This window comes from Hylobates moloch, unplaced genomic scaffold, assembly GCF_009828535.3.
Source record: "Hylobates moloch isolate HMO894 unplaced genomic scaffold, HMol_V3 SCAFFOLD_3, whole genome shotgun sequence".
NCBI classification, from domain to species: Eukaryota; Metazoa; Chordata; class Mammalia; order Primates; family Hylobatidae; genus Hylobates; species Hylobates moloch.
In genome coordinates, this window is record NW_026652278.1 from 22,629,617 (window position 1) to 22,868,500 (window position 238,884).

General features: G+C 44.0%; 1 protein-coding gene across 1 annotated transcript; it reads right to left on the reverse strand.

Annotated features, from left to right (window-relative positions):
- Nucleotides 1-9,242: 9,242 nt before the first annotated feature.
- On the reverse strand, nt 9,243-201,046 carry RBM20 (RNA binding motif protein 20). Its single transcript, XM_032178034.2, has 14 exons — nt 200,746-201,046; nt 66,799-67,882; nt 65,252-65,313; nt 64,249-64,340; nt 63,792-63,889; nt 51,122-51,262; nt 48,841-48,972; nt 38,310-38,389; nt 35,882-36,551; nt 28,716-28,820; nt 26,959-27,619; nt 25,288-25,422; nt 17,489-17,610; nt 9,243-12,854 (listed from the first exon to the last, which is right to left on the reverse strand). The coding sequence occupies exons 1-14, from the start codon at nt 200,925-200,927 to the stop codon at nt 12,744-12,746; spliced, it is 3,675 nt and encodes a 1,224-aa protein (XP_032033925.1). The 5' UTR covers nt 200,928-201,046; the 3' UTR covers nt 9,243-12,743.
- Between the last annotated feature and the right edge of the window lie 37,838 nt (nt 201,047-238,884).

Sequence of the window (238,884 nt, forward strand, 5' to 3'; positions counted from 1 at the left end):
TGCCCAGGCTGGAGTGCAGTGGTGCAATCTCAGCTCAATGCAACCTCTGCCTCCTGGGTTCAAGCGATTCTCCTGCCTCAGCCTCCCAAGTAGCTGGGGTTACAGGCGCACATCGCCATGCCCAGCTAAGTTTTGTATTTTAGTAGAGATGGGATTTCACCATGTTGGCCAGGCTGGTCTCAAACTCCTGACCTCAAGTGACCCACCTGCCTTGGCCTCCCAAAGGGCTGGGATTACAGGTGTGAGCCACTGTGCCTGGCCTCATGTACCTATTTTTCTACTCGTCTTTCAGGTTGTCATTAAAATGAAAAAAAAATCTATGAAGACTAGGAGAGGACTTGACTACAGCCCCTTGAGAATATGTGATTGCTCAACCTTTAACTGCTTAAATGAGTTTGTCTTATGTGCAGGCACATGCAGTAGGTGCTATGAGGGCTACAGGGTGAAAAGAGGGTGAGGAGGAGAGGACTGACCCAGATGTATGACTGTCAGCAGAAGAAATTTAAGAGCCCCATGCAGTCCAGTCCCAGCATGTTGTTGTGTATTAAAGAATCTAAAAGAACTTTATCCATATATTTTAATAAACACAATTTTTTTTTTACTTTTTAACATTCCTGAAACTAGGATGTATTTAACAAATGTGTGTTAGAGTTTAATTGATTGTGTTGTTTTCTTTCTTAATTGTACAAAAAAATAAAGATGAGAGAGTTACAATTGATGCCATCTTAGATTAGATGAAAAATATTATTTGGATCTTTCAAAGAACATAAAGTGAGATCAGATATGTAATACATAGCAACATGTCGTTAAATCTCTCCTTTTTTTGGAGATTTAACCCAGAAGCCTCACATTCTCTCTCTACTCTCCACCAAAACACCTCAAAACATCCCTGACTGCTTCCCCAGAAAGAGTGTGAGAGTGTGTTCTCTTTCTTCCTCCCCCGCTTTTCCCTCTTCTCTCTGGGAGTCCATCTCACCATCTTCAGTGGGCCTCTCCCCAGCCCCACTCCTCTGGCTCTTCCCCAACCCTGCTGATTGAGCTGCTCTACTTAATAAGAAAAAGAGAAAGGTGTAAATGCTTGGCAGTTAAAATTTTCTTTAGCAAGGAAGAGGAAAGAGATAGAGGCTTTGCATAGTCCCACGGGAATACTTGTTGAACCAGAAGCCAAGAGAAACAGGCAGATAGAGGGGCTGCAGCCCAAGGCCAGGATGGATGGGAGTGTTACCCAGGATGGGGCATTCCGGGAAGGCTCAGATTTGAAACTGCCAACCGTGACTGCTCTCAGGGAGCTTCATACGCACACATACACACTTGCACACATGCACATGTGGACAGACACATGCACTTGCACACATGTGTTTAAATAATAGGTTGATGTCTTTCTCTGCTACGTCACACCAGGAGGGAAGGAGGCCGGGCCAGGATAATGGTCTCATTTCCAGGGAGGAAAAGGCCTGGGGGTGAGGAGGGGAGGTAGGGGGAAAAGGAAGTGACCCAATCAAGTCACCCTGCAATTCAGTGGAAGAAGCAGGATGGGCAGCATAGGGTTCATATGGCTTTCCTGGGCTGGCTGGGCTGTCTCAGATGGAAAATCTGGGCTGCAGAGAGCTTGGGGGATTTGTCTCATCCCAAAGCAGAAGGGTTGCATTAGCCTAGCTGGCTCGAGACCAAGGCATCAGAGGGGCTGAAGTCACACTCCTATCCCCACACCTGAAGTAAAAACTAGCCACAAAAGGCTGGACAACATGCTGATGAGTGGCCTCCCCCAGATGAAGAAGCCTCATAACTGGGGAAATGTGGAGCTAGAAGGAGGAAGGGGCAGCAGGAAGGCAGCCTACGGGGAGAAGATCATGCTTCCCCAAGACCTTAGGAAAAACAAGGGAAAAGCTGGGAGGATGAGTCTATAGAGAGAGGGAGGAAGGGAGGCCCACTTTGGCCACCCAGCTGCACCCTAGTGTTTGGGTCCTCGGCCTCTGTAGTGTCCAGCAGCCAGTTGTGGAGTCTCAGTGTTCTTGTGGTTGGGGAAGACCCCTGGGAGAGCTCAGGAGGCTCCTGCTGATGTGGGTGGGCTGCACCCTGACTGGCCAGTTCCCACCTCTCTGAGCTGAACGCTGTTGCTGTGACAGGATCATGCAAGAAGCCAGTCCTGGGTATGCTGAGTGTGCCATGCCCTTTGCTGGGTGCTGAGCAGCGGGAGTATAAATAAGGGGAGAGCCTGTGCTGAGGAGGAGCTCAGGAGGAAATCGTGTGTCAACACAGGTGCAGCTGAAGTCCAAACTGCTCTGCAAATCCCACCCCAGAGCAGAGCTGCCAAGGCTGCCTGCACCCTAGGAATTGCCAAAGGCCTGCTCTGAGCTCAGAGCCTATGGAGAAAGTCAGTAAGGTTTTATTAGGAGGTGGATTTGTAGACCTGGGATAGGTGGGCAGGAACACCTGAGACTAAGAGGCCTAGTTCCCTGGGGGCTTTCAGAGCTGGTCCCATGCCAAGCTTCAAAGCCTCCTTCTCAGCCCCTGCTCTCTGGTAATCCCTGGCTGCAGGGTATGTGTGTGGCTGGGAACAGGTCAAGTTTAATTATTAATCATCTGGCTGGCCTAATCAATCTAGACCAAGGTCTCTCTTCCAGGGCTGTGAAATTCCCACTCACTGACCCAAGTCTCCTAGTGCTTTTTAGACATGAAAAGAGGAAGGTGCCAGGAGCCTCCCTGCAGCCCTTGGGTCTTTGGAGGCACTGAATAGGTGTGGGCATCAGGCAGGCAGGCAGGCGTGGTTTGCAAAGTGCAGGGTGAACCAAGGCCATCTACCCAGTGTTGACAGAACTGTCATAAACCCTGCTTTGTTCTCAGCTCTGCCTGGGAAGGTCCTGGAGAACTGGGTGGGCCTGGCTAGGTGGAGGTGCAGAGTGAGGACAGACAGGTTTGGGGAGGAGATGCCCCTGGGGACACAGAGAGATACAGCCTACATAGGAGGCCTGGCTCTGTGGCTGTAGAAGAAGCCAGCTGTTAAAAGGCCAAGCTTTGGGCAACATAAGCAGGGCTGTGTTATCCACTGTCAGAGCCAACTGCCAGCCCTGGGGTAGGGGGACCAGGGAAGAGAAGGATGGGTAGGGGGAGGGAAGGTGGTGGGTGGGTAGGGTGCTCCCTGGCACTGTTCCAAGGACCCACCCTGCTCCTATAGCCAGCCAGCTGTGCCAGTCCTCATGGTACTTGGGCAGAGGTACCATGGGTTGGCACCTGGGCAGTGTGTGACTGGGCAGATACAGGACTCAGGTCTCTGTTGCTCCAGTAAGTCCCAGAGGTGAGCAATGGATAACTTAGTCCTTCAACTAACATTCACTGCTATCTGCTTTGTGGTGGGGATACCAGTGTGCACAGGGGAAGCAGGATACACTTCTTGCCCTTGGAGACTCAATGACTACTGCAGAGGCAAATCTATAAACAGATAACAAGGCAACATGATAAGGGCTATAAAAGAGGGGACTCTTGGGAGCCCAGGGCAGGCAGATCATGAGGTCAGGAGATCCACACCATCCTGGCTAACATGGTGAAACCCCGTCTCTACTAAAAATACAAAAAATTAGCCAGGCGTGGTGGCGGGCACCTGTGGTCCCAGTTACTCGGGAGGCTGAGGCAGGAGAATGGCGTGAACCCGGGAGGCGGAGCTTGCAGTGAGCCAAGATGGCGCCACTGCACTCCAGCCTGGGCCACAGAGTGAGACTCCGCGTCAGAAAAAAAAAAAAGAGGGGCCTCTGTGTGTGTGCCTGGACTAGGGGTACAAAGTGTTCTGGGACACAGTGGGGGACCAGCAATACCTGCAGGGAGGTCAGAGAAGTCAAGGAAGGCTTCGTAAAGAAGATAACACCTAAGTAGAATGTTAAAAAAAAAAAAAAAAAAATCATAGTTTCCAGGTAGACAGAAAGGGCCAAAAGGTTTTCCCAGCAGTGGGAAAACCATGTGCAAAATCAAGGAGCTGGAAGGGGCCTATTTGGGAACCCCTGAGGCACTGAGCATGGCTGAACCACAAATGGAGGTTGTGGGGGTGAGAAGGTGGGTGGAGAGGAGGCAGGATTAAGTAGGGTCGGTGGAGGGCCAAGCTAAGCCATATGAGGAGCACAGGAGACAAAAACCACAGAGACCAGGCTGGCCGACCCCAAGCAAGCCTGCCTCATGGGTAGACTCCCCTGCTGGGGGCGGGAGGATAGTGACAAGGACCATAGCTCCCCACAGGCCCATGTGGGAGAGTTCAGGTAGAGAAGTGACCACCCCCCACCTTGTGATCGACAGCAAGTCTCCACTCTTATCTTATTTTCTCCCCAAAAACCTCTGGCACGCACAAGGCACACATCAAATGCACAGATGGGAAAACTGAAGCAACAGAAGGTAAACATTTGCCTACGTCTCAGAATGAGTTCATTGTGGATTTGACCCAGGAACTCAAGGTCCTAATTTCCAGCATGGCGATCTGTCCCTGAGCCAGAAAGCTCTGTTCTTCCTAGGCTTGCATACAGTGATGGTGAGAGATCTCACGGGCAAACGAGGCACACCTTTTGCACCCCTCCTCCCTAGGCTACTCCTTATCAGACAGGTTTGAGGGGCAGTTTCCAAACTCTGCCAGAAGGAGTCAGCGCTTCCCAGTCAGGCTTTGTTCCCTCCTGGCTGTGGTCATCTCTTTGGGGTAACCCCAAAGAATAAATGCTGGAGAGGTTTATTTCCCCCCACAATCCAGAGAGCAGGGGCCCCACCCTAGAGCTCTCTATTGTCGGGTGGGTGTGGCAGGGCACTCAGGTAGTAGAGATGATGGTGACCTCCTCCTTGGCCTGTGAACACTGGTTCCTGGAAGTTCAGCCACTTAACAGAGAAATTTGAAAAACAGAGCTTGAAAATAAACCCAAACAACAATTCATGAATTCCAGCCAGCATACTCACTCTCAGGTGGACTGGGCAGGTGTGAGCAAGGATCAGGCCTTCAGACACTGGGAGGTGTTGCCCCGACATCAGGAACCACTTCACACAGACCAGGAGCCATCCCAGTGTCCCCTCCAGAGGGGCTGCCACTATGCTCTTCTCCAACATTGGGCTGTGATCTCCCTAAGGATTTTTCCAACACCTCTCAGTACCTCTGTACTGTCCCTCAGGAGAATTATTCCAGAATATAGAGTCAGGTAGAACAATCTCCCCAGACAACCTGGAATGCTGTCTCCAGCCTATATGGACAGAGCATGTTTTTTTTTTTTCTTTCTGCCTTGGCTCCCAGCAGGCTTCTAGTCACATTTCTTGATGTATGAGCCCTTACAGACCATGTATTTGCTGCCTCCAACTTTCTTAAATCCTCGTTTATAATTTTTTTGTTGTCTTAATCTGGACACATGGCATCATGTACGTGTATCGTCTCAACTCCATGTTGGAAACAGGTGGCAGGCAAGTCAACAATCAAGTTTCACTCAGGAAGGAGAGGTCACAAGTGCAATCCGGCTAGCATTTTGGGGCTGTGGGAAATCCCCTTTTGATCACTCCCCTTTGTCCTCAAGTCCCCCGAGAGCAGAAAACAAGCTGCTTCTCTTTCTTCTCCTCCCTGAAACAGGAGGAACTTGAACAGCCCCCAGGGCCCTCCTTCCTCTCTTGCCCTCAGATTCAGCTCCCCTGGCAAATCCTCCCAAGTGAGAAGGAAGAAACAGTATTTCTTTGGGTACAGTGCTGTGGGTGGAGGCCTTTCTTTATCTACTTTCCAGGGAAGAAAGGTACCGGAGAAATCAATTTCTGGAATTTAACAATCAGGAATTCAGTCATAGGCAACTGCAGTATTGCTAAATTAGACTTTCTAATTTATCCAAGCAGCTCTGGGCAGACCCAGAGTCTAGAGGCTTTAGGGAGATGCAGGAACAGAAGGTAGGCAGTGGGGAATAGTGGCTAAGAGTGTGGTTTGACAGTCATGTGGACCTGGGTTTGAATCCCAACTCCGCCACTTACTGGTCATCTGACCCTTGACAAACCACTTTGTCTCTCAGAGCCTCACTTTCCATCTATGAAATGGGGAGAATAACAATATCTGCTTCTCCAGTTGTGAAGAGGCCAAGAGACAGTGCCCCATGGAGTACACTGAGTGTGCCATGCAGGGGGACTCAGGAATCAGCAGGGCTGAGTTGACAGTAGTAGTGGCACATGGAAGAGGGAGAGAAAGTGTGCGTGACCCCAGAGTTCCTCGCTGACAGCGACATGGCCCTGGGCAGTGGCCCTGTTCCTTGTTTCTCCTCTGAGTAAGGACTGCTGACTCCACACAGCTCTCTGTCCTCAGCGGCAGGGCTGCCATCAGATCTAGAGGAGCCATTTAATAACCACAACACTTCCAGCCATTAACAAAGATAAAGAGAGCACTGGAAAATTGACTTTTGCCTGAGCATAGTAAGTACGAACCCAACTAAAAATCATAACACATGCTCCCAAACCCAGTTGGATGACTGTGACATGCTCCCACCCCCATCCTTCGCCACCTCCCCCACCCACCAGCTGCCACCAGCTCCTTCTGCCATGGCCATGCTGGTCTCCTTTTCTCTGCCTCCTACTGTCAAGCTTTTTCACACTAAAGTGCCCCTACCTTGAATGGCCCTACCACCCAGTAAAGTAAATGCCACTTCTATTCTAGGAGCTACTGGGGAAGTCCCTGGTTGACATCTAGGGCAGTGTTTCTCTAAGTGTGATCGGTGGACTGCACCTGCATTAAATTACCCCCCAGGCTGGCTAAGATGCAAATGCCTGGGTCCTCCCCATGACCTAGTGAGTCAGAATCTCCCTGGGGGGTCCAGGAATCTGCATTTTTAGCAAACTCACCAGGTGTGGCTGATGCACCCAAAGCATGAGAATTCATGATTTCTCTTGAGTCCCTCACTGAGTGCCAAAGTCCAGCTAGGACCAGACCTGGAAAATTCACAAGATAATGTAATCAAAATATCATAAACTCTCCAAGTAGCCCCAGCAAGACTCAAGGGATCTGGATTCTAGTCTTGGCCCTATACCAATAAGCTGTGTTGCCTCAAACAAGTCACCTCTCTTCTCTGGGCCTGTTTTCTGGCTTATAAAAGGAAGAGCAGAGGCTTGGGGGTCTCTGGGGCCATGCTGCTCCACCATGCTTGGAATTTCACTCAGGATAGGCATCTTTATAGGACTGTCATTGTGGGAAAAGAGAATGGGGAGTTGACAGGGTTGAGCCCAGATGTCCAACCACTGCCTAAGAGGGCAGTTAACAGTTGCTGTTGCCAGGTTTGGTGGTTCATGCCTGTAATCCCAACATTTTGGGAGGCTGAAGTGGGTGGATTGCTTGAGCCCAGGAGTTTGAAACTAGCCTGGGCAACATGGTGAAACCCTATCTCTACAAAAAACAATTAGCCAGATGTGGTGGCACATGCCTGTAGTCCCAGCTATTTGGGAGGCTGAAGCAGGAGGATGGCTTGGATCCAGGAAATAGAGGCTATAGCAAAGCTGAGATCGCGTGCCACTGCCCTCCAGCCTGGGTGACAGACAGCCTGTCTGAAACAAACAAACAAAGAAAACAAGGTTAGTATCCAAGTGCCCTGACCTAGTAGGGCATTATGAGGAGGCAACCCAGTGTCTAGGCTGTGGCAGAGTCCGGCAGGGGCAGTCTGGAGTTGATCCCTGGGGATAGGTGTGGTACAGGGAGTAGGTCTGAGAGTCAGAGGTCCAGCCTGGTGGACTGGCTCAGAACCAGGCTCTAGGGCCCACAGAGATATCAGAGAGCAAATGGGAACACCCAGGCTTGGGGGAACAACTGCAACTTGAAGGAAGGGGTGTCCCTGGCTGGGTGTCTGCATTGCACAACTCCAGGGGGTGCCATCCCATAGGATACAATGTGGATGCCCTCTCTAGGGTTGTGCCACATAGAACAACATGCTAGGACTAGGCACCAGGGGCACCCCCAAGCATCCTGGATCCTGTACTTAGGGCAGCAGAACCAGTCTAGGCCCATTCACTGCTTTGGCCATCTGGGGCATAGATAGCAGTTGCAGAAAAGGAGGTTTCCCTACTCCTCCTGGTTGGAAACTGGAGGCCTGAGCTTGGTCCACAATGGCCACAGGAGGTGGGGATGGGGCGCAGACAGCAACAGGCTCAGCAGGAACTTTCCTCAGACCTGCAATCTGCTCCCAGGAATTGCAGGCGGCCCCCTCACTTTGCCCTCTGGGTCCAGGCTGCCCAGCCACTCCCTGTTGACTCAGGAGCACTGCCAACAAAAGGGAAGGGCCCAGAGAAGATTCGGGGCCATTCAAAGGACTGGCCAACTGGGCTCAGAAGACTGGCATTGTTTTGCTAGAAGAAAAGGTTGAGAAAGAACTTAAGAACCCCTGAAATTTGGAGGGCTGCTGTCCAGATTGCAAAAACAAACAAGATTTGGTGCCTTGCAGCACACCAAGTGCTTCCATCAGCAATTATCTTAACCCTGAAGCAACCCTGGGAGGTGATTCATTTTTTTTTTTTTTTTTTTTTTGAGATGGCGTCTTGCTCTGTCACCCAGGCTGGAGTGCGGTGGCACAATCTCAGCTCACTGCAACCTCCACCTCCCGGGTTCAAGTGATTCTCCTGCCTCAGCCTCCTGAGTAGCTGGGACTACAGGTGCGCACCACCACACCCGGCTAATTTTTGTAGTTTTAGTAGAGACAGGGTTTCACCGTGTTGGCCAGGATGGTCTCAATCTCCCGACCTCGTGATCCACCCACCTTGGCCTCCCAAAGTGCTGGGATTACAGGCATGAGCCACCGCACCTGGAGCGAGTAATATTCTTATCTTCTTTTACATCCAAGGAAGTGGGCCTTAGGAAGTCATGGGCTAACAGGGGCAGGGCCAGGCCTCTGCCTGTGCCTGCTATTTCCACTACAGCACTGACCACCAGATATTCATCTTCACAGGGGATGGAACTGCCAGAAATGGCCTAACCCTGGTGCAGGACACTGGGTGGCAAAGCTAGGAGTTTATAAGAGGCCAAGAAATGTTCGTATCTGAGCCTCCAAAAGGACAGCAGCCCCCACTTAGTCAGATTCATCCCCCGAGGATCACCCCTGAGAATCTCTGATTCTCTCTGGTAGCCTAACTGGAGCCCTAAGAAAACCTGTTTTGTCCTCTCTGTTCAACTCTTGAAAATAATTCGCAATTCAAAGGGACCAAATCTCAACCTTTCTGCTTGGTGAGCCTTCCCCAGCCAAATGTCAGGGCCCCCTGCATGATACAGAGTCAATCACTCACAGCTTTCAAATTCTCTTTATTAAAAATCTTCTCTCTTTTGTAAAAACAAACACTTTGCAGTCAGTTATACAGATCAGGAAAAGTAGTGACAATTTATAGGACACTCAACAAATTTCAATACTTTACAAGTTCAAACTTAAATTAACTTAGTGTTTTTGTTTTTCTCATAAATTCAAAAAACAAACTCTGGTCCAGTTCAAGTATAATCTAATTATCTAACAGGTCACAGCCTCGGACTGTCCAAGAATGGGAAACCCTGATACTAATGGCTGCTGCTCACACCATCACATTTTCCAAATTCTTTGCAGATACTGTCTAGATAGATGCTATTTTGGGTGTTAACAATGAAAAGTAAATTACACAGGCCTTTTGTTGTATTAACCCGGGGTAAATATGAATCTGTTGCTTAAGGTAGCAATTGCTCTTCAGCATCTTTTTCTGGGAGATACTTTGAAATGGTTGACAAAACACTGAAGAAAAGCTTTAAAAAATAAATCAATATTTACCTGGTTGCCTTTAATACTGCATTGTGTGTGGCACACGTAGGAATAAAAAGTGCAAATCATAGGGTCGGTGAAGGACCACGCCAATGGAATTGTATAAAAATAAATAAAAATAAATACATATGTACACACTAAGTATAGACTCTTAGATGATTTTAAACTGAAGGTTCTGATTGAATGCAGATAGCGCCTTATCTCTCTCCCTCCCAGGGGCTCTCCCTAGCTTTCCAATATGAAGGCCAGTCTATCACAAGGGAGCCATAACACTACACGACCATCTGGATTTCCGTGGAAATGCTGCTGGGGATGGGGAGTGGGGGAAGGCCGGGGTGGAGTGGGATGAGCTGGTAAAGTCTGCTCCCACTTTGCTAGGGGATAAAGTGTCCAGTCTCTCTGATAATGTACAGTTCTAGCCTCTGATAAAAATTGTGGGCTATTTCCAGCAAAGTTCAGCAAGAAGGCCAAAGAACTGCCCCCACAATTCCCTTCAGTGGGAAGAAAGACACACAAGATCAAAGGTTTTCTGAGAAATGGAGGAGGCATAGCTGGTGTCCAGAATGCCAGGTTCAAACCTGTGGAGTTGGCTAGCGGAACAATCTGGGCTGAGCCATGATCTTCAGACTTTATTTGAGATACCAACTTTTCAGCAGCCCCCATATGGTCTTCTCAAAAGATAAAATTACAACAAATTCACTTTAAAGATCTTAGTTGGCTTTTATTTTTGATTCTAGAATTGGGCAACATGTCATTCTATAAAATAGAATGAGTGTTCCCATGAGCTGAGCGGGGGAGGTTGGCTTTATAGACAGAAAAAGGCTGAGGAAAGCAGACACAAAGAACAAAAACCAGACTGGTCATCTCAAAGCTGCTTTCCTTATAAAGGTTAAAACCAAGGACACTTCATCATGCTGGTTAAAACTGGCCTGTTTGGGGATTTGGCTATTCTCTTTCTCTCTCTCTCTCTCCTGATTTCTTGGAAGACAGAACTTCAACATGTGTGACTCCCTTTTGTTTTGGTCTGCTGGGCCTATTGCAGGAGCTCAGTCCAAACCAACAGCCTCCTATAAATTTTATTTAATAGCCTGATGATGAGTTCAGGTTTCTTGCTTCTTCCAACCTCTCCGCATCACATCTGTTCAAGTTGGTCAGCTTTCCCCTGGTGCTTGCCTTAACTGTTCTCTCTCACCGGCTCCCATGAGTCTGTCTCTTGCTGATGACTGCATGCTTTCAGGTTTACACTGATCATTTTATGTTCTTCATTTGCTCCCTTTGTGTGCCTCAGTGACCTGATATAAAATGTCAGCCTTGAACTAATCTCTCTGCTCTTCCTCCATTAGTACAAAGGACAGAATGTACAGTATACTCTCACATGCCATAAAAAGGAAAATGAAAAAAAAAACAAAACAAAACCCTACACAGTCCCTTCTCAGTCTGCCTGCCCAAGGTCAGGAACAGAAACAACAGGAACTGCCTAGGGGAGAGTGACCTGTCTTCCTTGTTTTATTTTTCCTGGGCTAAGCTATGACGGGTGCTTTCAGGAGAGTATCTCAGCTCATGAAAACATCTCCAGGCTCCCTTCTTACCTGCCCAAGGGCCTCTCTATGGCTGTGGCAGAGCCTCATTTCCCCCAGCACCTTTATCCCACACCCTTTCAATGGAATATCAGGCTAGAGACCCCACAGCCTGAAGGTACCCACCCTCCAGTACCAGAAAGAGCAGTGGGAATCACGGCTTTTCATACCATTTTGGTATCAAAGTCTGCACATATAGCCAAACCCAGGGAGCCCTCAACTATCTGCACAGCTGGAAAGGGCCCACCTACAGACACCCAGCAAACTTCAATGCCACTCTTTGGCTCTGCAGCCTTCTCTTTCCTTAGCTTCTCCCCCAACTGGGGGGCCATTTAAAAACCATCCTACTGTGAGGTGGTTGTACCCCAGAGTGCAGGCACCAAGGCTGAATCAAGGACAGATGATGTTTCTTTGACTTAAATAAGCTCATTTAACCCCCAAGACAACTCTGTTTTCCACAGCCTGGAGCTGTGCCTCTCAAGCCAATGCTATGCATTGCTGAGAGGCCAGCATTCAACCTAAGCCCACGCCAACTGCTGCTTTAGCTGGAGGAAGATGCTTCTGTTTTTATTTTTAATTATAGTGAATCTGTACCAAATTCATTGTCCAGAATAGAACAAACCCCGACATCTCCTGAAATCAAGAGGAGGGAAGTAAGTTTGGAGGAAACTTATCAGAGCTTCCAAAATGAAGGGCTCTTTTCATCTTCTTTAAAATTCATTTAATTTTACTTTAAGGCATAAGTCTGACAGATTTCTAGAATAACTGAGAGGATGAAAGAGTCATTAAAAACAGGGGCTTTTCAAAAGGGTGGCGCAGCTGGAGGAAGAGGTTAATGAAGACCCTCCTAGCTCTGCCAACAGATTGTCCGTGATGTCCCCTCACCAGGACTATAGACCTGACTCAGCTCCTCAACGCAGGGGATACATGGGACACCAGGCAGAGATACTGCTATAGACTCACTGCAGGGGTTTGCCTGACCCAGGAGTTTCCATTAAACCTTTTCCTTGCTTGACTCAGCCAGGCCTGACCTGTTATATCCTATCAAGAATTTAAACACTGTGAAAATCCCTGAGAAGTTGAGTTTTGTGAAAAGGAAATGATCCTTGGCACATAAGGAGGGAGGGAGAGAGAGAACAAGAGGAAAAGAGAGAAAAACAAATTGAAAGACTATTTGAGAGAAACAAGAGTCAGCAGGGAGAGAGTTGGTGACCCTCAGCGGGCTGGACACACCTGGGTGCCTTGCTCCTGGAGACATATCAGAGGCATTTCACTGAGTCTCTGGGAACAAGCCCAAGCAACGTGCCCTGCTTAGTTTTCCTTCCTCTCAGGCTTTAGTCCTGTCCCCAGAATCAGGAAGGCCCCACTTCGGCAAGCTCTCCCTTCCAACCTTGCAGCAGCAGCAGCAGCAGCAGAAGCAGAAGCATCAGAGCTTTTTCCTTTCGAAGCGTGGCACGATTCCGCTGTCCTCTGGCCTCGGGCTACCTGCCCTCTCGGTCTCCTTGAGGCCCTCCTCGGCCAGCTGGGACAAATATTTCTGTGGAAAGAAGAGGGGAAGTGGAGGAAGGGACATGTTAGTAGAGACCTAGAAGGAGAGGAGAGGAGGGGACATGCCTCAATCTGTGCCTAGCTGTGGGGGTTACCCTCTTCCTGGTTCACAGATCCCCCCTGGGGCTACAGAACTTATGCTAAGTACCTCATTATGTTAGCTTGCAAGTAATACATGTCTCCTGTAGAAAATGTAGAAAGTACAGGCTGAGCGTGGTGTCTCACACCTGTAATCCCAGCACTTGGGAAGCCGAGGCGGGTGGATCACCTGAGGTCGGGAGTTGAGACCAGCCTGACCAACATGGAGAAACCCAGTCTCTAATTAAAATACAAAAAATTAGCTGGGTGTGGTGGCACATGCCTGTAATCCCAGCTACTCGGGAGGCTGAGGCAGGAGAATCGCTTGAACCTGGGAGGCGGAGGTTGCTGTCAACCGAGATCGCACTGTTGCACTCCAGCCTGGGCAACAAGAGCGAAACTCCATCTAAAACAAAAAAAAAAAGAAAAAAAGAAAAGAAAAGAAAGTAGAAAGTACAGCTATAATAGCAAACACTTTCAAAGCCCTTATCTAGCGTCAAGTGCTGTTCTAACTGCTTGACTTAAATAAGCTCATTTAACTCCCAAAACAACTCTGTTTTCCAGAAACAGCCCAAGCTCTAGGCAACATATCTATGCTTAAAAGGCAGAGGGAGGGAAGCTGGAAGGCAGGGTAAATGAGCGCTGGCCTATGGCAATTGTGCAAAACAGCACCACGGCCTGACATTTGAGACTCTTAACAACCTGTTTCCTGTCAGGGCAGGCTAGTGGGTGGGGAGCCTTGGAGGTCTTTTGATGGATTTAAAAATGGGCCTGTCTGTTCTACCGTTGAGGGCTGCCTCTGCATGACCCCAGAACACTCAACTGCTATGACTGGCCTCAGCCCAACACCGTGAGGCAGGTCGGGCCGCTCTTGGGCTATCTGGAGTCAACACAGTGAGGCAGACTGGGACAGGTTTGAGGCCCCAGCTGGGGTTCTCTGACAGGGCAGCAAGGAAAAGGCAAAGAGCACTGGATTAGGAGACAGGAGGGTGCAGACCGGTACGGTGGTTAAGTGTGTGCACTTTGAAGTCATATGACCTGGGTTCAAATCCTATCCCTCAGCAGGCAAGTTATCAAATATCTCTGACATCTGTGAAGGGAGGGGAATAACAGCAACAACCGCATAAGGTTGCTGCTGTGAAGTCGAAGAGAGGCAACACAAAGCATGCAGCACAGCATTTGACACAGAATAAACAGTAATGTTGGCTTTTCTTATTAGCAGCACCAGCCATATGAGTTGGAGAAAGCCACTCCTCTTCTCCCAGCCTCAGACGCCTAATCTGGTAAATGGGAGGAACAGTGTTGTCCTCACCCTCCCTTCTGGGATGGTTTGTGGGTCAGATGAGAGGGTGTGTGTGAGATGACCAGGTCTGTCTGCTGTCTCCATAGAAGAGACTGCAGTTGGCTTCCAGAAATGGGTGCAGCCTGACTAGGAGAAGAGCAAATGGTGGATGGCAGCAGGCGAAGCTGCTGATGGAGGGCCTGGGTTCTCCTCTGCCTTGGCTAAGGGAGGGTAAACCGTGTGCTGAGGAAGGCAAGTGAATGGGCGTCCTGTACATGGACACGTTCGGCTCCAGGGCCTGGAGCCAAGCAGGTGTCTAGTTTTCCTATCGAGCGCTGGCTCCACCTGTTGTTCTGAATCACGCTGGGTGGGTTCTTGCAGAGCCATGAGCAGCCGTGGGGCACAGCACAGGCTGCTCAGAGAGAACAGAGGCTCCTTCAACCTGCTCCCTGCCTTTAGGAGCAACCTCTGGTCCCCAACTCAAGGCCTCTCAGTGGTGTTAAGTTTAAAATTTGCCTGACTTAAGTGTCAGCCATTACCTGCTGCTTGGGGTTGGGGAGGCTGTGTGGACAGAGGCATTCTGTCAAAGCCACTGACAGAAATCCTATGTGGGAAGCCTGTGGTGGAAACTCCCAGCTCCCCAGCAGGTACACCAGGTAAAGCTGCACTGCAGTTGGCTGGCACGAGGGGCTTAGCCAATGTCTACCCCAACGCGCTTGAGAACTACAAGAATGGCTCGGGCCTGCTGCGGGGAGGTGAGTCTGCCTGGGGGCGTGGCCTAGAGGCTCAGAACACAGTGCAGTCCACTGCCCTGGGAAACGTACATGAATTAGAATTAGAGGCCCTGGCAAGTCTGAACTCTTCCTAACTTCCAAGGTGATCGTGAACTGTGTGGCCCCCTGAAGGGCTGCACAATACCACTGCAAATGCTGGATGAGAGAAAAGGTTCTCACATGGACTATCAGAGCCTGATATAAGGTTGGTTTACAATACAGGCTCTCAGGCCCAGCCCTAGAGAAAATGAGAAAACAAGTGTAGGGTGAGATCCAGGAAGCTGCATTTTTTTTGTTTTTTTTCTGAGACAGTCTTGCTCTGTCACCCAGGCTGGAGTGCAATGATGTGATCTCGGCTCACTGCAACCTCCACCTCCTGAGTTCAAGCGATTCTCCTACCTCAGCCTCCTGAGTAGCTTGGGTTACAGGGGCACACCACCACTCCTGGCTAATTTTTGTATTTTTAGTAGAGACGGGGTTTCACACTGTTGGTCAGGCTGGTCTCGAACTCCTGACCTCGTGATCCACCCGCCTCGGCCTCCCAAAGTGCTGGGATTACAGGCGTGAGCCACCGTGCCGGGCCCAGGAAGCTGCATTTCAAAAAGATGCCAGCTGGTACAAAGACGAAGGTTTGGGAAAATCAGGACCAGATGATTTCCAAGACCCCTTCCATCCTTACCATTCTGTAGCTTTCATCGTGTTGGGAAAAGGGATGATTATGTCTTCAGGCTAGATGACTTCCCTTAGCTGGCTTTGTGGGACCCAGTCTGACCCTCCTGCTCTGACCAAGTCAGGCCTTTCTTGCCTTGCCCCAGGAGAGGCCTAGCCCTGGGCCACTGGCGCTGTGGCTGCCTCAGTCACAGAGAAGCTGCTTTCTGGAGGGAAATCAGAGGCTTAAATGACTTGAGTTTGGGCATAGCCTATGATAGTCCTCTGCACATGGTGACCCGGGCCATGACATTATGGGTCTCAGTTTCCCAGACAAGTATAGTAGAGTAAAAAGAGGAAAGTGATTCAGAATCAGGCGATTTGATCCTAGGCCCAGTAACTCACTATCTGCGTGGCCTTGGACAAATTACATAGCTTCTCTGGGCCTCAGTTTTCTCAATTATTAAACAAGAAAGTTGGCCCATATCTGAGTTTTTTTTTTTTTTTAACTAGGGGTGCACATTTGAATCGTTTGGAGAACTTTCTCAAATTACATATTCCTGCAACCTGCCTTCCACCCCTAAATTCTACTAAATATCTAACTTAGTGCCTGTATTTTAGAAATACTGTCCAGATGAGTCTGATTCATGTCCCCGGTTAAGAACAGCTAGATCAGTCACTTTTAAACAATTTAATGATAATAGTAATGCCTAGCCTGGGACTCGGGCACAGCCACTGTGAGGACTTCCTGAGTCAAAGCCTTGTGGTTCAAATAACTAGTCTGATTCCTTGTAGTAAAAACAGGAGGTGTGTCGAGATACTTACCCCTCACCCTCTGATATACCATGTCTTCTGTTAAGCTATCAAAACCTAGCCTATGCCAGAAGTTAATCATGAAAACCACATTCTAATATATTACATATTAATTAGGTATATATTATAGAACATATTACCATATTTCATTGATCTTAAGACACATTTTTTCACACATTAATATCTCTGAAATAAAAATGCATTTTACAGTTGATGGAGTCTCATCACCTGATTTGCAACATTTTTTTTTCTAGTTGGTACCAAAAAATAGTGGTGCCTTACAAATGATGGCACCTTAGACTGGGTGAAATACGGTGTATAGAGTATTTTTTATATGTCGCCTTTTAACATACTATACCATTTATTTATTGCTTGTCACCTACATTAGAATTAAAAATCCATGAGAACGGGGATTTTTGTCCACTTTGCTGTTCTTGTTACAGTATCCCCAGTCCCTAGAATAGTGTCTGGTACCTAGCATGCCTGTGATAAGTATTTGCTGTATGGATGAACAGTTAAAAAGAACAAAGCAGTGTTTTTTTTATTCTAGCAAGCAGGGATACTTGCATAGGGGAACAGAAACAGAGAAAAACTGGAACATCAGAGTCTTGTGGGAAGGGGTCAGTCCCAATCACAGGCCAGAGGAACACTGGCCTAACTTGAGTTACTCACAGTATAGAGGATCACAGTGGATATTGCCAAAACCAACCCAAACAGGACGTTTTAAGTATTAAAGTAGAGACACGTGCTAGGAGCAACATGGGAGGTAGCCACCACGTGGAGAGCAGCCTGATGGAATCAAGTCTTATGGGAAGATTAGGAGTTCTCCGTGTAGTGGAAGGAGACAGACACAGAAGCAGAAAACAGTTTGGTGTGCTTGGGGAATGGCAAGTAACCTGTGGCCTGGAGTAGGCCTTGCAGGTAGGAGCTAGACTCAGAGACAAGCAAGGCCGAGGACGCCAGACACCTGGCCCAGTTATGGAGACTGGGGAGCCTCTGGCATGCTGGGCAAGGAGGGTGGATGGTTACCTGTAAGTTCCTGTAGTGGACAGCACTGCGGCAGTGGCTCATCTTCGCTGTCTCCTCGCTTGTGTAGAACAGCCCACACAGCTTGCAATAAAAGCCAGTCCTGGGAACCACGAACTCCACCCCTGGGGAAGGATAGGGGATAGACAGGCAGGGTTAGGATGGCGTGGGAGGCAGGCCCCTGTGTCCCGGCAGCCATCAGGTAGAAATGGGAGCCACGAGCTCCACCCCTCACTTGCTGTTGACCTTGGCTGGTTACCGAGCTTCTCCAAGCCTCAGTTTCCTCATTTGCAGAACAGTCACAAAGAGACTCACACCCACTTCATTCACAGGTGGTTGTGAATGTAAGGGATGGACTCGGCGGTGTGGTAAGCACTTAGCCATTCCATGGCCTGCGGCTGGCCTGTTCTCCTACTATCAGCCTCCTTCCAAGAACAATGAAGGTGATTGTGACATTTCTGACATTTCACTTGTTGGATTTAATTTCTTCACACTGTACCTCTCTCTGCAGCTGCTGTGACCAGGACTCTTGAAGAATTCTCTCATTTTTGTTTATTTTAGAATTGTGTTCTTTACAGAAAAAAAGTAAATGGAAGGAAAAAATCACCCAGAGTCACTTCAACCCAAATATTTTCCTCCACATGATTAACCTATATGTAGGCCTCTTATTGGGGGGCCATTTTAGTTATACCCTAATTACAGTTCTCTGTCCTCTTTTTTCCCTGCAATTGTATATCATTAACATTTTCCCACTTCCTCCAGTCTTTACATCTGAACCATCAATTAGCATTTCATTTATGATTTATTAAATATAAGTTCCAGAATTCTGGGAGGCCTTTTGATTCTAAGCAAAGGAAACAATGGCACCACCACCAGAGAGGAGTGACAATGTCACAGCCACGGGATTCATCCTTGAAGGGATGGTGGCTGCTCCAGCCTCCACGAAGGTGTTTTGCAGGTCACAGTTCTCCTTTTGAAGACATAGTCAGTGGAGTGGAAAGAGCCCAGCTCTGAGAGGGTCCAGGCCAGATGCTAAGAACCCATGTGACCCTGGGAGAGTCAGCTGAACTGCTCCTGGGGCTCAGTTTCCTCACCTGAGAATGGAGGTAGGAACACATGCCCTATTTACCAGGCACCTGACTGTGCAGCGCCAGCCAAAGGGCAGGGTGTGAAGGCTGTGAGAAGCAGGACCCATCAGGGAACTAAGAAAGAGGGGGGTGATGCTTGGAACACCCAATCCCACTTGCAGGCTGGGGGGCAAGCCTCTCTTCTGCTGGGGCTGGGCAATGGTTTCAGGTCTGGCCATCCAGGGTACAAGGGAGGAAAGGGCCTGGGAATGGCACAGGCAAGGGAACAGCAATTTCTTGCAGGGATGGGGACAGGCAAGGTCTCCACTCATGACAGTGCCTGCTCCAAGGCACAGCGTGGCCGACTGCAAGCCCAGCTGCTTGGACGGCTTCACTTTCCTCCTCCCATCTCCCAGGACACTGAGCTAAGTGCCTAGGAGACCCTGTCAGAGGGAAGCAGCCTAGACTTGTCATTAGAACTTTTTTTCCATTTCAAAATAGCCACTTAGCAGTGTGAAGGGCAGCTCTGAGAGAGTGAGATGGGAGGGAAGGAGGGAGCCCAGGAGGCCTGCCTGGACTGACAGCGGGGCTGCGGTCCGGGGCCTGAGGCGGCGTCCTCAGCCTGGCTTTCTCTAACTGCCATGTCACAGGCTACATGCCATGCCCTCAGCAGTGGTCCCCAGAAGTGAGAGGGCCTCACTCAGGCCCAGGTGCCCGGAGGGAGGTTGAATGTCCTTTCCTTCCTCTCTGCAAAGGATGGAAAAGTGGCCCCAGCTTGGGCTGTGGGGGCCAGTTCTCCCCTCCACCTCACAAACAGATCCTGGTTCCTGGCTGTAGGTGCTGGCAGAGGCGCATTCAGCAAGGTCTGCCTCCTTCCTCCGTTCTTACAAAATAGTTTTCCCTTTGCTGCTGCTCTTCAGGGAGCCGAGACCCCCACACTACAGGAGAGGCGCAGCTGGGAAAAAAGGAGGGCTTTGATCAGAGCCACACTCTCAGTCCCGTCCCAGCCTCTGGAGGATGAGCCAGCTGGGTGGTACCACGAAAGAAGCCCTGGGGTTTTTATTAAGCCCCCTGTTGAGTCCCCTGAGTCCCTTCCCTGGGACCCCCAAAAGGGGTACAGATGCCCTAGGAGCTACCACAGACCCTGAAGCAGGGATTGAGCTGGTAGCCAAAGCCCCCAGCAGTGTAGCTAGAGCTATCTTCTGTCAGTTCTGGAAACGATTTCACTTGAACAAAGACTTCTACTGTCAAAAAAAAAAAACAAAAACAAAAACAAAAAAAACAACCTTGGAAGCTACAGTGTCATGGAGAGAAAATAGAATGTAGAGTCAAACCCAACTCTTTTACTTATGCTGTGTGACCTCAGGCACACTGTTTACCCTCTCTGAGATTAGTTTCCTCATCTGTGAAAGAGGAATAATAATGCTGAAAGTGATGTTTAGGGGAAGCACCTATCATTTTGCCTGGTGCTCAAAAAATACTGATTTGGAGACACGTGTTAAATATTTCATCACAGAAGCTGTTAATAACTGCCTAAATGTTGGCCTTCTCACCTGAACCCCAACCTCTCCCCAAGGCCACCTGGGGAACCCGGCTCCACAGTTTGGTGGCAACTTTCTTCCCTGGCCCCTGCTCTGCAGGTTTGGACAATACCGGGCAGCTACCAGGCAGCACTAGGGGAAGAGAAGCCTGGGTGGGGAGAAACCCCAACAGCTGGTAACTTGTCCCAGAATAAATGGGAGTTGCTGCAGACACCACAAATCCCATGGCACAACTCAGGACACTTCTGGAATGTGACAGGGACGTGAAGAGGCAGCATCAAGACACATTGCCCTGGCCCTGATGTGTTCTGAAGCCACTCAGTCCTCCATTCTTCAGCCTCTGCTAGGATCACTAAAGCTGCATTTGGCTTCTAATAACAGCTCATGGCACAGGTAATTATAACTCTGTCATCCTAGTAAAGCTGGGATGGATAGAGGAGGGAGCTTGCACTTTGTAGGCCATGCTGTTTGTTTCTACTGAGAGCAAGCCTTGGCAGGCTTGCGCTAGCCAGGGTCATGCAGAGCTGGTCTGGATCTCAAGTGCAGTGTACTTCCCCAGCCATGCCCACCCCCGGTCCCCGAGCAACGCGACTGGCCTCCCTTTCCTCCCAACTGGGAGCCCAGTCCTTGACATCCCTTATTTCAACTCTATGCTTTCCACGGGGCAAAGCCAAAAAATTGTCTCTCACCTCCCTAGAAGTCTCCATGCCAGTAGTGATCAGTCCTGGAGGGTAAAGGGTTATGAAGCCCCAGTGAGAGGAGCCATAATAGGTCTTAAATATTTCATGAGTGAATAATAATAGCAGACAACCCTTATTAAGTACCTCCCACTGGAAGCCACTAAGACCTTACCAGTATTTGTTCACTTAATCCTCAAAATAACTCTGCATAGTAGCCTCCTATTACTATGGCTGATTCACAGGTGAAGAAATCCAAGCAGAGAGGTTAAATAAGTTGCTCTTTGTCATCCAGCCAGTAAGTAGTAGACGGAGGATTTAAACTCAGGGAATCAGATTCCACAGACTGTGTTCGTAGTTTCTGCACATATGTTGCCTTTCCTACACTGTGTTGCTGCCTGAACTGAAAGAACCCGGAGAACAGAGTGATCTGAGATCAGAAATCCTGAGTTTTTTTTTTGTTTTTTCTTTTCCTTTTTTTTGAGACAGGGTCTCACTCACTCTGCTGCCCGGGCTGGAGTGCAGTGGCACAATAACGGCTCACTGCAGCCAGGATCTCCTCCCAGGTTCAAGCAATCCTCCTACCTCAGCCTCCCAAGTAGCTGGGACTGCAGATTTGCAGCACCACTCCTGGCTAGTTTTATTTTCTTTTATTTTTTGTAGAGACGGGGTCTGCCTATGTTGCCCAGGCTGAGAAATCCTGAGTTCTAACCTGCATTTGCTATGTCATCCTGGGTAAGTCTCTGGACTTCAGTTTCCTCAGCTGTCAAATGCAGAACCTCATACCATACTCCTCCTTTGGGGACCAATGAGATAATGAGTCTCAAAGCTAACTGAAGACTATTAAAAAGTACAATCTGTAAAGGCCCTGAACTGAAAACAACCCAAATATATGTCAACAGATGAATAAATAAACAGAATGTGATGTATCCATATATGCAACGCAATACTCCTCAACAATAAAAAGAAACAGAATGGCTGGGCACGGTGGCTCACACCTGTACTCCTAGCACTTTGGGAGCCTGAGGCAGGTGGATCACCTGAGGTCAGGAGTTCAAGACCAGCCTGGCCAACATGGTGGAACCCCATCTCTACTAAAAAAGACAAAAAACTAGCCGGGCGTGGTGGCAGGTGCCTGTAATCCCAGCTACTCCGGAGGCTGAGGCAGGAGAATCACTTGAACCCAGGAGGTGGAGGTTGCAGTGAGCCAAGATCACACCACTGTACTCCCGCCTGGGTAACAAGAGAAAAACTCTGTCTCAAAATAAAAAAAAATTAAAAAAAAAAAGAAACAGACTACTGATCCACCCAACAGTACAGATGAATCTCAATGATGTTGAGCAAAAGAAGCCAAACTAGCACATACAATATGATTCCCTTTATATAAAACTCTAGAAAATGCAAGCTAATATTTAGTGACAGAAAGGAGATCCTTTACCTGGGGGTTGCACTGTGGGGAGGGAGGGGTTACATGGAAGACAGGAAATTTGGGATATGATGAACATTGTTCCCAGTCTTGATTGTGGTGATGGTCTCACAGGTATATTTATAGGTCAAAACTGATCAAACTATGCACTTGATGTGCACTTACTGTATATCAATTATAACTCAATAGAGGCAATTTTAAAAAGGCAAGATACTGTTTTCCTCCTAACTGGTTGGGAAAGATTAAAAACTGATAAAATCCAGTGGGAGGTGGATATTGGGAACTCTCACTCAAGGTCGCAGGGAAGACTGATACCATCTTTTTGGAGTGCAATTTAGTAGCAATTATGAAAATTTAAAATGCAAATACATACGACTCTACAACCCCCTGGCTAGGATGCTCTCCCACAGGAACACTGGCATACACATACCATTGAACAAGCACATCTGAAAGGCAGCAGAGAACAGAAGCTAAGAACATGGCTCTAGAGTCAGATGACTGGGGTTTGAACCTGACTCTGGTTTTTGCCAGTTATTAGCTGTGCGACTCTGCATCTCAGATTTTTTATCTGTTAAATAAGGATAAAAACAGCACCTACCTCATAGGTGTTTTGAGAGGGTTAAATGGGATAATACATGCAGATCAATAGGGATGGTGCCTGCATGGGGAATGTTAACAATAAAAGCTTAGCTATTAAAATGGGAAAAAGAGCAGACAGCCTAACTCTTCACCAGCAGAGGAAAGATCAGTCATGTATAGCATAGCTTTTACGATGGAATATTTGCAGTGGTTAAAAAGAATGTGTTCTCTATGTACTGACATGAGGAAATGTCTAAGACCTGCTACTAAGTGAACTTGCAGAACATTATGTGTGTAGTGTGATCCTATTTTTGTGAGAGAAAAACTGGGCATGACAGTGGTAGGCTACCTCTGGAGACTGGGGAGAGACTCGAGGGAAGAGATCAATCAGACCTTTAATATTGACTTGATATGGTTCTTATTTTTTGAATTTGTTACAATAATCTTTCACACTTTCTATAATGAAAAATAGTAATAAAACACAAATTACAAGGTAGCAGAATTTATTCTTAATTTTTGCTAGTATCAATTAGGTTCCAAGTTCTTGGATGATAAGAGACTTGCGTTATATTTCTTGGTTACCCCAGAGTGTCTAGCACAGTACCATGTTATCCAGCAAGTATTTGCTGGCTGACTGAATGCATGAAGGAGCCCTCCCTTCTCCTGCAGAGTGGCCTTTGTTTTCTAGAGCTAAAATACCCAGGGTCATCTCAGTTTATTGTAAGGTTAGTATTTCTTTTTCCTTCTTTCTTATGTTTTTGTCTTGGGAGATGCTGTGCAGCAAATTTATCCCTTAAAAAAAAAAAAAGGAAGTTTGCTCTCCAGATCTGACTACAAAAATGGTACACCTGGAGGAAATAAATAGTAAGAGATTTTTTTAAAGGAGAAGGGAAAAAAAGAGCAAGTTGGATGGAAAGGATGAGCCTCCACACTGACCAGCCCCTCCCTGCATGGTCAGACACATGGTCATCAGGCATCAGATGACCCGTGCTTCTCATGCTTCCATGTGACACTTTCCCAGGTGACACTTTCCCGAGCTCTCCTTCTGAGCAGCTGCTACTACTACTTTATCTAATTACTTTCCGACCTTTCAGAGCTAATGCGAGGACTCAAAGATGATGTAGGCTGGAGTTGCTGGGTTAATGGTTGTGTCAGAATCTCCCAAGGAACTTTGTTAAAAGTGCCTTCACTCCCTACCCTGAGACTCTGCTTAACTCTCCTCTTTGAAAAGGGATTCATTCCTAGGTGATTCTATCAGTAAACTCCCTCCCCACTTCATTGCCAACACTTCCACCACTGAAAATATCACTGTCTAAATTACAGTGAGGAAACTAAGGTTCAAGAAGGGGTATGACTTATCTGAGGGCACACAGTCACCCATAAGTAGGAAGAACAGAAACCTAGGTCTCTCTGTTCAATACTCTTTCTATGAACTAGGGGGAGTCTGCCCAAACACATTCTATTCAGCATCATTGCCTCAGAAAAGTTGGTCCTTTAAAGAGAAAAAAAAAAAAAAAAAAAATGTATCACGAGGTCAGGAGTTCGAGACCATCCTGGCCAACATAGTGAAACCCCGTCTCTACTAAAAATACAAAAAAATTAGCAGGGCGTGGTGGCGGGCGCCTGTAGTCCCAGCTACTCGGGAGGCTGAGGCAGGAGAATGGCGTGAACCCGGGAGGCGGAGCTTGCAGTGAGCCGAGATAGTGCCACTGCACTCCAGCCTGGGGGACAGAGCCAGACTCTGTCTCAAAAAAAAAGAAAAGAAAAAAAAAATGTAGCATTGTTCTGGGAAGGGCTAGAGCAATGAACAATAGCAGACGAGGTCCATTTTTGTTGACTTTAAGGAGGCTGCTGGGCATCTGCTTTCCTGCCCAAATAAAGGCTAGGCTTAAAGGCTCCATGTCATCAAGAATAAAGCATTCCCTGACAGGAAAAACAGGACTTCTTAGCTCTGGGTCCCAGGGCAGTGTTATTCAAGGCCTGTTTTCATGGAGTATCTGGTCTACTATGGGAGACTGAAATTGCAAGAAACTTTACAGCTGCCCCTTGCAAATCTAGGTTATTGCATCACACATTTAAAATAACAATAGGCTGGCCAGGTGAAGTGGCTCACACCTGTAATCCCAGCACTTTGGGAAGCTGAGGCAGGAGGATCACTTAAGCCCAGGAGTTGAAGACCAGCCTGGGCCACATATGGAGACCCCATCTCTACAAAAAAAATAAAAAAAAAAAATTAAAAAAATTAGCCGGGCCTGGTGGTGTGCACCTGTGGTCCAAGCTTCTCGAGAGGCTGAGGTGGGAGGATCACTTGAGCCCAGGAATTTGAGGCTGCAGTGAGCTGAGATCATGCCACTGCACTGCAGCCTGGGTGACAGAGCGAGACCTTGTCTCAAAAGAACAAAAAACGATGTCAATAACAAAATGACAAAAAGCCCTCTCAAACTCTTGAGGTTGCTATGGAACTGTTATTTCCTAGACCTGAATTTCAGGAAAGACTGTGTGTTTTGCTTACCTAGAGGAATGCTAAGTTCACTGAACACATCCTCTGGTTCCCAAGAGGGCAAAGAAAGGGGCTGTTTCAGTTCCACTTCAGTGTACTCTGGTGACCTCACCTCCAGAGATTTCATTTCCACATACCTGGAGTTTTCTGCAAAACATGAACCAAGGCAAAAAAAAAAAAAAAAAAAAAAAATGAAATACAACATGTCTCAAAGAGTCCCTGAAATTCTATCCCTGCATAGTATGATTGGGAACTGTCCCTTGGACTGCTTAATCACATAAGGCTGGGGCAATGGTTGCTAATTAGAACCAAAGCACTGTCATTAGGAGCTTTTTCCACTACCAAAAGAATGCCACACACAATAAAACTTGCCGAATCTTTGCGTTTGGCCCAGGGGGATGGGCTGCTGAAGCCTTCAGTTGAGAAGATCCACCCCCCACCCCCCATGCCTCCCATCTCAGTATCATTCCATCTCTGCAGGCAGAGGAATTACTGACGGGCAAAAATTGCGCTGACGTCCACCGAGGCTAGCAAAACAGGCAATGCCATTCTCTTCCCAAGCTTGTCAACCTGTTATTAAATATGAACCCCAAACACTGGGTCAGCTAATGAGCCTCTAACACTGGCACATGTTGAGACCTATACTGCAAAATAAAAGGGGCTTGATTAGAATGAGGTGAAGATTTCACTGCTCCTTTATTCTTGCCTTCTCTAGACAGAGCCTGGGCCTCAGGGTTTCTCTAGCAACAAGAAGGCATTTCACGGCGGGGTTTCCATGGAAACTCAGATCCATGCAGGTAAAAAACAGCTCAGGTCAGCTTGACATGGAAAAAATCCCAAGCCTCCCAGTTACCTAACGGCTCATGCCACCCACAGGGCTCTGTGTTGAAATGTTCATTTTTAAGCCTTTCCTCTGTATTTTCTGCCCCCGACTCTCACTTCAACCTCTGGTGTGCTACAGGCATTCTGTAAAGCAAATCCCTAATTATCTTCACAGTGAGAATCTTAAAGGCGACTCTCCCTCCCTCCCCCCAAAGCCCTTGATGGATCTTAGGTTCCACTTGGCAGAGAAGACGGGGCTTAGCCTATTTTAAACTCTCTCTTTCATGATGTCACAGTGCCGGGCATAGGCACAAAACATCACCTCCAATGGAGTGAGAGAAGATCCTGAAACAAGTCTTCTATCACAGTCAGACCCTAGCAAAAAATGGGTCTGAGGCAGTAAGAAGGGGAACACCCTTTAGGCATCCTCTGTTCCTTCTCCTTCCACTCCTTTCTTGCCTCCCCTACTCCTGCCCCTATCACAGAAATAACAGCCTGGGTGGCCCTCTGCTATGCAGGCATGAGGCTCCTCCTGATCTCCTTTTGCTGATAACTCAGTCTAATTTTAGTTATCCAAGACCATCTGGGCTCCTGTAAATGCAGAGAAGTCTGCCCTGAGTTTGCTTCTCAGAAAACATGCAGCCTCCTATCTAACTTCCTTTACACCACTTGCCTAAAATCGCTAACAGTTTAGCCAGGCTTTTAGAGGCTTGCCTTTGTTGCTAAATCACTTTCTGCACCCGCTTTAATGCTACTTGAAACCTTACTTATGTTCATTCCAGCCTGCACATGCTCATACTTTATCAGGTGAGCAGGAGTCCAATCAACCCGACCACCCGTGAGGAAAGGGGAGGTAGTTACCCGGGGTCAACACTTCTTGGCAAGCTTGGCTTTGGAGGTCGGTTTCGATGGGGGGGCTGGCTTTCTCCTCCAGGGGGCTGCCTTCACAAGCCCCATCTTCGGGGGTCCCCCTGGTCTTGCAATCATCGACAAAAGGGCTTGGCTGCCGGGCCCTCTCCTCTGCTGGCTTAGGGGAAGACATTTGCCGTACTGTAGGGGCTGGATGAACATCTGAGCTCTCCACTCCCTTTGCCTCCTTCTCGTAGCAATCTGAATCCTCCAGGGAGAGGCCTGTCTCACTTTCAGCTGGCTTCCGCTCAGCATCCAGATTTAGGCCAGGCATTTCCACGTCCATGTCACTGGGACAGCTTGTGGAAGCAGAGGGCAGTTCTCTGGGTGACTTGAGGCTGATTTCTGCAGCCCCATTCCCTATGGCCTTGACTCCCTCCTTGGGGAAATCCTGGGCCAGGTCTAGGTCTAAGGTGGTTGTCACACACAGACATGTTTCTGGGCAGATTTTGTCTTTCTGGTCAATGGGCACAATTTCTTCCAGCTCTGGGATGTCTGGTTCCATGACAAAATCTTCTTCTTCCCCCACCTCGTCCACTGTCACCAGCTCCTCCATGTTAGTGGGATACCAGCTCTCCCCCTCTGCCTCACTTTCACTCTCCCAAACTTGTTCCTGTACAAAAATGCAGAATGCAGGTCAGAGGGTGGTTGAGAGCATTCAACTGGAAGGCACAAGACTTGGCCATAAGGACCCCTCAAATCAGGAAGAATCTGAGCATTCTTACCTCTACCTGGTACAATTACTGCGAACCACTCAAGTCCCACAGCACCAACTCATCCTTAGGGTGATGCTCAAAGTTTGGAATAGGCCCTTAATGCTTAATCCACCATATTTAAAGTCACACAAAGAATTTCAAGCCCTAGTAGATAATAGGTGCTCAATATACAGTTTTTGAATGCATGAATAATGAAGTTATAAACTCTAAATACTTACTGGAGCATCTTTCCTGCGTCTGGGTCATCACTAAATGTGACTGCAGCAAAGCCCCTCACAAAATTCCCCCCAAGCACCCTCTACCAGCAGGGGTACATACACTTCCACAGCCAAAGCTCCTACTAGGCCCCTTCTAGAACTTTCCCCTTGGCATCTGCAGCAGCCCATGGACTCCTGACTCCACAGACAGATTTAGGAGATCAGCTTCCCTGCCAGCGATACTCATTTCTCCTGCCTCTCCTGACCGGAAAGGCACGAAGATGGCCCTGTTTCAAGGACATTTCTTTTTGTTGTGGCAGCCCCAGCCCAGGAGAACTGTAACTGGATTTTTCATTTTAGTTAAGTAAAACAATCTATACGAGCATAGTAGATGGCTTGTTAATCCTAGGGTCTGGGCCTGCTGAAGTCAGCGTCCCAGCTTAAGTGCCCAAAGCAGCTTCTTGCCCATCCCCGCCAAGGGACTTGTCTATTTTGGGAGCCTGGCTCTGAAGCCTGAGTCTTTTTTTGGGCACATGTTTTCTCGTAGGAACACAGCCAAGTTGCTGGAGAGTGAGCAGAGCCCAGACATGTGGGTAAAGATCGCTTCAGTAAAAACTGTCTGAAGATTCCAGGCACAGCCACTCCTCCAAAGTAGTGCTAGGAGGACTGGTTCATTCATGGAACTAATGGTGGAGTCTCAGCCATATTCCATCCAGCAGGACATCACCGGGCAAAAGGGGGACTCCTGTGACTCAGTCCTTCATGGCAGAAGTGCAGAATCTGAAACAAATTTTACCTTCTTTGTCCTTGTGTTTTCCGGATCAGAGAACTCTGCTTCTTTCTCCTGTCTGCCCACTGATTGAGGGCTTTCTTCCACGCCCTCCTGTTCCTCTTTTCCAGCCTTACCAAAGGAAGAACAGAGCAAACAAAATCAACAGTGAGCAGTGACAGGGAGAAGAAAAACAGAATGATAATGATATTGAATGCAGGTCCCAGCTCTCAGATGGGTTTGACATACAGCATTTCCTTTATCCTCCCAGAATCCCTCAGAGGCAGGTGCTATTAGCATCTTCATTTTATAGATTAGAAAACTGAGGTTCAGAGAGGTTAAGTAATTTGCTCACAGTCACACAGACAAATGGAGGCAGAGAAATGTCTTGAAGCCTGGCCTGATGTCTTTAGGGGGCAGAAATACTTGGCAAACTGGGTATTTTTTGCAGAGTAGAAGCAGCTAAACTTGAACTGGCTTGGGCTGGCCAAGACCCCGGGGTTAACCATCACAGTGACATTTCCCCAACAGAGTCATCTTGGCTATGAAAAAAATCATTCAGGACACTTATAGGTAGAAAGGGCGTTGTCACCCAGTCAGAGTGCCCTCACACCTTTCTTTTGCCCTCTATCCCAGAGTGATAGCCAAAACTAACACTCCCTTTCCTCCTTCCTTGTATTCCCTTCCCCCAAATCAGGGCCCTCACAGTAGTGTGCATGTCTGTGAAACTGAACAATTGAAAGCAGGTGTTTGGTTTGAGAATTAGGGCCTCTACCCAACCTTTAAGACAGGGGTCAGCAAACTGTAGTCTGCAGGCCAAATCTGACCTGCAGCCTGTTTTTGTATAGCTTGTGAGCTAAGAATGAATTTTACATGTTTACATAATTACGTTGTAAGTGATTATAGAAGTACCTACACAAAATCCTCAATTTTGCCTCTTGGCCCACATAGGCTAAAATATTTACTATCTAGTCCTTTGTAGAAAACTTTGCCAATCCCCACATCAGGAGTTTCTGGGAGATATTCTCCCATGACTTAAACTTTGGCCACCAAATCAATGACTACTCCTGGGCTTTCTGAGGGGCAAGTTGCAGTTCTAGGACATTCTTGGCTGAGGTTGGTTTGAAGTAAACCACTCTAGTTCTGATTTCTTACAATCAGACACACCCCCTTGAGCTGGAACAGAAGCTCAGGGCTGACTGGTTTCACCAGTTATTACCAGACAGGGACACATGGTTCAAAACCTCAAGTCCTTTCTGTTTCCAGTGTTTGCTATGGAAGATTCCACTGAAAGCCTTGCTGAAGTCTACTGCACTAGCCTGAGTATAAAGCAGCTACAGATACCTTTTTAGCTATTATAGCTTCTACCAACAGGTGACTTTATTTTTATCTCCCTGAATCAACTATCCATGGCCCTCTCTTTTCAAAATGAATAATCCTTACCCTTCCCAAGCAGTTCCTGCAGCCACACTCCCAGATCAACACAGTAAAGGGACCCCCTTCAGTTCAAGCTGGGAGAGGCAGGGACAGTCTTGCTAGCCGGGCTGAAAGCCCTCCACCAAGCAGACCCCTGCTCTTCCACCCTGCAGGCAAAGGAAACAAGCTTTCAGAGCTTCCCTTTGCTGTGGGATCACTTCCAGAAGAGAGCAGCAGCTTAAGTGGAACAGATGGGTGCAACAGGTGCCCCCAGCTGCCCACAGCAGCTCACAGACTGAGACTGAAACACCAACTGTTGCAAGCAGGGCTCTGCCACCACAGGGCCCAGGCTACCGAACCACTTCCAAACTGGTCTCCCACTTCTGCTCTGTACCCTCCCCCAAAAATCTATTCTTCCCAAGGCAATCAAGAATGATCATTCCAAAACGCAAAAGTGATCACATCCTCACCATATTGTCTTTTTTTTTTTTTTTTCTTTTTTTGAGACGGAGTTTTGCTCTTGTTGTCCAGGCTGGAGTGCAATGGCACGATCTTGGCTCACCGCAACCTCTGCCTCCTGGATTCAAGCAATTCTGCTGCCTCAGCCTCCTGAGTAACTGGGATTACAGGTGCCCACCACCGCACCTGGCTAATTTTTTTTTCTTTTGTATTTTTAGTAGAGACAGGGTTTCACCATGTTGGCCAGGCTGGTCTCGAACTCCTAACCTCAAGTGATCTGCCCGCCTCAGACTCCCAAAGTGCTGGGATTACAGGCGTGAGCCACTGTGTCCAGCCTCCTCACTGTATTTTCTTGCTTAAATACTTCATTTGCTTCCGCTGGCAGTTAGGATAAAGGCAAAAATCTTCAACCTGCCTACAAGGCCTTGCATAGTGTAGGCCCTGTTGACAAGTTGGCCTCACCTCCTGTTACTCTAATGCCAGCTCTCTGCTATGGCAACCCTGGACCCCTGGAGCTGCTGGAGGCCCTTGTGCATGCTGCTTCCTCTGTCTTCGCTTCCTTTTCACCCAGTCAGTACTTACCATGCCTCCAAATCTCAATAGGCACAGCCTAACCCTGAGAAGCCTCAGATTTATCACAGGCACTCACAGCATTGTGTACCTTCATCTCCTTCTTAGCACTTAATACTCAAGCTCTTCTGTTCATTTAAGAAATCACTGGATTAGCATTTCTCTCACTACACTATGAGCTCCATGAGCCCAGGGGTCATTTCAGTGTCACTAACTGTAGTCCCAGTGCCAGGTACTCCACAAATATTGGTCAATAAAAGAATGAAATTGGTAGAAGGGGGTGGGGTGAATAAGAAGTTCTCGCCTGCCTTCCTGCATGGTTGGGTCTTGTCCAGGCTCTGAAGCTTAAGGGTTTTAAAAATCTTCACCTCTTATGGATTGGTTATACCAGGGGTTACACTCTGGGGCTTCTAGATGGCATCTGGCCCACAGGTATGTTTTGGTTTATGCTAGACATTTGTCTTGCTCTAAGAAAAGGGAGATTTCACAGCGTGGCATGCATTCCTGCATGGCAGCCGTAGAATGGAGCTGAGCAGTGGCTCCAGCCCCACAGATGGCACCACTTTCTCAGTCAGCCATGGTCCCATCACGCTGGCCTGGCTCCACTTGTCATTAGTCTGGCTTCCCTTCCCTAGGCACTTGGTCCTGCCGCTCTCGAACCCCCCTCCCAGTAGGATGTAGCAGTGTTTCTTCCCCATGTTTTCCTTATCTGTGACTTGATTTCTTTCCTCCTCTTTATGGTCCTGTGGCCAGGATTGGGTCTCAGGTATGGACGTGGCCACCCATCACCACGGAGCAGCAGGCACACTGGCTTCTCAACCATGGGCACTTTCTCCAGAGAGCTCAGGATTTTTTAATGAGCATGAGTTCTGTAAAGTACTACAACAGCCTTGTGATCACACCTATTTTACAAACAAGAAAAGTAAGGCAGAAGAAAGCAGGGTCTGACCTGGTTCTCAGAAGCCAGGTCTTTGCCTCCAGAGTCTGGGTTCCATCCATCATACCTTCAACAGGTACTCACTGGACACCTGCTCTGTGCCAAGCCCTCTTCTAGGGACTGGGAACACAGCAGTGAACACAACAGACAAAACTTTCTGCCTTGTGAAGTTTACACCTGGAGCTGGGGGTGACAATAGACACTAAGTAAAATAAAGACATTAAGTGATAGGTTCGAAGGTAGTAAATGCCACCAAAAACAGGAAAGCAGGAAGGGAGAGGAGGGGGTTGAGGTGTTGAGATGGTCTGCAGCAGTGGGGAGTGAGAGGAATGGGTTGGGGTATTGAGATGGTCTGCAGTGGCGGGGAGGGAGAAGAGCGGGTTGGGGTGTTGAGATGGTCTGCAGTGGTGGGGAGGGAGAGGAATGGGTTGGGGTGTTGAGATGGTCTGCAGTAGTCGGGGGGAGGGGAGGGGGTTGGGGTGTTGAGATGGTCTGCAGTGGTGGGAGGGAGAAGAGCAGGTTGGGGTGCTGAATTCATATGCAGTGGCCAGGGAGAATAGAGAATGTGGCCATGAGTAAAGACAAAGGAGGTGAGGAGCAAGCCAGGAAGACTTGTGGCTCCTTGGCAGCAGCAACGCCTGTAAAGGCGCTGAGGGCGGGAGGTGCCTGGTGCACTGGAAGAACAGCAAGCCCTGCTGCCTTCATTCCCAAGTTCAGTTGCCACCTGTTATCTGACTCCTGGGGCAGCCCTGTGGGGTCTGGGCTTTTCTTGAGTTCATCATACAGAGTTTGAGGACAGTGCAAAATACTCTGTGTTCTGCTGTCATTCCAACACACAGTGTTGGACTGCCTGGCTCCAAACCTAAAGAAACAATCTGTGAGGGGCCCCAGTAAGTCCCTACTGACCCCACTCCAGGGTTGTAAGAGGCAGAACCAACTTGAGGGACAGAACTGTGGGGAAACTCTTGGGGCTTTCTGAGATTCTTTTTCCATCAGGGGTTCTTTGGCTGACACATAGTGTCACCTTAAATGAGCAATGTTATACAAACTGATGAGAGTAGGGTGGTAAACAGTAGAAGAAATGAGGTTGCCGGAGCAGTCTCGGGAGTGTGAGTAGAAGTGCAAGAAGCAGCTCCACCTCTCAGCCTTGAGGGAGAGAGGGTTGGCAGGCTGATGGTATCCACATGAAGCCCAGGCTTTCCTTGAGCCCCTGCCAACTCTTGCTCTCTGCCCATCATCCATCACCAGCAACTTGGACACCACCAAGCACGTATACTTTTAAAAATATCCACTGGTTCACCAGGTCCTTGGGATCCAGTTCAAGTCCTTGGTGAGGCACACGTGTCTTCCGTGAGTCTCACTCTCTTCCCTAATCTCATCTCCTGTTCTTCCCCCTGCTGTGCCAGTTAGGAAAAATTGTGGCAGACTTTGTAATGGGCAAAAAAAGACTACTGGGTGTCCTTTCGCTGGAATGCTGGGCATTTGTCTAGCACATCCTTTCAGGGCATCTGATTCTATAGAAGTCTGAACCTTTCATTATCTTGAACTGAGCTATTTTACAACTGTATAAGTTGCAGAAATCAGATCCTAATACAAATGATTCTTATTCCTAGAGATGCACATGAATTGTCTCTGCTGGAGATGCAACCGATTCCCTGTCCCCTGGGGAAGGGGCCACTTTTACACCTATTAACAAATTCATTTTAGCATTCCTGATTGCCTGTGTATGTTGCCTGCTCTTTGGATTCTCTTTTGAGTTGGTTTTTGCATCTCATGATGCCCTCATTAATTAATGAGTTGAATAAAACCTTTGACATGTATTCATTATATATGTGCATCAGTGTCATGATTTTACTCTTTAAAAACATTAGCCCTAATATACCCTAAAGATGCAGCCATGCAGAGTATCTCCAGGTTCTTCAAAACAGTCTTTCTTTTTCACTTTTGCCCTTGCTTCTGCTTCTATCAAGAACCTCAGTGGGGCACAGTGGCTCACGCCTGTAATCCCAGAACTTTGGGAGGCTGAGGCAGGAGGATCATGAGGTCAGGAGTTCAAGACCAGCCTGACCAACATGGTGAAACCCTGTCTCTACTAAAAACATAAAAATTAGCCAGGCATGGTGGCGCACACCTGTAATCCCAAATACTAAGGAGGCTGAGGCAGGAGAATTGCTTGAACCCAGGAGGCAGAGGTTGCAGTGAGCTGAGACTGCACCACTGCACTCCAGCCTGGGTGACAAGAGTGAGACTCCATCTCAAAAAAAAAAAACAAAAAACCCAAAACTGCTTTTTTCTACTTTTAATACTCAGCTCAAATATCACCCTCTCTGAGCAGCTCTTTTCCTGTTCCTGTGCAGAGTTAATAATTGCCCACAGAGCAGCTCATCCGCTGTAAATGCTGGCATGAGTCCCATTGTATACAAATTATTTTTATATTAATAGGTCTGTTTCCACCATTGGACTTCAGTCTCTGCTATAACATGGACTACGTCCTATTCACCTTTGGCTCGCCTATACCTAGCACACCACCTGGCAAAGTGGCACTCCATCTATACATGTCGGAATGAATGCTGAAGTAGTATCCAAAAGGTGACTCTTCAGTGTTCATGGGGTAGAGATTTGGGCTCCTTATTTGCACTTAGTATTGTCACCAACTCCCAGGTCAGAATGACTAGAAGATATGTGTGGAGGATTTTAAAAATTAGGCTCCTTATGCGTATTGCCAAACCTCACTTATCCTACCCCTACTTAAATATAGAAGGCTCTGGCAAGGAGGAAGTGTAAGCCAAGTTAGAATATAAACCTGGTAACCAGAACCCTACTTGTGACGCCCCTGTGTGAACTGAAGTACTGCTGCAAGCCCTCAGAGCTTTCAGATGCTGGAAAGAAGGTGCCAGACATTGCCATGCTTTTTTTTTTTTTTGAAACAGAGTTTTGCTCTTGTCATCCAGGCTGGAGGGCAATGATATGATCTCGGCTCACTGCAGCCTCCGCCTCCCGGGTTAAAGTGATTCTCCTGCCTCAGCCTCCTGAGTAGCTGGGACTACAGGAGTGCACCACCTTGCCTGGCTAATTTTTGTATTTTTAGTAGAGACAGGGTTTCACCATATTGGCCAGACTGGTCTCGAACTCCTGACCTCAGGTGATCTGCCTGCCTCGGCCTCCCAAAGTGCTAGGATTACAGGCATGAGCAACTGTTCCCAGCCACCGTGCATTTTTATTAGACTGGAGGTAAAACACTGTGGACAGCTCTGGGCACCCAGTTTAATTTAGGGGGTGGTGACTGCTTCTCCTTCACCACCTCTCATCAGAGTTCTAGGACTGGTAAATGCTTTTGGCAGGAGGGAGGACAGAATGAACTAAAGATCTAATCTCCCTTGGGAGGCTCTTTGGGTGCAAACACCTCAGGGCCACTCCCTACTGGACGAACAGGACTACAGGCCTTTCCATCATGTCCCGCCCTAACTTCCAGTAAAGGCAACAGGTGCCATGGGATTTGGGGCCAGATCTCCTGGGTATAATTCCGGGTCTGCCATTTCCTGACTGTGTGTTCTTGGACAAATAACGTAAGTTCTCTGTGCCTCAGTTTCCTCATCTGCATAACAATAGTACCAAGCTCAAAGGTTGGTACTCAAAACCTGTGAGCATTAAATGAGTTCATTGAGATAAAGTGTCTCGCACAGTGCCTAGCACATAGTAAATAGCCAGTCAATGTTCATTCATTCAATAAACGTTCATCCTCATTATATTATTATGATTATTCTCCTTCAGGGCCTGCCTCGCCTTACCTGGGGAAGAAATTGATCATTACCTCATTCTCTGCCACTGTGTTTTCTTTTCTATCATCAGCTCCTTCTTGGTCTCTATCAGGTCTCTTGGTTTTATTTTTCTCATTCTGCTTGGCCTTGGCGCCCTCAGGGGCCCTAGTGACCTTTGGCCCCGGACCCTCTTCCTTGCCTGAGTCATCAGGATGGGGGTGTCTGCTTTCCCGCAGCCTGGCCTCGTCTTTCCTCCTGGACCTCCCGGGGGCATCCTGCTGCTGCTTCAGATACTTGTCCGACTTGGCTTTGGGCTCTTTCCGGTAGTAGCCATCTTCGCGGCTTTTGTAGCTGGACACAGAGTGGGGCGGGTTGGGAGACCCAGATCTCGGGTACTTCTCCCGGTGGGGCCTCCCTCCTTCCGGTCGCTCCTCCAACTCAGCCTTGTCCAGTTGCCGGGGGTAGTGTTTGCGATCATGTGCCCAGGGGTCCATCCTGTCCCTCTTGTCATCCCCGTTCTCCCTCCAGGGAGCCGGGTCTCGCTCTTCCTCCCTCCTGGCATAGGGAGAGTGCTCCCAGGAGTCCCGGCCATTGCCCCAGTCAGCCCGGGAGGGGCCCGGAGGGCTGTGGGAAGAGCTGCAGGAGGTGAAGCTGGGAGTGTGGGACCTCGGGGAGAGTGACCGGCTCACCGGACTACGAGACCGCGGCCTTTCTGGGCCATATCTGTGAGGGAACCAAGGAGCAGGATTTAGAATCTTCACGCCTCCCATCCCACCCCACCCACACACAGATACACACAGTCTCTCTCTTAGATATACTGTGCATGTAACTGTGTACACTTTTAACTCCCAACTCTACAGAACCACATAGAGCGGTTCGGGAGAAAGCCTTTTCCTCCCTTCTGGCTTCTGTGCAGAGGACTTCTCTTAAGCACAGCACTGGCCACTCTCTGTCCCTTTACTCATTCTGTTCCTGGGAACTAGGAAGAAGAACTGGGTTGCTTTGGCTCGGTTCCAGCTTGCCTTCTCTTGGAAGGGAGCTATGCTCAGGGAGTGGACCTCTGACTCTCCTCCTGGGGGTGTGCGGGGTGGGCACTGGGGGGCAAGATTGCCCTAGTCCAGCCTAGTGGGTAAGGCTGCCTAACCCTGGGTGCCGTTAGCCGACCTCTTAGCTACAAGACTTGAAGCCACTCCTACATTTGGGCTGTACCTCTTAGCCTCCAGTTTTCTCATTTATTTCTCAGCTCAATTTATGCATGGAAAAGGGATGCTAATTATTGGGGAGGGCAGGCTCAGAGGTTAAAAAAAAAAAGAATTAGGAAGGTATTTTAGGGTTGGAAGATACTCTAGAACTCTGACCTACACATGTTTGAGATGAAGAAACTGAAACCCAGACAAGCACCCCAACCTGTGTAAGGTTCAGAGCAAGACTTCCTAAACCCCCTCCACTCTGTTGCAGAATTACAGGCTTTACACGTCTTTAAAAAACCCAAATAATCACAATTTTTTTAAAAAAACAGACAAACTAAAACAAATAAAGATTCCCAGCCTAAACAGTTACATACAAAGATATACACACACATATACACATACACTCTGAAGGCTGTTTGGTTATCAAACAGGTCAACTGAGTCATATATCTGATATTCTAAAGGGATGGGCATTTTTTCATTAAGTTCCCAAATACAGGAAAACCACGCAGCCCTCACTGACCAGGGGACATTGAGATGCATCTCGCTAGGACCAGGCTGCCTTGACCATCATGGGGGAAACAGCCTGGGCTTGTGCCCTCTACAGGGAAGTGACAGCACCGCCTGTGGCCACCCCAGAAAGAATCCCAGGACGTGCCAGCCAGGTGTCTGCTCCTGCAGTTTTCCACCTTGGTTCTCCACAGGAACTGTCTTTGTCAGGGAGTGACAGTGGTCAACTTGTAGCCCCAGCTTGGCCTGATCACAAACTTCAGTTGGAAGAAATGGGTTGGAAAACTGAATATATTCAATGTTCAGAGAAAGTGACTGTTCAAATAACTGATTTCTTTTAACCATCTACATTTTACTTCCTACATCTACATTCAACTCATGAAAAACCAAGAGCTGGTTCTAAACGGAAGCCACACGTACACACACACACACACACGCACACACACACACGCATTACTTTTAGGCTGTTTTAGTAGGGTGTAGACTTGCCCCAAAGGGCCAAATATTAACAGACCTTTTCCTATATTACTTTCCAACAAAGGGGGAGGAGCTGAAGGGAAGCTCAGCATTTTGCATTTTCCTGAGGTTAACCAGAGCAGCATGTCTGAACTGGACTGGTGTTTTTCATGGGGAACATGGAAAAGTGAGACCCAGAAAAGCAGATGGGTGGAGTACGGGCAAGAGCAGGGCACAGCGTGACTCAAATGCCCCTGAGAATGAGAAACAGGAGCGTGTTCCCACTGCCCAGGACCTGCCTGGAGACTTAGGGCTTGGGGCCTCACCTGTCTGCTTCCCGGAACACGTCCCTCTCCCTCTGGGAATGGATGTCCTGGATGATGGCAGCCACGGCCTTCCCGGGTTTCTAGCAAAGTCAGAGAGATCACCATCAGATCAGAGATGGCCTTGCAAACACCAGAGGGAAGCAGCTCTGACCTGGGTCATTCATTGCCTGGTCCACCAAAAGGGAAAAAATGCTTTGTGTGGGGAAGACAAAAGGTGTAATCCAATGGATGAGTGTGAGTATAATGCTGAACTGGGTAGGGCTGAGTGGCCCAGAGAACACTGAGTGGTCCATTGAACTGGGGAAGGAAGGAGCCTGGTGTTCACATCCATGTGCTGGAGACAAGCAGCATTTGTTAATACCCACCTCTGCCCGAATAAAAAAAAATTAAAATGTGAAAGAAAGAAAAGGAGAGAGGGATGGAGGGAGGGAAGGAAGGAAGGCAGGCATGCATTGTAAACTTGGAGAGACTTGAAGATTATTGACGGCAGCCTCCACCTTTTATATCTATGGAAACTTAGAGCCAGAGGTTGAGGCAGGGTCTCTGCTCTGCACAGTTCCAGGGTCACCAGCCACCTTGTGTTCCATGCAGTTGGTGACTCTCGGAGTTGTGTTGGGTTAAGGAACACTTCAAGGTCACACAGACAGTGAAAGGAATAAGGACCTGACACCAGGTATTTTAACTCCAAGTTCCTTTCCATGCTTTCCATGCCCTGTGCCCCCTTCAACACCTCATGCACAGACATCAGCTGATGCTCAAAGTAAATCTGTGAGGAGGGTGGCATAAGCTGGGAGTCAGGCTTCACAGCTGAGAATAGTAGGCAGCCAGGGCTCCATCCTTCCCAAGGGTCATTAGACCGTGGCTATGCCAGGACAGGACCAACCCCAGCCCCCCATTCCCAACCAAAGCCCTTTCCTAAACCCACAATGGACACACGATAACCAAAATAAATAAATAATAAATGATTTTTAAAAAGAAATTCATAAGCACAAAAGGCAAGTCAGGAGCATCTTCCTAAAGACTATACAGAATTCATCCCTTAAATAAAAATGTACCAAGCAGAGTGAATTTTATGGAATGTGAGTTATATCTCAAAAAATAAAGCTGATTTTTTTAAAGACCAAGACTAAAAACCGTCAGTCTATGTAAACTTTTGATAATGAGTTTTATTAAATTTAATCAACTTTTTTCCTTGATTTTTGCTATGTAATTTACAAAGAATCATGCAATTTTTTTTTTTTTTTTTTTTTTTTTTTAAGAAACGGGGTCTTGCTCTGTCACTCAGGCTGGAATGCAATGGCACAATCACAGCTCACTAAAAGCCTCAACCTCCCAGGCACAAGTGATTCTCCCACTTCAGCCTCCAAAGTAGTTGGGACTACAGGGGCTTACCGGCACACCATTTTAATTTTTTTAAGTTTTATAAAAGACAAGGTCTCACTATGTTGCCAGGGCTGGTCTTGAACTCCCAGGCTCAAGCAATCCTCCTGCCTTGGCCTCTCAAAGTGCAGGGATTACAGGCATGAACCACCACGCCCAGCTAAATCATGCAATAAGAGCCATACAAATGTTAAAAAGCATCATGTATCTCATTTGACAGATGGGAAACTCAGGTCCAGAGATGTGATCTAGCTGGACTAGCATGGTATAAGTGCTCTGAGTAGCGTGGCTGATTATCTGTTATTGTTGAGATAGAGGGTTGGGCTGGGAAAAACACAGAGTAAAGGTGAGAATGAAGGAGGAGCTGCCTGCAGTTTCAGGAAGAGAGGTCAGGGCTAGGACACAGAAAAGAGATATAAAATGTTCAAGTGAGGGAGGGACCTCACCTCTTGTCATATGGAGATGCAAAATGAAAGAAAGTCAAAGAGAAGGCAGTGACTCCTTCATCTGTGCTCGTGAATAAGTCAGAGGTTTTAGAAGTCAGCCAATCCCGCATTTAAGAAAAGGCCCAGGAACTTCGCACTGGGCAGGATATCCACCAGAAAAGGCACCACAACTTTGGCAAATGGTCCCTTATGTCAAACTGGAGCTGTAGACATCGACCCTCTATAAAGCACATGAAAGTGCCACCTACAAATAACCAGATCACCCAAAACTCGCACTGGCCTCCAGCACCTCAGCCGCTTAAACTGGACCTTGCTCAGACCAAGGCCAAACAAGGACAGAAGCTAAGGCTGTTGGTGTCGGCCAAGAAGAAAACTGCTGCCCAGGATGTCTCGTCCCAGCCCACCGTGTGGCTAGAGACCACTGGTCCTTCAGCCAGGGTTGGTTGTCACTTGGGGTAGAAGAAGAAGGCTCACTTGGAGCTGACTGCACTTGATGTGGATCCCACCAAGCAGGTCTTCTTCCTGCCTGCCCACCTTGGGCCACACAATGGACTCCGGCTACTGTATCACCAAGGGAAAGCCAGCTGGGATGGCTGGTCCCTGAAAGGACCTGTCACAGCACTGCCTTCGCACAGGCACCAAGGGAGCAGCAGAACTTGGGAAAGTTGGTGGGAGTCATCGGGACCAAGACCATGTCATGAGATCTGCCATCGCCAGGAAAGCCACACCCCGGCTCCCTCCCAAATCTGTGGCTTGCACTGCCGAGGTAGAATAGACAAAGGCTAAAGAATGTGCCCCCAAACTGGAATAAATGTATATGGCAATTCTTCAGAACATAAAAATAAAATTCCCCATGGGAGTTGGATGGGGAGCTTTCTGTTGTAAAAAGAGTCCCTAAGGTTCCAGTTTTCTTCTGCTCTTCTGGAACTTCATATCCTCCTGGTTATTCCTTCCAGCCCAGATCCAGGAAAGACTGACATGGGAGGAGGATGGTCTTGGCAGGGAGCGGCTGAGGTTTTGCAGATTACCCACGGCAGAGTGACTATGAGGGTGGGGCTCAGGCTCATGGGGGCAGGAGCAGGTCAGGCCAATGTCAGGGCCAGAGGCATTCCACGAGCTCTTGGTCCCTTCTGCACCTTGGTTATCACAGATGGCACCCCCAGACCCTTCCTCTCAGGGGTGCCCCCGATGAGGGGCAGAGCAGGCTGATCAGACACTGCAGATGAAAACATCCTCTAGTGGCCCATGCAGTTTCCCACGCATCAAAGAGGTGCAGTTAGAGTGGACTTAGAAGAGCCTCTCCTTGGCTTAAACATTCCTCTGCCCCTTATTTTCTTAACCACTGAAACTCCTCCTGGGGTCACTTTCAGCCCATACCTCCTGGAGTTACTTCTATCCGGATCCCAGGTCCCCAGTGAGGGGACCCCTGGGCTGATGATCTTCACACAGACAGCACCAGCACAGAGCCTGGCATGGAGCAGGTGCTCCCTAATACCCATCCCAAGATGCATTGCTGGAGAGTTGGAAGGATGTGGCTGCAGAGAATGAATATGAATCTGCAAATACTACATGCTGGGACTAGTGGTCCCAGGTATTGTGATCCCTCCTGAGGAACAGAGCATCAGTTCTGCTATTTTAGGTGGTAATTGCCAATTGTTTGGTGCTCTCTTGACCAGCTGCCAGCTGCCATCTGAAAAGGGGACAGAAGTAGCCTAAGATTTTCAAATAAGAGAATTGACTTCCGAAAGCCCTAAGAAAATTCTCTCAACCTTCCTCTTTGGCCAGCTTCTATATCCTGTGGGTAAAGGCATAAAGAGGGCAGGTGAAACAAAGCTGTAATCACCCCAGAAAAATTGAAATGGGAGAGAAAAGAGTAGGTCTATGATAAAATTTTGGTTACCTTTTTATTATAGAAAATTTCAAACATACACTAAAGTAGAGAGAATGGTTTACTGAACCCTGAAGAATCCATTACCCATCTTGAGCCAATGGTGATGACTAATCTTGTTGTGTCTTGATATGGTTTGGTTCTGTGTCCCCACCCAAATCTCACGTTCAATTGTAATCCCAGATGTTGAAGGTGGGGCCTGGTGGGAGGTGATTGGATCATGTGGGTGGTTTTTAATGGTTTAGCACCATCCCCCTAGTACTACTCTCATGATAGAGTTCTCATGAGATCTGGCTGTTTGAAAGTGTGTAGCACCTCCCTGCTCCCACTCTAACTCCTGCCCTGCCCATGAAAGACATGCCTGCTTCCCCTTTGCCTTCTGCCACGACTGTAAGTTTTCTGAGGCCTCCACAGCCATGTTTCCTATACAGCCTGTGGAACCATGAGCCAATTAAAGCTCTTTTCTTTATAAATAAATTACCCAGTTTCAGGTAGTTCTTTTTTTTTGAGACGGAGTCTCACACTGTGTCCCAGGCTGGAGTGCAGTGGTGCGACCTTGGCTCACTGCAACCTCCGCCTTCCAGGTTCAAGTGATTCTCCTGCCTCAGCTTCCCGAGTATCTGGGATTACAGGTGCCTGCCACCACACGTGACTAATTTTTGTATTTTTAGTTTAGGTTTCACCATGTTGGTCAGGCTGGTCTTGAACCCCTGACCTCAAGTGATCCATCTACCTTGGCCTCCCAAAGTGCTGGGATTACAGGCGTGAGCCACCGCGGCCTGGCCTCAGGCAGTTCTTTATAGCAGTGTGAGAATGGACTAATACACATCTGTACTCGCCACCCTCCTTCCCCACCCGCTGTATTATTTTGAAGCAAATGTCAGACATTGTTATCTTTACATCCATTCTGTGATGACAATGATCCTGCTCAATAGCCCCACAAGGGACCATCTACAGTGCTCAGAGTTAACACATCTTGCTGCTTTTAAGACAGTGGTGAGATTCAAGCCCCATGTAGTCCTAGAAAAGTGCTGGCATATTAAGAGGGAGGCACCACCACTAGGAATCTCAACCTGGGAAGAGCAGCCCCAGCCCTGCCCGCACCTGGCTAGGTCACCCCGGGTCAAGGCTTATTGCCTATGGGAAACTCACTTTCTCCACCTGTAAAGGTGGGTTAATGAGGCCCATCTGGCATCCACCAAAAGCCTCAGGGCATGGCAGGCTACACCCGTAAAAGTCACAGAGTGCTTGGCCAACATGAAGGGAGCTGCTGGAAAGTTTCATGCCCTCTGACAACTCCACACCTGTTTTACACACTTCAAGAGTCCTGGGAAGACACTGAAACCTTCTAGATGAGCCCAGAACTCATCTGAGCCAGATCCTGTCAAGGCAGCCCTGACTGTTTCAACATTACCAGGCTTTCTAGGCTCGACATCATCACTCACCCGACTCCTGCCTGGAAGCTCTGTCTCTCTTTAGCTAATTCTCCCCTTCTTCAAGGCCTTGTTTAGGAATCTCTTCCCTTTTTCACACCCCTCAGTCACACTGCCTTTTGCCATGGAACTTCTGGTAGCTCCTGTACTTATGCACTCATGTTTAAATCTTGTGTAATTTTGCACAAGAATAATTTGTCTCCCAGTTGGAGAGTGAACTCTTCCCCAAGTGAGAACCACGCCTTGTATGCTTTGGAACTATCAGTACATAGAGAAGACTCTCAATCATCTTCCCAACTGAGAGCACCATGGACCATTCACAAGACTGCTTCCCAGGGCCAGAAGCCCTCTCTGTTCCGAGGAGGCTGGCAAGACCAGTGGCTCTGAAACCAGGCCCTCTGCCCTCAAAAGCACCTGGAAGTCTCATTCCCACCCCAAGCCTAGTGAAGAGAATCTCTGGGCAAGAGGACTCCCCACACAAAAAATCCCCTGATGACTCTCTGATGAAGGGACTGGGAGACACTGGTTTAAATTGTTCCAAGTTCACTTCTGCATCAAAGAGATAATGATTCCATACTTATTGACGAACAACCCAGAATATATTCCAATCATCTTGTCCAGGTCTGCAGGAAGAAGGCTGCTCACTTTTTATTGTTCCTTCAGATTTTCTCTTTCTTATTCATTTTGCATATTTATTAAACATCTATCAGGTGAAAGGTTCTGCCTCAAATAAGCTGAGGAACTCCCTTGCCACAGGAAGTATATGGGGAGATAAGATATGTGCATGAAGAAATATTCAAGAGAGGAAATGAAAAATACCTTAAAATCTCTCCTTTCTCTCCCTATACTTTGCCTGGTGAGCAAAAGATAAAGTTAGAGGAGAAAGAGCAATCAGAATTTCTCCCCACCTCTGCAAACCCTGGTGGGACCTCATATGCAGCCCCTTTGGCCCAGAGACACTCATGGATACAGTGTTTGCCCTGTACCTTCCCAGTAGCCACTCTCCCTCCTCCTGATAGCAGCTGTTCCTCCCTCATCTTGCTCCAGAGCTCTAGGTGGGTCTCTGCCCCAGCTCTGAGGATGTAGCAGATGGCACAGGACCAGCCAATCACAGCATGGCCTAGCCCTGGCCAGAGATGAGTTCAGGGACGTGCACCTGTGCTAAGCTAGTCCAGTCAGAGCGACTCTCTCAAAAGTCTCAGGACTTTTGTGGGAGCTTCTAGGAAAAAACTCTGGCTTTCTCTTGTTGAAGGAAATGGAAGGGGGAGAAAGAGCTGCTGAGGTCACTGTAGCCATCATGCCACCTAGAGGAGAGAGCCTGGGCTGCTACGGCCCATCCCAGGGAGCCCCCAGTAAACAAAGCCAAAAGAGCGGAAGGCAGCGTGGAGAGAAACCAAGTCCTAATGAGGGTCTCTGGGTCCTGAATCCAGCCGTACCTGCAGCCAGGACTTTTCATTTACATGAATCCATAAATTCTTTTTTTTTTTTTTTTTTAACTTAAGCCAACAGGCTTAATGGAGATGAATTTCTGTTACTTGCAGAGAGAGTCACAGCTGATTCATATCAACATAGGGACCATAAAGCATGCATTACTATGTAGTTGAAACTTACATTAAGTTGTTTTCACATCTGTTATTCCATGCGACCTTCACAATGACCTTAAGAGGGAATATGGCAGCTTGGGGAGCAGAAAAGCCCTGCTAAAGATCAGAAAACAATGTATTCTGGGCCCTTTCTATTCAAAGTGTTCTCTGAGGACCATCAGCAGCAGCATCTCCTGGGACCTTGTTAGAAATACACAATAACAGCACTACCCTAGATATGCTGAATCAAAGTGCGTTTTAACATCATCACCAAGTGATTTGTATGCACATTGAAGCTTGAGAAGCTCTGTTAGAATACTATCTCTGTGGCTTCTTGGCTGGGTGACTATAAGCAAATTACTTGATTTCTCAGGTTTTTTTCATGTAGACAACAGAGATCATAATAACACACTATAACAATGCAGCTTTGGTGCAAAACCAAAACAGTACTAAGTTTTAGTCATAGCTCTTCCAGTAGCTAAATACAATCCTGGGCAAGTTACTGAACTTCTATTAGCTTCAGATTCCTCATTTGTAAAACTGAGATAATAATACCTGTCTAACAGGACTGATGTCAGGATTAAATAATGTATGTAAACTGCTTGGTACATTACTTGCCCCAGAGTACCGGGACTCAATTAAAGGTATATATTATTGTTATTGTTGTACTCTTATAATTACTGCTATTATGCACCCTACACACTTCACAGGATACGGTGATTATGAGACTCAAAAGATAATATATGAAAAAAATGCTTAAAGCCAAATAACTCAAAGTATAGTCCTTTCCTGATCTGTAAACTGAGGTCACAGAGGTTAAGCAACTTTTCTAAGCTCACTAAAGCAGGAAGCGGTAGAGCCCAGGCTGACATCACCATCTTCCAATCTAGGATAGGTCACATGGTTGTCAGTGGTTCTTTGTTTATTTGCTTTTTCTCCCACCAGACTGAGCTCCTCGCCAGCTTGCTACTTCTACCTCCATGGCACCTGGCCCAGTTCCACCCATGGTGAGCACTCAGTGCACATTTGCTGAAAGCAAAACTTGACCATCTGACCTCTTTAACCCATGTTTTTTGCACCACCCCAAACTATCTCCCTCAGGAAGGTATTGCTATGCTTTGGTACTTTAAGAAGCCTATTACTGCTGTTAATCTTAATTAGAAACTATGACAACATCTCATTTGGAGACCAAACCTCCACTGGGAACTTAGTGTAGAAATTCAACTCTAGCCCCCAGGGGAGAATCCAGGAGACCAGGAACTTTGGTTGGATACAGAATGGGGTGGGATCCTTACTTGTTTGAAAGAAGCAATATACTTTCATTAGGAAAAAAAAAAAAGCCAGATTCTGCCTGAAGGAGAACTATTAGTGAAGGAACTTCAGAGGCAATGATGCAAGCAAAGCAGATTCAGGACTGTGGAAGCTGGTTGACACAGTACCCATCTACATATGGAGACTTGTCAGAATGCCAGTCCTAGCCAGAAACATCCACTGAGCCTTTGTCTTCTGACTTCAACCTTGAAGGTGGATTAAGGCCTGTGGGTCTTAGACAAAATGGACCCTAAGTCAATGTGGAATGAGCTAAAGTGAACAGGAAAATCCCTATTAAATGGAACAGTAGAAAGCACAAAATAAGAGGGCAGATTTAAACCCAAATATAGCATTAATTACAAGAAATCCAAATAGACTAGGTGCTCCAGTTAAAAGAACTCCTGTAAACCAATAAGAAGACACAGTGCAAAAGAAAAGCATGGGCAGATGACCTGAAATGAAACAGCTCATCAGAGAAGATCCAGATGGAACAGCCAACAAACGATGAAAAAGTGCTCAACCTCCATGCGCAATTAGGGGAATAAAATATAAAACTGTGATAAACCAGGCGCGGTGGCTCATGCCTGTAATCCCAGCACTCTGGGAGGCTGAGGCGGGCGGATCATGAGGTCAGGACATTAAGACCATCCTGGCCAGCATGGTGAAACCCTGTCTCTATTAAAATACAAAAAAAAAAAAAAAAAAAAGAGCCAGGCATAGTGGTGTGTGCCTGTAGTCCCAGCTACTCGGGAGGTGAGGCAGGAGAATTGCTTGAACCTGGGAGGTGGAGATTGCAGTGAGCCAAGATAGCACCACTGTGCTCCAGCCTGGTGACAGAGCAAGACTCTGTCTCAAAAACAAAACAAAACAAAACTGTGATAAACCATGATACTCTCCCAAGACAGACAAAAATTTAAAAGTTGGACAAGACAATGTGTTAGGAAGAATGTGGACCATTGAAAACTCTTTTTTTTTTTTTTGAGATGGAATTTCACTTTTGTTGCCCAGGCTAGAGTGCAGTGGCACAATCTTGGCTCACTGCAACCTCTGCCTCCCAGGTTCAAGCGATTCTCCTGCTTCAGCCTCCCGAGTAGCTGAGATTACAGGCGCCTGCCACCACGCCCAGCTAATTTTTGTATTTTTAGTAGAGACGGGGGTTTCACCATGTTGGCCAGGCTGGTCTCGAACTCCTGACCTCGTGATCCACCCACCTCGGTCTCCCAAAGTGCTGGGATTACAGGCGTGAGCCACCACGCCCGGCCGAAAACTCTAATACACTACTAGTAGGAGTATAAATTTGAGACAACTAATTTTGGAAAGAGCTTGCTATGATCTAGGAAAGTTGAGTTAAGCATGCCTTATGATGCAGCTATCTCAATCCTAGCTATGTATGTACCTCTAGTTATATGCTCAAGTGCATATATACCAGGATGACATGTTTGAGAAGGTTCAGATTAGCCTTGTCCCTAAAACAACTCAAATGCCCATCAACAGTAGAATGGATAAACTGTATAGCCATACAGTCAAAATATATATAACACTGAAAATAAATAGACATGCCCAACAACATGGATGGCATCATGTTGAATGAAAGAAGCAAGATCTGTAAGAACACAGCATGATTCCATTTATATAAAGTTCAAAAACCGGCAAAACTAAACCATAATGTTTAGGGAGGCATATACAGGTGATAGAGCTATAAGGAAAAGCACAGATATGATTATCATTGAAGTCAGGAGAGTAGAGATGGAGGGGTTGAACAGGAGGAGGGTCTCACGGGAGCTTCTGGATGCTGTCCATATTCTATTTCTTGACTTTGGTGGTGGTTTTATGGGATTTGTGAGATCTCACCCATTATTACTTTTTAAACCATGCAATATATAATCAGCCATTTTTCTGTGTGTTCTGTTACACTTCACAATAAAACAAAAAAGAAGGAAAGAAAAGAAAGAAACGTAGATCAGCTAAAACAAAAGCAAACCCTGGTTTGGAACTACTTGAATGCACCCCTGAGTTCTGACAGTGGCCAATTCAGCCAAGGGCTGCTTAGAAGGACTTCTATGAGGCTTAAGACGTAAAGACGAAGGAGAGAGAAGAGAACAAGAGATCAAGGGGGTGACAGAAGAAGAAAATGTTACTGAAGGTCTGTATAGGTAGAGAAGGTTGTATTCAAGGGTTTATGCCTGGAACTCCCAGCACCTTTTCCTTCTGACTCCCTCCTTTAAAAGTTCTCCTGTAAACATCTTCTCCTGGAAAACTTTCCTTGGCTCCCAGGTAGTCTCAGGCGTCTCTTTGCACTTTGTATTTACCTCAAGAGCACTTTTCTTGCCATGCTGCAATGGTTTGCCTCGAGATCCTCAAAGGCAGTGTGTCATTTCTGAATCTTTTCCTATCCTCTCCTTTCCACCAGCATTTGGGTCAGTGCCTAACATGGAGGAGAAACTCATCTGGTGCTTGTTGAATGACTGAATGAACAAGATAATGCTTTACCTTGAGCTGCAATTCCTTGTATCTCTTGGACATCCGAATGAGCAACTTCTCACCATTGATCACAGCAGATTTTTCTTGATAATACTGGACCATGGCCTGTGCAGCTTCTGTGTAAGCCATCTCTAAAAAGGCCTAAGAAAGAAAAGAGGGACACTCATTGAACTTGATTTTAATGGTCTTAAACAAGATTCAGCACAAGGCATGATTCCATGTCTATGAAGTTCAAGAACAGGCAAAACTAATCAATGGTGACAGGAGTTAGCATTGAGCTTCTCTCTCAGGTGGTGATGGGGTACTGATGGAGAAGAAGCATAAGGAAACCTGACATTCTGGAAATGCTCTGTATCTTTACCTGGGTGTTAATTATATGGGTGTACACATGTAACAAATTAATGGAATTGTACACTTAGGACGAGTGTACATTATGCACTGTAGAATATGTGTTTTATACCTCACTTAAAAGGAAAAAAAAGTCAGTACAAGGAAGAGATCTCTTTGGTCCCATTTGTTCAAAGAGACCTTTTTATAAACATCACCAAAAGAGCTCACTATAAGATGGCCCTTTCCTGATCCCCAGGGTTACCAGACATTGTTCTTAATTATGTGTGTCTGTCCTGGGCTACGTCATGCCATGGAATCCCTCTGAGATGGGAGAGCCCACTAACCCACATTTCCTTGGAGGGGCAGTTGCGTATGTGGCCTTGAGCTGATCCCTATAAAACTTGCTATTTGGTGGTGATGGTGACAGCAAGAGACACAAGCTTTGGTTATTTGAGTTCTTACTTTCCTTATAAAGACAGAAACATACACAAAATTCAGGAACTCACAAACCCCTAGGCTTGAAGGAAGGCCATGTTGTTGTGAGTTGAAGAAAAAGGAAAACTCCCCGATTATGTTTCCACAGCATCTTTCTTCATTTAACTGATCTGATAAAACAGAGAGAAATGGGCTTCTCCACTCAACCTGTGTCTACTGAGAGTTCCAAAGAGACTGTTTTGACTGTGTATCAGTTTACCCCAGTAGCTGGTGTGGTGAATTTGTTGCTGCTATTGTTTTTTGGATTTGTTTGGTTCGTACTATACTGACAATATACTGATCCTGATTCCTCAATGCTGCAGGGGAAAGGGGACCAGTGACAGGGAAGCCCTCACTGTGTGCCCCTAACTCTCTCATTTCCTTAAACTAAATGGTCTAAACAAGCTCATTCCCTTCCTTCTCTCATATTTATTTCTGAATTTCAGATGCACAGCTTTTCTCCATGCTGTCATAGTCTATGGCATTAGCGTGGGCGACTAAGAAGTCAAGATTCTTTAGGGTTTTATTTCACATTCTGCCACCCAGCTTTCTAAGTGCCTCTTTCTTGATAAACATTTTAGCACCTCTAGCTCTCACTTGTCAAATGGGAATAATATTAATCTAGGGACTCTCACCACATCAATGTTACAAGCTGAATTCTGTGCATTTACCCAAAATAGAATTTCTGAGAAGCAGGAACAGAGACAAGTGAGTAGTCTCACTCCAGGTTGATGGAGAGAGATAGCTAATGACCTGATGTGGCTATGAGTCTCCAAAGTTCAGCCTTCTTTAAGAAAATAATTTTTCCTATGCCTGTTCCTCCGATTCATAAAGTAAAAATATTCATTAAAAGATAAAATATTCTGATTTCTGACTGTTGGGAGTATAAACTCCCCACCTGACTTTAGAAATGAAGACAAAGGTACTCCATCCCAAATGGCTCAGTCAACTCCTACAGGTTAAGGATTCTTAGTTCCTTAGACTTACTAAGCATCCATCCATTCTCACACTCCCACTCTCCTGCTGTGAGACAAAGGGCCTCACCTGCTGACATGAAGGACCAGGAAAAATACCTAGTCCCAAGTTTTTGGCTGGCTCCAAATCCAGGCCATCAGATAGGATAGGCTTAGAGGATAAGACTATAATTAGCTCAGGGGGTTGACAACACAGTGAAGAGATTCAAGTCCATAGATTTTTATTTTGGGTGCCAATTACCCTTTCTATGTGAATGAGCACCTCATTCCAAAGCATCTCCTCTCACCTCTAGGCAATTCACAAAGGCCTGTACCTATCACTAGAAGGACAGAGTGAAACTAGGGGAAACAAAAAAGCATCACCAGCAAAAACATCTATGCCATGCCAACAGAAGGCCAGCTACGCATCGCCTCTTTATTTTAAGAATGGCTTCTTTCAAAAATTATATCGTTCCCTTTCACTAATGTGTGGTCTGTCACATACACACTGGAGTGAAAGTACCCAGACCTACCTGATTAGTCGACTTCATGAGGATGTAATTAGTGACCTTTCCAAAGGGCAGCCCCAGGTTAATGACGTCATTCTCAGTGCAGCTTCCTTCAGGGAGATTGCAGATGTGCACCACGCGGCCAGCCCCTTTCCGCTGTGCAAACTAATGGGAACAAGGATCAGTAGTGGTATTCAGAAGACAGTTCCCTTTTCCCCTCTCTTCCAGACATTCCTAATGGCTATCTTTCCCCCAAACAATGATTGTAAAACTATACTTTACAAAATTAATGCAGAAAATATCCATTCACAGACACACATAAAATATCAATTTTATGCTATCTCTTTACAAAAGGATTCATAATATATATATATTTTTGAGACCGAGTCTCACTCCCGTCACCCAGGCTAGAGCGCAGTGGTGCAAACACGGCTTACTGCAGCCTTGACTTCCGGCCTCAGGTCATTCTCCCATCTCAGCCTCCCAAGCAGCTGGGACCACAGGTGTGCACCACCATGTCATAATAATGTTTTTTATAAGCAGTAACAACCAGGGCTGTGGAGAATATGAGGAAATGAGCATATCCATATGTTGCTAGTGGGAGGCTGAGTATCTATAAACTTTTGAGAATATACTTTAGTAATATTAAATAAAACAAAGTATACAGAGCCCATGATCCTACCATTCCACTCTTAGAAATGTATTCTATAGAAATAATAGCACCCCAATATGTGATGGCTCGCGGGCAAGAACATTTATCACAGTAATTTATTACGTGGCAAAAAATTTAGGGAACAGCCTGAATGTCCAACAATAGGGAAATGTTTGAGTAAATGATGGCTCAATCATAAAATGGAAAACTACATAGCCATGACAAGAAGGAGGTAAATGTACTGATATAGAATAATTTTTTTAAGAAGTCAGAGTCTTCCTGTACCACTCAGACTAGAATGCAGTGGCACAATCATAGCTCACTGCAGCCTTGAACTCCTGGGCTCAAGCCATCCTCCCGACTCAGCCTCCCGAATAGCTGGGACTATTGATGGCTTGAGCCATCACACCCAGCTAATTTTTTAATTTTTATTTTTTGTATAAACAGGGTCTTGTTGTATTGCCCAGGCTAGTCTAGAAATCCTGACCTCAAGTGATTCTCTCACCTTGGTGATATGGAATACTTTTTAAGACAGATTGTTAAGTTAAAAGCAGATTACCAAGTGGTATGTGTACTATGATGCCATTTTTTGAAAACAAAACAAAAATATATGAAAAAAGATAGATGAAGCAAGTGTTGTAAAATTTTGATAATTATTGGAATTGGGTGATGGGTGTACAAGGATTAATTATACTAGTCTCTACTGTTCTGTAGGTTTAAAAATTTTTGCAATAAAAAATGCTTAAAGAATATCAGCACATACAGACAAAGGTGTGGAGCATATATATCAACCTGTCAATGCTGGTTATCTTCAGAGGAGCAGAATGGGAAGGCAGTAAGATGAGACATGCTGAACCTTCTTCATATATACCTCACGCTGTTTGACTTACAATTCCAATAAAGAAAAAAGAACATAGAAAGTTTGTGGGAATCTAATACATATGCATTGATATTCACAGCAAAAACCTGTGGTTTAGGGCAGTGGTTTTCAAAATATTTTTAGCTTGGAATCCTTTCTTCAGATAAAACTGGTTTATCCCAATGTATTCAACAAATAAAAGAGGAGCTATTCTGGTCAAACCTTGGGGTCCGGCACCCTGGCACGACCCCCACCTGGCAGTCTCAAAGGCACCTCTAAGGAACACAGTTTGGAAACCAACATTTGGCCCTAATCAAAGCTTCTGGAGGGAGGAAGTGTGTCTGTTTTGTGTAAACCTTAACCAGCCTGGAATCTCTGGGAGGGTCAAGAATTAGTAACCACAAGCCAACCCAATGTGGAAGAGAAGGATATAATTTTCCGAACCTGAAACACATTCTAATAGCATAGTCTCCATTTGCATAATCACAATTCTCTATGTTAAACTGAACTTCAACATCTAATTACATTTGATGTGGGTACGACTCTGCTAAGGTAATACAGGGGGAAAGTCTAAGATGTCATCCCTAACAAGGGCTAATACTTGGGTAATTCTACCATGAAAAGCCCTCGTTTGTCTCATTTGAGCTGAAAACAATTACAGTCAATAAGAATTTCCTTTTATGGTTCAGCCCTGAATTGTTGAAGCCCAAGTGCCTCTTTCCAACCTTCCACTCTGCAATGTTCAGAGGTCAAGCACTTTCCCAAAGGGGAGCAAGGATTCAGGCAGCTCCCAGAGCAGCTCCTCATCTCCCTAAAGTGCAAATGGACTCTGCATCAGCTAGGAGACTTTGAGTCTGAGCCTGGCTAGTGAGGACTGAACCCTTCTGCAGAAACGAAAGGAGGAGTGCTATTAAGAAGCAGAATCTTTGCCTGCCATTAGTGTGAGTGTTCACTTAAAGATGCAGACACAGCTGAGCTTTCAAGCAGGGTAGAGTGGCTGGTCCTCTGAGCTTATCACAAGGAAGGCTGAGGCTGGGCGCTCTGCCTGGTCTCTTAGCGAGGCACATTTCTGCCCCTTGTGACTCTGCTGTGGTTGGCCTGTGCTAATGTGTGCCTGGACAACGGAGCGGACACCCAAGGCAGTTCCGGGCCTATCCTGCTCCTGGCTTATCCAGTTGCCTAGTGAACAGGCATGAGGGCCAGTGCCTCTCTCATTGTCTCCTCCAGACTGAAAGGACAACTCAAGAGGCTTTTATTGGAACATAGCACAGCAACTGCTGTTGCTGGGTAGTAGAAAAAACATCACAGCTGCCAGTCACCAAAGAAGAGAAGCATTCATGCTGAAGATGTCGTTACCAAAGGCACTAAGTGAATGAGTCTCAATTAAAATTTCCACTCAAATTTTAAAAAAACATCTTCTGAGTTCTTTCTCTTCCAAGATTTTAATCAGAAATAGACACTGGATTTTACCAATTCCCTTGGTGTCATTTATTAAGACACTAATGAGATTTTTAGTATTCTTCCAGATAATAGTAATTTGGAGCTTTCCAATTATGAGCTACATCAACTGCAAATGGTTATAGGAGTGCCAAGATATTGATCCCTCAGGCTGAAGGCCAAGTTCCTCCAGTGACCATGAGCAGCTTCTTCAGTTAAACCATTTACTTCAGCAGATTATTTTCTAAGTGAGCCATGAAATGAAAATCTTGAGAATCTCTAGGTTAATAGTTTGCTTTTGTGTGGTATCTGGCTTCAGGGCATGTGGTAAATCCTATCCAGTTAGAAAGATAAATTAATTTTTATGTGTTCTATTCTTTTGCCAATATTTTATTTAGGATGGTTCATCACGTTCTTTTCTGCCATTGATCTGAAATATCTTTTGGTTGTTGTTGAACTCCATTTAGGTTCAAAACCATATATGATTCATACAAGATGTAGAATAGTAGGTATTATCACTCTATTCTATTCTCATTACACTTTACATAAACATGGCTATTATTTGCCCTATGCCCTGTGGGAGATCTGAATGATGAGGGAAAAAGGGAGGGAGTGAGGGAGGAAAGTGAGAAGGGAAACAGGCAGGGTGAGGTCCCTGAGTGGTACATCAAAAGTACAGTTTGTACATCAGGGGCACTGGCAATCCTGAGTGCTCTTGAGCAAGCATCACCATGCTATGCAGTAATTCCCAACCTGGGCTCTCTTATAAGCCCTTAAAGATCTTTGAAGGTAATAATGCTACAGGAAGCAGGGGGCTAAACATTATTCTTTACATTGAAAAATGCGAGTTGAGATCATACTTTGAGTTTCTTTGTCAATATGGTAATCTGGTGTTAAATTCAATTTGGCCTGAGGATGCCTCCATACTTTGAGTTCTTATGTAAGGAACTGCAATTTAACTTAGCACATCAACTAGGTGAAAGCCTGAAGTAGTGTACTTTTCTAACAAATAGCTGAGTCTCAGCCAATCACAGCAGCCAAGCTTCAGTTAATCACAGGCAGCCAACTGATCAGACCATGTTCAAATTAGGCTAATATGAAGCTGTAACCTATCAAGCTCTTTCTGTATCTCGCTTCAGTTTTCTGCCCATAAATGCTGCCTGCCCACGTGGTGCAGTGGAGCTCTCTGAACCTCTTCCGGTTCTGAGGGCTGCCCAATTAAATTAAACTCTGTTAAATTTAATTCATTTAAAATTTGTCTTTTAACACTGATTAGCTCTTAGGCTAATCAGAAAGTCTAACTGGTGTGTCTCTGTCTTTGATTAATAAAAATGGGTCACTAGTTAGTTACTCATTAATACAAGCACTTTGGCAGATAAAATCTTTCCAAATATGAAAATGCGGGACAGTGGCTGCTTGGGGTGGAAGTAAATAATGAAAGGGGACTTGAGCTATAAAAAGCTTGGGACTTTCCAGTGGAAAGAACATCCTCCTAGAAGACAGAGGACCTGGGTTCAGTCCCCAGCTCAGCCACTGATTAGGTGCATGACAGAGACAAACTAGTTTCCTTTTCTGAGACTTAGTTTCCCCCCGTCTGGAACGAGGGAGGTGACCTATAGGTCTAAAGTCCTTTCCAGATGTAAAAAATACATACGCTTTTGTGGCTCTAAGTTCTAAAATTCCACTCCTCCCAGATGCCTTGACAAGCTAAACCCCAAGAACCAGGATAATGATAGCTTTCTCCAACTGTGCTCAGCATAAACAGGAAACCCCTGTCTTTCCCACTCCGTGTTCCAATGAATGTAATGTTTGTCCTCTCTCTCTGTGTAATTGGCTGTTTAACCATGCATCCATTCCCAAGCATGTTCATCTTTCAGACATGTTTGTCTGTGTTGGTGGTAGTCCCATCTTTATAGGACTAAAGATAAGCTCCAAGCAGTGAACACCTTGTTTATGAATCCTGCAGCTCCCTGAATAATTCTGCTGCCACGGTGGCTAGAAAAAGTTGAGATGATACACAGATGAACTACAGACATCTGGGCCTGGGGCCTCTCTGAGAACAGACTCATGTCAAGTGTGTGTTTTATAGTCACCAGGCACCAGGGTCAGGGCAGTGGGAGAATCAGACAGACCTGAGTCTGTGTCTGCTCCCCCTGTGACTAACTGTGGGCCAGTTACTGAATTTCTCCAAGCCCAAGTTGGCTTGTCTGTAAAACAGGGGTAATAAAAATTGATTCCACAGGACTGCTGAGAAGATGAAATGCCACCGTGAATGTATGGTGCTTTGGTGCAATGCCTGGCATTATGTAGGCTCCTGTAAATAATGTTTATCTCCTTCCTCCCCCAAACAGTTAAAGGATGTGTTACAATGATTCTGCATTGGGAAAAAATATTGCTGTGATTATGTAAGAGAAAGTCTGTATTCTTAGGAAATTCATGCTGAAAAAGAAGTGAAGAAGTACAATGTCACCAACCTACTCTAAAAATAATGATTTAAGGGAAAATGCATAGCTGATCAAATGATGGATAGATAGATAGATAGATAGATAGATAGATAGATAGAGGAAGATACAGAGAAAATGACAAAGCAAATGGGGCAATTAAATATAAAGGAGTAGTGAAGTTAATCCGGACAAAAGTTATATGGGAGTTCCTTATACCTTTTTGGTAACTTTTCTGTAAGTTTGAAATATATTAAAAGTTACCAAAAATAAATTTTAAAAGACATACTGTAGGGGAGAAGGGCAGGTCAAGGTGTTGATGGGCTCTGTCTGCTGAGTGCCCAGGAGCCACACATAAGACAGGTGCACTGAAAACTTTCTAGCAGAGGTCACATCTCTAACAGAACTAAGTTGCAGGGGTGTGACTAAAGCCCAAATTACCAAACTAAAGGGACAATCATGCTTTTTCAGCCTCAGGGAGGCTTTAGCCTGCCTGCAAGCCAGCACTGACCTTGAGTGCCCCCACATGGGATCAGGGGCCTGGGCTGTGCATTTTCACATGCTGGGGCTGCACCTTTAAAACCAGATGGTGCTCCTGATGGTTCATATGGCAGACCTCTCAACTGACCTCAACTCTTTTATAGCTGGGGAGAAATGCAAAAGAAGCAAACAGACTTGTATACTAAGATTCTGAGACCTTTCATTGCCCCTTGGTGCAGGTAGAAATAAGCTTCACAGATGAGTTCAAATAAGAGGCCCAAGTTCAAATAACTTAGAGTTGCAGTAAAAATATGGCTTAGGGCAACAGGCCTGCAAGGTGAGAGAGGTCTCTCAAACTGCTTCCTAGAGCTGCAAAGTGTAGATTTGATCTTCAGTAAACGATCTCTGTGCTCCAGCCTGATCTGTCTTAGATGTGACCTAATTTTATCTGGCACAGAGTCTGTGGGCCTCTGCTGGTTTTGTTCTAAACACGCCTAAGAGCAGATATGGCAAATATTTATCTCTCATGATGTTGATTTATAATCTGTTATGCAGACAGCAAGATGTTGATTTTGAACCTATTATGCAGATAGCAAATGGTTGCGAATTTGTAGCTATCGATCTTGGCTTAACTTGGAGGGTAGACACAGTTGCCTTTATTGATACTTTCAAATATTTTATAGAGCATATTAGCTCTGACTTAGAGTGAATTTACTTTTACTGGCAAATCCATAGGACTGCCCACGGATCCTGGACGATTCACCTGTTTAGCAGCTTCAACATCCCTGGAAACTATAGAGTCACAAAACATTAAAATTGGGAGGTCATCTGGTCCATGTTGTATATGAGGACACTGAAGCCTCAGAGAAGTCAAGGATCTTAATCTGTGGTCAATTAAACAGTGGCAGATTTGCGATTAAAACTCAGGTGTCACTGAAACAAACCTATCAATCACAGACTTGATAAATTAAGGTAAATACAAAAGTGAAGTTACAAAATAAGATAGGAACTATTTATGTTCTGATGTGGAAAGATATCTAGAAATCAATTTAAATATGTATTGAAAGCTTATGTTAAGTGAAAAAAACAAATTGTGTAACAGATTATATGACGTTATCTGGTTAGTGCCCCAAAAATTACTTTTACTAACGAAACATGTACACATACACTAGCTAGAGAGATATATACTTATAACAAAAGCATTTAACTTCTGTTTTCTCTGCAAAGTTGACTTTTCTTTTATATTTCTGTTACTGCTAAAATTGTTTACACAATGTTTACACTGCTTTTCCAACAAGAAAAAGTAAGATTTGTAAAAAGAACAAATTCCAAAACAAAACCTACCCAGGTCTCCTGTCTCCTCCTCTTTGCTCTCTTTGAAAAAGCACAAGGTGGCCCCTGCTGGAGGGACAGGAGCAATGACAGAGCTGGAATGGTGGGGGAGGCGGCTGGTAGCATATGCCACCTCAATTACTAGTCCTCATGCTCAAAGAAGTCAGGAGTCCAGAGTGCTCTGAGCCATGCATTCAGAGGGCCAGGGCAGACAGATGGATGTTCCAGAAACAGCCAGTAATCAGAGGTGCAGCCTGTGACTTACACTCTGGCCTTCCACAGACATTTCTATTTTCCTGAGCCTCCATTTCCTTATTTATACAAGTTCTCCAATGTGCATGGTCTTGGCGAGAAAGAAATAATAAAAACAATGTGTATCATCCCAGGTCAGGGTGGCCCATCTGTGACACTGGCACTAAATAAACTCCAAGGTGGTTGTGAAAACTGCAAGGTGGCTTTACAGGGACAGACACAGACAAAGTGCACCTCGGGCAGGCAGGCACAAGAAAACTACTAACAGGCTGAGAAAGCCCGGAGGCCCCTTCCAGAAACCTGATTACTCTGTTTATGACGACTCAGGCAGCCAGGGAGAAAGTGCCTGGCCTCAAATGGCAGGAGCTTAAGTGAAAGTGAACACCCATCTCTGGGGACCCTAGAGTGGGATGGGAGGGGCTGGGGACAGACACAAATTACCCCACCAACAGCAAACACAGCATACAACTGTCAGTGCAGTGTCCCGTCTCTGTCAAAAATAAACAGCCAACCTGGGCAACATGGCGACACCCTGTCTCTCCAAAAATTAGCTGAGTCTGGTGGCCCGTGCCTGTAGTCCCAGTTACTTGGAGGCTAAGATAGGAGGATCACTTGAGCCCAGGAGGTGGAGGTTGCAGTAAGCCATGATCACGCCACTGCACTCCAGCCTGGGTGACACAGCGAGACTCTGTCTCGATAAATAAATAAATAAATAACAATAAAAAGGAAAAGAAAAGAAAATGAGAAAAAAAGCTCAAACAAAAATAAACAAACAAACAAGGCAACGAAACACTCAGACTCCAACAGAGGTGGGAGAAGTTTAAATGCAGCCAAGTCTGTCCCCAGAAGGGCTTGGTGGCAGTGGCAGATGGTCTTTGCGGTCCTTTTAGATTTTGTGGCAGTTCAGTTATATTCTGAAGGCTCATTTCCAGAGCTCCGTGTCACTTTGGTCTTCTCTTGCTTAAAAACAGGGAGCTTTAGAGGCAGTAACTGCTCTTCGCTCCACAGACATTGGTGATATGATCAGACAGTGGCGGGATCCTGGCTGTTTCTGGTTTTACTCAAAAAAAAGTGTTTCTGAAAAGATGTATGTAAATGGAATCAGACATACAAAGTGCTGGCTCAGGACCAGACCTCACTTGTGGAGGAAAATGGGATCTCTATGGGGGCTGAAAGGGAGATAACCGGGGAATTTCATTCCCCTCAGTATTTCTTTTCTGCTTGCATTTTCACAATAAGCGTAAGTTTTGTAAGCAGAAAAACAATAGAAGTGTATATGCAAAAACAACTCACTGGGCACTCATTGGAACCTGGAAAAATATCCTTTGGCAACAGAGTAATCACCCCTTATCTTTGGGGTGATGTCTTTGGAGGTCAGTGTTTGTAGGCAGAAAGAAAATCAATAGTTTCTCTGAGGGACTCTCCTGCTACTTAAAGGAGCCTTGCAAAGTATTTTTCAAGAGTGGATTAATCATTTCTCCATTTCTCAGCTTGTCTTCAAATGTCAATGCTCTTGCATTTCAGGTTTTTCTCAAGAGAGGTACACCTGCATTCAATTCCACACGCTGGCAATGGCAAACCAGGGGACCAGCATCTGACAGAAGGATGTGAATGAACACCAAGCCACTGACAATGTAGGGATTGGCTGGGGCAGGCTTTGTCCTTGTCCCTCAGATAGTCTTGGGGAGGCTCATGTGACCAGCAAGATGTCACAGAAGTTATAATGATAAAACCAGACAAATGCTGACTCTCCCCTTCCACAGGGTCTGTAGAAAAAGCCTCCAAACATCTGAGTTCATCTTGGCAGATGCTGTCAGGGTGCAGAAGAATGTGGATACCAGGTATGGCTGGCCTCTTCATCTTGCTCCATGAGTGGCCAAGGCCAGAGAAGTCCCTGTCACCTGCAACGCAGCCTCGGAAACTCCCAAGCGGCTTGTGTGGTGGGGGAGGGGGAGGTGAGAGGGGCTTACTAAAGAGAAGGATCACAGCAAGGAAGAGACCCCTCAGATCCTTGCAGAGAGGCTGCAGGGCTTAGTGGTTACAAATGAGGCTTCCAGAGCTAGGCTGCCTAGGTTCAAGTCCCACCACCTCCATTTACCAGCTATGTGGCCACATATAAGGTACTAAGCTTCTCTAGGCCTCAGTTTCAATAGTATCCACCTCACGGGGTTGTCTAGAGGATTAAATGAGCTAATACAAAACAAAAATGCTAAGAACATATAGAGTACTATATAAATGTTGGCTATTGTTGTTATTATCATCCTACAATGACTGGGGCTCTCTGTCCCCTCCTAGCTCCCAAAATGTTAGCTCTCTGTCCCTTCCTAACTCCTCACAGAGAGCTGTCCCCTAGGTCTCTGTCCCCTCCTAGCTCCTAGCAAAATGTTTCTTATGTTGCTTCTCACCAGGCTCAAGCCAGATAAACTCCCCATCTCTAGGCGTTTGGAGGAAGTGGCACTCAGAGCTTCGAGGAATTAATTAGAATCAACACACAAATCATCAGATAGCTTGTGCTTGCCCACTGGTACGTAATTTAAAAGCACATTCATGGGAACCTCAAAACATCTCTAAGGTGGAGCAAGTGTGACCCTGGGTATTACTACACAGATTTGTGTAAGTGGAACACTGATACCAAGAGCCGGACAAAATCCTGTGGCCAGCAGACAGAGCCAGACTTAGACAGGATGGGTTCCCCCCCAACTCTTCACAGCCAAAATGGGTTAAAAGCGCTCGTTACTCAAGAACAGCCATGGTTACTTCATATGTACTTGACAGTTCCCAAATTATTGTCCCTGATATTATCTCATTTGATCCTCACAAGGGCAGGACAATACTGGATCTATCCCAAGCCTTGCTCCCACTGTCTAGCGCTGGCCACTGAACCAGAAGCCTGGGCTGCAGAGCTGCATGGGATGTTCTGAGATTCGAGGAATAATCAAAACAATAAATTACACAAGCTGGATGAAAACCCAGTTGTTTATCTTCCAAAGGCATTATTTTTCCCACTTAAGGAAACAGAGCCTCAGAGAAGTAAAGTGACTTGCCTGGAGACACACAGCAAGTGGCTCCCAAAGTAGGACTTGAACTCAGGTCCCTAGAGCCAAGTCCATAGGAAAGGGTCTCTGGCTCAATGGGCAGCACTGGAGGGTGGGGAAGAGGCCTGGGACAGACTGCAGAATGTCCTGCCTGTGTCTCTCCTCTCCCCACCCACCCCCCTTTACGGAGGGGCTCAGTTGATGCCATCTCTTCCCCGTACCCAGACCCAGGTTGGAGTCAGTTTACAAGCCCTGGCCCCTGCCCACCTGACACTCAATCCAGCCTCCCTCATTGTGGTCACAGTCCCTCCCCTTCGGTGCCTGGAGTGGGGTCTCAGGGCAGGGTTGTGAGCACAGAGGTGCCTCCATGGCCCACACCCCCATCAGGACACAAGGTCATGTTACCAGGAATCTGACCTCAGAGGAAAAGCCTCACTGGATCTAGCCATTGCAGTCTCCTGGGAAAGACCCGAAGCTGCCATTGACCTGGGCGTGGCTCTGAGCGAGCAGAGTGCAGAGAGGGAAACCACAAAATTCTCTTTCACCAAAATGTGGGCTTCCAGACAGGGACTCTCTTGAAGCGCTTCTCCTATTCAACATCACAAATCAACACACGCAAATAAACAGAAGCCTGGGTTCAGGCAGGCCTCACGTCTCATCACGAACCGCCTCACTTTTCCACTTACTCACTCCCCAGAGCCTGAGAGCTGCACTTCACAGCTTACTGGCCTAATGTTTTGCATGCCAACACGTAGAGGGGACAGCACGTGGAGACATGCTCTTGTTCACTTGTGTTCACTCAGAGGAGAAGAGAGAAACAGGCTGCAGCAACTCACACCACAAAAGCACAGGCACAGGCTAAGGCACACAAACAGGTGCCCTCCAGCAGGGTTCAGACAAATACATTTGTTTTACAGTTTTCCTCCCACTCCCCTTTCTCCTGCCCAGGGGAGAAGAAGAGAAGTCAGATGGGGGTGTAGGGTGGTGGCACAAAACAACTGAAACCCCAGAGAGAAGAGGAGCTGTCACCATTGGTGAAAAAGGAGAGATGAAGCTTAGGAGCTTTGGAGGACAAAAGTGTATATTGTAGAGACAGCAAAACTAAAAACAAACAAAAACATTATACGACACAAACCAGTTCCTCAAGGGGCCAACAAATGCTACTGGTGCATAGTCCTTACTTTCACACACTTTCTGGTTCAAGCTTCAAAATTACCCTCTCATAGGAAACAATCCACTTCAATAAAACATCAAATAGTCTTTTAAAAAAACCATAAAAAGCTCAAACTTTTTTTTTCTAAGCCAGCGCTGAATGCTAGAAAGTCCAGGAATGCCTTTAACTTTAAGGATTTATGTCAGCTTCTTAAGTCATATGTTGCAATACTAGATGAACTGGATTAAACAGCTCTTCACTTCTGTCTGGGGTTGTTTTTCTGAAAGACACAAAGCCAGATCAGCACCTCTAGGCCCAGACATAGCAGGTGATACTACAAACGCTTGACAACAACAGTGACAATGGAGAAAATTGTTTTTTTGTTTGTTTTGAGACGGAGTCCCGCTCTGTCACCTGGGCTGGAGTGCAGTGGCACGATCTCGGCTCACTGCAACCTCTGCCTCCCGGGTTCAAGTGATTCTCTTGCCTCAGCCTCCCAAGTATCTGGGACTACAGGCACACACCATTCGTGAACCAATCTATGGCCAGAAAGTGTGATGATCTCCTTGGCTGCCTGAGTCACATGCTCACCTCACTTCTGGTCATGTCATCTTGGAAACTAGAGAAGTGTGATTCCCAGAGTGGAAAATTGAATGGTACCAGGTATAAATGGGTCTAGACCTCAAAAGCAAGCCAACTCTCTATAAAAAAAAGTGTTAACATCCTCCCAGCCTGTGGCATGTCAGGTGCATACTGAGCATGAAGAACACAGTGCTAGGGAAAGCAACAAGCATTTCAGGGTGACTGGCACAAAGAGAGGTATTTGAGGCAGGGCATGGTGGCTCACACCTGTAATCCTAGCACTTTGGCCACCTGTAATTCCAGCACTTTGGGTGACCGAGGCAGGAAGATCACTTGGGGCCAGGAGTTCAAGGCTGCAGTGAGATATGATTGCACCATTGCATTCCAGCTTGGCTGTCTCAAATAAACAAACAAATAAATAAACTAATAATCATTTTCATTAATTTCTGGAGAAAATATTTCTGTACTCACAGTTGTCCCCGCAGAAGCCAAAGGAAATGTGGGGCTTGACTGAGCGAATGACCTTGCTGGAATGGGCACGTATGATGTTCCAAGATTTGAGGCATAATCTAAATGATGAATTACACAAAGTCAATGAAAACCCAGAATGTAACATCAAAAGTCATTATTAGGACATAAGCAGGCATAGAAAACTGAACCTTTCCCCTTCACATATTATTAGTGATTGGCATGACTATACCTCTGGACATGCTGATAATCAGCAAAGCTTTATGTCTCAAGTATCTCAGAGAATACTGATAGGCCCAGATAGCAGGCCCAATGCATTTTAGTGTCTTGGGATCTGTTTGCTTTCTACATGCATAAGAAGGGGACATCAGGGAAGTCCTGGTTATTAAAGACGGGACATAATGTGCCTGTGGGAAGCCCACTTCTGCTTCAAGCTGCTGACCTGTAGGGCCTTGCTCACCTTCATTCCCAGCAGGGTTATAAACAGCTGTGCTGTTGGGAGAAGCACACAATGTTCCCTCTGCCGAACCAAGTATACACCGGATGCCAGCACTGGGGAGGGCGAGAAAGGGAAACCGGCTCCTCAATAAGTTAAACAAAGAATTAGCATGTGACCCAGAAATTCCACTCCTAGGTACAGACCCCCAAATAGTTGAAAACAGGTGTTCAAACAAAAACTGTACCCAAACGTTCCTAGCAGCCCTATTCACAACAGTCAAAAGGTGGAAACAATCCAAATGTCCATCAAAAGATGAATGGATAAACAAAAATGTGATATATACATGTAATAGAATATTGTTCAGCCCTAGAAAGGTGGTACATATTACAACATGGATGGATGTACCTTGAAAATGTTACGTTAAGTAAAACAAAACAAAAAAAAAGCCAGTCACCAAAGGCCACATATCATATGATTCCATTTACAGAAATGTACAGAACAGGCAAATCCATAGAGACAGAAAGCAGATTGGTGGTTGCCAGGGGCTGGCTTAGGGGGAATAGGGAGTGATTACTTAATGGGCATGAGGTTTCCTTTTGGAGTAATGAAAATATCCTGGAACTAGAGAGTGGTAACATTTGCATAATCTTGTGAACGTGCTAAATGCCACTGAATTGTATACTTCAAAGTATTTAAAATAGTAAGTCCTATGTGAAATTGACTACAATGAAAAAAGTGAAAGCCAGAAAAGGGAGGCACACGCGCACCCACACACACGCAGTTCCCGCCTCTGCCTGGTGTTTTCTGGCTAGCATTTACCACCAGGGATGCTGTAATTTTCTTGTTCATTTTGTTTATCATCTCTCTGGCCCCTGTGAAGCATAAGCTCCTTGAGGGCAGGAACTTTGCCTGTTCTGGTCTCTGCTATTGCCCCAGGACTCAAAGCAGCGTGTGACACACAGTAAATGCTCAGTGAATATGTGTTGAGCCTATGCATGAGCCTGTCCTCCTGAACAGTACTTACTTTTCAGAGAAGACCAGGCATTTCTGAGCGTGCAGCTTCCCTTTCACATGAAGCTCCCAGTCCTAGGTCAGAAGGAAAGAAAAGTGATCAAAGTAGAACTGAGTCCATGGGAAGGCAAAGGATGAGCACAGAGACACTGGCCAGGCAGGGAGCACAGAGTGCCCAGAGGCTGGACCACTCCTGCAGACACATCCCCCCACCCTCCAGCTCTCCCTTCCAGGCTCCTCCCGCCGTTCCTGCCTCCCCATCCGGCCTTTGCTCCATCAGCTCCTCATCCACACATCTCATGCCCATCTTGAACAGAAGCCAGGACTCACAAATTGGATTCCCTCTACCCCTCTCAATGGACCCTTGTACCCACCACCTACCTCCCACCTCCCACCCCTTCTCCTTTCCCCCAGGAAGACCCCACCTATTTCATATCCAGTTGGGAGAATCTGGCAGGTAGATTCACAGTGACTTACAAAGCCTTAGAAAAGGTTCATGAGAGACAAAATCCTTGAGCACCTCCCCGTGTCAGCTAGTCCCCTCCCAAGACTGGAGGTCAGAGGGCATGTCCTATCTGGGTCACAGGGATGCACTTGGATGATGTGACCCAAACAGAGGTGAATGACATGCTGCAGTGTGACTCACACTCGGCAAGGACATTATTATGCTTTTAGACAGGATGAGAGATGGGAGGCGGGGCAGCCCAGTGTTCAAATGGTGCAGGCTCTGGAAGGGTCAGGCCCACATTTGAATCTCCACTCTGCCACTTTCAAGCTGGGGAGGTGGCGGGGGGAAGGGGCTGAGAAAGTCATTTCATCTCTCTGGGCCTCAGTTTTCTCATCTGTAAAGTGAAAATCATAATAACATCTACCTCATAAGAGTTACTGCTGGCACACAGAAAGGGTTTAATATATGGTATTTTTTATAATTGTTATTGCTTCAAAATATTTCACTGCATCTGCAATATATTTTTTGGGGGGAAATTATATTATCATATACCTCTGTTTGCAGCAACTCAAAGCATTTCCCAACCACCAGGAAGGTGTCATGAGACTCTATCTCCATTTTGCTGATGGGGAAGCTGAGCTCTCTATAATAATTTGTCTAGGTTCCAAGGGGGACTTAATCTGTTTCCCCTGATCCAAAATTCTGCTTCTTTTCCTTTCTAACTCACTACAATATGGGTACTCAAGGGGCAGTAGCTTCTAGGCATACCACAGGGGAGAAGCCCTCCACGAGAAGGCAGGAAACTTGAGTTCCTGAGCCCCTTCTCTGCAACCCAGGTGGGGTCCTTTGCTCCCCTACTCAGCCTCAGCTTTCTCATCTATAAAAAGTATATAAGAATTTCTGACTCACCTTCAAGCAAGGGACTGGTCCTGATACATTTCTGAAATTCCTTTGGGTCATAATACCTATGATTTTTGGTCAAGAATACTGATGGCAAAATTCTGTTACCCCAATGCAACAGTTCCTTGCCCATTGGCAGCATAAGTTGGGTCGTGGGGAAAGGCCTGCCCAGGCTTCTAGCTGTGGCTCCCAGCCTGTCTTGGACAACTCACCTTCAAATCAAACACCTTCTTGTCACAGATGCTACAGATATGCGGCAAGTGGAGGGGGGCCACACCGTGAAAGTCGTTTAGCTCATGAGCCTGCAGGGGCCGCACAGATAGCAACGCCTGTTCCTCCTTGGCCCTCCGCCCAGCACCGATGAAACCCTGTTTGCTGTTGTTAAGCCGACCCCCGAAGGAAGGAGGTGTCCTGTCTGAGGTTGGTTCCTCGGGGTCGTACAGCTCATAGGGCTGGTTGTGAGGTGGAGGCCACATGGGACCTGCTGCGAGATCAGGCTTGCTTTGGCCCGAGAATCCATGGGGGCTCTCCCATTGGCTGTTTGTGCCCTGCAGCAGTGGCCCGACCTCGCTTTTCAGGCCCGCAGCCTGCTCAGCTGGAAATCCGCCGGCCACATGTGAACCTTGGGAGTTGGGTCCGTAAAAATCTTTGGAAAAGGCAGCTTGACCATCCTGCCCTGTGTGGCTGTAGTGCCCTTCATAGGTCACACTGCCCGAGGTTGAGGCCGAGGCTGGCAGGAGGCCGGGCTGACCATCTGTTTCAGGGCCATATGTCTGGCCAGAGCTGGCTTTGCCATACTCATAGAATCCTGCTGTAGCTGGAGCAGGCCCAGTCTTGCCAATGCCCAAGATGACTGCTGGCTGGCCAGGGGTCTGAGGCATTACCCCAGTGAAAGGATGCATCACCATGGCACTGGGTGGCTGGTTGGGAAGGTTTATGGAGGGTCCGGGGCCTCGTGTCTGGCTGGGGGGTGAAAAGGCAATTGCATTAGAGGGAAACCGGGTACTGGGTATGGCTGCAGCATGTTGGGGAACCCCAGCATGGCCGTGGGGGCCACTGATCACAGACGGATGCCTCAGTTGATTGAAGAGAGGCTGGGACATGGCCACTTTGGAGAGGACTTGGTTCAGGACTGTGGCGGCTGCAGTGTTGTTGGTGACAGCTGTCTGTGCCAGCTTCAGCCGGTGGAGGGTGAGCTGGGCCTGCAGTTGAGCCAGTTGGAGACTGGCAGGTGAAGGAAGCAGAGGGTTCGGGTTACTGACCGAGAATGGGTTCTTGTCCAGGAGCTTGGCGGCACTGCGGGAAGACAGAGGTCTAGATGCACAGCTGGTTTTCAATGAGGGGGGCAAGGGGCTGTTCTTTGTTATCTGTGGTTCCCCCTCCCACATAAACAAGACCTTCCCACGTTGGTCCCACATACAAGTGAATCTGCAAAAACCTGTGCTCACACATACACATTAAAAAAAAAAACTCCAATGGAAAAATTATATGACAGAATGTTCAATCTCACTAGTAAGTAGAAACATAAACTAAAACCATTCAAAACAAATATTTGCCTAGCAAAATAGCAATTTTTTAAAATGGCACTCTGTGTTGGAGAGAGAGTAGAATAGGCACAATGTCAATGATAATCAACGCATACAGTTTGTTAAAAGATAGTCTAACAAAATGCATCTATTATAGCCATATTATTTGACCCTGGAATTCAATTATATAATCTAAACTGAGAAAATGAGCTCAAATGCAGACAAAATTTGATACCCAAAGATGCTTAATACTATATTATTTAAGAGTCCAAAGTTGAAAATTACAAATATCCAACAATAGGGAGATGGGATTTGAACTGAGGAAATTATGATACACCAACATAATAAAATATTAAGTAACCATTACTATTGGTGTTTAAATTTCTACTTTATTAGGTATCATTTAGGACATTCAAAAAAGAGTACCCAGCACCAAGCTTAAGATAGAGAGCATTCCAATACGATAAATCTCCCTTGGTTACGTGCTCTCCCCACCTCACCCTTCCCCATGATTGCCAATGGTAAACATTATCTTGAATTTGCCAAAGTCTCTGTTACAAAAAACAAAAACAAAACCACTTTAATGACATGGGAAAATCTATATGCTCTAATGTTAAGTGAAAAAGGCAGGCTTAACAATTGCCTACAGAGTGAATCGTGTTTACATTTGTGCCAAACATATTTTCATCCTTGTCCTCATTTCACATCCAAAAGTAACATGAATTGTCTTCCTGTCCGAATATAGGCACAAACAAATTCAGCATCTCCTATACTCTCACAACACAAACCATTTCTGACACTAGATGTGTGGGAGGTTTTCTCCACACACCAAGCAAGCAACCAGTTCTGCAGTAGACACCAGCTGGGTGTCTGCCAATTTAGTTCTGACACTACCTGGGGAAAGCGTCAGATCCCACAGGTTGATGGCTCAGCCCCACAAGACTGTCCCCCGACTTTGGATGTCAATCACAAGCCCCAGGTTGTTTTACTCGTGCTTCTGACCAACTGGCTGTAAATCAGAATTAGACTAATTTGCTAGAGAGGCTCCCAGAACTCAGGGAGATGCTTAGTTTTACCGGTTTATTAGAAAGGATATATGACAAAGGATGCCAATGAACACCAGATGGAAGAGGTGCATGGGGCAAAGTGTGTGGGAAGGGGTGCAGAGCTCCCACATCCTGTCGGGCAACCCCCCCCCCTCCAGGAACCTTCACATGTCCCAGTCCTTTCTGGGTTTTTATGGAGGTTTCATTGCACAGGCATGATTGATTAAATCATTGGCCATTGGTGATCAACTCTACTTTCAGCCCCATTCCCCTTCCCTGAGGTTATGGGTGGGGCTGAAAGTCCCAACGCTTCCATCCTGCTGTGGTCTTTCCAGTAACCAGATCCCAACCTAAAGATACCTAAGGGGCTGCCAGACATTTGTCAACTCATTAGCATACAAAAATGCCAGACATTTGTCAACTCATTAGCATACAAAAAGATATTTATCCGATTCCAAAGACTTTTGGAGTTGTATGCCAGGAAACCTGATGAAGACCAAATCTCACAATATCACAGTTCCCTTCAACTGAGCTCTCAAACCCAACTAGCATAAGGAATAACCAAAAAATTACAAGTAAAAAAATATGAGTTTGAGATAGTGGGCAATAGTAGACTCTCACCGAATCTTACTGCAGAAAGGGTGTCCGTCTGACATGTGTCTTTCATGTGACCTATATTGGTTGGTTATAGTGGTTTCTGGACCACAAATCAGTGTGCATGGTCTGGAAACTGGAAAGACTTTCCCAGAATGTCTGGGATATGTGGTTACCACAGGCAGGGAGGGAACCTTTGGTTAAGACCATATTTTCCAGGTTTTAAATTCCCCTCTGAAAAGTGGGTGTCATCAGGAAATATGTTCAGGATGTTGATGAACTAGAATTCTGTGACATTTGAACCGGAAGAAGGGGACTGGGAAACTGGAAATTGGGGTTGCCATAGACAATGCGTGCTGTACAATAAGCATGCTTAGGCAGTACAGGGTAGACACTGCATAACTGGGACACCTTAGTCTCTACTGTTACAGGTTCTGTACAGTAAAAATCCAACGATAATGAAACAAAAACGAGAGAGGCTGGGGGCTAGCTCAGCTGAGGAGGAAAAGGGAGACATGGCAAGTGACATGGGCTGCCACACTGTCTTGTTGGAAGGGAGTTCCCAGAACATCAGGCACACCCACATTTAAATGTAAGTACAAAGCACATTTGAAAGCCAGATAAAATGCCTTTGTTATTCTTTCCCATTTGCATGAAAAATCAAAAATTGCCTATAAGTTGTTAAAAAGACACCACCTTCCTCAGCCAGCAGCCCTGCTATGCTCCAAGGGCAGAACAGGCTGGCTGCATTTTAAAATACTGGGGAAGAGGGCACTCAAAGTTAAAGGTAGTTACAGCCCTGTTCTCTTTTGGGGAGCTGGGCTGGTTGCAAACAAGCCTTGGGGATCCCTGGGGGACCCAGCACAAATTCAACAGCAGCAGAATGGGGAGGGACCGATGTCTATGTAGGCACGAATACGGAAGGAAGAGGAGAATGGATGGTCAAGAGTCTGATGATAGATTTTGACTTGTGTAGTATTAAGTAGCTGAGCTTTAGAAAAGCAATTAAGCTTAACTCAAAACCCTGGCCACACAGGGCCAACTCTTCCTCCCAGGTTTGTCCATCATGCAGCCTGTTCTTGCTAACAAGGCGATAATGAGGTGCCAAGTTGGTTTCCATGACCAGAGTAAGACAAGGTTGGTTTTGTTTTTCCCAAAGAAGTCAGCTCTATTTTCTAAAATTGCATTCTGGGCAGGAGGGAGCTCTTAGTAGAGATTCCCCTTTGCCCCTGAAAGGACACGTGAGGAAGGGCTTTCAACTGGGAAAGCCAGCCACGCTGGGTATTTGCAGGTCAGCCATGGGAAACCTGTCCTTTTCAGAGTATGGCCCAGGTTACAGACGTTAACCCATTCAGATTCCGCAAAAAAAATAAGAAAACTAACCAGGTTTTCTTCTTAACTTTTGCTTTGACTAGAAAATTTTCATCATTCCCAACTTTAGTCAACCTTGAGTAGAAGTGATTTCACGTGAATCATCAGAGCTGAGCACCTGTTTTGATCCAAATACCCTAGACGAAGAAAAAACACATCACACTATTTTTAAAGCCCTGAAATTCTTAGCCTGCAATAGTTAATAACCTGAAATTGAGGTACATATAGTGATCATATTGCTGAACCAAAAATTGGGTTGCATGATCTGACACCCCTGGAAGCTGGAACTGATGTCTCCTGCTGTCTTCCCACTGCTTAGTTTGTCACTTTTATATCACTCAGCACATCCTGCGCCTTGGGTTAAAAATAATTGCGTGCGTGCCTTTCTACTCCATTAGACATAAGTTCCACAAAAGAAAGGAGTATGTCTTGGAGAATCTTGTATTTCCTCAGCACACTGCCTCCCACTTTATGGGCACAAAGTAATTGCCGTGAACAAAATGAAGAAGGAAGATAATGGGTATGGCTCATCAGAATCTGGTGGCTTTGAGGCAATATGGACACCTCTTTTACAAGTACCCAATTCTGTGGAGAAAAACCCACAAACAGCTCAAAAAGGACAACCTAAATACACCCAAGAAGCAAATAAATTTTGCTGTTGTAAATAACAACCTACAAGCAGGTACAAAGTCACCCTCCTAGGGGACTATCTACAATTTCCCACTCCAATGCAGGAGCTTCAGTATACCCTTTCTCTGTCTAAGTCCAGGTTTTTAAATTGAGTGGATAATCCCTGCAGTAGGCTGAATAATGATTCCCCCAAAATGTCCACATTCTAACGAACGGAGGCTGTGAATATGTTATCTTACATGGTAAAGGGGACTTTGCAGATGTGATTGAATTAAATACCTTGATTATCTGAATTTCTGAATTTAATTTGGTATGCCCAATGTAATCACAAGAGTCCTTCTAAGACAGAAGCAGGAGGATCAGAGTCAGCGAGAAGATATAAGGATGGAAACAGAAGTCAGAGAGGAGAGAAGACACTTTGCTGCTGGCTTTGAAGATGGAGGAAGGGGCCATGAGCCAAAGAAATGCAGGTAGCCTCTTAGAAACTAGAAAAGACAAGGAAACAGACTGTCCCTTAGAGCCTCCAGAAGGAACTAACACCTTGACTGTAGTCCAGTGAGGCTAGTTTTGGACTTCTGGCCTCAAGAACTGTAATATAATACATGTATGTTATTATAAGCTGCTAAATTTGTGGCAATTTGTTACAGCAGCAATAGAAAACCAACATAATTCCCAAGACAATTAGATGCAAAAGCGGCTTCCGCTAGAGAGGTGGTGGTAGGTGTAGGGGCTGATTGGATCTTCATGGTATGAATTGATCCCCCCAGAGTACAGACCATCTGACCAAACATCCAAAGACCCTCTGGGAATGTAGTTAGGGGCCAATTCTGCACAAATAGGGGCCCATGCAATGTGTCTCAGACCGGGCCAGTCCAAGAACCACATCCCTCTGGCTACAATGATTGGCTCAAGGGGGAACACCTTCTGATACTTTGTTGGAGCTATCAGGCATGATTCTCTGTCATGCCACAGTTGCTAAATCGTTGTTAAGCCATCACTTAATGACAGCCTGCTTGAGAATAAAGCCAACTCAGAAGATGCTGGCCTGAAGACAGAGGTACAGGCAGCTCCCTGATGACCTCCTAGGAATGCCTTGAGCCAGCTTTTCCTGAATCCACCCTGGACTTTGCTGGACATGAAGCAATGCATTTCCTTTATTTGCTTCAAGAAAGCCAACCTACGTAAACCACGGGCATTTAACCATCTTTTAAAGACAGTTCCTTTCTGTGGCCCACATTGACTTGAAGGTTCCTGGTCACCCTCCAGTTTCCTCTGCAGGAGTGGACTGACTGTGAGGACCCAGTAGTTGGAGCTACAGGGTCACTATCATCATCGTAGGGAGAAAAGAGCATTAGAAGATAAGGAGTGGGCAACTGCTGAGAGAGGAGGGAGCAGGCATGGGGATGGGATTTGAGGGATCCAAGAGAGTCTTAACATCTGCTTGGTGAACCAGGACTTAAGGGGCTGTGGAATAACAAGGACACAGCTGAAGTGCAGTAGAGTGAAGGTGCATAGAAGTATCAGCAGGCTCTCTCCTGGTAATGTCCAGCCATCCAGAAGCAGGAGCCAAGAACCACAGCCCAGAGCATGGTAGTGCCTAAACTCATGCAACTGGTCACATTTGCAATAAGCACAATATTTTCCAAGATAACCAGTTCGGGAATTTAAATTCACTTCCAGTGCAACTGGCTGAGTGGTGAATGTGCCATTTCTTCTTTTGTGCTAAAATATAGAAAGTAATCGAGGTGAGAGTTCTGATGACCAGGCAAGAAAATGTTTTCTAGGTATGACCGCACTATAAAGCTGTGGCCAAATAAATGCAGTGCTCAAGGTCAGATCTTTGGAGCAGAGTTGAGAATTTATGATCTTTCCATGTCTTTATGACACATTCTGCTAGTGTCAACACAGGAAAGACTTAAAGCAAAGAGAGGATTAATGTCAACTTAACTAACAAGAACTACATTATAGTTTTCCTTCCTTCCGAACCATTTTTTTTTTTTTTTTTTTTTTAATTTTTTGAGACGGAGTCTCGCTCTGTCGCCCAGGCTGGAGTGCAGTGGCACAATCTCGGCTCACTGCAAGCTCCGCCTCCCGGGTTCATGCCATTCTCCTGCCTCAGCCTCTCCGAGTAGCTGGGACTACAGGCGCCCGCCACCACGCCCGGCTAACTTTTTGTATTCTTAATAGAGACGGGGTTTCACCGTGGTCTCGATCTCCTGACCTCGTGATCCGCCCGCCTCGGCCTCCCAAAGTGCTGGGATTACAAGCGTGAGCCACCGCGCCCGGCCACCATTTTTCTTTAAAATATTCCTTATTTATGGTATTTTGGTGGGAATTTCTTTCTAATATTTATCTTTCCTAGATCAAAAATTCTCAACTCTGCTATAATGCTTTCAGAAGCTAGGTCAGGACATGAACTAGAGAGAGACGTCCCTGAATGCCAGGTTACAAAAGTGACAATGATAACACAACAGTCACATTGGGGCTAAAGTTCAAACTCTAGCTAGTGATCACAAACTTTAAGAGTGAGGTGAGGCCTTAGAGACAATTTAGTTTAACTCACTCATTCTACAGACAAAAACAAAACAAAACAAAACAACAAAAAACAAACGAACAAAAAACCGCGAAAGCCAATGAAGTGGCGTCCTCTGTGAAACTGCCCAAGTCACACAGCGAGACAGAGAAGAGCTGGGACTGGGATGCAGGCCGCCTCTGTCCTTAGGGCTGATGGAGTGGCTGTGGTGGGATACACGCTTAGCAACATAGACCAGATGAATTTTCTCTTTGCAAGGAGAAGATGAGGCCACACACGTTTTGGATAGGGCTCTTTCTTGATAACAATAGGGCTGCTGGGTCTTCACTAGCTTGGTCTCTGTGACTAATTTCGAGACTACTGGGTCAATGCTGCTATTCTGTGTTTTGGGCCTTAGCCATGACATTACCATATGATGATTCATAGCACCATGACACCTCTTGGAATGATTCATAACAGCAATAATAATCCTATCATCTCTCTTTTGTTTTGTGTTTTTCAGTTGGTGTGTTAATAAGTGTTCTCACTTCACTAGCTGTCTCATCTCCAGAACAGCCATATGGACAGCTAAGTCAAATATGACCATTTCCAGTCTATAGTAAGACCGAGACCAAGAAAGATCAGATAAACAGTGTGAGGTCATCCAGTGGATAAGGGACTTGACTGGGACTTGAAGGAGGGTTTTTAAACTGTAAGGCCAATATTCTATCCTCTGTTTACACGTTCATTAAAGGGAGCTCCAAAAACCACGTTTCTGGGCCTACTTCCTTTGGGCATGAGTTTAGCTAACATGTTTGGTATCAGATCCCTGGGCTTTCAGTCCATCGTGCTCTGTATGTCGCTTATCAGGCAGAGCATATTCTCAGAACCAGGGGACTATGCAGTCACAATGGGGCAGCTGGTGGGTTTAGAACTGACATGAGAGGCCTGCCTTTCCTGCTGTACTTACTAGAAGGGCTCAAAACCTGCCAAAGAGAACTGATCCTGCAGCAAATGCAGAGAAAATGATACACATTCTGCTAGTGTCATCACAGGAAAGACTTAAAGCAAAGAGAGGATTAATGTCAACTTAACTAACGAGAACAATTTCTTTCCTTCTGAACCATTTTTCTTTCTTTAAAATATTCTTTATTTTTATAAAATGAGGGTATGGTACTGTAGGTGAGAATTTATTTTTAATATCCATATTTGTTTTTTTTTTGAAAATTTTAAAACACAGAAATATGAAGAGGAAAACAAACACCTACGAATTCAGTGCCCATTATCCAAAATGAATAAATGCTACTGTAATGGTCATTTTGCTTCAAAATTTTTTAATAAAATAATATTTGACAGATAAAGCTGAAGTCCCCTTTGAGACTCTGCTAAGTCCAATCCCATCCTCATCTCCCCAGTGACATCCACATGTGGTATATGTATCTGTCTGTGTATCTGTCTGTCTGTCTGTATCTACATATAGAAAAAAAAAACCAGGAAAATAAGGGATTTTTCCACATGTATGTGCTTATAAAATAGTGCACAGGACTGATATCAACAAAATTTCTCCTTAAGAACAAATGTATAACCTACCAAGTTTCCTCTGACACACTGAAGACTGAGAACAGCGCAATGGAGTGCAAAATCAGGAAGCTAGAAATCAGAAGACCCGGGCCTGGCCCAACAGCCCTTATTTACTCCCTGTGGGATCCTACGTCAGTTAGTTTCCCTGGATCTCAGGGAGTTTTTTTTGTAAAATGAGAAAGCTGGATGAAAGGATCTCCAAGGTCCCTTCACCTTTGAAATCTGATAACTCTAAGGTTTAATTTCCTCATCTGTCAAATGGAGATCGTAATGTCTGTTCCACTCACTATAAAGATCAAAGGTGATGTGCAGGTGCTCTGGAAAGTATGATAATTATATTAACTATCATTATCATTGCTCACAAATTAAGCTATTTCTGCGCCTGGCCACTCCTGGGAGTGCTTTTAAAGAAATCATTGTTATATATACAGTCATGTGCCGCTTAACAATGGAGACATGTCTTGAGAAATGTGTTGTTAGGCAATTTTGTCCTGTGAACATCATAGAGTGTATATACACAAACCAAATGGTGTAGCCTACTACACACCTAGGCTATATGATATACCCTATGGCTCCTAGGCTACAAACTTGCACAGCATGTTCTTGTACTGAATGCTGGAGGCAACTGGAACACAATAGTGAGTATTTGTGCATATATAAATATGTTTAACCCCAGACAAGTACAGTAAAAATGCAGTATTATAATCTTATGGGACCACCATTGTATATGCCATCTGTTATTGACAAGCACATGGTTATGCAACCCGTGACTGTATATGGCTTCGTTCAGAGGCATGTGTTGCAGGCCAGACAGCATGAAATAATTTCATTCTCTCTAACCTTGTTCTGTTAGGCAGTCACTTCAGCACAGAGGCTTTCTTACCTATATCCCTGAAGATTTAGTAAATGAAATACCAAAAATACTTTATTATAAAATTCTCTCATCTACAAAGACATTTCCCAGATGGACCCATAGCTTTCAGAGTGAAATGTGGCTCGAATCCATTTAGGACAGGAGTTGGTTTGTCTGAGATACAATTATTAAGAAAATCCACAATGGGCAAAAATTAATTGGTTTTGTGCAGTCTCAAATTGAGGAAGCTGGTTTGACTTCTGGGGTTAGGGGAAATCTTTCCATTTTCTCAGTAACATAAGATCTGGTGACCTCTCAACTGAGAAACTTTTCTTGGGAACATCTGAGTCTTTTGTAATGGAAAAATGAGCTTTTCAAAATGTATATTTTAAAACAGCTATACAAAGTTCTCTAAGAAACCAAATTGCTAATGTTTATACACACAAAGGAAATATATAGGGATTTATAGATCAATCCTGCCCCAGTGATAGACAATGTACACACAAGCATTGATGCCTTGGCATATACTGGCCCCTCTTCCTACACAACCTCCTCCCTACTCCCCTTCACCTAGATATCTACCATCCTTTGAAATGTAGCTCACGGGACACCTCCTCCAGGCAGCCTCCTCTGGTTTCTGCTGCCATCCAGTGTGCACTGATGTCCCTTTCATGATCTTCAGAATGCCCTTCTGCTACATTAGCCTCAATTGTACTCTCTTCTAACTCCACCACCTGCTCTCATAATTGTCTACTGAAGCACTTGTCTGACTTTCCCACTGTCCCATGATCATTCGAAGATAGGAACTATATGTGTCCCACACCACATCACAATACCTGGCACACGGTAGGTGTGTGGAACCAATAAACACTTCTATCCAATGGGCTAGGCATGGTGGCTCACGCCTGTAATCCCAGCATTTTGGGAGGGTGAGGCAGGTGGATCACTTGAGGTCAGGAGTTCTAGACCAGCCTGACCAACATGGCGAAAACTGGTCTCTACTAAAAAAAAATACAAAAATTAGCCAGGCATAGTGGTGCACGCCTGTAGCCCCACCTACTCGGGAGGCTGAGGCAGGAGAATCACTGAGATCACACCACTGCACTCCAGCCTGGGCAACAGAGCCAGACTCTGCCTCAAAAAACCCATACACGCAAAAAATTTATCCATGAACACGCCTGCTCCATGTATATGTGTATGGAGATAATAGCTGTGTGTTCTCCCTTTGTTTTCTTGGCTAAATGTTCCCTGTGTATTGCTACAATGCTTTGAAAGATGAAGCTCTACAGAGAATGTGGATTATACTCAGTCTTTGAACACGGACAAAATTATGTAAATATCACCAACCACATCAAGTATAAAATTGTAAAGTATTCAACAGACAGACTTCTTGTCACATTTTTCCTTTTAACTAAATCGGAAGAAAATGCAATTTCAGTGTGTGCCTCTGAGGCGCTGTTAAGTGCCTAATCTACATGATGTTGGGATGAAACCTATGTTCCAGGACTGGTCCCCATGTTCTGTGAATTTTCTTTTCAGCAGTTTACATCACTGATATTTTTTTCTATTAAATGTACAAAAACAGTTACAAAATTTAAGCCAATTTGAAATGAAGGAATTTTGGGTTAATTTTAAAGAATTAAAATTCTGTTGGTCTTTTTCTAGAGTTGCCTGACAATTAACCTAGACATTTTAACTGGAGTGATTTCAGCCACATACTAGAAGTCCACATGAAACTGGAGAGGCAATGTGGGCCAGTGGGAGAGGAAGAGTGTTTTGGTTATAATTAGACTGAAAGCCCTGTCACCAACTACTCTACATCTTATTGACGTCATGTCACCCTATTGACCTTAGTTTTCTCATCTGTGAAATGGGAGGGTCAGATGAGACAACATTTAAGGTTTCTTTATGCCTTACAATTTTAGGATGGTGGGTGTTTTCTTAAGGCAGTTATTCATGACATAGAAAAGTTAGGATGATCTGGCCATGGTGCAGAGGCAGATCCCAGGACTGAGGTATCTCAGTTTCTGACAAGGTGAAATAACAGCAGTAATTCAAATTTTGGTAGGCACTCAGAGAGAACTTCTTAAAACACAGATGCCAGGCCCACCCCTCACCACCACCCACACCCTCATCTCTGTGTCTGACTCAGAAGATCTAGAGGTGGAGATTGAACATGTACATTTCTAATAAGACCAGGTGAGGCTGATGCTGCACTTTGAGAACCACTGTACTAGAGTATTTTGAAAATACTTTCCAACTCTAAGAATCTGTGGAGACGTGGCTGGGGGCAGTGGCCTCACACCTGTAATCCTAGCACTTTGGGAGGCCACGGCGAAGGATCACTTGAGGCCAGGGGTTCGAGACCAGCCTGGGCAACATAGAGAGATTCTGTCTCTAAAAAAATTTTTTAAATTGGCCAGGCATGGTGGTGCACAACTGTAATCTCAGCTACTTGGGAGGTTCAGGTGGGAGGATCACTTGAGCCCTGGGTTTCGAGGTTGCAGTGAGCTATGATAGCACCACTGCACTCCAGCCTGGGTGAGTGAGCAAGACCCTGTCTGAAAAAAAAAAAAAAATCTATACTGAGTTATCAGGAATTGAGTAACCCCTGTATTTTAATGAGCTACTTCTACTAGCTGCAAGTACACCAAGAATGGGCTTCCTTTTCCATGGGAGTTTCAGACAATGTAAAAACAATTTCAAAGGACATATGTAATTAATTGTAAAACTACCTTCCCTTAAGAGACATAATCAAGATTTTCAGAACATTTGGGCTGCTGTAATAAAAACACTCAAGATTCAGGAAACCTTAGGTAACGTAGATGGTTGAGTGACTGGCTTGGCATCATATTACCAGGTTTGTTGGAAAGAGAGAAAGCATACCTCCATCCACACTGAGTTCACTAGTGCAGAGAACAGAGGGTGAGCTTCCAGAAAGCTGGAAGTTCTTTAGTCAACACCCACCACTATCATTATAAAAAGCCTATTCCAAAACTCACCCTAGAAGGCTTAGGCTAAAAAAAAAAGCAAATAAACAACACAACAAAAAGGTTGTTGATAAAGTCATCTATATCACTAGATCTCAAACTTGGTGGCACTTAGGAATTACTTGGGAAGTTTTAAAAAGTACTGGGGCTTGAGTCCCACCTCCAGAGATTGACTCAACCCAGGCATTGGAATTTGTAATATTAATAACTCCCCAGGAGAACAATTGTGCAGCAAAGTCTAAGAATTACCAATCTATAAAAGAATAGAATCAATCTGTTCTTTATTACTTTGGGTCCTGCAAGCCATTTTTGTCACTCCAAACAGCATGACCATTTGTCTTAAATGACCCTGAAGAATAAACACTGAAATTTCTACAAGTCCACAAAGGGTCAAACACAATAGAGCTAAAAATATTTCTTAGCTCTGTTGATGCACCTTTTCATGCAATTCGATAAATATTTTTTGCAGCAAGATTTCCCCCAGAGAACACATACAGTTTCTGCTGCAGAAAGCCAGGTGAGGTTTGCTAGGGGAGGAGTTTTGCCTTCTAGTTATAAGCACCTTGAGGACATCATCCACATCCTAGAATCTTTCAAACTCCCAAGTGCGTATGTGGCTCAGCACTGGGCAAATTAGAGGCACTGAACAAATACTGGTTCAACTGACTTGAAATTATGACTATCTTAAGCATGTGGGAATATAGATCTTACCAGAATACTCTGTTTCCTTGTGAAGGACGTGGTATATGTTTCCGTGTGTGTTTTGGGAATGTGCAGAGTTTAATTCCTTTACATTCCTTAGATTAAATGAGAACATTAAGATTGGGGCTTTATAAATAAGCCATATAACTTATTTATTGAGAAAAATATCCCTTTCCCAAAATGGATGGAAGTTTCTGGTGCCTTAAGACACATACCTTTCTGACTACAGCCAACAAAACACAGATGTCGCCCAACGCAGAGAATATTATATGTGCATTACTTTTGGCTTTTGCCTCTATCTTACAAAGCTGTGGACATAAGAAAGTTACACAGAGTAGAGATAAAAGACAGCCCCACAACGGTTAGATACACAGGCCCGTCTTCATCACCTTTGCATGTGCCATTCTAGATATTTTCTTAGAATACCACAAACTAAACCTGTGGTTAAGATCCAAGCAGATTGAAAACTGCCTTGGCTGAGGCCAGAAAGAATAGTTAAAGCTTGAAGACTGATTTTTTTTTACTTGAAACTGCTCTCCAGCACTTTCCCCAGCTACCCCATCCATTGCTAATTAGAAGCAGCCAAGGCTTGACATGTACACAGTTCTCTGTGGTAAAATTGATTATTATATTACTATGGAAAATAAGGAAGTCATTTCATTCGAAATATCAAATTCCACAAAAATCATACATGGCAGCTGTTAGCATATGCATGTGGGGGAAGGGCAAGTGTGTGAACATATTAACCCTCTCCCCTTCAGTTTTCTGACATCTCAGAATTGGAAGAAAGAAAATATTCCAATGCATATAAGGCAGAAACCAATGGCAAAGCTGCATAAAAGCTATTTTTAAGGTTAAAAAAAATCCATGATATAAGACACCCCATTCATGCCGTTTTATGAGTATGGATTTGCTTTTACACACTTGCAAGCAGAAAGCTAGTATTCCTCTACCGCGTGTGTTGAAGCTACTTGTAATTGCATCAGATAGAGAAATGAGGTGAGTCATGTTCGGTTGTGCTTGAGTCTGCTAACAGACCATCACGTCCATGTCCAAATTTGTGCCCTGAACCGTACGACGGAAGTTTATACATTTGCTTGCTTGCTTGGTGACAATGAAAATAGTTTTGTTTAAACACTTAACTTTACTTAAAGATACCTAAGAGGTGCTGAAATTAATATTCCAGCTACTTCAAGGGTGCTCAGAAGCCATTCTCAAGCCTTGTTTCTTGGCGAAATATCCCCTGCTCATGAATTTTAACACAGCACTCCCCTCCTGGTCCAGAATGAGTCAACACTCAACAGATACGAGATGTTTCAAACACCTTTAAGTTCATTTTCCATTACTGCCAAATTCCAGCAATTAACACAAAGCACCTCACCCTTAAGAGACGCCCATCATTTATAAAGTTTTGGAATTCTGAATGCATCCCCTTCTATTCTCCCAGATCTGGTGATAACGCAATCTGTCTTCCAGTAGCCTTGCGACTTTTCTTTAAAGAAGAGTTTAGTAACCAGCGTAAAAAGAGCATCTAGACTTCCTGATAATAGGATTGCTGATTTCACTGGGGTCATGAGGAGCTGTTTTAGGTCACATGTTAAACTGCCGTTGTGAATCATTTGTTAATTTTTTTTTAAAAACGGAGGGGGTGGGGACACAGACAAATCGCATACTCATGCACAAATGCTCAGCGCCGAGAACATGTTCAGAAGTGCTGCCTGAACCGGAGAATTAAAAAAGAAACAAATAAACCTTGATTTCTCCCTTGTGCTGGGGAAAGGTAGGATGACGTCATGCAACCTTACCTTTCTGAAACATATCAGGGTGCCTGGCATGACGCGCTGACCTGCGGCCACCGAAGCCGGGAGTCATTTTGGGTGTCGCGCATGTGCCTCCCTAGAAAATTCCAATGACATTCTACCAGCTTTCTGCATGCCAATCATGACAAGCCTTCACTCAAACTCTCCCGAGTCTGGAAAGGGGCAGCGGAGGGGGTATGCAAGCAAGGGAGGGAGCGAGCGAAAGAGAAAGAGCAGTGCCTGAGCACGGCATACCCGTCTGGAAGGGCAGTCACATGCCACCAGGAGCCATTCCTGCTGCATTACACATGCTGAGTGTAAATGGCAAACAATATCAGTCGATGTTTATGCCACATGTTCTCAGCCTCTTCACATATCAACACCCAAGCCAGCTCTATGGAGACATGCCTCCTGAGAGCACTTCTGAAGAAGGGATCTAGGTCTGATCGCGCTGACCATTTTTAATAAAATTCCAAAGCTCACCTGGTTTACTTCCCTATTTTTTGTTGTTGCTGCTGTGGGTGGTGGTGGTGGTGGTCTGTTTGTTTGCTTGCTTGCTTGCTTTTTAATCTGGGCTTTCACGGGTGAAAATACTTGAAGATACCTTTAAAAACCTTAGCAATCCAGCTACATCAGACAACCCCAGCAAAATGACTCCCAACCAGCAAAGCTCCTGAAACACTTGCCCTTCTTTATTTTTGTGGAACAGGAGATGAGCAGAGATGACCCATCATTTCACCTACCCAGTGGTAACTGCAATACCTTTCAGTAGGAAAAGTGAGTTCTCCTTTGCTCGAAGCAGTGGCTGGGGATGATTTTGGCTCCCAGGGTAATGCTGGAAACAGTTTGTTGTCAGAACTGAGGGGGGTGATGGGATGCAACTGGCATCTACTGGGCAGAGACCGGGTTGCTGACAAAATCCTACAATGCTCAAGACAACCATCACAAAAGAGAATTATTTGGCCCAAGATATCAATAGTGTTGCAGTTGAGAAACTGTGCTCTCAGGCTAACGCCTTCAACCAGTCTTGCAGAAAGTATAATACCAAAAAAAAAAAAAAAAAAAGCCAGGAAGCCCCTCTCTGTGAGGAAGTGGCTAAAGACCCTGGCTGGCCTCATTCAGAGTTTGATTACTTAGAAATGTAACTTTTCTTCCTAGGAGCCACCGTTCTCCTGCCAACTTTTTTTTACTTTTCTCCTTCCAAATCTCACACTGCAATCCTTAAACACTCAAACCAAACTCAACCTCCACGTGATTTTCTAAAATCAAAATCTGTTGTCACTGGTACTTCATTGCCAGGTTATGCAAAGCAACCGTCATTCCAATTTGTCCTGTCTGGGACAGGCTGATGTCTACCTGCAATGCCTGGTGTCCACTATAATCTCCCATCCAAAACAGTCAATAGGGTATATTCCTTTTAAAAGGTCAAAACTTCCCAGTGAGCTTATAAATGACTTAGTGATTGAAGCTTACTAGATTCTCCTATTTTAACTTAGCCCCTTGGAGGAGATGGGGCTTGGGGTATCCTGGCATCAGGGGGGCTTCCCTCCTGCTGGGACTGAACTCAGACCCAGTGTGTGACGTTTCTATAGTCGCACTGAAAAATCAAAGTGAAAGCCAGTCGGATATGTTTGACCAGCCTGTTTCTAGCTGCCCACCAGAGGCCTTTCCATGGCCCACCTGCCCCAGTGAGCTCCCAGGAGAGCCCAAAGGCTTTTTCTTCCTAATTTAGTCACAGCTCCACAGGCTGTCCCAGGCTCCGTTGGCCTCAGCCGCTGACTCAGTCACAGACACCTAAAAGCGCCAGTCCCAGCTCCTGACCCGAGGGAACCAGCCAGCCTGGCCGCGGCTGCCTTTCTCTTCTGGCCTTGAGTCCTTCCCATGGTCTACTAGGTTTCCCCAAGCTGCCAGGCTCTACTCTAGATACAAAACTGTATCTATATTACAGTTACAGCCATGTAAAAGGCTTTCATTTGGTAGGAAAGAAATCCTATTGGAGAACATACCCAACTGTTACCAGGAATCATTGTGTTCAGATGGTAGAATCATAGGTAATTTTTTTCTCCTCTTTCCTTTTGTAAGTTTTCTAAAGTTTCTCCCATGCAAGTACTAACTAGGCCTGACCCTGCTTAGCTTCTGAGATCAGATGAGCTCAGACATGTTCAAGGTAGTGTGGCTGTAGGATAATTTGTCTTTTCTTTTCTTTTTTTTTTCAGAGATGGAGTCTTGCTCTTGTTGCCCAGGCTGGAGTGCAGTGGCATCATCTTGGCTTACTGCAACCTCCACCTTCCTGGGTTCAAGCGATTATCCTGGCTCAGCCTCCCAAGTAGCTGAGATTACAGGCGCCCACCACCACGCCTGGCTAAGTTCTTTTTGTATTTTTAGTAGAGACGAGGTTTCACCATATTGTCCAGGCTGGTCTCAAACTCCTGACCTCATGATCTGCCCACCTCAGCCTCCCAAAATGCTGGGATTACAGGCATGAGCCACCAGGCCTGGCCAACTAATTTTTCTTTAATAAACGTACCTATTTTAAAATTAAAAATAATTTTTATAAGACAAAGGAATTCTTGGCCAGGTGCAGTGGCTCACATCTGTAATCGCAGCACTTTGGGAGGCCAAGGCAGGCAGATCACAAGGTGAGGAGTTTGAGACCAGTCTGACCAACATGTTGAAACCCCGCGTCTCTACTAAAAATACAAAAATTAGCCATGCGTGGTGGCTAGTGCCTGTAATCCCAGCTACTTGAGAGGCTGAGGGAAGAGAATTGCTTGAACCCAGGAGGCAGAGATTGCAGTGAGCTGAGATCACACCACTGCACTCCAGCCTGGGCAACAGAGTGAGACCCTGTCTCAAAAAAAAAGGAAGGAATTCAGCTGGGCTAATATTGACCCATGTAGCTTATAGTGTCTTCCAAAGAACCCCTCAGATGGAGGTGTCTAATACAGCCCCTTTCCCGAGCAGGGATTTCTCTCCTGGAGAACCACATGCTAAAAGTACGGGCAATGCACATGTGCATGGGAGGGATCTTTGTGAAGCACTGCCACATTTACACATGAAGCTAAAGCACCCGATTCAGGTGGGTTTTCACACTTATGTTCTGGAAAGATTCTTTGCAAAAGGAGATAGAACATGCCAGCACATTGATCAGGCATCACAGGTACTCATTTTATGATCTCAAACTTCTCCATCAGAGGGATCAAGGTCATCAACATCGCGACAGCTTCTTGGTACATGCCACGGCTTGAAGCTCACAGCCTTCCCCTGTGCCCCCCACCACCACTGAGCTAATTGCAGACAGTCAGGTAAGACCAAAGGAAGAAGGCAGAGTAACTGCTCAACTGTGGAGGTGGGCTTGCCTCTGTGGCCTCCAATTTAACATTTGGATCCCCTTCACTTTGTTTCTTATACCTTTCAGGGTGGTACTAGGTCATTGTTTTTTCTTGGGCTATGTAAGTACAAAGAGAGTAGTAGATTCATCATTAAACCAATGACAAATCCAGGCTAGTCCAGGATTACAGACTCTGCAGCAGAGCCTCCTCTAATCCTCAGCACACTGAGCCAGCACTGGCTACCTCATCTCTGTTTTCGCCTGGGAATCTTGCTGGAGCCGAATCTCCATCCACGCTGGATGGACAGAGCCGGTCCCTGCCATTGCCCCTCCCTCTGCCCCTGCTGGGATTAGCCAGTGGCTGCTTCGAACAGCCCAATTCTTGCCCAGGAGGTAGAGAGGCTTCCGTGGCCTGAGAGATCCCAAAGCCTGCATGGCATGTAAGAAAACCACTGGAAACATTCCTGGGGCCTTTCTTTTTCTCTTATTTCTTCTTTCCTTTTCTTTCTTAATCCTTTCAACATAAAGTGGCAATTCAAGGTGAAATTCTCTCTAAACACCAATTTCTCCTTAAAACCAGGGCTGACTACTCTATCTTTGCAATGGAGGAAAATAGAAAACCTATGCCAGAAAAGATGAGGTCTCAGACCCCTAGGATGAATGGAGGGTTGTATGTGGAATACAAAGCGACCCCTTGAAGGAGCTATGATAGGGGTTCCAACCTCTTATTACCAGAAGATGCAAGTCCAGAACAAAGGCAGGATTCGTTCCCAGAACGAACAATCTCAGCGCCGAAAAGGCTACATCCTGCACAGACAAAGGCTGGCCATAGCCATTAGCAGAGGAAACCAGTCAAGAGTTGTGAGTCAGCCAATGTGGGAATGAGTCCTTCCCAGGAAAGGAAATAGGTTCTTTGTTGAGCAGGGATTTTAATTCCTGTCTGGTTAACTGTTATGCCTTTGTAGGTTCTCCAGGGGCCCATAAAACAGAAGCAGGAAGCATCATTAAATTTTCCAGATTTGCTCTTTAAAAACTGACCAGAGCTTCCAGGCAGAGATCTCATGTTGGATCCGCAGGGCGACGTATCCTCAGGACCTTCGCACAAGCTGCCCTCCGTACCTGAAACGTCCTTCCCCTCACCTGCACTGTCCAATAGGATAGCTATTTGCCACATTTTGCTATTTAAATTTAAATTATTAATATTAAATTTAAAACACAGCTCCTCAGTTGCATTAGCCACATTTCAAGGACTAAACAGCCACATGTGACTAGCGGTTACCATGCTGGACAGCACATATCATCGGCGGCAGGTGGAGGGTTCTGCTGGGCAGCGTCGCTTCATGTCTTCATGTGACTGAGTCTCAACCTCAGGTCCCAGTGCTACTGTCATCTTCTCCAAGAGGCCACCTCACAGAGAGTGAACCATATGTCCTGCCTTAAACTTAGGATACATTTTATCCTATTACTGGATTTTGTATGTGCGTGTGGACTCCTCTAAAGCAGGACATATGGTTTACTCTCTGTCCTCTTCCCTTATCCTATCTTTATCACTATAAAATTATCTTGTTTATCTTGTGCTTTATTGCTTGTCCCTCCCCTGGAATATAAGCTCTGTAAGAACAGGGATCTTAGGGCAGGCACAGTGGCTCATGTGTGTAATCCCAACACTTTGGGAGGCTGAGGCAGGTGGATTGCTTAAGCCAAGAGTTTGAGATTAACCTGGGCAACATGGTAAAACCTGTTTCTACACAAAATACAAAAATTAGCCGGGTGTGGTGGTGCACACCTGTAGTCCCAGCTACTTGGGAGGCTGAGACAGGAGGATTGCTTGAGCCTGGGAGCTGGAGATTGCAGTGAGCCGAGATCGCACCACTGCACTCTAGCCTGGATGACAGGTGAGCCCTGTCTCCAAAAAAAAAAAAAAAAAAAAAAAATTAGTAAGAACAAGGATCCTGCCTGTCTTTTCTATTACTGTATGCCCTATGCCTATGACAGTATCTGCCACAAGCAGAGCTCAATATTTTGAATAAACAACTCACGGTAGGGTCTATCCCATGACTCTGGAGTTAGAGGACAAAAGCCACCCAAAAGAGATGCAGCTGACCTTTCCATAGGCCACCATAATGTCTAAGCATGGGCCCCATGAGGAGCATCTATCTGGGAGGCTGAGTGCTGATGTAGTAGCAGAGTAGACAAAGTCCAACTTTGTCCAATTCTCCTCTAGCAACACCAGTTGCCTTTTATCCCCCAACAGTCAATGCCCAGTGCTGTGCCTAGCACTTTGCACTGTCTTCATTCTCTGTTTTTGCAAAAGACCAAAATATCCTCTAATATAGCATTAGACAGTCTTCAGTATGGTATCACTTTTTGTCCACATGCACATACAAAAACAAGTAATAGGATGGAATCTATCCTAAGTTTAAGAAGTTAGTATCTTAATACTTTGCATATTCTGTGAGTACTTTTCGGTGCCTCCTCTGGAACAGGAGAAGGAGAAAGACCCACTCTACTCCAACTTTGCTTTACTATTTACTTCAATTAAAATTTGAATGGCAAGGGTATTTTACTCAGCAAAACATGATCCCCATGGCCACTCAGGGAGTATAAAGATATAAAAGTTGGAAAACATATCACATGTCACATATTACTGATCTTTCATAACAAGCTGAGTACAAAAGTCACCTTTGTTTAGGATCAAAATATTCAGCAACATAGTCAGAGGAGTAGAGCAAAGAAAAACAGTGTGTGCTTGGGAGAATAATAAGAGATTAGAAAGCAAAATAAAAGCAGGTGGAATCTGTGCTCTGAACCACACTAGGAAGGAATCCTCATAGTCAAGGAAGCTGGAGGACTGGAAGCTGACAGCCCAATAGCTTGCCAAGAAAAAGAGGGGGCAGCTTGGAGAAACTTTGGCAGTATATCCTCTAATTCTCACTGAGGGAACAAATCTGATTGTAAGTTGTTTTCCCCTGAAAGAGCACATGGCAATTGTTTGCTGAGGCTTTAACTGATCTCTTAGTGACATTAATTAATAAATGCACCAACCTCACTTGTGTAGGAACACTGCAGAACACTCAATTTTGAGGGAATTGGCAACGAGATACCAAGTTTGGGTCCGTTTAAGTTTTATTAATTCAAATTCCTGTATCCATTCTGAAATGATTTCCAGGAAATGGGGTCTGTTCTGCTGCATATATCGTGACAACCATAAGGTTGTACGAGACCTGGTGACAGCCAGAAAGATTAGCTCCCATCTTCAGGCTTTCTGCATTTTGTCTTTTGCTGAGTCTTAAACAGAGAAGCACAATCACCTCCCTACCTTGACCAAATGATAGAATTCCGCTGGACAGAAAGGTCACATTCACTGCCATGAGCCCAGATGTGGGAGGAATGTGCATTGAGATATGAGGAGGGAAGAGATGCCAGCTAGGCAGATCAGCCACATCAAACCTCGTGAACAATGAGATGACAAACATCCTAGCCAGATCACTCTCACAGCCATCCTCAGTGGCTCCTCTAAATCTCAGCTTCTCTCTTAGGTGGGCATACTTGTGTTCTCTGCATAGGAAAAGACTAGAAGCATTCTGAGGGCAAGGACTCCACAATACCCAGCACGGTGCTTTCCACAGAGGAGAAGTTCATTAAGTGTTTTCTGAATCTATAAATGATTTACAGGCTTTTCCTCATGTTGATTATAGCATCAGAGGTTTCCATCCAAATCTGGGATATGAGGACTGAACAGTCAAGAATTCATTCTTAACACTCGAGGTTTAAAGTTTTAAAATTGTGACCCAACACCAACTGGCCAAAGCATGATGTTGAGGGGAGCCCAAAGACTGGACTCACAAACCTGGCCCAAATTTATCCACTGAAGTATCCTGAGCCGTGGCCACAGTCAGGAATCTGCTGTCATTGTCACAGATGCACGTTGGAGCGTTAAAGATCAGGGCATACATGGAAGAAGAGGCTAATGACTAATGCTGTCTCCACAGCCTGAATCAAAGCCAGCTACCCTAACTTGAAGAGGCTGGATGGTAGCCACTCCAGGGCAGCTCAGGACCAGGCTGAGGTGGTTGGGAAGCCAGCTAAGAGTAGTTTTCCCTTGGAAGCCATTTTTTGAAGGCAAGGATGAAACTTATTGGCCAACCAATTAAAGTTACCCTTTGAGGAAACAATAGATGGCATCACACAAGATGGGCTTTTCTATTCCCCAGTGTTAATGCGCAACCAGTAAGTCTCTCACCTTTTTCCCCCTAGACGTCGACACCAGGTCAATCTCCCATGTGGCTACTAATATCTTAAAGCAAATACAAACTTGTGGCCCTACATTCCCTTGATTTTTTTCTGCACTGTAAATTTCTAAATTTCCGAAAGACACATAACACGGATGTTAAACGCAATTGCATAATTTTACACGATAGAAATGTAATGGCTATTTCCTACGAGGGAAGGTTAGGTGATTGAATTATTGGATGAGCCTTCGGCTAAAAACAACTCTGAGTAAGTAACCATAAAAACACTGAAGAGCTGAATGATAGCACATCCCTACCAGGCTGATTTAGGGAGAAAGATTTAACCTAAAGAGACTCGAGGATGATTCGAGTGCCAAAGCTGCTTTTGCCTTGCAGACATCAAAGGGGTACGGATGACAGATGTCAGGGCCCAGAGCACATCTGATGTAGACTCTTACAGGAGACATTTACCTACAGTAAGCTGGGTCCCAAAGGGCCACACCCTCAGGATTAGGATGAACCAGGAGTAATCTGTCACTTCCTGTCCCCCCCCAAACCCATGGGCCCGGAGAGAAACCTGAGCAAAGCAAGAGAGGAAGTAGGAAGGGGATAAAATTACCCCTGAAATGTGACCAGAGGCCTGCCTTCATGCAGATTTGCACCCCAGGGTTCTATATCATACATTGACAATGAATTTTGTTTGTAGTGACTCCAAAAGGCAACCAGAGGAAGGAGAGTACACTCATTCTAAGCCTCTGGGGATCTCCACGAATAATTTCTTTAAGGGCAATAACTAGTGAAATTGTCAGGCATATCAGAAAATAGATCATCAGGCATAGAAGGAAATAAGGCAACATGAGTGAGAACCAGCATAAACAGCAGAGAGCAGAAACAGACCTGGACATGCTTCAGATGCAAACTCATTAAGTTTATATGTGCTAACCACACGAAAAAGTAAACAAGCTTGCAAATATCTGCAGGGCACCAAAAACTGTAAAAACTGACTTAGTAGATTTGGAAAAGAATCAAACAGAACTTCTAGAAAGGAAAAATTTAATAACAATTGAAAATCTTATTGAAGTGTTTGGCAAAAGATTAAAAACAATAGAAGAGAGAATTAAGGACCAGAGATTAGATCACAGGAAATTGTTCAAAATACAGCATCAAAAGCAAAAATATGGAAAGCGCAGAAGAGTGGATTTAGACTATGGGGGATAAGTCAGAAGGCCCAACAAGAGTCCCAACTGGAGTCCCAAAAGAGGACAGTGGGGATGGGAATGAGGTAATACGGAAAAGATAAAAGCTGAGAATTTTCCAGGACTATTGAAAGACACTAAGGGGTCAAAAGACCAGAGAATCCCAAGCGAAGTAAATATAAAGGAATGTACACCTAGACCCATCATAGTTACCAGTGATCACAGTGATTAAAACCAAGAGAAAAGCTTAGAGAAAAAAATACAGATTATCTTAAAAGGAATGATACTTAGACTAAAAAAATCTCAACATCAAAAATGGAAGCCAAAAGACAGTGTAATAATATCTTTAATATGCTGAAAGAAAATAATGACAAATCTATAATTCTGATGTGGAAAGATGAATGACACCCAAAGATATTCAGGTCATAGTCCCTGGAAGCTGTGAGTGTTACCTCTTATGGCAAAAAAGACTTTGCTGGTGTGATTAAGTTGAGGATCTCATAATTTAGATCTCGTAACCTAGATGGGTAGATTTGGGTGGGCCCTAAGTGCAGTCAGAAGTGTTATACAAGGCAAAGAGGGATTGGACACAGAGAAGGTGATGTGACAGGAGAGAGATTTGGAGATGCTACAATGGCTGCTGGCTTTGAGGATGGAGAAGGGAGCCATGAATCAAGCAATGCAAGGAATGCAGCATCGCAACGCTGGGAAAGGAAAAGACTCCCCCCTAGAACCTGCAGATGGAGCGCAGCTCTGCAGACACTTTGACTTTAGCCCAGGGAAACTGATGATGGGCTTCTGCCTTCCAGAATCAAAGGAGAATGAATTTGTGTCGTTTTGAGTCACCAGGTTTGTGGTAATTTGTTACAGCAACCAGAGAAAACTAAGACAACTTCCACAAATACCCTGCCACAGTGAAGTGAAATCCAGGAGTTTTCAGGCACACAAAGAGTTCATCACCAGCAAAGGAAATTCTAAAGGCTACATTTCAGGCAGAAAGAAGGTGATCCCAGATGGAAGACTGGAAACACAAAAAGGAATGAAGAGCAAAGAAAGTGACAGATGCATGATGAGTAAATCCAGATGAACTTCCACCATGTAGAACAATATATTTTGTTGGTGTTCTTTAAAAATATAGAATTAAAATACAAAACAATGACAGAAAATAAGTTGGGAGTGGTTAAACATTTTTCGTGTTCCAAGGACCTTGAGTTACTCTATGGGAAATGAAAGTTTTGATAAACTTTGGACTGTCAGTATAAATATTATAATTTCACCTGACACAGTGGCTCACACCTGTAATCCCAGCACTTTGGGAGGCCAAGGCAGGCGGATCACGAGGTCAGGAGTTCGAGACCAGCCTGACCAACATGGTGAAACCCTGTCTCTATTAAAAATACAAAAATTAGCCGGGTGTGGTGGCACATGCCTGCAATCCCAGCTACTCAGGAGGCTGAGGCAGGAGAATTGCTTGAACCCGAGAGGCGGAGGTTGCAGTGAGCCAAGATCTCGCTGCTGCACTCCAGCCTGGGCAACAGAGGGAGACTTCATCAAAAAAAAAAAATTGTGTATATATATATATATATATATATATATATATACACACACACACACACACACACACATATACATATATATGCATATATACATGTATGTATTATATGTAATATATATGTATTATATATGTAATACATATATGTAATATATATGTATTATATATGTAATACATATATGTAATATATATGTATTATAATTTCTAGAATAGAGCATGTAACTCTCAAAATAATAGAAACACAAGTGGTAAAATTATAGAGAAAAGCAAGGAAATTACACAAAGGTGTAAGTGAGGAAGGAGGCTGGGATGGCTGAGGGACCCTCAAGGGCTTCTGGGTGCCAGGGGCATCCCATTTATTAACCCAGTGATAGATACATAGGTGTTTGCTTTATTTGTTAAACTTTGCATAGATGCCTTAAGTATTTTTTGGTGTGTATGCAATATTTTACAATGAAAAATGATTGGAAAAAAATTAAACACATACTTATCCCTTTCAATTACATCTATATCCAGGAATCTTCTCAGTTCAGTGTTCAGCAGATCAAAAATCCATACACGTGTTCGCACAAAAACCTGCACACAGATGTTTATAGCAGCTTTACTCAGAATTGCCAAAACGTGAAAGAAACCGAGGTGTCTTTCAGCAGGTGAATGGCTAAATAAACTGTAGTACATTCAGACAATGGGATATTATTCAGCACTAAAAGGAAATGAACTATCAAGTCATGAAAACACATGGAGTAAACTTAAATACATAAAGTCTGAAAAGGCCATATACTGTATGATTTTAGCTAAGTGACGTTCTGGAAAAAGCAAAACTATAGAGACAGTAAAAAGGTCAGTGATCACCAGGGGTTAGCGGGAAGAAGGGATGCATAGGAGGAGCACAGACGGTGTTTAGAGCAGTGAAACTATTCTGTATGGTGCAATAATGATGGATACATGTCATCATGCATTTGTCCAGACCCACAGAATGTACACCACTAAGAGTGAACCCCAGTGTAAAGGACAGACTTTGGGTCATTATGATGAGTCAATGTAGCGTCAACAATTGTAACAAAAGTACCAGTCTGGTGGGGGATGTTGGTCATAGGGGAGGCTTGTGTGTGTGGAGGCGGGGGTATATCAGAAATCTCTGTTCTTTCCTCTCAACTTTGCTGTGAACCTGCTATAAAAAAAACAGTCTTTCAGAAAAAAAAAAAAAAAAAAGAAGTGTGCCTGAGCAGAGGATCTGCTCTATCTCCCCCAAGTTCCTTCCCAAAACCCAACATCAATAGATTTTTTTAAAATTTCTATTTTACAATTTTGGTCCTTTACCCAATAAACTTTGACGTTATTTAATAAAAAACCCACAGATGGGTTCTCCAAAAATAGTTTCATCCAGTCCCTGTCTAAAGGCAAATAAATTACTATTATACTTCATTTATGGATGATGCAATTGAAATCTAATGAAGTTAAATGATTTATCCAAAGTGTGCTTGCCATGATGGTTAGGTGCAAGAACATATTTGGTTATAGATTATAGAGGCATAATTATGAATTTTGTCAGACATTATTTTATGTGTAGGAAAGGCAAGGACTGGGGTCATTTTTCTTTTAGGAAATATAGTGGCTTAGGCAAAAGACATGGGGGGCATGTTTTTTATCTTCTTTTGTCTTTAAAGTATCTTTTTAGAGAGTTGTATGTCATTACAGAATTAGGGGTTTTGTGAAATGATGCTGTGAAGATGAGTAAACATGGCTTTTTATGTTTGTCACTTTATCTCACAGTCTCTTAAAATTCATTCCTGTGGTAAAGAGGGGCCCTTAGAGAAGGCCTTGCCTTTCCACTCTGACTTTCTTGTCATCTAGCACCCAGACAGGTTTTACAGAGACATCCTGTAAGGTCTGAAGAATCTGTCCACACACACAAATTACTTAAGATGATGGAGACACTGGTTATACTCCCTGCTTAGATTGACAGCCGTGATAGCTATAAGTATGCAGCCCCAGTGGAAAACCACACTACCCTCCTCTTATCTTCAAAGCCCTCTCTCTGCTGGCAAAAAGGAAAGCATGCCCTACGTCACTCTAGTCTCATCCCATCTGCCCCACTTCACAGATGAGAAAACTCAGGCAGAAGAGGTCAGCAGGTCTGCAGGTAAAGCAGAATTCCACAATTCCCATTTTCAAATTACCAGCCCACAAATGACCACCTTGCTTAAAACACTGGTACCTCCCTAGAGACCCATCGCACCCTTCCTTCATCACCCCACCATACCCGGGTGTATTTCTTGGCTCCTGAAAGGCCTCATGATTCCAGACCAATAATGAAGCCCAATTAAGCTGGTACACTGACGTCAGCAGCATGCTGCTCCTATTCAGTCCCAGAAAATTCAGAATCTCTGCCACTTGTCAGGGAGCACACATTTCACTACAGAACACCCAGTTCCACCCTGTCAAGGAAAACAGCAAGGTCTAGAGCTTAAAAGGAATCAGGCAGGGCCTATGAATTAAGAGGTCGGGTAAGTAAGAATTGAATGCAATGAAAACAATTTCCCCACGCCTGGATAGAACTTTATGCTTGTGACGACGCTCTTCCCCATGCGTTCTTCCTTCTCTGCTCCTCTAGCAGTTGTAACCTGCCCTACAGAGAGAAGAGAAAATGTGAGCGCTGGCAAGGGAGGAGGACTTAAGCTAGTAATCAGTCCAACCCTCTTGTTTTCCAGAGCGCACAGCCCCTGAGAGGAAGGTCCTCACCCATGGACGCAGCTTGCTGATGGCAGTGATAAGATCAATCAGGATTTTGGGTCCAGCAATTTCCCCCTATGCAACGATAGCTTCCACCTTTCATGCTGAGGTTGGTAGTTGCTTTGTGTTTTCATAAAATTTTTTTAAACATGGAAATATTTCTAAGTATAACAAGCCCTTGTGTCCCCACCAATCAGGATTAACCAATGTTAACATTTTTATCATTTTTCACATGATGGATAAAGCTGATGTCCCCTGTCCCATTCTCTCTCCTCTCTCTCTGTCTAGAGGCAACATCTATGTGTATACTTCTAGGCCATAATCTTATACTATACACCTATAAATAATAATATTTTAACCTAGTCAAATTTATCATTTTTTTCACTTCTGAGTTGTATTTTTTGGGTCCTTTCTAAGGAATTCTTTTTAACCTCTGAGGTCATAAAGATATTCTCCCAGGGTTGGCTTCTGATAGTGTTAACGTTTTGATTTTCACATGCTGGTTTAGGTCAGATTTATCTTGGTGTGTGTTGTGAGATGCAGATCTGGTATCTTTTTTATAGAAAGCTAGTTGTCTCAAGATGAGTCAATGATGTGCTTAGCCTTTCCCACTCATTCATCATGCACTGTTACCTCGTGCTAAATTCACAGTGATTCTTTGGCCTGTTTCTCTGCTCTTTCATCTGCTTTCTTGACCCTTTTGTTCTTTTTTAGACATATCAGACCTACGAATGTACCTTACTCTTCAAATCAATTTTAGAATTGGTTTCTGTAATTGCAAGAGAAATCCTGTTGGAATATTTATTGGAATTGTCTTCAATGAGACACTTTTACACAAATGAGCTATCCTATCTATGAACATATCACATTCTACTTATGATATACTTTATGTTTTATAATTTTTTCTATTAAAGAACTAGGCATATTTTGTTTAATTTATTTCTAGGTACCCTACAGTTTTATTGCTATTGTGAACTGTATCTTTTTTTCTATAACATTTCCTATAGGTTATTGTAGTTGGGCAGAAATGCTATTGCTTTCTGTACATGGACACTGAATTTCCAAAAGTATTACATATAATAAAAGAGGTAAGCAACTCGTTGAAAGTACACAACTGTATCATCTCCACATAACAAGAATTTGTCTCTTACTTTCCATCCTTGTGCTTCACTTATTTTTCTTGTCTTACTGCATTGGCTACGTTCTTCAACACAATGCTGAATCACAGTGGTGACATTTAGCATTTCTTATCTTATTTCTGACTGTAATTGGGAATGCTTCTAAGGTTTTCCCAGCAAGCATGATGTTGGTCATAGGATGTAACTGTCTTTTTCACGTTCTCAGATTACATCTTCCCAATTAGTAAGCTCCTTGAGAGTAGGGCCTAAATCTCATACATTTTCACATCCACCACAAAACACTGTGTGTCACACAATAGGCAAATCCATAAAGACAAAAACCACATTAAGTAGTTGCCAAGGAGAGAGTGACTGCTTAATTGGCACATGGTCTCCTTTGTGGGTAATGAAAAAGTCCTGGAACTAAATAGTCATGATGATTGCACGGCATTATAAATGCACTTAGTGGCACTGAACTGTGTACCTTAAAATAATCAAAATGGTAAATTTTGTGGCATGAGTATTTTATCACACACACAGAGAGAGAGAGAGAGGGACAAAGAGAGAGAGAGAAGATATAACTAGTCCAGGGACACACAACTCGTAAGTGTGATTATGAGAACCCAGTTTTTCACTGTAATTTTAGGAGTCAAAAGAGAGCTACCCCCTACATCTCTACATTGAGCCCAAGTCCAGTACATTCTCCCTGATGCCTCCTCTGAGTGATCCAGGCCTCAGTAGCCCTTGTTTCCAGACACACCCATGGTACATACCCTGGCATGAAACCCTATCTGCCCCATATCACTCTCTGGTCATTTCACGCACACTGGTTTAGCTCCCCAGGTAGATATACTCTGAGCTCTTTGAGTCCAGGGCCCATGAGCCCTCCCCACAGGGCTCACTGGCTTGACTACTGTTGTGGAAACTGAAAAGCATACCAAATGCTTATTTATGTGTTTCACAGTTTTAACTTGCATTTTAGCTAAAATGTTCCCACATTCTTTTGGTTAGCAAAACATAACAGGCTCTCTTTTTGCCACTGATTCAATCTCAGGAAATGCCTTTTCACCATAGAACTCCTAAACCCATTGCTGCCTATTGTTTTCTCATTAATGGAAAAAAAAAGTTAACACTACTTTCTCCACTTACTCATGAAAGTTTCATTTCTCTACTTCAAACACTGTGTGAACATTAAAAGGTGCTATAGGTTGCATTTTAATAGAACAAGACGGTAAATAAAAGCATATGAAATTACAGCTTAGGAGTTTAAACATGTAATATTTCAAAGAAGTTTTACTTCACTTGAAAAAGTTTTCTCTTTTAGAAAGAAAACTTTCTAAAAAGTTTTCTCTTTTTAGTGTATTTAGAAATTAGCAAGGAAAACCCAGATTAAAAAGTCATTTAATCTACCTTCTAGCCTTGGATGCACCACTTACTTCTGGCCCCAGGCAAGTTCCTCAAACCCTGGCTGTTAGTTTTCTTATTCACAAAATGGAAATAAAAGTGTCTTCCTGTTAGTCTTAGAGAAGCATTGTAACCCGCAATTAAGACAACAAACAAGAAAGGGAGAAACTTGGGACAGAGGATCTGAGTCCAGAAAGGGAAGAAACGAGGTGGCGATGACTGTCTCTCCCCATCCTTGGCTCCAGGTCTCTGCACCACTGATCACCGGGTCTAGCAGGTGCTTTGAGCCTGGGCAGGGTCTGTGGAAGTGGCCAGTGGATCTGAAGGGGGTTGAGAAGCCAGTGCTACCCTGCCAGAATGACCAAAAAAACAAACAAACAAAAAAAGTTTTTAAAATCAATGCTCAACTTCTTACCCAAATGATAATGCAAATACCAGTAATACACAAGCAGGTGGCGGTTATTTTTAGTGAGGGTATTTTTTTAACTTTCTATTCTGAAATACTTATAGACTTGCAAGACGTTGCAAAAATAGTACAGAAAGGTCTATGTCCTTATCACCTATCTTCCCCAATGATAACATCTTATATCACTATATTACATGATCAAAACCAGGAAATTGACATTGGCACAATACAATGGACTAGACTGCAGACCTTAATCAAATGTTATCAGTTTTTGCAGACATTGTTATACAAACAACTATAATGGTGCAGAGGGTAGAAAAAAAAAAGAAGTGATATAGAATTATTTACATCACTGGGATGAAGTCAATACAATGTAATTTTGATAGACAATTCTTGAGTATGCAAACAATTTTTTTATTACAAACAATATTTTTCTTCATGATTGAGTCCATTGTGATGGGATGATGTTTGCAGCATCTTACTCCAGTCCCCATTTGGGGAGGTGAAGAAATTTCCCACAACAGTTCTAGAAGAATCAGGGAGAAAGAGTTGGGCATCCAATGGCCACTGCAGTCCTAATCCCAGACCCTCTCCATAGGTAGCGCTGCCTGCTCCCAATCCAGCCGTGCAAAATCATAGAATTCCCACAGCTTTAAGGGCATCTCTAGGTGGAATTTGGTGCCGGCCTTGAAATACTCCAGGTCGACTGAGCAATGCCACCATCTGGTGGTCAGACAAAGAACTAAGGAAAGCAGTGACAGCTCTCCATTTGTGGGTCTTACCAGTTGAGCCACCTTTTAAATCTACTCCAGGAGGCTCTACTTAAGGTACAGCCATACTAAATGTTGTAATAAAGAATGTTTCATAATGAGGATAACCACTCTACAGTGGATTAAATATGGCCACAAATTCCTGGAAGCCCCTCCCATTAAGAGGTGAGTCTATTTCCCCATCCTTTGAACCTGGGCTGGGCTCCTGACTTGCTTTGAAGCAGAATGCACAGGAAGAGATGCTGTGTAACTTCCAAGCCTCCACCTCAATTGGCCTCAGAGTTTGCCCCTCACCCTCTTGGAAGACTGCCACTTTGTGAACAAGCCCGCGCCAGCCTCCTTCAGCATGAGATTCTAGCGGAGAGCGAATCTTCATTTCTTCTGAGGTCCCAGGCATATGAATTCCAGCCGAATCGCTACCAAACGTAGTGATGAGCGAACCCAGGCAAGAACAGCCGAAGGCAACTCAAGTCATAACCCACAGAATCATGAGAAATAATAAAGGGTTCTAAACCACTAAGTTCTGGGGTGGCTTATAATGGAGCAGATTTGAGCATTCTCAAATTATTGTTTAAAAAATCTGTACTGTGGACAAGCTTGAGGTTTATTACTACTATTTTAAACTGGATTACTAGGCAGGGCATACATCACTATTTCCCTATGGTAAACCTTGCTTGTTGCATACATTTTGAATATATGGCATGCAATATACTTTGATTTTCCTTTGCATTTTCAGCCCTTGTCACATGTTATCATGCATTCATTCATCAAACACCAAGCATGTTGAAAGTGACAGCTCCTGGAGTAGGCACTAAGGATGTGACATTGAATTGGATACGATGGCTACTCTTGAGAAGCTCATGGCTATTGGAGAAGATATGTATGCAAATGCTGAGTGACCACTCCCAGTGGGAGCAAGGCAAGGGGCTATGTTAGTCAGGACCCAATAAAGAAAAGAGAAACCACTCCAAATCCCTTGAGGAATTTAATCCAGAGAATTTATCATACAGGCAAGAAGGTAAACAAAAACTAGTGATGACAGGAGTAGCAATAGAGCCCTGGAAGATCCCCAGCCACTGTCAGCCAGCCAGCCACAGAGGAGGGGGGGAAACACCCCGGCATCCCCCTCCGGGCACCCTGCAGTCTCACCCCAGAGGCTTGCACTGTTCAAACCCAGCAGGCGCCTGGAAATGCAGCCTGCAGGGATCAAATCCCTGGGATGTGAAGCACAGCAGGGGAAGAACAAGGCTTATGACTTGCCATGGTGGTATTCAGGCTAGAAAGTCTTTACAGCAGAGGCAGTGGCTGGGCCAAGCCTTGACACTTAGAAGAACTGGACTCTATTTGGAGATGTTTTGCAGTCACATTTGGGTTTGCCCAGGAGAAACAGGGATGAAAAAGCAGAGGGTTTGTATTCAAGCAACTGCTTACGACATTGACCCAAACAACAGTAACCATGAGGAGAATGACAGTGCATAAGAAAGATGCCAGCACTCCCAGGGAGGAAGTGCTGGAGTTCCGGAGAGGCAGAAGTAACCTCTCACTCTTGGTTCCTTTTGGTGCTGGGAGGACAGTAAGGTGAAGGCCATCCCTTCAGTTGTCCTGAACACAAGCCTCTTGACCCACATGGTGGCCGCTGTGTTTCACCATGAGCCAAGCAAAGGACGAGGATGGATTCATTGCCTTTGTTCGAAATATAACTGAGTCTTCACATCAGCGGATTTCTTTCCTTCTCTTCTTGGTAAAAGTGTACATATCTTTACATTTCTCATTTCAGTAGCTAAATATACCTCTAAACTCATTTGAAATGAAATAGGGACTGGCTCTTTAACATTCTAAAGTATGGTTTGCAAACTTCAGCAGGCCTCAGACACACCTGGAGGGCTTGTTCAAACACAATATCACTAGCATCCACCCCCAGAGTTTCCGTTCAGTAAGTCTGAAGGAAGGTTCGAGAATCTGCATTTCCATCAAGTTGCCAGGTGGATATTATAGCTGCTGGTGCAGGACCACACTTTGGGAACCAATGTTCAAAGGTATTAACTTTCCTCCAAGTTCTTTTATTTTATCTATCAACCCACCTTCACCTTTCATCACCTTGGTAGTTGTGTTTCCCAGCCACAAGCATCAGCCTGGTGCTGGTGAAACTACAGCTGCCAGTCACTCCCCTGGAGATTCTGAGGGCCTGGAATGCTACCTTCAAGGGCCCCAGGAGAGGCACGTCAGGGCGACAGAAACCACAGGCATCCTGCAAACCTACTGTGTGCCAGGCACTGTGCTTGACAGTGATTGACAGGCGCTATTTCGTGTGATCTTCCTTATACTTCCGCTTGCATTTCCTCTGTATAGAGAGGTATCTGAGGCACTGAGAGGTGACGGAGTTTGCCCAGTGCCACACAGCCAGCAAGTGGAAGAGCTGAGGCTCAAACTCAGGAAATGTGACACCACCCTGTCACTGTACTCCCAATCATTCTACTCTATTTCTTCCTAATGAAAAGGGGCCTGGAGCCCCCATCAGGATCACTGAAAAATTTCTCTAGTGAAGAGAAGCTGATCTCTTCCAACAACGAACACCAAATAAAAATAAACGGACAGCTGGGTGCAGTGGCTCACACCTGTAATCCCAGCACTCTGGGAGGCTGAGGTAGTCGGATCACCTGAGGTCAGGAGTTCGAGACCAGCCTGGCCAACATGGTGAAACCCCATCTCTACTAAAAATACAAAAATTAGCCGGGTGTGGTGGTGCGCATCTGTGGTCCCAGCTACTCGGGAGACTGAGGCATGAGAATCGCTTGAACTGGGAGGCAGAGGTTGCAGTGAGCTGAGATTGTGCCACTGCACTCCAGCCTGGGCAACAGAGCAAGATGCCATCTCAAAAAATAATAATAATATAAAAGAACAATGTGGGTATTGCATGCATGCATGCATGTGCGTGCCTCTGTGTGTGTGTGTGCGTGTGCGTTTGGGTATGTGTAAACTGAATCAGAAGGCTGTGAGAAGGTGAGAAGAGGGACAAGCTTTGGACTAAAGTTGACCATTAAAACCTAGTAATTAACAAATAAAAAGTGTACATATTTATCACGTACGACATAAAATAAGATATATCATGTTAAACTTATCATTTGATGAACTGTGAAAAAAATAACTCCAGTTGGCCCATGAATACTCTTACCCCTTTTGGCAAGCCACTTAATCTCTCTGTGCCTTGGTCTAATGATCTGCAAAACAGAAATTTATTTACCCCATTGGAGGTTTAGAGAATTAAGTGAAATAATGAATGTGAAAGCCTCTATTTCAGCTCATAAGTCTTTTTTTTCATTGTTGGTAAAATATGCTTTTCATAAAATTTAACACTTTATATAAACCTTTCAAAAATAATTTGTAAAATACATTGTGTCTGAGTTCCTTAAACAGGGGAGTGATTAAACCCTGAGGTTTTCAGAACCCTGCCAGGCTTGAGGTGCTCTGAGAGTGATGGCTTGTGCCACAGTGAGAAGGCTTCACACAGTTCCTGTGCAACTGACTTGGTGACAGCCCAGGCCGCCTTCCAGGGGACACATCTTTCCCAGGTCCATGCTCAGCAGAAAGCAGATCTTTCATAGTGAGAGGTGGAGATGAAGCACACTGTTGAAGAAGATGCAGATGAATCTCTTTATGTTTCTAGCATCAGCCCTCTACTCAAGAACCCAAGCCTCTGCTTTGTGCAGCTTTGGGGGGTTTGAAATATTAACCGAGCCTCCCAGCTACTACCTAGGTGCTTTTGAAATAGGTGAGCTACTAAAATATAGACCAGCTGCCTGAACAGTAGCAGTAGTGGTTGGATTTGTGTGTCAAGTTTGGGTTCTGTTTTATTTTGTCTTTTGTAAAAGAAAGAAATCATGTTATGAGAAAGCGAAACTTCTGTACAAAGAAGTTTGGGGGTAAAGAAAAAATCCTGGGTTCAACTGGGTTTCTTTCCTTTAGTAGCTCCAGAAAAAGTCCAGGATGAATACACTGCCAGGGGACTGTCCCAGGCCCCACACTCAAGACCAAGGTCCAGGGGTCCATGTTGCTAAGGTTCCAGAGACTTCAGTGGCTCATGCAGCAAAACTGTCCAAGTCCAAGTCCTGTGTCTTCTTCTCTTAAGTCATGTGTGGAAAGTTTGTCCATCAGAGACCTGGGAAAAGGCCTCTAGCCTGGGAGCTAAGAAAGAAATGGCTCAGGAAGCTACTGAAAAGTGAAAGTCTTCCTTGTCCCCAGCCCCTGACTTGGGAGAGGGCAGTAGTGCAGAAGGCTCCTCTGATGAGGAAGTACAGATAGAAAAGTCAGGCTAGAGACAGAGGATTCCTCTGGCAGAATCGCAGAACATCAGGGCAGGAAGAGACTTTGAGGCTCCTCCTAGGTTTATTTATCGACTTGTTTTTTACTGGAACTACATCATGAACTAGCTCGTAGGTTCATTTAATCTACAAAAAAGGGTGGAGGACTCACTGGGGTCAGGCAGAACCTGGTGTCTCAACTCTCAGTCCACTATATTCCCCTCCCTCTGTCAAATTGGGCAAAGATAACTTCAGCCGGCTTTTGGGTTCTGCCCTAGAGGAGTGTACGTCCATGGGGAGGCAGGCATGTAAACTGATCATCCTCATACTGGGTGGGAAGTGGGCATTCTAGAGGAGCAGGACCCTGGAAAAGGTACTTCAGGGCTCTCCTGGGGATGGAGGGGGGTCATGTACTCTGGTCCTAGAGAGGTTCCTAGAGGAGGTGAGGTCCGAGCTCAGGCTTGGTGAAAGAGTAGGACAAAGCCAGGTGACGGGGGGTGGGGGGCAGCCTTCAGGTACATAGCTACTGGGAATTAAAAACAATTTCAGGCTGCCACAGAGCTGTGAGTTGACAAATGGCAGAAGGCTTGATGGGGAAGTCTTGGAGAGAAGATAGATATTTGGGAAAAATTTAGGACTGAAAGCTGGCAGAACTTGGTGAGCGGACATGGAGGGGCTGGGGTAGAGGTGAGGGAAAGAAAGGAGTCAAGGATGACCTGTGAGTCTCTTTGGCTTTCTGAGTTGATGGAGGAGTCATGTGGAAGACAAGGGCTGAGTTTGCATGAGTTCAAGTTTGGACACATGAAGTTGTTGGTGCCAGAAGATATAATGTGGAAACAGCTGCAGTCCCCTAAATACTGACATCCGGAGCTCAGGAAAGATGACAGAGGCAGATAACTGTTATTTCTCTATTATCTGTGCTTTCTATGTTACCTCCATGGATGATTTCTTATTTTACCTGTTCACCCTAACAAATATTGAATACCTGTGCTTATTCATAGGTGCTTCTTGACTGGGAAGGAGTGGAAGAGGTCCTAGGTGCAGAAGGGTATGGAAGATAAGGTCAAAGGATGTGCTGGTGGGAATGCAAGACAACTGAGAAGGTGAGACAAGCTGGAGGAAATGTCAGGAGCTGCTGAGAGAAGCTCAGCCTGACCAGAGATGAGAGTTGCCATCTTGAATGGTCAGGAAGTGAAGGAAAACCCAGTTGAATGCCACCCAATCAAAAAGAAAAGACAAATGCAGTTGGTAAGGTAGAGAAGGCTCTGAAGGCCGGGTAATGAGAGCCATGTTATGTTACCCTGGACAGAAGCATCCAACACCACACATCTCCAAGGATGTTGGAGATCCAGCATCTGGATCCAGCTGATTTCTGCATCCTCTTTCTGTACTCACAAGAGCTAACATGGACGTCCATGCATCTGCTGGACAACACCCCCTAGAGCGAATGTCTTTATATGTTTTCACACACATAATGATGTTATATCTGCTGCCATCCTACTGAGTAAGGGGATGAATAAAGGTAAGAAAAAAAAAAGTCACTTTAACTCAAAAAGGAGTCCTCAGGCCACTCCAGTAAATGTCAAGGTGGCCATAAACTTGCTTTCCCCACCCCTGCCAAGCCCTGGTGGGAGAGGGAGACATGGGGGGCAGGAAGGAAAGAAGGGGCTCCATCTCTCTGGTGGATCCATAACCCAGCTCTGTGAAAGGCAGCTCCGCACACCCAGCTCCCACTAGCTCCCCTGCCTCTCCCTCTGCAGCAGGGCCTTGGGCAAGCTTCTCTTCCCAGCCTCAACCCTTGCTCATGAAATACTCAGACCAAGCTGGTACTACCCCAGGGGCCAGTTCTGCCCAACTCATTAAGGTTTGGCTGATTCAAAAACACCCAACTTAAAAAAAAATGTTGTTTTCTGTCTCCGACACAGTCCTTTTGACCTACACTAGATGGTCTCATCAGAAACAAAAGCATCCTAACCTTCCAAGGTCAACATTACTCCACCTCAACCCACAGCCACAGCCATCAAACACACACCCAAGCCAACAGATGGTTACAAAATTCTAAACAGCGCTCTTTCAAAACTCTGGGGCGAGCTACCCTGCAGCCTCCAACTAGACTTCCTGCCCTGGCCCTGGCCTTGACAATGAACCTGTTTCATCTCAGCAGTTGGCTCGGAAATGCCAAGCTGCCTTAGTGTCCATGTTTCCAGACAAGTCTGCATTGCTGAGGATCAGGAGCAGCTGTAGCAGGTCTGGGCACTTGGAGAAGGAGGGAGAGGGAGACATCACAGTGGGGCTGGGAACACCCAGTGAGGGCAGGAGGACCCAGACAGGCAGGGCCGCTGGGAGTGGCTTCCTCACTGCTTGTGGGCTGTGTTAGTCACCCAGGTCGCACAGAAGCCTCATGCCTTCATGGCCACAAGAGCCACCCAATACTCAAGCCAGGGGTTTGACCTGCTGGATCTCAGTGCATTTCTGCAGTTCAGTCCTGCAGGTGGGAACTGTTAATACCCATTTAGAATATCAAAGTTGCCCCAAGTTGTACCACAAGGAAGTGTCCCAGCTAGAAAGTTCACACTGATGCTGGTGCTCTTTCCCATGCCACTCTGCCTTCCACCACCACGTCAGTCCTCGAGTTGAGTTCTTTCTGGAAGGCGGTAGAAAACTGGTTTCCAACTTTCCAATCCTAAACTTTCTTTCTTTCTTATGCCTACACACAAGCACTTTTCCCTAACGTAAAATTCTCTGAGGGGTCAAGAGATCTGGCAGCTCATCAAAACAATCCTATTTTGAAAGAAAATTTTGGATGAATATAAACATTAAGAGTTTGGGGAATTTTGTCCGTTTTTGTTCACTGCTGAATCCCTAGTGTCCAGGACAGTGCCAGACACACTAACCCAGAGTGGGCACCCAATGAATGTATATTGAATCAACACTCTTCCAGATTGCAGATTCTTGCAAAATTTTCGTGATCTCCTGCTCAAATAGCTTCCTAAAAACACAGCATGACTTCAAGAGCCCTCAACTGTACTAAAGTAGTTACATGCATATAGCATAACTCAGACTATGCAGGCCTTGGTCCTCAGGAGATCACGCTCCACTCAACAGACAGAAAGACATCCATCTGATCCTGTGCCCAGCCAGAAAATGCCACCTGAGACAGTTACTTCCTGACTGTCCGGACACCTCCCCATACTCTCTTAGTTACAGATAAACTCCCTTAAGGATTTTGAGCAGTTGTGGACCATTTCAAATGCTTCCTACTAATTCTTGTAGCTGAACGGGCCCTTCCTGCTCTGCTGTGATATGAATCTGCAAGGAAGGCGACGTCTGGAGAGTTCTCAAACCAACACACCTCACTGCTGTAGGTCTGGGCTCCCATCACAGGCACAAAGGCTGCAGCCCCAACCCCAATCTCAGCCTCACTACCTCCCCTATCCCCAGTCCCGCCTCCATGCTCTGGCACCTTGGCACTCCTTCAGCTCCAGGAACATGCCCCACGTGCTCTTCTAGCTTCCTGGAAAGCTTCTCCCTCACCATACCCTGGTATACTGTCCTCATCCCTCCAATCTCAGCTGTGTCACTGTTTCAGGAAAGCCCCCCTTCCATGCCACCCTCTTCCCCAGCCCAGATCCACTTCCTGTGTCATAAGTGTTAGTCCAAACTGCACCATTTTGTAAGCTCCCTGTCATTTTGCAGACCTTGGTCAAAGTGAGACATTCCACGGGGGGTTCGGGCCATGAGAAACAGCCTGACCAACTGCCTGACTTTGTCACATTTTGCTGGGAAAAAGGGCAAGGAACATCACATTCCACCAGAACAAGGGCCAAACCACCTCATCGTGGGAACATGTTATCAACATTTTCCCAGGCAGCAGGCCATGCCCCCGCCAGACCCCTTCTGCTCAGGCCTATAATTGCCCCAGCCTGTAAGCAGTGGTGGGCACTGGCATTAAGCTGGACCCTCACCTCTGCAGGTTTTATGTTGGACATAAAGCCTGCATTTTGCTGTAGGGTCACCAACTCTCTCTCTGTTTTTCTTTAACCCTTACCTTCCCTTTAAAAAACCTAACAGTAAGCTGTCCTGGGATCCTGCCTCTTTCCTCTTCAGCACTTACCTCCATGGCGATCACACCACCTCACCTTGGTGTTTACTTAATTAATGTTGGCACAAAAGCAGAAACCACATCTGCTTCTGCTCCTTACTATTCCCAATGCCTCGCACAGTGCCTGGCATACGAATGATGATTAATGATGACAAGAATCTAGCAGCAGGCAAGACCTGGTCCTATAGGCCCCAGTAAGGCAATTTAACAACCCAGCAATTCTAACCCAGGTGTATACCTGACAGAAATGTGTATGTATGTTCTCCAAAAGACATGTAAAAAACGTTCACAGCAACATTCTTTGTAATAGCCAGAAACTAGAAACAACCTATATCCATCAAGAGTGGAATGAATAAATAGTGGTGTATTCCTGTAATACTACACAGCAGTGAACACTAACCAGGTACAATTACTTGCTACAACATAGATGAATGTTACAAACATAAAACTGAGTTAAAGAAAGTTAGACAGAAGAGTATATACCATATCATTCAAAGTATGTTAAACTCAAAAAAAGGCAAACTAATCTATGTTCAGAGAGGTCAACATTGTTAAAGATCGTCAGAGGCTGAAGAGTGATTCAAAAGGTAGCCACTTGTTGCTGGAGTGCTGGTAGTGCTCTGTTTCTTGATCTGGATGCAGGTTTTTAGGGATATGTTCACTTTGTAAAAATTTATCAAGCTGTTTGCACATTATTTCTATACATTATATTTTAGCACCTTAGTCATTTCAGATTGCTAAACCTTAGACCGGGTTAACTTAAAAACAATAGAAATGTATTGCTCAAAGTTCTGGAGGCTGAGAATTCCACAATCAAGGCACCAGCAGATTTGGTGCCTGGTGAAGACCCACTTCCTCATAGATGGTACATTCTTGCTGCCTCCACTCACATGGTGGAAGGGGTGAACAAGCTCCATTGTTTTTTGTTTGTTTGGTTTGGTTTTTTTTTTTTTTTTTTTTTTTTTGGAAACAGAGTTTAGCTCTTCTTGCCCAGGCTGGAGTGCAATGGCACTCAGCTCACTGCAACGTCTGCCTCCCGAGTACAAGTGATTCTCCTGCCTCAGCCTCCCGAGTAGCTGGGATTACAGGCACGCAACACCACGCTTGGCTAATTTTTTTGTATTTTTAGTAGAGATGGGGTTTTACCACGTTGGCCGGGCTGGTATCGAACTCCTGACCTCAGGAGATCTGCTCACCTCGGCCTCCCAAAGTGCTGGGATTACAGCTGTGAGCCACTGCGCCTGGCCAGGTCTTTTTTTTATAAAAGCACTAATCCCACTCATGCTTTCATGACTTAATTGCTTCCCAAAGGCTCTACCTCTTGATACCATCATCTTGGGGATCAGGTTTCAAAATATGCATTTTGGAGGGATACAAACATTCAAACCATAGCATTCAATAAAGAGCTTACTGAAAAAAAGGAAAGAAGGCAATTCCTCCATTAGGTGGTGGTGGATCTCAACAGGCCCACAGGGTGTTTTGGCAGAGCCAGAGCACGGTCTCCACTGCTCCAGGCATGTTTCTGCATTCCCAGCACACATGGACACCTGCAACCACCATGTCCCTCTCAGTTTCTGTCATCTGGGTTGGTTTCTTTCCTTTTTTTTTTTTTTTTTTTTTAAGATGAAGGTAAATATTTAAATTTTCTCTCCCAAGAAAATTCAGATGAAAACAGGATCAGTATTCAATGACCTAATCCAAAAAGTGTATAAAATTTAAAGCAAAGACAAAACAAAATAAAATACCTTGTTCTATATAGCAGTTTTATACAACAGTGTCTTGACATGCACAGATAGTGTGTGACTAAGAAGGGAAAAAGAAGCAAGGAACGGAATTCAGTGCAAACTGGGTATATTGTGTGCAAATGGCATTTGTAGAGAAGTAAATGTGATGGAATATAATTTGGGAAAATGGACTTCATATCTTCAATTTTGGTAAAAACTGCATTGCAATTTTCTTGCTTTAAGCAACTCCTTCCCAAGCCCTCTGGTTGCAAAACTGTGACTTTGTAATCCTAAATACATGTTATTTGGGATTTGCTGCCAAAATATTGTGTTTCGTATTCTCCAGATCTGAAAGTGTGAATGTTCTGGGCAAATGCACTTGTGCTGTCTGAGGAGGAGAGGCTGGCGTGTGGAAGGGTCGGTTCTGCCCACCGCCTAGTTAATCTGCCATCAGAGGGAGATGGGTGGGAGATACCATTTCTTCAAAGCCTAAGTTTGTGGTTAAATTCCAGAGCCTTTCACTCTTGGGGTGAATGTTCACTAATCCAGCCATGAGACCAGCAATCCTGAACAGATACCCCAAACTCCTACTAAGATGCATGTTAATTAGTAACTTTGACTTAGGTACCTTTCGTCCGTGGGTCAGTGTCCTGAGCTCTACATGTAGTAGCCGATGCTTAACTAGAAGGCATAAAACCTTGAGATGGGGCAAACAGACATGCTCATGCGCTAGATGACTGTTTTCATCAAAACAAAAGCAAATATACCTTTCACCCAGCAATCCTATTTACAGAAATGTATCCTTCCAATGGACTCATACATACATGCCAAGATGGGTGTGCAACGATCCTCACTGCAGCACTGTCAGTAATAGTAACCTATCAGAGACAACCTAGATTAATAGGGGGCTGGGAAAACACACTATAATAATTTATACAATGGAACACTATTCAATCAGGACAAAAGCACAAGGTACAGGCTTGTGTGCAGACAGGCTACAATCTCTTCAGAGATACATTGTCAAAATGAAGTTAAGTATGGTGGCTAGACAGTATGCATGATATGTTCCTTTCCACATAAAAAACATACATGCAGATATATGTTTATGGTAGTTCTCCCTTATCTGCAATGGGGGGATATGTTCCAAGACCCCTACTGGTTGCCAGAGACCTTGGATAGTACCAAATTCTATATATACTAGGTATTTTTTCCTATATATACCTGGAATAAACATTCACCTTTTCACTTAAAGGAAGTACTTTATGGCTTCTCTTGGGCATATCTGAATCACCAGCATCACTACTCTTATGCTTTGGGATTGTTTTCAGGGAAAATAATGGTTACTTGAACACAAGCCCTGCGATACCTCGACAGTGGACCTGCTCACTGAGATGGCTCCTAAGTGATGCTAGGGTGGGTGGTGTATACGCTGTGGATACACTGGCAAAAGGATGATTAATGTCATGGGAAGAACAGAGTGGGGCAGTAGGAGATTTCGTCACGCCACTCAGAACAGCTCACAAATTAAAATTTAGGAATTGCTTATTTCTGGAATTTCCCATTTAATGTTTTCAGATTGCAGCTGACCAAGAGTCGCTAAAACCGTGGAAAGTAAAGTTGCAGATTCAGGGGGCAATGGGTGGGGAGCTACTGTATATAAAGAAAGAATATCTCTGGGAAGAGACCCAAGAAACTGAGTCAGGAGCCCTATTTTACAAATGAGAAAATATCTCTTCTTAAGATTAAAATTACCAACCTCAGTGGGTTAAGGGGGTCTGGGTATACTAAGGACACTCTTGAAAAAAAAAATAAGAGGGAATTTTTATATTGGTTCCATGATAGAAAAAAAAAAAAAGACAGCATCTTGGCTTATAGAATAAAACGAGTTCACCCACAGGATTTAATAAGGTAGGTAACAACATGAAATCAACATAGAAGCAAATCCATATTGAGCAGAGGGAATCATTTCCAGTGACACCTATAGTTCAAAGAATACTCAAAACTGTATCTGAAAGTAAATGAACTAAAAGTTACGAATGTGTCTGAGTGCCCAGAGCCAATCTTGAGGGGTCATTTCTCTACTGACATAGCAGTATTTGTGGACCTGATTTTCCATGTTCTAGTCTCTTCTCCATCCCTCTTTCTGCTTCTGCAATCTTGCCATCCTTTTGCTCAACATCTCATCCAAGGAAGCACAAATCAGTTTCTCCCAGGACACAAATGAGACCCTCTTATCACACTCTATGACATTCTAAAAAACAGATTTAGTCAAGAAGATATGTTGGAATTAGAATGTTTCTTTCAAGCTCTTGCCCAAAGACAAATAATTCAAGACAGAATGTCGACCTTCAGTGAATGTTGATGATTATCTCCACATTCAATGGAAGGGAGGGGTTGATTTTATTCTTACAAAAAAAGAGAAGAAATGCATCTAATGGATGTGGTTAACAGGCATTCGCAGGTATAATGAAAAGATAAGAAAAAGACAGGCATGATTAAACATCACACCCACACAAGCTGGTTAGCTGAAGTCACGTGTCAGAATCTCTGAGGCTGTTGTTTTGAGAAGCAGAAGGGCAAACCGAATTGCTGGGGATAAAACATGTCCATTACCTTGCTTTAGAGGTGATTAGAGTGAGAGTGAAAGTAGCTGAGCGAGCAGTTCCTGGGCGTTCTGCAAAGTCACAGGCATCAGGATGTCAAAGGCAGCCAGAAAGCGCCGAGCCACACCAGTGTGGGAAATGTGTGGCCAGAGCGAAGCCAATATTTCTCCAGCTAAACAAAAATGCCAGGTAAGATCCCCAGGGATTATGAAAGGGAATGCACCTCTGATTAACCATGACCTCAATCAGGGTACAGAACCCCAAGGAGCTAGCCCTGCATGGGCAATTCTATTCATAGTAACCACAAATCACTGCATGCCTCCTCTGTGTACCCAGAGATCATTTATCCAGAGGCAGTGTCGTCCTCCAAAAGACACCCGTTTGGGTAGGTATTTGGAAGCCACATCGTCAATCCTCCCAGCCATACACCCGGCTCTGTACCGTGTGGTTTCACCTCATCCTCCTCCTCAACATTACACATCCCCAGCCAGGGGCGAGCGCAGGGAAGGGGTCACTGATTCTGCCCTAGAAGAAATATCAGGGTTGGGTATGGGGATGAACTGAATTGAGACACCATGAACCAGCTCTGGAGCAAGAAGGGCAGAAAGAGATCCCAAGAACGACTTCAAGTAAGTAGTAAAGAAACTCCAGTTTCTGAAAGGGCATTGTTTGTCACTGGCTGTAGGGATCCTTTCAGAGCCTTACAAGCTTCCCTCCTGCAATACGGTGGTGACGGCACTGAGACAGAGACAGAAAGGGAAGGAAGCAAAGAATATTGACAGAAGTAGGATGTCCAGCAGGGGTCCTGGTACTTATAAGAATTGATTCCATATGGAAAATAGAAGAACGAAAGGAGATTTTCTGAGCCTGGTGAGTAGCCCTGATGATATGGATCATTGAGATTGGTCATTCTTATTTCCAGGTTCTGCAGTCTGGGAATATTTCCTAGGGTTTCATGCGGTCTGTTATGGGGAACCAGGAGGGATGCTGATGGTTCCAGAGGTCAACACAGTCAACGATTTCCAGTGAGGTGTTCAAAACTTCTAGACTCAGAAGACCAAGTTCTCACCTTGACATGATCTCAGTCTTCTTAGGGCAGGAGAAAGAGCAAGGCTCCCTGAAGAGTTTTTGCTCTGGAACCCAACGATGGTGTGTGTGTGGCCAGCAGGGGCAGAATTTATGTGGCGGTGACCCACACTCAGCCCAGAAGGCCCCTGGACCCCAGAAAGGCAAAACTGGAGTTTGAGAAATAAAAGAAATTTAGGGAATGATTTCAGAACCTAAGAATGAACCCTAACTGCTGGAGACAGAGCAGTGAATTGAATTTGCCCATGGAAACCTGGTTTTGCCTTTGTCAGAAGTCAGGATTGGTGGGCAAGTGAAATCATCTGATGGAGAAAGGACACATTTCCCCTAAATCCTTAAAAGGAATCTGAGAGGAAGCTGGAGAAGGGGTGCCCATTTTCATAAAAAATAATTCTCACAGGAAAGAACACAGAAGAACTGGGAAATAACCATGACCGACAGCGTGTCAGAGAAAGAAAATCAATACCAACCTCTCCACAGAAATAGCAGGGGCGAGGGGACAGGAGAATAGGAAAAAGTGGAGATGACCATGAAACAGATAAACCAACAAGAACTGCAACATGGGAATATTGAAGGATGCTGTGTATAAGAAATACTCTGGAGAAAACGCAAAAAGCAGGGGAGGGAAAAATGTCACTATGAGAAGTATGGTTATTAAGATAAAAAGTGGCATTGTTTGAGATGCACAGTCCTTTTAGAAAAACATAGGTGAGAAGATTGAGGAGACAAGAAAGAGCTCTAGATGTGCTGAAGGTGCACATGGAGAAGACGGACCTGAAGGTCCATGAATGCGAGATTCAGAGGCATCTAATGCCAAATGTAAGGGTAAGGATTTTAAAAGACCAGATTTATACCTCGAATCTTACTGCAATGGTAAACTTAGCACAAAAAGGACATTTTGCAAATTAAGCTGAAGAGAACACTCTCAGCATAAAACTAAGGAAAATGGCTGAAGAAGCCTAAACTCTGAAGTGGACAAAGAAATGCAGCTTTTGCCTTTAGGAGCCATTCGAACATAAGAATGTCTATTTTCATTAGCACACTCTCAGAAAATTCTGAGGTGAATTAGCCTAGATAACAAGACAAGAGGGAGAAATGATAATTTCTACAAATTACAATATAAAAGCCTTCTGAAAAATTATTTTTTAAAGATCAAGATAAAGATGGCAGCACACATAGAAGATAATAGAATTGTAACTAAGGCAGATTTATGAGTTCAGCTAAAAGGGATGGATTCCTGAGTTTTTCACAAAGAAATGGGATATGGCAGAGGGAATTTGTGACCCAGGGTACAGGTGTAAGACCCTATAGATAGAACATTACTGAACTCGTGGAAATCCAAAACACAGTTTTAGCTTCTCTCTTCATTGAGCTCATTCTTTTATTATTTACCAACGAACCAAATGAATTGCCATCTTCCTTGTTTCATTCTCTCAAGGAAAGGAATAAAGCAGGGAAATTAGCAGCTTCTTCGGTTCCTTGTTTTTTGTTTGAATTTCTAGGCAGACATGGAGGAAGTGAGAGGAAATAAGAAAGGAGGGAGGAATCTGGTGATTTCCCAACGTGGATAACAACCAGCCCCCAAATATCGAGAACTGGCCTCATGCAGAGTACCTAGAGCAAAGACTGCCTTTCATCCCGAGAAAAAATAAAACAGTTTCATACCTCAAACTCACTATGGCCAGTGAATGAACCACTGGAAATACTTATCAGAAGGAGTTCTAGACAAAGCATGTAAGTTACACAAGGGTTAAAGAGCTCTAGCCCACTGGTTTCTAAGGGGGCCAGTACGAAGCGACTGGTGCTGTGTGCATGCTCTAAGCAGGGTGGGGGGCGGCTTGGCACTTCAAGCAGGAGGGTGGGGAGGTAGAAAGAAACCAGGAAGGATGCCTCCCTCCTCCTCCTTCCTGATTCCCTGCCTGCCAGCCTCTCCCACACGACTTTGCTCTTGCAGTTATTTAATTGGGAAACACAAAGGAAGGAGGGGCTGGGCTTGAGGTCTCAGAGCTTCTTGTCCTCACTCAGGAATCCAAGAGAGATTGGAAAGGGAGCACTCAATCCCACCGCAATGAACTTTGGAGAGGAGGACACGCTGGCATGGTCTGAGGGCTGACCACGGGCTGGGCATTCTGCCCATTTTACAGATGAAGTTCCTAGCAACTTAAAGCTTGTTCAAGGCCACAATGTGAATAGCACAACCAGGAGGAGAACCCCACCCTGTCTGACTCCAAAGTCTGCACAATGCTGCCTCCTTCTTCTAGGCTAGAGGAGTCCTCGGGACCGGAGCTGTGTTCATTTCTGCTGGAGGACCTGTGAAAAAGGGAGGGGCATTCTGGAGCTGGACACACAAGAAAGGAGGTCGGGGGATCTCCAAGCCAGGATTAATGAAGTTAAAATCGGGCACATTCAATTTGCATGTTCTTAAACCTTTGCCATAGAAACTTTGCCTTGGCATTGCTATGTTAATGCACAGTCAGGAGAACAGAAGTCCAAGGAAACCATCTCGAATGTGTTCTAAGCAACCAATTAGCTGCTGTCATTTATCCAGGGGTCTGCTTCTCCCAGGAAGCATGCAGCACTAACAAGGCAGATGAGCACCTGGTGCTTGGGACTAGTCTTGAAAAAGAGAAGGGCCAAGCATGGTGGCTCACGCCTGTAATCCCAGCACTTTGGGAGGTCTAGGCGGGCGGATCACCTGAGGTTGGGAGTTTGAGACCAGCCTGACCAACATGGAGAAACCCTGTCTCTATTAAAAATACAAAATTAGCCGGGCATGGTGGCGCACGCCGGTAATCCCAGCTACTCAGGAGGCTAAGGCAGGAGAATCGCTTGAACCTGGGAGGCGGAGGTTGCAGTGAGCCAAGGTCACACTCCAGCCTGGGCAACAACAAGAGCGAGACTCCGTCTCAAAAAAATTAATAAATAAATAAAAGGGGGAAGAAATGACATTAATGTTCCTGACAGAGGGGGTCAGGAGAGGGCCTCTCGAGCATTCCAACATTCTATCTAGGGCGTAGGTGGAGGCGATCCCCCTGAGGCCTGTCTGCACTACAGCCAGGGTACAAGGGCCAGTGTTCTCTACAGTGATGAGGGACGGCTGGGAACCACCCCTGGAGCCTCTAAGTGATCACACCTGACTTTTAGGTTTGAGCTGCAAGTGGCAGCAGCTGCCAAATCTGGGAGATAAGATCTCAGCTTCTGCCCTCCTGGGGCTCATAGCCTAGCAGAAGAGATAGATATTAATCAAACTGTGAAATAATTGTGAAACTGTGGGTTGATCAGTGCATCAAAGGAAAGGGTAAATAAGAGGGTGTGAACCTCACCTGGAGTTGGAAAGTTGTTGGGATTTGAAAAAAGTGTAAGGTTTACTAGGTGAGAAGGAGAGGCAGGAAGGACAGAAAAGAGAGGCCCAGGCACCAGGACATGAAGGAAGAGGGAACCCCTTGCAGGAGGGAGCTTTGGGAACAACACATATTATTTTATTGACTATTTAAATAATTACCTGGTAGTTACGTGAAAAGGATTATTGAGGTTAAAACTGGGAGCCTTTAATTTGCATGTTCTTAAATCTTGTGCCATAAATTGTCTTCTCTGTATTCAAGATACTTTCTCATGCTGAATTTCTTATACACCTAGCAAAATGCTTGAAGAAATTATTGCTGTCATGGTTGCAGCAACAGTAACCAATATTCTGTCTCGGCGAACAGTATTAAAAGCCTATACTTTACATGCTTCAGTTCACATGATTCTGACAACAACCCTACGGGCAGGGGAGCAGTGAAGAAATTCTGCCCAAGATCACACAGCCTGGGTGTGACAAGGATCAGATCTGAATCCAGGCCCAACTAGTTCAAGGCTGTGTGCATAAATAGAGCAGCATCGCTGAGCGGGTCAGCAGAGAAGGTAGAAAGATACCCAGGGACAGCCTGCCGTCAGTCCTGAGACCTGGCAACTCAGCAAGCTTCCTATGACATCACCTGCCTCACCTGTAAAATTGGGATAATGACACCTGCCCACCCACCTCCTTGGGTTGTTGTGAGGCTTAAACAAGCACATGTGAGCCTGACAAGTTGAGAGCAGCACACAAATGAGAAGCATTACGATTGGGCAAAAACACACCCTGATAATAACTTCAAGTAGGCACAATGAATGACACCCTCCCAAGACCACAGACATAATTACAGAGAAAGGAGAAAGAGAGAAAATTGAAGTCACTCCCCCTCACCTTGACCCTAAGGCATAAAAATGAGCACTAGCAGCAATTTACCAAAGTCTACCAAAGTCTACTTGTCTAGTAAAGAATCAACCTTATCCAAAAAGAAGTCTGGCTTTTTCCCTTTCCTGGACTCTGAGAGGTAACCTCTAAATCCTTAGATTGTACTGCCTGAGAAGAGTGGGGACCTTGGACTACCCAGATAGTCTAATAACGTGATTTATGGTAGGGGCCCTGGGCCATGCAGCATCAACTCAATCTCCAGAGAGGTTGGAGACCTAGGCCAGCCACACAGCTGTCCGCTACATGAGTGAGCCCCAGTAAAAACTAGGCTCAAAAAATAGCATTTGACCCAGCAATCCCATTACTGGGTCTATACCTAAAGGATTATAAATCATTCTACTATAAAGACACATGTACAGGTATGTTTATTGCAGCACTATTTACAATAGCAAAGACTTGGAACCAACCCAAATGCCCATCAATTATAGACTGGATAAAGAAAATGTGGCACATATACACCATGGAATACTATGCAGCCATAAAAAAGAATGAGTTCATTTCCTTTGCAAAGACATGGATGAAGCTGGAAACCATCATCTTCAGCAAACTAACACAGGAACAGAAAACCAAATACCGCATGTTCTCACTCATAAGTGGGAGTTAAACAATGAGAACACATGAACACAGGGAGGGGAACATCACACACTGGGGCCTGTTGGGGATGGGGGGCAAGGGGAGGGAAAGCATCAGGACAAATACCTAATGCATACGGGGCTTAAAACCTAGATGACGGGCTGATGAGTGCAGCAAACCACCATGGCACATGTATACCTATGTAACAAACCTGCACATTCAGCACATGTATCCCAGAACCTAAAGTAAAATAAAAAAAAAGAAAAATATACAAAATTAACTGATAAGCCCCTTATAAATAAGAGCCAAGAGGGAAGTGATTTGGTCTTCTCTATATCAAAACGTTGCATATGAGTAAACAACCACACAACTAAAATAGAATAGAAAGTTTAAAAGTAAACCCAACTACATACAAAAATTTAAAATGTAATTGAGATAGTGTCTCACATCTGTGAGAACAGGATGGACTTTTTAATAAATAGTATTGTGACAACTGGGGAGTCATTTGGAAAAAGATACAATTGCGGCCCACACCTGACACCAAACACCAGAATAAACCGTGCGTGAATCAGAAACCCAAAAACTGAAAAAAATGAATTATGTACACATATTGAAATACCATGCTGTATCCCGGAAATACATACATTATGTGTCAACTAAAGATAAAAGGGGGAATTTCTTAATAGTAAAAAAAAAAAAAAATGCTGGGCGTGGTGACTCACGCCTGTAATCCTAACACTTCGAGAGGCCAAGGCAGGCAGATCACTTGAGGTCAGGAGTTTGAGACCAGCCTGGCCAACATGGCGAAACCCTGTCTCTACTAAAAACACAAAAAATCATCCGGGCAGGGTGGTGGGCACCTGTGATCTCAGCTACTCCAGAGGCTGAGGCAGGAGAATCACTTGAACTCGTGAGCCGAGTTTGCAGTGAACCAATGTTGCGCCATTGCACTCCAGACTAGGCGATAAGAGTGAAACTCCATCTCAAAAAACAAACAAACAAAAAAACAAAAAAAAAACAGGCTCAGGTGAGCTTGCCTGTGAGCCCTCTGCCCTCAGCTTATTTTAATTTGTATCTTTTTGCTGCAATAAACCATAACTTTGATTATAACCACTTTCAGTAAGTGCTGTAGGACTTTCTAACACCTGAATGTGGTCTTGGAGACCCTTGAACCTGCAACTGGTATCAGAAGTGAAAGTGGTTTTGAGGGCCCCAAACTTTGTAGTTTTTCTACAATGTCATTTAATCCTCAAAAACCAAAGAAGTGGGTGTTAGTCCCACCTCACAAAGACATTGAGTAGCTTAGAGGGCCATCGCTTGTTCACGATCCCATATCCAGTGGGTGGAGGAACTAGGGTTAATCACCAAGCTATGCACCAGTGAAACTCTCATTGGGTGCAGAGTAATCCTGCCTCCATCTGCTACCCTGAGAGTGACAGGCAAGTGAATAGAGGGCCTCGTTCATTGCTGTTGCTTGGAACAGTAACCCATGCCATGAGAGGATAGGGGAGACCTTAGAAAGTGCTCTAGTAGGGAAAAAATATGATGCTGTAGAGATGCTGGGTGGTATCATGACCTTACCATCTCCAACTCTGAGACAGGTCACCTAGGACAGAGACACCCACAGCAGCTCTGAAACTCAAACCTGAGCCCTTTCGTGGTCAGAACCAAACCAGTCATCAGGAGCAGGAGGCTGGTCAGCAGTGATGCAACGCCTCCTGGGACAGAACATTCTACTGAGAGGGAGAAGCCAGCAGAGGGGCTGCGTCAGGGGAGCAAGGAGGCAGGTGCCCAGAGAGGGGGAGAGTTAAAGCAAGAGTGGGCAGATGGGACAGCCAGCAGCACATCTGCCCCCAAGATGGGGATGAGGTCCATCTGCCCAGCACCACTGCCTGCCAGGATGGGGTGGGGCGGGGGGGGGGGGCAGGAAGGAGGCTGCACACGCAGCAGATTCCACCCCTAGCACAGAGACCAAGCTGTGGCTGTCAATCCTGCTTCCTGTCTCAGGGAACCTGGCATGACCAATGCTCTCAGCTTCCTATACACACGCCACCCCAGCTATATGCCATACAATTAGTTTTACAAGAGCAGCAGATTTAACGCTGCCTCCCTGCAATAGCTCTGTGGGCTCTGCAGCCCCTGAAATACACAACCAAGCAAGATGTCATACCTAAAATCCAGGTTGATGTGCTCTGTTTCTGTATTTTTTTAAAGCCTGCACCTCTGCAATTGTTTTCCATTTTATGTTATACATGTACACAAAACAGAAGACAAATCTGGCCAATCAGATTGCCTTGCTTTTGCTTTATCCTTAAAGTTCATCAATCTAAATAATACCTAGTTATAAGGGATATTTAGCAAATAATTGTTTAGGAGAAAGATTTTTAACATAGAAGTAACTGAGAAACATAGGATTCCTAATAATAGCAATGTGAATTTATCTTGCACTTTAAAAACATCCTTCAGGGAATAAGCACTGAAACAGGTGTTATTGACCTACAGGTCCCCCACAAGGGTCCATGGATGGGTTTCAGGATGTTCATAAAAACCGTGAAATTGAAATTGTTTGCAAAGTCATATAAGTGCATGCTCCAGAGTAATTTTTCTGAGGTGAAAGTCCAAAGCTTTCATCAGCCCTTGAAAGGGATCTCTTATTCCAAAATGTTAGCACCACTAGTACACTCAACTCTGGCACATTCTTGGTCTCATTTACTCCCAAGTCATTCTTGTGAAATACACAGGGTGAGAATGATTAACCTGCTGTGCAGATGGGAAAGAGCTATGATCATCCAAGTTCATGGAGTGGTGTCACTTCCTTAGCAGAGCTCAGTGACAGTGTTTATCACAGTCCACTTTGCAGTAACTTGGCGATCCACATGTTTCTCTACCCAAAACTTTAAACTTCTTGAGGATTGGGACTGCTCGAAGACCCAGCACATGGTAGGCATGCAGTCAGAGCCCGAGCAGTCAAGTTCCTGAGGGGGATGCAGGCAGACCAGGATCAAAGTTTCCAGGCACTGCCTTAGGAAACTTGGTGCACTTACAGTAGGTGCCAGATAAAGCATTTCCTGTGATAATGGTGATCCTGCCTTCCTTGCCTACTGTTCTTATTCCCCAGATGATTCACATGAAGTGAAAATATCTGCTTTGGCTTCAGAGAAAGAATGCCCCCTCCCTGAGTCTTGTGCCAGACCTCCACCAGGGCAACAATATGAGCCAGCACACCCATGGCTGCAGGGATATTACTGGGCCTGTCAAGGTGACTCTTTGTGGGGAGAAGCCAGGGAGTCAGTGCTTCTCCCCACTCACAGTGCTAACGTGATTCAAGTCAATGGTTCCTGCTCTGTCTCCAGAAACAGAACTGAGAAAACCTTGACGAAGCACTCTCAGGAAATAGCAGGTGAGGCCCAGGAAACATCTTCAGACTTCCTCTCTCAACAAAGAAGTTGCAATTTTGCTGAAAGGCTACTTCAGTTCTGCAGCTCCCAGCTTGGAGCAGTTTCAACCTAAGCAGCCTGCAACCTGTTGGAGCAGATGTTTTACAGGTAGTCTGGTGTGGTATATTCTGAAGCATCACTAGCTTGAAGGCCCAGCATCACAGCATCAGTTTTGTTTTGTATGTTCATATGTTTTACCACTGCCACAGAGACAAATGAGTTCTGCACACACACTGGCAGATGGGATTTGTTTGTCTCTTTTGATGGCTAAGTATTGACTTCAGAATACAAGCCCTGAAGTCAATAGACCTGACTTGGACCCTGCCTCGATCTCTTACCTGGTAACCTCTGGCTAGTAACGTAAACTTTCTGAGCCTCAGTTTCTGCAGAGTTGTTTAGAATAGTAGAGTGTTTAGAATACAGTGTCTGTCGTGTACTAACAAATGAATACTATTATTATTTAGACAGAGAAGAAAAGATAAGCCTATAATCAAAGTAAAACTCCGGCCCAACACTTAAGAAATTTCATATGAACTGAAAATCACAATAATTCTGTCTTCCCTGTGCACTGCCACAGAGGAAGGGCCGTGCTCATCTGTACAATAGGGTTAAAAAACCTCCACAATAAAGACACATAACCCAATTAAAAATAGGTGAAGGATTTGAATAGATGTGTCTCCAAAGAAGATATGCAAATGGCCATTAAGCATATGAGAAGACGTTCAACATCGTTAGTCACTAAGGAAATGCAAATCAAAACCACAATGAGTTTCCCCTTCATACCCACTAGAATGGCTGAAATCAAAAAGATGATAATAAGTGCTGCAAGAATGTGGAAAAATTGGAATCCTCATTCATCGTTAGTGGCATTGGTGTAAAATGGTGTAGCCATGTTGGAAAACAGTTTGGATTCTCCTCAAAATGTTACACCTGAAGTTACCATATGACCCAGCAATTCCACTCCTACATTATCCCATTTATATGAAATGTCCAGATGAGGCAAATCCACACAGACAGGAAGTAGATTAGCGGTTGCCAGAGGATGAGGGAAGGGGAAAGGGAAGGGATGGGGAGTGACTGCTGATGGTTATGCAGTTTCTTTCGGGGGTATAAAAATATTCTGGAATTAGTGGTGATGAATTGCAGCTCTGTGAATATATAACCATTTACTTACATATTTTTAAATGGTGAATTTTATGGTATGTGACTTACATCTCATCAAAGCTGTTATTAACAAAACGGTACCTACCTCCTACCTTATAGGGTTGCTGGGATGATTTTTTTTTTAGATGGAGTCTCACTCTGTCTCCCAGGCTGGGGTGCAGTGAGGCGATCTCGGCTTACTGCAACCTCTGCCTCCTGGGTTCAAGCAATTCTCCTGCCTCAGCCTCCCGAGTAGCTGGGATTACAGGCGCACGCCACAATGCCCAGCTAATTTTTATATTTTTAGTAGAGACTGGGTTTTGCCTTGTTGGCCAGGCTGATCTCAAACTCCTGACCTCAAGTGATCTGCCCATCTCGGCCTCTCAAAGTGGTGGGATTACAGGCTTGAGCCACCACACTCAGCCCACTGGGAGAATTATATGAAGTCCCCAGTACATATCCTGGCCCTAGAGCTCCTTTGTCAATGGTATCAGAGATGTAATTAGTATTATCACTCTATCCTCCAAGGTTATCTGGGGCACAAATAGAAGCATACAAACAAGCTGATAACAGTGATTAATTCTGGGGCAAGATCTGAGTTTGAGAGTGGTGGAAAAAAGAGAGTTTAGCTTTATGTGTAATGTTTTAATATTTTAAAGGAGCATGCATTCATCTATTATTTGTGTAATTAAATTTTAATTTTCACTTAGGGCAGTGAAACTACTTGGTAGGATATTATAATGGTAGATACATGTCATTACACATTTGTTCGAACCCACAGAATACACAACACCAAGGATGCTCCCCACTGTAAACTACGGACTCTGAGTGATCACGATGCGTCAATGCACGTTCATCAACTGTAATAACTGTACCACTCTGCTGGGGGATGCTGATAATGGGGGAGTCTGTGCATGTGTGAGGGAGGGGGTGGATGGGAAATCTCTGTACCTCCTCTCAATTTCATTGTGAACTTAAAACTTCTCTAAAAAATAAAGTCTACTTAAAAATTAATTTAAAAATGCCTGCTGTTGTTCTTGAAATACATCTTCCCATTAATCATTTCAAATCATCTTGCCTGACAACCATAATTAAACACTGACAGCAACCAAGAGCCAGGAAGTCTCCATAGAGGAAACAGTGCATCAGAAGAAATCGTGATTTCTAAGACAATTAACTTAATTGCTCTAAACTACATCATCTCCTCCAAAAAAATTAATCAAAGGCAGAGAAAAGGCAGGGGCAGAGACAAGGAGAAGGAGCAGGTGCCTAAGGAGGGAGCCCTCCCCTCCCCAACTGGGAGAGGAGATAAATCTCTGCACCCCGACACCCCAGTATGCCTTGTTCTAACACCCAAAGTCTTGGATGCATCCCCCCAGAGACTGCCTGCTCTACACGCACATGCTCCGGGCTGTAGGTGAAGTGAGCAGGAAGGTTCTGCAATAAATGGCCTTAATCTGCTTATCACACCTATTTTTAGGCCTTCATTTTATAGCTTGGTGAAATGAGAAGGTGCAGAGAGATCCGAGTACCCAGCTACATTAAGATGTTCCATGAGAAATAGGGAGACACTTTCACAAGCAGAACCAGAGTCGGAAGCCACAGGTTGTTTTTGAAGATGACACCAATTAGGGAGGCTGCAGAAGAGCGTGCTGATTTGCCCTTTGGTCATGTGAAAAGGCATGGTCAGTGCAGTGATGATTTACTGCAGGGAGGACGATGCCTGGACAGACCCAAACATGGAGAGACATGCACACACTCACCGGTCCTGTCCCTCCATGGCAGAACTTAGCAAGGCCCATGAGAAACGGCATTCACAAGAGCAAATGTTCACACTGCCCACTCCGAGGCCCACTGGAGGGAAGGTAGCCAAGGTTCTAACAGCAGGCTGGGCCCTCATTAGAAAGAGTCCAGGTTCGACATTTTTATATTCATTCAACAAACAGGTGAGGGGCTGCCATATGGCAGGCGTTGCTCTAGGGATGGAGATTGACTCAGCAGGGAACAAGACAAAGTCTCTCTCCTCATGGAAATGACATTCCAGTAGAGGACAAGTAAATGTATAATGTGTCAGGCAATGCTTAGTGCTAAGAGGAAGACTGAGGAAGGAAAGGGGGACAGAGAGGGAAGGGGGATTACGGGGTGCTTGAGATAGGGCCAGGGAAGGCCTCTCCATGCAGCGGCAACTGAGCAGGTGCCTGCAGGAAATAAGGAAGCCAGTCCTGCAAAATCCAGAAGGAGAGGGTTCCAGGCGGCAGGGAGCAAAGGTCATATCTGAGGAAGAGCAAGGTAGCCAGTGAGAGAAACGTCAGGGAGAGCACAAGAAATGAAGGAGAGGAAACGAAGGTGAAGGCCATGGAGGGCCAGGCCACAGTGGGACCTCTGGCTTTTATTCTGATAACGTGGGAAGGGTCTGGAGGGTTTTGAGTAGAGGAGGGAAATGACTGGACTTGCATTTTAAATGGTCACTCCAGCTGCTGTGGGAGAGCAGGCTGTAGGGGCAGGGTGGGACGGGCACCACAGGGATGAGGGTTAGGAGAGCAGGCTGCAGGGGCAGGGTGGGATGGGCACCACAGGGATGCGGGTTAGCAGAGCAGGCTGCAGGGGCAGGGTGGGACGGGCACTGCAGGGATGAGGGTTAGGAGATCAGGCTGCAGGGGCAGGGTGGGAAGGGCACTGGAGGGATCCAAGTGGGAGGCCATGTAGCCTGGCCCAGGTGGTAGCAGAGGAGGGGTGGAGAAGTGATTCTGACTGTGTCTTAAGGTAGAGCTGAAAGGATCTGCTGATGGACTGGATGTGGGGAGAAAAGAAAGATGAGAGTCCGGGATGATGCCCAGGCTTCTGGCCCAAAGCTATGTTCCAGTCCCACGGCTGCACTGCAAAATGTGGACTAGAAAGTAGATAGAAGAATGTCACTTTCCAGGAGAGCAAAGGTGGTGTGAGGGCCTGAGCACTCCCAGGAAGCAGCTAGTCCCCTGCTGGTGGCCGGGTGGACACAGGATTCTCAGACATTGTGCCAACCTCCTTGGCATCAAAGAAACAGCCCTGAGGACTCCACTAGGAATGAAGCAAGCTTGTCAGTGCAGTGACTGGAAAGGTGGCAGGGTGGACTGAACATTGGAGTTCTCCCAAAACCCATATGTTGGCATCTCACCTGCATTGTGATGGTATCAGGAGTTGAGGGCTTTAGGAGGTGATTAGGTCACGAGGACAGAGCCCTCATGACTGGGATTACTGCCCAGGGCACCCAGAGATCACCGCCAGGGCACTCCTTTGCCCCTCTTGCCATAGGAGGGTACAGCAAGAAGGCGTCTCCAAGAACCAGGAAGCTGTCCCTCACCAGACATCGAATTTGCTGGTGCCTTGATCTTGGATGCCCCAGCCTCCAGAGCCGTGAGAAATAAATGTTTATTTAAGCCACCCAATAAAACAGCCCAAACAGAATAAGACAGAGGTGGGGGAGGGAGGAGGAACCCTTTATACACATTATCTCACTGAATCCTTAAGAGGCACATATTACAGTCCTTGTTTACAGATGAAGAAACTAAGACAAAGATGACAATACTGGATGAAATCTCTAACTTTAATAAAAAATACACATAGGAGAAACTCTTTGTAATCTGGGATGGGAAAGGCCTTCTCAAGAAAGATACAAAACTCAGAAGCCATAAAGAAAAAGATGAACAGGTTCAAAGTCATAAAAATTGAAAATGTTGGCCTGATTAAAGAAAAACAAAAACAAAACCTAAAACTATACATACATATACCTGCGAGACAAAAACAAAAACAAAATAAAACCCATTTATAAACAAAACTAAAAGCAATATTTACAACATCAATAGCATGGCAGTGAGACCTGTTAGGAATTAGGAATTTGTCAAGTCAATAAGAAAGACACACAATCACATGTTTAGAAAGTGAAATCAATGAGTATCAATTAACGGAAGGGGAAATGCAAGAGACCAAGTCCCCTGTGAAGGGTGCCCACTCTGCCAGTGTTCAGAGAAATGAACAGGAACAACAATCTCATGTGTTTTCATTTTCGAGACTAGGAAAACTGAAACAGGCTCACCTTCAGTGTTGGTGAGGATGTGGGAAAACAAATATTTCCTGCTCCGCAGGCGGGAGTCTGAATCAGAACAGCCTTTTTGGAACACTATTTGGCAGAATCTACCAAAATGTGTCACATATATGCTCTGCAACTCAGCCATTCTATTAGAAGACTCTACCTACAGATATGTCTCCAAATGTATGTAGGAAAACAAACACAAACTTTCCCTCTACAGAAAAAGACAGGACAATAATAACTCAACGTCCATCAACAGGGTATTATTTAAGCAGATTAACTATGCTATCAAATCTATGAAGTCTTTAATAAGAGTGAAGTAGAATTAGGCTGGGTACGGTGGCTTATGCCTGTAATCCCAACACTTTGGGAGGCCGAGATGGGTGGATAACTTGAAGTCAGGAGTTCAAGACCAGCCTGGCCAACATGGTGAAACCCTGTCTCTACTAAAAAAAATTCAAAAATTAGCCAGGCGTTGTAGCGGGTGCCTGTAATCCCAGCTACTTGGGAAGCTGAGGCAGAAGAATAGCTTGAACCTCGGAGGTGGATGTTGTAGTGAGTAGAGATCACACCACTGCATTCCAGCCTGGGCAACAGAGTGAGACTAAAAAAAAAAAGAAAAAAAAAGAATGGAGTAGAATTATATGTATTAATATCAAAGATCTCAACAACAAAAAAAAAACTAAAAAAGTTACAGAAGAATACATGTAATAACCTACTGTATATGCTAAAAAATGAAACAAACTGTCTATGCATGTATACAAACATACAGATAGAAATACCAAAAAAAGGGCTGGAAGTTTATACCCCAAACAGCTCTCAGTGGTGACACATTTTTTGCAAGGGAGAGTCCAGCTGGGCAGAGGTGGGGAAGCATGGAGCCCTCCTCTGAGTACTTGGTCTTCTAAGGAAAAACTAAGATGTCTGAATGTCTGTAATTATGAATTTATATATTGCTTATAAAATGTAATGTGTTTTAAAAACTAGAGGATGATAATGGTATTTATATTCAAACTCTTTTAAGTGCATGTGACAGAAACCCAACCCAAAGTTGCTGAAACAAAAAGGGGAAGTGCTGGCTTCTGTCCTTGGGAAGTCAGGGGTGGTGCTGACTCCAGGCCCACTGCATGCAAGGGCGGAGGCCATGTGGCCAAGCCTCTGTCCCCCGCCCTAACTCTCAGGCTGCTTGTCTGTTTTTCTTCATTCTCAAAGGATATTGCCACATGTCACACAGAACAGATGCCCGAAGCCCCAGACTCACATTCTTTCTGGGCAGCCCAAGTGTAAAAGGGATTGTTTCTCTCCATGCACTAGTCCCAGGGGAAATGTTAACTGGGGTTGCTTGAGAATGAGGCTCATCCCTCGCACAGTGAGTGGGGCCAGTGCAATGGAGCTCTTTGGGTCACCTGCCCACTCCAATGAGTGAGGAAGATCCCTTTGTGATTCCATGACTGATAGCCACAGTAGGACCATGTGGGATGGATGAGGAATTCCCCTCAAGGAATCAAAACCAGAGGAAGAGGGATGGGAAACTGTGGCAGGCAGATGGAGCAACAGATGCCAGGATCCACTACAGACCACAAGTGAACAAGATCTGAACTGAGACCCAATGTCGCACAACCAGCCAATGGCAGGGGTGGGATTCAAATCAGGTGGGAGAGACTTCGAAGGCCACACTCTCTCCACTTCACACTCAATTCACTCCAGATGGCCAGGGACATCAATGTCATCTCTACAGTAAGCCCTGCAGAAGTGAAGGGGGTTCTTGGGGGCCTGTCACCCAAGAACTCCAGTAAACCCATCACATTCCATAAGTTTCCCTGAAGATTATCACCCTTGGAACAAAATGGGATTTGCACAGATGGAAATTTTCTGGAGATGAGGGAGAAGGAGCAGGAGGAGGGCAGTAGAATATTTATGAGATTTGAAGGTCCCAACAGTACTTCTAAAGAATAGGAAAGAATGAGGGTGTAGTGAATTAAATATGAAGGCTGTCCCTGCAGACCACCTTCACCAGCCTCATCATTTATTAAACACCTTATTTTGCATTGCAAAAGGAGCTTGGAGAGAGAGTGAAGCAGGCAGCACACAGTTCTGTCCTCAGAAGCCTGCAGTTGAGGATTGCCACACTAGTGCAGGGGCCTGTCACAAGAAACACAGACAAGACAAATGTGATATCAAACATTTCTTTATGCAAAAACCAAACAAACAATGAAAAAAACTCAATCAACCTATGTTTAAAACACAATTACAGGACGGACAACAAGCACAGTTGTAAATTCAAATTTTCCATGTTTTAATTCTTTTTTTTTTTTTTTCTTTTTGAGACTGAGTCTCGTTCTGTCACCCAGGCAGGAGTGCAGAGGTGTGATCTCGGCTCACTGCAAGCTCCACCTCCCAGGTTCATGCCATTCTTCTGCCTCAGCCTCTCAAGTAGCTGGGACTACAGGCGCCCGCCACCACACCCGGCTAATTTTTTTTTGTATTTTTAGTAGAGATGGGGTTTCACCTTGTTAGCCAGGATGATCTCAATCTCCTGACCTCATGATTCGCCCACCTTGGCCTCCCAAAGTGCTGGGATTACAGGCATCAGCCACTACGCCCAGCCGTAATTCTTTTACTCTATACTCCAGTCATTTATTCCCCATGAATATGCATACTGAAATACCCACTGTCTTCTGAACTCTGATCACTGTTTCTTGTACACTCACTCCAAGTTAGGACATAATAACTTGCAATATTAGATCACCCAGATTACCCAATCCCAAATCCTACTATTTCAATGGCAATTGCATGAATAAAGGTAAACAGTACATTTTAAATTAGGCCAGATATAACATAATTGAGACCTGGTCAATGGGCCTCCACGTAGGCCCACAGAGCAGGAGAAGCCAGGTGCCCTGGGGCTCTGAGGTGAGGGTGGTATGCAGTTGTAGGACTTGTTCTATGGCAGGAAACGAGGCTAAGCCTTGCCCTGGATGGAGGCATCTGGGGCCTTCTAAGGGGACTGCTTCTGCCCCTAATCACACACCTACCATTCTACCTCCCCATTACTAGGAAAGAGAAAAGACTAAGACCTTCACACAGAGGATGCCTAAAGTATTGATTAGTCTTTTCCAAACTGGAAAATTGGCAATACATACTTCACTTTTCATCACTTACATTATCCCCTTTTTACAAATGAAGAATGTGATACTTCCTGAGACAACTTTGCTGCAAGTGAGTGAGAGAACCAAGAACATAATCGAAAGCTTGTGGAGAGACTTCTAGTGCTCACCCTCATCTAGTTCTTTTCTTCTGGGCATGCAGGAGGATTACACTTTCTGCCTCCCTTGTAGTTAAGTGGGGACCATGTGATTAGTTCTGGCCAATGGGCTGTGAGTAGACGTGATGCTATCTCCAGGCTGGGGTGAGACCCTTCAGTACTGTAATTGTAATTGTAATGTAATTGCGGGGGTGAGACCCTTCAGTACTCTCTTACCTGTCTCAGTGATCAAGGCCACATGTTCCAGTTAGCTCAGCTGTAAGATGGTGGAACCCCAGTCATCCTGAGTCCCTGAGGAATCATAAGGAGCAGCCCCTCAATATTCACCCAACCAAATCATGTAGGATTTGTAAATGAGTGAGAAATAAAATTTTTGTTGTATTAAACCTCTGGGGTTTTGTGGCTACAGCATACACCTAACCTATCAGGACTTAACAAAAAAGACTTTAGTCTAGTGGAGGGCTAAGATATGTACATAAGTAAGTACAATGCAGCAAAGGAAAACTGACATTTGATGGCCTGAGCCATCTACAGTACTCAACCAATGTCTGATGAAGGAGTGTATGCGTGGCTGATATGAAAGTGCTGCAGACAGTGTGATGACACAAGATGGAAACATGCACTTCCACTTGGGAGTTAATCAGTAAAGAGTGATGGACTGTAGAAGTACAAATATTAACAAATTATGGGTTTTTTCTTTGTTTTTTTGTTTGTTTGTTTTTGTTTTTGGACAGAGTCTGTGTCACACAGGCTGGAGTGCAGTGGTGCGATCTTGGCTCACTGCAGCCTCTGCCTCCCTGGTTCAAGCTATTCTCCCACTTCAGCCTCCCAAGTAGCTGGGATTACAGGAGTCTGCCACCATGCCCAGCTAATTTTTGTATTTTTAGTAGAGTTGGGTTTTCACCATGTTGACCAGGATGGTCTCAAACTCCTGACCTCAAGTGATCTGCCTGCCTCGACCTCCCAAAGTGCTGGGATTACAGGCTTGAACCAATGCTCCCAGCCAATAAATTACATTTTAAAAACCTTTTGGACTACTGATATTATCTTCATCAACATCATTTGGGAAGGCAATCCTTTTTCCCTGGGCCACCCCTCCAACAAGTGACTTGAAGACCAGGTGACAATTCAAGCCAGCTGGAGCCTCCACCCTGAGCTGCTGGGTCTCCAACCAGGTCAACTAATAGAGAAGGATTCTTCTTGGAAGATGGACCATGTTGCCCCTTCTCAAGAATTCTAAGGGGCTGAGGACAACCAGGAAGGACTGCCTCACCTGGTACTCTATCTGCTGCCCCTACTGGTGACTCCTGTTGGGCATGGGCCACCCACAGCTCCCAGAGGCTGTTCCTGCTCTCTTGGGGCAGCAGCTCCTCCTGACAGCTGACAGCAGCTGCTCTCATCAGCAGGTCTCTCGGCAAGTCCTGGAAGCAGAAGTTGCTGCTATCAAGTTAATAGGATCTTCTAGGAGTACCTTGGGTTGGAAGCTCTTGTGTCCTCATTGTCTGGCCCCTCTAGCAGTTCCTAGTAGCCTAGATGGCCACATGGTCAGCTCAGTATGACTACAACCACTGCAGAGCACAGCTTCAGACAGGCCAGTGCTAGGCCAGCTTTATTTGTTGCAGCAATGGTACTAGAGACATCTGCCAAAGAATACTCCTTTACACAACCTTTTCATTGCCCTCCAAGAACTACAGATATGTTTACATTTCTAGCTACCCAGCATGGGCAAGACCCAGGTTCATGAGGCTCTTGAGTCAGGGAACACTCTCTTCTTTCTTAAGAGGGTCTCCCACCATTCCCTAATTCCAACTATGCCAAGGCTCAAGTGTCTACTCAAGAGGCTTAGCATGTCCCAAAGTCCTCTTCCCATAGCCCATCTTCAGAATCAGGAGCACTGCCACGACTGTAACTCCAGGCACAGATCTGCTTAGCCAGGTCCTCATAGTAGATGGGTAAGTTTCATTCTAATAACATTCCTGGGTGATGATCTTTTGGGCCATGTATCTTCTAGGGATTAATATGTCTGAAAATCATCAGTCTTCGCAATGAAGTATTTCTTACTGTTCCCAACTAGACCAAAGTGGTAGTCCTTAGTGGGCCGGAAAACGCACTGGCACAGGGATAAGGAGACCGGGATTGTGGTTCCAGACTTGCCACTTACTAGCTGGGAATCCTGAAAGAAATAATCCCCTCCCTAAGCTTCCATTTCTTTATCCATAAATTGAGGTCAGATCTGCTCTACCTACTTTAGGGAATGGTTGCGAGGCTGACATTAAATTGATGAATGTGAGTCTCTTTCAAAACACTATACAAATGCTGAGTAGAATTTGTCCATTTATTCTTTAATTTGCCAGTAATGCATATATTTAGATAATAAAAAATTCCTCAGCAATGCCCTAAATACCCAGTTGCAGTACTGAATTATTAAATGACTACTCTGCCCCTTTAGCGTGCAAAGTGTCACAAGGGACACAGGAGATTTAGGGCCTCATCTTTGTTCCCTAGTGATTTATCCTAGTCAGGGTTATAATCTTATTGCACATAAAATAAGAGTGGAGAGGACTCAGGATATCATTCAAGCCATGTTCCTTACTTAACAATAAGGAAACTGAGGCCAGGAAAGATTATCTAATAACCAGCAACAGTTATAATACTAGCCAAGCCTAGTGCATGTTACTCCGTGCAAGAGACTTGTTTAGGACCACACAGCAGATCTGTGGCCAAGCCAGACCTGGAATCCTAGTGTTGGCTCTTTGGCCAGGGCTCTTTCCATACATTTGCCATAAAAATCCACTTCTCTGCATCTGCCCTGTTAGTCAAGCCTGTATGTCAACTACTTATCTTCTGTGATTCTCACACCAAAATCCCTAAAGAGCAGGGAGAATAGAGCATGCACTGAGAGAGTGGACAGAACAAAAGAAGCATCACAAGAGGTATTCTGGGGGAAACTGAGGCACTCAAAGAGGAAGGAAAAGACACTTTAAAAATATGGACGCCAAAGTGAGGGGTGACCCAGGATGATGGCAACCATTTTAAGATACTCTATAGAGGGTGTAATAGATGTGCTGGGGAATTACAGAAAAGACCAAAAACAGTTTATGCCAAACAGAATTATATAGTGGAGTCCAGGTGATTAAGTACACACTCATGACATAACTGAAAGGTAATTATTGGGGTCTCTAGATCAGTTTTTGGGGGGCAGGGTACAGAATCTTGTTCTGTCACCCAGGCTGGAGTGCAGCAGTGCAATCTCAGCTCACCGCAATCTCTGCTTCCCAGGTTCAAGCAATTCTCCTGCCTCAGCCTCCCAAGTACCTGGGATTAAAGGCGGGCACTGCCATGCCCCGCTAATTTTTGTATTTTTGGTAGAGATGGGGTTTCACCATTTTGGCCAGGCTGGTCTCAAACTCCTGACCTCAAGTGATCCACCCGCCTTGGCCTCCCAAAATGCTGGGATTACAGGGTTGAGCCACCGCGCCCAGCCTCTAGATGAGTTTTTATTGGCCTCAATCAATAAAGATTGAAATATTCTAGCGAATCTCCTCATGTCATGCTCAGACTATGGCAGTAGCTACTAAATTGCAGTAGCTTTTAATTTTAAAAGACTCATCTCTGTTCACAATGATTACTACTGATACCACCACTATTATTGCTACTGCTATACACAACCACACAATCAAACATACACAATATCTTAGGGATGACAAAAATGAGGGCCAGAGCTGGCATATGACTTACCTGCAAACCATAGATGAACTCACAACTAACTAACTGTAACTGAGCACTTTGTTTGGTTTGATGCATCATTTCCTACTGAAGAATGACACAAAATAATATAAAACATGATCTTAATTAAAATATGTGATAATTCAATTGGAGAAAAAAGAAAATAAAATGCTACTTCCATACTTGGATCCTATCACTTCTTACTATTACCGATTCTAATAAGAAATTACCATTACTAATGTGAATAAGCTTCCTGAATCTGAAACAATGCTAGCACTTTCCAACTGTAGATCAACAACACATTACCTTACAATATTAAATGAGTAACAACAATAAACAGAGGTGAGGGACAGAGGAAAAAAAAGGATACAATCCCTATGTAGGAATTCAGAATCCTAGTAGGTAGGAAGAGAGCACATTTGTAAAACTCTGAAGTCCTGTTTTCCTCGTACCTAGCATTGTACGCAGGTGATACTAAGGATTGTGGGATAAATGCATGAATAAATCAATAATTCTTCTGGATCAGACTGACAGATAAAGGAGGCTGGCTTATGCGGCAGTCTCAGTTCACAGGGTACAAACATAGAATGCCTTCATTTTTTACATAACTACCCCATCTGGGCAATGTCAACCCCTTCTCTGTCTTTCTCCATGAGTGGGGACTTCCTTAAAGTCATCTTGACCTTAAAGTCATCCCTTGACTTCTCAGTCACTTGCAATTATCCAGTCTCATTTAGATTTCTAAGACTCAGCTCAGTTCATTTCAAAACTTCAGTCTCATAGCTGATTCCACATTCTTTTTGTCCCCTCCTCCCAGCCAGGCAAGAGCTATTGCAGTGCTGGTAGCTTGGGGTAAACGTGGTGGTGGCCTGTCCTTCCCACAGCTCCCCTCTCCTGGACTCTTTTCTTTTTTTTCTTTTTTTTTTTTTTTTGGAGATGGAGTCTCACTCTGTCTCCCAGGCTGGAGTGAAGTGGCACAGTCTCAGCTCACTGCAGCCTCCGCCTCCCAGGTTCAAGCAATTCTCCTATCTCAGCCTCCCGAGCAGCTGGGATTACAGGTGCCCGCCACCACGCCCGGCTAATTTTTGTATTTTTAGTAGAGACGGGATTTCACCATGTTGGCCAGGCTGGTTTTCCTGGCCTCTTTCCTGCACCACTGGATAGGGGCGGCCACGATCGCCCGGCTGGAGTCTTATCATACACGCACCCCACGAGTCCTCCATGGTCTTGGGCTGGGGGACAGTAACAAGAGCCTCCTCCCAAACCACTCCTCTAGATGACCCTGGAGAAATCTGGATTCCCCTCTAGAGGTGTGTCTCATGACAACCTCCACATGTAGGAGCCTTCTGGTTCCCCAAGCAAAAGCAGTCCCCCCCAACTGTGGCCTTCACGTCACCTGCCTGGCTCCGCAAGTCCAGAGCCTGGGACTCACATGAAGCCTGTCTTTGGGATAAGGGTTCCTGACCTCACTTCTCCTTCTCCTGTGCCAGGAGCCCAGGGCAGGGAGCAGTTCCTGATGACGCACGTGTCTATCTGGAAAACTGGATGCCAGGGTGCCCTATCTTCACAGGAAACTTTGGGAAAAGGAAGCCCCATCATTCGCCCCCAAAGGGGAAGGTGGAGGGAAGGACCAGCTTCTCTCCAAGAAAACTGCATTCTCCAAACTGTGAGCTCCTTCTCCCGCCTCAGTCCTTCCTACTGGGGCTGGGAGTTTAACTGGGAGGCAGAGAACTGAAGATGGAAAAGCGGCTCTCTGGGGAGGCCCAGGGGGCAGCCCCAATATTCAGTTGTTCTCCAACCTTAGAACCGGAGGCACCATGAGATGGGGCTGGCAGCAGGACCTTCCTCCTGGCTGTTGAGAGGATTAAATAGCAATCACATGGGAAGTGCTCAGGCAAGTGTGAGCACACAGTATACGCTACAGAAGTGTCTGATTATTGTCATCATAATTTGCAGTCTTGGCTACATTTCCAGATTATTGGGGAATATCCAGTTCAGCATGACCACCAGCTTGTTGTGCTAAAACCCACCTCAAATACAAAGGAAACTGCCCAATATGGTCATAGTCCAACTATTGGTATCTGTTTTCACTCATCAGCACTAAAGGGACCTTGGACACTAAGGATCAAATAACATGATAAAAAAGTTGATCAAATTCAGTGGTTTTCACACTTACTGCTTTTTAGAAATGAACTTTCTTCATATGAAACACTAGGTGAAAGCCTAAAACAGAACGCTGATGTGAGCAAAGCTGGTCTGGAGGACGTGTAGGAGGGCACATGTCTTGGAGTCCCTGGGGCTCCAAGGGACAAAGGTTTTAAAAAAACAAACATTTTGTTAATCTCTAATGGGTTCTGACTTTTTTATTTGAACTTTATGATTTTTGAAATCATAATTGAGGCTGGGCACCACTGCTCATGCCTGTAATCCCACCTTTGGGAGGCCAAGGTGGGAGGATTGCTTGAGTCCAGGAGTTTGAGACCAGCCTGGCAACAAAATGAGACCCCCCCATCTCTACAAAATTAACAAAACAAAATAGCCAGGCACGGTGGCACATGCCTGTAGTCTCAGCTACTCAGGAGGCTGAGGAGGAGGGTCACCTGAGCCCAGGAGTTCAAGGCTGCAGTGAGCTACGATCATAACACTGCACTCCAGCCTGGGCAACAAAGCAAGATCCCATCCCAATTAAAACAAGAACAAAAAGAAATTATCATTGATCTTTAAAATCATGTTTAAGATGTGCCAGGGCCTTTAGTGAAAACATTTCTGCCTACAGACAGAAAAGTAAGAGATGGTCCCTCCTCCCAGGGTCAGGGCAGACACTCCCTCTAGCAGAGGGGCAGCAATGCTGGCCAGTGTGGGCTGCTCCCGGAACGGCCTGCTGTCTGCTCCAGTGTTCCCAGCACGCCTGCGGGGTTGCCCTCTCCTAGGCAAGCGTCCAGCATCAAAATGCCAGGGTCATCCCCTGGGTCTTTGACTCTCGATCCCAGCATTTAAATCCTGGCCATTTCACAAGCAGCAGGAGGGCATTAGCCATGCCACATTGTACAGCGGGGATGAGATGTCAACAAGGGTTTAGAATCCAAAGCTGTTTATCTCACATTGAACCTGACCCTGCATCAGAAGGACAGCTCTGTCCTGGTTCAAAGGCGACATGCAGCTTTGGCTCACAGCAACACGTCTGACCTGCTGTTGAGGGATGAGGTGAGGAGAACATTAAAAAAGAAAAGAAATGAGAAACAAAGACACACTACAATTGATAGCCAAGGACTCAAAATAAAACAAAATTCCATTACTGCCTCATGTGAAATTGGATGCCAGGCCCAGATTATTCCTAAGTTTACAAACCCCCACTGGGCGTTTCTGCCACAGTCCCGCCACCCTAGCCACACTCACAATCACTCCAAGCCATTTCTTGAACTTCACCAAATTTTCTGTGGTTGTCCTCAGGAATAGGAACCCCAGGATCCTCAATGCCCCAACACCACCTTCCAGAATGGGAAACAATGAACAGACTTTCAAAAAATTCTTTACTGTTTCTTGTTTTCCCTGAAATACAAAAATAATTCCTCCTTGTTGTAAAAACTTGAACTCAGAGCTATAAAACTTAGAAAGTGAAAATCATTTGAAATCCCAGCTTTCAGCAATAGCCACTATTAATACTTTATTAATAATTTGAGAAATAAGGTTTTATTTCACCTGTTCTTATCTAGCAAAAATATATAGAACCTACATATTTTACCAGAAACTAGTAAATAAGTGGGATTTAGTTTTATACTATATGAAACAAGATAAAAATGTTTAAAAACACCACTTATCTAATACTTAGCCCTTTGAAAATAGTTGAAAAAAAAATATCTACATGAAAGTTCATCACGCTGGTCCTCACAAATTCACATACAGAAAAAAATAATCTGATAAATGTTAGTTAAGATTAGGATTAAAATTCAAAAGTCCAAAACTAGTTTGAGCTGAATTATTGGGTAGCTGATGTATAGGACCAGCTCATAATTTGCAGGGCACGCTGCAAAACGAAAATGTGGGGCTCTTGTTCAGAAATTAGTAAGAATTTCAAAATGGTGATTACCAGAGCATCACGCCAAGCACAGAGCCCCTTTAAGCATGGGGCCCTATGTGACCGCACAGATCACCTGCCAGTGAAGCTAGCCCTACCAATGCTCATTCATCCAACCATTTTATAAGCAAGTGTTTACTTTGTATGTTTTCTTTAATTTTTTATTGTTATAGGTACATAATAGGTGTACCTCTTTGTGGGGTACATGTGGTGTCTTGACACAGAGGTAAAACATATAATAATCATATCAGGTAACTCAAGCATTTATCATTTATTTGTGTTAGGAACATTACAATTCCACTATTCTGGTTATTTTTAAATATACAATAAGTTATTGTTGACTATCATCATCCCGCTCCACTATCCAATACTGGGTCCTATTCATTCTATCTTACTACATTTTGTACCCATTAACCATCCCCACGTTCTGCCCTCTCTTCCCAGCCTCTGGTAACCATCATTTTACTCTCTATCTCTATGAGTTCAGTTGTTTTAATTTTTAGCTCCCACATATGAGTGGAAACATGCAAAATTTGTCTTTCTGTGCCTATCTTATTTCACTTAACACAAATAATGTCTTCCAGTTTCATCCATGTTATTGCAAATGGCAGGATTTCACTCCTTTTTATGGCTAAGTAATATTTTTAAAGCTTCAGATCTATCCTGTTTGCCTTTTAAAACTATTCATTCTGTGTTTTAAAAATGTTTAACTTTCTCCAGGAAATAAATCAGCAGAATGGCAGGCAATAAAACCAGAAAAAACATTTTTTAAAAGTATATTTTAGCTTGATCTTGATTAACTTACATGCTTTTTGATGTATTTTCCAGTTGAAATGAATTAGCTATGCAGCTAATATTGTAAAAATACAATATACATTCTGGAATATCAGGTTAGCAAAAATAAAATCTTAAGCTCCATTTTATATCCAACAATCTACATCTGAGCTTATTTACAACATGAGATGTTTTTCTAGGATAGATTTTCTAATACGCTTCTAATTGTTTAAATTAAAAATATGAGCTTCCTTCCCAATATTCTCTATAGCCGTCACTAAATAGATTTCCCTTAAAAAAGGGAAAAGAAAGCTTTATCACTTGGCAGATTAAACTGTACAAAATTAAGAATTCTCTTTAGCCCCTTTAAAATGCAACAGGTTCATTTTACAGCACACAATTGCTATGTAAAGTAGCCATCCTAGAGCCTCCCTGGGTCATTTAAGCATTTTTCCACGTTCAACATGAGCTATGTCATGCATAAGAATAGCTTGATCTTTTATACACGATGAGAATACCGAGAATTCCTTCTTCCTGCTATAAAAGGCTCACAAAAGCCACAAAAAGGCCTGGACCACATTCTTTGGCAATTATCAGTATGAGGAAGAGGCAAGACCAAGACAGAGAAAGAAAAGGAAAGCGATTTGTAAATGGCCTGACTACAACCAACCCTCTTTGATTAGGAGAAACAGCTGCAGAGCCTCTTTACCCTCAAGCCAAGGAGAATCGCTGTTGGTTTTGAGGTTCACCCTCCAGACAGACAGCCCACCACACCGTCCTGAAATTTCCCACCCTTTCATCCCAAGAGAGACCAGAATAGCTCTCCCATCCAAGCTTGCATGGACACAGCTCAGAACCTCTAGAATTTATTCAAGCTTCCTTTGGAGTTCAGTGTAGTCACTCAATGAATGCTGCTTAAACAGAACCGTTGCCTTTCCTGGCGGATATCAGAAAGAGAATGAAAAGGGAGGCAGCTCTGTGACTGGTCACCCTGAGCTCCAACCTCAAGGTCCAGGGCTGTCCCAGAGACACACAGATATTGCCCATTCCAAATGGAGAAGTGAAGACAACTCACATTTCTTAAGAAACTAGTATATGCCAATGCCACTCCAGACACTTTGTGTGGATCATATTATTAACCCACACAAAGCTCTACCATTTTGCAGATAAGGAAGATGACTATAATATGAAGGCAACTTGCTCAAAGTCACACAGCTACACACTGGCAACCAAACTGCTACCCCAGTGCAGGCAATCAGGTAGGATGCTGTCTCTAGAGACTTTTACAACAGGAATAAAACTACTAAAAGTCATCTGCTTTTTCTTATTACTAAGCATCAGCAGTTCTTTTTTTTTTTTTGAGATGGAGTCTCACTCTGTCACCCAGGCTGGAGTACAGTAGTGTAATTCTGGCTCACTGCAAACTCCACCTCCCAGGTTCAAGTGATTCGCCCACCTCAGCCTCCCAAGTAGCTGGGATTACAAGACTCTGCCATCACACCTGGCTAATTTTTGTATTTTTAGTAGAGATGGGGGTTTCACCATGTTGGCCAGGATGGTCTCAAACTCCTGACCTCAAGTGATCCACCCACCTTGGCCTCCCAAAGTGCTGGGATTACAAGCATGAGCCACTGCATCCGGCCAAGCATCAGTAGTTCTAAACAATGTCAATGAGAAGCTACTCCTTCACAAAAACAATTGTTTTGTTGGTTTAGGTTCTAAACAATTATTGCAACTACTGTTGAGATTAATATATATGTAAGTTTCAAATTAGCATATGTGTATTACTTATGCTTTCATAAGCATGGTATTTACATGAAATTTATTTGGAGAACTCTTGGATTTGTAGCTGCTCATGCAAATCCAGACTCACCTACACACATAGATTTAGAAAATAAATTCATACTAGTTTAGAATCAATTCATTTTCAATTCCATTTCCAACACAGTTTGTACCTCCAATCCCTGCAGTATTACCGATTCACTGGTTAAAACAGATTTGGTATAAACAGTGATAGCACAGTGATTATAAAAATGAAAAATCAGATTTTAATTCAGATGTGAAATATTTTATTGGATCTGAGTAGTATATTTAAAACTTACATCCATTCTTCTTCAATCATTCATTGTTTACAAACTAAAGAAAAAATCAAGAAAATTATTGCTGACTGCATGGTTTTTATTGAAAATAATGTTGTCATATAGAGGACAGTAATGTGAAAAATTATCTGTTCCAGGTGTCAAACACACTATGTGAACTTTCACTGCACCCCATCAAAATGACTCAATCCGCAGAAAGAACCAGCATCCTGCTTGGAGGCTGGGAAAACCACTGTGTGACTTGGCCAATAACCGAACTTTTTGTTCACAATGGTGAATCACTAAAACCAGCCATTTTCCAGCAATACCATGCATCTGTTTTCTTCTTGTAAGAAAAGTATACCCTTTCAAAGGGATTTATCACTACAATAATCCTTACCTTTAACCAAAAACATATAATATTCCATGCAAAATTAATGGCTTTTCTTCAAATTCGAATATTTCCAATTTTTTATCAAATATAAAAGACCATAAAATTCCCAACCTCAGCTATCGGTGGCACCAACATTGACAAGGCTTTTCCAAACCTCCAGTCTGTCCTCATCTCCCACCTCCCACATGGCTATCCGCTGGGCTGTTTCAGGCCTTCTATAATTTGCCTGCACACAATCTAATGGCTCTTCTTTCCAGCCACTCAGTTCCCAGAGCTAAGATTAGACATGTCTTAAAGACAAGAACTGTCACCACACCATCTGAATACCCTCCTCTCCCTTTCCTCTTACACAGTCCTGGATACATTGTAAAAGCCAGTGGTCTGTTTTAATTTATTTAACAAATACTAATACAATGTTAGCTGCAAGTCAAAAAGTGGAGCATCCATTTACTGTTGGGAGGTACAAATTTAAATAACAAAGTGTTCTTTTATAATTATTAAAGTAGTAAACCTAAACATGTAATTACCATATAACCCAGCAATTGCACTCCTAGGTATTTTAGGCATTTTTCCCAGAGAAATGAAAACTTACGTTCACACAAAAACCTGTACAAAAATGTTCATAGCAGCTTTCTTTGTAATAGCCAAAAACTGGAAAGATGCCAGATATCCTTCACTAGGTGAATGGTTAAACAAACTGTGGTACATACATACCCTGGAATACTATTCAGCAAGGAAAAATAATGCACCATTGATACACTCAACAACTTAGATAAATCTCCAGGAATTTATGCTGAGTAAAAAGGCTCATCCCAAAAGATTGCACACGTATTATTGCCTTTATTTTATTTTATTTTTTGAGACAGAGCCTTGCTTTGTTGCCCAAGCTGTAGTGCGGTAGTGTGATCTCAGCTTACTGCAACTTCCACTTCCCCGGTTCAAGTGATTCTCCTGCCTCAGCCTCCTGAGGAGCTGGGACTACAGGTGCACACCACCACACCTGGCTAATTTTTTTATTTTTAGTAGAGATGGGGTTTCGCCATATTGGACAGGCTGGTCTTGAACTCCTGGCCTCAAGTGATCCACCCACCATGGCCTCCCAAAGTGCTGGGATTATAGGCATAAGCCACCATGCCTGGCTTGATTCCATTTATATAACATTTTCGAAATGACAAAATTTTAGAAATGGAGAACAGATTAGTCCTTGCCAGGTGTTTCGTCGAAGGGAGGGAGGTGGATGTGGTTGTAAAAGGCAAAGCAAAAGATCCTTGTGATGGAACTGTTTTATATCTCGACTGCAGTGCTGGAAACCTGAACCTACATGTGTGATAAAATTGTATAGGGCTAAATACATACACACATACAAATGAGTAGAAGTAAAATGGGAAATCTTAATAAGAGAAGTAGATTGTTAACAGTGTTAATATCCTGGCTGTGATACTATTCTATGATTTTGCAAATTGTTATCACTGAGGGAACTGGATAAATGGTACATGGGAACTCTCATCATTATTTCCCTTTTTAGTTTTATTTTTAATTGATACATTCTAAATTCTTTCTTTCTTTCTTTCTTTCTTTCTTTCTTTCTTTCTTTCTTTCTTTCTTTCTTTCCTTCTTTCTTTCTTTCTTTCTTTTTTTTTTTTTTGAGACAGAGTTTCACCGTTGTTGCCCAGGCTAGAGTGCAATGGCGCAATCTCGGCTCACTGCAACCTCCACCTCCTGGGTTCAAGCAATTCTCCTGCCTCAGCCTCCCGAGTAGCTGGAATTACAGGTGCCTGCCACCATGCCTGGCTAATTTTTTGTATTTTTAGTAGAGATGGTGTTTTACCATGTTGACCAGGCTGGTCTCCAACTCCTGACCTCAGGTGATCCACCCACCTTGGCCTCCCAAAGTGAGGCTTTATTGCAGGCATGAGCCACCATGCCTGGCCTAAATTATTTCTTACAACTGCATCTGAATCTACAATTATCTCAACAAAAATTTCAGTTAGGTATTAAGCCAACCAAAAAAAAAACCCCACCCCAAACCCCAAACTCTTAATATTTATTAAGCAAACACTTACATGGTGCTCACTAATTGCCAGATACCATTTTAAGCACTTAAAGGTTAACTCATTGACTCCTCCTAACAATCATATGTGGTATGTACCATCATAATTCCCATTTTGCAGATGAAGAAACTGAGGTGCAGAGCAGTTAAATAACTGTCCAAAGGGCACACAGTGAGTAAGTGGGTGGAAGATGATTCCAACATAAGCAGTCTGGATCCAGACCTCTCCCTTCTGAGATCTCTGCATTACGCCCATGAGGGCTAGTGGGCGGACAGGCACAGAAGACCCTGAATCCCCACGGCAGTTCTTTTAGAAGGTTCCCAACACCCAGGGGAAAGCATGACACATCCTTCCAATCATAAAGCCAATCATAAACTTCACATGCTTTCAACTTCATTTATGTATTTTTTAGAGACAGGGCCTCACTGTGTCGCCCCGGGCTGTAGTGCACGGTCGCCGTCCAAGCCCATTACAGCCCCAAACTCCTGGGCTCAAGAGATCTTCCTGCCTCAGCCTCCAGACTAGCTGGGACTACAGGTGTGCACCATCTCACTCAGCAAATTTGTTTGTTTGTCTGTTTGGTAGAGATGGGGGGGTCTCACTTTTGAACTCCTGCCCTCAGGTATCCTCCCACCTAGGCCTAGCAAAATGTTGGGATTACAGGTGTGAGCCATCACACTCAGCTGATATGCTCTCGACTTTAAAGGAAGTAAACAGAATGATTGAATTCTAATGTAAAATCTTCCACTTGATGGGAGTGAACACGTTTAACACTTGAGAGCAACTTCCCACTTTTGCCCAGCAGAGGTTGGAAAACAGAAAGAAGAGGTGGGCACATTGGGGAGCACATTTCAGAGGGAAGGTGAGGAGGTCTAAAAAGCACAGTGCATCTGGGGGCAGATAAAAGGGGATAGCTGAGGCTGGCTGAAACAAGACCATGCAATCACGTCCTGCTTCACACAATTGTCCCAGCTCCCAAAGTCCTGCTGCTCTATCCCCAGAGAAATGCACCTTGTCTGGCACTCTCTCTCTGATAATCCCCCATTAGCTCTCTGCCTTATCAGCATCAAGCCCACAGGCTCTTACAGATGCTAGCCAGTGTGGACCCTGGGGATTGAAACTCAGAACCTATGCAGCATTCCAGGTTGCAGGCCTATAGCAAGGCAATCTAGCTTGGGAGATTTTCAGATTATCAAGTGGGAAAGGCAGGAATGTCACGGCCTCTGTGGGTGGACACAGGGACATTCATCAAAATGACAGCTACCATGAAATCTCTGACTCCCTTTCCCACTGGATGGTGTGGAGCTGGGGTATGTGCGTGGACATGCATATGTACAAACCGAAATTATTTTAGCAGAAAGTCATTTCCCAAGATAAGGCAAAGTAGGGCTGGACCTGAACTTTTCAAAAGGCAAGCTCCCAACCAGCAAGGCACTGTAACTTAACACTAATAGTGAGATCTCTGGCTCATACAAGGGGTAAATGATGGGAACAGCATGTTTCCCTGTGGTCCAGGCTGATGTGAGTACCATTCAGAAAAAAAGGAGAATCAGTACCAGGGAGTAGGACCGGACTTTATGGGTTTCTAAAGACAGGAACTCTTGGAGATTTTCAGTTAAGCTTTGGCTGACCAGGTGAGAAGTAAGCCCCACTGTGAACTCCAGGCTGGAAGAAACTAGGAGGGAAAAAAAAAAAGTTCTTCACAATCTGTAATTTTGAGAAAGAACCACTGGGAACGGAGTTGAGAAGGGTCACCAGGAAAATGGAACCCCCGGCTCACACAGGTGTCCCAAAATGACTCAGCTCTGTGCATCAGTTTTCACATTTAAATGACATTTCCTTTGCAATGAGTCTGAAAATTTCCCCTCCCAGATAAGGCAGAAGCAAAGAGGGGTTTTTGTTTGTTTCTTTGTTTTGTTTTGGTTTGGTTTTTTTGAGACAGAGTCTTTCTCAGCTACCCAGGCTGGAATGCAGTGGCACGATCTCAACTCACTGCAACCTCCATCTCCCGGGTTCAAGCAATTCTCCTGTCTCAGCCTCCCAAGTAGCTGGGATTACAGGCACCCGCCATCATGGCCGGCTAATTTTTTTATTTTAGTAGAGACAGGCTTTCACCATGTTGGCCAGGCTGGTCTTGAACTCTTGACCTCAGGTGATCCACCTGCCTCAGCCTCCCAAAGTGCTAGGATTACAGGGGTGAGCCACCGTGCCTGGCCCAAAGAGGGTTTTTATTTGTTGCCCATCCCATTTCCTGCTTTGGTTGCTGGCATGTAAGTAGGTAATCCTGGGGCCTCTGTCACTGTCCTGTGAAGAGGAGGCCACAGGCATAAGAACAAAAACGTCATGGAACATGGCAAGGTAGGGGATGGAAAGACTTTGGGTCCCTAAAGACCCTGTTGAGCCACCAAACCAAACCTAGGCCTCTGCCTCCAGGTTTCATGTTGAGATGAGAAATGTCCCTCTGGTTTAAGCCACTGTTGGGGTTCCTGTTGGCAGCCAAGCATTTCTTAATTGGTACAGCTCCTCTGCAAAGATTTTGCTTAACAATCATAAAAGGCTGCCAATTCCACACTCCCTAACTGGCCCAAGGCTGAAACTTGGATGAAACCTCGAGGTCTCTGTATCCTATTATATAAATCTGAAGTGCCCAAATGAAAAAATGTAGCACCTATAAACCCAGCCAACCTTGTCACCTGGAAGTCTGGTGTTCATGCCAAAGGCTCAACAGATAAACACAAAGACACAGAAATGGCAGGGACTAGGGGGAGGCATGGGAGAGGTGAAAAACAGGAAGCGGGGAGTACAGTAGTCCCCCCTTACCCACAGTTTCGCTTTCCAAAGTTTCAGTTACCCACAGTCAAGCGTGGTCCAAAAATATTAAAAGGAAAATTCCAGAAATAAATAATTCATAAGTTTAAATTACACACTGATCTGAGTAGTGTGACGAAGTCTTGGGCCATCCCGCTCTGTCCACTCGGGACGTGAATCACCCTTTTGTCCAGCATATACATGCTGTCTACACTTCCCACCTGCAAGTCATTTAATAGCCACCTCAATGATCGGATAAACGGTGATGATACAGCAGTGCGTGTGGTCAAGACATCCTTATTTCGCTTCATAATGGCCCCAACGCACAAGAGTACTGTGCCTAATTTATAAATTACACCTTATCATAGGCATGTTATGTATAGGAAAAAAACATAGTGTATATATATATATATATATATAGGGTTCAGTACTATTTGCAGTTTCAGGTATCCACTGAGGGTCTTGGAACGTATCCCCCATGGATAAGGGGGGACCACCGTATAAAGGAAAAAAGAGAGACAGGAAACAAGTACCCTTTAAGAATGCAGGTTTGGTTTTGTTTTTTGTTTTTTGTTTTAAACGGCTGTGTGCAGTGGCTCACACCTGTAATCTCAGCACTTTTTGTGGCTGAGGCAGGCAGATCATCTGAGGTCAGGAGTTCAAAACCAGCCTGACCAACATGGTGAAACCCTGTCTCTACTAAAAATATAAAAATTAGCCAGGTGTGGTGGTCAGCGCCTGTAATCTCAGCTATTTGGGAGACTCAGGCATGAGAATCACTTGAACCCAGGAGGCAGACATTGCAGTGAGCCGAGATTGCGCCACTGCACTCCAGCATGCGAGACAGAGCAAGAGCAAGACTCCATCTCAGGGAAAAAAAAAAAAAAAAAATGCACTTTTTTTTTTTTTTTTAAAGATGCCCTCATACTTTTCAAAATCAGCATGCCTTGAGTAAGAAGCCACTGCCTGCTGGATCTCCATCATCACGTGGATCTGGAAAGGTTAAGTCCATCAGTGGAGCCCCCGTCTCACATGGCGCAGACGTGTGAATGACCAATGGCTTCTTGCATTGCCTGTGCATGACTTGGCTGGCCAAAGCATATTTTACATTAGCTTAGGTCCTGACATTCTATCATGTTCCCTGTCAGGAAGCCAAGTAGTTCTTGGAAGCTTGCACACCAAGTGACATATAACAGAACCCTAGCAAATGAGACGGCCCTTTGCCAAGTGCCCTTAAGTTAAAGGCTCTTCTTGCCTCTCCCACCTCTGTGGCAGTGGTCTGTCTGGCTGGGCTGAGAGCAGGCATATACCACTGAAAGGTCACCATCCTCTGCCAGCATCTGAGGTACTTTTCAAGGAGGCAGTGTCACACGGTGTGGGGCTATTTGCAATTGAGTTGCCTTTAGCAATCTGTATCACTGAGTCAGGAGCTAAAAGTGGGACAGAGAGGGGTACCCTAGGCTGTCTATGGAGCATGGCATAAAGCTAAAGGAATGGCCATCAAAATGACACCTTCTCTTTCCAGTTCCATGCTGTCTTCAACAAACCTGCCACCCCAGGGGACACTCTGTCAGGCTGTAAGAGGAGAAGCTCCATACCACCTCACATGACACTGTCCAGAATGTCTGTGGCCCTGTGGCTGGAGTTTCTGCACCCTCCTCACAGGGTGTCAACACTCTTGCAAGGAAGATGGGCCCTCAAGGACAGGCAGGGTTCCTGCCAGGCTTCTGCCAGCGAGAGCAACTCCTGGTGCTCTCCTTCTGGCCTCCCCAGGGGCTGCCATAGCAGTCTGTTTTTCCGGTGCTCCCCTGCCCTTCCCAGCCCACCTCCTTTGTGTCCTGGATATCTGCCATAAGCTCAGAACTGTGCAGGGCATGCTGGAGCAATGCCGAGAAGTATAGGGGAAGTCTTTGCCCATAGGGCCTGTGATAACTAATATGAGAAACAAGGCCCTTGTTTCTTCAATGTGAGGGAATAAATAATTGAGAATTGACGGGATTGTGGTGTGGGGAATGCGCTGATAAAATCAGGGGAGGGAGGCATCACAAGAGAAAGGGCTGATCAGTGAAGACTTCTTGGAAGAGGTGAGACTTGAGCAAAAGCTTGAGGGAAGGATGAGGACCAGACAGGGAGGAAATGAAGGGATAGTGACAGCGGACGTGTGATGATCATGAGACAAGGTGGGCTCAGGGGCCAGGAAACAACCAGAATGGGTGGCATCCAAGGACGTGGTGAGAAGTGAACTCATGCAGGCAGGACTGTGCCACATTTCTGGCTGCCTGCATGACAAGCAACAAACAATGCCTCAATCCTTCTGCCTGGGCACACCTCTGTATCCCAGCCCTTGGCATGGGCCTGGCTCATAGTGCTCAATACACACTGATGAATGAACCAAGGAAATTACTAAGCACACTCAGTCATGCAGGAGACCCCAAACCAAGAAACAAAACCATATTTAAAGGCAGGGATTGAAAACTCAATGCCCGCATGGGCCAGGAAAGTAACAAAAGTGCAGCTGGCTAGGAGTGAGCAGCGGGGAACAGCCAGGGATACTGACGCGTGGACACCCATCTTCAGGGGGACGGTTCCTACCTGACTGCAGCCCAGCGCCGCTGCTAAGGTTCCTAAGCCCAGTGTTGTTGGGCTTTTGTTATGTGAAATCCCCCAACTTTTAAATCTGAGCAATGAACTTTAAAAAAATATTCTGCATAGACCAAACAAAACACATAACCCAAAGTCATATCCAACCTGAGCCATCTTTGGCTACACAGGATAAGTTTTTTTGCTTTAGAAGTGGATAGTCTAAAAAAGTCCCCAATAAAACTAATCTATGATGACAGAGGTAAGAATGGGGGTTGCCTTTGGTGGCAGCGGGCTGTGGACTGACTCCCTTTTGGGAGGCTGGAAATCTCCTGTCTTTTGGTCTGTGTGGTGGTAACAGGGATGAGCACACATCTGAGAATTCATCAAGCTGTAAATGTAAGAGTTGTACACTTTATTATCACTAGTAACATAAAAAGCAAAAAAGGTCCCCCAGAGTTGGATGAAACCCTCTACAGAGTGTGCTTTAAGCTGTGCTGCTCCTTCGGCCTCAGATTCCCTTTGGCCCTCACTCTCTTTACCCCACTGCCACTCACTTGCCCTATCAGCCATGGCCCAGGCAGTACTTCCTCCAGGAAGCCCTCCTACTCCACCCCAGCCCAGGGCTGCGCTTGGCCCATCTGGATGCTCCCAGATCCAGCCCAGTGAGTGCCACTTCATCCCCACCTTCATCACTTCCCAGGTCTGCCACCCTTGGAGCTTCTGAGGTCCCGGGGATGAGAACTGTGCACTGTTCACTGTGGCGCAGGCCTAGTACACAGTGGGCATTCAGCAGAGGTCGGACTTGACTGCTCAGTCTCCTCCAGCAATCAGCAAAGGGGAGGATGCCTCCCTCCCCAACCCCATCTCTATTTCCTGAGAAGTGACTGAGCACAGAATCTGGAAACATGAGATCTGGAAAGAAAAAAAAGCCAGGGAACTAGCTGAGTCCTGGGTAGAAGCCCTGGGGGAGCAGGGTTGGGGACATGTGCATCTAAAGATTTAAAATGTGATTCTCTTGCAACCAGCTATGATGACTTCCTACTGAAGAGAGGAAATAAGGATGTGTACAATTCTTAAATCACCTCCCTGGCCAAAGAAACTCTAGGCCAGTGCGGCTCACGCTTCCGCAGGCATCAGAATCACCAGAGGCTTTGTTAAAAACAGATTCCTGGGCCCACCCAGGAGATTGATTGGCTCTGGAACAGGGCCTGAGAATTTGCGTTTCTAAGTAGATGCTGATGCTGCTGATCCAGGGACCCCTGCTGTGAGTGGCACTGGCTCAGGCAAGACCACTATTAGGAAGAACAAAATATCACAATGCATCAGTGTTCTTTCATTGACTCATTTAACAAATTTTCATTACATTTGTACTGTGTGCAAAGCCATGTAAATGATGCAGACATAATTAGAACTAGTAGTTGCACCCTTACCCTTGGTCACCAGAAAATGGATTGCTACCTCTCAGTGCCCGTCACAAGATTTGCTGTTAAAGCAGAAAATGACACCCACTTTCAGCCGTTCCCCAATGCTCAAATGGTCTCAGGTTCAAACTCATGACTCTGAGAACAAAGTGTTTGAAGTCCACTCCCATCAGTGAACCCGTCTGTTTCTCCAAACGTTTCTGATGAAATGAATCATTTCTCCTGGGCCTCTCTCCAATACATCACCTCCTTTGTTTAACCAGAAGAGGAGTTGGTTGTAGATTTTGTACTCTGGGCTGGGCAGGGGGTGGATACATTTCCCCTGGAGTCCAAGCCAGCAAAGGGTCTCCAGAAGAGTCTGAGGGTGGAGGCAGCTTTCCAGCAGACAGACAAACACACTGCTCTGAAATAGCACCCGTTCCCGTCCCAGGCAGGGGCTGCCTTCTGACATATTCAGTTACAAGTGAGTGCCTGGGCATTAAATCTAAATGGCCATGCTATGGAATGCCTGGGCAGCATGCAGTTAGATTATTTATGCCCTCTGCACCTGTGGAAGTGAGGTTTAATTATTTATTTCATGTTAAATTTCCAATCCTTGGCTTCCAGTCTGCAGATGAATAAACACCTCGGTTAAACTGCAGGGGACTTTGGGTCATCCACTCAGCAGGGACCAGAAAACTTAAGGATTTCAGCACCCCGGGATGTCATCTCACTCACTGCCTGAGGATATCCTAATAAAAATCAATCCTGTGGCAGAGTTTTAAGAATCCTTTGAAGTGACAATATCTGAAAAATTTCAGTTTTGCCCTCTCAATCAAAATGTAACTCAAGAGGTAAGGGCACAACCTTTGAACCACAGACACGATACTATACTCTGCTAGTATATCTTTCCTGACTTGCTATAGGAGGCCACTAGCCCAACTTACTCCATTCCCTTCCTAAATTTGGACAAAATTCAAAATTCAAAATTGTTAGAACTCTGGAGTTAAACGTCAGTCAGCTCCTTGTGGTGTCTGATTAAAATGTAATACTAAGGTATGTTCTAACTGAACTAGTTGCCTTCTTATGGTATAATCCAGTTTGCTGTTATCGACAGGGCTGTGGTTTGGAAATTGCTATCTTAACCCAAACCATCATCAGCTCTGCACCTCAAGCAGAGCTGCTCAGAATTCAAATCTCAACCCTTCTCCACTTGCCTTTTCCTGCACTGGTAACTTGAGTCCAATCTCCTGTTCCAATGAAATGGTCAGATTCCCATTTTGCTATATTTTCTTCTGTGGAGAGAATATCAGCTTTCACTTACAGTTGTGGAAGGTTTCCAAGGCCATGCACAAATTTACTGACTGCATCATCATAGTCCCCTTCCTCTTAAAAGTGGCTGCTCAAGCTTTTGACATAAGAGCTAGCCCAGCCCCAACAAAGATGGCAGTGCCTGAGAATGAATTCACTTCTTTAATAGGACCAGGATACAAAGCTCTAAACTTTACAGTTTGGATTACAGAATCAATTTCTCTTGGGGGATCAAGGCTGCCTTTTGGCTTTGGTTTCATTTGGTTCATTGGGTTCATTGGTTCTCTCAAAGCACAGGGAGTTGTCTGCTTTGTGCGCTTCTGTGTTCTGCATGGTTGGGATACCTATGGTTATGACGGTGCTTGGCAGAGGGCAGGTACACAGCAAATGCTTGTTGCATGAATGACTGTCTACCAGGAAACACCCACCCTGAAGACCAGGTAGAAGCACACAGGAAAGTCACAAAGCTCTTGTGCCCCACTGATGCTGGTTGCTTCTCTTAGCTCTGTCTGACCCAGTGTCTCATAAGAAAATGGAGAAATTTAAATTTGAGCCAAATATAACACTGGTTCATTCTGCTATACAAATTAAATGGGATAAGGACCATAAAAAAGCAGTCAGTCTACCAAGAGTGAGGATAATTGTGAGTCAATAATGGTATTTTACGAAAAACTCCACAGAGGCCCTATAATCTAAACTATGTCACTGGTATGTTGGAATCATTTTTACATAGCCTGGTAATCTTATATACAAATGAGATTTCCTACTTTTAATGAGTCACAAGACATACAGTAAAATATTTTATTAAATATTTGGCAAAAATTGAATACACATTAACAATAATATATACAAGCAAAAGCCTCATGTTCCTTGGTACTTTACCTTGGAAAGAAATAACATGTCATTTAAAATGAGAGTTTCACTCTAAGACAAGAAAGTAATTCAATAAAACAGACCGTAGTAACAAATTTGCCAACAATTTAGTTTAGAATGGTCATGTTTGAAATGGACGAATGCCTAGAAAGATAAAACCTACCAAAACTGGCCCATGAAGAAGTAGAAAATATGAAAAGACCTATAACAAGTAAGGAGATTGAATCAGTAATCAGAAACCTCCTAACAAAGGAAATCACTGGACCAGATGGCTTCACTGGTAAATTCTACCAAACATTTAAAGAAGAATTAACACCAATCTTTCTCAAACTCTTCCAAAAATTTGATGAGAAGAAAACATTTCCTACATATTCTATGAGGCTAATATAATCCTGATACCAAAGCAAGACAAAAACAGTACAAGAAAAGAAAATGATAGAACAACAATCATTGTGAATATGATGCAAAAATCTCAACAAAATACTTGCAAACCAAATTCAGCAGCATATTTAAAGAATTATACACTATGACCAAGTGGGATTCATTCACTGAATGCAAAGATAGTTCAACATAAAAAATTAGTCAATGTAACATACCACATTAACAAAATAAAAAGGAAAAGCTCATGAGCATCTAATTGATGTCAAAAAAGGATTTGACAAAATCCAACACCTTTTTGTGACAATAACACTCAATAAACTAGGAATGGAAAAAAACTTCCTCAGCATGATAAAGGTTAGATACAACAAAACTACAGCTAACGTCGTACTCAATGGTAAAACAAAACAAAACAAAAAACTGCAAGTTTTCTCCTAATACTAGAAGCAAGACAAGAATGCTTGCTTTCTCCACTTCTATTCAACATAATACTATAAGTTCTAACCAGGGCAATTAGGCAAGACAAAGAAATGAAAGCATTCAAATTGGGAAGGAAGAAGTAAAACTATTTCTGTTTGCAAATGACATGATTTTACATGTAGAAAACCCTCAAGTTACACACACACACACACAATTGTTATAGCTCATAAACAAATAGCAAAGATGCAGGATACAAAATCAACTCATAAAATCAGTTGCATTTTTACACACTAGTAATTAACAATCCATAAAGAAAATTATGAAAACAATTTCATTTATAATAGCATCAAAAAGAATAAACTAGGAATAAAGCAAGGAGATGAAAGGCTTGTACACTGAAAACTACAAAGCATTGCTGAATAAAATCAAAGAAGATATAAGTAAGTGGAAAGACATTCCATGTTCATGGATTGGTAGACTTAATATTGTTAAGTGACCTACAAATTGAATGTAATTACTATCAAAATCCTAATAACATTATTTTCAGAAATAGAAAAATTTATCCTAAACTTCACATGGAATCTTAAGGGACAAATCCCAAATAGTCAAAGAAAGAAAGTTGGGAAATGTATACCTCCTGATTTCAAAACTAACTACAAAGCTACAGTAATCAAAACAGTGTGGTACTGGCATAAGGACAGACATATAGAGCAGTAGAATACAATAGAGAACCCAGAAAAAAAATCTTAACATATATGATCAATTTTCAACAGGTGTACCAAGGCCATTTAATGGGGAAAGCACAGTCTTTTCAACAAATGGTGCCAGGAAAACTGGGTATCCACATGCAAAATAATGGAGTTGGATCCTTACACAATATGCAAAAAGGAATCAAAGACTGGAACTTGAGATTATAAACTATAGTTTACACTACAAAACTCTTAGAAGAAAACACACAGGGAATGCTTCATAACATTGGATTTGGCAATGACTTCTTGGGTATGACACAAAAGGCACAAGCAATAAAAGAAAAAAGAAATAAATTGAAGTTCATAAAAATTAAAAACTTTCACGCGTTAAGGGACACTATCAAGAGAGTAAAAACATCACTTACGGAGTGGAAGAAAATATATGCAAATCATATGCCTGATAAAGGGTTATATTCTGAGTACATAAAGAAATTCTACAGTTCAACAACAACAAAAAATTCAATTCAAAAACAGGTAAAGGACTTGTACAGATATTTCTCTAAAGAAGATATACAAGTGTCCAACAGGCACATGAAAAGATGCTCGACCTCATTAGTCATTAGAGCAATGCAAATCAAAACTACAATGAGATAGCACTTCACACCTACTAGGATGGCCATAATAAAAACAAACAAAATAACAAGTGTGTTTGAAAATGTAGAGATATTGGAATCCTCTTGCATTGCTGGTGGGAACATAAAACGGTTCAGCCACTGTGGGAAACAGTTGGGCAGTTCCTCAAAAAGCTAAACACAGAATTATCATATTTTCTTAGTCAATGTGAGGTGCTATAACAAATTGCCATAAACCAGGTTGCTTGAACACGCACATTTACTTCTCATCGTTCTGAAGGCTGGGAAGTCCAAGATCAGGGCACTGGCAGATCTAGTGTCTGGTGAAAGCACTCCTCCTACTTTGGGACTGTATTCTCCTACTACCCTCACATGGTACGGATAGAGAGCAAGAGCAAGCTCTTTCGTGTCTCTTCTCATAAGGATACTAATCCCATTCAAGAGGGCTCCGCAGCCTCCCAAAGACCTCATCTCCTAATACCATCACATGGGGGGTTAGTATCTCAACATATGGATTTTGAGGGGACACAGACATTCAGTCCATAACACATAAGATCCAGCAATTCTGTTCCTAGGTATATACCCAAAAGAATTGACTCAGGTCTTTCAAGTCCAGCAAGAACTCAAATATTTGTACACCAACATTCATGGAAGCATTATTCACAACAGCAACAAGGTGAAAACAATGCTCCTGGCCATCAACAGATGAATGGATAAATAAAATGTGATATATACATATATTGTACTTACAAAGTATATTTTATTCCGCTATAAAAAGGAATACAATTTTGATACATGCTACGGTATGAACGATCCTTGAAAACACGATGCTAAATGAAATAAGCCAGACAAAAAGGACAAATATTGTATGGTTTTACTTATATGAGATACCTAAAATAGGCAAATTCATAGAGACAGAAAGTAACCTAGAGGTTAGCAGGAGCTGGGGGAAGAGGGACATGGGGAGTTTTGTTTAATGGGTAGAGAGTTTCTGTTTGGGTGATGAAAAAGTTCAGGAAATAGTGTGGGTGGTTAAACAACTTTGTGAACCTATTTAATGTCAGTGAATTGTACAGTTTTTTTTTTTTGAGACAGGGTCTTGCTCTGTTGCACAAACTGGAACGCAGTGGTGCTATCACAGCTCACTGCAACCTCAAATTCCTAGACTCAAGCGATCCTCCTGCCTCAGCCTCTCAAGTAGCCGGAACTACAGGCACACACCACCACACCCAGTTAATTTAAAATTTTTTAGTAGACAGGAGGGCTCACACTGTGTTGCCCAGGCTGGTCTAAAACTCCCAGCCTCAAGCAATCCTCCAGCCTCAGCTTCCCAAAGTGCTGGGATTACAGGCATGTGCCATCATGCTTAGTCAAATTGTACAATTAAAAATAGTTAGGTTATGTATCTATTTAACCACAATAAAAACAGCCATAGTTGTTTATTTTAAATCACTCATTTCCAGGGTTTTAAGATAACTGATATCATTCCATATATTGGTCTGAAGGCCCTATTTAAGCATTGTTTCATTCCCATTTTCTGGAAGCACTTAAAATTAAGATATCTCTTTTATGAGTGACACAAATTGACAATCAGATGAAAAGCCCATCTAAATATATTCAATCCAGAATCTTCCCTGGCCTCTATCTCTCTGATTTTGTCACAGCTTCTTGATGATATGAAGAATACCAAGAAATAGAAACACTGCTACTTTAGACTTGTAAAAGGCTTTATACTCTATGCCCGTTGTCACTAAATGTACAAAATGCCATCACCAACAGGAGGTACTCTACACTGTGGGACTAGAAGCAATGGAAACAAGGCTTTCCATGGAATCTCCCAACAAACAAACTCCCTAGATTTTTAAAGACCCACACTCTCAGCACAGAACAACCCTGTGGATTTCCAACAAAGATATAAAATAGTTATACATGATGGAACTGTAAAATACCAATTAAACTGTTACTGATATTTTCTCCCATCAAAAGCAGGCACCTGCCCCTGAGCTCCGGCCAACAGAGCTGAAAGGGAAGGCTGGCCCATGGATTTCCAACTTTCTCTGAGTCCTTAGTCTGACTAATTTTTCTTCGTAGCACTTATTAGCTGACATTATACTGTTTGTGCATGTGTTTACTTGCTATGTCTGTTTCCTAGAAGCTAAGCTCCATAAGGGCAGGTTTTGTGTCTCACTCACCCCTGTGTCCCCAGGCCTCCAGCAAAGCCTGACTCATGGGAGGCCCCAGTCAGCATGTGCTGAACCAAGGGAGTGCAAGAGTTGAGTTGGTTGGAGGATCTACTGATCTTGATTCTCTCAATGTCGTTATCCTGGTTATGATATCAGGTGATAGTTTTCAAGATGTTGCCATTGGGGGAAACGGAACAAAGGGTACACAGGGTCCTTCTGTATTATTTCATACAACAGCAGGTGAATGTAAAATTATTTCAAAATACAAAGTTTAAGTTTTAAAAACTTTAAAATACATGCAAACAAACAAAAAATGCCTAAAAACCATTCTATAATATACCTATTATTCTTCAAAACTGTAAAGGTGATTTAAAAAAAAAGGAAAGACAGAGAAGTTATTATAGGCTGGGGAAGACTAAGAAGAAATGATAACTAAATGCCATGTTGGATCCTGGGTAGGATCATGAAACAGAAAAAGGACATTGGTGGGAAAACTGAAGAAATCTGAATAATGTCCATAGTTTGTTAATAGTATTGTATCAACATTAATAATGTTTTAGTTTTGAAAAATGTACCATGGTTATGTAAGGTATTGACATTAGGGGAAGTTAGGGAAACTCTATGTGCTTGATTTGTAGCTTTTTTAGTAAATCTAAAATTATTGCAAAGTAACAGTGTTTTTTTTTTTTTAATGCAGGATTGGAAGAAGGATGTTTGATAATGCACCAAGCAGTTAACTAGAACTATATCCGCTTTACTTTTCAGATAAAAATCATACAAATCTAAGCAGTAAAAATGTTGGGACATCAATGCATAAACAATTATGTTGTGGTATGAATCCAGAATCCTTGGGGCCAAATTTGGTAAAATTTAGAATCCTTCTTATTTCAAAAAACAAGTATGATGCATGTGCTAGACTTTGAACTCAGTGGAGTCCAGGCCAGAACCATAGCATTAAACACATGAACATTTCTTGAGCAAAATGCATAAATAGTCACGCTATGTGAGATTAAAAATAAAGACTGCAAACAGCCTCTCATCATATCAAGTCAGATTTTGTTGCCAAATACTTTTGCTCAAAACTTTAAGAAAAACCTTTCTGTTTTCAGAGCTATTTGTATTTCAAAACTGCAGATAAGGAATTGTGCACTGGATTATTAGGATTCCAAATGAATAATATTTGATTTTTAATTTGTTAGACCACCAAATTTCTAAAAATTATCACCTCATTATTTCTCTCTCTCCTTTTTAAAACATGTACACACACATACACATACACATACACACACATACACACATACACACACACACAAAAAACCATTTAGGAATAGCACTCATGACCCAGAGGAAGGACAAGGTGGACTTCTAGGATGTTGATGTTTTATTTCTTAATCTAGGAGCTGGTTAGAAGGGTAAACATTGAATGAGCCATGCACTTAAAATTTGTGTACCTTTTTTTATATGTATCTTAAATGTTGATGAAACATTTTTTAAAAAGCAGCAATGACACAATTGATTTAAAGTCAAAACACGTTAACATGGGACGAAGTCTTTTCTCATTCGAGATATGTAGTCACATCCCCCATATTTCACAGGTGGATGATGGTCAAGTGACTTGCCCAAGGTCACACAGCAACGCAGTGGGAGAACAGAGACTTCCAGCTCAACTCCTGGTCTGTTATGCAAAATCATGAGATTTCTGTTTCAAACATTTGTTCTATAATATGTGTTACTAATTAACTGGGAAAACTTGTAATACCATCAGACTGGAGTTAATACCCAGACATTTTTTGCTCGTTTAGATTTACTTTTTCCCATGAAATTACAGAACTGATGTCTGGATCAGATGTCTATATTTAATTGGGTGTAACTATGCTTCTCTCTAATAATGCGTAAAATCATCAATGACCATAAATACAAGTTAAGTGTTTTGTCACATCATCCAACTTAATCATTCAGCTATGAATATATCATGGATGATTTAAATCACATTGACTGGACTCATCACTTAAAAAATGTTAACCCTCTAGTTAGCTATGACATTTTAAGGATGGAAAGGAAAACATAATTTGGGCCTCTTTGACTTACATACTTTTAGTATCTTACTACTTTTCTAGACGTTACCATATGACTCAGCTTTTCATTGTGTTTAATTTACATTCTTTCTTTTCATAGTTTACAATCTTGCCATAGGCAGCTGAACTGGGACAGTACTAGAAAAGCACTGTGCTTATACAAGGAATACAATTTTTTTCTTTTTGAGACAGAGTCTCGCTCTGTCACCCAGGCTGTAGTGCAGTGGCATGATCTCGGCTCACTGCAACCTCCACCTCCTGGGTTCAAGCAATTCTCCTGCCTCAACCTCCCAAGTAGCGGGGGCTACAGGCATGCACCACCACGCCCGGCTAATTTTTATATTTTTAGTAGAGGCGGGGTTTCACCATGTTGGTCAGGCGGGTCTCGAACTCCTGACCTCAAATGATCTACCTGCCTCGGCCTCCCAAAGTGCTGGGATTACAGGCGTGAGCCACTGCACCCGGCCTATTTCTTTTACTGTAAAAATAAATGATGGATAAAAATGCCTATAAGCAGAAATTTCCAAATTCCAGACATCTGTAAAAATATCTCTCTTAGATAAAATTGTAATTTCCATTTATATTTTATTTATTTTTTTTAGAGACAGCATCTGGCTCCATCACCTAGGCTGGATGCAGTGGTGCGATCCTAGCTCACTGCAGCCTTTGAACTCCTGGGCTCAAGCAATCTTCCCGTCTCAGCCTCCCAAGTAGCTGGGACTACAGGCGTGCGCTACCATGTGTCATTTCCATTTTTAAAAAGCACATTAAAATCAGAGGCTTTTAATTGGGCTTCAGACTGAATTATTGGCATTCTGTGCTAAATTGTGTGGGGGTGGGATCGCGGGAATGAGGCTCATACTTTCATCAGATTCTTGAAGGAAGCCATGACCTTAACTATAGGAGGGCCAAGCGGAAGAATCATTCATCATTAGTCACTAGCTACTATAAATAAATAGTAATAATAAAGATTAAGGAAAGTAAGATCTGGGAGTGAGAGCCCAAGTTTCTATCACAGGTTTTATAGGATATTTAGAGTCATGATGACATTGTCATGTAGCGCTGTATCTTGGGCCCTCACAAGAGCCCTTTGAAGCAGGAATGGATTGGGCTCCATTTTGCAGATGAGAAAAGTAAGGTCCGTGAGATTAAAGAACTTGTCAAAGCTCCACAGCTATTCAATGTGGACGCAAGATGCTGGGAATACATATAGCATTTAAACTGATCCCCATCCGAGCTATACGCTCAGGCTTACGTTAAACACCTGTGAGGATTTAAAGGGTCTCTTAAAAGTTCTCCTATCATGTCAGCCTGCGTCACTGTGCTTTTAAAACAAAGATCCTGCATTATGTAAAAGCATTATAAAAATGCAATTTTCAGTGTGTTAGTTTCGTTTCACAAAGCACACCGAAAAAAAGAAGTCCTGCCCTGATCTTGTTAGTCACGTTAGCCCGATCCCACCTCCCGACCCTCCCGCCCAAAGCTAATCTTTATTTTTCATGTTCCTTCCAGCCATTCCCTTTCTAGGCATTAAAAACACCAATACCATATACTAATGGTAGAACTCCCTCTGTGCCTTCCAAACCTGAAGTTGGACATCTTTTCCTGCCCGCCCTCCCAAAGGTCTCTCTGCTTCTTCCCCTCTTGGTATGGACTACTAGGGACTTGCTAACCAAAATAGCAAAGAAAAATACATTCCATCGTCTCCTTCCTATCTAGGTGTTTAAATGCCAGAGCTATCTTCCAGCTACCCCATGACCATTCTGAACATAGGCACAGCTGTCAACAGAGGAACAGAAAACAAGAAAGTCCCTGCGAGTCTGACCTGACAGAAGACAGCTTTGTCACCAGTCTCCAAGTCGAAAATAGATCACCCACCACTCAGAAGGGCACAGGGCACTTTTTCACTCTTATCTCAGAGGCCTCCAGGAGTTACATGAAACGCGCTGAGCACTTATGGAATAAAATGTGCAATCAGCGATACGCTTTCAAAATAACTTCTTTTTGACAGGCCCGCCAAGGACAAGATGACAAGGAATGCATAAGGTCGCGTGTGAAAGTGCTGATCCTCGGCAGTGACCACAAACCCCAGAAAGGACAGCAAAGGCCCCTACGGCCAACAGCTGGGTCATTCGCCTCGTTTTACAAATGCGCAAACAACACTCTCTACTGCAATTCAGGCAGATCGCTCTCCTTGTGCTAAAGCTTTTGCAAACAGATTCACTTCTCAAGATGTTAGGATCCACCACAATCATCCAGCTGTTTACCAGTAGTTCTCTTTACATGTCTCCTTCACATTTTGTGTGTGCGTGGTGGCAGGGCAGGGCCGGCGGAGTGCTCCCAAGCTTCAAGAGGTCTACGTGTGACTCATGTATGTGACTTTATTTAGGCTGCATCCCAGATAGTGAAATAAACACATGGTGACAAAGTCTACGATTTTCTCTTGTCAATTTTTTTAAAGTATTAAAATCCTCACTTTTCATCCAGTGCTGCAATGGAGCAAGATGAACAAGTTAAGTAGAAACAGCATGCCTGAATTTTGCATGCAATTTCTCATTACGAGTGGAAACTGGCCTGAACTTCTACAGTGTTTTGTAGCACATACTTCTTTGGTTAAAGAGGGTAGAAATTAAGCTGTAGTTTGTGACGCTTTGAATTCTGTACCAAGGCAAATCAGAAGCTCCCCAAATTATTTTTTGGTTGTTGTCTTTTGTGTTGTTTTATTTTGGTTTGGTTTTATTCTAACAATATCTTGGGCAAATGACAATTTCTTTTTTCTTTTTCTTATCTTTTTTTTTTTTTTATAAGATGGAGTCTCGCTCTGTCGCCCAGGCTGGAGTGCAATGGCACAATCTTGGCTCACTGCAACCTCTGCCTCCCGGGTTCAAACGATTCTCCTGCCTCAGCCTCCTGAGTAGTGGGACTACAGGTGTGTTCCACCGCACCCGGCTAATTTTTCTATTTTTAGTAGAGAAAGGGTTTCATCATGCTGGCCAGGCTGGTCTCGAACTCCTGACCTCAGGCGATCCACCTGCCTCGGCCTCCCAAAGTGCTGGGATTACAGGCATGAGGCACTGCGCCCGTCCCAAACGGCAATTCTTGTCTGTCAATGTTTTCCTTGACACTGTAAAAAAATTATTTCCATGACTTTCTTTAAGAGCTGAATGAATTTACTCATCTCCCGCCCCCCCCCAAACTATAGTTAATTAAAAATACTTCAAAGTGAGGCATACAACTCTGTTCTTAGTCACAGGATATAACTTGATTTTTCTTTTTCTTCCATTATCTTCCACCAAAGAGCCGTAAGTTTCTGAAATCATCTAAAGAACCCACAAAAACATGAAAGCCACATTCAACAATCATTTCACTAATCTTCCATACGGTTACCTTAAGAATAATTTCAACTGTAGGTAGAAATAGAAGTTTCTCCTATTTTAAAAAACTGACTCAACATATTCATTTTGTTTTTTAAAACAGGTCAAATAGCTTTTGAAAGTTCAGTTGGAAGTCTTGACTGGCTCCCCAATTGAGGCAAAATCATTTAGACTGACATTTTAATTTAATCTAGAAATGAGCATGTAAAAGCTGCAAAACTCAATTCGCTTTAACTCTTCACCGAAGCAAGGTTTTAAACTCTTAAATAACCTTCCCCAACAAATAACAGAACAAAAAGGAAGCTCTTAAGGAATAAGAGGAGAGGGAGAGATAATAACTGGAACCACACTCAAAATGCAAACCTGACCTAGCATTTACAAGAAAATATTACCAAACTCCTCTTGCACACAAAATTAATGAAAACCAATTATCAGCTCCAATTGCCCTAATGCGGACACTCTCACTGCAACTCAACCAGCACCAGCTGTGTTGTAGATTGAAATTGTAAATCTGACCAGTGCTTTGAGCCAAAAAATAAAACTGCCTTCTGCCATTAACAAGTTCATGAAATTCAGACCTATTAGGTCTGAGGGCACCAGATGCCCACAAAGTTGTAATTAGAATAAAGCTGACTATGAAATCAAGAAGATGGTCAGGAATTCGATGAGAACAAAAAAAGCCCAACACTTAGCAACCACTTTTGGACTTTTTTGCTCTCATCTAATTCTTGATCACAAGAATTAGACACAATCAAAAATTGTGATCAATGACACAATAAAAAATTGTGATCATCATAACCCAAAAAGTAAAAGATATATCTGACTCCATACTGACATAAATACTTGATAAATAAATAAATGAGGAAGAAGGAACAACAGCTCTTCCTTACAGAAGAATTCCAAATAATAAATGGAGAAGGAATGAGTGAAATGGAAAATCACTCTTAGAATATGACAATGATAACTATTGTAGGCAAGCTCCACAGATGAATGCCAAAATTAGCAGGTGAAAGTTTGAAAAGAAACAGGATATTTGCATAATCCTACAGTAGCTCCCCTAAAATATTCTTAATTACAAAGAAAAAATAGCAACTTTTAACTTTACAGTTAACACCACCTTAAGCAAGCAATTAAGTGATGCTCTGAGAAGGGCACATCCCCTCTTTGGGAATCTTCTTCCAACATGCATAACCTCAATCTAATCATCAGGGCACATCGGGAAACTCAAATCCAGGAATCTTTCACAACAGGAGCTGGCAGATTACAGCCCAAGGACCAAATGTGAACCTTTGCTCATTTCCATAAATGAAGTCATACCGAGACCCAGCCATGTTCATTTATTTACATATTGTCTGAGGCTGATCTGTGCCACAACAGTAAAGGTGAGTAGTTGCAACAGAGAACATGTGGCCTGCAAAGCGAAAACTCTTTACTATTTGGCCCTAGATAGAAAAAGTTGGCTCCATCTGTGTTCTACAAAATAAGTGACCAATACTCTTCAAAAATGTCAAGGTCATGAAAAACAAGAAAAGACAGAGGTACTGTCACATTCTGGAGGAGGCTACGGAGACACGACAACAAATGCCAGGTGGGATCCTTGATTGCATCCTGAAATAGAAAAACACATTAGTGAAGGCCAGATGTGGTGGCTCACGCCTGTAATCCCAGCACTTTGGGAGGCCGAGGCGGGTGGATCACCTGAGGTCAGGAGTTCGAGACCAGCCTCGCCAGCATGGTGAAACCCCATCCCTACTAAAAATACAAAAAAATTAGCCAGGCATGGTGACAGGCACCTGTAATCCCAGCTACTCAGGAGGCTGAGGCAGGAGAATCATCTGAACCTGGGAGGCAGAGGTTGCAGTAAGCCGAGATCATTGCACTCCAGCCTGAGCAACAAGAGAGAAACTCTGTCTCAAAAAAAAAAAAAAAAAAAGAGAGAGACATTAATGAAAAGACTGTTGAAATCTGAAAAATGTCTGTAGTGTGGTTATTAATATTGTGCCAATATTTTTTTCTTGGTTTTGATAAATGTATCATGGTTTATCCAAGATGTTAACCCTAGGTGCAGCTGGGTAAAAAGCGTACAGGAACTCTCTGCGCTATTTTTGCAAATTTCTGTAGGTCTAAAATCATTTTAAAATAAAAAGTTAAACAATAATTGTGATGAACTCCTCACCCGACCTCAGGCTAACGGGGAGCAGCAGCAGCTGACATTTCTAGGCCAGCCTCAACCTCACAACAGTGTCTTTACAGGGCTTAAAAGCAACTGCAAAAATAATTCCAAGGTCACTGACACTTCAAGCCAGTGCCCTGAAGGCAGAAAAGATTAGCAGAGAGCATGCCTCAACCAATACTACCTTTACAAATACCTTACAGTTTAGGGATTCCTGTACTTAAATATAAAGTACTAAACAAGAGGATGAAATTAGACATCTAAATCTCTCTTGTGCCATTTCTCAAAGCTTAAACTAACCCTAAAAGATAGGTGGATGTGAAGATTTTCTTGGAAGTGTTGGCAGGAGGAGGTTTGGTGCAGACCCTATTGCGAGGAGACGTGGTCTAACAGCAGGGGGAGACAGTGTGTCCCTGGGATCCAGGGCCAGTTCTGTCACCAGCTTCTCACACAGCCCTGACAAGGGAGTGAAATGCCTTCTGCAGAGGTCTCTCCCTCGTTTGCTCAAAGGCTGTCCCTGCATGGTCAGCGAGGAATGTGCGAGAAGAAGGTGCCCGTTTCTCTTCCATCAAGCAAGTGTCCCCTAGACAGAAATCGTCCAGGCAGACTTAAGATTTTTCATGAATGTAACAAGTCATGTCTGTAATTACGCAAAAATAGAGAGAGAATAAGAGACAGATTGCAAGAAGAAAGAAATGGAAAGGAAAGAGAAGTAAAGGGAAATGGGTGGGGAGAGGGGAGCACATGAGAGAAACAGGAAGGAAATGTGGGGGTGCAGCTGTCCCCAGCAAGAAGCAGCTGAGCAAACGGACCCTCGAGAAGCACCTGTCTTCCTCCAACCTTACTGATCACCCCTGGTATAGGTGCATCAAAGCTGGGGTGAAGGAGAAGGTCCTGCCAAGCCCCACTGCGTAAGGTGGGTCAGAGCCTCCCTCAGGCGTGTACCCTTCCGGCCCCCAGGTGACACGCATTGCATGACAGTGCACTGCAGCCCAGGCTAGTTAGCCGCATGTGTCAGTCCCCGAGCTGGCCAAACACCCCTGGCAAATCCTGGCTCACCACTGAACACACAACACAGCAGCCCAAGGCTATCCATCATGCCAGTCCAGCAGAGCAGATGAGACTTGGAGGAGGCTGCTACCTCCTTTTTAGCTGAACAAGCTCCTCCTCCCCCAGCTTTGAGAGAACCGAACCCCTAAGATGGGGGAAACCAGGCAGTGGCCAGTGCCATCTGGAGAAGAAAGAGGAGGCATTTTTATGAATGGACCATTCAGACAGGAAAACAGCCCTGTGGGCCTTCCCTGGCCAGTGCCACCCCTCCCCACTCTGAAAATTCTTTTGACTCCATCTGCTCGGAAGGAGGCAACACACCCAAGGAGCAAACCCACCACCCACTCCCAACTTGAACTTCCACCCCCGCCAAGAACATTCCAGTGGTTTTGCCAAACAAACTAATTGCTCTCCCCCAGGACAGCCTGCATGACAACAGGTGCCCGGCTCCGGGCTCTAATGCCACCACTCACAGTTTCTGGGTTTCATTGTTTTTAATTAGCCTAAATAATTGTTTTTCAAGTCATTTAGAAACAGTGCTGTCCTACTGTGCCCTTCTCTCAAAATATGAGAAGAGCAGGTTAAAAGAGGCAGTGTCAGTCCAGGGATGAAACTGAGATCGAGGTGCCCGCCGACCGTCTCTGGCACGAGATGGCATGAGCTGTGAATGACAATCACCAAGTGAACGCCGCTGCGGCCATCTGTGTGCTGGGCCTGTCTGCCTGGCTGGGAAGTGTGTCTGCATGTGCCCCAGTCCATCAGGGCTAGAGGAAGGCGGACCTGCCTCCCAGCCCTCAGCCAAGCCCTCTCTCAGGAAACAGACACGCTGCAGACAGACAGACTGCCAGCCTGTGGCTTTGCCTGCCCAGTCCTTCAGAGAGGATCCAGGGGCTCACAAAGCCCTTGCACAAAGTCACACTTGATTTTCAAAACAACCCCGTGAGGCAGGCACCATAAGCAGGAAACCAAAACATAGGGGCTTACATGATGTGCCCAGCTTAAGAACTGCAGTAACAGGAGCTATAATAATTATTAACAAGAAGAGGCTGGGCACGGTGGCGCATGCCTCTAATCCCAGTGCTTTAGGAGGGTGAGGCAGGAGGATTGCTTGAGGCCACTAGTTTGAGATCACCTGGGCAACATAGTGAGACCCCGTCTCTAAAAAAACAAAAATTAGCTGGGCGTGGTGGCTTGTGCCTACAGTCCCAGCTACTCGTGAGGCTGAGGCAAGAGGATCACTTGAGCTGAGGAGTTCTGGGCTGCAGTGAGCTATGATCACACCACTGCATTCCAACTTGGGCAACAGAGCAAGACTCTATCTCTAAAAAAAATTAAAAATAAAAAAAAGAAGAAAAAGGACAATGAGCATTTATTGGGTACTTACTATGTGCCAGATACTGTGCTAATCACTTTATACAGCCTTCATCCTAGTGCCAACCTTGGGAGGAAGAGAAGAGTACTTATAAATAAGAAGCAGAGGCTCCATTTCATATATTCAAGCCTGAGGCTCCAGGAGGCCAAGTTTCCTGCCCAGGTCTCCATGGCTCCTCAGCAGAGTATCCTGGATTTGAACCCAGAACCTGCATGTTAAACCACTGCAGAGCCTCTTTATCTCCAAGTGTGGCTTGCAGCAAAGCATGAACCCATCTGTGCTCCGGGCCTGAATGAACAAAAACCAAGTCATTCCAAAAGTCTCTGCATTGCTGAGCTTGAACTTTCAGACTCCTGGACCAGTGCTCCCTCTACTGCATCATATCATGAAAATGTCACATCTTCATTAGATATGAAGTGAATCTACCACCAAACATTCTCCTATTGCCCACTGCTTCTGTAATAAAATTTAGACCTAGAAAAATCTTTCGAGGTCATCAGGCTCAACACCTTTATATTCCAGATGTGGAAACCAAATCTGCAAGTCTCAGAGAAGCCAAGTTCATTGATCAAGTGAGTGGGTGGCAGGATGAAGAGTAGACCCCAGACTCCCCCGGCCTTGCACACTCAAGAGTGCTTTCCAAAACCAAACTGTACCTTCCCAGAAATGAACAATAAGGGAGAAATCACACAATAGGAAATAGGATGCTTTCCATGGGTGTCCTTAACTCAGGAGATCCTTTCTCTGATGATGCTGCAGTGGGCATGATGCTGCTTTAATCAAAGTGAACCAAATTATGAGAAGATCATGGTCTCAACATGCTATGAGCTCAAGTATGTCTTGAAACAGAATTCCATTTAGTGACACCCTCATAGCCACTTAATGGCAAAGTAATGTATTTAAATGCCTTGACACCTAAACATTTTTTGCATAATTACATTTAATCTTTGCTCTTTGGTTAGGTTTTTATAGGGATCTGTTTTGTGTGGATAAACTTTTGAGTACTCCCATAGCTCTATTTCCCCACATTGTCTATAAGAAAGATAAGGTTGAAAGAAATCATGTCTTTTCCTTAATATTATTTATCCCAGTTTATGTTTTATAGTTACCTATGTTTTTTGGTTTATGTTAGTTTTCCTCACTAGACAGGAAGCTCCATCCATAAGAATTACCTATTCCATTCATCACTCAGCACCTAAGACAGCACCTAGCACATAATAGGTGTTCAGTAAATACTTCTTTCAGTTGAATGAATTAAAAATGAAGTGCCCCAAGGGTTAGGCTGTGAAGGAGCAACATCTAGAGGGTGCAAATCCCCTCTAACTCAAGTAAAACAATTCAGAAAGCCATTTTACCAGCCTGGTTGATATTATTTTTAGAGAGATGTCTATAACATGAAGACAAGTAACATGAGATACATGCCCATCAAACACACCAACTATTTAAGATCTTCCATTTTATCAGAAATTTGGAAAAATTAAACAATATGTAACACTCCAGTTTTCCCAAAATACCATTTAGCACCAAATAGTTCTGTGCTATGGTTTGAATATTTGTACCCTTTAAGATGGGGCCTTTGGCTGGGCGCGGTGGCTCACACCTGTAATCCCAGCACTTTGGGAGGCCAAGGCAGGCAGATAACGAGGTCAGGAGATAGAGACCATCCTGGCTAACACAGTGAAACCCCATCTCTACTAAAAATACAAAAAATTAGCTGGGCGTCGTGGCGGGCACCTGTAGTCCCAGCTACTCGGGAGGCTGAGGCAGGAGAATGGCGTGAACCCAGGAGGCAGAGCTTGCAGTGAGCCGAGATGGAGCCACTGCACTCCAGCCTTGGAGATAGAGCTAGACTCTGTAAAAAAAAAAAAAAAAAAAAAAAAAAAGATAGGGCCTTTAAGAGGTGACTGGGTCATGAGGGCTCTGGATTAATCCATTCATTGGTTAATATATTCATAGTTAATAGATTAATGGGTATTATGGGAGTGGGACTGGTGGCTTTATAAGAAGAGGAGAGAGGCCTGAGGAGCATGCGTAGCCTCCTCCACCATGTGATACCCTATGCCACCTCAGGATTCTACAGAGTTCCCACCAGCAAGAAGGCCCTTACCAGATGCAGCCCCTTGACCCCGGACTTCTCAGCCCTCATAACTATAATAAATAAATTTTGGGTTTTTTTTTAAATAAATTATCCTGTTTTAGGAATTCTGTTAAAAGCAACAGAAAACAGCCTAAGACAGTCTACAAGTATCTATCTGATTGTAGCCTTATTTGAAAATTTTAAAATTCTAAAGTGACTCTGAGATTTTTAAAAAACATTAATATTTTCAAGCTACATATTTTTTAAACCTCTTTATAGCCTCTTGCATCCACAAATTTAAAAACCAATATTGGATTTGAAGCAAAAAAATAGCATTTGTTGCTTCCAAAGAAGCCAAGTTGGATTATATCAAGGATACAGGGACAAGAACAAATAGGTTTGTCACAACCAAGGAGACTGCAAATCAGAAAAGGACAAGAAGTAGTTCTTCCTAATTGATAGACACTTTGTGGATTTTGAAACTTGTGAATGAAGTAATATAAAGAAAAACTCTACAATTACAGAATGTCATACAGAAGAAAAACTACCATATGAACAGTTTGAAATGTGCAGGAACGCGAGTGTAAGAAGTACTAAGTAATGTTGCCCCATAAATTCTGAGAGCGATAGTTAGAATTAGCATTTCATCTTAGAGCAAATTTCTCTTCCACTGTTTTTTTCCTTTTATGCATGTTGTCTAAATGTCTCTGCCTTGGTTATAATTGTTTCGTGCATTGTTTATAGGCAATAAAAGATACCACTTCCAAATATCTATTTTTCTCTCTGTGAGATGCAAGGCACTTATCTGTCAGCACCATCAGGAAGTGGGAACCAGCAGAGTGAGGACACCAAGAATTTCAGCATATCCTGATTTCAGCCCCTGGAATGTACAATTGGCACCAGATTTTATGCCAAATTTCAGTACAATGGAAATGTCCTGGTTTCACCCTCTGGGTTTTAGAAGACAAAAGGAAATACAGTCAGTTCTTGGAGCAAAGCAGAACCACATCTGGAATTCATAGTCCATTCCTGCAATGCTCCAGAAGAAGAAATCCAGCGCCCACTATCCGTTAGCTAATTATCATTGCAGGTGACTACCAAGTAAACTCTACCTAAATCATGTCCACCCTCACTGCTTCTCATTCTCAGAGACTGCATTATAACCCTTCATATACCTGTGAAATATAAGCCACAGCAGCTATCATTTCCTGCCTGCTTACTCTCTGCTAGGCATTCTGCTAAATGATTATATATATTATCACATTTAATGCTCCCAACGACCTGAGGTAAGTATCCTTTTTTTTCATAAATAAGCAAATCAAGGCTCAGAGAAGTAATTTCCAAGGTCACAGCTAGCAAGTGGTGGAGCCAGAATGTGAGCCCAGGTCTGTCTGACTTGAAAGGAGGGGCTCCCTTAGAACTTGAGGGGGACTATGTTAATCTCAACAGGGGCTTTCAACTAGCACTAAGAGATAGTATTATACAGTGGTGAAGAACAGACTCTGAAAGCAAGCTGCCTGATTCAGTTCATCTGAACCCCTGCTTGCCCACGTACCATACCAGCTGGAAGTTGGTTGACTTCTTTCTATCCCAGTTCCTCTGCTATAAAGTGGACATAACAGTTGTTATCTGTTCCATAAAGTTGTTTGGGGATTAAATAAGATACTACATGTAAAGTCCTCAGAACCACATTATAAGAACGCAAGACACATCAGCTGCTCATAATGATGATGGTGCTGGCTGTGGTAAAGGCCATGATCTCAAGGATAAGCCTCGCTTCTTCACTTTGGAGCCTCCTCCCAAACCTAGCCCATCATCCTATCTATTTTTTTGACTATCACAATTCAATATTAAACTTCTTTGCCAAAACAGCCTCTCTTTTCCTTTATTCCCATCCTGCTCTTTTCTGGGTATAGCCAGTAAGTTCACTTCCACCTATCCAAAACTTGCTCACTTCTCCAAGGCTCCTCCAAATCTCACCTCCATGAAGTCTCCCCCAAACACAGATGCTCCATTGTTCTTCTTCCAGACAAATTGCAGTCCACCATGTCAGCATTTAGAGCATCATCAGCAATCAGCAATGTACCATGGATACAGAATTGCATCCTGCCTTGGAACGTGTATTAGATATTTTGACTTTGTTTGACTTATCCCCACAACTTGGTTGCAAGCTCCTTGAAGACAGTATATGATATACTTCTATGTCTTCCGTAGGCAATAATACAGAGCTAGTGTGTGCACACACACAGACACACAATCACATCAAATAGGCATATCCTCCGGTGGGAGAATTCTGAAGTTATTGATTTAAATTATTTTAAATGTCAAGAGTGCAGAATGAAATCAAGAAAGAGTCTAAAAAATATAGTCCATCGACAGCCTCAAAAACACCAGACTTTGTATGTGATCTTGAAGACTTAAGCAGTGATCAATCTTAACGCCTGCACTTATCACCAGCTTGTTAATATGCAGGCTTCCTGATGCAATTCAAATTATTTGGATTAAACAGATTCAACACCATTAATCCAGTGAGCTTCAAAGTGATCTACAAGACGTGGGAGACATTATTGAGCTTGTGTGGTCACGACAAAAACGTGTAGCTACAGGTTATGTAATTCAAGTCTGCTCATCATCTGGAAATGGGCTTGGAATTGGGAATGATCCTCAGAGGATGCTCGGAATGTGTTTAAACTTCAGGACACTGGAATCCTGCTCTAACCTGAAAGTAGTTGGGCAAAAACAGCAGTCTTGGTTTTGAGAGTTCCCTGTTGTAAGCAATTCCCCATGAACAAGAGAGCCAGGTGCAGAATATGTGAACTGATACGGGTACAGGTTTTCTAATGGATTTTACAGAACATAAGAATTGACCATAACTCAAAAATGACTTCCATCCTACACAGATATTAAAGTCCATCCCTTCCTTCCAATATGTTTGCAGACTGAGTAGCCATAAATGACTTTTACATTACTTCCCACCCACCTGACACACAAAGGGACTAAAATGCATCCTTAAAGAGATATCGTCTCTCTTCAGGCAGCAAGTTCGGCAAGAAATTGCAATATAAAAATGCAGGAGGGAGGATTAGAATATCCTCAGGTCTGGCCCTGCCTCAGGAAGATACGCCCTCAGACTGCCAAAGGAAATCTTCTCTGCTGGTAGATTCATTCTCCCCAAAATGTTTACGAAGCCAACCCTAAAAAGCTATGCCACCCACAGTAAAGGATATTCCATTTTTATGTGACTCAAGCTCATAGATTACCAAGTCACAACAATTTCTGACGGCTCTCTGAACTTACCAATCCAACACAACCTCTAGTACCACTTCAATCCCTGAAACACAAGTAAACCTCATTCCTCCAGTTTCAATATAGGCTACTGTCCTCAGAATGTGGGGAGTTGGAAACAAGCAGATTGCAGAATATAGACCTAGGTTTCAGATCACACAGGCTTCAGCAGCCAGTACCTTCTAAGCTCTCCTCGCCTGTGGCCTTAGTGACATTATCTTAAGAGTATTCTCATAATTCCTGGTGCTGGTGAGGCTGGCCTGAAATAAACACTTAAGCACAGCTAGCAGGAGTAAACATTTATACAATTTTTTTGAAAAGCCATTTGGATGCCGGGCGTGGTGGCTCACGCCTGTGATCCCAGCACTTTGGGAGGCTGAGGTGGGTGGATCATGAGGTCAGGAGTTCGAGACCAGCCTGGCCAACATGGTAAAACCCTGTCCCTACTAAAAATAAAAAAATTAGCCAGGCATGGTGGTGTGCGCCTGTAATCCCAGCTACTTGGGAAGCTGAGGCAGGAGAATTGCTTGAACCCGGGAGGCAGAGGTTGCAGTGAGCTGAGATTACACCATTGTACTCCAGCCTGGGCAACAGAACAAGACTCCATCTCAGAAAAAAGAAAAAGAAAGAAAAGCCATTCAGGAATATGTATCAAGAAACTTTAAAAATTCTCACTCTCCCCTACAATAATGAGACTATAACCTAATATGGAAACAAGTTTTAGCCAGAAAGATGTTTACTGCAGAATTTTTTAACGAATATAAAAAAACACCTAAATATCCAAAAGTAGAGTGGCTGTATATGGCATGGTAGAATATTATGCAGCCAGTATGTATGTTTGTAAAATAATAATAAGAGAAAAAAAGCAAAATTCAAAGTTGAGTTTCATAGTACAATTAAAAACTAGAAAAAATAAATCTAACGTACGTATAGACAAAAAAGCAAAGGAACTATTCCAAATAGCAGTTGATTTTAGATAGTGGACCCATGACGAGTTTTTCCTCCCTGCTTTCTACTGCTCTATACTAAGTATGTGTCAAGCTTTATTTGAAAAACTCAAGTACAAGTCCACGGTACAACCTAGCACTCTGGGGGCATTGGCACTCCAAAAGAAAGTTGCCTTCCCACTCCAGGAGAAAAGACCATCTCTCCGGGGACCGCTGTGCCCGCCCCAGGTCTGAAACGTCCCCTATCCGGGGACGGAAGCATCTTCGGGGGACGCTGGAGAACCGTGGGGGCGCGAGCGCCAGCTTCCGCGAATACCCGGGGAGACCGCCCACGCGGCGCACCAGCCCGGGGGCTTTGGCCGACGATCACGGAAGCTCCGCTGGGCGAGGGAGGACGGCAGCAGCCCGGAGAGGAGGTCTCCGCAGAGCGGGGACGCAGGGTCCCGGGTGACACTCGGCTAGGGGAACCTCCCCTTCGACTGGCTCGCTGAGACCTCTCAGGCTTCTAGTTTTCAAACACGAGGGTTGAATTATTCGGAGAGCTCAGCAGAAAGCGGATTAAGAAGGGGAAAGCCGAGGGAGCCATAAACTGACAAGTGCTGCCACCTCTCCGGCCACCAGGGGCCGAAGTCTCACCACTGCCCCTACCCGCGGCGCCAGGCATCGCCTCCCTCGTGGCAGAACCCAGTCCACGTGCGCGGAGAAACGCAAAGCGCGGCAGGGATGGCTCCCTGAAGCCCACCGGGTAAAAGCAATGCCAGACATCAAAACCAGGATCCTCCGAGAGCCGTCATCGGACAAGGTAAGAAGAAGAGTCCCTAATAGGGCCCTAAAATACCCCCTAAGTTTGTCCCTCTGGGGTGAATTTGAAGTCTTCAGAGCTAAGTAGCTGATTATCAGCCTCAGTACCTCAGGTCCCAGGTGATATTTGGGTCATGAGACTCCACCCTAAAGGGATAGCAACTCTTTTTAAAAGCTGAAAAAGAATTCCTAAATAACACCAATAATCACACCAGAATGGATCTGCTCTGTAAATTAACATTTTAAAAGACACCTTTACCAATAAAGAGATTTAAAGGGAGTGTTTCTTGTAAATATGGTTAATAAGCATGTCGAGATACATACATATATATATCTTAAACAGTGTCATTTTACTTCTATTAAATTCGTTTTTTAAAAAAATCTTGAGCTGGAGAGGTGTTTGTTTCACAAGCGCACGATGCATAATACTTTGGTAGACAGTGTTCTGGGCAATATACAAATACTCATTCCCAATAATAGACCTATGAGGTGGGTACTGTGTCACCTCCACTTTAAAGAGGCAGTAACTGAGGCACAGGGAGGTTAAATACCTTGCTGAAGTTCACACAGCTGGTAAACACCAAGTGTCAAGCTGGAATTCAAAGCTGGGCAGAGGGGTTCCACTTAGTTATTGTGAGACCAGCATCCTCCCATGTTACTGCTAACTTTTTAAACAGGTACAACTTTATTGTAAAGCAATGTGGCTAATATATCAAAAGCAATAAAAATATTCATACGCTTAGACCTAATAATCCCATTCTGAGAAAATATTCCAAAATGACATGCATGAAGAAAGCCATTACTATAGTATTGATAAGACAGAAAAACTAGAACCATCATTGTCCATCAGTAAGTGAATAATAACTTTCGGTAAGTCAGCTCAGTCAGGAGGTATGTGTACATGCCCACATGGTTCTCCAGAGATCCCTGAAGATGCTCCACTGGAGGCTTCTGTTTCCTGATTGAGACGTTTCTAGACCTGGGGGCTTCGAGGCAGCCACAGGGGAGATGGTGTTTTCTCCCGGCATGGGAAAGTGACTTTCTGCTGCAGCGCCAATGCCATCATGAAAAATTAAATTATGAAGATGATGCAACTGCAAGAAAAATCTTTTTACATCATAATGTTAACAGGAAAATAGAATGTAAATCCACGTGTGATACTTTAAAATATATGCCCATGACCAAAAATAAAAGGAAGGAACACAAAATAGAAAAATAACAATCTGACAAAGAGATTACTGCTAATATTGTTTCTTTCAAGAATTTCCCTTTTTGTTGTTACAGTCGTGTTGTTATGCATAAAGTTTGGAGAAAGTGAAGTACATCTCAAAGTATTTATGAGAATAAACCATATTTCCTGCGCCAAGAGCATCCCGAAGGAAACCTGTAACAGGGATGGTTCTACGGTATTTAAGTGTTCTCTGAGCAGGGCTCCCTCTTGCCAGGGAAGGAGGATCATGCTGGCAGCTGGAATTAGCACCGTTCTCAGCCGCCGTATTAGAGAACCCCAGCAGAGATGAATGCTGCAGGGATTCCAGGCCCAGCATCAATCCCCACAAATCATAATGATGGTGAAAGAAGCAGAAGCCAATGTCTGGGGCTTTTCACACCCAGCAGCTAAAGAAATACAGTCCAGTCATGAGAAACTTAGGTTCAGATCTCACCAACGGGCAGTCTAAGGATGTGCCACATTCTTCACTTCCTATCTATCTGTGCCAGATATCAACCAACAGTCCCTGGGAAAGAGACAAGAGTGATCTACATCATTTCTTGAATCTACTCTAAAACTCCAAGGTGTGAAACTTTTAGACTCCCTAGGAAGTCAAGTTGAAGCAAGGAAAAATCAAAACAAAAATTCTCAACTCAAGACAACATGCATTGAATACACATTCATATAAACGTGCAAAGAGAGATGATACCACTTTAAAAAACTGTAAATATTATTTCACATAAAAATCACCATCTAAAAAAATCACTTTTCAAAAAAAAAAACAAATAAGGTGGAAACTAAAAGGTTTCAAACAGATGAATTATTAGACTTACTAAGTAAAGTTGGGTCATGGTAAAAACCAAAGCAAACATTTCTGGAACAACTAAATAGGGTGAAATCAAATGGTTTCAAAGAAATGGCATATTATTTTTAATTCAGCAACTCTTTAATCAGGAGTTTGTCGATTGACCAAGTTCTAAGCCTTCTCCAAAAGCCAGTAGAGTACCTTTTAGTCACTGTGTGCTTAAGAACAGTTTGGCTGGGAAAGCCAGTCCCTTGAAATGTACTACAACCAGGCCAGATACAGTGGCTTATGCCTGTAATCCCAACACTTTGGGAGGCCAAAGCTGGAGGACCGCTTGAGCCCAGGGTTTGGACACCAGTCTGAGCAACACAGCAAGACCCTATCTCCGTTTTTCAAAAAGTACTGTAACCAAGTGAAGGTGCAAAGTTTTCAGATTTGAAAGCAATCTTCTGAGCCTACAAGTGTAATTGAATCCAAAGTTTTGCTGAAAGGCACATACAATCATGTAGGTGGTTTGTTGAATGGCAGGCAAAAAACCCTAAGAGACTTTTCAGACAGATTGTAGTGGCCTGTAAACACGTCATACTTCATGTTTATTGCTTTTAACAGAAAATCCGAATAATACATGGAAGGAGTTGGTTGTTTAAATATCATTCCTATTCCCCAAAAGACAACCCTGTCCCCTCTACCCCCCACACGCATACGGACTTGCCACACTCCTTCCCAGTGCTTCCCTCTCAGACTATCTGGAAGCACTTTCATAGTTCTCCAGCAATAAGCAACCTCACCATCAGTGGATTAGCCAAAGTAATCAGTATTTTAAATTAATCTTTTGCTTATTCTTCATCATGGCTTTGCTGCTATTCAAAAAAAAAAAAAATAGAAGGAAGATTTTCCCCTGCTTAAAAACCACAACACCTTTATGAGGTTCAAGACAACTAAGTTAAATACACATCCACGTAAACATGCAAAGAGAAATGACACAACTTTAACAAACTGTAAATATGTTTTCCATAAAAGTCACCATTTTAAAAGTCACTTTTCAAACAAAACAAAGCAAGGGCCAGGACTTAAAATGATCAGTAGGTTTTTTGTTTTGTTTTTTTAATTGTTATACTAAAAAAGTAACCACAGGGAACTGTCCTAAGAAGTTCAAAAAAGAACTTTGTCAGTCTCTGCCTTCAAGTGAACATTAGGCCAAAGAATCTTAAGAGTTGGGATCAACCTGCCTCTACCCTCCCCTCTCTTCACAGTCCTCAAAGAGCAGACATGAAAAAGATTTCAAAGAGGGAATTTAAGAGGGTTTCTAAAAGGTTTCTCTGGCACTCTCATCACTCATCGCAAACACTCTGGGCAGGAACGACACTTGTTCAGTTTTTTTTTTTTTCCTCTCCCTCCCTCCACCTGTTGTCCCCAGTCTCCCTTGGTATGTTGGGGCCATTTGCAATTTCTGCTTGAATGACAAGGTCTCCCCTATAATCCAGTGTCTCCCCTTCAACCCAAGTCACTGCTTCTAAATTGGAGCCCCCTAGAAAAATATGTGCCAATTGGGGGAGACTTTATATCTACGCATCACAAAATGGCCATAGGTTGGTTGGTTCGGTTAGTTTTTCCCTTGTTTTACGTTTTTCAGTATTATGACTGGCTGCACCTTAACCTTCCAGAGTAAGTGAAGCTGAGATGGGTGGAGACGCACACAGTCAGATAGCAGGGGGCCAGGCTAGTGGTCCCTAACTTCCCTTTTGGCCTCCCCAACCAAGGTAGCCCCAGACACAGCTCTGGAATTCCAGGCGGGATGCTTGGCATACATCAGTAATTGAGTTAGGGGGATCTAAAGAAAGACTTCACGTTCACATTCATATGCTAAACTCAGTTAAAAATAGATGCAAGAAGGGCCTGACTTCACTTTTAATTTTAGCCTGGTGATGAACATGCCCTAAAGACAGAAAGTCACCAGGCATTTTCCTGAGTGCAGTGATCTTCATATTTTTATAAAAAGGAAATGCAGCATGTTCTATTAATAAAAGTGCTGTAGCCTCAGCTAAATCCGGACAGTTCGTAAATCAGGGCTCCCTCTGGCTTAGCTTCCCTGCACCACTCACTCACACCCAAGCCCCAGAAAGTGGGCAGGTCACATGCGTGGGGGGTAAAGTGAGCAGGACACCAGGGGCCCAGGAATCAAAGGCCACATTGGATGGCTTTGTGATCAGTGAGGCACTCCAAGGCATGGCTCCCAGACACTTCCCAGGTGACCAAATGACTCAAACAAGTGCATTTGCCAGTCATTCTTAAAGGGCTAATGAAAAGATCGACATTGCCAGGATGGAGCCCTGTGTGTTACGAGATTAGTGATGAAAAGGGGGCTGGGTTCTGGCTGTAAGAGGCAAACAAGGTAGAAAGGAGAGAAAATGTGGTGCTTGCTTCAGGAAGAACAGGCAATTTCACCTTTTCCTTCCAATCTCAAAGCTGGCAAAGTTCAAGCTGGCTTCTAGTCATCTAGCTACTTACCTTTCATTCACCCACCGAGGCAGGATCTTCCCCACTGTCCATGCCCATCAAGCCACATGAGAAAATAAAATGGGGCCAGGTAGAAAAACTGCCACCCTTAGACCATCCCAAACTTAGGCAAGGTGGCCCCCGGTCCCCAAGAAAGTGCTGGAGAATAACATGGGGTTGAGTGGGGGTGCCCATGTCACAAGGATGTCCAAACACATAAGCTGCGGCTGAGCCTTGGGATTCTTAGGATCTTGGTGAAGGCACTGCAGTCTTCTTTTCTAAATGAACATCGGAGACCTCACCTCTTGCCAGGCACTGTGGTAAGCACCATATGGACAATCTCAAGTCATCCTCCCAGCAGCCAAATGAGGTTGGTTGAAGCAACTGTGGCACAGAACAGTAAGATCACACACATCGTAAGTAACAGGCTGTGCTACCTAACCCAGATCTCTCTCAATCCAAAGCCCAGGATGGTGGCAACAGAAAGGGCCCAATAAGGCCACAGTGGGAGGAATGCGGTCTATTTCCATTTTCTTGCCTTATCCTTGGATAAATTTCCCTCCCTCAAAGGAAGACCGACTCTGATGTTTTGGTGGCAGTTTTTGTTCTTGATTTGCCTTGCCCCTATTTTCCCATGTTTATATTACAGCTGCTTGTAAAACCCTATAATCCTCAATCTAAACAATCCTACAATAGTTTGAGCCCCAAGAGAGATATAAATTCTGTAAGGTACGATGGAAAGACTGTGAGCTTTGGAGCCAGACAGATGTGAGTTAGGATCTCAGCCTTCTACTTGCTGGCCAGGTGGTTTTTATTTTTTATTTTTTTCTGAGACAGGGTCTCTCTCTGTCACCCAGGCTGGAGTGCAGTCGTGTAATCATAGCTCACTGCAGCCTCAAACTCCTGGGCTCAAATGATCCTCCTACCTCAGTCTCCTGAGTAGCTGGGGCTACAGGCATGTACCACCACAGTCAGCTAATTTTTTAAAAGCTTTTTGTAGACATGGGGTCTTGCTATATTGCCCAGGCTAGTCTCAAACTCTTGGCCTCAGGCAATCCTCCTGCCTCAGCCTCCCAAAGTGCTGAGATTACAGGCATGAGCCACCGCACCCAGCCCCTGGGTGATTTTTAAGAAGGGTCTGTCTGCTCCACAGCCCAATATTAAATTTAAGGACATCTGAAAACAGAACTGGCCAAGTGGCTGAGCTGATGTCTTGTTCTGTTTCACTTTTTATTATGGAAACTTACAAATTATACAAAGGTAGAGACAATAATATAATGATTTCCATGTACTCACCACCCAGCTTCAAAAATTATCAATCTATGGCCAATCTTGTTTATTTTGTACCCCCCCTTCATTATTTTGAAGCTAATCCCAGACATATCATATTTCATCTATACTTTAGTATACAACCCTAGAGTATAACTGCTTTCTTTCTTTCCTTCCTTCCTTCCTCTCTCTCTCTTTCTTTCTTTCTTTCCTTCCTTCCTTCCTCTCTCTGTCTCTCTCTTTCTTTCTTTCTTTGTGCCACCACACTGGGCTAATTTTTTGTATTATTTGTAGAGACAGTTTCACTATGTTGTCCAGGCTGGTCTCGAATCCCTGGATTCAAGTGATCTGCCCATCTCGGCCTCCCAAAATGCTGGATGAGCATGAGCGACAACACCCAGCCAACTTCTGTATTTTAACATAATCAAAATACCATTACCACAACTATAGTAAGTGACTAATAAGTAATAAAGTAACTATTCTTTTTAATGTTCAAATAATCAAATAATATGAGAATAAATCTTTAACCTCACTATTCAAATATAATATCTTAGGTTATCATATATATATCATAGGTTATCATGTATATGTATATGTATGTATGTATACATGTTACAGTTAGATTTGTTTTGAGCTAGGACCCAAACAAGAATTATATACTACATTTTGCTGATAAGTATTTTAAGTCCTTTTTAATCTACAGATAACCCCTCCTGTTATTTTGATTCTTAAAATTTATTTGTTAAAGAAACCAAGCCTGCAGCATGTCCCATTTTCTGATTACCTGATTCATCTGCCCGATATCATTTGTACATGTTCTGCATCCCTTGTATTTTCTACAAACTGGTAGTTAAATCTCAAGCCTGCCAAGACATTAAGATCGATCAGTGGGTTTGAATATTATCAGCCTGATCCCTCCATTATGAAGAACCCCATCAGCTGCACCTAATAGCTTAGTAGCCATTAACAACCACATTGTCTAAACTCATTATTCACCAGGGGTTGCAAAATGCTAATGTTCATTCCTTCTGTATTTTTTAGATGGCATTCGTCTATGAAGAATTTTCTGACTGGTCATGGTGACTCATGCCTGTAATCCAACACTTTGTGAGGCTGAGGTGGGAAGATCACTGAAGCCAGGAGCTTGAGACCAGCTTGGGCAATATAGGAAGACCCTATCTCTACAAAAGAAAAAAAAAAAGTAGCCAGGCATGGTGACATGTGCCTGTAGTCCCAGATACTCAGGAGGCTAAGGTGGGAGGATGGCTTGAGCCCAGGGGGTCAAGGTTACAGTGAGGTATGATGGTGCCACTGCACTCCAGCCTGGGTAACAAACAGAGCAAGACTCTGTCTCTAAAAAGAGAGAGAGAGAGAGAGAATGAAGAAGGAGGAGAAGGAGGAGAGGAGGAAGAGAAAGGGGATGAAAGTTGGTTCCCCAGCATCCTACAGTGGAAACTACTGAATTTTTATTTTTTTATTTTTATTTATTTTCTCTTTTTTAAATTTGTTTTAAGACAGTCTCACTCTGTCGCCCAGGCTAAAGTGCAGGGGCACCATCTCGGCTCACTGCAATCTCCACCTCCCAGGTTCAAGCGATTCTTGTGCCTCAATCTCCAGAGTAGCTGGGATTACAGGGGTTAGCTACCACGCCCAGCTAATTTTTGTATTTTTAGTAGAGACAGGTTTTCACCACGTTGGTGAGGCTGGTCTCAAACTCCTGACCTCAGGTGATTCCCCCCTCTCAGCCTCCCAAAGTGCTGGGATTACAGGCATGAGCCACCATGCCCGGCCGAAACTACTGAATTTTTTTAACTCATAGATTTTGCATATGTTAATATATTTGATGTATGTAAATCCACTATAGTTATTATTTTTAATGCCCAAATTGTTCAATATTTGGACAAGGGGAGCCCCTTCAATTAGCTTCTGAGTACTTCTCACAGGACACAATGGTCTTTGATAGTTTCTTTGCTTTCTGATACAGCAAGATATTCCAGCTCATCTTGTACACTTTCTGCCCCAGGCCTGGAATCAGCCATTTTTCTAAGGATTCTTAGTTTCTTTTTAGCAGAAACGATGTACTTAGAGGCCATAATCTGGATGTTACAGGTGATTATTGCTTCTAGGTTTGTCATTATTTCTAGGCTGTTCAGTAGACAAGGTTAGATAATTTTTTTTATTTGTTTAAAAGAAAATACATCAGGAGTTCTTATTAATATCTCCAATTCAAATTTAGAATTACAGGATTTTCATTTAACATCTTGATGGTAAAATCGTTGTCACTTTTTTGTATACTGAAAATTTTGGTTTCTAATGATTGCAACATAATTACTTTTATTATATATATTCATACGTTTATGTGGGTGTGTGTGGATATATATTAGTATGGGTATAGTTCTATCAACATTTTTACTTACAATATTACTGAAAACAGCTCATGATTAATTTGGCATTCACTTTGACCTTAAGATATTCCACTAGGGACGTATAATTAAATTAATTGTGTTTTCAAGTTATCTGAAATAATTGTGTGGTTAAACCACCAACTTGATAGATAAGTTTGTTTCACTTTACTCTTGATATTTTGGGATTACTTTTGTCCGTGTTGATTTAATTTTTTTATAATTAAGACAAACATCTATAAGGTTCCAAAGTCAAATCTACAAAGCAAAACACATTCAGAGAAGTCTAGCTTCTATCTCTGACCCACTCATCCATTTCCTCCCTACCCATATAGATAAATATTTTTATTGGTTTATTCTTCCATTTTTAAAAAGTTATAAGCAAGTACATGTGTATTTCTTAAATAATAGATAGCATGACATCCACTTTTTCTGCACTCTGCTTTTTCATTTAATAGTATGCCCTGGAGATCATTCCATAGCAGTACACAGAGAACGTCCCCCTTCCCTGTCACTGATACATAGAATACTGTGTTCTATGTATCAGGGTGTGGAATGTGTATACAACTGGCTAACTTCTCTGTAAGAAAGCAGGGTGATGGCTGGGCACGGTGGCTCACACCTGTAATCCTAGCACTTTGGGAGGCTGAGGCGGATGGATTGCCTGAGCTCAGGAGGTCGAGACCAGCCTGGGCAACACCCCGTCTCTACTAAAATACAAAAAATTAGCTGGGACCAGTAATCCCAGTTATTTGGGAGGCTGAGGCAGGAGAATTGCTTGAACCCGGAAGGCGGAGCCAAGATCGCGCCATTGCACTCCAGCCTGGGCGACAGTGTGAGACTCCATCTAAAAAAAAAAAAAAAAAAAAAAAAAAGCAAGCAAGCAAGCAGGTGAGAGGAAGGTGAATATATATTCATATTTGCTTCAGTGACTGCAGGGGACAGATTTGAGGGATGTGCAATGTAGGGATGAACAGGAAGATCAGAGGCTACCGGCTGCCTAATCTCAGACACCGTGTTCTACGCATCAGTATAAAGGAAGGAGGACAATCGTTTACTCAACCCATTCCCTATTGATGGACATCTGGGTTGTCTCCAGTCTTTTGCTATTGCAAATTGTGTCATGATGGAGAAGCTTGTGCCTATGTCTTTCTAAAAATTTTTGTGTGTGTATCTTGGGATAGATCCTATAATAGGATTGATTGGTCAAAAGGTAACCCACATGTACTTTTGCTAGATATTGCCAACTTCTCCATAAAAGTTGTATCATTTCACGTTCCCTACCATAAAGTGATATGTTTTACATGCTGACAAGTTTTCTTTAATTCTTCCAAAATCTCGGGAGCTTTAATTAAAAACCTCTGAGAGAACTGTTAACGAAAGCCATCTGATTCAATTCTCTACATTTTAGACCGAGGAAATTTCTTTTGAGAAAGGGCAGTGATGTGCTCAAGGAACTGCCTGACCCAGTTTGGCACTTTACACATAAACTCTCCCTCCCCTAGTGATGTCAGAGAAGTCAGCACAGTGTTAATATTCGGTTTGAAAATATGATAGATTAGTTTAGGTCTTTGTGAACTGCAAGTGGCTTCCTGAATTGGAAATGAAAGTTCACTGGGGGAGGAGAGCTTCTCAGTGCTTTCTCCTTTCCTCATCCCTTCACAGCCCTTCTAACAAAGCACAGATCTGATTTGGAATTTAACGGTACCAGTCAAGTGCTGGCTCCTATCCACACCAACACTGCTGAAGATCATCTTCCTTGAGCGTCCTCCCAGCAGCTGAGATTAGGCAGCATATAGACTCTGCCACTCAACCCTACTATCTTTTTTTTTTTTTTTTTTTTTTTTTTTTGGAGACCTGTCTTGCTCTGTCACCCAGGCTGGAGTGCATGGCATGATCTCAGCTCACTGCAACCTCCGCCTCCTGGGTTCAAGCGATTCTCCTGCCTCAGCCTCCCGAGTAGCTTGGATTACAGGTGCCCGCCAACACGCCTGGCTAATTTTTTGTATTTTTAGTAGAGACAGGGTTTTGCCATGTTGGTCAGGCTGATCTCAAACTCCTGACCTCAGGTGATCTGCCCACCTCGGCCTCCCAAAATGCTGGGATTACAGGCGTGAGCCACCATGCCTGGCCCCTACTTTCAACATCTCTCAAATCTCACCCTCTGGTCACTGAAGCAAATATGAATACATATTCACCTTCCTCTCACTCTGCTTTCTTACAGAGAAGTCAGCCAATCGTATACACTTTCCACACCCTGATTTTTGCCCTTATATATTCTTGAGACTTCTCTGTATCAGTACCCCGAGATGGTCCGAATAGTATTTGGAGGACGTAGCCAAGTGTTATTCACGAATCCCCTATTGCTGGACACACAGTTGTTCTGATCTTTTTTGGCCTCTATGTCTAGGGACTGAGCCCAGGCCTGCTGCTGTCCCTGCACCATCAAGATCCCACCAAAAACACAAGTCAGATCCTAGCCTAAGGAGTTCTGGCTACACTGGCAACTGCCGGAGCTGGGCCATGAGAAGAGCACCGAGTCAGGGAGAGTCTTACTTCCAAGAACCCCACAGGAGCACAGACTACGATCTTCTAACACCTTCCACTTTCAGTTTCCTGAATCACAAAACTCAGACCCTGACGCCCATATAGTTCATATCCTAGGTGGGCTCAGGGAGGGGAAAAATACCACCATATAACAATCACTAAAGTCAGTATTTTTACTTATAGTTCACTCAGTCATTCAACAAATATTTAGTGAGCATCTTCCAGGTGTCAGGAATTGCTCCTAGGCCCTGGGGGGTAAATCACAGGGTACAACTCCCCTGCCACTGGAGAGCTTATGTGGTGGGGGCAGGGTGAAAGGAGCCATAATAGACAATAAGAACATAATAAATGAGTAAACTATATAATTTGTCAGAACAGCGGTCCCCAACCTTTCTGGCACCAGGGACCAGTTTTTTGGAAGACAATTTTTCCATGGACTATGGTGGCAGGGGATGGTTTTCGGATGATTCCAGCATATTACATTTATTGTGTACTTTATTATTACATTGTAATATATAATGAAATAATATACAACTCACCATAATATAGAATCAGTGGGAGCCCTGAGCTTATTTTCCTGCAACTAGATGGTCCTATCCCGGGGTGATGGGAGACAGTGACAGATCATTAGGCATTAGATTCTCATAAGGAGCATGCAACCCAGACCCCTCATATGTGCAGTTCACAATAGGATGTGCCCTCCTATGAGAATCTAATGCCGCCACTGATCTGACAGGAGGCGGAGCTCAGGCAGTAATGCAAGTGATGGGGAGCAGCTGTAAATACAGATGAAGCTTCGCTTGCTCACCCACCACTCACCTCCTGCTGTGTGGCCTCGTTCCTAACAGGCCACAGCCTGGTACCAGTCCATGGCCTGGGGGCTGGGGATCCTTATGCTAGAAGACAACAAGTGGAAAAAATAAAGCAAAATAAGACAGCCTGGATGGGAAGAGATGGGTTCAAGATGCAATTTAAATAGGGTGGTTAGAGTAAGTCTCATTGAGGAATCATGAGCAATCACTTATTTTCCAGGCAGCTTTTTTTTTTTTTAAGCTGCCACAAGTCGACTGTCATTATTACTGCTACAGTTAAACTGTCATTATTGCAAATGTCAAGGCAATAATAAAGCAGTATCTTGGTGTTGCTGTTGTCTTGATTTGTGTTATTTTAGGAATTGCTTGAGGCTGAGCACGGTCACTCACAACTGTAATCCCAGCACATTGGGAGGCTGAGGCAGAATGATCGCTTGAGCCCAGGAGTTTGAGACCAGCCTGAGCAACATGGTGAAAACCTGACTCTACAAAAAAACACACACAAAAAATTATCCAGGCATGGTGGGGCACACCTGTAGTCCCAGCTCCTTGGGAGGTTGAGGTGGGAGGATCACTTTGCACTCCAGCCTGGGTGAGAGTAAGGCCCTGTCAAAAAAAAAAAAAGAAGAAGAAGAAGAAGAAAAGAAAAGAAAAAAGAACAGAAATTGCTTGAAATAGGCAGATGCTAGCTTAGGGCTTAGAAACTTTTTTTTTTGAGATGCAGAAATGTATCATTGAAAGCATTGTTGCAAGCAGGTTTTAAGGAGTATTCTTAGTGGTCATTTCCACCATTTATCCTATTTGGATCAAATCTCTCAGAAGAAATTCAGCCTGGAAATTGCCTGCACACAATCTGGCCTCTGGCTGGAGATGACAGCATGAAACAAAAAGCTGGTTTACATGAGGACACATGTATTCAGTACTGATTTCCTACCAAGGCATGTTCACCTGTCATCTCATTGACTATTTGAACAAGCCCCATACCCTGGTCCCCCTTTAACCCCTGTGGACTCTAAGAAGCTAAGTGCTACCTCTGGTCACACAGTGGCTTGACAGTGGAGCCCAGAGCAGAGCTGAAGTTTATGACTTTCCGCATTTATATTCCTCTATATGGCCTCTCCAAACATAAATGTCTGTCTAGCCCTTTCAGACAGGCAGTCCAAATAAAACATAAGTTGGAGAAAACCAAGCCTTGGCATCACATCAGGTCTCACCCATGAGACCATCCTGACTACTATTTCTAATCACCAAGTCAGTTAGATTGAAAGCTCAGTTGCACTTAAGTTCCTCATTCCCAGATATTCAACACACTATGTGCCAGGGGCTCTGCTAGGTGATGAGGATAGCAAAGATGAATGGCAGTGGCCTTGACTGCAAGGACTTTGCATGGTCTTTAGGGGAGACAAGCAAGAGGAGAGCACGGACAGATGCTACAATGGGAGCCACAGACCATTACAGGAAGAGGGACACTCAGCCCTCCTTCCTGCTTAGAGTTGAGGAAAGCTCCCTGGAAGAGGTGAGGTCTAAGCAGAATTCAGAATGTTCTAGTTGAGGAGAGGGAAAGAGGGCAGCCAAGAGAGGACAGCAAGTTCTGGAGCTGGAGGGCTGAGTGGGACAGATCTGGAAAGGCCTTCCACGCAGTCTGAACCCTAACCTAAAGGCCAGGAGAAGCCACATCAGGGTTTCCAGCAAGCAGAGGACAAGATCAAGACTGTACTGCTGCAGAGAAAGAAGGAGCGGAGCCCAATCCAGCAGGAGGCCGGGGCAAGAGCTGGGAGGCCTGAACTAAGAGGATGGCAGTGGGCAGGGCCAAGGAGGAGGAAATTCAAACAAAAAAGAGGAGGATGTGCAACTTGGAAGGAGTCAGAAGGCCTGGCTCTGAGCCCGGGATCTCCAATCATTGGCTAGGTGACCCTGAGCTACTCCTAGTTACTTAATCCCTACCTACTTCACAGGGTTGTTGGAGGATTAACTGGGATAACCTAGAAGGAAACAAAGTGCCCTGTGAATGCTACAGACTGCAAAACACAGCGCCATTCACTCACCCCACAGCACTGTTGCATCATGGCTAGGAGATGTCAAATTACCCTTACAGGTGCGTAAGTTTCCCCTGCTCCACTGAACTGCTCTAATACTTGGCTGGCCTTTGGTAAATCCAGTTTCCTTTCTGGGCCTCATCACCTTTTCTGTAAAATAAAAGAGCTGACTCAGGTGATTTTTTGGGGTTTCTTTCAGTTCGAAGTTCTGCAGTTTTGTTGTCTTATTCATCTTGTGTCCCAACTACCATGGTCATAATTGCTTGCCAAATGAGAAACTATTGAAGGAAGGTTCATCAACAGAAGAAAAAAAAACTGAGTGATTGATTCTGAAAACAAAGATGAAAAAGTGTGTATTATTTAAACACCTTGAAGGGTTACATTAACATGCTCCATTCAATGACATAGTAATAAAAATTTGAAGAGGTTTCACCGAAACAATGATTCTTATGTACAATATTTGTGATCCTAAAAGGTTAAATTATCATTGGCCTAGAAATTTACCCAAGAGAAGCTGAAAGATATGTCCAGATAAAGACTTGCAAAGGAATGTTCATACCAGCTTCATTTGTAATAGCCAAAACCTGGAAACAACCTAAATGTCCATCAACAGATGGATAAAGAGTTTGCACTATATCCACAAAACAGAATACTACTCAGCAAAGTAAAAGGCCCAAAGTTTTGATACAAGAAACAACGTAGATGAACCTCAAAATCATTACGCTAAGAAAACCCATAAAACAGGAGAACATATTTGCAAATTATACACCTGATAAGGGCCTACTCTCCAGAATTTTCAAAGAACTCTTACCATTCCAAAACAAGAATGTAAAAAACCCAGTTTTAAAATGGATGATAGATTTGAGTAGACATTCCTCAAAAGAAGATATACAAATGGCCAACAAGCCAACATGAAAAGAAGCTCAATATCATTAGTCATTACTGAAATACAAATCAAAACCACACTGAGATACTACTTCATACCCACTAGGATGGCCATTAAAAAAAAAAAAAGAACAGGCCGGGCATGGTGTCTCATGCCTGTAATCCCAGCACCTTGGGAGGTCAAGGCAGGTGGATCATGAGATCAGGAGATTGAGATGATCCTGGCTAACATGGTGAAATCCCATCTCTACTAAAAATACAAAAAATTAGCCAGGCATGGTGGCATGTGCCTGTAGTCCCAGCTACTTGGGAGTCTGAGACAGGAGAATCGTTTGAACCCGGGAGGCAGAGGTTGCAGTGAATCGAGATCATGCCAATGCACTCCAGCCTGGGCGACAGAGTGAGACTCTGTGTCAAAAAACAAACAAACTACAAAAAATAAAAACAGAAAATAACAAGTGCCGGCAAGGATGTGAAGAAATTGGAACCTTCATTCATTGCTGGAGGGTATGTAAAATGGTGCAGGGCTTTGGAAAGCTGTCTGGAGGTTCGTCGATAAATTAATCATAGAATTACTATATGACCGGCCAGGTGCGGTGGCTCACATCTGTAATTCCAGCACTTTGGGAGGCGGAGGTGGGTGGATGACCTGAGGCCAAGAGTTTGAGACCTGACTGGCCAACATGGTGAAACCCCATCTCTACTAAAAATATGAAAATTAGCTGGGTGTGATGGCAGGTGCCTGTAATCCCAGCTACTTGGGAGGCTGAGGCACAAGAATCACTTGAGCCTGGGAGGCTGAGGTTGCAGTAAGCCAAGATCATGCCACTGCACTCCAGCCTGGGTGACACAGCCAGATTCCATCTCAAAAAAAAAAAAAGAATTACCATATGACCTACCAATTCCACTCCAAGATATATACCCAGAAGAACCAAAAACAGATGTTCAAACAAAAACTTGTACAAAAATGTTCACAGTAGCACTATTCACAATAGTAAAAAGGTGGAAAAACCCAAATGTCTATCAATAGATGAATGGACAAAGAAAACGTTATCGTTACCTATACAATGGAATATTATTCAGCAGTAAAAATGCATGAAGTGCTGAGAAATGACACAGTACGGATGAAGCTTGAAAGCATGATACCATGTGAAAGAAGCTAGACACAAAAAGCCACATATTATGTGATCCCATTTATATGAAATCTCCAGAATAGGCAAATCCATAGGGACAGAAAGTAGATTGGTTTCCAGGGACTGAGGAGACGGTGGGAATGGGAAGCAACTGCTTAGTAGGTATGAAGTTTCCTTTTGAGGCGATGCAAACGTTTTGGTACTGGAGAGTGGTGATGGTTGCATAACACTGTGAATGTACGTGATGTCACTCAATTATGCACTTTAAAATAGTGAAAGAAGACACACACATACACACACACACAGAGTACATACTTGGATTTCATTTGTATAAAATTCTAGGAAACGCAAACAAAGAAAGCAAATCAGTGGTTCCCTGAATGTGAGGGGGATAAGGAGAAGAGGGAAAGACAAATTATAAGAAGTATGAAGAAACATTGTGGGGTGATAATTTTTTTTTCGAGATGGAGTTTTGCTCTTGTTGCCCAGGCTGGAGTGCAATGGCTCGATCTCCTCAGCTCACTGTAATCTCTGCCTCCTGAGTTCAAACAATTCTCCTGCCTCAGCCTCCAGAGTAGCTGGGATTTCAGGTGCCCACCACCATGCCCGGCAAATTTTTTGTATTTTTAGTAAAGATGGAGTTTCACTATGTTGGCCAGGCTGGTCTCGAACTCCTGACCACAGGTGATACACGTGCCTCGGCCTCCCAAAGTGCTGGGATTATAGGCGTGAGCCACCACACCCAGCCAACAATGTTTATTATTATCTCAATTGTTTAATGGATCCTGATGGATGCTTTAAACATGTGCAGCTTACCATACTTCAATTATACCTCTTAAAATTGAAAAAAATAAAGACCAAAAACAGTTTTAAATTTTATTATTAGACCTCTGAATTGTTAGCATTATTGAATTGCTATTTGAAATACACTGAGAAACTCATGGTTTAAAGGATTTTTAGCGTAAACCCCCTGTCGCAGATCAAAAGCCACAATCCTTCCCTGATTTATGGATTCTGTTCAGTCTGGTTGTTGCAGACCACGGTTTCCTAAAGCAAAAGAACACTTGTAACAGTGTCTGCAAAGATGGTTAAAAAAGTATGTCTGGCAGAGACTAGCTGAGCTTCATGTGTCCATGTTTCAAGTCAGGAATTCCTTTTGCTATGAATAGGAGCCTTGGACACTTTAATCACTGCAGAATCCTGGTTTTCTGAATTGGTTCAAAAATGGTCTGGTGGAAGTTGGCAGACACTTTGCAAATCAAACTATCGTGTGTGTTATTATTTTAGCACATGCTGAGAGGATTATAAGTGTTTATGTGCTTTCTGTGAGCATCAGATTTAGGTCTTGTCTAACATGCATAACAAGCAGAGGAAGACAGTGAATCAAATGCCAGAGTCAGATTTGTTCCTGGAATTTAAATTGGGATATAGGTTTCACTTTAAACCAAAGCTGTACTTAAAGTTATAAGGGGAAAAAAAGGGCGGAGGTGGGGGACAGAAACAGGAAAAAAAGTTTTAATTGGATTGCTTAGTTTTTCTTAAATTTGACCTTCTTTCAGATTTATTTTAGCCATTCTTTTCTATTTTTTTTGTAAGTGATGGATTTTCTATAAATTAAGGATACAGATATTTACACAGAGAAGACAGGATTGCTCGGATTAGTATAACATTCTTTATTCCAAGCCCCATTCCACCATGTTTTCATAAATACAATTTTTCTTAGCCTTCCTGGGTCCTAGTAAGGTTCTGCCTCAGTTTCCTCATCTGCATGATGGGGAGAATAACAACACTTACCTCACAGGATTATTGTTGAAGTAAATGGATTGAAAATACCTAAACTGTTTAGAATAGTGGCTGGCACACAGAAAGCACTCTGTAAAAGTTAGTTGTTATTCACTTTATTATTACTGCTCCCTTTAACAGATAAGAACACTGACACTCAGGGTTAGTAGTGGGAAAGCTGAATCCTGAACATAGATCATGCCTGCTCCTGCTCCTTTTCACTACTCCAAGCCACCTTTTTCACCCATACATATTTTGTGTATGAAAATAGGAGTACCAAAGTGGAACAGGCAAAAATAGCTGTGTAATTTAAATCTAAAAAACATGAACAAACTGCTAGTCACTGACCAGCCCCACAACTCACCCAGTTTAGGCACCAGGGCAAGTCATCAGTCATTTTTAAAGCCTGCTTCATACAGTGATTTTGAAAACGGAGTTAAAAGGCTTCTGCAAAGAACCAACATAACTTCAAGAGGATGCCCAACAAAATCTGACGAGCAGTACAAATTACGTCAGTATCCACTTATTTCCATTAGCATTAAAATAGACATTGAAAGGCACTGCAACTCAAGAGATGGAATGCCTCCTATAGAGTTAAATGGGAAGTAGCTGACCTATCGATCAAGTCCTATGAAGTCAGAACTAGAAAAATCCAGAGGCTCTAGATAATATCTATGGGCTGATACAATGCAAACATATTTGCAAGGCTGTTTGATATAAACTGTGTGTCCAAACTCATGCATTCTAAAGTGATCCACATATTTCATTACAATTGCTCCTTAAACATTTAATCAAATTAAAAGACAAAGCCACCAGAAGAAAGTCTATTGGAATATAGGATATTCAGAGGGTCTCATGGTAGCACCTCTGCAGACAACTTACTACTTATCACAAACAGAAAAATGTCTGTCTACAATGGAGCAATCTGGTGGCCGCCATGTTAAACAAGGGATCAAACTCTTAGCCTATCTTTGCCAAAATGTTTAACCTGGATCTGGTCATGACGAAACAACAGTCACAGCCATATCATGGTTCATTCCCCAAGACAACTAGCCTGTAATCTTCAGTCATGGAAAGTAGAAAGAGGTGGGTATACTTGGTAGATTAACAAGAAGAGATGGCTGGTGCAGTGGTTTATGCCTGTAATCCCAGCACTTTGGGAGGCTGAGGCAGGCGGATCGCTCGAGTCCAGGAGTTCGAGACCAGCCTGGGAAACATGGTGAAACCCTGTCTCTACAAAAAATACAAAAAGTAGCAGAGCGTGGTGGTGCACGTCCATAGTCCCAGCTACTTGGAAGGTTGAGGTGGGAGATTGCTTGAGCCAGGGAGGTCAAGGCTGCAGTGAGCTGTGATTGCACCCTGTACTCCAGCCTAAGTGACAGAGTGAGACCCTGTCTCAAAAAAAAGACATTATAAACAAATGCAAAAAAAAAAAAAAAAAAAAAACAGCGATATGAAACATTATCTGACAAATGAAAAAGTTAAAAACCTAGTGTTTATTAGAAAAAAATTAAATAAGACTAATTTCCTGAGCTATGATAACAAAATTATAGTTGTACAAATTACTTTCAAATAATTCAGGAAAAGAAAAAGCAAGAGAGAGCACACTCAAGGGCAAGCAAGAATGCAAATATAATCTCCCCAAGGCAAGGTTTACTTTTTAAAAATACAGTCCAAATTATATTCTTGGTTGAAACAAATTTGAAGCAGAGTGGGAACTGGGGTGGCAGAAATAATAACGGGCATTCCTATAATTGGCTTGGGAGTAAGAAGTAAAATGTGTTTTGCTTCCTTTAAATAAAAATATTAGTTATGCTTTTACATCTCAAAAGGTTTCTCTTTAAACCACAGCTTGAAGGTGTTAAGAGGACGTTTCTGGGTATGAAAGAAAGGTAGGTATTGGGTTTTTCCTCTATTAAGGATCTGGGGAAAAAAAAAAGTAACCTTGAACCAAGAAGAGCAGAGAAGAAAATGTGACGGTTGGTTTCTGTTTGGCAGGAAGGAACAGAGCATGAGATGCCCAGGAGAGACCCAGTTTTCTGCCACTCCCATAAAAGTCCTGTGTGGGTGGGTGGGCAGGATGGGGTGAGAGGAGATAGCACAACCAAGGATGCTTTTCTCAACCCTCTTAGGGTATGTGAGTAGACTAAGGCCAATACATACATGGTTAATTTATGAATGCCTCCATTTCTCTCTCCTCCATTCCCAGGATGACAAAAGGGCAGCCTAGCAGAAAATATAAGAGACAGAAATATGGGGATTCTCATCCCAGCCTGATGATTCCCTCACTGTGTGACCTTCAACAATTCACCTGACTTCTCTGATGCTCATTTGTCTTACCTAGAAAAACAGGAAGGCTAGGCTAAAACAGCTCTCAGCTACCTTCCAGGACTAAAATCTAAGATGCTAAAGGGCAGCTCAGTCTTCAAGACAGTGCAATACCAATGTGAAATGTCTACTCCTTCTGTTGCTGTTTTTAAAAATGAAATACTCGAAGGTACAGATGGTTAGGAAAAGAAATAGATAAAGAAAAAATAGTTTTATTGTTTTCTTTTATTGTAAAAGTAATACAGGCTCACTGAATTTTTAAAAAATAGACAATATTAAAAAGGAAGAAAAAAAGACAAACCACTCTAATTGCCCCATCCAGAGTTAGAACTACTGTTAATGTTCTTTACATTTGTTCTTCAGATATTTTTTAAGGCTGGCAGGCACCAGCACACACTCATACACATCTTTTCAAAAACAAACATGAGATCTTTGCATACATGCTGTTTGTAATTTTTTTAGTTAATATTCTATGGTTCTCCTTCCATATCAATCAATGCAAAATAACAGCATCATTCTAATGGCTGAGTAGTACATGACCTTATACCTACACATGGTTTATTTTTCCAACTGAGAAACATTTAAATGCTTTCTAATTTTCACTCTTCTAGATAGTGTTGCAATAAATATTCTTATGTTCATCCTCATGTATGTACATATTTGAAGACTTAAAAATCAAGATTTAATCACAGACTTATCTCTCTTTTTATGCAGAAGGTTAAAATATTGATCATTTCAAATATCAGATAAAGTTTCTCCACAACTCTGCTATTGCCAGTGCAGGAGGATGCAGCATTGGCCCCACAGTGCCCACATCCTGGCTCTGGAAACACTCGGTCTCCTGATTCAGTGAGGCTACACGGAAGCATGAGGCCCAGCTTTGGGACAACTATGACATCTGCAAGGCTGCAAAGAGGTTTTAGGGCGAGCTCCAGGCTGGTCTCTGCGGCCGACTGACTGTGTGTCACAGTTCAGGAGTCCCTGCAGCAGCCGCAGCCGTGCTCCTGTAAAACGTTTGTGTGTCCTATGTTTACGTTCTCTGCCTCTGAAACCAACGATGTCACCAAACACACTCCCGTCGGCCTATGTTTAACACAATCCAATTCAGACACATGAAAATTATTGTCTCTGTCTCCTAAGCTGAAAGTGCTGCTTTCAGTTTGTTAAAGTAAATGTTAAAGTGCTTACTTTAACATTCCAAAAAATTATTCTTATACCAAAAACAGTTTTAGAGATTGAAGGACAGTATAAAACTTCTTCCTGTTCACTGACATTAGTGTTTATTTTTCTGACTTTTAAAATTATGTCACTGATCCAAATATTCTTTGTGAATGCTAGAGAAAGCATTTCATTCTCTTTTTGTGGTTATTGTTGTTTTCATGGGTGATCAATGTCACAAATATGTACCTGTGCCCATGGCTAAATTTAATTGATGTGGGACATATTCTGTATTAGGTGACGGAGGAAGTTGATGGAGGGAGGCATTCTACATTGGCGATCACTCCACAATTTTGCTAAGATTTGCACAAGAGCCACCTAATTTTATTCTTGGAAGAAACTGCGATTGATCATTTCCAGTCCCTGGAGAGGCTAGATTAGGAAGGTTAATTGGCTTGTCCAGGTCACTGACTCCCAGTCCAGAGTTTTTTCCTCTCTGGCACTCCTTGACAGAAGCCCAATAATTAATGTAGAGCAAAGATGCTCATTTTACACCTGAAAACATCAGACTGATCTTAAATCATTCTGTTCAATAATTAATTCAAAATAAACTGAAGGAGGAGATTTAGTGAAACAAATGTATCTTTAAAATATATATTACCTAGTCTACTCCTGACACTGGAGGGCAGGCTGAAGGGCAGGCCTAACAAAACTTAAAAACATATTTGGGAAAGAGTCTACAGACAAGTTGCAAAACCAGAAAGTATTTAAGATGTCCAGACAGCAGCAATTGGAGGTTTCCAGGTTTGGGCCAGAGTGGGAAGTGGTAACTGAGAACTGATGGGTCATTAGTGTGATCAAGAGAAAGCAGGCGCAAAGAAAAGGCAGAAACAAGTGGCCCTGGTACAGCCTTAAAGCAAATGCCACATTAAAGAAGGTAAAAGTGGCATGGAAACTATCTTCATGGGGTGATAACCACTCCCAAACACAGGCATGACCCCCTGCCTTTTGTTTCTGAACACATGGAAAGATTGACTTGTCCAACTGAGCTGTGAGTTATTAGCACATCCTCATGCAAGTTGCTTAACTGCTCCCTTTTTGCCCATAAAGTACATTAGCACCAATATGTGCCATCTCCCCTACAGATCTGCTGTCAGCAAGTTGGAAAAGTTGCCTTAGAAGCCATCAGGGGACTTACTTATCTTGTAAAGTCCATCAGGAGTTGTAGGGAAGAGGAAGATCAATCAACTTGACTGTAACTTCCACCGCAGTAAAGAGTTTATCATATTAGATGGATATACGCAACATATCCAAAACACACACAAATTATTTGGGGGGAAGGGCCCTCCTCACTTTCATCTCCTCCCTCAACAGCTGGCAATGTTAACTTGTCCCCACACTTGCTGTGTGTAAACTTTGAAGACTAAAATCTTGTACAGCTCCTTAGTTGGGTGGAATTTAAACAGTGACCACTCACGGAGCCAGTCAAACTATCAGCACACCAACAATACCCCCATGGTGATGGTGGAAACCAAATTCACATTCCTGATTCAAAAACATATCTTCTTAATTAGGATGAGAATCTGCCAGTCTACTCACTGGTGGGAACAAGCAGTATTAGGCATCCAGGATAACATGCATATTCTCAAGATCCAGCCAGGTTCTTTAAACAGAAAGGGAACTGCTGTGTGCTCCTTTCTGCAAACCACTAATTACCATCTTTGCCATGATTCTGGAATATGGATCATTTTACTTAATGCAAAACTTTTCAACACACTATTCTAAACACAGCTACCAGTCACTCACACCAGCTGCAGATCCATAGCAATTTTCCCTGTTAAAATATACAAAATAATATCAGTTAGACCATCCCCAATTAAATAATCACTGTGGCAGGAAATAAAAATCAGATTAAGTAGGATTTTGTGGTGTAGGAGACCATTCAAGCTTTTGTCTGGCAGGGAGACCAGGACAGATGAAGGGAGAGGGGAGTCCTACTTCTGAACTTCTCTTTTGGGTTTTAACTCCAACATTTCAAGCTTCCTTCATCCTTACTTTCCATATTTAGTTCAGTCCGTTTTAATTTCTATCCCTTAATTAAACCCCAGTTCCCAACATTTTGTGTATTCTTGTTTCTCAAACCTGTGAATTGAGCTATATCAATTTGTTCACTTGAGGATCAGCTGTTGTGGGCAGGGAAGAACATTAGTTTAAACTGGAGTCAAGAACCTAAAGCCACAAAAATAAATAAATAAATAAATAAATAAATCAGAAGGAAAGAAAGAAACTGGATAATGTGGAATCATTTCACTGTGAGTCAATCCTGGTTGGTTTTTTTCCGCCCCCTGGTGACTATTAGGACAGGCAAAGAGATCTTAACAGATCAGAGTTCACATTCCAATGGACAAACTTGGGCTTTTTAAATTATTAATTAGATAAACGCGAAGGAGGTAGTGAAAGAATACATGGATAGGAAAATAAAAGGGGTGATCAAATTCTTCTTTTTCCCCCCCCTACAGCACTGGCATTAGAACGGCTGTGTGTGCATCATATGCATAGTCCTTTACTGTGACTAATGGGAATAATGTACTACATTTCATAATACTGATCTCTTTGGCAATTTGAGAAAAACTCACAACTAAATGACTATACATACTATCTAAAAATACTTATCACAACAAACCCTCAAGCAAAATTTCTTTTTCTGATAAAACTTTGGAAAGCTTTCTAGACAAGCAAAAGAATCGTTCAGACTGCTAAGAAAATAGACCCCCCCACTCCCGCTTTCCTTCCCTGTTGGGGTAAAGGCTTAATCCTCTCAGATGTTTTCCCTGCTGAATGCTTGTCCTATGTGCAGTTTAAGATGGTATTTAAAATTTTCAAAATTCCTTCTACAAGTGTATTCCTATTTCCCCTAAAATTGGGCTCAAACTGATGTTAACTGGCACAGATGTTAGAAATTCCACCCTCTTTCCAGAAAGGACCAAGTATGAATGTAAGGGAATGTCCCTTTTTAGCAAATTCTTATTTCTTCTCTCTGACTCTGGATGTAATTGTCAGCATACCCATCCAAGTGGGTGAACATCATACACAACTTGCCTGCAAATGACTCCCCAACAGTTATATGGAGATCCTTCTGCAGAATGTCTGTAAAATTAGAGTCTGTAAATCGGAGTTTCTACTTATAACATTTTCTATTCTGAGTGAGGGGAGCACTTTGCTCTGAAAATATAGACAGCCAGTGTTCTAATGCTATACGGAAGACTATAAACTTTAGAGATCAAAGCTGGATTCATGTTTTCATTAACTACAAACACACGCAGGTGACACTAGCTATCAAACGCTAAACCAAAACTTTTTCTATTGTTTATAATTATTTTTATTCACTGCTTAAAAATAATCTAGAAAAAAATGTTATCTATACTCAAATTCAATATGCAACCTGATGCCACGCATTAGCCAGGAATATTTTGCTGCAAATCAAGTAAGTTAGGAAAATCACCTCTACATTCACTTCATAAGAGGGGTGCACGTTTTTGGTTTCTTTCCTCCATGACTAGCGGTATACTTTGTGATTCCATCTGAGAGCTAACTTTAACATTTCACACGGAATTGAGGGGCTCTGTTTTCATTCTAATGAGTGCTTTAAAACTGGCAACCTAAAACTTAAATTCCTGACGTTCATCAAGGTTAATAAGTAACTTCTTATAAATAAAGGATTAGGTTTGATTTTAAAGCTCATAATTAAAACAAAATAATTTTAAAAATAGAACATTGTGAATGTTGGAGGAGATAAATCCTTATAAAACATTCACTGGAATGTCAATGTTTTCTTATTTCTGCTAGTATGGAAAAAATATATATTTGTTAAGTTCTCAAATTATTCTGATTTCCTAACTTATCCCAAATATTCTCTTAGGATATTATTTATATTTCTTGTTCCCTAAATAGCCTAAATCGTGTTTTACATACAACAATGCCTCTATATTGGCCAATTTGGAGAATGCACGTTTAAAATAAAAATCTTATAAAATATTATCTGTGTCTATACATGGCTGATCATCTTTACAGTAAACAAGAGCAGAAAAGGTATGGATGATTCTTAATGGAAGCTAAAAATACAATGATAAGGAAATGAAATCATAGTACTCCAGAGAAATTAACTCTAGGTGCAATCTTCATAAGTACTAAGACTGGCTTCCATAAAACAAACAAAATCAGTCTCATTATTAGTCATTACGCTTCATGTGTTTATCTTTGTAAATGTAGTATACGGCAGTTCTCTAAACACCAAATATAACGTGAACAGGAACTGATTTTTATTATAATTGTTACTATGGTTTTTCCAAAGTCATTGACTTTGATCTAAAATAAAAGCCATTACTAATAAAAATCAGTAAACATAGACATTAAGTGGAAAAATGTTTGTAATCTTCAAACGCACTACACATGAAGATTGATGTCGCCATCATTTTGAAAGCAATAAAAACTTCTCCTCTTACGAGTTACATAACGACCTCACTAAAATAACTAGAAAAAATAGAGGTTCTCTAATAATATTTAATATGTGTTCCACCAGAGGAAAATTTCATCCAAAGCTGTAGCTCACAAAATCCCCCAAATCAACAGGCAGACAACTTGTTTTGCAGCCCAGCGCAGTAGCTCCACTATATTTTTTCAAAGATGGCTGATGCAAACCACACCTCATAACTACATAAAAATTGTTGCTCAGATGGAATTATGCAAATGCAGTTTCAAAATAACCTGCTCAAATTTCGGCGCATTGAAGATGGACCTACGAAGCATTTGCGACATTATGTCTGGTTCCAGCGAAATTTCAGTGGGCACTAAGGAGAGCACAAGCTCCAAATCATCCTTATAAAGAAAGACTGAAACGTCAGTATGCAAACATCAAATCCTATGGGCATATTCACAGCCCTGGGACCTGGTGCCTGAACACTGATGCGTCACCAATGTAAAGCAAGCAAAGCCATGAGGCGCTTCTTGAGGTCTCCATCCTGCCCCTTCAAGTAGAAGGGGCCATCTTTGAAAAGCTGAGTCTTTTCTTTTAAAATTAGATATTCCAAAGATGAGATTTTCAAAATGGGGGATGAATTTAGAGGGCAAATTATTTATTATATGAGGCAAATAAAATATACTTTAAATGATCCATTTCCATAAAATGATATTTGTTTTCAACCTGGCAGTATTTCATAATCAGATGCCCTTCTACAAAGACTTTTCTGTGAATATAAACGTCCCAGTTTTTGTCTACTTAAAAGTAAATAATAGAAAAGTACAGGGTAATTACAATACCGAAGCAATTTCAATAAGCTTCATATGCAGCCTGATTTCAAGCCACGAGACACTGGCCCCGTATGAAGCACATCAGATGTTTCCAAATTAATAATTGGCCAATTGGATTTTTCACTAAGTAAACTTTAAATTTTAAATAGTTTTTCTCTGTTGCTTTATATTTATATTAAGGAATAAAGAGAAATTTTAAGTATTGATGTACCTAAATTGCCAATCATATTTAGTATTGGCTGAATAATTTGCAAAACAATAGAAAATAATGATAATATGAAATATTTTCATTTTGGAATAGTTGGAAACTGTAGTTGAAAGTTATATAAAATATCCAATTAAAGCAAAAAGTTGTCACAAGTGGAGATTCAGTATTCCACCAGTCAACACAGGGAACCATTTTGTTCTGAAATATGATACCAGCGTTTTCTAACATTAAACTTGAATTTTCACAATTCTTTCTATTGGATAAATCAGTCTTCAAAACAATAAATACTTAACTGCTATTTACTTCCATTTACACCCATCACTGGTTCTGTCTGTTACTAAGTTTTATTAAATTTACAGGACTCAAAGCATCAGCGGAGCAGCGGAAAACCTCTGCTCTGTTCCATAAGGGTAAATTTTGCTGTACTTACGTGTATTTATTTAGTGTCAGTTTCGCAGAGGTGCTCGTCATTCACTTTCCTACACTTCTTAAACTAGTTTTGAAGACTTCATTACAAACTGAGTAAACCCTTAGGAGGGTAGAGATCCTTCAAATAAACCAACATTCTAGGCCTTAAACCGTCACACGAAATCTCAAAAGAACAAACAATACAAAGCATCACTGTTTTTACTTGTATGTCCCTCAAATGGGCTGAAAGAGCCTCTCGGGGGCTTATTAACCACCCCCAACCTTCTCAAGCATTGGGAAGGCCGACCTAAGAATTCACGACCCAAGTCGCACGGGTCACCCGAGTCACAAGATGGTAACATTAATGGAAAATGGTTGCGTAGCTAAACTCTTCGAAAGGGCCTTCTTGAAAAGTGTCTAAAATTTCAGGGCAAAGCAAAATATGTTGTTTACAAACGCTCACCTCCCTTTTCACCCCAATGTCACTGGTTGGTTTCAGGGGCACCACGAAGGGTGGTTTAATTTTTGGCATTTTACTTACACACCCTCACGCGCGCGCACACACTCACGCACGACTCTCCATTCCAGCGTCCTCTTGGGACCAGAAAGATGAAATACAGTCGCTGGGCCATTTCCCCCCAGTCTGAGCTATTTTAGTTCAAAATATCTAGTACCATTCCTGAAGAGAAGAGAAAGGAGATAAGGAAAAACAAAATAATTTTCCCTAAGGAACTTGGCTCCCCTCTTTCCAGCCTAACAAACAGCCAGAAGGACACCGACTCTGCCCAGAGGGGGGACGAGAAAACTTCAAACCCAAGGGGGGCGAGCGAAGTTCAGCAGGGACGTGAGATGAAGCCACAAAGGGGGCTCTCGGGGCGTGTCTCCAGGCGCACCCCTGGTCCCTGTTCCCTTCTCCCCTTCTTACTTTTGGATGATCTGGGGTAGGCCGGCTTGGGGCGGGGGCGGTGGCGGGGGCGGCTGCTGCATCCCTCGCGGGCCGGAGGGTGCCGGGGACGTCCGGGCACCAGGCACACTGCAGGCAACTCTGTCCGGCTGCTCCGGACCGTTGGGGTCCGCGTCCTGGCTCATGGCTGCTGCCAGCACCATGCGGGGCGAGACCCGCCCGGGATCGCAGCGAGAGAGCTCACGGGAGGGGCGGTCCCGGGCCACGGGCGCTCACTGGCCGGGGTCCCCGTGCCCAGTCCCCTTGTCCTTCCCGGTGGCGCGGGGAGGAGACGCGAGGGGCGGGGAGGAGGCAGTCCCGGCGGCGCCGCCTCCTCCTCCCGCTGCTCCGGCTCGTCCGGGCCGGCCACGCGGGGGCGGGGGCCAGGGGGCGTCTCCCGACCGGCGGGAGCTGCTCTGCGGCCGGGGGCTGCTCAGCGCCAAGCTGGACCCAGGAACTCTGCCCACCGACCCTGGGCGCAGGAAGCGGGGAAGGAGCGCGGCGTACGCCATCCGCCACAGTGCACCCTCAGGGTCCGGAGCCCAGCGTTCCACGGCGCAGCACACCGCGTGAGGAAGGCGACGCACGCAGCCCGCGGCCCGCCGCCGCGTTCTCGCTCCACCCGGGAGCCCTCAGTCCTCCGGCTGTCCCCGGGGACGGTGCGCGCGGCCTCCCGCAGCTCCTGCCAAGCCGGGCGGACCGAGCGCGCCCGGGACGTCCGCGCACATCGCCGGTGCAAAGTGTGCCGGGCCTGGCATCTGCTCGCGGCTGGAGCCCGGCCAGCGCCACTCGCGCCTGAGGCACCCGACCCCGAGGGGAAGAAAACCTGGACTCGCCCCGTGGTGGGACTTGTATTGTAATCCAGGTCTCAGATGACCATCCCCGGGGTTCTCCAAATTGTCAGTTCCAGCTGCTGATTTCAGGTGTCCCCGGAAGCAGCCGGTGGGGCCACGGTGGGTTTCTGGTTTCTTTTTCTCTTCACTTAAAAGACCCCGCTACGACCCCACGAGCGCAAAGACAAAACCATGCGTACATTTTATTCTTGTTATTTATTGGCCAAATCTCCGTGGAAATGTAAAGGATGAAAAGAGAGTTCGCCGACAACGTAAGGTCACCGTCACGCCCTCTGAAGCCCTGTTAATTACCCTGGCGCCCGCGTGCGCCCGTCCACCTGCACTTACCGGTTCACAGCTGTGGACGCGGACATCCTGCGGCCTTTCAAGGCTGAGAGCCACCCCGCAAGGTGCAACTTAATGCCCTAGCGCGTGAGTGCGAATATGCGAGGCACCTGACACAGAAATGTCTACGGAGCAGAGACACCAGACAAAGCGGCCGCCCAGTAGACCTCACCGGCTGTCCGGCATACAGGAGTTCTAAGTCCTGACGCCAGCATCCCCGGAAAGTAGAGAAAAGCGTGCCTTGCGTTCCAGGGAAACCAGAGCCCAGGATGCTGCATGGCCTGGAGAGGAGTTTGCTCAGGGTCTCCACCCAACTCACCTTCCTCCCGCAACCACGCGGAGGAAAATTCTGAAGATGGATTCCCTGAGACCTGGCAACTACTTGAATTCCCTAAAAGACGCTTTCATTTCTCCCCAGACTGAGTTTCCAGCCTCAGGAAACTACGCCTCCGCCTCCGTTGATTTCTGCCATCATTCTCTCTCTCTCCTTCCTTCCCTCTCCCTTTTTTATCTTCCTCTCTCCCTCCTCTAATATAAAATGACACTATCAATTCCTTGTATTCGTAAAGATCAGTTTGCCACAGTTCGCAAAATTGAGCCTCACCAAAACACAAAAACAAAACAAAAACATGAAACAGGTAGGCTGGTCCGAAGGTAGGTAGTTAGCTCAATTGACTGTTCCGTTCGTTACAGTTAGAACTCCTTGTTCTACTCTTTCCCCCTTCTCCTTAACGCAGTTGACGAGGAAAAAAAAAAAACACCTGGTAAAGAGGTGTTGATTGTTTTTCCCATTTCACAAATGAGGAGGCATTAGGGTGATTTGTCGGGAGTATCCACACGGCTAGTAAGAGGCTATGAGAACCAAGTCCATTCTCTGAATAGTTAGCTCATCATCTTCAGTTTCCATCACTAAATTCCTAACCGTGGTTTCCTTAAATCTCCATCTTCCACCCCATATTCCCACCCCCAGACTTCGTTAGTGAAAGGAAATTACTTAAAATTAACATTGCAACTCTCCCAGAAATAAAATTAAAACTTTTTCTATGTTTGCACGGAAGTCTTTTTCTCAGAATCCTCCAAAACCTTGGTGGAAAGAGCTTTGTGATCAAAAGGATCTGTTTTTGAGTCCAGACTCTGCAATTTACCAGTGGAGTAATTCAACCTCTCTGAGTGTCAGTTACCAAATATGTAAATCGGAATTGATGAGACCCTGGCTTGGAGAGTCTCTGTTAGGGTTGGGGATAATGTGTCTTGTATACTTTGTGCATAAGATGTTCAATCTGGCACTTACAACAAACATGACTCTTTATATTCCAACCTTATAGCCAAATATTAATACGACAGATCTCAAACCCCAGAAAGCTGAGAGCCTGGAAGTCACAACATCGATATAAGTGAGTCTATTCCCATTACATTTTTATTGGCAAAAAAAAAGAGGACCATGTTATATGAATGAAGTTGTCTGAATCTCAAAAATAATATCCTAGCATATGTGATAAAATAAGAAACAATGGATAAATCTAGATATTCACTGGGCTTTTTTTTGCATCCTTTCTGTAAATTTGAAATTTTCAAAATAAAAAAATGGGAAAAAATGAATGATTCACAGTTGTTTTACAGAAATGCCATCTCCATGATTATAGCTTAATATTTGCAATCGACATGTTACATAATAACTGAACTTAGAACAGATTTGAAGGGAGAGGGCAACACAACAGCAAAAACCTGGAGGTAGTTCATGTCCTTCCTCAGATCCCACAAAATGTTTTCCAGGATGACGTTGAACAAGCATTCCATTTTGCAAGTCAAACAAAGTATATTCAAAAGTTGCAATGATAAATATTTCTAAATGTTTCTCACTTCTCTCCCGGAGGAATGAAAAAGCATAAAGAGCCCTAGCTGAGGCTGCAGCCCTTGCTTTGATCTGCCCCGGGCTCTCATCACTCCCCTCCCCCAAGCGTGCGCTTCACAGTGACAGAAGCCAGACAAATGCTGTGTGAGTCACCTGACTTGACAAATGGGAGTGTGACTGAGAGGTGAGGACTGGTAACATCTCTCTTTGTTCCTCTCCACAGAAGCATCCTGTCCCTCCTTGACCTACAAGTGAACTACGATCAGGTGGTGAGGCTATTGCTGTTTGTGCATACGTCGAATATTTAACAAGGTGCTAAGTATTTTCATAGTTTATCTTACTTTATATTCACAATAACCCCATGAGCAGCAACTGTTAACTATGTTTCTTAACATAGTTAAGAAAACTGGAGCTCAGATAGCTACAAGAATTTGCTCAAGGTCACCCAGCTTTTAAGAGCCAGAAGCAAGACTGCCGGTAGGTTGGTCTGTCCCCAAAACTCACCCACTCTCTACACTATCTCAGTGACAGAAGTGGAACTGAGATCTTACCTTGTCTTCTTTTGCTGTGATGCTGCTATGAATATAAAATGCCACCTGCATCGTGATGCAACTCTGCTACTCATATCTATTCAGATCGGTCAATTAATAGGAAATATCTAAACTGACCCTTACAAATAAGAAAATTCAAAGAAATGACGCAACCTGGTGGGAGGTGGTAGAAAGGGGTGGAAATACAACCCAAGTCTCTATTATACTAGGGTCATTCTCAAACTTACTGGCGACTCTGGCACTCTGGCTTGTCCCATGATGTTAATAAATAATCCAGGCACTGGTTCTAGGAGCTTTCTGTGAACCTTATTTCATTTAATATCACCATTTTAGAGAAACTTGAAGAACCTGCCCAAAGTCACTGGAATAATAAACAGCAGAGCTGAGATTCATACCCTGGTCTGAATCACTGTGGCCTTCTGTCCCCTCTTCAAAGGGGAAATATAATAGCTTACCTCTCAGTTGATTGTGAGCATTCATCTCTGCGGATGAGCTGATTTGTACATGTGGCTGTTCAGCATATGTATACTATCACTGTTATTTTTTAACAACAGTTTATTTTGTAAAGTTTGATGACACAGACATTCTCATATACTATAGGTGTCAGTTGCAGCAACTCTTTGAAAGTGAATTGGAACTATTTTTTTGTTTTTGTTTTTTGAGACAGAGTTTTGCTCTTGTAGCCCAGGCTGGAGTGCAAAGGCATTATCTCGGCTCACCGCAACCTCCACCTCCCGGGCTCAAGTGATTCTCCTGCCTCAGCCTCCCAAGTAGCTGGAATTACAGGCATGCGCCACGACACCAGGCTAATTTTGTACTTTTAGTAGAGGCGGGGTTTCTCCATGTTGGTCAGGCTGGTCTTGAACTCCCGACCTCAGGTGATGCGCCCACCTCGGCCTCCCAAAGTGCTGGGATTACAGGCATGAGCCACCATGCCTGGCCCGAATTGGAACTACTAAAATTGCAACAAGGGAAACTGACTCAGCAATTATCCTCCTAGGAATTTATCCTCTGGGTTTATTTGTAACAATAATCAAAGCTACATGGACAAGGGAGTTTATTGTGGCATTGTTCATAATAGCAAAAACTAGAAACAACCAAAGTGCTGCACAGAAGGGTGGCCTTACAAAAGATGGTCTCTATTACAAAAGAGTACAATGTAGCCCTGAAAAAGAAGGAGGTAGGTCTGTATGCACTGCTAGGGAAAGAGACCCAAGGTGTATTATTAAGGAGAAAGTGCAAGTTTCTCGACAGTATTGCAGTATGACTAAATGTCTATAAAATCAAAGAGAAGAGAACATTTCTGGAAAAGTTATATAAGTAATTTTTAACAGTAAGTACCTCTGGAAATTAGGATAGGGCAGGAACCTTTTCCTTGTATGACCTTTTATATTGTTTGAATACTTGAAATAAATTTTATTGAAGTACATATACTATTAGAGTTTTTGCTATGAACATTATGTCATTTTTAAATTAACCAATGACAACAAAACTTAAAATTTTGTTTTTTCAACTAGTAATCATTAACAACACTTAGTACATCAAAAAGATTGTTGTTTATGTATTTATTTTTTGGGACGGAGTCTCACTGTCGCCCAGGCTGGAATGCAGTGGCGCGGTCTTGGCTCACTGCAACCTCTGCCTCCCGGGTTTAAGCAATTCTCCTGCCTCAGCCTCCTGAATAGCTGGGATTACAGGCACCCGCCACCACACCCAGCTAATTTTTGTATTTTTAATAGAGACGAGGTTTCACCATGTTGGCCAGGCTTGTCTCAAACTTCTGACCTCAAGTGGTCTCCCTGCCTCAGACTCCCAAAGTACTGGGATTACAGGCATGAGCCACCACATCCGGCCAAGATGTTTATTTTTTTATTTTTTATTTTTTATTTTGGTAAAGATGATGTCTTACTATGTTGCTTTGGCTGGTCTTAAACTCCTCAGCTCAAGCGATCTTCTTGCCTCAGCTCCCAAAGTGCTGGGATTACAGGCATGAGCCACCGCGCCCAGCCGATGTTTATTTTTAAAGCAAAAATTCATGTGAAGGAACGAAGGAGAAATACACTGGATAATATATTGTCCAGTCTTAAACACTGTCCTTTTATCCTAGCAACTCCAGTGGAGACAGTTAAATAAGTAAATCATTAAGTTGCTAGCAGTCACATTGACAGAGTTATAAGCTACTAATCTGACAATTATGAATACATATGAAGCAGTCTATCATAGAGCATCTTAGCCATAAGATATTAACTGTTATCTGGGTGTTAATAATAACAGTTGCCATTTCTTGCTTTAGAGACAGAGTCTCACTCTGTTACCCAGGCTGTCATCCAGGGTGGAATGCAGTGGCAGGATCATGGCTCACTGCAATCTTGAACTCCTGGGCTTAAGCAATCCTCCTGCCTCAGCCTCCCAAGGAGTAGCTGGGACTCCACACATGTACCACCACGCCTGCCCAGCTAATTTTTATGTTTTCTAGAGACAGGGTTTTGCCATGTTGCCCAGGCTGATCTCAAACTCCTGGCCTCAAGTAATCTCACCCCAGTCTCCCAAAGTGCTGGGAATACATGGGAGCCACCACACCCAGCCAACAGCTCTGTTTCTTGAGTATTAATCTGCCAGGCTGTCTTGGGCACATATTTCTCATTTAGTCCTCACAGTCACCTTAGTAGGTGGTTGGTTTTTTATACCCATTTTACAGATAAGGAAACAAAGGCTCATGAAGTCCAGCCACCTGGCCAGCTAGTAAGCAGAGGAGCTGCGGATCTAACCCTAGTCTCCATTACTCCTAGCGTTGACCTTTAAACTACTTTGTGTGGTGTTTCTTGATATAATGGGGTTTTGAGACTCCTCTGCTAAATCTCCAGGGTTTGAACCTCTTTGCTGTCTCCAATATCCCATCCCTTGGTTTCCCATCTCTCCACACTCCTCGGCTTCTCTTTTCTACCACCCGAGGTAGAAATATTTACCTCAGCTTGACCTATTGGCTGGTGCCTTGACCAGAGTATGATTTTTGTTTGACTTGAAGTCCATGGAATCTCTGCAGATGTTTGAAAACAATCAGAAAATAAAATCCTGTCCTGGCTTCACAAAGGGTCACCGCTCTCTGAAAACCCAGGAGAGACAGTGGCTGAAGGATGCTGTTTAAAAATAATGTGGTTACTCATGGAACTGGATGCACATCTGAATTTGAAGGAGACAGTCAGGGAACTTTAGCTGAGGAAAAGTGAGGACATGACCCAGGAGGCTCTTTTCTGCCCGACAACTCACTGGGAACTTGCCTCATTGGCTGCAGGGAAAGGCTTAGCCTCCATCCCTCTGGTCAGGAATTAATCAACCAGGCCTCTTGTCCTCTAATAAGCCCTGCAGGTGTTGTATTGTAGTCAAAGTAGCAGTTGGTTGGGAGTCAGGAAACCGGGGTTCTAGAGCTTTAGGTATACATCCAACGTCCTTGAACAGGAAAGCAGTTATCCCAACCACAAGTGACATCAGCATCTTTACCTCTCCTAAAAGCATCACTGCTCCGAGCCCGGGTGGCTAGAGCTCTGTCCTGCCACCGCTTGTTTGGTACCTGGTGACAAATCAACAACTGTAGATTGCGTCCAGAATCCCAGGGGCCCGGAGCAGCAAGGGGCAGGGTTAACCTGGGCATGGCTTCCTGGAAAAGAGGAGTTTTGAGCTATGCTTCCAAAGAGCCAGAGAATGACTTTCTCTCATTTGCTGTTTCCAGGACACATAATACAACAATCTTACTGTGTGTTATAAAGCAAATTGCAGCTGAATTTTTTGGAGGGGGGATGGGAAGTGATGGAGGTATGAAATGAATGTGGGAGAAATGTTAGAGGTAGCTAATTGCATGACTGAAGTTCTGTGGGGCTCTGCACCCCCTGTGGAGACCCAGCTTCCACAAGTCATGCTTAATCCCTGGGGAATGTCACTGTCATTCAGAGGCCAGTGGTGTGACTGTAGGCCCCAGCCAAGGAAAACAGCACTTCTCAGAGGCGGGGGACTCCTTTATCCACCCCATCCCCCAGTTGCCTCCTCTGTCTCTCTTATCACCCCGCCTGTCTGTCAGGCCAGTTGGTCATCAGAGAATAAACATCTCAGGCTGTTTGCCCACCAGCTCCAGGATCAGGTGACCATTATGGAAGGCAACACCGGAGGCCTCTGCATGCCAGAGTGAAGCCAGGAACAGTGAGAGCCTGCAATGTGCTGACCTCACTGAGTGGGCACCCATGCATCTGGCTGCGAGTAGACTAATGCCACTCCCTGGTGTGGCCCCTTTGGTCATCCCAGGGCCACCCCATACAGAAGACCCAGCCCCGCTTCCTCTCAGCCCAGACTCTGGAGTCAGAATGACTCCTTTAGAAATCCAGCCCCAGGGTCTGCTAGTCACATGTTGTTATGCAACTTACTCTACCTCCCTGAGCCTCAGTGTTCCCATCTGAGAAATGGGAATAATAGTGTCCACATCATGAGGTTACTGTGAGAATTATATGTAAAGCACTTAAGCCAGTGTCATCTGGCATATGACTGGGGCTCAGTAAATTGTCATTGGCTGTTTTTATTGTGATTACTGGACTGCCCATTGGGAGCATTCAGTAATCATAATACACAGTCCCTTAAAAGAGCTTGCTCTGGGTCAGGAGGTCAGCCACCTTCAGCACATATAAATCCCAGGGGGAAAAGAACGTTTCCATTAGGAACGTTCAGTAATGATAATGCACAGCCCCTTAAAAGAGCTTACTCTGGGTCAGGAGGTCAGCCACCTTCAGCACATATAAATCCCAGGAGGAAAGATACCTGCCTCGGCCTCCCAAAGTGCTGGGATTACAGGCCTGAGCCACCCAGTCTGGCCAATAGTCCTCTATTTTTGTAACACCATGTTAATACTGGATGAGCAAGAATTATATTGGAAGTCTGTACTCCAAAGGGTGAGAACTTAAACCTCACAGAGATTCAGGGGCTTGCACATTAGTGGACTGGTAAGGACCCTGGTCCTAACCAATCCACCTACCTCAGCCTCCCAAAATGCTGGGATTACAGGTGTGAGCCACCATGCCTGGCCCATTGTATATCTTTAAACTGTCTCTTTTGCCCATCTTTATATAGTTTTTTAATGTCTTTTTCCCCTCAATTTTTAGAGCTCTTTATAAATTAGGGAGATTAGACCTTTGATAAAGATGGTGTATTATTTGTCTTTTCTTATTGTTTTACTTGTTTATTTGTCTTTTCTTATTGTTTTTGCCATGCCAATGTTATTTTATTTTTACGTAGTAAAATTTATCAGTTGTTTCTTCTGTTGCACCTGCATTTTGAATCAGAATTAGAAAAAGCTTCTAAACACTGAGATTATTTTTTAAATTCTCATGTTTTTTCTAGCATCTGTATGGTTTAATTTTCTTACAGTTAGATGTCTGATTCATTTGGAGTTCATTCTGGTGCACGGTGTGAGGCATGGATCCAATTTTATCTTCTCCAAATGGCCATCCAGTTGTCCCAACACCACTTATTGAAAGGGCTGGCTTCTCCTCCAAGATATAAGATACCATCTTTATCATATGCTAAATTTCCATATGTACTTATGTCTAATTCTGGACTTTCTATTTTTTCCTAGTAGTCTTCCTGTTCACTTATCAGTTTTGATTAAAGATCCCTTATAATAATATTTGTTATTTGACAAGAAATCTCTCTTATGACAGCTCTTCTTTTTGGGGGTTTTCATAACTATTCTTGCATTTTTATTTTTCCGTATGAGCTCTGCAATCAATTTTCTAGAAAAAATAATGTAGTATTAAAAAAAATAGCCAGATGTCGTGGCACATGCCTGTAATTCCAGCTACTCAGGAGGCTGAGGCACAAGAATCATTTGAACCTGGAAGGCAGAGGTTGCAGTGAGCCAAGATCGCACCACTGCACTCCAGCCCAGGTAACAGAGCGAGACTCAGTCTCTAAATAAATAAATAAGTGGTATTTTTATTAGACCTTGTTAAAATTATATCTCGAGGAGAATTAGACCTTTACGATGTTGAGTCAGTCCCATCACAGAACAAGGGATGTCTTTTGCTTTGTTCAAGTCTACTTTTATGCCTTTAGGGAGTATCTTAAAGTTTTCCTCAGAGAAGTTTTGGTGGTTTTAGTGGTGTCAAATAAAACACTTGACACTCCAGCAGATCAAAGCAAAAGCTTTATTACAGAAAAAGTAATACTAGGAGGGAGGACAGAGCCAAGCAAATCATCACACTGACACCAGCTGCCAGACTCACAGCCCAGAGGGACAAGAGACATGGAGCCAGATGGGCAACCAGCCAAGCCAGAAGTTGGCACCCATAGCACCTCCCCTGGAACTCAGCACCATCCTCAAAGCACCTGGGCTTGTAAGACCCTAGGGATTCTAAGGTCGTTCTACGGGTGGTTATGTTGAGAGCCAAGTTTGTCTATTATATACCATGTTTTCTTATTCGTGACTATCTAACTCATTTATTCCATGCTTAGTGCCACGGTATGGGATCAACAACTCCCTAAGGGATTATGTTGGAGTTCCCACACAATTCACACTTTTCTTCTTAGTTTGTTCCTAAATATTTTATGCTGTTTAGTTTGTATAATAAATAAGGCTTTCTCTTTTATTATCTTCTCTAACTCGTTATTGTTTACATAAATATAAATGTATATTTGCCTATTTATATTTCTATATTAATCTATACATAAAATAATGCATGCATACCCACAGAATTATTTTACTTGTTTTAGTTTTATCATTACAACTTTTGAGTTTTCCAGATATTCTATCATGTTATCTACAAATAGTTTTACTTTTTTCCCTGTCAATTTGTATTCCTCTACTAGTTTTCTTGTCTAGTTGTATTGATTAATATCTCGATTATGTTAAACAATAGTAGTGGATATATAGGCTTCTTTGCCTTGTTTCTGATCTCATGTGTTTATCTGTTAAGATGCTGACTTTCCTAATATGTACATTTATTATATATGTTTACATCTTTATATATACATTTATTGTATTAAAATGAATTCTTACGTTGGTGTTGTGTGGAAAGTTAAAAAGACGAGGAAAAGGCCTGGTGCGGTGGCTCATGCCTGTAATCCCAGCACTTTGGGAGGCTGAGGCGGGCAGATCACGAGGTCAGAGTTCGAGACCAGCCTGGCCAACATAGTGAAACCCCGTCTCTACTAAAAATACAAAAATTAGCCAGGCATTCTGTAATCGCAGCTACTAAGGAGGCTGAGGTAGGAGAATCACTTGAACCCAGGAGGCCAAATTTTGTATTTTTAGTAGAGATGGAGTTTCACCATGTTGGCCAGGCTGGTCTCAAACTCCTGACGTCAGGTGATCCACCGGCCTCGGCCTCCCAAAGTGCTGGGATTACGGGCCTGAGCCACTGTGCCCAGCCAATTGTCCTCTATTTTTATAACACCATATTAATACCGGATGAGCAAGAATTATATTGGAAGTCTGTACTCCAGAGGGTGAGAACTTAAACCTCATGAAGATTCAGGAGCTTGCACATTAGTGGATTGGTAAGGACTCAGTGGTCTAGGGTCTGTCATCCCCTCCAAAGTAAAAGGTAAATCTTTTGCAGTGGCCTTATCAACCTCTTTCCCCTTTCAAACTTCTACTTTCCCCTCTGAATAGCTGGTATGATGTAAATGTCTTATAAGTGTCTGATGTAAACTGGGTGAGGATCAGGATCAATCTGTATGTGAAATATTAGCAAAACTTTGAAAAATTTTTGATGACATGGATAAAAGAAAACCAAAAGCTCTAATATTTTCTTCTTGTATTCCAATGGATTGACTTTTGAGCCTCATATTTGGAAGTCAACTGAATAAATTATTACTTTTATTTTATTTTATTTTATTTATTTATTTTGAGGGGGAGTTTCACTCTGTCACCCAGGCTGGAGTGCAGTGATGCGACCTCGGCTCACTGCATCTTGTACCATCCATCGTCCGAAAGGAAACATAGAGATACTGCCTTGGTCCGTCTATCAAGTGATAGGAACTGCTGTCAGCTTTCTTGGAATGAGGCACTGCCTGGGAAAGGATTCTGCAGAAAGTCCAGGCTGGGCATGAGTAACTCTGCTACCTGGGCCATGTGACACAGAGGATCCTATAGCATGAGAGGCATTTATAGAAGGAAAGACATATTGAATCTATTACAAGCCCCAGTAGGGGGATCACAATGTAGACACCTAGAGTTCTGGAGCAAGTCATGACATGTGCAGCAGAAATTTACAGCATTTGGAAAATAGTTCCTAGTGGGTGACTTGGCCCTGGTAGAGACAGAGCCCCTGATCTTGCCGACCATGGAACATCAAGTGACTATGTGGCAAGAGCTGCTGCATTACATTTCTACTGTCGTGTAACAGATTATCATAAATGTAAGGGCTTAAAAGAGCACACATTTATTTGTTCACAGTTATGCAGGTCAGAAGTCCAGAATGGCTCAACTGGGTTCTCGGCTCAGGATGTTACAAGGCCAAAATCAAGATATTGGCCAGGCTGGGCTCTTATCTGGAGGCTCTAGGTGAGAATCTGATTCCAACTTCATTCAAGTTGTTGGCCAAGTTCAGTTTCTTGTGTTTGTAGGACTGGAGTCCTCATTTTCTAGTTGACTATCAACGGAAGGCCTCTCTCAGCTCTTAAGGCCACTACACTCCCTCTCAAGTGGCTCCACCATCTTCAAGCAAGCAACAATGCATTAAATTCAACTTATACTTGAAAGAGACTTGAACCCACCACTAGAACCTTTAGAGTAAATCCAGCACACTCACTGTTCCTCACAATCTAAATGATATAACCCCTATGCTTAGAGAATTGACTCCTTCTCTGTTTATTAGCAGGCTGTGCTTGAGCAAGGCAAGTTATCTAATCTCTCTGGTTTAGTTCCTGATCTAAAAAAATAAAGGTATAACACCTTATAGGGCTGTTGTTAACATCAGTGAAATAACACTTATAAAGTACCTGACACGTGGAGATGCTCAGTTAATGAAAGCGGTCAACACCAGCACCTCCACCACCACCACCAACATCATCATCATTATCATCATCATCAGAACAATGAAGACATGAACAATGCTGTTTTAGGCCTCTTTGGCCTAGAGAATGACAAGCCTTTGGTAAAGTAACCATGGAATGAAGATAGTATGGGGCTCCAAATCCTAATGTATCTGAATTCCTGGGATCCCTGGAGTCCCAAGTTCCATTAAAGCATCATGGGTGGTATGTGTTTGGTGGCCATCTGTCTTAGTTTGTTTTTTGTTGCTTACAACAAAATACTGAAACTGGGGAGTTTATAAAGAAAGAGAATTTATTTCTTACAGTTATGGAGGCTGAGAAGTCCAAGGTCAAGGGGCTGCATCTGGCAAGGGCCTTCTTGCTGGTGAGGACTCGCTGCAGAGTCCCTAGGCAGTGCAGTACATCACTTGGCAAGGGGGCTGAGTGTGCTAGCTCAGGTCTTTCTGCTTCTTCTTATAAAGCTACCAGTTCCACTCTCATGATAACTCATTAATTCGTTAACCTGTTCATAAGGCCCAATCACCTCTTAAAGGCCTACCTCTCTAAATACTGCCACGTTTAGGATTAAACTTCAACATGAGTTTTGGAGGGGACAAACATTCAAACCATAGCACCATCATTGGCTTTGCATGTGGTAAATTAGTGGCCATTCAAATCATTCTACTTTTCTGGTCTTAATTGATAGCTGTTCTTCTGACATTGTTGGGATGAGGTAGGCTCCCTGTTTTGCGCTCCCACAGCAACAAGAACTGCCTTCATCACCACCCTGTCTTCTAATTGCCTCTTGCTGGCTACATATTCCATGAGACTGTGAGTGCTCTGTGAAGGTGAGTGTTTTTGTCCTACTCACCATTGTATTCCCTGGATATAACACAGCATATGATAGCACAGCAAGTGCTAATTAAATACTTGTTCAATACATGAATGAATGAATGTCCCCCAGCTCTTTTAATCATTATACCTAACAAGGCAGAAGGAATTAAGTGAATTAGGGCATTATTAGTACATAGCAATTAAAAATGATAACCATAACCATTATGTAGGAACTTAAGAAGACAATTATGTAAGAATGCCAAATGATAGAAAAGTTACTTAAACTCCTTTTGGCCACATCCAGAAAATGAGGCTAGCAGCATCTGCAATATTGGTTTGTTGTTATAATTAAATGAGAGAAAATAGGTAAAATATTTAGCATGGTGCCCAATATGAACATGTGTTTCATAAATGGCAGTCATTTTGTTGTTGTTTACAATAATAGTAGGTGAAAGAAAAAAACAGAATGAAAATAGTTATTTTAGAGCTTATAAAATGATAGTTCTATAATTCTACAACTTCAAAGTTTCTATAATTTCAAATTCTATTTCTACAAAAATAACTATCACAAATATTTCTATTTTGTCATTAAAGTCAAAGTGACCTGGGTTTATTACCAATTCTCTGAGCCCTGTTAATAAAGTAAAAATAAGTATTATATCCTACTTGTTTTATAGGTCTTCAGTCAATCAAATAAATTTCTAAATGTGAAAGTGACTTGAAAGTAGTCACCTACTTTTTTCCAGTTCTGTCCTGCCTTAGTTTTCCCCTCTGGTATCCTTGTGATGGATGTGCTGGTCGCAAGGGAAATTCTATACAAAAAGGGAGTCAGTAATTGGAGTGAAAATCAGTATGGGGTTGCCCATGACTTCAGAGAGTCAGAGTGGCCAGCCCTAGAGAGGATCTAGGGAACAACCCCAGGGAGTGGGTTCCCACAAAGAGAACCTGGAGATGACTGGGAAGTGGAGACAAATCTACCACACTGGATTCTGGGTTTGGAAGGAAGACATGAAGACCCAGGAATGTAAAATATATATACCCAAGGAGAGCATCCTCATTCCACCAGGGCTCAACTGAGGCATTTTTTTGTTCAAAACTAGCTCTAGCTTCCCACTTCCCATACCTAAGCCACCCACAGGCCCCAGCCTATTATTAGTATTGGCTGTTTGGTTCTGAATGACATGAGCCTTTCTTTGACTCTATGCCCAGGCTAAGAAAAACATAGGTCTTGGCTGGTTAAATTCTGCATCTACAGAGTCATAGCAACTGATCAGCACCACGAAGGTTATTCCTGCTGCTGGATGTGTTGCTTTCTGGCTCCAGAAATAGCATGCATTCCTTGCCTCTGTGTGTTCTACCCACTCCCTCTGAGAATACACAGACAGAAGTTGGATCAGGGACCACTCATGCTAAATGTAAACAGCTGGGTGTATTTGGAGTCCTTTTGTTTTAAAAGTCCAGCAGCTTCCTTTGCACCTGTTGGCAGAGTGTCAACTTTCTCTGTTTCATTCATGCTGCATGGGAGAGTCAATCATGGCTTCATTTACAAAGTAAACAACATTTGGGAAACTCTGCCAGGAAATTTCACTTAATCCTCATAAAAACTCTACATAATACAAGGTAGGTATTATGCCCATTTTAGGAACGAGAGAACTGAATTTCAAAGAAGTTCAAAAACTTGAACAGGAGCACACGGCGGAGCCAGGATTCAAAACTAGGGCTTTGGCCTACTGAAAGCCTGAACCTTTCTACAACACCAGATTATAAACATAGAATGTTGGGACTTTAAAGATTGCTTTGTAAGTTTATACTTTGAGGAACTACTGCTGCTCCAAGCACGTAAGAATAATAGATAAAATATGGAAAAAAAAGGTAATCTTTGCTCAAAAGCACAGTGAACATCTTCATGGACTACTCAAAATGAACCTGAAAAACAAGATTTTTAAGCAAATGAAAAAATCTAACCCTAAGAAAAAAGCCAACAAAATCAAACAACAGGAAGAAAAAATTAATACAGATAAAATTAAAATAATAAGATTATCTGACAGATACTTTAAAATGTGTTTAGGTTGCTCAAACTAAGAACTAATATGCATATAAGAACAAAATAAAGGCCAAAACAGGCAGAAAAAAAGGGAACAGGTGAGTAATGAAAAAGAACCAAGTAGGAATCTTGGCAAAAAAGTAAATAAACAAAAAAGAGTATTCCACTTTTGGCCTCGATGGATTAACAGAGACCGGATTTACCCTCTTGCCAGAAACAACAAGAAAAACAGAAAAACATGACACAATGGTTTTCAAGACACTTGACATTAGGAAACAAAGAACGTGATCCCTGAACAATGGGAGACAAACAAGGTGAGCCCTGTTACTGCTACAGTTTACTGCCTTGAGGAGGGTTCCAGGGCACAATCCAGGGGTAGGGGGTGGGGGGAGTGAGTAGGGGGTGGTAGGGTGTAGGGAACTAAAGCCCATTAGCGTTTCTGATTTGAGGCGACAGAGCTGAGAATCTAGCAAAACCAAGATGCAAGTGTTCATAGGACAGAGTACCAGAGGGGAGAGAACTGCACAGAGACTGAAACCCAGAGATCTCCAGAGGGTCCCTCTCAAATATCCAGCAGAGTACTAATCAGTGCACGTGTGTGAGGTCAGGAGAAAAATCATCTGAAAGGATCTGAGAGAACAGTGTTCAGCACTCACACAGGACTGGTAATAATACCTGTTCCCACCAGAGAGAATGAAAAAACTCCAAATTCAATGGGTAACGTATTCAAGAAGATCTTGCCTTAGGAAGATCTTCTGAGGAATAATTAGCCTAAGACTGAGTACTTCTCTGGGTCCGCCTTAAAAATCATAAAAGCAAGATCTAAAAACATCAAACTGTTTCCAAGTAATAGTTGGAACAAAGTTCAATAAAGTTCAAGATTTACAGGGATACAAAATATCCAGCACCTAATAGGGTAAAATTCACAATGTCTGGCATCCAGTCAAAGATTACTAGGCATGCAAAGAGGCAGGAAAACACAATCCATCATGGGGATAATAATCAATCAATTAAAACCAACCCAGAAATGGCACAGATGTTAGAATTAGTAGAGGGCATTAAAGCCATGATTAAAACTGCATTCCATATGTTTAAAAAGTTAAGTAGAAACATGAAAGATATATAAAAAGATCCAAATAGAACTTGTAGTGATAAAAATTACAATGACTGAGGAAAATAATAAACATGAATGTAGTTTCATCAACTCTAACAAATGTACCACTCTAGTGAAGAATGTTCACCAGATAATGGGGGAGGCTATTCATGTGTTGGGACAGGAAGTATGTGGGAAATCTCTGTACTTTCCTCTCAATTTTGCTTTGAATCTAAAACTTCTCTAAAAACAACATCTTTAAAAACATTTTCTATATGTAACATATTATATACAGAGAAACAAAGAAAAAGATGACAGCAGGTTTCTTGATTTCTCTTCAGAAACAATGCAAGTGAGAAGACTTGGAGTAACATCTTTAAAGTATCGAAAAAATTTGTTGACCTATAATCCCACGTCTAGCAAAAATAACTTCCAAACAAAGATAAAATAAAGTCATTTGCAGACACAAAAGTTGAAATAATTTATCACCACCAGACCCATACTATAGGAGATGTTAAAGCAAGATCTTCTAAGGTCACTCAACCAATTAGGAGCACAGCCAGAATTTGAAAACAATAAAATTAACCACAGCAAACATTCAACAAACATTGGCTTGTAGAATAACGAAGGACACTCACTTAACCTTCACAACACCCATATAAGGTAGGCATAACTTGGCCTCACTTTATAGATGAAGAAACTGAGGCCTGGGAAGGTGAAGAAACTTAGCCTAGGGCACACACATGCCAAGGTTCAAGTTCAGGCTTGTCTGAATTTGGAGGGTGTGATCTTTTCCTTGTATGCCAATCTCTTGGGGGTACCAGCAATAAGTGGACCAGAGGGTCCAGCCTCTCTCTGGGAGGGTCCTGGCAGTTGGAGATCTCTGTCTGGGCAGCTAAGAGCCCAGATCCTTAGATGGTCAACCTGACTCCTCAGGCTGAGGGAGTCAGTGAAGTAGCAAGTGAAAAGTTGAGACCACTATCCAACAGGTCTGGGGCATGCAGGTGAGCCCAGGCCCCACAAGCTGGAACCATGAAGGAGCTCGTAAAATGTTACTCCCATCCCACAAGAGCAGCTCATCCCACTGGTCTCAGCTCTACCTCTCGAACACCTCCGAAAAAGGGAAGCCAACTCCAACAGCACCTTGGTGTCCCTGGAGGTAGTGCTTCCTGCATTCCACACCCCACTGACAGATTGTTGGCTTCCTTTGATGACCCTAATAAAATGTACCAGTAATAATTTATTTTGTCTTAGGAGTGCAAAAGGTTTTTTGGGGAAAAAAAAGAAAACAAACAAAATAATAATTTGCTTTGCCTTAATTAAGAACTCCTGCTTGGAGGCAGTAAAGGAATGACCCTCCATGGCCTGATGATCAAACTCAGGGTTAAAGCTCTTGGCTCTCTGCCCACTCCTAGTCTCCATGCCTCTGAACTCTCCATGACACCTTCTCTCTATTAGGTGCTGGACAAGACCTCCCTCACTGCCTTCTGAGGTTTGTTTTTACAACAGTAAGAGCTTCCATTTACTGAAAGCCCACCCTGGGCCAGGCCCCATACCAAGCAAATGACCTGCTCTCTCACTGATTCCTCATGGCCACCCAGAAGAGTGCCATTATTGTGTCTACTCAGAGACTGGGTGGCTTTCCCAAAGTCACACAGCAAGTAAGTGGCAAAGACTCAGATTGCATGTACTTGCTTCTGAGCCACACTGCCTTAGTCAGCTGAGAGTGAACCAGGAGACCCCCAAAAGTCGGGCAAGGATGCTGTCTTGAGTCAGATATTCCCGGGATGAGATAGGAATTGAAAGTCAGAGTCAACTGCCTTCCCTCTGGGCCCTCTGGCACAGTGATTACCCCCATAAGTCTGGAGTCCAAAAGGCACGGGGTCAAATCCAGGCTGCTTCCAGGCTGCATGGCCTTGGGCAAGGTACTTAAGTTCTCCAACTCTCAGTGTTCTCATTTGTGAAATGAAATAACACCTATTGTACAGTTTAGACTCATAGGGCTGGAACTGAGTCAACTCAGGCAGCAGTGGTGTCAAGGGCGCCCTATGTACAGGCCACAGCATAGCAGGTCTGAGCAGGAACTCTGGAGACTGACTTCTTGGGTTCAAATTCCATCTCTACCACTTATTAACTGTCTGACTTCAGGCTGGTAACGTGGCCTTTCTAACCCTCGGTTTCTTCATTTACTAAAAAAAAGAAAATGGGAAACTGCTTCTTCTCCTTCCCTCTCCTTTCCTTGCGGAACAATTCATGGGGTGGGGGATTGGGGAGGAGAACACTGCAGTTACCCAGAGTGAGGGTGTTGGAGTCTGTGGAGGGTGAGGAGGCATCCATTTGGGAGGTGGCAAGTCATGGGAATCAGAATGGGAAGAGGGCAAAGCAGTTGTCCCATGGAGGGGCAGCCCAGCACAAAAGGTAAGAGACCAAGTGGGGTGAAAAGGGAATTTGCTGGTGTGGGGAAGTGGTGGCCCAGTATGGAGAGTCATAGAACAGGTGGGGCAAGGAGAACATTCATTGGGAAGGGCAGAGGCCCAGCCTATCATGGGTGTCAGAGTCCAAGTGGAGTGAAGAGGGCATCCACATGTGGGGAGGCTGAGTTCCCGAGCTGATGACAGCATCTATGCATAGGCGACAGGTGGCCTGGAATGGGGGATTTGGGGCCCAAGCGGAAAGGAGAGTGTCTGATGAGGGAAGGATTAGTGGAGGACATGGACATTGGTCACATACAGATGGATTAATCAAAGAAGGCAACACATTCAGGATAATGAAACCAGAATTCTTGCCACTGGAGAAATGGGCTGCAAAGATGTAAAGTGAGAAAATGAGAATAAATTCTATGGTGTGAAACTGGAATTGGAAGTTTCAGTGTGAATTTATTTCTGTATGTATTTTATCTATATTTATTTCTTATATAGAGAATATAAATAAATCTAGAAGTAAATGTGTATCATTTATGTGTACCTTTTTGAAGATTTTTGAAATAAGCACAAACTTACAGAAAATTTGGAAGTACAAGTAACTTCTTTTCTTCCATTTGAGAGTATGAAGTTGACCTGATGCCTCATTATTCCTGAACACTTTACTGACTTTTTTTTTTTTGGAGGTTGGTGGGGTATGAGGACAGTGGGGCAGTATTAAGACAACGTCTCTCTGTCACCCAGGCTGGAATACAGGGGCACAATCACAGCTCACTGCAGCCCCAAACCCTGGGCTCAAGCGATCCTCCCACCTCAGTCTCCTGAGTAGCTGGCACCACAGATGTGCCCAACCATGCCCAGCTAATTTTTTTTATAGAGACAAGGGTCTCCCTATGTTGCCCAGGTTGGTCTCCAGTGTGTGGTTTATCCTGCATAACCTCAATACAACCTTCAAAAGCAGGGATTTGACATAGTTGCCTTATTCTCTTTTAATCCTCAGACGAAGTTTTGCCAGTTGTCCCAATCATTTTCTTTATAGCAAAAGGATCCAGCTCCAAATCACATGGTGCATTTAGTTGTCACGTTTCTTCAGCTTCCTTAAATGCTGAAAGATGGAATAATTCCTTGATCTTTCCTTGACTTTCATGGTCTTGACACTTTTCAAGATAACAGGTCAGCCAAGTGTGGTGGCTCATGCCTGTAATCCCGGCACTTTGGGAGGCTGAGGTGGGTGGATCACCTGAGGTCAGGAGTTCGAGACCAGCCTGGCCAACATGGTGAAACCCCGTCTCTACTAAAAATAATAAAAAAAAAAATTAGCCAGGTGTGGTGGCATGCACCCCAGCTACCCGGGTGTAATCTCAGCTACCTGGGAGGCTGAGGCAGGAGAATCACTTGAACCCAGGAGGCGGAGGTTGCAGTGAGCCGAGATCATGCCACTGCACTCCAGCCTGGGCCACAGAGTGAGACTCCATCTCAAAAAAAAAAAAAAAAAAAAAGATAATAGGTCAGTTATTTTGTAGAATGTCCCTTAACTTTCCTCCGTACTTGGATTCAGGTTATGCATCCTTGGCAGGAGTATCACAGAAGTGATTTTTCTCATTGCATCTTATCAAGTAGTTCATGGTTTCAATTTGTCCTGTTAATAATGATGTTCATTTTGATCTGTTGACTAAGATGGTGTCTGCTAGTCTTCTCCACTCCTTTGTAATCAGTAACTCCTTTGTAATCAGTAAGAATTCTGTGAAAAGCCATTAGGATGCTGCTGCATTTGTGCAAACTAGAGTCAGTGGTGGCTTTCACTGAGATAATAGCAAAGTAGTGGAGAGGGAGGGGCATGTTTCATAAAATTCAGGAAATAAAACCCACAGGCCTTGGTAGCTATTTGGATATGAGGAATGAGAGAAAGGGAGAAACTAACAGTAGTGCTAATAGAGTTCCCATCTGGGCAGCTGGGTGTGCAAGTACACTTGGTAGGTGTGTAAATTAGCTCAACCATTGTGGAAAGTGGTGTGGTGATTCCTCAAAAAGCTGAAAACAGAACTACTATTCGATCCAGCAATCCCATTATTGGGTATACCCAAAGAAATATAAATCATTCCACCGTAAAGACACATTCACACGTATCTTCATTGCAGCACTATTCACAATAGCAAAGACATGGAATAGACCTAAATGCCCATCAGTGATAGACTGCATAAAGAAAATGTGGTATATATACACCATGGAATACTATGCAGCCATAAAAAAGAATGAGATCATGTCCTTCACAGGAACATGGATAGAGCTGGAGGCCATCATCCCCTGCAAACTAATGCAGGACAGAAAACCAAGTACCACATGTTCTCACTTTAGTGAGAACTAAATGTGCTCCATTTAGTGGGAGCTAAATAATGAGAACATGTGGACACAAAGAGGAAAACAGCAGACGCTGAGGTCTATTTAAGGACAGAGTGTAGGAGGAGGGAGAGGATCAGAAAAAAAATAACTGTTGGGTACTAGGTTTAGTACCTGGGTGATAAAATAATCTGTACAACAAATCCCCACTACACAAGTTTACCTATATAACAAACCTGCACATGAACCCCTGAACCTAAAATAAAAGTTAAAAAAAATAAAAATTGATATTCTGATTGTAAAATATAAACGGAAAGTTAAAAAAAAAACTTAAAATAGCTAAAAACAATTTTGACAAAGGAAGAAATCCAGAGGACTTACACTACTAAATTTGAGAATTACCATTCAGTTACAATCATCAAGACAGCTTAGTATCAATGGAATGACAGATATAGAGATCAATAGATGAGAATAGAGTGAGAAATAGGCCTATACATATAAAGTTAATTGATTTTCAGTGGTGCCAGGATAATTCAATGGGAGAAATACAATCTTTTTAAAAAATGGTATTGAATCCAATGGATAGCTTCATGAAAAATAATTAAACCTTGGGCCGGGCGCAGTGGCTCATGCCTGTAATCCCAGCAATTTGGGAGGCCAAGGTGGGCAGATCTCTTGAAGTCAGGAGTTCAAGACCAGCCTGGCTAACATGGTGAAACCCCGAGTCCACTAAAAATACAAAACTTAGCCAGGCGTGGTGGCAGGCACCTATAATTCCAACTACTCGGGAGTCTGAAGCAGGAGAATCACTTGAACCTGGGAGGCGGAGACTGTGACACTGCACTCCAGACAGAGTGAGACTCCATCTCAATAAAATAAAATAAAATAAAGTTTGACTCTCACTTCACACCATACACAAAAATTAACTCAAAATGAATCATAGACCTAAATGTAAATGCTGATTATAAAATTTCAAATAAAAAATAGAAAAAAAATATTTGCACAAACTTTAAAGATTAATAAATTAGAGTTCATTAAAATTAGAACTTCTGCTCTTCAAAAGCCATCATTAAGAAAATGAAAAGGTAAGGAACAAACTGGAAGAAAATGTTCACAGCACATATATCTAACAAATAGCTTGCATCCAGAATATAGGAGGAACTTTACAACTCTATATTAAGAATGCAAATCAGGAGATTTTTATGATGAACAAAAATTTAAAACATAAAAGGAGATAAGCAAATGGCCAAGAATTAATTTTAAAAAGCTCAACATTATTAGTTACCAGGGAAATGCAAAGCAAAACCATAATACGAGCATCGTACACCCAGTAAAATGGCTCAAATTTAAAAGACTGGTGATATGAAATGTTGGTGAGGGTACAGAGGAACTGGAACTCTCATATACTGCTGGTGGGAAAAATAATATGATGCAACCACTTGGAGAGCAGTTTAGCAGTTTCTAATAAAGTTCAAATATACTTACTATACAACCTATACAACCCAGAAATTGCTCATCTACTGAAATTAAATTCCTCCAGAAAAATTTAAAATATGATACATCTACACAAAGACTACTATACAAATGCTCTTAGCAGCTTTATTCATAATAGCCAAAAACTAGAAACAGTCTAAATATTCATCAGTAGTATATGGATTTAAAAAATTGTGGTATGTTTATATGATGGAATATTACATAGCAATAAAAAGGAGTAAAATAGCAACATATGAATTTCAAAAATGTGTGGAGCAAAAGAAGCAAGATACAAAAGAGTATATAATGTATTATTCCATATATTTGAATTTCTAGAAATGAAAAATCTAATTTATGTTGACAAAGCAGATAAATGGTTTCCTGGGACCAAGGGGACTGACTAAAAAGGGGCATGAGAAACCTTTTTTGGGGGTGGTAAAAATGTGCTAATTTATCTAAGGTATGTAACTATGAGTAGAATTACTAATCATAGGGTGGTTGTATGTTCTGATTTATGGACCATCAGACCTTTTCCCAAAGTGGTTACACCAGTGGTGGTGGTTTACACTCCCACCAGCAGTATACAAGAGTCTCAGTTGCTCTATATCCTCAACACTTGATACTGTGAGTCTTTTTAATTTTAGCCACACTGGTGGATATGTAGTAGTAATTTGTGATTTTAATTCACATTCTCTGAAGATTTTCCAATGTGTATTGGCTTTGGGAAATGCTTTTGAGACCTTTTGCCCATTTTGAAAATTAAAATTGAGTTATCTGTATTTTTCTGATTATATTGTAGAATTTCTTTGTATAATGTGGAATTGAGTTGTTTGCCAAATGTAAATGTCAGTATAGCTTAACTTTGTATTATTCTTTTTATAAGTGAGGATGAACATCTTTTTATTAAGAACCATTTGTATTTCTTTTTCTGAACAGTCTTTATCCTTTGCCCATGTTTAAAATTGTTTTGGGATTATTTCATATAAATGATAGGAACTCTTTATATTATATATTAAGAATATTAGCCTTTTGCCTTAATATCAATGGCATTTTTTTTTCTTAGCTTGACACTTGTCTTTTGGCTTCACTTATGGTGTACTTTTTGGCCATGCAGGGTTTTTGTTGTTTTTTTTTTTTAAAGAATTTATCAACCTTTTCTTTTAGATGTGTAGTCATTTGTAAGTCCAATGTCCCCATTAGATACCAAAAAGAGGTGATGTCAGGCAATGTCTAGCCGCCTTGGACTGAGCCTACGGAAGGGCCTGAGCTAGTGGGGAGGGGAACAGGGGCTCAAGTCCTCTTTCTGCTACTTATGAGCTGTGGATCTTTAGGCAAGTTACTTTACCTCCCCTTGGGGCAGTTTCTTTTTCTGCAAAATGGGGATATTGGGGCCCACCTTACAGAGTTGATGTAACAATTAAATGAGATATTGTACGAAAAGCACCTAACGCACAGCTAGCACAGAGTATAAACACTCCATACAAGGTACTTCTCTCTCTCTAAATGGGGTGTGTGTGTGTGTGTGTGTGTGTGTGTGTGTATGTGTGTGTGTGTATAACAGGTGTAAATAAATGTGTGTGTGTCTGTGAGTGGGAGGAAGCAGGGCCCAGCTGTAGGATACAACACACAGTTGGCTCAATTACTCATGGCCTCAAGATTAAAAAGCGGCTCCAAGTATTTACAGGCCCCCGGATAATTGCAAATCCCACAGCCTGGCTCCAGGCCAGAGCACTCTGCCTACCCTACCCTCCCCCACCTCCTCCACTGGTGGTCAGAACCTGGCTCCTCTACTCCCTCACTGGGATGGCCTGGCCCATAGATACCCAGAGGATCTGAGACTCCAGGGTGGTCTTGAAGGGGAGAGGCTGGGGCCTTGGTGGTCTGCTAAGCCTTCTGGAGATCCCCATCTGGACTGATTGCCTGCTCTGGGGACCTCTCCAGGCAAGGAGATCAGTGTAGAGCCAGTTAGTAGAGGGGCTCTACATGGCCCGGGGCTCTCCCCCTTAACACCTTGGCTTAGCCAGACTTGCAAATCTCATTCCTTAACATACTGGAGTTCACAGAGCAAGTGGGGCTTTATGTCTCAGTGTTTCTGAGAAAGGGCCAGGAATTCCCTTTTTGTATATCCATTCTTCCAGAGCTCTGGGAGAGCTGGCAGTTTAAAGGAGTCCTGCTGAGAATCTTATAGGCAGACCAGGTACCTCTTCCCTGTGGAGCTTTGTGAAGCTGTTTTTCTCTGACTTTGCTAAAGATGAGAGGTGCATAGACACCTCTGGAACCAGCTGGAAAGTTGGCATGAGGCCAGGCAGGTCTCTCTGTTTCCCCAGTAGTGCCAGTCAGCCTCACGGGGCTCTGGTGCTGGGAAAGGGCTCACGGGCGGCAAATCCATGCTCCTTGTTCTACTCACTAGGGAAGTGGGCACCAAGAAGGGATATGATTTGCCTGAGGTCGCTACATTAGAAGCAAGTCCAGGCAGAGATCTAGAAACCAGGAGCACACTCTTTCCTCCCTTCATGTTCCCAGCATCAGACATAGGGTCTTTAGTGTAATGGGAGCTCAAAGTGATGGTTGACTGGATTCAAACACCAGGTTTCCTGATGGCTGATCCAGTACTGATCCAGTTCTCTCCCAAGATGGCACTGGAAATATTCAATGCAAAGAAATACTTTGTAAGATCCTTGTTGAGGGTAACTGTGGTAGATTAAAGATGGCTGCAAAATCATGGCGATTCCTCCATGGAGAGGTGGGGCCCAATTCCCCTCTGCTTGAAACTAGGCTGGGCTTAGTGCCTCGCCTGACAAACTGAATGATGTGGAAGTGACGTTCTAGGACTTCCGAGGCTAGGTCATAAGCAGCTTAGCAGCTTCCACTTTAGCCATTAGTTAGCACTCCCTCTTGTAAACCTGAGCTTCCATGTAAGAAGTCCAGCCACGCTGAGACCGCCAGGCAAGAGAACTCACTTGCAGGCCTCTGGCTGACAGCATCTCTGAGTCCAGCCTTCTCACTTCCTGTAAACACACACCAGACACAGGAGTGATGCCGTCTTGTGCCCTCCAGTCCATCTGCCCTCTCCACCCCACTTAGGCAGCCACCACTAATGCCATGTGAGGCAAAGAATTACCTAGTGAGTCCTGCCTGGATTTCCGATCTTCAAATTCATAAGATGCAATCAAATGGTGCTTGTTTTAATCTACCTGAGTTTTGGTGCCATTTGTTACACAATAATAAATAACTGTAGGAAAACTTTCCCTCTTCAGGAGCTGCTGTTGAGCCCGTTCCAGAGTGAGTACACGCAAACTTACCCAGCCCCAAATATTACAAATGTAACCTGGCTGCCAAGTGGCACAAAAAGCTAAACCTAAGTCTCATGTCCCAAGCACTGCGCGCTAGGCACTCTGTTCACACATAATTCTCAAGCCACCTTTTTAGATAGTTTTGTGTGGTGTCTCCATTTTATCAGAGATGAAACAAAGGCAAAGGTTAACAGACTTGCCCAAGACCACGCAAATAACAAGTTGCACAGCTGAGACTCAAAACCCACGCCTTTTTCCAGAGCCTATGTGTATTGTCTCCCTCGACGAGTGGGTGCTTCCTGGTGCTCTCCCCACTTAGGAGACATCATGCCTGCACAGGCTGTGTTGGTGACACGAGGGACTCTGGAGTAGATGTGAGAGTGAGGGTTCCAGTGCCCACGAGAGCTGCCTCCAGGGTGATGAATGAGTCCAAACCCCAGGCCCAACCTCGTTCCATCCACCCAAGCCCCCTTCTCAGGCCCCTGCCACAGCTGCCACCATCACAGCCTCCTATCCAATTACAAGCCCCAGACTACCCCCCTCCCTACCTCCTCCTCCTCCTCCTTCCAGTCCGCAGGAGGGCAGAGACCCATCCTTCCTGGGAACAGTGCTAAAGCTGGAGCACAAATCTGTCAAAGGCCGTGCCAGCTGCTGTCATCGCTGTGGCCCCCGCTTGCTGAGCTCATTCCCTGGGGTCCAAGGCAGCTGGTGCTGAAGAGGGACAGGAATGAGGGCCCTGCAGTGAGGATGTGTGGAATCCTGCAGTTGCCTTTGTTTAGATGTGTCAGACCACACCAGGCCTGGGCTCTGCACCTGCTGCTGGAGGAAGTCACCTCCTACCTCCCATCCAGCGCATGAGCATGTACACACACACAGTGCCACCTCTACCTCCCACTCAGGGCATGCTCGCTCTCTCTCTCTCTCTCTCTCTCACACACACACAGAGTGTCTCCTCTACCTCCCACTTCAGTGTGTGCTCACACACATACACATACGTATGCTGACCTAGTGTCACCTCAACCTCCCACTCAGGGTATGTTTATACACAATACACACACACACACAGTGTCCCTTCTACCTCCCACTTCAGTGTTCAGTGTGTGCTGACACACACACACATCCAGTGTCACCTCTGCCACCCATTCAGCGGCCTCCCACGCAGCTGGCTCAGTGTGTGGAAGTAATGCGGAAGCTCCCACGTAGGCCTGATAATTCTGGTCTTCCCCACTTACTTGGTGACTCTTTCCTAATCTATTATTATTTTCAGAGATGGGGTCTCCGAGTCTCAGCGCCTCGCTCTGTTGCCCAGACTGGAGTGCAGTGTTGCAATCAGGGCTCACTGCAGCCTCCCAACTCCTGAGCTCAAGTGATCCTCCTGTCTTAGCCTCCTGAGTAGCTGAGATTACAAGCATAAGTCACCATGCTCGACCCTGTTCCTAATCAGTTTTCTCATCAGAAAAATTGGTTAATCAAAGCATCAAACTTACAGGTTTTTATATTTCAGGTCCTCACCAAATGATTGTTGAATAAAACCAAAGAGTCACTCCCCAAATCTATCATTCATCCCTATGGTGCAGGTCCCTAACCCCGCTCCCTGTACACTTTCCCTTCCTTCCCACCATCCCATACACACGTGGACCTTGAACTAAGCTGCTCCTTATCAGGCCTGCCTTCTACCCTTGGAGTCCACGAGCTGCCTTCCTCATGGCCATGCTCTGAGGCCTGAAGTGGGTGGTCAGAGGAGCTTCCTATGTTTTGGAAATGTATCTAATACTTGGAAAGACATGACAAGCTCACTGGATGTTCTTTCAAAGCCAAACTAGAGCACGGTCCAACAGACCCTCTAAGGGTCATCTGACTCTCCAGGGGAAAGTAGTTTTAATTGACCAACTATTTTCTACTGATTAGACCCAGACTCCGTAAATGAGATGTTAACTTACAGGGAAATAGAGGGCTGGTAAATTGGAAGTGACTCTTGTCTGCTAGAAAGGATAAACCCAGGGCCAGGTGTGGTGGCTCACACCTATAATCCCAGCATTTCGGGAGGCCGAGGTGGGTGGATCATGAGGTCAGGAGTTCGAGATCAGCCAGGCCAATATGGCGAAACCTCCTCTCTACTAAAAATACAAAAATTAGCCGGGCGTGGTGGTGGGTACCTGTAGTCCCAGCTACTCAGGAGGCTGAGGCAGGAGAAACACTTGAACCTGGGAGGCGGAGGTTGCAGTGAGCCGAGATTGCACCACTGACTCAAGCCTGGGCAACAGAGTGAGACTCCATCTCAAAAAAAAAAAAAAAAAGAAAAGAAAAAAGAAAAGCCCAAAGGTTAATGTACTAGAGAACTTTTGTCATCCTGCTGGTTCCCTCATTAATAAGATAAGTCCCTGACAAATTCTCACTATAGCCTGTATGAGAATCATGATTTCAACTTTACAAAAATTATGCTTCAACACTGATCTCAAGTTTCCAGAGGAGGTCAGAATTGGGGTGAGAGGACCTCTGAGGGTGGAAATTGGGAGGAAGAAGGTTGAAGTCGCTGTGAAGGATGACAGGCCGTAGGGTGGAGAAGAAGACTGAGCTTAAGGCAGGAAGGGCCCCTGTGTCCTGAGTAAATGGTGCTGAGGATGCTGGTGGGAATATGTAGGGTGGGGCTGTGCGGGGGTGGCAGGGGGAGAGGAGCAGACAGAACTGGAAGAGGTGATGGCTAAACAACAGTGGTCAAGCCAAGTGGCCACCAAGCCAGGAGCTCATTGGTCCCTCTTCCTAAACCTGAGAGAGAAGGTGGATGAGGAAATCTGGTCTCTATGAGAGAGTGTTTCAAAGAAAAGAAACCTCAAAAAACATTCTCATGGAGTAAAAGGAAGGTTCCAGAAGGCTTGGTGATACGAGTTTTTTGAAGGAGGTGGGGGTGAATATGGAAGATGGCAGACTGCAAGGAGCAGCTCCTTAGGTCCAGGAATAAAGGCAGCAGGGTGAGAAGCCTTCTGGAAGGCAAGCTGAATCATAATGAGGCCTGTGACAGACTGACCAGGCCTGGGGCTTGCTACTGGAACAGGGCCTGGTGTGGACTCAGAGATCAGGGATGCTTCAGGTCTGAGTTCTGAATGCTGGGCAGGGACCATTGGGGTTTTTCTTGGTGGGCTGGGCTAGAGGAGGCAACTATGGAGTTGGTCACACTTCATGTGTGACCACAGCAGCTTTTAACAGAAGCTCCCTAGAAACTACTGGTACAAGGACAGTATCAGGTGGCAAGGGGCAGCCATAAGGTCCCCCAGCAGCATATCTGCACCACCAGGGCTGTGATTACCCCCAAATCCCACCCTCCGAGCTGCTGCCGGCACACTCATCAGCTGTGAGCTTCAGGTTTCTTCTAATGAGGAGGCCGATGATCAAACTGGCTAGTTTAAAATTACTCTCCACTCAAGAAAGGAATGAGCTTAATAGCCCCGAGTAAAATGGGGCAGTAGCACATTACCGTGGCTGGTCAGGATGGAGACGTCGGCTCACTCATCTCTAACCCCAGCCCTCCAGCTTGGGGGCCTTTCTCTCTAAAATTCTGCCGGTTTCAGGGACTTCCCTCCACACCCAGTTGCTGCGCCACTGTTTATTTACTGTAGTAAAGATAAATTCCACTTTCCTCATTGGATAAAAACAAACAAAACAAAAAATCTCTGCTGCTTTCTTTTGTATAGATGCCTCAAAAAGGATGTCTCCCAGGTTCACAAACCATCCTTTCCAAAGGTCAAAATTTTAGCCCACCTAACTCCACTGTTTGAGGTCAATACATTTCCCTGATTAGCAGGTCTCACCTGTGGCCCTCCTGGGCCCTGCCCGAGATCCAGTGTAGAATCTCCAAGGGAAGAAACTAGAAAAATCACTCTTTCAAGTGAATTTGATAATGAGGCAGGGACTGGGTAGGTTTAGATTAGAACCTCTCCAGTTTGCTAAGAAGATAATACACTGGGTTCTCCACACATTTCTAGACAAAGTTCTAGCAAAGCTATTTCAGAATCTTACCTCACCGCTAGATTCACCCCGGGGTGGGGGGATGGGGGGCAGATGAACTGGGCTCCACAGAGTGCAGCTTCTCTGTAGCACCCATTCCTCATGTCTCTATGGGTAGAATCTAGTTAAAGAGAACCATGGCGAAGACAGCAGTAGTCTGTGGGGCAGTGTCTGAGGGGCGAAGCAGCCAGGGTATTGTGAGAGCTAGCCTACCACAGGTGGAACACTCACTCATTGCCAGAGAGGCTCCACGTCACTGTGGACCTCTGAGGTGGACGAGGCCTGCGGTGAAGCTGGCTTCCACCACTTACAGCTGCATGGCCGTGATGGGTAATAACCTCTTTAAGGTGTAGTCCACCCCTTTGGAACATGCAGAGAACAGTAATTCTTTCAGGGTTGTTGTGAGGTTTGTCTGCCACGAAGAACAGAAATTACTCAGCATAGAGCCTGACACATAGTCAGTGCTCAGTAAGTGCCAGCTACTATATACTCAACAAACACTGGGTAAAAATAAGAAAAACAAAACAAAAACAGATAGGCATGGCCCCAGCACAGAAATTACAGAGTACGGGGTCTCAAAGGACATTTCACTCTAAAATAATAGAAGATGATGGGTATTTGTTTTTAAAGTGACAGGAAAATAACTGTGGGGAAAAGCACAGGGTTGATTCAGAAATGAGTTTTTTTCTGACCCCTAGAAACAGGGGAAAAAAAAAAAAAGGAAGAGGGTTCTGACCTTGCACGTTCTTTAGACCTAAGTCTGTTGGAGCTAAAATAGAGCATAGGGGCACAGAAAAGGGGTGTATCTTACACATTGCAGAGCCTTTAGCCTTGCGACAAATTGTTACCTCTGCACCTGCCCTAGTGTGTCTGACAGCTTGGCTACCTGGAACTGTTTTGAGGTGTCAACATCCATATCCCTTCTGATATGGTTGGCTCTGTGTTCCCACCAAAATCCCATCTTGTAGTTCCCATAATCTCCACATCTCGTGGGAGGGACCAGGTGGAGATAATTGATTCATGGGGGTGGTTTTGCCCCATCCTGCTCTCGTGATTGTGAGTTAGTTCTCACGAGACCTGATGGTTTTATAAGGGGCTTTCCCCGCTTCACTGGGTGCTTAGGCTCTCTTCTGCTAGCCTGTGAAGAGGGGTTTTCCACCGTGATTGTGAGTTTCCTGAGGCCTCCCCAGCCATGTGGAACTGTGAGTCAATTAAACCTCTTTTCTTTATAAATTTCCCAGTCTCAGGTATTCCCTTCATGGCAGTGTGAGAATAGACTAATACACCTCCCTACATCAAATGTCCCAAGTTTCTCCTTAAAAACCCTCTTATGGCTGGGTGCGGTGGCTCACGCCTGTAATCCCAGAATTTTGGGAGGCCGGGGAGGGGGGCACAGATCATTTGAGGCCAGGAGTTTGAGACCAGCTTGACCTACATAGTGAAACCCCATCTCTACTAAAATACAAAAATTAGCTGGGTATGGTGGCAGGAGCCTGTAATCCCAGCTACTTGGGAGGCTGAGGCAGAATTGCTTGAACCCAGGAGGTAGAGGTTGCAGTGAGCTGAGATCATGCCACTGCACTCCAACCTGGGCTACAGAGCAAGACTCCCTCTCAAACAAAAAACCCTCTTATACCTACAAACTACAAAGTGAAACACATTTAATTGAATGTGAGAACCAAAAGAGAAATGAAATGCTTGGGGGCAGAACCACAATCCTGCTCTTCAGAGTGGGCAGATGAAGCAGGGCTGGGCCAGGCTCCTGCGAGAAAGCAGAGTACTAAACGGCAGGGTCAGGAACAGGCACAGGGTAGTGGTAGTGCTCGGCGTGCAACCTTTCCCAGTCCTTCCACTACCAATCCTCCACTAGCCTTTTCCCTTTCAAAATTGGGAGTAGAGACTAGGGTTGGGCCAGGTGAGAGGAGTTGAAAGTTAACTGCTAGAGAATAGCAGAATCAAAGGCACTCAGCCGGCAACTACTGTGCCAAGATGCACGTGGGGCATACAGCACGAGAAAAGGGGCTCCTGGTTTTGAATTTGTGGTTCCTCCTCGGGTACCATCTGAAAGAGGCTCCATCACCCAGGATCTTGTTAAAACAAAGCCTCCTGCTTTTGTGGCATGGCGTCCCAAGGGTGTGAGGACAGAGACAGCAGGAAACAATACACCCCAGATTTGTAGACAGCTCTGAAACCAACTGGTTCAAAGGTGCTTTTTGCCCTTCCTTGTGGCTGGTCTGTCTACAAGTGTTGGCACTGGTTTCATTTTGAATTTTAAAATGGCAGCTAGAGAGGTTGGTGGACTAGGATAAGCCAGGACTCTACTCTCAGTTCCACTGCTTTCCAACAGAAATTGTTAGACAAGTTACTTTGCCCTCATGAAACTTAGTTCCTGTTCTGCAAACTGGGGTTAGCACCACCCACTTCAAAGTCACTGCCCTTAAGAGAGATGATAAAAGGGCCCATCTGGTAGCTAGTAGGTAATTATTATGCACAAGGTGCATATATTGATATACAAAAAGAAACTATCTCTGAAAGACTGTAATCCTTCTGCCCCAAGGGATCAAGAAATTACTTGAAATCAATGAACCCCTCTTTTTCATCTACTTAGCCAAGGGCAGAACTTAGATGAACAGACCCCCTGCCTAGAAGCATGTCCGTAAGAAAAAGAAAAACTAAAGGGCAAGGATCACTGAGAAGACCTGTTTGGCACCAGCTTCAGTGGTTTCTCTTTTTTGAGGTTTCTCAGAATCTCACAAATGAGATGAGCTCTGTCCATCACAAGGCCATGCTCCACAGTCATGCCAGCATTCCCATCAGTGTCAAGGCAGATGTTGCATCTCAGAGGATGAGATTTAGCCTGCTGTGTGACCCCTGTGCTCAGGTACAGGGGCAGGGCTGTGTGTGGGCTCCCACATGCCTGCTCACCATGGGGATGAACCCTTTATTCTTGAGCAGTAGGGAAACGGGACTTCTGGAACAATCCTAAAGCACATAATAATCTCACATAACAGTCACATAATCGCAAGGCTACAGGGATTCTAATAAGATTTCTAACAAGAAAAGAAGTCAGCAAGTATTCCCTTCACTCTGTGAAAGAACATAAGAGACGCTGATTCGGACTGTCTTGTTGGGGAGATGCCTTAAAAAATGATAAACTGAAAGCAACATAATAGGTGAAGCTGTTTCGATTAAGGGATGCCAGGTTACAGACAGAGCAAATGAGGAAAAATTATAATAGAACAGCCTTTTCTGGGTTTATATGAGGATTCAGAAAGTATAGAGGAAAAAACTACTCTGAGGAGAAACAAGCAGGGCTTCCACGAGAAAGGACTGTGTGATGGTTGATATTGTCAACTTGATTGAATTGAAGAATGCAAAGAATTGTTGCTGGGTGTGTTTGTGAGGGTGTTGCCAAAGGAGATTAACATTTGAGTCAGTGGACTAGGAGAGGCAGACCCACCTTCAGTCTGGGTGGGCACCATCTAATCAGCTGCCAGTGCAGCTAGAATAAAACAGGCAGATGGAAAGAACAGACTTACTGAGACTTCCAGTCTTCATCTTTCTCCCATGCTGGATGCCTCCTGTCCTCTAACATCAGACTCCAGGCTCTTCAGCTTTTGAACTCTTGGACTTATACCAGTGGTTTGCCAGGGGCTCTCAGGTCTTCAGCCACAGACTGAAGGCTGCACTGTTGGCTTCCCTACTTTTGAGGTTTTGAGACTCTGACTGGTTTCCTTGCACCTCAGCTTGCAGACAGTCTGTTGTGGGACTTCACCTTGTGATCATGTGAGTCAATACTCCTTAATAAACTACCCTTCATATATACATCTATCCTATTCCGTCCCTCTAGAGAACCCTAATACAGACTGCAATTTTGTTAACAAGATCCCATTAAATAGCTGCTGCATACCTAAGCAGCAATCCAACCTGTTGCAAGCACTAGATACCTTGGCTAAAAGCATCCAATTACTGAGCTGCAGTTAACACGTAGCTCAAAAACTCTTGTAACAAAGAAATCTCAAGAATATCACACCTTGACCATCTCATTGCTCCTGGAACTCTACTGTAAGAAACTAGAGTTTGAAAAACTAGACTGAAAAAATGGAGGGGTTGGCATGTGTCAAGGGCCCCCTCTAGTGGCTCTGGGAAAAAAGTGAAGTAATTTGGGATTTAAGACACGGAGAAAAAGCAGCAGCCCAAGGATGAAGAAAGCCTCAGCCTTATCTACCTTTGCAGCCATCATTTCCAATTCTGAAGTGGTACGATAGATACCTGTGTTTGAAGACCTCTTCTGGCAAAGGCCTCTGCCTCAGAAGTGTCAGGGACCTTTAGTACATTGTACCTTAACTGCCTCTGTTAACTTAGTCCCAAATGATTTGGCCTTAAACCCATGTCCTTCAATTTTCTATGGTGGTGGGTTTTTTTCACCCATATGTACTTCCACGTTTCCAGCCTTTATCGCCATCATTGTTAATTGCTGAATAATTTTAGGTGTATATTTATAAAGCCAAAGCAGGACTTGTGATCACTGCACACTTTAATGTTTGATAATCAACTTTCCAGGCACTGATCTGAACACACAAGTATCCATGAGATAACATTCAAACCTTAATGTCTCTTTCCAATAATAGACTTATACCAACCAATGTGAGGACTTGAGAGAGGAAATAAATCCATGTGCTTCTTGCAAACCTAATCGCTAGGCTGCCTCATGTCCCTGAGCAATTACTGGCTGCCACAAGGGCTCTTACACCCAGGAGACTCTGTGTCTAGGAAGGGGAGAATGAGTGCCACATGGTGGCAGATTTATGGAGCAACGTTGGCATCTTTCATGCAGAAGACTGGCAGCCAGGAGTAATCCAGTCCCCCAGGACACTGAGACAAGTGATCAGAGTATACCTAAATAAGTGCAGTCTAAAGAAAATAGGAGTGGGGAGGCAAAGGGCAAAGAAAACCAGAGATGGTGAATTGTGCCCTTAAAATCTGTTTCTCTGTGTCATATGGAGGATCAATCAACACTGTACTATCTCTCTCCCATTTTCATGGTTAACTTGGGAGAAACAAAGAGCTAATGTATTACAGTCTGTCCTACTTCCGAAGGAAAGCCAGGACTTGGTTCTGGCTCTGTGGGTTATTAAGCTGTGTGTGCTCATTTATTCATTTGAGTCACTTATTTTTTTGAGACAGAGTCTCGCTCAGTCACCCAGGCTGGAGTGCAGTGGCACAATCTCGGCTCACTGCAAGCTCTGCCTCCCGGGTTCACGCCATTCTCCTGCCTCAGCCTCCTGAGTAGCTGGGACTGCAGGTGCCTGCCACCAGGCCTGGCTAATTTTTTGTATTTTTGGTAGAGACAGGGTTTCACCATGTTAGCCAGGATGCTCTGGATCTCCTAACCTCGTGATCACCCACCTCAGCTTCCCGAAGTGTTGGGATTACAGGCGTGAGCCACCACGCCTGGCCGAAAGCCATTTCTAAGAAGACACGTTTTGTGAAATCTGAGCTCTTGCCAAAATAATATTCCTTCTAGAAATGTTAACCTACTTTATCAAGACTTACTGTGACCAAAATAAAAGCTGTAACACTTCTAGGCAATAGGCAATTGAAATAGATTCTGTTCTTACTTTTCCCAGATGAAAAGAAGAATTCTTTCTTCCAAAAGATAAAACTAAGGAAACAAGGATATCACTGTTCAATCTTCACACAAAAGGAGAAGACAATTTCCACCTAATTACATGTAATTTTAAAACAAAAAAGCGCCAGGTGCAGTGGCTCACACCTGTAATTCTAACACTTTGGGAAGACAAGGATCACTTGAGGCCAGGAGTTTGAGACCAGCCTGGGCAAAGTGAGACCCCCCGCCCCATCTACTTAAAAAAAATCAGAAATCAGCCAGTGTGTTAGCACACATCTGTAATTCTAGCTACCTACTTGGGAAGGTGTGGTGGGAGGAACCCTTGAGCCCAGGAGTTGGAGATTGCAGTGAGCTATGATTGAACCACTGCACTCCAGCCTGAACCACAGAGTGAGGCCCTATCTTCTCTTAAAAAAAAGAAAAATACCAAGTAGGGAAGCAAAGATCCTCCTAACTTCTAAATAGCAGGCTAACACTTTGCTGTTACCATTTAAACTGCATTAATGTGCAACTGGTTCCATTTACACTTCCCTCCATTTAAGATAGCAGACTAAGCATAAATACACAAACCTGGATTATCAGTGTTCCAGGATAAGGAGATAACGCCTGAGTAAAAAGATACAGAATGAATACTATTTCGTAAATATAACATTTTTTCGAGACAGGGTCTTGCTCTGTTGCCAGGCTGGAGTGCAGTGGTATGATCATGGCGCATTGTAGCCTCAACCTCCCAGGCTCAAGTGACCCCTTCCACCTCAGCCTCCCAAGTAGCTGGGACTACAGGTGTAGCCACCACACCCAGCTAATTTTTAAATTTTTTGTAGAAATGGGGTCTCACTACGTTGCACAGGCTGGTCTCAACTCCTGGCTCAAATGATCCTCCTGCTCCAGCTTCTAAAAATTTGGTATTACAGGTATGAGCCACTATACCTAGCAGAATTTTTAAGAAAATGATTTCTTAAATCTTTAAGACAGAACATAATCTCTGCACCTCTGTGGCAAGCACCCAACAACTGGAAGCTGTATCCTGTGTAAGACCATTTGCTGGGTGATAGTGAAATCTGAATACTGTTCACTTAAACACTGGTATTCTCCCTTTGTGGGAAGCTGAATCAAAGTACTAGTCCTTTTATTTAGGGAGTTTTTTGTTTTTTTTTTTTTTTTGACGGAGTCTCGCTGTCTCCCAGGCTGGAGTGCAATGGTGCGATCTCAGCTCACTGCAACCTCCATCGCCCAGGTTCAAGTGATTCTCCTGCCTCAGCCTCCCAAGTAGCTGGGACTATATAAGCCCGCGTCACCTCGCCCGGCTAATTTTTAGTAGAAACGGGGTTTCACCATGTTGGCCAGGCTGGTCTTGAACTCTTGACCTTAAGTGATCCGCCCGCCTCGGCCTCCCAAAATGCTGTGATTACAGGCGCCGAGCCACCGCGCCTGGCCTAGGTAGTTGTTAAAAGAGAAATACCTTTTAAGAATTAACTAAGTATTTCCAAAGACCATTTTGCTATTGCTTATTTTTTTTTTTTTTTTTTTTCCTGAGACGGAGTCTTGCTGTCGCCCAGGCTGGAGAGCAGTGGGGCCATCTAGGCTCACTGCAAGCTCTGCCTGCCGGACTACCGCCATTCTCCTGCCTCAGCCTCCGCAGTAGCTGGGACTACAGGACGCCCACCACCATGCCCGGAGAATCTTTTGTATTTTTAGTGGAGACGGGATTTCACCGGGTTATCCAGGATGGTCTCAATCTCCTGACCTCGTGATCCACCCACCTCGGCCTCCCAAAGTGCTGGGATTACAGGCGTGAACCACCGTGCCCGGCCAGCTATTGCTTACTTTTAAAAAAGAAATCCTTTCTATTTCTCCCTTTTCTACTGACTATATTATTCACAGTAAAATTATTTATATAAATTGCATCATTTTCTAAAATTACTATTTCACTAATTTTGAGTAGACAAATCCTTAACCTACATACTAACCATTTCATATTTTACATTTTTTTCAAAAAGAACACAAAAAGTATACAAAAATCCTTACAAATATTCACACTCTGACTTCTAGGAATCTACGCTGGGAAAATAATCCTAAATTTTGGGAGTTTTATGTATAAAAATGTTGATCTGTTTTTTAATTCATTTTTGGTACTTTAGCCAAAAGAAAACAATCTAAGCCTCCAGTGGGATATTTAAGTAAATTACGCCACTTCTACTTGACAGAATAGTATATGACTATTAAAATCTTGTTTCCAAAGCATTAAAACAGGAATATTTTATATTGTATTACTAAATTAAAAATCTAAGATATAAAATTATACACCTAGAATAAACATAAAAATAAACCACAAACCTTTTTATGAAGATTTGAAGGAAATGCCCCAAAATATTAATATTGGCAGGCCAAAGTAGA

Coding starts and splice junctions, on each gene's coding strand:
- RBM20 (XM_032178034.2), bottom strand. CDS start 200,927: ATGGTGCTGGCAGCAGCCATGAGCCAGGACGCGGACCCCAACGGTCCG. Junction 67,883..200,745: donor CTACCCCAGATCATCCAAAA/GTAAGAAGGGGA, acceptor GTCTTCCCGCAG/TGCCGCCAAGCTCCTGGACA. Junction 36,552..38,309: donor GTGTTCCGGGAAGCAGACAG/GTGAGGCCCCAA, acceptor GTTCCCTCACAG/ATATGGCCCAGAAAGGCCGC.